The 243,299-nt window shown below is 37.8% G+C and overlaps 25 protein-coding genes, 8 long non-coding RNA genes and 1 other non-coding gene across 43 annotated transcripts; 8 read left to right on the top strand and 26 right to left on the bottom strand.

Moving 5' to 3' along the window:
- Nucleotides 1-9,222: 9,222 nt before the first annotated feature.
- Nucleotides 9,223-115,733, bottom strand: LOC143452881 (uncharacterized). Its single transcript, XR_013115113.1, has 2 exons — nucleotides 115,642-115,733; nucleotides 9,223-9,618 (listed from the first exon to the last, which is right to left on the bottom strand). It is a non-coding gene; the product is annotated as an uncharacterized LOC143452881 (long non-coding RNA).
- Nucleotides 10,325-12,954, top strand: LOC143452073 (alpha-tectorin-like). Its single transcript, XM_076952906.1, has 10 exons — nucleotides 10,325-10,632; nucleotides 10,709-10,772; nucleotides 10,919-11,081; nucleotides 11,188-11,348; nucleotides 11,410-11,581; nucleotides 11,696-11,769; nucleotides 11,839-12,022; nucleotides 12,127-12,234; nucleotides 12,299-12,401; nucleotides 12,461-12,954. Exons 1-10 carry the CDS (start codon nucleotides 10,476-10,478, stop codon nucleotides 12,607-12,609), a joined length of 1,335 nt encoding a protein of 444 aa, XP_076809021.1. The 5' UTR covers nucleotides 10,325-10,475; the 3' UTR covers nucleotides 12,610-12,954.
- On the bottom strand, nucleotides 22,799-24,390 carry LOC143452882 (uncharacterized). Its single transcript, XR_013115114.1, has 3 exons — nucleotides 24,365-24,390; nucleotides 23,493-23,657; nucleotides 22,799-23,303 (listed from the first exon to the last, which is right to left on the bottom strand). It is a non-coding gene; the product is annotated as an uncharacterized LOC143452882 (long non-coding RNA).
- On the bottom strand, nucleotides 25,708-27,358 carry LOC143452552 (uncharacterized). 2 transcript variants are annotated; one of them, XR_013115057.1, is made up of 3 exons: nucleotides 27,267-27,358; nucleotides 26,524-26,688; nucleotides 25,708-26,339 (listed from the first exon to the last, which is right to left on the bottom strand). It is a non-coding gene; the product is annotated as an uncharacterized LOC143452552 (long non-coding RNA). The 2 variants fall into 2 exon arrangements; XR_013115056.1 differs by lacking the exon at nucleotides 27,267-27,358 and adding an exon at nucleotides 27,103-27,256.
- Nucleotides 30,730-32,269, bottom strand: LOC143452624 (uncharacterized). The gene is made up of 4 exons (XR_013115072.1): nucleotides 32,221-32,269; nucleotides 31,778-31,825; nucleotides 31,470-31,634; nucleotides 30,730-31,276 (listed from the first exon to the last, which is right to left on the bottom strand). It is a non-coding gene; the product is annotated as an uncharacterized LOC143452624 (long non-coding RNA).
- LOC143452762 (uncharacterized) lies at nucleotides 37,068-38,759 on the bottom strand. The gene is made up of 3 exons (XM_076953850.1): nucleotides 38,504-38,759; nucleotides 37,498-37,710; nucleotides 37,068-37,374 (listed from the first exon to the last, which is right to left on the bottom strand). The coding sequence occupies exons 1-3, from the start codon at nucleotides 38,571-38,573 to the stop codon at nucleotides 37,337-37,339; spliced, it is 321 nt and encodes a 106-aa protein (XP_076809965.1). The 5' UTR covers nucleotides 38,574-38,759; the 3' UTR covers nucleotides 37,068-37,336.
- On the top strand, nucleotides 40,557-41,894 carry LOC143452666 (uncharacterized). The gene is made up of 4 exons (XM_076953718.1): nucleotides 40,557-40,708; nucleotides 41,039-41,092; nucleotides 41,312-41,428; nucleotides 41,638-41,894. Exons 1-4 carry the CDS (start codon nucleotides 40,594-40,596, stop codon nucleotides 41,673-41,675), a joined length of 324 nt encoding a protein of 107 aa, XP_076809833.1. The 5' UTR covers nucleotides 40,557-40,593; the 3' UTR covers nucleotides 41,676-41,894.
- Nucleotides 45,882-47,344, top strand: LOC143452132 (nurim-like). The gene has a single exon (XM_076952993.1). The coding sequence runs from the start codon at nucleotides 46,206-46,208 to the stop codon at nucleotides 46,950-46,952; it is 747 nt and encodes a 248-aa protein (XP_076809108.1). The 5' UTR covers nucleotides 45,882-46,205; the 3' UTR covers nucleotides 46,953-47,344.
- Nucleotides 47,504-53,288, top strand: LOC143452131 (COP9 signalosome complex subunit 1-like). 2 transcript variants are annotated; one of them, XM_076952992.1, is made up of 14 exons: nucleotides 47,504-48,258; nucleotides 48,460-48,558; nucleotides 48,999-49,099; nucleotides 49,180-49,260; nucleotides 49,625-49,789; nucleotides 50,104-50,239; nucleotides 50,346-50,467; nucleotides 50,853-50,949; nucleotides 51,023-51,117; nucleotides 51,340-51,526; nucleotides 51,928-52,065; nucleotides 52,138-52,272; nucleotides 52,762-52,817; nucleotides 53,057-53,288. In XM_076952992.1, exons 1-13 carry the CDS (start codon nucleotides 48,214-48,216, stop codon nucleotides 52,801-52,803), a joined length of 1,443 nt encoding a protein of 480 aa, XP_076809107.1. In that variant the 5' UTR covers nucleotides 47,504-48,213; the 3' UTR covers nucleotides 52,804-52,817; nucleotides 53,057-53,288. The 2 variants fall into 2 exon arrangements, with proteins under 2 accessions (XP_076809107.1, XP_076809106.1); XM_076952991.1 differs by lacking the exon at nucleotides 52,762-52,817 and having other exon boundaries at nucleotides 47,527-48,258.
- On the bottom strand, nucleotides 61,340-69,477 carry LOC143452592 (uncharacterized). 2 transcript variants are annotated; one of them, XM_076953623.1, is made up of 2 exons: nucleotides 69,309-69,477; nucleotides 61,340-62,383 (listed from the first exon to the last, which is right to left on the bottom strand). In XM_076953623.1, the coding sequence occupies exon 2, from the start codon at nucleotides 62,341-62,343 to the stop codon at nucleotides 61,825-61,827; it is 519 nt and encodes a 172-aa protein (XP_076809738.1). In that variant the 5' UTR covers nucleotides 62,344-62,383; nucleotides 69,309-69,477; the 3' UTR covers nucleotides 61,340-61,824. The 2 variants fall into 2 exon arrangements, with proteins under 2 accessions (XP_076809738.1, XP_076809737.1); XM_076953622.1 differs by having other exon boundaries at nucleotides 61,341-62,394.
- Nucleotides 72,448-72,519, bottom strand: Trnag-ucc (transfer RNA glycine (anticodon UCC)). The gene has a single exon. It is a non-coding gene; the product is annotated as a tRNA-Gly (tRNA).
- LOC143451937 (uncharacterized) lies at nucleotides 80,801-88,836 on the bottom strand. Of its 2 annotated transcripts, none has more exons than XM_076952722.1 (2): nucleotides 87,944-88,836; nucleotides 80,801-85,496 (listed from the first exon to the last, which is right to left on the bottom strand). In XM_076952722.1, exon 2 carries the CDS (start codon nucleotides 85,396-85,398, stop codon nucleotides 81,739-81,741), a length of 3,660 nt encoding a protein of 1,219 aa, XP_076808837.1. In that variant the 5' UTR covers nucleotides 85,399-85,496; nucleotides 87,944-88,836; the 3' UTR covers nucleotides 80,801-81,738. The 2 variants fall into 2 exon arrangements, with proteins under 2 accessions (XP_076808837.1, XP_076808838.1); XM_076952723.1 differs by lacking the exon at nucleotides 87,944-88,836 and adding an exon at nucleotides 85,580-86,789.
- Nucleotides 99,984-109,656, top strand: LOC143452599 (uncharacterized). Of its 2 annotated transcripts, none has more exons than XR_013115068.1 (3): nucleotides 99,984-100,298; nucleotides 103,264-103,401; nucleotides 109,404-109,656. It is a non-coding gene; the product is annotated as an uncharacterized LOC143452599 (long non-coding RNA). The 2 variants fall into 2 exon arrangements; XR_013115067.1 differs by having other exon boundaries at nucleotides 99,992-100,298; nucleotides 103,264-103,392.
- On the top strand, nucleotides 114,017-118,798 carry LOC143452880 (uncharacterized). The gene is made up of 13 exons (XM_076954020.1): nucleotides 114,017-114,297; nucleotides 114,449-114,596; nucleotides 115,823-116,007; nucleotides 116,304-116,451; nucleotides 116,528-116,591; nucleotides 116,739-116,901; nucleotides 117,008-117,168; nucleotides 117,230-117,401; nucleotides 117,515-117,588; nucleotides 117,658-117,841; nucleotides 117,945-118,052; nucleotides 118,115-118,217; nucleotides 118,277-118,798. The coding sequence occupies exons 1-13, from the start codon at nucleotides 114,067-114,069 to the stop codon at nucleotides 118,423-118,425; spliced, it is 1,890 nt and encodes a 629-aa protein (XP_076810135.1). The 5' UTR covers nucleotides 114,017-114,066; the 3' UTR covers nucleotides 118,426-118,798.
- Nucleotides 118,799-120,315: 1,517 nt separating this feature from the next.
- On the bottom strand, nucleotides 120,316-122,926 carry LOC143451975 (uncharacterized). Of its 2 annotated transcripts, none has more exons than XM_076952767.1 (5): nucleotides 121,375-122,926; nucleotides 121,206-121,301; nucleotides 121,038-121,139; nucleotides 120,773-120,919; nucleotides 120,316-120,705 (listed from the first exon to the last, which is right to left on the bottom strand). In XM_076952767.1, exons 1-5 carry the CDS (start codon nucleotides 121,939-121,941, stop codon nucleotides 120,502-120,504), a joined length of 1,116 nt encoding a protein of 371 aa, XP_076808882.1. In that variant the 5' UTR covers nucleotides 121,942-122,926; the 3' UTR covers nucleotides 120,316-120,501. The 2 variants fall into 2 exon arrangements, with proteins under 2 accessions (XP_076808882.1, XP_076808883.1); XM_076952768.1 differs by having other exon boundaries at nucleotides 120,316-120,702.
- A 144-nt stretch (nucleotides 122,927-123,070) lies between these two features.
- LOC143451974 (prolyl endopeptidase-like) lies at nucleotides 123,071-132,427 on the bottom strand. 2 transcript variants are annotated; one of them, XM_076952765.1, is made up of 18 exons: nucleotides 132,309-132,427; nucleotides 131,893-132,020; nucleotides 131,251-131,346; nucleotides 130,532-130,700; nucleotides 130,002-130,103; nucleotides 129,715-129,777; nucleotides 129,514-129,593; nucleotides 128,923-129,088; nucleotides 128,593-128,688; nucleotides 128,128-128,232; nucleotides 127,605-127,790; nucleotides 126,901-127,014; nucleotides 126,226-126,374; nucleotides 125,765-125,881; nucleotides 125,248-125,343; nucleotides 124,398-124,499; nucleotides 123,823-124,054; nucleotides 123,071-123,507 (listed from the first exon to the last, which is right to left on the bottom strand). In XM_076952765.1, exons 1-18 carry the CDS (start codon nucleotides 132,375-132,377, stop codon nucleotides 123,406-123,408), a joined length of 2,172 nt encoding a protein of 723 aa, XP_076808880.1. In that variant the 5' UTR covers nucleotides 132,378-132,427; the 3' UTR covers nucleotides 123,071-123,405. The 2 variants fall into 2 exon arrangements, with proteins under 2 accessions (XP_076808880.1, XP_076808881.1); XM_076952766.1 differs by lacking the exon at nucleotides 125,248-125,343.
- Nucleotides 132,428-134,395: 1,968 nt separating this feature from the next.
- LOC143451977 (uncharacterized) lies at nucleotides 134,396-136,652 on the top strand. Its single transcript, XM_076952772.1, has 10 exons — nucleotides 134,396-134,557; nucleotides 134,688-134,734; nucleotides 134,899-134,959; nucleotides 135,129-135,173; nucleotides 135,322-135,408; nucleotides 135,507-135,553; nucleotides 135,631-135,720; nucleotides 135,921-135,972; nucleotides 136,258-136,301; nucleotides 136,492-136,652. Exons 1-9 carry the CDS (start codon nucleotides 134,496-134,498, stop codon nucleotides 136,286-136,288), a joined length of 522 nt encoding a protein of 173 aa, XP_076808887.1. The 5' UTR covers nucleotides 134,396-134,495; the 3' UTR covers nucleotides 136,289-136,301; nucleotides 136,492-136,652.
- A 1,279-nt stretch (nucleotides 136,653-137,931) lies between these two features.
- On the top strand, nucleotides 137,932-141,106 carry LOC143452912 (uncharacterized). The gene is made up of 11 exons (XM_076954054.1): nucleotides 137,932-138,092; nucleotides 138,211-138,293; nucleotides 138,737-138,788; nucleotides 138,943-138,972; nucleotides 139,106-139,192; nucleotides 139,364-139,410; nucleotides 139,505-139,570; nucleotides 139,802-139,850; nucleotides 140,394-140,428; nucleotides 140,523-140,574; nucleotides 141,060-141,106. The coding sequence occupies exons 1-11, from the start codon at nucleotides 138,031-138,033 to the stop codon at nucleotides 141,091-141,093; spliced, it is 597 nt and encodes a 198-aa protein (XP_076810169.1). The 5' UTR covers nucleotides 137,932-138,030; the 3' UTR covers nucleotides 141,094-141,106.
- Nucleotides 141,107-141,935: 829 nt separating this feature from the next.
- LOC143452913 (uncharacterized) lies at nucleotides 141,936-143,512 on the bottom strand. Its single transcript, XM_076954055.1, has 4 exons — nucleotides 143,368-143,512; nucleotides 143,031-143,177; nucleotides 142,447-142,616; nucleotides 141,936-142,300 (listed from the first exon to the last, which is right to left on the bottom strand). Exons 1-4 carry the CDS (start codon nucleotides 143,381-143,383, stop codon nucleotides 142,175-142,177), a joined length of 459 nt encoding a protein of 152 aa, XP_076810170.1. The 5' UTR covers nucleotides 143,384-143,512; the 3' UTR covers nucleotides 141,936-142,174.
- A 6,323-nt stretch (nucleotides 143,513-149,835) lies between these two features.
- Nucleotides 149,836-172,078, bottom strand: LOC143451976 (uncharacterized). 3 transcript variants are annotated; one of them, XM_076952769.1, is made up of 3 exons: nucleotides 171,186-172,078; nucleotides 151,398-151,485; nucleotides 149,836-151,086 (listed from the first exon to the last, which is right to left on the bottom strand). In XM_076952769.1, exons 1-3 carry the CDS (start codon nucleotides 171,722-171,724, stop codon nucleotides 151,039-151,041), a joined length of 675 nt encoding a protein of 224 aa, XP_076808884.1. In that variant the 5' UTR covers nucleotides 171,725-172,078; the 3' UTR covers nucleotides 149,836-151,038. The 3 variants fall into 3 exon arrangements, with proteins under 3 accessions (XP_076808884.1, XP_076808886.1, XP_076808885.1); XM_076952771.1 differs by lacking the exon at nucleotides 171,186-172,078 and adding an exon at nucleotides 151,987-152,695; XM_076952770.1 differs by lacking the exons at nucleotides 149,836-151,086; nucleotides 151,398-151,485 and adding exons at nucleotides 170,068-170,304; nucleotides 170,617-170,692 and having other exon boundaries at nucleotides 171,186-171,997.
- LOC143451694 (disintegrin and metalloproteinase domain-containing protein 1b-like) lies at nucleotides 156,029-157,802 on the bottom strand. Its single transcript, XM_076952410.1, has 5 exons — nucleotides 157,724-157,802; nucleotides 157,452-157,563; nucleotides 157,073-157,259; nucleotides 156,463-156,528; nucleotides 156,029-156,142 (listed from the first exon to the last, which is right to left on the bottom strand). Exons 1-5 carry the CDS (start codon nucleotides 157,800-157,802, stop codon nucleotides 156,038-156,040), a joined length of 549 nt encoding a protein of 182 aa, XP_076808525.1. The 3' UTR covers nucleotides 156,029-156,037.
- Nucleotides 164,455-165,817, bottom strand: LOC143451979 (uncharacterized). The gene is made up of 4 exons (XR_013114932.1): nucleotides 165,547-165,817; nucleotides 165,208-165,270; nucleotides 164,833-164,943; nucleotides 164,455-164,512 (listed from the first exon to the last, which is right to left on the bottom strand). It is a non-coding gene; the product is annotated as an uncharacterized LOC143451979 (long non-coding RNA).
- Nucleotides 166,060-168,130, bottom strand: LOC143451693 (uncharacterized). The gene is made up of 5 exons (XM_076952409.1): nucleotides 167,851-168,130; nucleotides 167,742-167,809; nucleotides 167,244-167,652; nucleotides 166,882-166,996; nucleotides 166,060-166,219 (listed from the first exon to the last, which is right to left on the bottom strand). The coding sequence occupies exons 1-5, from the start codon at nucleotides 168,128-168,130 to the stop codon at nucleotides 166,075-166,077; spliced, it is 1,017 nt and encodes a 338-aa protein (XP_076808524.1). The 3' UTR covers nucleotides 166,060-166,074.
- Nucleotides 172,079-174,027: 1,949 nt separating the features above from the next.
- Nucleotides 174,028-174,684, bottom strand: LOC143451972 (disintegrin and metalloproteinase domain-containing protein 1b-like). The gene is made up of 2 exons (XM_076952763.1): nucleotides 174,562-174,684; nucleotides 174,028-174,164 (listed from the first exon to the last, which is right to left on the bottom strand). Exons 1-2 carry the CDS (start codon nucleotides 174,637-174,639, stop codon nucleotides 174,060-174,062), a joined length of 183 nt encoding a protein of 60 aa, XP_076808878.1. The 5' UTR covers nucleotides 174,640-174,684; the 3' UTR covers nucleotides 174,028-174,059.
- Nucleotides 174,685-175,046: 362 nt separating this feature from the next.
- Nucleotides 175,047-177,082, bottom strand: LOC143453089 (disintegrin and metalloproteinase domain-containing protein 12-like). The gene is made up of 7 exons (XM_076954237.1): nucleotides 176,951-177,082; nucleotides 176,616-176,810; nucleotides 176,187-176,352; nucleotides 175,805-175,919; nucleotides 175,549-175,660; nucleotides 175,170-175,356; nucleotides 175,047-175,124 (listed from the first exon to the last, which is right to left on the bottom strand). The coding sequence occupies exons 1-7, from the start codon at nucleotides 176,965-176,967 to the stop codon at nucleotides 175,047-175,049; spliced, it is 870 nt and encodes a 289-aa protein (XP_076810352.1). The 5' UTR covers nucleotides 176,968-177,082.
- A 6,655-nt stretch (nucleotides 177,083-183,737) lies between these two features.
- On the bottom strand, nucleotides 183,738-184,991 carry LOC143451973 (uncharacterized). The gene is made up of 3 exons (XR_013114931.1): nucleotides 184,903-184,991; nucleotides 184,621-184,798; nucleotides 183,738-184,394 (listed from the first exon to the last, which is right to left on the bottom strand). It is a non-coding gene; the product is annotated as an uncharacterized LOC143451973 (long non-coding RNA).
- A 3,739-nt stretch (nucleotides 184,992-188,730) lies between these two features.
- On the bottom strand, nucleotides 188,731-195,324 carry LOC143451971 (disintegrin and metalloproteinase domain-containing protein 19-like). Its single transcript, XM_076952762.1, has 15 exons — nucleotides 195,164-195,324; nucleotides 194,943-195,034; nucleotides 194,178-194,327; nucleotides 193,793-193,878; nucleotides 193,436-193,614; nucleotides 193,235-193,329; nucleotides 192,374-192,532; nucleotides 191,839-192,036; nucleotides 191,516-191,682; nucleotides 191,180-191,374; nucleotides 190,753-190,918; nucleotides 190,378-190,492; nucleotides 190,103-190,214; nucleotides 189,729-189,915; nucleotides 188,731-188,796 (listed from the first exon to the last, which is right to left on the bottom strand). The coding sequence occupies exons 1-14, from the start codon at nucleotides 195,264-195,266 to the stop codon at nucleotides 189,804-189,806; spliced, it is 1,929 nt and encodes a 642-aa protein (XP_076808877.1). The 5' UTR covers nucleotides 195,267-195,324; the 3' UTR covers nucleotides 188,731-188,796; nucleotides 189,729-189,803.
- A 2,468-nt stretch (nucleotides 195,325-197,792) lies between these two features.
- LOC143452024 (uncharacterized) lies at nucleotides 197,793-200,025 on the bottom strand. The gene is made up of 3 exons (XM_076952840.1): nucleotides 199,349-200,025; nucleotides 198,764-198,851; nucleotides 197,793-198,452 (listed from the first exon to the last, which is right to left on the bottom strand). The coding sequence occupies exons 1-3, from the start codon at nucleotides 199,867-199,869 to the stop codon at nucleotides 198,405-198,407; spliced, it is 657 nt and encodes a 218-aa protein (XP_076808955.1). The 5' UTR covers nucleotides 199,870-200,025; the 3' UTR covers nucleotides 197,793-198,404.
- A 2,788-nt stretch (nucleotides 200,026-202,813) lies between these two features.
- Nucleotides 202,814-208,779, bottom strand: LOC143453088 (disintegrin and metalloproteinase domain-containing protein 19-like). Its single transcript, XM_076954236.1, has 15 exons — nucleotides 208,646-208,779; nucleotides 208,425-208,516; nucleotides 207,629-207,778; nucleotides 207,246-207,331; nucleotides 206,810-206,988; nucleotides 206,609-206,703; nucleotides 206,030-206,188; nucleotides 205,488-205,685; nucleotides 205,165-205,331; nucleotides 204,831-205,025; nucleotides 204,402-204,567; nucleotides 204,002-204,116; nucleotides 203,737-203,848; nucleotides 203,357-203,543; nucleotides 202,814-202,918 (listed from the first exon to the last, which is right to left on the bottom strand). The coding sequence occupies exons 1-15, from the start codon at nucleotides 208,746-208,748 to the stop codon at nucleotides 202,814-202,816; spliced, it is 2,109 nt and encodes a 702-aa protein (XP_076810351.1). The 5' UTR covers nucleotides 208,749-208,779.
- On the bottom strand, nucleotides 202,864-224,031 carry LOC143451969 (disintegrin and metalloproteinase domain-containing protein 19-like). The gene is made up of 16 exons (XM_076952761.1): nucleotides 223,871-224,031; nucleotides 223,650-223,741; nucleotides 222,885-223,034; nucleotides 222,500-222,585; nucleotides 222,143-222,321; nucleotides 221,942-222,036; nucleotides 221,171-221,329; nucleotides 220,624-220,821; nucleotides 220,301-220,467; nucleotides 219,965-220,159; nucleotides 219,538-219,703; nucleotides 219,163-219,277; nucleotides 218,888-218,999; nucleotides 218,514-218,700; nucleotides 217,516-217,581; nucleotides 202,864-202,918 (listed from the first exon to the last, which is right to left on the bottom strand). The coding sequence occupies exons 1-14, from the start codon at nucleotides 223,971-223,973 to the stop codon at nucleotides 218,589-218,591; spliced, it is 1,929 nt and encodes a 642-aa protein (XP_076808876.1). The 5' UTR covers nucleotides 223,974-224,031; the 3' UTR covers nucleotides 202,864-202,918; nucleotides 217,516-217,581; nucleotides 218,514-218,588.
- LOC143453087 (zona pellucida sperm-binding protein 4-like) lies at nucleotides 212,346-217,642 on the bottom strand. Its single transcript, XM_076954235.1, has 11 exons — nucleotides 217,634-217,642; nucleotides 217,516-217,581; nucleotides 217,099-217,213; nucleotides 215,827-215,929; nucleotides 215,663-215,756; nucleotides 215,234-215,374; nucleotides 214,752-214,921; nucleotides 214,318-214,489; nucleotides 213,698-213,768; nucleotides 213,416-213,593; nucleotides 212,346-213,189 (listed from the first exon to the last, which is right to left on the bottom strand). Exons 1-11 carry the CDS (start codon nucleotides 217,640-217,642, stop codon nucleotides 213,076-213,078), a joined length of 1,233 nt encoding a protein of 410 aa, XP_076810350.1. The 3' UTR covers nucleotides 212,346-213,075.
- Nucleotides 224,032-226,499: 2,468 nt separating the features above from the next.
- LOC143453380 (uncharacterized) lies at nucleotides 226,500-229,339 on the bottom strand. The gene is made up of 3 exons (XM_076954708.1): nucleotides 228,060-229,339; nucleotides 227,471-227,558; nucleotides 226,500-227,159 (listed from the first exon to the last, which is right to left on the bottom strand). Exons 1-3 carry the CDS (start codon nucleotides 228,578-228,580, stop codon nucleotides 227,112-227,114), a joined length of 657 nt encoding a protein of 218 aa, XP_076810823.1. The 5' UTR covers nucleotides 228,581-229,339; the 3' UTR covers nucleotides 226,500-227,111.
- Nucleotides 229,340-232,095: 2,756 nt separating this feature from the next.
- LOC143453085 (disintegrin and metalloproteinase domain-containing protein 19-like) lies at nucleotides 232,096-238,283 on the bottom strand. The gene is made up of 15 exons (XM_076954234.1): nucleotides 238,172-238,283; nucleotides 237,373-237,522; nucleotides 236,989-237,074; nucleotides 236,632-236,810; nucleotides 236,431-236,525; nucleotides 235,857-236,015; nucleotides 235,203-235,448; nucleotides 234,928-235,094; nucleotides 234,591-234,785; nucleotides 234,162-234,327; nucleotides 233,787-233,901; nucleotides 233,526-233,637; nucleotides 233,146-233,332; nucleotides 232,536-232,601; nucleotides 232,096-232,215 (listed from the first exon to the last, which is right to left on the bottom strand). The coding sequence occupies exons 1-15, from the start codon at nucleotides 238,226-238,228 to the stop codon at nucleotides 232,111-232,113; spliced, it is 2,085 nt and encodes a 694-aa protein (XP_076810349.1). The 5' UTR covers nucleotides 238,229-238,283; the 3' UTR covers nucleotides 232,096-232,110.
- Nucleotides 238,284-241,066: 2,783 nt separating this feature from the next.
- LOC143451949 (uncharacterized) lies at nucleotides 241,067-242,866 on the bottom strand. The gene is made up of 3 exons (XR_013114930.1): nucleotides 242,646-242,866; nucleotides 242,038-242,125; nucleotides 241,067-241,726 (listed from the first exon to the last, which is right to left on the bottom strand). It is a non-coding gene; the product is annotated as an uncharacterized LOC143451949 (long non-coding RNA).
- Between the last annotated feature and the right edge of the window lie 433 nt (nucleotides 242,867-243,299).

The following is a 243,299-nucleotide window of genomic DNA, read 5'->3' as shown; positions in this document are numbered from 1 at the left end:
TTCTCTGAGCACGGATTGAACTTACATAGCAGCAGGCAAAAAGCTACAACAACAGACGCAAGGATATACAGCACAGGTATTCCGTAAGCCAAGTCCCCCATGTCTTTGTTCAAACTGTTCAACTCTGCGATGGGAACTGTAATGCAAAGTACTTGTGCGTCGATATAAATTTCATTTTAATAGAAAAGCGTCAATTTTAAACAAAAAAAACACTTCTTTGTTTGAGGTCGAAATCAGCCCAAAGCTCAAACAATACTGAATTTTAATGCCTTGCTTAGATTAGATAGTTTTCAGAAAATACTGACGTAATCTTGAATTGAACATTAAAATGAGTCGAAGGTGATTTGAACATCAATTCGAAAATTGTTTCCATCGATATTTTAAAAATGAATTCTAACTTAAGTTATGTTCAAGTTCAAACACGACCTGGTACTCGGCCACAAATCCTTGATCGATTTGAACTTTTTCATTTATCATTTTCTCATGATAACTAAAAAATATATTTACATGAATGTTTGCGTTTCTTAAAAGGTTTATATTTGGCACTTACCTATTTGCGTCAGACCAAACTATTGCACTGAAATCAAGAAAACACTCAAAGCTAAATCTTAAATTTCAGCTTTTAACAACAACTCTTAAAGAAACTTAGAAATGTCTACATGACCAGTTTACCAGCAATTTAAATTCAAAAACTATATTTTTTGAATTTTACTGTTTTGGTAACTTCTGACGCTGTTTTGCAGCGAACTAATTTTAAAGATTGAAACTAATCGTTCTATTCCTACGGTTTGTATCACAAATGACTGTTCAAATAATTTAACCATAAAACTGTAAACATTTAAAAAATGCCGATTAAAAACACCAACACACCTTCTTCCAGCCGACTAGCTGTACAATATTTGCTTTGGTTGCCGTGTGGTTGGTATTGAAGTAAATTAAGAAAGGGCAGAAGTAATCAACGCGCGATGAGTGTTCGCGTGGAATTTATGCTCCAAGAAATAAAAACAAAACGCAGATTATTTGTGAAAGATCTTGTACATTTAATTGAAGATGTGTGTTGGCTTTTGCGTTTACACGTGGAACGTTTTCTTGCGTATACACATTATATAACGACTGTATTGCAACTAATTTTTGGAGTTAAATTATTCTTTAAGTAAAGAATCTTAAATAAATTTAAAGAAAAATAAATCAACTTAAATAAAATTAGATTAATTTTCTTAAACCTTAACGTTCGTCGGTGAACATTCCAATGATGATATTTCAACATAGGCATGATACAGTCTGTAAGCCAGGTAAGGAAAATCAACGACCGCCATTTGCGAAAAAGTTCTTTCCGAAACCGTTTTACCCGAAACCGAAGTTTTACCCAAGTTTAATCCGAACTACAATACTTTTTGTAGAGATCTTTGCAAAATAAAATATCGGTAGGCCTATTAACCAAGAATAGAATCGTTGATCGAAGAAAGCAACAAAAAACAGATTTCTTAACATTTTGTGGAAAGTTGCGCATTTTTTTTCTTTTCAAAAAAATAATTCTTAACACGTTAATTATAGTTTGTGAGATTAAACGACAAATAAATATTAGACAAAAAATGCAATCAGAATAGGACCGTAAACACCTTTTTTCAAAGCAGTGAATGAAAAATCGTCAAACTTGATTTAAGTTTTTTATTGACAACACGCTGAAAAATAACAACGAATATTACACGACTGCAGATATATTTACATATTGTAATAAACAGCGGCGCAAAGCCATATCCAGATGCGCATACAAGTAGAAAATGGTCTATTTGTGGTTTTGTGTAAGACTAGTAATTACATACATGGCATTGACACCGGCTTCAACTTCACCAACCAGTCTGCTGCTTAAACACTTCATACATTGGGCAACCTGCAACTTTCCTGCAGGTTCATTTATTTCCACCAGCGCTTATAGATTTGTTCAACTAATTCTTCTTCATTAATTACAGAAGGTTAACAAGGTATAAACAGGCAGAAACAAATGTCGCAATATACGAAACTTTATATTATGTAAAGTTCTTATTGAAACGGGGATAGGATTGGAAAGTACGCTCTAGTGCTTCATCACATGGTTGTAAAACATCGAATATATTTGAAATGATTAGTCTATACTCTATAGGAACAATATGGTGCAGAAATTTAAACGCATCACAAATAAAGTATTCTCCAGCAACGCAATTAAAGTAAAGATAATTAATCGTCACTAGGTAAACCATTCTGCTATTGCCTCCTTGCGTAATCTTTCCTCTAGCTCCATGTCTACTGGTCTTGCTAAAAAATGACAATTTCTCAATGAAATGAATTTTAAAGAGAAGTTCCTGATTTGAGGGATTATATAAAATATAACCACTTTATTACATTTTAACCATCCTACGCCAACTTCTACAGAGACGTTTGCGAAAAAAATATTGATTAATCATTACACAGCAGCTGTAGAAGCTGGCACAGATTTATAAATATTTTGTAAAAGCCGGGACGTTGTTTTGTTTAAGTTAATACTTTTGTTACCGGCCTTTTTCTAGTGCTGGTTCGAAGGAACCTGCAGTTAACTATAAGATTGTATTTCATAAAAACGGTAAAAAGTGGGCACGTCTCCACAGCAGTACAGGCATCGGTAGAATGACACTCGTTCGATAACGGGCAAGGCGCAACCACAATTCAGTGCTTCTCGGCGAAGGCAGAAAATACAAAGGCACGTCAACACAAGCAGAAAACAACTTAACACTCCTCCCCCTCCAATAAATTTCGCTTCCACATTGCCTGAACATCAATTAACATCACTGGTTATAAGCTAAGCATTAGGTAAATACAACGACAAACCGCAATATAACCGCCATTACTTTTGTTACCCAGATGATGTTGTGAATTTTGAAGAAAATTTTCGATTACGCATGCCATAGTGGGCCACATAAAAAAGGTTTACAAAAACGATTCTTTAAACACAGCAAAATGGTGCGCTAATGACAGAAATTATGATTATCACATCAACCAAAAGAAACGGAAAAAAGGTATAGCATTTCTATGCAGATAATGTAAACAGGACTATACCAACACAATAGCACAAACACAATAAAAATCATCGGTGGGTTGCAAATCACGCTTCATGCTAATAACACTACAAAAAAACGTGAGATTGATAACTACTGTAAAACAAGCGGTATATAAACGGATCCGAAATAAAATACCATCATACTTGAAACTGTGGTATATAAAACGCAAATCATAGGAAAGTAGTCAACAACATAAAAATTAAGCATCACACAAATAAACAATTAATACGTTTCGACGTCTGGGTAACGAATAGAGAGACGTAGACTTCGGCGAAGTCGATCGTTATTTCGGGAGTTATACTAACGTTATTAAAATTGTTACTCTCGTGGCGATTTGCATTTAATCGGTTATTAAAAAACTAAGCTCCAGTCAAAGGCATGTCCAATTGCTGGGGGACATCTTCTGGGCAACTAGCTTGACTGTAGGAAGGCATCCCTGTATGACGGTCTCCTCTGCTTAGCTTTAGCCTGTTAAAATGTACTCTTAACGTCCGTTCATGATTGCGAATCAGATAATTTACGTGCAGAAAAGTTTCAACAACTTCGGAGTGGCCTGAATAAGGGAGGTGAAACTTTTGCTTTTTATCTTTTGATATGACAGTGTTTCGCAGCATGGCCTTGTCTCTTACTTCAAACTCTGCTTGTCTCGATACCGACTTGTCGTAACGTTCTTTCATGGATTGCCGACGTTGGTCGAGTCTCGTTTTCACGACTTCGTGGACAAGCCGCATACGGTCTTGTAAATCGAACATTGACGATGAAGATGGATAAATTGAAGGCTGTCCAGTCATCAAACCTACTGGTAACCTCAATTCTCGTCCTGTCAGAAGGAAATGTGGAGAAACACCTGTCTCTTCGTGTCGACTGGCGTTATGGGTCGCACAAATTGAGGAGAGAGATTTATCCCAGGATAGTGGATCGTGCTGGACATAATTCTTCTTGATGGAAAGGATGGTTCAACCGCTCCGTTCCCAGAAGGGTGGTATGCTGTGGTTCTTGATTTCATGCAGCCGAGAAGATCAATAAGCTCTTTAAACATTTGGCTCTCAAAGTTTCCTCCTCGGTCGCTGTGAATACGCTTCGGAACACCATGAATCGTCATCCAGTTATGATATAGAACAAATGCGGTTTTTGGGCTGTCTGTGATGCCATTGACTAAGCAGGCATGTAGTTAGTGTACATATCAGTGGATACCAATATGTAACGGTTTCCTGAATGTGTCACAGGAAGTCCTCCCAGGACGTCAATCTCTATTCTTTGCATCGGCACCAACTCATCGGAAAGTACCAACGGCGCTGTTTGTGTTCTAGAAGGAGCTTTACGTAAATCACAGAGTGTGCAACGCTCACAATACTCACGGACATCCGTTTTCCAGCGGGGCCAGTAAAATCGTCTTGGTCTTTTTCAGCTGTTCTATCAACACCCATGTGTCCTCCTCCATGTGATGCGTCATGTAAATTTTTCAGGAATCCCGGACGCATTTTTTTAAGAACCAGTAACTGAAGGCGTTTTCCTTCCAGGGTGTCTTCCAGACTGCGGTACAAGCACTGGTGTACTAAAAAAAACTCTCCAAACAAAGACCAGTAATGTCGAACCACTCTGCTCAATTTCTTAATTTTCTTAAAAGGGGTTCTTGCGCCGGCTCTAATCCAACCTAGTACTACGAAAAGATGTTCGTCGGAATTTTGAGCTTGTGAAATTTGATCAGGAGTCCAACCAAAACCCTCACGAAGATCAAAACTTAAAACACTTTCCGTCGAGGTCTTACAGGTTTCAAAGTTTTCTTCAACTTCAAACGGATACCTCTCAGGATTCACTTCGACGCTATTAGAATCACTTGTTTTGCTGCTCTGTGGCCTTCTACTAAGTGCGTCTGCATTGGAGTGCTTTGATCCAAAGCGATGTATTAATTTAAAATCAAAATCAGCCAATATTGCTGGAAATTTAGAAGGAAATTGTTTATTAAACCAGCATGTTACGTCATAATGAGAACTAGTCATCCGCAGAAGTTTCGGGATTTCATCGGGGAAGCTACTGCTGCTCCTACTCTCAACAAAGATTCAACTGCATCAGACTCCTCGTCACTTTGCCCGTCCATACTACGTCAGCCGCCGTGTAGGTTGTAATAAGTTGATGCTTTTTGATATCAGCTCACACAGAGCGTACACACAACACGTTCTCTACTCTCGAAGAATGACCTTTTTTCGTAATCCCAAAGACAAACTTAACTTAACACAAACTTAAAGGGAATTGTACTTAAATTAAATGATAGCATTAAATGATTAAAGTTAAGCATGGAAATCACATAAAATAACAAGAATTAAATCATAGTTTCATTAATGAACAATTTCGTGAATACAACAACAATTTGACTCAAACATTATCACATCACAATCTCTCTTGTCATTATTGCGTTAGTCGCGTTCGCCGTATTTTCCTACAGAAAGCTGAAGAAGCGGCGGGAAAGTTACGGACTTCTCGCTGACTCGGTAAAATTTTGAATTTCTAAAACTAGAACTTAAGATTGTGTTGCTATGGCAACAAACACCACTTCATAAAAGCTCCTTATACGTCATAATTGGCCTCTTTTCATTCTCGAAACACGAAACAGGCCGTCTTTAATCCAGTCCACGATGACGTCACCACACAAGTAGGCGGCTACCAATCAGGAGGGACTACGGAGGAATATGTGTGAAGATATTGTTGCGTCATAATGTACAACGATATACGCGTCTGTGTGTTTGTTGATAAAAATTTCAAATAAAATAAGGAATTGTAAAAAGTTCCCGGAGATATCGCGTCATATTGCCGCCGCATTTCTACCGGGCCAGCGATGATTGCGCGTTTTATGACGATTCACAATTTGTTTGACGACGACGTGTGGATGGTGATGAAAGAGATTTTGCTCGTGTTCAGCAAAACTTTATTCATTCTTTCATGCTCACAGTTACATGTCATAGTTGCTGGATTGTTATTATGGTTGTGACGTTCATATTTGAATTGAGGAACTCGGACATATAGCAGGGTGGTTACAGGGCGAGCGAAGAAATAAAAAGTGCGGACACAAAAAGACATCCGCAAATGTGTTAAAGCGGTCGTGGTGTGGATGCAGAAATACTCGCCAGTCCGTGAATGGAACACATCCGCAACATACTTGGTACAACATTGGTTGCTCAGCAACACAGCTGTCGCAAACATTCATAAAACAACATAGCTCGTGTGACGTAGGTTACAAATTTGCCAGAACTGTCAAGTTAACGTTGGAGCAGGCTCTGGTTTGTGAAGATATTCCTTCATATCATCACCATATCATGAAGGATACTTTGCGGATGTCTTCCAAGGCTCAAACAGTTGTTTATCTTGGACCTTGTCTGACGAGTAAACGCGCATTTCGGAAAAGATCGATTCGAGTCTCAAACTATGTTGCAACTTGCGCCGCTTAACGGCGGTTATTTAATTACGTGCTTTGATGGTCGGTCCAGAGAATTAACTGCGGTGAGATATTCATGTTTGTTGTGTTTCATCTGCCCATAAGGGACATAAGGTTGCCGATATAATTCTTACCACGCTGAGCTTCAGTCCCTGTTTATGACGTATGCTGACGTGGTTGCCATGACGTGGATGGGCCTCCTCTGCAATGGCTGTCAGTACTTGGCGGTATGCGATGTGGCTTGGCGGTGTGCGATGTAGCTTGGCGGTATGCGATGTTGCTTGGCGATATGTGATGTGCCTTGGCGGTGTTCGATGTGGCTTGGCGGTTTGCCATGTATGTTGGCCACCAGCTATTGTATATAGACGAACTACATGATCGCTTTTTACTGGAGTCGTGTTTTTATTTGTTTTGTCAATTATTGTTTTTAGTTGTTGTCACTCGCGTGTGTGATGCCGCCAGCTTCCGACCTTGATTGCATTTTTGTCTCGCTTCCTCCTTCATCTTCGAAAATATTGTGCTGGGTCAAACATTTCAAGTCGTGCAGGTGTTTGTTTGTGCTTATAAGCGCGCAGTTATAATGAAACCTGTCATGGTTTGAACATTTTCAAGCAAGTTTTCGCCAAAGTTTCTGGGTACAGTTTTTTAATATTATGTCAACGCTTATTCAGTGGCAATGTTTCGTTAAATCGCTGTAAGTGACGTCATAGACGCAGCTTAAAACACTGAGCATATTACGCATATTTTGCAGCGTCCTCTCCAGCGCTTTGCTTTAGCGCAACGTCATTTCCGTCTTTATCGAAATCCTCGATTAATTCGGAAATAATTCTCGGTATTGTTTATCACGTGACGATTCCTTACAAAGCTGATTGGTGGAAATATATGGCGTGATTTCAGGGTTACTAACGTTCGACAAAAATGATCCAACGTACGGGAGAATTTTCGCAATATACATGCACTTTGCGAGCTTACATACATGACCGTCACGCATGAATAATTTGCATTATGCTGACGTTATTCCTCATATACTTCCTGATTAACGACAGTTTACGATATTTTGCCCCACATTTTTGGTCAGTTCTTGCTTAACTATCGAATATTAGTCAAAAATAATTTGAGCTCAGCAACATAAAGAAATCGTTAACTCAGTGGCTATGTGGTGGGCCACGTGGACACTCATTCGATTAAACACCAATAAAGATAAACCAAAGCTCACTTTACTGTTGTGTAAAATGGAACCCGACGTATAAGTGACGAACCAAAGAAAATCCTTTTTTGTTCAGTTGGCAGCAATTCACACCTTGTTTGTCACGTCACAATTAATTTCGGGTGTTATGAAACGGTTTGACCTGGAATCGCGAATATCATCTTCGACCGTTCATGGCGATTCATTTAGGCACTTACAGAAAAAAACGATGCGAGTTATGTTCGTCATTGGCGGTAGTGCTGGTCATGTTGAGACCTCATTGTGCAAACCAGAAATTACCAAACCAACCAGTTAATTGCGAGCTTGTATGTCTCGTTTGTTGCTCTAGGGGTGAGTATGCCAGCAACATACTGCGTGTTGGTGCAAAGAACGCTACAAGTAGACAATATTGCAGATGTAACGCTGATTAATTTAATTGCATTGTTTCATCCCACCCAATTATTTCCTTGAACAGTCATTCTTTGTTTGTATCTTACACGACGCCTCATGCCACATCCGTTTAATTTACAGTCAATCGCATCTTTACGATTTCAGTTGCATCAGGCGAGGGAACCAGACGCGAGTAAAATGTTTGTCGGTTTCATAATTTTAGTTCTTGTTGGATTTCTTGGAGTTGAAGTGGATGCGCAATGTACAGGTAACTCTGGTGATCTTTTCCTAACATCAGATGAACTTTCTATTCCTTCATCGTGCTCTGTGTTCAACATCTCTGGTACAAGAAGCGTAACTGGAAGGACCTTCAGTTTTTTGCCAAAATATCCTTCAACATCAGTTTCTTCCGGATTCCAATGCTCGGTGAGTTAATTTGAAATATTGAGAGTCGATGATTTAAAATCTTGTCTAAATACATAAGATCAGTTTGTTAATCGCTCTATTGATATACAATGACAGTAAGGTAAGTTTTTTCCCAGTTTGGTTTATTTTGTCATAATATAACTTTGTTTAGTTTTATAACGGAACATCCACCTCTGACCAACTTTTGGGTACAATTGGAGATTCGTTGGCCGGTTTGGTCGAGTTGTTTCAAGATTCCACAAATGCGTTCATGCAATGTGTTGATACTGGAACAGGTCTTTACGTCGCCTTTTATACTGGTGGGTACTGGGGATATTATTTAAGCATAAACTTGTTTTGGAGGCTTGATCCAGTGACAATGAAATCAAAAGACTGAATTTTACGCCTAAACTTTTATGAGTATTTCAATTTGAAATTACGGACAACATTTGCTCCGCAAAGTTAATTGAAAACACTAAACAATACATTTTGCAACTCTGCTTAAAACCTTATGATGACGGTTTGACGTAAAGGTTTGTTCTTTGAACGACAACGATGGTCAGCAACGGGAAAAGTTTACGAAGATGAGCCGAGTTGTCATCGTGTTATCACATCATATCATATCATGAATATCATCGTAGCTTGTTTCAAGTCACTTTCATAAATTTTTATGATATTGATCGAGTTATTGTAATAACTTAACCGGCCTTAAAAATCAAAATGTAGTTGTCAGCAAAGAAACTGGTGAAAGGAATTGTATTAATATTATGTAGTGGTTTAGCAGTTATTGCTAAAAATAAGTGCCTAAAAACGTACATTTATCGCTTAATTATGACGAAGATGGCGGTTCTTATTACATCACGATAACAGAAACAACTAAAAAAGTAGTTGTCAGTAAATATATCAGTGAAAGGATTTTATTGACATGTTTTATTAATATAGTCAAGGAAAGCTTCAATTTACCACAAACTTAAGTTACTAACATTTACTGAGTTAAACCTTGTAGTGCCAACAATCATTTAATGTCTGCTGGTTGTTGCGTTGCCTGAATGTTCATTGGTTGGTTGAGATTGTGCTCTTGTTATTATGGTCTCGTTGTTATCTTCGCTCGTTGGCTGCTATTTTCTGCCTTGACCCTTATAATAAGAGTTTTGGCGTTTTTCATTGGTTTTGCGGTTGACCACAAGTTATAAGATTTAAATTTCACAAGAGAGTCGATACGGCCACAAATAGAAAGTCAATTTGTTGTAATCATTGTTAATTTGCTTAAAACAGCTCTTGAGGCTGCTCATTATCAATTAGTTTAGTTTTTACCTAAATTTAACTGCTTTGCAAGCGCCTTTGCTTTGTACTCGAGAAATATTGACTTGCTCTAAAATTTGGAAAAATGAAATTTCTGATTTGGTTTGTTCACTTAAATAATTGAGGAAAACAAATCCAAAAAATTAAATTGAGGATTATTAATTAATCAAAAGTGCATGATTTTATCTTTTAGTGCCATATTCGAACGTATTTTCGGAAGTTTTTGAGGACGTGCCACTGATAGAAGTGCAGTCACCATCCTTTCCTCAAGATTATCCAGTCGATTACGTCCAGAAGACGGTGATAAAGAGCAGCCAATCAACAACTTACACCGTGTCTTTTAATTCCAGGTTTGAAGTTTATGACGATCAACTTTCTGTAAGAATAATAAGAACAATTACTTCAACTTTGCTTGCATGCATGTGTATGTTACGTCACAATTGCGTTTGTTGTTTACAAGCAGATCTTTACCTAGCAATTTAGAAATAATTTTTGCCGTTTCGCAGTACACCTGAAGAAGCAAGCTTACGCTTTCGAAAGCTCGTGTAGAAAAATATAAATGAAGTTAACCTTCAGAGTGCCAAACTATATCCTGCTTTTTCATGATACTTTAAAATTTAGTTAACGCGATTCAAACAACATCTACTTCAACTTTGTTAGCTTAGTATATTGAACGTCGTTTTCCCAAACAATGACGCAGATAATGTCGGATGAAGGAACGGAATTGGCTTATATTGAAACAAGCGTCGTTCCGGCCCCGTTCAATATCACAGGAAAAGAAATTAAGATACAATTTGCTTCTGGCGATAGTGGTATAGCGACAGGATTTCAAATCACATTTGAAGCAAGTGAGCAAAGTTATTTTTAAAATTTAAGATTTACAATTCTTGCTTAACCGTCGTTTTTATGATATTTTGCCACAAGTTCCAACAACTCCACCAGCAGCGAACGAACTTTTTTGCGGAAGTCAAGGCCATGTCGATATCAGGTGGTTTTGACATTTAATGTTAAATTTTTAAGTAAATTATTTTCACCAAAATCATAACTGCATTCATAAATCTTGCTAAACTTTTGTTTGCTATTTTGACAAAAATTGACTTCTCTGCGTCATAACCATGCTGTTGGTGTTTGTAGTTTATCAAACCAAACTGTCATCGACTTGTGCGGAAATGATGATGGTTACGTCATCATCAGCGCAACTCCTGTTGACGATGTGAACTCAGTTGACCCCGAATGTAGGGCAGATGCGAGTGATCCAAATTTCAATCTTGACCTGTCCAAATGTTCTATATTGAAGGTGATTTATTCATCATCATTTATCCAATTCATTAAGAAAATTAAATCAAATTTTATAATGACTTCAGCCTTTTTATACTAAAATGTTTCTGTGACGTACAACTTAGGTCATAGGCGACGTCATCAAAGCGCATTTTCCTCTGCGATGTCTTTCTAAATTGAACGAATCTGCACCGATCCAGCGCTACGTTGATGGATGTCTCAACCTGACGTGCGAGTACAACAGGACAGAACTGCTTGAAGCTGGAGCGATTGTTCCCGAGATCAAGTGAGTGTTCGACGTCTGTTGCAACATGTTGACGCTCGTTGCATTGAACAACTTTCAACAGGAAAGTGGCGCTGGATTCTGTTGAACAAGAAGGAAGATTCGGAGTTGAAATGTACTTCACCAAAAATCAGTCTTATTCTGATAAACTGGATGCGGGGGCTGAGGTCAAGGTTCCGGATCTCGTCTACACAAAAGTGGAACTGAGTACACCTGACGAAGCTCTGCATGTTCAGGTTTGAAACGATGTGCCCTGGAATTACCTAATCTTGATCCTTACAAATATTTTCCCTGAGATTGCCATTATACGTCAGTGATGACGTCATTTTAAGATAACATTTTTAATTTAGTTAAAGGAATGTTGGGCGACACCAAGTGAAGACCCTGATGATGAAGGAACAAGATATGACATCATTAAAAACAGGTGACCAGGTTAAGATGTAATAATAACCATTGTTACACATTTCTTGATTTTTCTGTTTTATTTTAAAAGTTTCCCAGCTAATAACCCATTTGAATCTGATGACGCAATTGAAATTGACCGGAACTACATGGAAGAGTACGCTGCTTTCAATTTGAAAGCCTTCGTGTGGTCAAATAATGAAGAGGAAGCAATCTATGTTTATTGTCGCGTCACAATATGTCACGAGACTGTTGACGCTGGATGTCCAGCCGGGGTAAGCAGTGGTCGCTTGTGACAACGGATTCTTTTGTTTTACCTTTGTTTGAAAATTCTAATTGTGTTCGTTCATGAAGCTTTTAATTTTCATGTCACAATCAGCCAAGTGGTAACCAGACGAAGAAACGTGACGTGGCATCACCTAATTCGCTCCTTGTTGCATCCGGACCTATCTTCATCAGCAAGAGCAAGAAGAAGAGTTGTGAAGAGGTAACATCTCTCGTGACATACTTGAGGAAGATTTTCAATTTATCTTTGTTACTTTTCTTTATAGTCAAACGGTGGCTGCAGTGACGTGTGTGAGATGCGTAACGATGACGTCATGTGCATGTGTTATGAGAGAAGATCTCTCGCTGAAGATGGAGAAGCATGTCAAGGTAAAGTCAAAACAATTTTTCCATTCCTTATACTGTATTGACGTCATTTATTACGTCAGATGTTGAGAAGTACGAAGTCGTAGCCGGTGAAGGCGATTGGTCGTTCCTAGTTTGCGTCATCGCAGCATTCGTCATCGTGGTTGGATGCTTGCTTGTGTGGAGCAAGAAAGATGGAAAGAGCAAAGATGGCTTCCCAAGTCTTATTTGAAATCGATGAAATAAACGAAGACCACGTCATGTCTACTTTTGTGAAGACATTATAATTAATGTAATATACGGGTTAAATAAGATTTGGAAATCTCGTCTTTAAGTATCGAATCAGCGAAGCGTAACACTGCGTCATGATAACTTCCTGATTATTGTTTTAAATTTGTGACGTAGATGTCGTGCTTGCCTTTTTTTGCATGCGTTTAGTTTGCAGTATAAGTTTTCATTAGCGTTTATTATTATGCAGTTATCAATAAGGAAAATGTCTACTAAGATCAATGCTGTAAAATGGACGTCTTTATGCTGTTGCTGAGCAAATGTTTTGTCTAAATGTAATCGCTCAAAGAAGGATCAATATAATCAGTTTATACAGTTGTCATTCTTGTGAAAAAAACTGTTGAATTCAATTTAAAGAAGTTCAGTGTCAAGTTAGACAACTTTGTTGTCACCTTCACAAGACAATAAACCGTCAAGGTGAACAATTAAGTCCAAGGTTGAGAAAAGCAGACAACGACCTTATGAGACTCATATATCATCACCCGCAATAAACATTTCAACAAGCAAACATTGTAGTGAAGTGGTCAACCTGTCAAGTTCAACTACCATATACACCCATTTTTCATTACAAGTGAGGATAAGACTCCCGGTAGTCTTCCTGCGACAAAACTTCTCTGACATCGACACAACCCAGGAGACATCCGACGGGATAGGAGGTTGGAAAATCTGGCATGGAGTCAAGCTCATCAATCGACTCCCAGTGACGTCTGTGCTCCTCCTCAACTAATGAAATTTCATCTTTAGTCGGCTGTTTCGATGCGGCAGCGAACCACAATCTACCTCTGTGACCAGAATACCTGGAATTTGCATGAAGATGATAAATTGTGAGTAAGCTTCACTGCAGCATCGAATATGTGTCCCATGGTGCATGAGATGTAATGGCATGATAATCAACTTGCAGTGGAAGCTTGCACTGAAACTTGAGTAAATCATGGAAATATAAAATAAATGAAACAAGATTGAGCTCTGTGCTGGTATTTTGTTACGTTACGCCACTAATTAACTTGGAAACTATTGAAAGGACGAGCCGGGTAACTTTCAACAAAGAGAATTTGTAAACGTTTCTGGCTTGTATAATACGGACAACGACATCACATTATTGTTGTGATACAAGTATTAGCTTTGCTGGGTCTTCTCTGGCACCGCTGTTTCCAAGACTGCAATGTTTCAAACCAGGCCTCAGCATTTTCACTTGATTGATTTCTAGACAAAATTTTCAAAAATATTGAGATTTGGGCCAGCAAAAAGTTTCGTTCCCGTCAGCGTAGATTGTTTACTATGTCAGTGGGCACCATGCCGAAGCCAGCTAAAGCACTTCCTTGTATTGAAGCATCTTCTAAGAAGCTATATATTGAAGCTTCTTTGAACGATTACATTTAGACAAAACATTGGCTCAGCAACAGCATTAAGACGTCCATTTTACAGCATTGATCTTAGTAGACTTAATAATAAACGCTAATGAAAACTTATACTGCAAACTAAACGCATGCAAAAAAGGTAAGTAAAACACTTACGTCACAACTTAAAACAATAATCAGGAAGTTATCATGACGCAGTGTTACGCTTCGCTGATTCGATACTTAAAGCTGGAGCCGGAGCCGGAGCCGGAGCCCGGAGCCCCGGAGCTCTACTTAAATGGAGCTGAAGCAGGAGCTGGAGCCAGTTGTTTGAAAAATAGCTCCGGGTCCGATGTATTTCATAAAATGCTATGCTACTAGCCTACTATTATAGGCTGAATTCACATAATTTAAAAGCAACCTTTCACAAAATTAAGAATTGTTGCCTCTTTAGCGCCACCTTTTCTAACTAACTCAGGTTGCTGGAGATTTGACAGCAGAGCAGTCACATGTTCGTAGCTGCTACCAATGGTACTGCCTACTGACTGACTGATTTTATAGTTTTCACTCAGGTCTTTAGATTGAAAGTACCGTAGTTCCTTTAGCCAGTGATGCAGCAGGAAAATTGTGGATATTACCTTTGTTTAGTTTATCCAACTTTAGTTTATCCATTTAGTTTATGCTAATCCATCCTGTAATGAAAATTCCTTAGTTAATTCGCCCCGTTTTATCTTAATTACTTCGTGTATTTCGTTTCTGTTTCGGGCAGTTCTTACTCGTAGACACGACTACTTCACTGTTGGTATTGTGTCAAACGAACATCTTTCGAGCTGTGAGGTTGTGTTGCTTTTCTCTTATTATTGCTTTACTATTATTCTATTATTTCAGATGAATGATTTACGTTAAATAAAGCTAAGAATAACGGCATCATTTAGTACAATTTATTTAACGTAATTTGTAGGCTGACAATAACATGTCTAAAACAAGTGCGCTGAAACCTGCCAAGCTAGAAGTTGACATCAACTGCGAAACCGCCAGCAAATCATGGAAACATTGGAAAAGAACGTTTGATAACTTCCTAGCTGAACTTGCGCAAGAACAAATTTCTACAGCTCCTCCTATCAACAAACTTCAACTATTGACGAATTTTGTGTCCGCGGAGATATTTGAATTTATAGAAGATTGCAATACATACGACTCTGCTATCGAAATCTTGCAGGATTTACTTGTCAAGAAACCGAACGAAATCTTTGCTCGCCACTTATTGGCAACGAGGAAGCAGCAACCAAGCGAGTCCCCAACGCAGTTCATGCAAACGTTACAAATACTTAGCAAAAACTGCCAGTGCAAAGATGTCACTGCAGAACAATATCGCAAAGAACTCTGTAGAGATGCATTTATTAACGGTCTCTCATCTCCCTCGATCCGTCAAAGACTTCTAGAAAATACGACCCTTTCTCTCAAATCAGCAGTGGACCAAGCAAACGCTTTAGACATGGCGATCAAGAATGCCTCCGCATACAACCTGCACAGCACAACATGCTCATCGGCCTCCATAAACCCGCAAAGTCATCATATCAAAAATGAAACAGAGAATCAAGGTGAGCAGCTTAAAGAGACAACGACGTATATCGCAGCTTCTTTCAAGAAGAAAAAGTGCTATTTTTGCGGTTATGACTTTCATGAGAGGAAATCTTGTCCAGCGCGACATCTCACGTGCAACAAATGTGGAAAAATTGGACATTTCCTGAAGGTATGTAAAAGTAAATACCCTTCGAAAACCGTCGCCACAGTAGCAAAAGCTACACCGACCTTGTGTGCCATTTATCCGCACAACCTACTTGAAGCGGCGCTAATGATATCAATACGTGATCAAAACCTATGCGCTCTGGTTGACTCTGGAAGTTCCGATAACTACATCAATGCCGTCACCGCAAAATCACTGAATCTTCCAATAACCCCAACACGCCAAGAAGTATCTATGGCACAAAGCAGCTTAAGATGTACCATGTTAGGTTCCTGCGCAACCGACATCGTCGTTAACAACCGCAAATACGAAAACGTACAACTCGGTGTCATGGACAACTTATGCAGCGACGTGATCCTAGGCCAAGCATTTCAGAAACGGCATAATCGGCTTATAATCAAATACGGTGGTATTGAGGAAGACTTTACCTTATCCAAACCTATAGTCTGTGCCTTACCAGCGGCCACTATTGCAATGGAAACCTTATTTCCACAGTTACCAAAATCTTGCAAACCTATTGCAGTCAAATCACGGCGGTATAGCAAACCTGACGAACAATTCATTCGAGAAGAAATCAGAAAAATGCAAGATGATGATGTAATTGAACTCAGTCGGTCTCCGTGGCGAGCACAGATAGTAGTTGTTCGCACTGAAGGAAAAACCCGAATGTGTGTGGACTACTCGCAAACGATTAACCTTTACACTCACGTAGATGCATATCCATTTCCAAGAATAGATGACCTGATAAATAAACTTGCAAAGTATTCCGTCTTCTCAAAATTTGACTTGAAATCCGCATATCATCAGATTCCGATATTGGAAGCCGACCGTGTCTACACAGCGTTTGAAGCTAATGGCAAGTTATGGCAATACAAAAGAATCCCATATGGCGTCACAAACGGAGGGATCAACTTCCAGAGAGCAATCGACCGCATCATTGATGAAGAAAATCTGAACGACGTTTTTGCATACCAAGATGACGTCACGGTCTGTGGCAGGACACAACAAGAACACGACAACAATGTCCAAAAACTACTTACCGTATTCAAACGCCGAAACTTAACATTCAATCAAAGCAAGACTGTCAAATCGGTTTCTCAAATCAACGTTCTTGGCTACCAAGTTCAATACAGAACAATCAAACCAGATCCTGACCGACTACAGCCACTTCAAGAATATCCTCTCCCACGGAACAAAAAGGCTCTACAACGCCTTCTTGGCTTCTTGTCTTACTATTCGAAGTGGATTCCACGGTTTTCCGACAAAGTGAAACCACTAACGACGGTCCAGTCCTTTCCCCTCAGTGAAGAAGCTGAGCAAGCGTTTCACCAGCTTCTAACGGAACTGGCCACTACCTCATTACAATCCATTGATGAGACTACGCCATTTGTTGTTGAGTGTGACGCTTCAGATGTTGCGATATCAGCATCTCTAAATCAAGGTGGACGACCGGTCGCTTTCATGTCACGTATGTTGCACGGAAGTGAATTGAAGTATCCAGCTATAGAAAAAGAAGCGACTGCAATCATCGAAGCTACTCGGAAATGGAAGGATCTTTTACAACGCCAAAGCTTCGAACTAGTAACTGACCAGCGATCTGTAGCTTACATGCTTGACAATCGTCGTCGCACGAAAATCAAAAACAATAAAATCCAAACTTGGCGTTTGGAACTTGCCTCTCTCAATTACTCAATTCGCTACCGTCCTGGCAAAATGAACGCGGTCGCAGACTGTCTCTCAAGATCAACCAGCGCCTCTATCTATCAACCAAGTCAACTAGAAGACATCCATAATAACCTGGGCCATCCTGGAGTCACCAGAATGTTGCACTTTATTCGCATGAAGAACTTACCTTTTTCAACGGACGAAATACGGAAGGTATGTTCGAACTGTAAAATATGCGCTGAAAATAAACCACGATTTTACAGACCTCCCCAGACGGCGTTAATAAAAGCTACAAAACCAATGGAACGAATTAGCATCGACTTCAAAGGACCGATACCTTCATCGTCTAAAAATAAGTATATCTTAACCATAATCGACGAGTACTCACGATTTCCATTCGCCGTGCCATGTCCGAATATGAACTCGACAACAGTGATTCAGGGCCTGAATCAACTGTTTACCCTCACTGGATTACCCAGTTATATTCACTCTGACCGTGGACCCTCTCTTATATCACACGAACTTCGCACTCACCTTCGAAACTTGGGAATTGCAACAAGTTCATCAACCCCATATCACCCCACTGGAAATTCGCAAGTGGAGAGATACAACGGTATCATCTGGAAAACAGTTACGCTAATACTCAAGTCAAGGAAACTTCCATTATCCCAGTGGGAACTAGTGTTACCTGAAGCCTTGCATTCCATAAGGTCGTTGCTCTGCACGGCATCAAACGTGACACCTCACCAAAGATTTTTCTCCTTTGACCGACGCTCTACCTCGGGACCTTCAATACCATCGTGGCTGATCGCTCCCAATAAAGTGTACCTCCGACGTTTTGTACGCAACAGCAAATACGATCCCTTGGTAGACGAAGTTGAATTGATAGATACAAATCCAACGTATGCACGCGTCCGACGGCCAGACGGACAGGAATCTACAGTGTCTTTGAACGATCTCTCACCATGCCCTCAAGAAGCGCCAAGCAGAGACGAAATACCCGTCACAGAAAAATTTATAAGCAACCCTTCACCAGACATTGAAGTCCAAAACGATGCTCCTGTCATGGACGAACCAGAAATACAGAACATGCCGACAGAAAGAAATCTTCGCCGATCAAGCCGAACCAACAAAGGAGTACCTCCAGCTCGTTATGGCGAACAGTGAAATATTTCGTATGTAGACTAACTTGTATTACCTATCAGCACGTATACGATACGCGTTCGGCATATGTCATTTTGATTACGTACTTATTGCAAGCCCAAGCCAATGTATATACCAAGTCCATTATAATAACCACAGTTATTATTATATAGGCCGGGGTAAATGTAATGAAAATTCCTTAGTTAATTCGCCCCGTTTTATCTTAATTACTTCGTGTATTTCGTTTCTGTTTCGGGCAGTTCTTACTCGTAGACACGACTACTTCACTGTTGGTATTGTGTCAAACGAACATCTTTCGAGCTGTGAGGTTGTGTTGCTTTTCTCTTATTATTGCTTTACTATTATTCTATTATTTCAGATGAATGATTTACGTTAAATAAAGCTAAGAATAACGGCATCATTTAGTACACATCCTTTTAGGGCACTAAAAGATCTTAATTCTGTACTAACGATATGAGTAAAAAAAGCCAGAAATCTTCCGGGTTATATTTGTCAAATTGAAAAAAATGAAGAAATTTGTGCAGCCAAATTAGGATTAAAAATGTTCAATTTGAAACGTCACATACAACGGCATCACCCTGATATTTTCAAAACTGTTCTTGAAGAAGAGCAACCAAAGAACAAAGAAGATATTCAAGACAGCAGCACAAGTAAACAACAAATGCTTTCGCAATACTTCCACAGTGAAAAAATTAATGTGTCAATGACAAAAGAAAAATTCAAACGACATCTCATTCAATTGGTTGTGGATAATGGTGTAGCTCTTACACTCTTCTCTTCACCGGCATTTGTAGGTTTGCATGGAGAAATGGCTGAAAAACTTGGTGTTTCACTATCAAGTATAAGAAATATGATTGTATGTGAGGCTGAGAAACAGAAAAAAAAATTAAAAGAGGATTTAAGAGATAAATTTTTGTTTTTGAAACTGGATGCATGCACAAGACACAGAATAAACTATTTTGCAGTAAATGCTCAGTTTGTTGACTCTAAAAATGAAGTGAGCATCTTTACATTGGCAGTAATAGACACAGAGAACCAACACTCTAGCGATTTTATCAAAAGGATGCTTGAAGATGTTCTCAATGACTTTGACATATCCAAGCAACAAGTACTGGCAATAGTAACCGACAATGCTTCCAACATGACTCTGGCAGTTGAGAAATTGGCTGAAGACTGTGTTGTTGATGAAAATGAAGATGATGTTGAAGTAGAGGGCATCCCAACTTTAGATGAAATAAGTACGTTGGCTTTTGCATACCATTCAGAGTTTAAAAACATGTCGCATATGCGATGTGCTGCCCATACATTGCAGCTTGCAATCCGTGATGGGTTAAAAGTGAGACATGTTGCTTCACTGATCAGCAAAATTCGCCAGGTTGTGACAGCTGCAAGAACTCCGAAAATTGATGCAATTTTAAAGAGAAAAACCAATTTTTTAAAGAATGGAAAAAACTACTTTTCCAGTTTTCTCAAATTGGTGGCAATTTGGCTGATGCCATAAGAACATCCATGGAGCGTCGTGAGCAGGCGCTTTTCGCCAATGATGTGCTGCTGCAGCAGTATATGTTGACCCGATGTACAGGTTAATATTAAATGATGAGCAACATTCAAAAGGGAAAGCTACTTTACTCGAAATTGCTCTGTCTATGAAGGATCATGAAGAAAGAAGATTAGGTAAAAATCTGTCACAAGGTGGAAATCAAACCAAGGTGGGAAAATCAGCAAACTTTTCACCCACCTCAGAAGATGAGGACTTTGAAAAAATTCTAGATCGGCGGGCAAAACGTCGCAAAACTGCAGCAGAAGCTACAGATGGAAGTGCACTTCGTAGGTATAAAATGGACTTTACCAATGCATTATCAAATATGGAAAATATTGATAGGTCCTCAAAAGTGGCTGTCATGGATGCAATTTCCATGTACCCAGATATTCTGCAAAAAGTGGCGTACTCAGTTACAGCTTTGCCACCAACACAAGTGAGTGTGGAGAGACTTTTCTCCGCATTGCGCATCATTCGCTCTGATTTAAGATGCTCGATGAAAGAAGACTTGGGAGATGCAATATTATTTCTTCGCACGAATGGTTTTTGAACTTCTTTGTGCAGAAATAAATGTTTTGTGTTCATTGATTGTGTTGTTTTGTTTGTGATTATTTTGAAACGCTAGATAATCCTAATTGAGCGTTCATACTTAAAACTCAGTTTTTGACGTAATGGAGTTGGAGCCGGAGCAGTGGTATTAATGAGCTCCGGAGCTGGAGCTGGAGCTGGAGCAATTTAATATTTATGCCTGCTTCAAAGCCCTTGGCGAAGTAAACGTTGTCTTTTCACGGCCGCCTTCATTCATCGGTATTTGCCAGTAACCAGATTTAAGGTCCAGTGTGGTAAAATATTTGCACCCCGACAGTTGATCCAAACAGTCATCGATCCGTGGCAATGGAAAACTGTGCTTCTTAGTGCAATCATTGACAGACCTTTCGTTTATTTTCTTCTGACATTTTTTCGGGTGTTGGCATATCGGTGCAGCGTCTCTCGTGTCAATACTGTAAGAATATTGGTTTTGCCAAGGTCACGTTTAGAGAGTGAAAAAGCAGGTTGCCGTCTTCGAATCACTTCAATTACAACTTCCCGCTCAACATCTGGTTCTCTCAATAGCGGTAATGTTCCTCCTCCAGCCTTGAGTGTCATCATATCATAGTTAACGATGCAACCATGGTCTTGAAGAAAATTCAAACCCAGAATACAAGACTCCGACAAGTTCTCCGCAACAAAAACGTCACGAGTGGCCTCTATTCCGGCAACGGTGAAGTTTAGCTTCGCTTTTCCTGCAATCGCGATAACGGTTCCGCTTGGGCCAAGAAATCGAACATTTGAAGGGCAGACTTTTAAATCTATATTGTTCTGCAGAGACAGTCTGTATCTTGTAAGTGACCAATTCTCGTTTTAGTTGTGGTGATGGATTCAGGGGCGGACACCTGTGCCCGCACCGTTGGCGTTTCCTTGGCGGTTGCGTTGAGGACAATATCGACTGATGTGTCCTCTTTCTCCGCATGCAAAACACGTGCGTGATTCCCGGGGGAGAAATGGGTGATTGTGGTTAAGACGAGACCTCCGCGATATCTCCGATAGTGATTCACGCAAGGTGTCAACTTCTTGCCGCAGATCCTGGATCATTGGCTTCATTTCCTCGCAAGCTGATGGGACCTGCTCCATTGGCTGTATTTTGGAAACGTGTTGTTGCACATGCGCAGGTTCCATCATTAATAGCTTTTTGACAGCATCTAAAAACTTTGGACACTGTAACTCCATGTTGCACGTGACCAGCCTTTCTGCTTCATTTTTGTTACGCAGTCCAGTTATCAAAGCGTTATACAAGACGTCATTCTTCGTGCCCTCATCTTCCGGTTTCGGGTATGCATATGGTCCCAAATTGACAAGGGCGTTAACGTAACTTCGATTGGTTTCACCTAATGCTTGGGTTCTTTGTATAAGCTGTTGTTTGGCCTTGTTACATCGAAGTGAGAACAAGCAATTTCCTCTGCCTTGGACTTTAGTTCTTTGTAGTTCATGGTGCTTAACTGTGCACCGTTGCATTTCATTTCCAACTTAACTTCTTCCGGTAAAGTCAATATAAAAGCATGTTTTCGAGCAGCTGCTGTTGTGCCACACTGCCGCAGAAACTTTCAAGCCTGGGTAAAAACGAGCTAAAACTTTCTCCAAGTTCAAACTTCGGAGGAGAAGAAAAAAATCATCTCAGATGAATGATGATATTTCAACATAGGCATGATACAGTCTGTAGGCCAGATAAGGAAAAGCAACGACCACCATTTGTTGAAAATGTGGTTTCCGAAATCGGTTTACTCGAAACCAAAAATTTACCGAAGCTTTACCGAAGTTTACTTCAAACAACATTACTTTTTGTAGAGATCTTGGCAAAATAAAATATCGGTATTAATCAAAAATAAAATTCAAAAATAAAATTGATCGTAGAAAGCCAAAAAGAGCAAATTTATAAACATTTTGTGGAAAGTTGAGCGGTATTTTTTGTTTTCAAAATAGTGATTATTAACACATAAACAAAAAATTGCGCGAAATTAAATGGGAAATAATTAATAATAAAAAATGCAATCAGAATAGAAACGTAATTAACTCTTATTAAAGCAGTGAATGAAAAATCGTCAAACTTGATTGATTGAAATTTTTTATTGACAACACGCTGACAATAACAACGAATATTACACGAATGCAGATATATTTGCATATTGTAATGAAGAGCGGTGAAAGCCATATCCAGATGCGCATACAAGTAGAAAATGGTCTATTTGTGGTTTTGTGTAAGACTAGTAATTACATACATGGCATTGACACCGGCTTCAACTTCACCAACTAGGCTGCTGCTTAAACACTTCATGCATTGGGCAACCTGCAACTCTCGTGCAGATTAATTTATATCCACCAGCGATTATAGATTTATGTTCAACTAATTCTTCTTCATTATTTACAGAAGGTAGACAAGGTATAAACAGGCAGAAATAAATGTCGTAACATACGAAACTTCATATTATGAAAAGTTCTTATTGAAAGGGGGATTGGATTGAAAAGTTTTAAACGTATCATCAACCAAGTATAAAACAACGTGAATAAAGTAAATATAATTAATCGTCTCTAGTTAAGCCATTGTAGATATGCCTCAAATTGTAATCTTTCCCGTTGCTTTTTATCTGCTTCTAGAAAATTACATTTTCTCAATGAAATGAATTTTAAAGAGAAGTTCCCGATTTGAGGGATTCTGGTTACTTCGTAAAAGAACCTACATTTTAAATCACGAATATACTTTAATAAGACATTTTAACATGGAGCTAGTTGTACCACCTTATAATAAACTTTCTCAGCTTGTTATAGTAAACATTAAATACCTTCTCTGCGTCGAACATTTCTTTTCTGTGTACATTTCTCAAAGCATAGATTTAACAACACCAGGCAAATAGCTGCAACGACAAACGCAAAGACCGACAGCGCAATCATCGCATTATCCAAGTCTCCAATGTCTTTGTTCAAACTGTTCAACACTGCGTCGAGATCTGTAATACAAAAGTACTTGTGCGTCGATACAAATGTCTTCTTAAAAAAAAGGGGCAACTCTAAACAAAAAAACGACTTCTTTGTTTGCAAACAATACTGAATTTTAATGTCTTGCTTAGAACGTTTTTCTAAAATAGTGAGGTACTCCTGAAGTGAACCTAAAAATAAGTCTAAGGTGGTTTCAACATCAATTCGAAAATTGTTTCCATCGATTTTTTTTAAATTAATTCAAACTTAAGTTATGTTCAAGTTCAAACTCGACCTGGTACTCGGCCACAAATCCTTGATCGATTTGGACTTTACAATTTATCATTTCCTGATGATAACTAGAAAATCTATTTACATGAATGTTGGGGTTTCCTAAAAGATTTATATTTGTCATTAACATATTTGCGTCACACCAAATTATTGCACGGAAATCAGGAAAACCCTCAAAGCTAAACCCCAAATTTCAGCTTTTAACAACAACTCTTAAAGAAACTTAGAAATGTCTACATGACCAGTTTACAAGCAACTTAAATTCGAAACCTATATTTTTTGAATTTTACTGATTTGGTAACTTCTGACGCTGTTTTGCAGCGAACTAATTTCAAAGATTGAAACTAATCGTTTCATTTCTACGGTTTGTATCACAAATGGCTGTTCAAAATATTCAAAGATGAAACTGTAAACATTTAAAAAACGTTGATTAAATGCACCAACACACCTTCTTCCAGCCGACTAGCTGTGCAATATTTGCTGTGGTTGTCGTGTGGTTGGTATTGAAGTAAATTAAGAAAGGGCAGAAGTAATCAATGCGTGTTGAGTGTTCGCGTGGAATTTATGCTCGAAGAAATAAAAACAAAACGCAGATTATTTGTGAAAGATCTTGTACATTTAATTGAAGATGTGTGTTGTCTTTTGCGTTTACACGTGGAACGTTTGCGTGTGGATTTACAATATATAACGATTGTATTGCAACTAATTTTAGAGTTATCTCTTTCTGACGATCTGCAGTTTGAAGTATAAATTACAAATGCAGTATCGCATTATGAGGTAACTAAGGGCGCATTAAAAGCTCGTTGATTTTACAAGAAAGTATAAAACTAATATCAAAAAAGTTTTATTGAGAGATTTCTCCGATTAATTAAAGTTTGGAACAAAAGTGACCGTTTCCGCTCATCCAAAGTCTAAAATTTAATCGTTGAAAGCGGCATTCAGTCACACACTTGGAAAGCACAACATATGCGACAGAACTGGCTTTAATAAAAAACTAAGATAACAGAAACTCGATTCTGAAGGTGTCGTGTCCGTGGCGATCGTTCCAGCGAAATAACCACTTGATTACCATTTATCCATCCTACGCCAACTTCTACAGAGATGTTTGCGAAAGAAAAAATGATTCCTCATTATACAGCAGCTGTAATAGCTGGCATAGCGCAGATTTATAAATATTTTGTAAAAGCTGGGACGTTGTTTTGTTTAAGTTAATAATTTCAATCAACTCAGCGTCGGTCTTTTCGGAACGATCGGATGCATCGTTGTAACGAACCAAATGTTGTTAAACTTAAATTAATTTTAAGTAAAGAATCTTAAATAAATATAAATTAATCTTCTTACACCTTATCGTTCGTCGGTGAACATTCCCATGATGATATTTTAACCTAGGCATGATGCATCCTGATCGAAGGCCAGGTAAGGAAAATATTCGACCGCCATTTGTCGAAAATGAGGTTTCCGAAATCGGTTTACCCGAAACCAAAGTTTTACCCAAGTTTACTCCAAACTACATTACTTTTTGTAGAGATCTTTGCAAAATAAAAAATCGGTATTAACCAAGAAAAAAATCGATGATCGCAGAAAGCTACAAAGAGCAAATTTATAAACATTTTGTGAAAAGTTGGGCGGTATTTTTTGTTTTCGAAATAGTGGTTATTAACACATTAATTATTTTGGGTGAGATTAAACGAGAAATAAATTTTAAAGACAAAAAAATGCAAAAACAGATTAGAACCGTAAATAACTGTTTTTTTCAAAGGAGTGAATGAAAAATCGTCAAGCTTGATTGATTGAAGTTTTTTATTGACAACACGCTAAAAAAATACCAACGACTAATACACGACCGCAGAGATATTTACATATTGTAATGAAAAGCGGTGAAAGTCATATCCAGATGCGCATACAAGTAGAAAATGGTCTATTTGTGGTTTTGTGTAAGACTTGTAATTACATACATGGCATTGACACCGGCTTCAGCTTCACCCACCAGGCTGCTTAAACACTTCATGCATTGGACAACCTGCAACTTTCCTGCAGGTTTATTTATATCCACCAGCGATTATAGATTTATGTTCAACTAATTCTTCTTCATTAATTACAGAAGGTACACAAGGTATAAACAGGCAGATATAAATGTCGCAATATACGAAACTTTATATTATGTAAAGTTCTTATTGAAAGGGGGATTGTATTGGAAAGTACGCTCTAGTGCTTCATCACATGGTTGTAAAAAATCGAATATATTTGAAATGATTAGTCTATACTCTATAGGAACAATATGGTGCAGAAATTTAAACGCATCACAAATAAAGTAATCTCCAGCAACGCAATTAAAGTAAATATAATTAATCGTCACTAGGTAAACCATTCTGCTATTGCCTCCTTGCGTAATCTTTCCTCTAGCTCCACGTCTACTGGTCTTGCTAAAAAATGACAATTTCTCAATGAAATGAATTTCAAAAAGAAATTCCCGATTTGAGGGATTCTGATTACTTTGTAAAAAACCAACATTTTAAATCACAAATATACTTAAGATATTTTAACATGGAACTAGTTGTACCACCTTATAATAAACTTTCTCAGCTTGTTATAGTAAACATTAAATACCTTCTCTGGGTCGAACATTTCTTTTCTGTGTACATTTCTCAAAGCATAGATTTAAAAACACCAGGCAAATAGCTGCAACGATAAACGCAAAGACCGACAACGCAATCATCGCATTATCCAAGTCCCCCATGTCTTTGTTCAAACTGTTCAACACTGCGATGGGATCTGTAATACAAAAGTACTTGTGCGTCGATACAAATTTCATTTTAATAAAAAAGCGTCAATTTTAAACAAGAAAAACACTTCTTTGTTTGAGGTCGAAATCAGCCCAAAGCTCAAACAATACTGAATTTTGATGCTTTGCTTAGATTAGATAGTTTTCAAAAAATTCTGACGTAATCCTGAATTGAACATAAAAATGAGTCGAAGGTGCTTTGAACATCACTTCGAAATGGTTTCCATCGATATTTTTTTAATTAATTTAAACTTAAGTTATGTTCAAGTTCAAAATCGACCTGGTACTCGGCCACAAATCCTTGATCGATTTGAACTTTTTCATTTATCATTTTCTCATGATAACTAGAAAATATATTTACATGAATGTTTGCGTTTCTTAAAAGATTTATGTTTGTCACTTACATATTTGCCTCATACGAAATTACTGCACTGAAATAAGGAAAACCCTCAAAGCTAAATCCTAAATTTCAGCTTTTAACAACAACTTTTAAAGAAACTTAGAAATGTCTACATGACCAGTTTACAAGCAAATTAAATTCAAAAACTATATTTTTTTTGTAACACACCTTCTTCCAGCCAACTAGCTGTACAATATTTGCTTTGGTTGTCGTGTGGTTGGTATTGAAGTAAATTAAGAAAGAGCAGAAATAATCAACGCGCTCTGATTGTTCGCGTGGAATTTATGCTCCAAGAAATAAAAACAAAACGCAGATTATTTGTGAAAGATCTTGTACATTCAATTGAAGATGTGTGTTGGCTTTTGCGTTGATACGTTAAACGTTTACTTGCGTATACACATTATATAACGACTGTATTGCAACTAATTTTTGGAGTTATCTCTTTCTGTCGATCTGCAGTTTGAAGTATAAATTACAAATGCAGTGTCGCATTATGAGGTAACTAAGGGCGCATGAAAATCTCGTTGATTTTACAATAAAGTATAAAACTAATATCAAAATTTTTTATTGACAGATTTCTCCGATTAATTTAAGTTTGGAACAAAAGTGACCGTTTCCGCTCATCCAAAGTCTAAAATATAGTCGTTGAAAGCGGCATTCAGTCACACACTTGGAAAGCACAACATATGCGACAGAACTGGCTTTAATAAAAAACTAAGATAACAGAAACTCGATTCTGAAGGTGTCGTTTCTGTGGCGATGTTCCAGCGAAATAACCACTTGATTACCATTTATCCATCCTACGCCAACTTCTACAGAGATGTTTGCGAAAGAAAAGTTGATTCCTCATTACACAGCAGCTGTAGAATCTCGCAAAGCGCAGATTTATAAATATTTTGTAAAAGCTGGGACGTTGTTTTGTTTAAGTTAATAATTTCAATCAACTCAGCGTCGGTCTTTTCGGAACGATCGGGTGCGTCGTTGTAACGAACCCAAAGTTCTTGAAGAATATGTTCGTACATAGAATATATTAAAATAAATTTTGGCTCCTATACTGTCAGCCCAGTATCTTGATTCAGATCAAATCTAAGAAATACAAAAATATAAATGCCGTTGTAACTGCTTGAATGACGCATTGAGAATTAAAACGTATCGATTATTTCATATTGTATCGTATCGTGTTTTGTATCATACTTGTTCACTGCATTAAACTGAAAGTTTCTTGTAGGACTCAAGGACACTATACACACTGTTGTATTAGTAGTTTTATACACATGACTAATCCAATACCGACAATAAAAAGTTGTCATCAGGCTATAGAGGTCAGCTGCAAATAGATATAACAAGATTTATTTACGTTTTTGTGGAACAGCTTGGTAAGATTGGCGGTTAAAACTTACTCTTGGTGCATTTCCATGCACTGCACAACCTGAAATTGTGGAAATTATTTAAACATCAAAGTCAAAGACACGTCAAAGCTTACAAACGAAATAATTTTCTTTTATTAGTCAGAAAAGATACATCACAAACCAGACAAAAATGTGCAGAAACAAGCACATTGATAAATGTATAACTATAAAATATGTCAAATGTAAATGTATGAAGCTGAATAATAGGCTCCAGTTTAAAGTTGATGGCATGGTTACAATAAAAATGGGAATATTTACTAATTTATCCATGTAACAAAAGCATGGTGCACGAATATCTACGCAACATAAAGTATTCATTGACGCAACGCATTAAACTTTAAACGTTAAATTTAGGAGAAAAATATGGGAATAAATGGAAAAGAAAAATAAAGAAAGTTCCAATTACAGTTTGATCCAAAACAAACTACTGCATTTTTGTTCATACGTTTCATGTAATCCCTGTTTGTTTCACCGCAATCCGCAATCCTTTAATGTTTGCTCAATTTCTCTCTTAGGAACATCTGAACAAATATAAAAGTTTAGTGATATTTATGTTAAAGATGATATTAGGCCTTCTGTAAATATGCAACCTGCAATCTCAATTGTCAAGTACCTTGCACTTTCCTTGGCGGAGGTTTACAGCAGAATTTATATAGAACCACAATACAAACTGCAGCAAAAAGTCCTAACAAAGTAAAAAGAACTTTCAACGCTGGATCAATCGGGTCATCGACATGTTCGTTTACTGCATTGGGACCTGTAATAAGGTGCTCGGGTTAAAATACTTCGTGGATTTGCTTTTTTCACTCTACTTCAAATTTTAAATTTTGAACAAAAGATGGAAACGGACTCAGTGATTTAGGCCCAAATCAGATCCAAGCTCGAACAAAATGGCACTTAGTTTTTATGCTTTTCATTCGCTAGACCCTAAAAAGTAAAAAGTAAAAATTAGATATGTTGAATTACGTAATTAAAATTACGTTCCAACATAAGTTTTACACGTATAATTATTCAATTTTAGAATACAATTCATTATTTAATTTAACTTCTTAATTCAACTATAGCAAATTATAGAATAAAATTATTAGAATTAATGTAATTAAATTTTAATTTCACTTTTAGTTTTATAATATAAATGTTTCATACATAATGAATGTATGCTTACATGCTTTTATGTTATTGACCCGACCTTATGCTCAAATGCAAACTCGAAACAAAACACTCGACCATGTTTCAATGTCCGATTCGGACGTTACCATTCATCCTTTATTCGATGATATCTTACAAATGTTTTATTTGAGTGTGTGAATTTTTGGAAATTCTAATGTAAAACATCAGTTATTGCTCTCACCTGTGGTCGCTAAACTGTTTTCGCAGTTTGTCTCAGGTTTGCAAGATGCCCCAATATCTAAAACATAACAGCAAATATTCAATCACATAAATTAAACATAACCTCATAGTGGACAACATACCAATGCATATATCAAAGTATCTATGTATATGTGTGTCTACAGAGTATATCTATGTCGTGTCTAAATATTACCACATGTATTTCTTGCAAATACTAACCGCAATATATTACACAACAGCATATATCTAACCACTTAACACATGCTGCGTTCTTATGAAGCTTATTAATAGTTTAAGAGAAAATGTGATTTATCTGCCAAGTACATCGGTCAAACCACGATATGGATACGGGTGTCGCTAAGAAACAGATGTTTAGACAAATCAAAGTTGTCCACAACATCATCCAAGTATGACGTCATATTACCAGTAGTGAAAGTGTCAGTTGTGAAACGAAACACTGGAGCTGGAGAAGGATTTTGAGATGAAGGTAAATCGTCATCGATCTCGTATGTTGATCATTGATCTGGCAACATATTGACAATTAAAAAAGCTTTCAACGCCTGTGAGGAGCAACTTTGTCGGTGAACATTCCCATGATGATATTTCAACATAGGCATGATACAGTCTGTAGGCCAGGTAAAAAAAATTCCCGACCGCCATTCGTCGAAAATGAGGTTTCCGATATCGGTTGGCTGCCACTGCTAAATCACGGTTTGTTTTCCGGTAAGACTCTTGCTGGTTTACACCTGGTCGTTGATAACGAATGAAACTATTTGGCTGCCGTCAAATGAAGTAAATACAGCAAGTGATAGAGGGTTTAACATTTCATAATAAACTGTAACTAGCATTAAATGAAAAATCTCCAAACTTGATTGATTGATTGAAATTTTTTATTGACAACACGCTAAAAAATACCAACGACTAATACACGACTGCAGATATATTTACATATTGTAAAGAAAAGCGGCGCAAAGCTATATCCAGATGCGCATACAAGTAGAAAATGGTCTATTTGTGGTTTTGTGTAAGACTTGTAATTACATACATGGCATTGACACCGGCTTCAACTTCACCAACCAGGCTGCTGCTTAAACACTTCATGCATCGGACAACCTGCAACTTTCCTGCAGGTTCCTTTATATCCGCACCATCACTTATTGATTTATGTTCAACTAATTCTTCTTCATTAATTACAGAAGGTAGACAAGGTATAAACTTGCAGAAATAAATGTCGCAATATACGAAACTTTATATTATGTAAAGTTCCTATTGAAACGGGGATTGTATGGAAAAGTTTTAAACGTATCATCAACCAAGTATAAAACAACGTGAATAAAGTAAAGATAATTAATCGTCTCTAGTTAAGCCATTGTAGATATGCCTCAAATTGTAATCTTTCCCGTTGCTTTTTATCTGCTTCTAGAAAATTACATTTTCTCAATGAAATGAATTTTAAAGAGAAGTTCCCGATTTGAGGGATTCTGATTATTTAGTAAAAGTACCAACATTTTAAATCACGAATATACTTTAATAAGACATTTTAACATGGACCTAGGTGTACCACCTTATAATAATTAATCTTTCTCAGCTTGTTATAGTAAACTTTAAATACCTTTTCTGCGTCGAACATTTATTTGCTGCGAACATATCTCAAAGAATGGAATTAACAACACCAGGCAAAAACTTGCAACGACAAACGCAAAGACCAACAGCGCAATCATCGCATTATCCAAGTCCCCCATGTCTTTGTTCAAACTGTTCAACACTGCGATGAGGTCTGTAATGCAAAGTACTTGTGCGTCGATATAAATTTCATTTTAATAAAAAAGCGTCAAATTTAAACCGAAAAAAACGACTTCTTTGTTTGAGGTCGAAATAAGCGCAAAGCTCAAACAATACTGAAACTTGAACTGAAACTGCCTTGCTTGGATTTTTCTCGGAAAATTCTGACGTTCTCCTGAAGTGAACCTAAAAATGAGAATATGTTTACATGAATGTTTGCGTTGCTAAAAGATTTATATTTGGCACTAACATATTTGCTTGACACCAAACTAATGCACGGAAATCAGGAAACCCTCAAAGCTAAATCCTAAATTTCAGCTTTTAACAACAACTCTTAAAAGAAACTTAGAAATGGCTACATGACCAGTTTACAAGCAATTTAAACTCAAAAACTATATTTTTTGATTTTTAGTTTTTGGGAAACTTTTGACGCTGTTTTGCAGCGAACTAATTTTAAAGATTGAAACTAATCGTTTCATTTCTACGGTTTGTATTACAAAAGACTGTTCAAATAATTTAATCATGAAACTGTAAACCTTTAAAAAATGCTGATTAAAAGAAGTACCAACACACCAACACACCTTCTTCCAGCCGACTAGTTGTGCAATATTTGCTTTGGTTGTCGTGTGGTTGGTATTGAAGTAAATTAAGAAAGAGCAGATGTAATCAACAGGCGATGATTGTTCGCGTGGAATTTATGCTCGAAGAAATAAAAACAAAACGCAGATTATTTGTGAAAGAACTTGTACATTCAATTGAAGATGTGTGTTGGCTTTTGATTTTACACGTGGAACGTTTGCGTGTGGATACGCATTATACAATGCATTTCTGACATTTCATTCATTCATTCTGACATTCTGCATTTTGAAGTATAAATTAGAAATGCAGTGTCGCATTATGAGGTAACTAAGGGCTCATTAAACGCTCGTTGATTTTACAAAAAAGTATAAAACTAATATCAAAAAGTTTTATTGACAGATTTCTCCGATTAATTTAAGTTTGGAACAAAAATGGCCGTTTCCGCTCATCCAAAGTCCAAAAATTAGTCGTTGAAAGCGGCATCCAGTCACAAACTTGGAAAGCACAACGTATGCGACAAAACTGGCTTTAATAAAAAAATATGAAATAACCGAAACGCGATTCTGAAGTTGTCGTATCTGTGGCGATGTTCCAGCGAAAAAACCAACTTATTACCATTTATCCACTCCGGGCCAACTTCTACAGAGATGTTTGCGAAAGAATAAAATTGATTCCTCATTACATAGAAGCTGTAGAAGCTCGCAAAGATTTATAAATATTTTGTAAAAGCTGGGACGTTGTTTTGTTTAAGTTAATAATTTCAATCAACTCAGCGTCGGTCTTTTCGGAACGATCGGATGCTTCGTTTTAACGAACCAAATGTTGTTAAACTTAAATTAAATTTTAAATAAATAATCTCAAATAAATTCAAATTAGTCTTCTTAAACTTTAACGTTCGTCGGTGAACATTCCCATGATGATATTTCAACCTAGGCATGATGCAGTCAGTAGGCCAGGTAAGGAAAATCATCGACCGCCATTTGTCGAAAATGAGGTTTCCGAAACCGTTTTACTCGAAACCGAAGTTTTACCGAAGTTTAATCCGAACTAAAATACTTTTTGTAGAGATCTTTGCAAAATAAAATATCGGTATTAACCAAGAATAAAATCGTTGAGTGTAGAAAGCTACAAATACAAATTTATAAACATTTTGTGGAAAGTTGGGAGTTTTTTTAAAATAGTTGTTATTAACGCATTAATTATTGTTTATGTGAAATTAAACAAGAAAAAAATACTAACAGAACAAACAGAATGGAAACGTAAGTAACTCTTTTTTTCAAAGCATTGAACAAAAAATTGTCAAACTTGATTGATTTGAGTTTTTTATTGACAACACGCTGAAAAATACCAACGACTAATACACGACTGCAGATATGTTTAGTTATTGCTATAAAGAGCGGTGCAATGACATATTCAATCGGGTGGTTTGAGTTTGTAGAAATTTTGAGATTCATAAACGTTGTCGTCGTTCACAAAATCCCGACCTCATTAAAACTCGACAATTGTATTACGTCAAGTGGAATATCTAAACATAAAACAAAATATTTAGTTAAGTGGGCGATAGACTAAGTGCGTATATTTTTCAGTAACACGATATCCTTGAATTTGGTTCCTGCTCGTAGGTATGACTTTTCTTACCTCGATCTTCGTTTCTGGGACGATTTCGTTGGCGAGGAATAAAACATTGTTTAAAAACACAACAACCAAAGCCAACAAGAACGACTAAAACCAGCCAGAAAATCAAAACTATGATTGCAATTTTTGCTAAATATTTAAACAAATGTTAAATTAAATTAGGAAACGTTGTACAGCAATGACCGGTATTAAGTGCGCAGGATGCCAATTTACTCCAACTCATGTCCGATACTGTGAGTACGAGTTCGAAGCCAATATTTACTTATTATCCAGTATTTAGTTTTATGCTGAAAAAAACCTAAAAAACTTTGCTAATGAGGCTATGACGTGGAGAACAAACGAAATAAATTAAACTTTGAAGCTGTTTATCGTTTTGCGTCTGATCATTTTTTTATTAAATAACAGAATACAATTTGTTGCTGAATAGAAACAAAAATAATTGTTTACGTGTTTTTAGACTTTTTGAAATTCTCAATGATACTATGAAAACGTTTTTATACGGGAATTTGTTTGTTAAAGAATATTTTAAAAACAATATTTGTGATTACTTTTACGATTTGAAGCTTCGTCATAGTTTGTTGTAGGTTCGTAGGTTGTCCCAATATCTGAAAAATAATAACACATTTACGACCACATCAACCAGAACGCACGATTCTTCAGACTCAAGACCCAGTTAACACAATAGTCAGCAACAATTCTTTATGTGTATTTGATCAGGAACTCCATCTCATGGTGTTTGAAGTATGTCTTACAACAACAAATCAATGCTAAAAACTGTGAAGCAAAATACCAATTATAATTGGACAAATTGAAGGTTGCTTGGTGTTGTTTCAAGTATGACGTCATATTAATTGTAGCGAAAGCATCAGTTGTCACAGTAATGGTTGTTACAGGTGAAAGATTTTGAGCTGCATCTGTCATCGAGTTTTCTTCGGTTGTTTTCAGTGAAGCTTCGCCTGTCAACATTTCGACGCTTATTGTACTAAATGCTGTGTCTGTTATGACAAAGCACATTGTTGCAAAACACAAGACCACATGCAATAGTAATAACCGTATAAAAGCTGTACCATTTACTGTGATAGCTGTTCAGTCAAAGCGCTAACTTCAGCTTCTTTCATATTAAGCTTCAACAACGGTATCGGTGTTTCCCCGACTTAATTACTCTGAACTAACCGGATATATTTGAACACAAACTTAAGAACCATAAAACTTGTTTAAACGCAAAGAATCAGCCATGGAAAGTAGGTTACGCAGGAAAAGCACAAACTTGACTAATATTTGGTAGAAAGTTTTGTTTCGAAATCCATATCTTGGACTTTAACTGATATTCATTCACTTTTCTACAGCTTGCTTCTACGACCCATGTGAACGAATTATTTGCTTTCCTTGACCTGCATTATAAGTGGCAGTTAATACAATGACATAAAATTAAACGGTTCCTCGTGTTGTGCATCTACCACGTCATCAGTCTTGTCACATCTGGTTTGCTTGTCTGAATTTTTACAGTTTCAGGGTTCAACAAAGCGCAGAATTTATCAAAACACTTGGAACGTCCGCGCAGAAGTTGTGCTTGAAGGATGAGTTAACGATCTGACGCAACAAAGAAAAACCTGATTTGCAATTTTTTCAAAACATTGTAATCACAATTTGCGTGCACCTTAAGAGAATGCAGAATGCCTAATAGCTTCAGGTATTATGTATTGTTTTAATCGGTTTCAAGTGTATAATAATTCTTAGTGCTTCTACAGCAATTGTTTTTTTTAGTGAAGTAAACACAAGTTTATTAGATTTGTTTCAAAGTCGGAATCTTTTAAAATTGTTTTCTAAGAAAACGTCAATGAGAAAAGTATTGTATCAATCTTTGACGTCCAACAAAAACAAGTTTGATGAATATATTAACATAAGGAGCGTTTTGCTGCTGTCATTTTCAAATTTTTTATGTTTTATGAGAACATTTGTTTCCATTTTAACCCCATTTTAAGCCACGGACTCGATGGAAATTTTTATTATCTTTGTTTTTGACAACTTCTGCACGAGATGAAATAAACAAACATTAGAATAAAGAAGACAAAGTCACGATAATAATAAAAACTTAAAATTACTTTATTTCAAACATTTCACTTAAATTTTATACGCAAAATAATTTTTACTTCACATCTTGTATCTTCAGACTTGACTTACGTCCGTCATCTTGAACGTCTCTTGTGACAGTTGGATTTGGTCGATTAAACTCGGTTTTAGGTTAAACTGTACAATTCTTGTATTGTTTTGTAAAAAAATGAAATTATAACATATTTCTTAATTTTTGAAAATCCAGGCAGTAGACTTTTTGCTTCATTGAATAAAATGTATTCTGTGAAATTTTTTTCGATAAATATTCGAAATAAACAAAATGAAACCACAAATTGTTTTTCTTCCTATTATTATTTTTCGTTATAATTGTTAGTTTTTTATTTGTTTTTTTATTCTTTTTTATTTTATTATTTTTTAATTTGCTTGTTGTGTTTTTATTACGGTAAAATGGTAAATTATAAATATTTTAAGAATAGAACAAAAAATTTCCCAAGGAAAAAATACATTAAAAGTTATGATTAATATCTGATAATATCTGATTTATCCTTTAGTATTTTTATATTGACTTTCTTTTAAATAAATAATGTATTTTGTGAGAAAATGTTCGTTAAAAATATTTAAGGCTAACTAGGCCTATCTCTAAATGGAATATAAAAAGTCGTTTTTATTGCAGTTATTATTGTTTTGTTAACAATATAGGAAAAAAAAGATCTTATCTACCAACAAATAAGCTACTTCTACTTACCTACTTGCTACTGCTACCTACTTCTAATCAAACTATGTCCGTCTGCCTCAGACGTGAGATACCTGGTTGAGATACGTTTGATGACGTACATACACTGGCTACTCAGATGTCGGGATGCCACAATTTCATTGCTAGTTATGACAAATTGTTCACTCACATCCAAACGGAGAAGAGTTTAGTACCACAGCAAATCTGGAATAACCAGTTATAGTCAGGATAAGAGCAGCCTGTAATTTTATTTACACGCGAGTCAACAGATGAGCGTGAAACGCAAGATCTGAGATCCTGACGCAAGCAACGTCTAAGCAACGAATCAGTTGACACGAATTAAATCATTTACAAAATAGCCAGAAGCTTACTGCAGTCTGTTTGGAAGATATCAATTGTGACATCATGAATCGTTTATTAACATAAATACAACTTTGATTAATTTAATTAAGTGTGATGATAATAAGAATTAAACACAATATTTCAACAGTCACTTGTTGCTAAATTGTTAACAAACAGCAAAGTAACGAAAAAACAAATTCGTGTATTACAACGTTCCGTACAAATTTGCATATACTCGTAATTTTTAGAAAAAGGTTTGTTGTAGCCACTCAAGTTTGTTGAGAAACGGAAAAACGTTCTTCTGATTTATGCTTCGGTTCAATTTATCGCCGGCTCTAATTTAATTTGTCCATTTCCATGTCATCTAGATTTTCTTCAAAATAACAAACATTTCAATAAACTGCGTGCTGGTTGAAATATTCTCTAACATTACGCTTTTACATCGTATCAACTAACTTTTTTTGTTACTTCTGTTTTCAACGTAAAGACAATGTACCTTGTTCTTCGTCCTGCCGCCGATTCCGCTGATTCCGCCGATTCCGCCAATTTTGCCAACACCTCCGACACGGGCCACAAATCGCCTGATTCTCAAATCTCGTGTCATAGATACAAACCACAATCGTAATAACGACGGCGCCGATCATGCCAAGCGACACCATCAGGAATAATTCATAATGTTGTTCCCAGATGTATCCCGCTCCATCGCTCCCTGCAATTTAAAATGCGACCAACAATCGACTTCGCATTTCATTTTCTTAAGATAGAGATTGTCAATAATAAGACCCGAGATGGAAATGTTTGTAGTCCGGCTTCCATCACAACACATGCTTATAAAATATTGCTTTGATTTGATCCAGAAAAGGCCCAAGTGGAAAGATTAAAGTCGAAATATAAAGAAACAAATCATCTTTATCTCAATTGCTTCCCAACAGATATTTTGTTATTATTGGCAAAATAGTCAATTTGTTACTGGACTAAAACAAAAATAAATCTTTATTTGGTGAATTTTTAAAATATATTGTTTTCCCAGATATTTCCACGTTCAGACTTTGCAGCTTTACGACCTACTTTAATTCTATTTTGTAATAATACCTTTAAAAAGAATTTGTTTAAGTGCAAATATTTATTTATTTAACATCTTAATTCAAATATTAATCTATTGTTACCCATAGTTGATATCATCTTGCCACTTCGTTTTAAAGTTACACATACTCCCACGTATCTGACCATGCTACACATAATACTACGCAACCAATAAAGCTACTAGGCAAAAATAAACCGTTTGTTAAGAAAAAATAAATATTTCTCATCATAACTTCACACAAAATTCCGTTTATCTGAAAACAACGAAAATAAGAATTAAAGCGAAATGTTCCGTTATGTATTTGAGATATTATTTATTAGCAACTTATATTTCTAATTAAATATTTCTAACTTGTTTCCGAAAAAAATATTTTACAAAATCAAAGCTTTTGTTGTTTTTAATTATGACGTCACTATACCTGTGAAGATAGTATCAGTTGTAGAACTATACGATGACTTAATTTCGGAGGAAAAGTTGTCGAACGGCATAATGACAATTTCACTTTAATACTTTCACCGTCAGTGATGAATAACATTTAAAACTGAGAAATGAGAATTCCAAGTACAAGATTAGGCTGAATATTCTATCAAAAACCACAAACTCTTTGAAAAGCTTCGAAACTAAAACGTCATCCTTCCACCTGCCAAATTGGTCATATCTGCTTTACCTGTCCGATTTTTAGGTCCACAGTTGCCGGAATCACAAAATATCCGCAAACGTTATCAACGCGCTTTTAGCGCTTGTCCGGAACTTGTGCTTAAAGGGATAAAGTAAATTACACAACGTGAAATATTTTAAAGTTACTTGTCCAACGTAGCAATAATTACGTAATGTTATGTAATAATAATGTTATGAAGTAACTATGGGTGGCACAATTTATTCTTACCAATATACGACATAATGTTGAATAAGTGTGACGTAATTAATAGTGCTTCAAAATCAAATGCTTTCTTTCGATATAACGTAGCGGACCAGCCGGTATGGTTCCATAGCTATAGCTTACAAGGCAAATAACAACACTTACCTGTTTCGCCGACGCCGACAAAATCCAACTTGTCTGCCAAAAGTAATCATGGATGAGAAGTGGACCAGTGAGACCAGTTTGTGCACGGGACGTTCGATAAAAGTGGACTTGTTCGAAGTCATGTCCTCCACGTTCAGCTTCCTCGATATTAGGCCGCTATATCTGTCGTTTCGTCTCAATAAAGGCGATTCCGCTGTTCCTGGCGGTTGAATGTCCTTGATGGGCGGAGGCTCTGTATGTCAGGTTCAACTGTTTTGGGCTGAAAATGTTGGCGAGGTTTTCACGACCTCCAACATAATACACAAGTCAATTTGTTCTAATATGTTTGCGTTATTGATGTTGAAAGCGCAATTATTTTCTCCGAGGTGTTTCGCGGAAACCAACAACTTTTGTGCCGCCCCAAACACTTCTCAAAACTTTAAGCTCAATATTCTGCTTCGTTCCTTTAAGCGCAAATGGCGGCCGTGCCTTCAACGTGATTAGTTAAATGTTTCGTGCAATAAATTAGTTCCCTGTGACAAGCGTGAGTAACTAGACAGGAAAATTGGCCGTTGGAAGGTTTTTAGTTTGTCTGCTCAAAATGTTTTTCTGGTGAATAATAAAATAAAACCAAAGCAACAGCTTAAAAAAACAACCAGTAAATATGTTCCCATGGTTTATGGTTCTTTTTTCAACCAGTAGCAAGGACAGGCAGTTGCTGTAGCAAGACAATGTCAAAACTGGTTTGTGGCAGACATATTATAGATAGCAGTACAAAACATAATTTACATAAAAACCACGAGGACTAGAAACCTAAAGTTTATTCAAGCAAAATAGTTTACAGTGATAAGTAATAGATAGTGAATAACTTTTCACGAGAATTTATTTAACGAAGTGACTATTTCACCGTATGTAGTTCACGCAGCTCGTTGTTATAGTCCGGCGGTTAGGGCACGAGAAAGGGTTGGCGAAAACTTGATTTCAGCTATTTAGTGTTTTATTGGAGTTAGATTTAGGTTGTCTTTAGGGTCGACGTGTTGAGTAAATTACTTAAATAAACATAAAATTTCGTCATCAAGATCAACAAACGTCTGGTTTATTTGGTGTCACGGTGGTCACGGTGGTCACGGTGGTCACGGTGGTCACGGTGGTCACGGTGGTCACGGTGGTCACGGTGGTCACGGTGGTCACGGTGGTCACGGTGGTCACGGTGGTCACGGTGGTCACGGTGGTCACGGTGGTCACGGTGGTTCAATTGGTTTTATGTTCCTGGTTAACGTAATTATTGCTTTGCATGAAAATGAAAACAAACGTCTTTTTCAGTTTTGTAATTTTTATGTGAAAATAGTTGTAAGAATGTTTTTTCTTCTTGTGTTTATAAATCATTTTTAATGTTTTGCTCAAGTATGACTGCCAGCATATTATTTAGTAATGAAATATTATTGAAGGCTCGTATTATTTGAAGGCCGTCGCTAGAAGTAGCAAACTATTTTATACCTGTCAATATGTTGCCCGGTCAGTCGGCAACGGAAGATGCAGCAAACTACTCAGGATCAGGGTCATCTGAGACGTCTCTGTCTATATCAACATTTAGCTATACAACTTTAATTCGGATGGCAGGTATTATCACGTCATTATGCTACGAATAAGGCATTATAAAGAAAAGTTTTGGTGTTTAAGTTGTTTCACTTTACTTAAAATTACAGCTATAACAGTTAACGCGCGCACTGAAATACTTGAAGAAATATTTGTGTCTCCGAGTAAGTTTCTTTCTCCTCTAAGGAACTTTATACTTTGTCATCTGATTTTGTATTGAATTTATTAGAAATTTTAAAACCAAGTATGTTCTGTTACTTTTTGTTTCCTTGAATATTACATATTCAATTTACAATTTTGTTTATTAACGATTTGTTCGTTCTTAATATTAATATGTTCACTAATAATGTTAAGATGAAGAAACGTGTCATGGTGAACAATGCGAAGATGACTCTACAACAATCACAGGTGACTTTTAACCCTTCATCCTGTTGTTTAAATACGAATTCATGCTAATTTCAAATAAACCAATAGCGAACGGTCTATTAATAGCTTTTCAATAGCTCTATTCAAAAGCTTGAAAAGGTTTGAGGATTGACTGCTGGTGCTGTTAGAACCTATACTTAAAACTGATGACGAGTTCTTTACAAATTAGGAGAAAATATTGTCGGTTTTTTGCATATCCAGGATCATTGAAGGAGATTCTTGATTTCGTTTTATGTGGAATTTGCATATTAGTCTTGCTCTATTTAATACATCGTTTATGCAAATATCGGAGGAATAATCTACCGGTTGAGGAACAAGGTTTTTAACGTTTACTATGATAAAGTTTTTATGCATTCGCTAAAATTTAAACGGTTAATGGCATCAACACTTAGGGTATAGATCTGTGGTTCTCAAACATTTCAAACATCTGTACATCTGTACCTTGGATAATGGGAGCCACTGATCTAGGATAAGTCTTGCGCAAATTTCTTGCTAAAGCTGAACTACGATGTCTGTTGCTTTTACAGAAAATCGACAACAGAATATAGAACTTCCCGTCCTGTGAAATGCCTTCCTACAACATCAAAATAACAATTTTCTTAAAGTACCACAATTTAAATGACCTTCTCGTGACTTGATCCAGAAAATGTAGTTTACAATTGAATTTATTTTGCTCTATTATCCTTATATTCATGATATTTATTATTTATTACAAATTGGACAGATTTTAAAACTTTGCCTTATTTCAAAACTTCTTCAATAAAATTCAAGAGTAAAAACGCAACGTACTCGCTAATTATAGTGATAAGATGAGTAATTGCACTTACATGCATCTGACTTGTAAATACGAGCACCTGGGCACCTTATATTTAAATATTTGATAACGGGGGTTGATACACATCGAAAATGTCAGACCATCGCCAAATGCTGATAATACCATGAGGTGCTTCAAAGCGGATGTTTTGAAGGTATTTTAAGCGTCAAAGAAGTTGGGCTGCTGACAACTGTCTAACGCAGTGGTTCTTTTACTGGGGGGCGTGTAAGATTCATAAAGGGGGCGCGAGAGATGACAAATGTGCATTATCTTCTACATTCTTCATTACAGATGTGCATTATCTTCTACAAAGCCTCGAATTAAACGTTTGGTTTCCCAAAAACAACTACATCCGTCACATTAATGAAAGTTAATTGAAAATAAATTGTTGTTTTGTTTAATGCTTTTTTATTTCGCATTGAGGTGGGGCGAGGATCTTTTAGGTACCGTCAAGGGGGACGTGTGCCAAAAAGTTCCCTGGTCTAATGAATGATGAAAGTCGATCAGTAGGCTATGTCAAAATGTTCCACCATTTTTCATTTTAAAATGACAAGGTGACGACCTCTACTGTAAAAGAAGCTTCTACTTGTCTACGCCAGGTGCACAGCCCTGTAATGAAACAGCAATATAATTACGATTAAGAGTTAAGAGTCAGAGTTTTTTTCGGAAATTTCCAAATCATTGGCTTACGTTAATTTAAACTAAAAATAACGTTTACCTTGCTGGGTTTCAATCAAACAAATGTTAGCAAGTCAGATTTCCACCATTAGGGAAATATTTTACGCTCTTTATACGAACAAAAATCATTGTATTCATAACTTATACGCAATCGCCAAATTCACCGCAGGTCTGTCACGTATGATCAGGTGAAACATCTCACGCTTACTCAAACAACAGTTGCCAGTATACAGTCTCATGGCTTAGAAAGAAGGTGTGGTGACGCAATGTCAACAAACATGTTAGATAAATTTAATTAGTGGTTGACTAACTACCACCCAGGAGTGCAAAAAAGCGGAAACTGAAGTATTGTCACTTGAAAACTGATTGCTTCAGACCGGAGCAAAATATACAAATGTTGCCAAAGATAATAGTAATTGTGTTGAACCAACGGTTATTCTTACAGGTCAACTGTGCACTGACAATTTTTCTTTTCTTACAACGTGATATGTATGTGTGTACATATAGGGGCCCTATACATGATAGGCCTATATATGTAGGCTACAACTTAATGTAATATGGAGATCTGCATGTAGCTTATGAGAGATCGTGGAAATATAAAATAATAAACAACGCGTGGCGTTCAAAGGTTTGAAGTAGAAATGCCAGAAGCCATCAAATGGGCTCAGAGATGTAGATGGCATGCAGACCACGTGACCTACCTCTCAAGATTTGTAGTTAAAACGAGTTTTGTATGACGGGGACAGGAAGAACAACCTGAATAGATACGGTTTTGTTTATGTTTAATAAAATGACACGAGCTAATGGCAAGTGTTCGAACAACTGTTCATCTGTTAAATAAAAACAACAATTGTCACAACAACAAAAACAACATTCCAGTCAAATTGAAGAATTAATTTTTTTTCGAGAAAAGACAAATAGGCCTATGTCATAAGTTTGTTAACAAGGATTTATTTTCATTCATTTGTTCAGCTTAATATTACATATAGCTTATGACAATAAATGCTGGTTTAAAGATTAACTCACTTTATCGGTTTGTCACAGATTTTATCACTGACTTGAATTGAGTGATCGAGTCACATACTGTAAGTTGGAATGTGCAGCGAGGAAGATTATTCGACACGAACGAATCCCGAATCTATTTGCATTAGAACCAAACAATACAATTTCATCGAAAAGTTATCAAGTAGGGCGTAGGCTATTGCTTTTACCATGACGTAATCGATGAAAAAATCGCTTTGTATAAAAAAATTGTTTTTTAAAAATCAATCGAAAATGCAAAATCGTTAGGAAAATGACTTTCATTGTAAGTATTGCCGACTCTATTTTAGCTTCGTCGAGAAACTAGATCGGGGTTGTTCAAATGGCGGATCGCGATCCGGATCCGGATCTTTTCAACTTTTTGTGTGGATCCTCAAATGTAGCCTTGAAAAAAAAAATTTTTACAGTATTTTCATGTGGATACTAATTGTCAGTGTTGAAATTAATTTTTTGAATTTATAATAGCATAATTTTGCTCCCTCTCAGCATTGAAGCGTATCGTTTTCGTTTACTCATTTACGCACCACTAACTCGACTAACTATTCTCTTGTCTTCTCTTCGTGCGGTCAGCTGGTTTTCTGCACAGCGGGGGGCCGCGGCGAAACAAGAAAAACTTCTAGAAATGTATCACTTGTAGAAATACTTAATTTACACTAAATGTTCTTTCTTTAGTTTTACAATTATGATATATACAGGAAGCCAGATGTTTTTGCTATTAACATGTAAAAATCCGATCAGTTTACGACGTATAGTTTTCAAGTAATTAACGATTGAAAATGTGTGTGCAGGGTCGGCCACAACCTAGTTAAAATAGTAAAGTCGCGAGCCCGGTTAGGATAAGGTTAACACGTGGCTGTCAATACGCAGACATTGTTTGTTGGTCGATACGCAGATATTTGTTCAATTAGAAACACAAAGGCAAGAAAGCATTGAATATTGAACAGAAAAAAAAGTTTGAGGCTGCCATTCTGTAGCACACTTCACTTTTGACTTTTACATAGTTATTATTATGTTGTAGGGTACATTTACATAAATAAAGCACCATAAAAATTAAAGCATGTCCAATATATTTACTATTCGTATTTAGTGGATCATCATGTTGTCAGGTTTGGTTGTGGTGGATCATGGCAGAAATCATTTGAACACCCCTGAACTAGATCATCATTTTTTACCAAAGCCAGTAAACTTGTAAGTAGCCTAATATTGTATTCGTGTTCGCCCGAATTTTCCACAAAGTCGATAATCGGCGAATCTATTCGGGTTTTGGTTCTTATCAACCCATCCTTGCTGTTAAGTGTCTCGACTTGACTTGGTTATGACAGTTGTGACGTTACGGCAGCAAAAATGAGTATTTTCTAAAAAATTTCAGTTTTTCAAAGAATGTGTCAACCAGACAAACTTGGAAACCTATTTTGTGGGACGCGTTGTATTACGTCAGGAAATGTTTTAAAATTGAAGGTGTTGACTATACTTGGCTTGAGCAATAGTTGAAATTGCTCGGGTCACAAACTAAATTGACTCTCGAGTCCAAAGAAACAACTTGATTATAACCAGGGTTGCCATCGGTCTCAACTCAAAAATTAGGACGACTAGGAAACGAAAGACGAATACCACCTTAAACAGTGCACAACAGAAGAAAGCAACCAATGTTCCTAAAAATAAAAAAATAAAAAAAACCAAGACACTATAGGCATGTTCTTAATTTTTGTATCTCTTTGGTACAAAATGGTAGGCTATACTAAACGTGTCAAAATCCCCAAAATATGAACCTCTGCCCAAAAAAATAAGACGAAAATAAGGACGCAAGTGGAAATAAGAACATTTCTTAAAAAAAAGGACAAACATATTTTCTAAGACACGGACCTTTAAGATAAGGACAAATCTTAGAAATAAGGACGGTATGGCAACCCTGATTACAACAGCACATGTAGCTGGACTGCAGCGTCTTGGTTTGGAAAAAGCTTATTTCAACTCTCCATGCACCTGACACCTGTTGTTAATAATGTTGCACATGTTAATTCCCCATCTACACATTACAAAAGCTTACACTTTTATGAGTGACTAAACGATGATGTTTTGAAGCCAACCAATGCGTATTTTGCCGTATATTTTCATCTCCATCTTTCTTTGAAGTTATTTTGTTACACGTCACACTTTATAAACATCACATATTCTAAACGCCACAAATCGTAAAAGTCAAAGTGGCTCTACTTTTGTCGATCCGAGCGCGAACTTAGCGAATGCAAACCGGTATATTTTGCAGCCACCTATAGTCTGAGTCTAATATGGTTGCACATTTTGTTGTTTTAGGTCACTTAGATTTTGATCTGAATAAGTGACTAACTAACATGTGGTTGTGACTTGTGAAGATGTAGTCCAGGCTATTAAGCTATAGGCTGTTCGCCATTGGCTTACATTAACATGTAAGAAAGATTTAAAGCTGCCCAGCTGCTCGTATGGTGCTAGGCTATATCTAGCCTACTTTTTCATAACACGTACATCTCTTTGTTTGTCTTGCAACGCTTAGAAAATTTGTTATAATTTAACTCTGGATTTGTCAAAATGGCAAAAACCTTACTTAAAAGTATAGTTTTTACAGTCATCAGTGTTTTGTCTATCCTCTACACTTTTTCAACGATGTTCAAGTTTATTTTGTTTGTTTCGGGAAACAGCAGTGGTTTATTGGATGTGGCGCAAGTTCAACACAAAGTCTCCGCAAGCTTCATTGCTAAGGACCTTTCACTGATTTCCATTTTCATCGCGGTGCACTCAGTGATGGCCACCGTGTCCGCAAGAAGAGTCTTCACGTACCTTGGATTAAATCCCATTCATCGATCTGTCTATAACTCTATCTCCTGCTTTTCCTTGGAGTTATTGATGAAATACTGGGTTTTAATTTTGCCAGACATCCCCCTAATTTGGGACAAGTCAGACAGCAGCATACTTGTGTATGTTTGTCAAGTCTTCCAAGCATTGGCTTGGCTTTGTATCTTTGCAGTTTTGTATATTCTTGACTTTGCTGAATTTATTGGCGCTAAGCAGGTGCAATATTATGTCGAAGATCTTGGCTGCCCCTTGCTCTCTAAGACTGCCGAAGCGCAAAGTGTATTTAAAAACATGCGCCACCCGGTGGTCAGCAGTTTCTTGATAGTCTTGTGGTGCGTTCCTTCTATGACGATCGACAGATTCATATTGGCGTCAATCTTGACTCTGTATCCGTTGCACATGTCTAATATTTCTGACAAAGACTATGCCTACGTGCGTGACATGTACGCTCGCAAAAACTATTCAATGCATCGTACTCCTTAGTTAGAATTAGCTCTTCATTAGATGTGACCAGCAATTTGTTTATATTCTTTGATCATGTTGAACTTAATGTTCAATTAGCACTGCTTTTAATCAATGAAATTTAATGTTTAGTTGTTGTTTGCACTAAATTGATTTTATAATTTTGGTTCAATTTTATGTCTATTTTGTTTTGTAAAATTTAGTTTTATTGCAGCCTGTTTGGTCAAGTTGTCTTTATTGTTAGTCATGGAAAACATTTTCTCTTTTCAAGCCTCAGGTGCTTTTGTACTTTGTATATATTTGTACATATGCATGTAAAAATGTTATGTGTTATTACAAACTATATTTACATAAAAGTATGCAGATTTTCGATATCTAAATACTGTATTTATCTTGGTTGTTAAAATTTTTAGGTTTTATCAAATCATATAAAATTATGTGATTATTATATTATGTTTAATCAAATAACTACAATCACTTTTACAAGTAAAAGTTTAATACACAGTAGAAGCTGCTTATTGTAACCACCTATAAGTTTATACGCCCAATTGCTCCTGTTATCTCGTGTTGACTATATACATGTCACCATTGCATATTATTCACTACCAGTCTTAACAATACCAAAGGCTGCAATTTATTGAAAGTCTGGGAAAAATTGGGGAAAGTCGTAAGTGTTGGTGGTCAAGGTAACATTAGCCTTGAGTTATATGCATGTGTGTGTCTTGTCTGCAACACAAACTCTTGAAATTCAAAAACTAACAAATAAGAATAAAGCAAGATCTGTGGAGTGCGTTTTACATCAGACTTGATAATTTATACAATGAAGATTTATTACATATGTTTTAGCCTTGTTCATTTGCAAATGATGAAAATTTGTTTTTACTTTTTGTGTCAAACCGGGTTGACCCAGTTGGTCTAGTTATAGTGGCTTTGGTTTTTCTGTCTATTCCTCCGGTATGATACCTGCTTAGTTTTGTTATACTATGTACATGGTGCTTGCTAGTTTGGCAACTGTAACTGTAAACCTGCCTATTTACCTTTTCTGTTCAATTTGCTGCTTAATAATTTCACTTTTAAACTCAAGCCTGAATGATGCTTTTTCCTTTTCTTGCACTGTTTTTAAATATTTTTTATCATACAGAAATACTTTGGTTGCATGGCTTAAGCAAATAGATTTAGTACTTTGTCGTAACTATGTTTCATTGCACGCAGAATATTATAAGTTTTATCCAGTAAACACTTCCAACATCTGTATTTGTTGAGCCAAGTTCATCCTTCAACTATGCCACTGCCAAGTATCGGAGTATTTAATTCCCAGTCGTTGCCGGTTTGCTTTACAATTTTTTTCCTTGACCTTATTTAGTTTATGATAAAGCTGTGTATGTGCTAATGTTGATACTCTTTTAATTTGTATAATATGTATGTACTGTATTGCACATACTACTGCAGTTTGCTATGTATGGTATATTATTGCAGCATTTGTCACTACACTTACGTGTTTGTTACTTGCAGTGTTAAAATATTGCAGAGCATTGAACCAATGCAAATTGATGCTGAGCCTGAAGAAGAGAACTTGCTTGATCCTCACCAAGCTGACAACAACTTCATTGTTGAGCACCCGACCTTAGTGAGTGTGTTCGGTGTTTTGTGGCGCTCATCATATTAACCACTGGTTCACAACCTTTTTCATTTTGCGACAACTTTTTCCAATAAAATTTCTGCAGCACCGTAAATTGCTTGCAAACCGGTAGATATAAACCTACCATTAGGTTTAAGAGCACTGAGCACCAATCAGGTGAAATTGGATTATACTCCATGGCGCACTCGTGTGCCTCGAAACAGCAATCGAGAATCACTGGTATAAATCTTAGGTGATGCCTTTAAAGATGGATATTTAACACTCACCTACTAAACTTTTTCCAATTAAGCCTTTTTTTGGCGCTTCTAGTTCTATGTTTTATCCCCTTTGTTTGCAACGAGTAGCACAGGATGAGAACGTTTTCTTTAAATTTATTGCTTATTAATTATTGCATCACAATTATTAATTGCTTCTCCTTCCTGTTGTAGGACCTTGACACTTATGCATCGAGCTACACTGGTTTCATGAGGATCGAGCGACTGATGTATGTTGCTGCCCATGCACCGTCACTCAGGGTCGATGCTCTGAGGTAGGCCGACTGCCCTGAGGCTCGTGCAAGGCCGTGTGTCTTTGACTGTGAATAACTTTTAAACTCCTCGTCCTATGTAGGATGGCAACCACTTATGTGAAGAAGACGTTGAATGTTGCTTATTACCAGGAAGTCCACAACAAGTTAATTGAAGCAATTCGGTAAATTTAAATCTCGGTTACAGTGAGCCGTAGTTGCACATGTAACGATACAGTATGGTGTTGATCTATTCTTGCTTAAATGTCTTGCCACCACACTTGTTCCTTTTACATTTGTCCTTTATAAGTAGAAATAGAACCCGAGATGAACTGAACTTCCACATGAACCTGTGACTTGTTGCCGGCTTTGTCAAACTTCCTTGTTACACAACAACAAAGTTACTTGTTCATAAAATCTTTGTAACAATTGTTAAAGCGCATTGTGCAAGTTGATAACCAAGTATCAGGTTCTCCAAGTCCAATGCATTAAAACAAGTATGAGAACTTGATTTATTGAGCTATATAACTATGTATCTTGTACCATCAGGAGCTCGGACCCAAATCTTCCGGATGTGGCTGGAGCTGTCAATCAACTTCCTTCATTGGACAGCCACTGGATGGAGCACACGTCGAAACACGCTGGCACTCTCCTCGAGAAACTTGACATTGACTTGAAGAACTACAAAAGCAACTCTATCAAGGAGAGCATCAGGTGTGTTGTGCCTGACACAATGTTCATGTCTTGGGTTCTGAGGTAAAAGTGGATGCAATGCTTGATTCCAAGCGTCACTGCCTCGGGTTTGAGAAGTTACGGTTCCCACCAACCTAAGCTACTGACACCAATGAGATTGAGAATTGTCAATTTACATGGGTTGCTTTTCATCTTCTGTTAATCTGCAATTTCTATTTGTGATGTCATTAACAACGTTTGTTACATCCTACTTTCAGTGGCAGGCCATATATTGTTGGTTAACTTGAGATAACCATGCAACGTTTTAATTAAACAGCTTTTGTTGATTGTCCTAGGAGAGGATTTGATGATCTCGGGAGTCATTACTTGAACATGGGCGACCTCAACAATGCCCTCAAGTGTTACAGTCGTGCGAGAGATTATTGCATGTCGCCGAAACACCTGGTCAACATGTGCCTCAATGTTATCAAAGTGAGTTTGCTTGATGCAGATGCACAAAATGTTGTTGTGGTTGTGCCTCAGCCAAGGAATGCTTATGGGCATAGACACAACCTATAATGAAACCCCACTTTGGCAGGTGTGTGTATATCTCGGGAACTGGTCGCATGTTCTAACGTACGTCAACAAAGCAGAAGCGACCGGGGAGTTCGCAGAGAAGGAAAAGGAAGGCCACAATCAACATATCATCACCAAGTTAAAGTAAGATCAGTTGCTTGCTTCAATTTATGTTTGTGTTGTTGTGGTTTTGATGATTTCTTTTACCTTTGTTTGATCCTTTTATCTCTTGATAACCATCGGTGTCTGAAGGTTTATTTTTGTATTTTTCTTCAGTGGTTTACTTTGCATTTACGGAAGCTGCTTTTTGACAAACAAACAACTTTTATTGCTTATCTGGTTGTAAATAATTGCAAAATATACTCAGATAGCAGACGACTGAGCATTTGCCATTCCTCGTATAATCCGCAACTTAACCACATAGACGTGTCGGCTTGAAAATGCAGTGAAATCTAATAGAGTTGTTGAAAGTGATGCAGCGTCTTTGCTTTTCTCATGGAATGACGTAAAATCTTTGTATTCGCCGCAGGTGTGCCGCTGGACTTGCTCAGCTCGCCACCGGGAAGTACAAACCCGCCGCAAAGAACTTTCTTCAAGCGATGGTCGACCACTGCGATTTTCCAGAGGTCGGTAGATGGCGCTAGAGTTATAATGACTGGACTGAACTATTCTGACTTAACCTTGTGCGTTGCGTTGAAGCTTCTGTCCCCGAACAACGTCGCGGTTTACGGCGGTTTGTGCGCGCTTGCCACCTTCACGAGACAAGAGCTGCAGACACACGTCATAAATAGCAGGTTCGTGTCTTGTTGTATTAAGCAACGCATTAGTTCGATTAAATTCTAATAGAAAATTATTGTTTTCAATGTTTAGCGCTTCATGAATATCACATATGTATATAACTGATGTAATTCTGGCCAAAGTGTTTTGCCTTTCATTTAACTTTCTTATAACTAACACACGGTTGTTTTTGACTGCGTTGAATAACCTGGTAAACTATTCTGTATATCTTGTCCTAGTTCGTTTAAACTTCTACTTGAGCTGGAGCCAACGATACGCGAGATAGTGTTCGCTTTTTATAAATCCCAATATGGACGATGCTTGACATTGCTGGAAGAAACTCGACCCAACTTGCTTTTAGACATCTACTTATCTGCCCACGTCAAGAAGTTGTACGCCCAGATACGTTGCAAAGCCCTCATACAGGTAACTACCGGTCTATATACTTGGTACGCAGTGGTGCTATAGAGCGAGCTATGCTGGACGAATGTGAATATCGTGTCCTGAAATCCTATGCTGTGGCGTTCACTGCAAATGAAGATTTTTCTGAAACCCTTATTTCTGACCTCGTGAAAATTATGCTTCAAACTCTATCGTATTTCATTCGCGCTAGTTAATAGAGTAGATAAATACGCGTGGTCATCAAACACAGCCGAGAAATTTAAAGTTATTCCTCGGTCGCAGAACGAGTACTATAGTCAAACCAGTAGAAATTATCCTTTGAAGGCTTTTAGTAAATGAAAACATTTTATTAGTGATTTTGGTTTGGTTTTTGTACTCGTTCTTCATATGAGCCGTAACCCCGAGCACTTTGCTATATTCCGCAGTACTTCAGTCCTTACAAGCTGGCCGATATGGTGAAAATGGCCGATGCCTTCAACTGCTCTGTCGCATCATTAGAAGACGAACTGATGCCGCTTATTTTGGACGGACAGATCCAAGCTAGAATCGACTCGCAAAACAAGGTTCAATTATGACGTGATTATTGTTTATCGAGCAATGTATCAGTGACGTAATAATGATCCGTCGTTTTGTAGATCTTACACGCGCGGGAAATCGACCACAGAAGCACGACCTTCGCTAAGACGCTGGCGGCGGGGAGAGAATACATCCATCGAACGAAGGCGTTGATTCTGCGCAACGCTGTCATCGGCAACAACATTTGCGTTCAGGTGAGTGGAATCGTGGCTTGCTGTTACGCCGATTAGCTCGTCCTGGCCACATCCTACGTTGGGTCATTATAGATCTTACTGTGCTTGGCTGTAATGCGGACTCCATCTTACACATCGCTGTATTCCCACATAACTCCGCAGACATATTTTCAAGATAATTTATATTAAGGTTGATCTGTATTGAAACAGATGTAATTATTCTTGTTTTATGACGTTAACACTGGCCGCCTATATCCATGGCAACGGTTGCATTGATCCACCTATGACGTCATAAGTATGTTTATTGTTGTGTGCAAGTGTCGTCATTGTTACATCAGCATTAAATTAGCAAGATGGCGAGTGTAGTTCAAGACGAAGGAGAGTATAGTGAAGTTTTAGTTTGACCAGTTGGTATCATGTCAGCATCCATGGCATAAGCCATAGCTGGTATCCCAGTTGTAATGAAACGGTTCGCCAGCACCAGTACAAATAGCGCCAATTCTGTTACAGGCTCCTCCCAGGGCTGCAGCCACAGAGAGCGTCAGTAACTGAAGTCATTCTGACAGGTTAGTTGGGTGCCGAGTGTTCATGCAAGTCGCATTGCTCGTGGAATATCACTTTGCTGTCGTTTAAAGCTTTCTAATGTTTGTATTGGCGTGTTCTTTGATGTTCAGCAAAGCTTAATATTCATCTCCGCTTTTCTCATCCCATGCTTTGTAAATCTGCGATAAGAATTCCCTAAACTTTAGTAATTCGTACATGGGCTGCATGTTTTGTTTTCAACTTTCTTATTTTAATTTTTTAGCCCCCGTCGAAAAATGGTGAACATGGGCCCAATACCGGAAACAGATGACGCCGTTAATTGTGACGTCATATCTTCTTCTGTTTTATTCTCGACCGAAACTGGGAGAATAATTTCGTGCTTTTCTGTTTACGTTGTACGTTTGTGACCTTGTTTCAGTTTGCATTTACTCCGTTTAATTGTCTTTATACCGTCACGCCCTTGCAATAAACATGCTTGCTAACAAAGACAACAACTTGCTATTCGTCTTTTTTGATGAAGTAGTTTTTAATAATTTTTACACTTTAACTTTCAGTGGTTAGTACAGTTATGATTCCCGATTAATGTCAATTTTGTCGATTTCAAGTCATCGTTGCAACGGACGTGCAATGACGTTGTAGAACCTACATCAATCAAAACTATTTCAATCTTGGTAAAGTCTGTTAAAAGCCGAACGCGGCGATCCGAAGCCAAACTGGGACAAGCGAACAATTCTGAACACTTTATGGCGCCCAGGAGCAGCAGAATGGCGCAAATCGCATTTTCAGGGGAACCAGTGGTGTGCGTGGAAATTATGTCTCCACGCAATAGATAGCAGGGCGCAAAGTTGCCAAATTTACCGGTGGTTTGGTCACTTTAAATAATGAAATAAAAGAATTATTATAATTAAAATGGAAAATAAAATTAAAGAATTCGTTAACAAATTTATTAAGGATTCGTACTAAATGAATTTTAGATTATTTTGATGCTGGGTTCAGATGGCGACAAGGCTCCGTATATTCCATTTATTACGTAACTACGAGCAAACAAATATTTTGTCTTATTTTGGTGAAAACAATCAATCTTTTTTCTGTTTTTATGAAATTACGTAAAATATTCGCAACCCTTCAACTTTCAACGACAGATGATACAGCCACGAACTTGAATGATTTGCAACCGAATTTTTTATTCTTGCCAAGTAAAGGATCCACCTGAACGTTCTTTCACGAGTTCGAGTCGTTGCAAATAACAGCATCAGTCAATTCGTCAAAATCTGGTTCTTAGTTTAACTCGGTAGCCCAGTAAGTTGCAGAAAAAGCGCCACAGAGCATTCCTATGGAAGAGTATAATGATTTTGGCAAGATGTAGATTTTAAAATGTAGGCCATGATGTCACAATACCATGTCATAGATATGGATGGGGCGTTCAACTACGTCATGTTACACTCCAGATGCAATGCACAGGATGTCAAAGTTAACTGGTGACTGGCAAACCAACGTCAACACGGATCGAAATATTAAGTGGATGCGATGAATCTTTCCAGTCAGGTCCCGTTTCTGTGCGTGGAAGAACATTGCGGTCGCAAACAGTCGTAAGGAGAGCCAAGTGGCGTTCACAATCAGTCCATTAAAATTTCAAGACCATAGCTTTAAGCTTGATGAAGCGCCAGTCGTGGCACGTTTCAAAGATTTTCGACATTTCAGGTTGAAGTAATCACGTGATTAATCTGAAATCTAGCCGGTATATTATTTACGCTCAGTATAACTACCTTATACCACAGGCCTAAATGTGCGAAAACGCTTCTTCAGAGCAATCCATTCGACTTGTGAATGTTTGCTAGAATAAGTGCGCTACTTTTCCCGATAGAGACCATACATGTACAACTTGTAGCCTGGTTTCAGGCTGTTATTCTTAGATCACGTGAGCTAATCTTGGTATTTATCCTCGTATACGGAGGGACACGCTCCATGAAATGGGCAGGCCACGGAGACATGCAGCTTTCGATCACTTAAGTTCGAAAGAAAAACAGCAACGGGTAAGGGAGTTCTAAATCGCCGAAGAGTTTTTAAGGTTTTTGGGGATTTCCTGGAAAAGTAGTCACGTGATAACGCTGATATACTGAAGGAAGCGAAATGCTCTCAAACTTCAACCTTTAGCTTTCGTTCTATTTTATTTGAGCGAGTTGTCGTTCGCCAAAAAGCGAGATTTAAAAGAGACGGATACAATGGTGAATAAAAACAATACCTACAATAAGCAAGCACGTAATTTTAAAACAACAACAGGCTACATTTATGTACCTGATTATGTACCCGGCTACATTTATGAACTAAACATGATATTATAAAAATTGATCAGAAAAAAATACTACCGCTATACACAAACATTATATACACATAAATGCAGAAACTTTGATTTTTTACGGCAAACTTCAACATACACTTACAGCTGGTCACTGCAAATATTATCATTTCCAAAGCTAAAAAAAAACGTTTTGAAAAACAATCAAAAAATGTTAGCTTAAAATGCAGAGCACAGGCACATGGGGAAATGAACACAAGCTAGATTACAATCCCAACCGTACAGCACTATTTTAGTGATAACATTATAGTAAGGGCTGATAAAGGAACAGTGACACAGGCATGTCGTTGAGTGGCACTATGGTCCAGTCCAGCGAATGAAGAAGCTCGATTCATAATGCAGTGATGCAAATACAACACACGAGCAGAAAACTGCCTTTAATAATCACAAGTTTCAAGAAACTAAACAGCTACATAAAAAATGTGTTTTAAAGCAGAACTAAGTCCATTACTGAATAAACATCAAAGGGATCAAGGCACCCACCCACGCTGGATGGTGATTATCTTGATTCTTGCCTAACAATGGTCAAACAATTATATACTTCAGGTGAGTTATTGACGGCGACATGTGACGTTTCAAACCAGATGAAGTGTTGGCGCATTATCGTAGCGAACCATGAAGTAGAATAATGACATCTATTACATGGATTCTAACAACAATGTAATAATCCTTTAAGCAAATACTCAAGCACATGTATGTTTAAGTTTTGACACGATGTCATATTTGCCAGCAACATTATTTTGTATCAACCAAGCACTGTACTGCCATATGTAGTCCTGCAGTCCAGCTCGCCAAACTAATCGTTTTATAATGCAAAATCTCAAAACTTGTGTTTAAAATCCAACACACTTTATCTACATAACCAAAATCGCAAATGTTTACACTCATGTGATTGGGTTCATTGGCTTTCAAACATAATTTGAAGAAGTGCACAAGAAATAGGTCGACATACAACAAAAAATTAATAACAAAGGCGACATAAATAGCAAACAGATCAAAACAAAATTTGAAATTTTTGAGTGCACCCCAATAAACTAGCATGTGTTAATAATTAAACAGGATGTCACAGTTATAACCATTAGACAGACACCATCAATACGAACTGCATAACAATAAAGCAAGAAAGGCGCTTACTACCCAGTCATACAAACTGTGGTACTTGAAGAACAGATTAAATTAAAATCAAATTACTTGTGGTTCAACTACATAAATAAACCAAATTATTATTTGAATAGAATAAACAAAGGTCTAAAATTGCATATTCAGAAAAATAAAAGTTGTTCAACCATAATAACAGTAGCCTCAGCACTTGGCCGCTACTGGTTAATTTCATAAAATATCATAAAAAAAATGGAACAAATCTTTCAGAATAGAATACTTGAAGAAATATAGCTCAGTTAAATATATGTTTGCAGTTAAACGGACATTTCAATATACAAATCTAGAAACCTAACCCCAACAAATTTAGGTTATTCCCCAACTAATCTTGCACAAATCGGTGAACCACAAACTCTCTCACCATCTAAAGCTTCCAGTGCTTGTTCAGCCTTTTTTTTGTTAGAAAATGATATTTCGGCCGTACAACTAATTTTTTGCACTTTTCCTTTAAGATCAGAAGTCAGTTTCGTCAATTCTTTTCGTACCTCATTTACATTGCGTTTAATAGAGACTGATACAAGAGAGCGAGAAGACTTTTTTTGATATTTAGGCAAATCAGCCTGAAAATAAGCCCGAAAATCATCCCACGAGGACCATGACATAGGGAATTTTTGAAAATCTTTCAATTTTTCAGAAACTGCTTTTTTATGAAAAACAAAAACGTCGTGTTCAGTGTGTTTCTGTATAATGCTTAAGGGATGTTGAAAATAACCATCAGAGCTTATAACAACAAGATGTATGGCAGTCGATTTTCTATTTAAAGCATAGTCAACCATGTCATTTCCTAATATAATATCTGCACTATCTTTACCTACAGGAACATCTATTAAACGCACTCCTGCTTGATGCAATTCACTCCGGTTTTGTGAAGTTACAGTAGTTACACTGCATGCAACACAAATTTCCGTTTCTTCATACTTTTTCAAAAATTCCTCACGCAGCTTGGAAACAGCAACTTCAGCTGATACGCCACTTGGTACTTGGCAGTTTTCAATGTCCCAAAAAATTGCAATAAACCGCTTTTTGAATATACCTGCTAAACTTGAGTATGTATTTTCTGGATCATCTAATTTATCTAAAAGTTTTTCAAATGATTCGTGTTGTAAACACTTGTTTAACCACCTCTGCAATTCTGGTTGTTCGCTTTGTTGCATCGAACTAAGTGGTAAGATTTTGCACAGACCAAACTGACTTAATGTCTCTATTAAAACTTTCTTGTATTCTGAAATATTTGTGCAAGGTTTTGCAGTTAGATAAAGTATATAGAAAAAAAGTTCCTTCTTTAAGTCCAGTTTCTTACCACTATTAGATGTCGGTAAGTCTACAATATTGCTGCTACTGGCAGTATCAGTGTTTAGGTCATCAATTGCTTGTTCCTCATCAACTTTCAAGTCTTCATTAGACATTTTTATCCCAAGGACAAAGGCAATATCATTGCATAAGTCTGAAACTCTTTCCCATTGGATTGCATCCTGTTTTTCTTTGCTGTCATATAACCTCTTCACAGCAGCTGTATGCTTGGTAACAAATTCTCGGTAGTCTAAGTCTTTTGCTCGAGAATTTAGCATACTTTTCACATCTGCACGGCTTTCAGCAAATTGATTAAAATTTGCGCTTTGGACGGCAATCCAAACCAGAAGCTGAAAGACAAAGACAAGACAAACTGAGATGGGATTTGCACCAAATGTTTTGGAAGCAGTGGGTCTTGTTATTGGTTTTTTCACGGTGTCCATGTTTGCCGAGTCAACTTCGAAAATGGCCGACAAAGACAGACAAAAATCAGAAACATCTTCTATTTCATCGAGAACATCAGGAAGAGTTTCATGCTTCTTGCACAAGTTCAACCACTTTTCAAGTTGGACTCTACTTGAAGTCTTATCCAAAATTGCATGAGCATCAAAGGAAGGGTTGAAACAAGTTATAGTGCCAGCTAAGACCATTATAAAATCAGTTGTACATTGCACAGTTATGTCTTTTGCACAAGAAAAGAACAACTGCAAGAGCAGTCTGTCTTTCGACGAGAGTTCACCAAAACTGCTATTGCCATCTGGTCCCATAGGTTGCTGGGCACCACTTCGAAGGTCATCCAGGAGGAGGAGAGAGGGCGGTCCTCTAACTTCACCATCTATTTCGTCCTCGTTTTCCATTGAAAACTTTTGTATTCGGTGCAATTCAGTTGCGGTTAGGAAAATAACTAATTTGAAACCACAAGTCAGTTTATCTGCTAATGTACAATTTTTAATTTAGCTATTTTCCATGCAACTGGACAACAACCTGCGCACAGAAAAAATTAATCAAACACCAAGATTAAGACTATTTGGTTACTTAATGTTCTTTGTTACCATCCTTTACTGTAACAGTTAAATTATTACAAGTGCATGAGTCTATGACATGACATGTAAGCTATAGGCTACCGGGACTACTGGACAAGCAAACAATATAACTAATAATAACACTAAATAGCCAAAGTCTCACAAACAAAATATACCTTCTTGTTTAATTTATTAGGTAGCATATTGTCTGCCACAACTCCACCCATGAAATAGGGCTATGGGGCATTCATCAGGCTGGAAAGTATGGCACTTTTGGACAAGATCTCGGGTGTGCAAGACGGCCAAAAACAGGCTGACCGGGTGCAGGACAGCTAAAATCAGGGTACACTGGATGCATTTTCAACCTGCACTGAACACTAAACCCGTGGGTTCTATTTTATGGCGATATAATTTCAAGCAATCATTCAGGTGCACCAGGCACAAGGTTGAAAAATCTTGAGGGTGTAGTTGTCATGCTTTCCACTATGGGGCGCTCTGAGCATACATTACTGTGATTTACACGATCGTAAGCAATATGCATGCAGTGTTTTTGCAAATCACCTCTCGGAGTAATTCCGAAACGCTCTTTGCAAGTAGAATGTAGGCTAGTAAGTAATAAGCAATTTATTGTAATGTTTATTTTTTGTTATTGTTTGTGGAGAAACAAAAAATAAGATGCTAACCATTATAGCGTGATAAAATAACAATTCACCAGCAAACAATGAGTGGAAAAAAGCAGCAAAGGCTCAAAACGTGCTAAGAATTATGTGACCTAATGATAAACATGAATGGTTAGCATGGCCACTAAGCCCAACGTACAATGACACATTTTATATTTCGCTTGTGCACTACTTGTGTGAAGTATTACACAAGAAACTCATCTGTCATAAAGACCGCATATGCTGGCGGTAATTGTTTGAATATGAGCGAGGACGATTGATGGTTGATAACTTGTTTTACTTCTGTTTCGATGAATGAGTTCTCATTTCTCAAATTTGCGTGACTATGCTGTTAGTTGCTTGATTCTGTCTATACAAATTACTAAATTATAAAGTTCCCATTTTGTTTATTATAACACAAAGGTTTTCACCTTTGGGCAAATCTTGCTGAATGTTACATAGTGCTGTAGTAACCAGTGAAATCGATCACATGAAAAAGGGGAGATTGTAAACATTACAACGGTATTTATATGTGGCACACCAGTTCAAGCGAGGTAATTTATCTGACGTCATTAAGGAAAACTAAAGTCTGGTAAACAACTGAATTACAAGATCCCAAATTAAATTCCAAACATCTCCAAAACAACTCGTGAGTCGTGACGTAATCGTCACAGTACAATACAGTAGAGCTTAATTAATATGACTACCCGGTTTATATGTTTCACAATTTTATTATGACCACTTTTTCCATCTTATTCAGATTTTTCTATCAATTTTTCATGTCAGTTGTGCAACTTGACAGGGACAATCATGCCATTTTTATTACCAATTCACCGAATGACGTTGATTCTAATGTGAATGCTTAGCTATGTTAATACAATAAATGTGACATTTTTTTTCATTTTATGCCTAACTGTATTGGTCTTGGTGAAGTAATACTGTAGAAACTTCGGTTGTTGTGACCAGTCGAACATTATGACCAAAATAGTCTGGTCCTGGGGTGGTCATAATAAGCGGAGTCTAATAAGCAATGAGTACAGATTGGATGCAGAGACAGTGCAATAACCAGGCTGCAGATAAAAAGGACATGTACCATGACGCATACTTGGTGACATGGTAAAAAGAAATCTCATCCCAAGGTACGGAATCCTGTCTCTGTGGCCGAGGTAGGGCACAACAGCAGGACCCTCTGGTTCACTAAACTTATTGAATATAAAGTTACAACTGTAGTGGCCTGGGAGGCACTTTTAATACAAAAATATCATTCGTGGGAAAGTATTCGCCAGTTGTTTATTGAAATGTTGTTTGTTGATGAAACTGCAATTGTCGTTTAATATTTCGAAACTTTCTCTAAATAACTTTATGTGAAAGCGCCGTTTAGTACGTTGCCAGGTGATTTCATAACATCCGAGTTTTAACTGTAAATAATCCCCATTGCCCAACGCTTATTTTATCGTTCGCGCATTCTGAAATATTTGTGTATATTGTACTTCCGTTCACATCGCCCTGCTTTATAAACTCGAGCTGATACGCGAGTAGCCGGGCAGAAAAATATATCGAATCGTACGAACATATTACGTTAGTCGTGTTAATTGTAATCTGTTAGACTTGTTTTGTAGAGGTTGGGGTCGTTTTAGGATGTAGAGGTTGATGCCGACAGATGCAGATACAGATGCAGAGTTTATCGGTCTTAGCTTACGTTACGTTATTGACTTAGTTAACCTACTACATTAGTATCTGACTCTATTGTTGCGTGCGGTTAGAATTCTCTAACCTTTCTGATAGCCGAACGTTCGTGTTATATTATAACAAATACCGTTTGCCAGAAAAGGCTTTTATTGTAGGTGCTGTACACTTTCTCAATATTACAAATAACCGAGAACACAAGTCATGTGACTGTTTACACGATGTCTACTGATTCAATCACCACAACTACAGTAGTACGGTATTACATATGTCTATAACTTCGCGTCTGTGACTGAGGTTCTGAGGCTCAGGGAGTCTCACACAAAAGTTCAAGCTTATAAAACGTGCTGCGATGTGGCGGAAATATATGACAAAAAAGGCATGAACATTTCAAAGCGTGTGAACGTGAAAATCGATGTGTTTGCAATGCAAATTAAATTTGGTTAAGTTGGAAACAGTTACTTGGAAGCGACCTGGTAACGTACTAAATAAGGAGCTTTCACACGAAGTTATTCGTAGCAAGTTTTCAAATATACCAACGGTAGTTTGCAGTGTTCTGAAAAGGCAAGTTTTAAACTCCATTTACTAGCTGGAAAACTCTTTCATAAGAATGATGTGGCGGGACTGAAAGTTTAAAAACTCCAATTGTTCTGGAAAACACATTTCTACGAAAGACGTAAGGATTTTACAAAAGCGAGCCAAGCCGCCACATTCCTCCCCCGCTACGGAAGGAAAAAGATGACAATTAACATGTAACGTACTGAAGGTGGCAATGGCGAGCAAGCACAAACAAAAAACTGAAGTTATATACAAATGAATGAACTGTAACATATGCTTAAAATAACTGATGGTAATATAGCTACATGTTGGAGGGTATCTCCAAGATTAACCGGGCATGCAAAAATTGTTTGAACTGTTCGTATTCCCGGGTTTTGTCCGTAACCCCGTTGGATATATACTTCATCAAGGGGGCCATGTGGAAAGCAGGTGTGGCTGCTACCATGGTAAGGATTTTGCTCATAAACTCAAAATCAGGAACCAGCTGGAACAGTTCATCCAGCTGCTGGAACCAAAGTAGTAGATCCTCAGCCGAAGTGGTTGGCGGCGCAGGAACCGCAAGGGTCGGCATTGTAACGGTTGTTTTAAACGGCCGAAATAGTCTATGTACTGGTTGTAACACCGTAGCTTGTATATCTGCTAGATCAGCGCTCTGGGGCATGGGGGCAGGAGCGCCTTGCTCCCCAGGTCTGACGATCGGCACATACGGCGCGGGAGATGATTGTTGAACCGGTGAATCGGGTGAGTCGGGAATCATCTCAGTAACTGAAGTGATTTCGTCAATTTGAACGTCAGCGGAGGAATCAGATACCGTCGACATACTGAAGTGGTTTTGGCAGCAATGGTAGTGGCAGCAAAGTCTGTGGAGAAACTAAAGGGGTAGAGGGTAAATTTTTTGCAACTGCACCTCCCCCTATTGAGGTGGGTTGAAACAGCTAAACTCATGCACAGGAATAGTTAGCATGCAATAAGGCGGGAAAAGTGAAAACGATACTAGCACAAGAATAAGCTACTAAGCATGCAACGAAGCAAAACGGTTACAAAATCGAAAGCGGCGACAAGGGAAAACGGCAAAATTGTACATGCAAAGGACATTATCGGTATTGAAGCAAGGTGATACACATAGTGAAACTTAAAGTGTGTGGGTGCTCGCGAAATTATCACGAGAAGATGAAGCGGGCGGTGCGTCATCAGCAGATCCGGACGGAGACGGTTCATCACGAGAACGCCGAGGCAAGGGCAGCGGTTGTGGTAGTTGAGGTCTTGCAACCGGCGCCTGCTGTTGGTGGCGCCAAGCGCGGACACGGGATACAAGGGATCTGGCATACTGCAAATGGTGCGGAGACGATCGGATAAACCCGATGGTATGGAAGAGGGCCCACATCATGGCAAGGAGTTGCAGGATGAATATAAGGGCTGAGAGAAATGGATTCGTAATTTGCGACAGAGCAAGGAGTAACGTTTGTTTCGCGGCGTGTGCGAATGTGTCTGCGACGTAGGATCCGTTGATCATAGTTTCATCAGTAGTAGTAGTAAGGCTTGTCATGACATGTCGCATTTGTTCCTTGAGAAGGTTGGCTTCAGACATAGAGCTGAGCAGCGATTGTAGATCAGTAAACGAGTCAGAGTCAGGTAGCTCGTTGAGAATTTTCTCGTAGTCGGGTGCCTTGTAGTTGACGTGTATAGGCGACAAAGGTAAGTTGAGTTGATGCACCTGCACATGTTCGTGCGATAAAGTATAGTTGTGATACAGGACAGTGTGTCCCAGAACTCGGAAGACAAAACTTCTTGCTGGTCGATACGATTCCAGCAGGTGCACTCCCGGTAGGACAATGTTGTCTGAAATGAGTTGGCCGTATTGACTGTGGCCGTTTTGATCGCGATATTTGATGAGAGGACGTTGGCTGAATGCGTTTCGGTACGCAAGTGACGGTAAGACGGTACCGTTGATAGAGTGACATGCTGCTCTGGACATAAAATCTCCAAGGCTGGAACCCATGGTTTGATGTCCAAGAGTAGTAGTGAGTATCTCAGTAGGGAAGATCTTCCCAATTGCTTTGTAGAGTGTGCCAATTAGCTTCGTGAGTTGGCAATGTAGGAACTTGTTCTCTTCGTTGAAGGTAGTGAGAACTTCTGAAATAAGGTCGTCCTGTTGTGTGTCGAAGGTTGCAAAAAGTCGCTCGAATTGAGAGTATGGCGTTCGAAAAGGGGCACGCCTTAGCCGGTTAGGACGAAAAAGAGCGAGTCTGTCGAGCTCTGTACATTGTTGGTAGCGAAAGATAAAGTTGTTGTTGTCGCAGTGAATATGTTTGCCATAGCAGTTTTTCGCACGAGAGGAGCATTTCCTCCAGTGATGTACCGAGATCCCGAGATCAGGTAAGGAAACTCTATATAAGGACGTAGAGTTGTAATGGAGGAGCATCCTGTGAGTCCCGAGAGGCTTGGTTGGTGGGCAGTTGATATGCGAAGGTACTCGCCATATAAACATACGATTGCCCGTTAAGCAGTATCCACGCCCGATTGAGCACGATGCAAGAGATCCAAGAGACGACGTCATTGTGTCCGTGACGTAATCGTAGTAAATTGTAGTGTGAAACAAGAAGTCGTTTGTTACTGTTCCAGAAGCTGAAGTCGGCCAGACAAACTTATAATGGACTGCATTGCGTGTTGAGTACGCCGCAGGATTAGACAGGATCAGCGGTCCATGTGATGAAACGTTGGTTTTATTCCACGACGAACATTCTGGGTTGTACGTCAAAGGTGTTGGCCGATTTTTGATAACTCCCAAAAAAGAAGTAAGTAGTGCTCCAGGAAGTAATCTGTGAAGTGCAAACTGTTGCAGGAATCTTCTGGAGATGCAGATCTGGAGCAAACACGGTAGCAGAGCAGTTGTGTATGGAGAAGGGTGTCTGCGTTTGACAATGTATGTCGTCATCAAAGGTATATAACCCGAGAGAATGCGAACGCTGACATAACAGAAATTTCTGTGTATCCGGATGAAGATTCGTCTGAGCGGCGGATGTGAACAAAAAGAAACATGTAAGCAGCAGACAAACGAACATGTTGTGTTGTTTAGTCAGAGAACCGTTTCGGTGGAATGATTTTGCGACCAGTCCGAGAAGTCTTTACAACTTCAGGCGGTTTTATAGAAGCAGGAGCAGTGACAGTAGGTGGTGTCGTTTGCTGTTTCGCTGAAGTAGCGGAGACTGACTGAGGAGCAGGGTGTCGAGTCTGCAAAGAAAAATTTTGTTGATGCGAGGAGGATGATGGTGAGGGAGCATCAATATCAATTGTATAGCTAGGTTTGAGACGGTCGAGTGAGACGCGATCCGGTTTGCCATGACGGGATATTACAAAATATTTTTCGTATCTTTCCAATACTGGAAAAGGACCAACATAAGGGCGTTCTAACGCACGTTTGACATGATCGCATCTAACATAAACGCGGTCACAATGTTTCAAATCCGGATGCACGTAGGACTGCATGAATTTTGTATGAGCGGTCGTTGGAGTAAACTGAAGGTCGTTGATGAAGTCTCGGTAGGCACCGAGGTAGCTGGATGTAGGAACTGCAGAGGTAAGCTTGGAATCAGAAAAGAAACCACCTGGGAGCCGTAAGGTGTGTCCAAAAGCTAACTCAGCAGGTGTACATTTCAAATCCTGGAGATAGCGATTACGCAGGGCCAAGACAATAAAACCTAATTTGTGAAACCAACGTTCAGGTTCGTCTGAACACTTGATGGCGCGCTTGATCTCTGCATTTGCGCGTTCTGTAATTCCATTGGCAGTGGGGTGGTAAGCTGTAGTCAGATTGTGTTGAATACCAAGCGAGCGCATAATTTCCGCCCAAGCGGAACTTATGAAACATGGTCCACGATCACTTGTGAGGATGATTGGAACACCGACCAAGGAACACCAGAGATTAACAAAGTAAGCAGCAACGGTTTCCGTGGTGGCATCAGGGATTGGTATCGCTTGAACGAAACGCGTATATCGGTCGATACACGTAAGGATGTATTTGTAACCATGGGAGGTTGGTAGTGGTCCAATCAAGTCAGTTGCAACATCAGAAAATCGTCCGTAGGGAATTTTAAATTTCCCCGGTGCGGTTTTAGTGTGGCGGAAAATTTTTCCTTCCTGGCAGTTTGGGCATTGTTGAACCCAGGTAGCGATTTGTTTACACATCCCTATCCATATAAATCTTTCCTTGATGAGCTTAATTGTGGCTTTTTTTCCAGGATGCGATAAATTATGTAAGTGCAGGAATACTTGACGTTGGAAGGAGGAAGGAACTAGAACACGCTCTGTGTCAGTGGACACGTCACAAAGGATGGTAAGGTCCTTATTGGGCAGCTTGCAGTCCTGGAGTTTGAGTGATGTTGTTGCGGTGCGTAGTCTTTGAATAGCAGGATCATTGGCTTGAGCTTGTGCTATTTTCTCATACTCTAAAGGAGGCGGAACGTCCGAAAGAGTATTAATGTTGGGTGCCGAAGGTTGAGACCTTGACAAGAGGTCCGCCACAACATTGGCAGAGCCTTTGATGTGCTCAATGGTTGTTGTATATTCTGAAACAAACAACAATTGCCGGAACTGTCTTGGAGAGTAATGTTCGGAGAGCTTACTGAGACTTGAAACCAGAGGGAGATGGTCTGTACGCAAAGTGAATTGTCGGCCTGTCAAGAAGTAGCGGAAATGACGTATTGACTTGTAAGCGGCCAACAGCTCTCGGTCAAAGCAACTGTATTTACGTTGAGTAGCGTTCAGCTGTCTTGAAAAGAAGGCCAAAGGAACAAGTTGATTTCCTTGCAATTGCTCTAATGTCGCTCCAATACCGGTCAACGAAGCGTCAACTGTTAGATAAGTTGGAGCATGGAGTTTCGGAAACGCTAAAGTGCTAGCATTTGCAATAGCTTGTTTGCTGCTGGCGAAGGCGCATTCGGCTTCGACATTCCATGTTAAAGGGGCCGCGCGTTTGCTGCGACTGTTCGGAACTAGCTTGTAAAGCGGTTGTAAGGTTGTGGAACAATGCTTCAGAAAGCGAAAATAATAGCAATAAATTCCCAAGTAACGTTTCAGCTGTTTGCAGGTTTGTGGCTGTGGGTAATCAAGAATGGCCTGCACTTTTTCTTGAGTTGGTCGTATACCCTCAGAATTTATGTGATGGCCAAGGTAGTCAAGAGACTCGCGGTTGAATTCACTTTTGTCTAAATTGAGCGTTAAGCCAAATTCCTCAAGTCGTTGAAAAAGCAACTTAAGGTGTTCAAGATGTTCTGATAGGTTACTACTTCCAATGATGATATCATCGAGGTAAGCAAAGATTCCAAGGTGCTGAAGGGGACGTACTACTTCCCCTATTAGTCTGGAAAAGGTCCGTGGGGCGCCCGATAAACCGAATGGGAGTCTTGTGTATTCAAATTGTCCTAGGGGGCAAACAAACGCCGTTTTATGGACATCTTCTGGAGCCACTTTTATTTGATGAAAGGCGTTTTGGAGATCGCATTTAGAGAAGACAGTTTTACCATACAAAACCTCGGAAAAACTATGTAAGAACGGAAGAGGGTAACAGCTGTCGATTGTTTGTTTGTTGACTAATTTATAATCAACGACAAGACGATATTTATTGCCAGAAGAGCCTTTAGGAACGAGCAAGGCCGGACTTCCATAAGGAGAATCACTGTATCGGATAATTTCTCGCTCCAGCAAGCTGTCAATTTCTTTCTTCAAGATCTGCATTGTTTCTGGGCTATATCGACGTGGACGTGCACGTACAGGAGAACCTGTGGTATGGATGTGGTGAACGATGGAATGCTTCACTGGTTTAACAGCTGACATGGGTTTTTGCAAGTCTGGAAATTGATGTAAAAGGTCTGCAACAGGATCTATCTGGCTGAGAATGGATATGCGAACAGGATCACTTTCAACAGGCTCTAACGTATATTGCTGTTGGTTCGGTACATCTATGAGATGCTTGGCTTTAAGATCCAAAACAAAGTTGTATTCAGTGAGGAAATCCAGCCCCAATATGCAAAAAGGTGTGTCCGCAAGCACAAATTCAAAGGGATAAGAAAAACGAGGATGAAGGGAAACATTAAGTTGTGTAGTGCCATACGTAGTAATTGGCGTGCTGTTAGCAGCGAAAAGCGGTGTTTGCGGTTTGCGGTTTGATACGTCAGCTAAACTAGCGGACAAAAGAGAAGTTGCTGCCGCGCTATCTACATAAAAGTGAATACTATTGGCGTGATCATATACAGTTAACAAGGGGCAGCCTCTTTTTATTGTTGATGCGATCGACGGGACTGACGGGGTTAATGTTGCGTCGATCGCCACGCGTTTTTTGTTGGGCGGGATTGGTTCTCCCACATGCTACAACTTGGGTGACAGCGGCGCGCATCCCTACCGAAGCGGGCGTGGTAATAACATAAGCCATTAGAAGCATCAGACGCGCAAGGGTAATTGCTACGTTGGTAGTCTGGTTTCTGAAATGTGGGGGATGAATGTAAAAAATTATATTTGCGTTGGTTTGCAAAAGAAGAACCATTTTGTCGGCGATTATCTCGATTAAACCCGTTGTTGCTGTATGATTTGTGAAACTGTCCATTGTTTGTGCGTGGTGATCGTTGTTGCCATGCTGAGTTAAATGAATTGCGTTGGTTTGGCGTATTTTGATTTGTGAAATTCGTATTTCTTTGCCCGGAACTCTTAGATTCGTTGTTAGCGTTAGATCGTGTATAGCGCGGTGGTTTAGACAATTGAATTTGCTGTATTTGCGGTTGCATTGGGTAGTCAATGTCATCCGTATCAGTGATGGCAAGGGAAAGGTTGTGCGAAGAAGTTTTTGGTTGTTTAAGCAGCAAGATTTCGTGGGCTCTGCTTGCAAGGTTCTGGAGATCGTGATGTTCCACGCTGGCTAACGCAATTGCGACGTCTGGTGGTAACGCTTTAAGGAATTTAGCACGAATTAGTTTGACGACTGGCGGAGTAAGATTCTCTTGACCTACTGCGCTCATTAATTCGCGCATTAAATGTTTCGGGGACTGATCGTGCAGCGTCAGGTCCGCCAACAAAAAATCTAAATGGTCCTCACGTTTATCAAAGTTTCTCAAGATTTCATTGATCAATATGTCGTAGCAGTTCTGTGCTGACGCCGAAGGTAACCGAAGGAGCGCGAGGTCTTTCGCAGGAATTGCCTCTACCGCCAACAAGTAACGATTAGTTTGAGAAGTGATTTGATAAAGAGAAAATTTATGTTCAAGGTGAGAAATCCACGCTTCGGGATTAAATTTCCAAAAGGTAGGAAGTTTAACGTGTGAAAACAAATCGTTTCGTAAAGTATTGTTCTGTGGTTGCGCGTTTGTTGGTAATTGGTTACTAGTACCCAGACCAGACGGACCAGCAATGCCATTATCGGGAGTATTTGCAGATCCCTCCCCGTTTTCGTTCGACATAGTTGTATTATTAATTGACTCGTTGGAACGGTCGGTTGATCGTGTGCTCATGTGGTATTCTGTCTTAGCTTTGCCAGGCACCGAAGTAACTTTTCGTTGTGTCGGCACAGGTTGTGACATTTATCAAAACCGATAGAAAATGTTTTAGGCGGCGCACCGCAAAAATTGTTCACAATTGAACCAAAAAATACTTTACAACAAGAAACTTTTATTTCAAACTGCAGCACAATGCAGCACAATAAGAATAGCTTAAGCTAATTTAATAAGGTACAAGCCGATGAGCATGCATTTACAAGCTATGGTTGCAAGTAGTTGTATAAAAAGTGAAAAATCCACTTACCAGTGAAGAACGGTTGTGCGAATTGCGAGAGTGTGAGAATTGAAACGCGTCGTTTTTGACACAAGATCGTCAGTGATCACTAGAACGTCGGTGGTTTATTAGAACGTCGAAGCGTCGGGTTGTCAGTAGAACGTCGGGTTGTCACCAGAAATGTCGGTGGTCACTAGAACGTCGGGGTCATCAGAAATGTCGGTGGTCACTAGAACGTCGGGGTCATCAGAACTGTTAACCTTTCTGAGAACTCTAACCTTTCTGATAGCCGAACGTTCGTGTTATATTATAACAAATACCGTTTGCCAGAAAAGGCTTTTATTGTAGGTGCTGTACACTTTCTCAATATTACAAATAACCGAGAACACAAGTCATGTGACTGTTTACACGATGTCTACTGATTCAATCACCACAACTACAGTAGTACGGTATTACATATGTCTATAACTTCGCGTCTGTGACTGAGGTTCTGAGGCTCAGGGAGTCTCACACAAAAGTTCAAGCTTATAAAACGTGCTGCGATGTGGCGGAAATATATGACAAAAAAGGCATGAACATTTCAAAGCGTGTGAACGTGAAAATCGATGTGTTTGCAATGCAAATTAAATTTGGTTAAGTTGGAAACAGTTACTTGGAAGCGACCTGGTAACGTACTAAATAAGGAGCTTTCACACGAAGTTATTCGTAGCAAGTTTTCAAATATACCAACGGTAGTTTGCAGTGTTCTGAAAAGGCAAGTTTTAAACTCCATTTACTAGCTGGAAAACTCTTTCATAAGAATGATGTGGCGGGACTGAAAGTTTAAAAACTCCAATTGTTCTGGAAAACACATTTCTACGAAAGACGTAAGGATTTTACAAAAGCGAGCCAAGCCGCCACAGTTTTAGATGGTGAATGCTAAGTTGTGATTGTGTCATAATCGGAACCTGTACAGTTCCTACAATAAAGGACCGTTTCTGATAAACTGTATCTGTTAATCGTAAGAGCTTTCGGCTAGTAAAACGATTAGGTTAGAGAATTCTAACCGCACGCAACCACGGAGTCAGATCATTAATTCGGCAGGTAAATTAAGACCGAATAGTATAAGTTAAGACTGATAAACAGTGCAATCCTCTGCACAACATTGCATGGCACATGTCATTAATGAGATATTAGAAATTCGCACGACCAAGTTATCCTACATGTGTGGCATGTAAATACACCAGACACTCACAGGCTGCCAGGTGCTGGGTCATATACTTTAGCAAGCCTTAGGCCTAATCAACCTGTCTGCAAAAAACTTGCTATAAATCATGTAGAATTTGCCCACAACCTGACAATCAACAAAATAAATGGCAACCGTAGTAAATTCAGTTCAATGCAGATAGCCTAATTGTGCTCATTAACGCATCTGAAGTGCCGCACTAAATATAAATATTTAATAATCACGGTACTTATAAACGCTCGTAACCAACTCTGTAGACTGGGGGCCAAAGCTACTGAGTATAGTCTAAAAACAGCCTCGAAAGGGTTCACAAATGCCACAGATGTTGGCAAGCACGGATTTCAGCGTGATATTTCGATGCTTTAAGCCACACAATAGTGGTTTGTAAACGAAATTGATGCAATGCTAAAGTTTTTTTTCCATTTGGTAACTCATCCAATTTTTTAGTAACCTAATCGTTTATTTGAAGTATAATTTAATAGGAAATTTCTATGCGCCATTACCCAAAGACGCCGCTTAACACTGCAGTTTGTGGAGAAAAATGCGTGTGAACCTGTTAATATTGGCATGATTGATTGTTATAAAAATGGCACATAAAGTAAAATGACATTACGCTTGTCATCATATAAAGAGTGTGTTGATAATGTTGTTGATGATGATGATGTTGATGCTTACCATATTTATTCGAAGGTAAGCTTTCTTTGAATATGGCCTACGCGTCACATATGCAACGGAAGGATTATTGGGAGTGATTATTTCACCGAAAGTAGGTCACGCAACACATAGCTAAAGATAGGCGGTTACATTAGGGGAGTTGGCATGGAAAAACTTGTTTTAGGTATGTAGGGTTTAATTGGAATTAAATTTAGACTGAAAGGTTTTAGGCTGCTACGTTATAACTTTAACTTTAGGACTTTAGGTCAACACAAAACTGCGAAAATGATTTTTGAACGCACGATTTTTTTCCAGTGAAATAGTGGCAGCCAAAACTATTATAAAACGCCCTTGGATTAAAAAGCCATCCAAATTTATTTCTGAAATGAAATCCAACAAAATTAGTCTTCCCCCGAGACAAGATGATTATTCAAGCATTCCGTTATAAGGAATCACAGAACAAATTGTGAAAGAAAATTTAAAGATTTGTTTGCGTAAGATTTTAAGTTTAATAGAAAACATACAAAGTTTCTGTTAACTCTATTTATTCATAAAAGCATTGGGTTGACATTAATTATTTATTTATTTTATTTTTCACCATTGACTGTGAGGAGCCAAAAGAAACGAGGCTCGCCTTGTTAAAGCAAAAACAACACGAAAATCTGCTCATAGACAATCAACGAAAATGGCAAATCCCGGAAGCCTAAAACGTACAAAATGTTAATTGTACAGCGGTGCTATAATGATGGCAGGTTTCTATGGTCAGGGTGAGGGCACGGTATCAGAACCATCAGGTGCACGAAAAGTGTGACAATAAACATGACATTTTAAATTGGCAGAACTCAAAGTTCTTAAGAACACAGTTCTATATGCAAATAACAAAGGCTCAATAAATCGAAAACAGAATATTATGTTACCGTGGCAAAATAACAGACATTATAATGCTTTTCCTGCCATGTCCGAAGAACATCATGTTTAAGAGAAGAATTATATTCCTGCTCATTGATTAAAAATATTTGTAAAGCAGAGATTGAGGAGATGGTGGGAATAATAAACATAGTCACTTTGATAGGGCTGTAGTCTGTAGGCTACTCAGTAGTGTAGTGCTAGTGACTGCCACCCTTAAAAAACTCAGTCGAGATACCTACGAACCATTGTTTGATATTTGGAGAAGTTAATGATCATTTTCTCTTAATAGAAACAGGATTATTTCTGCAGCAAATTTTAGATCTATGAAATAGTAATAGCTAAGGTGGTTGGAAGACGTTTAAATATTAGGAAAAATAGAAGTGCGTCGACCGGGAGTCGAACCCGGAACTAGTGCTTGGAAGGCACCAATGCTAACCGTTACACCATCGACGCTACGTCGACTGCCGTCGATAAAATCGTATATTACTTGTATCCTTTAAAATAATTGCTCATGCAACTTCATGCTGTGCTGTAATGGGTTAAGAACATCCGAAGCGAAAATACGGTAAAGCAAACTGATGTGGATTTTATAACGACTGACACAGAAGAGTAACCGTAGACAGGCTAAGAGTTTAGACGCACCGCGGTGTGTAGATTGTCTGTGTTTATTGCAAGCTGGCCCTTGGCCCACCGCTTGAAATCCCAGTGGTGACGTATAAACATTCAAACGCGGTTGAATACATTTTCTTAGAATCATTAAACTATTAGTGGGAACAAAAACTATAGGCCTATCTTTTGGGCACAACTTGATAAGAACCTATTTGGATCATCTTCAACAATCTACTACTGCAGGTGAAAAGATGCATTGAATATAAACTATTTCTGTTCCAATGCTAACTGATGTTAATTAATTTTTAAATTTTTTGTTTGGAGTTTTTTAAGCAATTTAGTAATTTATACAGAACAGATTCTTAGCAAACTGACTAAAGTTGATTAAATATCGTGGAGCGGACAATTCATTTTTATTGTCGATTTTATTTTATTTACAGTAGGCTATATATTAAAGCGACTAGCTATAAATAACGTTATTCAGAAAGTGTTCTTTACTGAGTCGTCAATCAGATTTCATTATTGCGACAACAGCGATGCTAACTGGTGACTCATTCGCTTTTATGAGCTTGTTCGGTTATTTTACGCGGGATTACAACAATACTTCTTGAAAATAAATCCGTGCTTGGAAATGAAGCGTAACCGTGACTGATCTCATAACACCCTGTGAAGATTTCGTATTTAAGTTAACATGCAAATAAATTAAGTTGATTGAGACCGGATGCATTTAAACATATCGATGCAAAGAGGAATTTAGGGCAGAAAAGATCAAATTTTGATCGAATCTTGGTAAAACTCAGCACATTATTGAAAAAAAAATTGGCGAAATTTTGTTTTCGTAATCGTCACATTTATTCTGCTTCTTAATTCTTTCCATGTGATGTTGTATTTGCGCGGCACAAACTACTTTGATCTCAAAATACCAAGACAAGTCATCGAGATTATATTTTCATCTTGTAAAGAACTTCAGCAAAACGCATTCAACCTTGTTGCATCTGATTGAAAACTCAACTTCATATAAACATGATATTGCGCACAGTCAATGACAAATAGAACGCACAGCAACTTACCGGTGCGGCTTATTAAGCTCGTAGTTGTTGTGCAGGATTCCGAGGAATTATTTCTCAACGGCCAGCAAGCGCATGACGTCATCGAAAAACTCGATTAACAGCCGAGCATAATGTCGTGACCGAACACCATCTGAGAGCTAAAGTTGGACTTGTGGGCAGTTATTTTGACTTTAGTTAACCCGGGCCAGTTAACGGTAATGGTTGAAAATATGATTTCCGTGATTCCAACCCAATTTTATCCGCCTGCTTATAATGAGATGGTCGTATCCATGCATCGATGTTGCTCCATTAACTGTTTTCTATTCAAAAAATTACGAACTAAACAATTTAGAAGGAGAAGACTTCGAATGAATATATCCTCAGTGTCAATATAGTGGCGCTGTACCACGCTTTAAACCGTCACTTTGCATAGGCAGCTGTATACGTTGCTCACTCACTTTTCAATCACGCCTGAAGTCATCATAAAAACATCTTAAGCAGTATCAGCGACATATCGCGTAGTGCTGGTTGTTCGGTTTATTACGTGGCCGCCGTTGTAGCCTACAATTACTTAAACAAGTGTTTGGTGGCTTTATCGCGTAAAATGTATTTTAAGATTTATTTTTTGACAAAAACTAAAATGGCGGCATATGTCCCAACAAAATGGCGACACAAAGAAAACTATGACATCACAGAAGGTAAAACATTTACTATAAGCCACCCAACCAGATTTTTGATGATTCCACGTTCTCTGTTCTAATTGTTAATGTAGCTAGCTTTGTAAAACATTGACTATTGTGACGCAATAAAAATAAATTTTTATATCGTAATTGCAGATCTACAACAAACATACCCATAAATAGAGGCTTGCCTAGTTTGGCATCTAATGCCGATTATGACGTTTGTTGATGACTGTGCAGTGTGAAAGCGGACATTCATGTGCATGGATGTCATAAAAGCAACTATTACATTGCTAAGCCTTCTGAATTGGCCTCGATAGCTGGAGTATTGTAGATGACGTCACTTCGTTTTACTCTGCAACAGCGTTTGAACGTGACCTCGTACTTATGCAGTCTGCCACGTCACTGCCGCACTGCCCGAAGACATTTGACCTGAAAAATATAAATCTCTGTTTAAAAATAAATTCTGGAAGTCAAAGTCGAAATTTCTCGAAAACATTAAGACTAGTCGTCAGCGCCATTTTGTCACGTGGTTTGTCGCCTAAACGAGAAATGCGTTACACTGTTACGTCGTAAATAATTCTCCAAATAAAGTATAGAAAGTTTCAACAAAATTCAATTTTACATTTAAATATTTGGAGATGAAAGGTTGACGACGTCACCATTTCATCAACAACTTTCTCGGCTGACGTCATATCTTGATATATACTTGAGTTACTTTGAACACCAGAATAACGTAGAGTTTGCGATCAGACAGAAAAAATTTCAACACATATTCATCGTCATATTCCGCCCCTGCTTTGCTGACGTCATCGAAGTTGCAGGTCGACAAATTATGGAAAATTGGTCACCGACTGAGTTAGTTGCGCGCGACGCATCGACTTTTCGAAGTCAACATCGCCACCAGCGTCCTCAGGTTGAACCAAACTCAGTGGTCGGGGATATTTGTAAACTTGGTTGATAACTTTTACATATTTGTTAATAATTAGTTAATAATTAATCGCTGACTTGATAATATACACTTAACACTGCTCCCACACAAGTAGATCTCTGTATAAGCGCAAGGGTGACGTTTATAGTTGATGTAAGTTTGAGTATTTGCAAACTAGCATTTAAAAGATTCTTTTGCGCCATTTACTGCATCCACCATTTTAACCCATGATGACTTGACATGTTTTTGACGTAACAATGGTCTTTGTGACGTCACATTTCAATATCATAAGGACGTGCAATGGGCTTTAATTCGGAGACGGCAAGCTGTGTAGTTGAGATGAACTGGATTAAAATAAATTACAGGATGTGAGATTTAGAACAAGCAAGTCACAGCCGGTTCAGCGAGGACTTGACACAAAAATAAATTTCCATTTCCTACGCGAGTCGTATTTCACGTTTCGACTCAAAGACCTGTCTAACGCCGCTATTCTTTTATGACGTATCGTCTCAAGAATTTATTACGTAATAAATAAGGAAAGGACTGGTTATTTTTTATTACCATTCAAACATCAGTGTAAGGATTAACAACGATTCAAGTGATCCGTGGAAATAATTTCTTTCAAACGATGTGAAAACAACAGTCGTCGCAGTTTTTGCTGTTTAGCAAAATTCAGAAATTCTCCACCAAATTGTTCAGTGAAAGATTTTTCCATATTCCATCATCCACTAAAAGTATTTTGCAACAAAATTAACCTGAAAATATTAATATTTTACCATCTCTAATTAACTTGTAGCAAAGTGAATCACGTACTGTGACGTATAGCACATGGTGACGACATAATTGTAAAAACGCCAAAATATCTTTCAGTGTTTACGATCGAACCCAAAATTTGCGACTGAATACAGCGAACCGCTTTCAATGAGCGCTCCCGTGCTTGTAAAACGTCAGAACATTGTCGCCGATGTTGTAAATTCAGCCGCAATAGATTTCTGAACACAATATTCAATGGTCGCTGCTTGTCGGGGCTCGTGGGAGCGGTTGCTGTGTTTTTCGCAATTTACGTTCAAATTTATGACACCGCACAATGTCTTAATGCCGCAAAATTCTCCATGAAAATGTGTTCGCTTCAATCGCAGAATGTTCTTGATAAACACGATTTTATGCAGCAACACCATCACTTGTGACATCACAAAGCCTAAGCAACCTTGTTCATAAGATAAGCGGATGTGCGCGGCGCAATGGCGTTCAAGCAACGCGTTGTCGTGCGCAAGTGAATGAGCGGAATGATAAACGAGCTCATTCAAACGAGGAGGCCCTGTAGCGTTGGCGAGCTTTCTTTTCCTTATCATCTCGGAGCTGGTTTAATCGAATCTGCCACGAATCGAGCCAAAATCTTGTTGTCTGACGCTGCACAGGGCCGATGTACCGTGAAATTCTGCGAGGCGTGAAATTGCGCGGCATGCGTTGAACATTTAAGAAAAGAAAATGGTCGATTCGACTTTATCGGCGCAAGTAATCTTAATCTGTGTCAGAATGGCTCCAGCAAAGCTCGTAGCGAAGCAAACCGCTTTTTCTTAATTACTGAAAGCTGGATGCTCGCAGCTTTGAAGACACCCGAGCACCAATGGAAATGTCAAAACTCAAATTTAAATATCGGTCTCTGAAATAACCAGGAATAAAAGTGATGTGTAAAAATGCGGATTATGACATGTCGTTTATTCGCTCAACAATAAATCGACGATCACTTCGATAATAATAAACATTCAAACAAAGGCGCAAATTAAATCACCCAACGATCAGCGATAGCTGTCGTGCATGCGCTAAAAATGAATCGATATATTTCGATTTAACTCCGCGGCGTCATCGACCATTGTCAGAATGCGGCGACGTTTGACTGTTGGGAAGTAAAGAACAGATAATTAGAATTTTCTAATTTTCGCTTCAAACCAGGCCAGGTGCAATGCAACCTTATTCGAGCCAACGACAAAGGGCTGAGATTTAATTGGCTTCCGCGAGGTATATTTGGCGTAAATCACAAAAGCCATTTGTGACGTGATCACCGATCAGCAAACAAACCGACCAATGTTGGTCCTATAGAGAATACATTATGATATCGCAATGACGTAAAACGTGACAGAAAGGTTATACAAGAGAACTGATCTCACCGATTCGCAAATATTTAAAAGCTCATCAATTAAGTCTCGTAAATTCTTTGAACCTGAATGAGAGGCTTCGGAATTCGTTGATTAAATCCATTTTTAAAAATGTCTTCGTCAAACTTGTGTTGAAAACTTTAAACCACCGCCACGTCGCAAAATGTATAATCATCGGTCAAAACTGGTGGTTTTTTAGAAATCTTTGAATAAAAATTCGAATTCTTCAACGTTTCAAGCAGCTGCATTTCAATATAGACCTGTGTGACGTATCATCTCTAGACTTGACGAAACAAGATTATTGTTACGATTGCTTCGTGCACAAGAAGAATTAAAAATAAAAGTTACCACAACAGAATGCCACCTTCCATTCCGTTTTTATATTTTACTGTTCACTAGTTAACACGGTTACGCCACCATTAGGTTGTAGACAACATGGACTTGAACATGCTTTAAACTATTTATTCCGAAAATAAATTGAAAATTTATAAGTTATTATTAAACCATCTCCGTCGTTTATCCTGTTCGTCCTGTTCAAACCTTTTTCTTGTAGTGCTCGGTGGTGGACGTAAATAACCCGATGATGTTCACGAGGTCCGCCCATCGCAGCCACTTGCTCATGTGTCTTCTACTCATTCGAATGAATTGTTTATGTTTGAAACTTTGCAAATCTTCTTTTAACTTAAACATCCAACTTGATATGTTAACTCATGATTGGAAAATGTTAATTTGTTTTTGTCGAAATTGCGGGTTTAATAATGTTATATAATTTAATCTTTAAAATGTTTAAGGCTCGGTTTGTTGCAAATCACAGCAATTTCCTGATCTAATTTGTGATTATCTTGAAACATTTCTCCGTTATCTTCTGTAGATTCCAATCTTGGCAAGTTTTGCCAAATCTTTTAAAATTTGCGCTCAATATATCACGATTTTCTCATTAAAGGTCCCTTCGTTAAAACATGATTAAATATTTCTTTGTGTCCATGAATTTATAGTTACAGGCTTTCTAGAGCAAGCAGCTTAAGCATATTTTGCACAAAACAGGAGTTGGCATCATGCATAGAAATCACACTTGAAAGAAAGATTGGAATGAATGCTGGTCTGCCATGATTGGTTGTAATAAACTGATATTGTTACGCAACACATTTAATTATCACGGGCAACTCGCCCAGTTAATGCTCAAAATATCTTATCACGTGCAAAGTAATTAGTAAAATGTGGAAATAAATTTCATTTCTGCGAAGGTTCAATCTAAATCCACGATAAGTTTGGGAATTGAAGTCGCGTCACAGGTCGCGGAAAACGCAGAGTGCCGATAGTATTGACAACTTGCACACCTGCTTTAGCCTTAAACCAGTGAAAACTTCTCAGAATGGAATGAAACGGTTAAATTGGACAGCTTATTATTATAGCGATATAATTAATACGCTGCCGATGCAGAGGTTCGAAACACAGAAAGAATCCTGGTCTAGTCTAAGAAGGCCATTTTGACATTTCCTCATCCCCTGAACAACAAACAAGTTGACCTTTTGACCCCGTGACGTTCAAATAAACCGATTGTTATTGTAAATGGCGGTTGCCTTGTTTTTACAAGAAGCGAACGTTCCTACTACATCGTTGTTTTCAACTTTTCCATTATTACGTCTACCTCGATAACACAATTCTATGGGTGACGTCATAAAGAGCTTGGTGTTGACAAAAGAGCGGCTGAAAGAGAAAGAAAGAAACAAGGAAATTGGAGGAGTGAGAACCGTAGCTTGAAGCCTTCCATTAAAAGATAAGTTTAGCTGTTTGAGCCAGTTTGTCTCCAGCCTCGGCAGTTTCGACTTACTCTGGCGTAAACAAAGCGATAATAGCGGCGCTGTGGGTAGGATCGCGGCCTGCGAACGGCGAAAAGCTTCTCATTTTAATTATTTTTGTAGCTGCATCGCTTTTTCGCAGCATTTTTTGGTTAAATTTTTGAACATTTCTTTCATAAAAGTGTTCAGTTGTGCAGAGGTTTCCGTATTTTACTCTTCGTTTGTTTTCAACTCTCCATGAACTGTTTTCATGTAAAATAAATTCAAGTAAAAATTCCCGAAACATCAGATTTTGATTTAACTTTATTTTTATCTCGCCGCCATTGATAGTAATTCGATAATCGTTCACTATTTACGTCACGATGGAAAAACAATAAGGTAGAATCAGGTAAACCTGTTTATCGCATCACAGGCACAATACAATGAAACCGGCCAATATAATCGTCTCCGTGTAGTTATTGTTATCATTGCTCGATTTTGTTGTTTTTTTTTATCTGGAATAATGGTTAATTCTGATCATCAGGTTGTTTTGCGTAATCTGATAATTTTACGCCGTTTTTCGAAGCTTTCCTCATACTTTGCCGGGTTCTCACAAATTTTACTTTTACTGTTTTTCTAGCGAAGTTTCTTCATTTGTATAAATGTTAATGTCGGTGCTTATACGTCACGCTGTAGATCGTTGCAGTCATCGCGCGAGCCGCTCTCTCGCGCGGTTTAAACAATAACACTTGCAGTGTCGTGTGGCGCCGACTACCTAGAACGCCGCTTTTTGACTTTACTGTTGAACGTTCACCAATGTTGACAAGTTTGCAGCAAACGGCGTTTTTGTCTGGACATCTCAATGACGTAATAATCGCCTTTATTTCTCGTGAAGTAAATGTAGACAAGTTGCTTGTGACCTCATAACTTAACGAGAAAATGAAACGCTTCTGTCCTTGCAATGCTCCTTACACCTTCAAAATATTTAGTTGGAATTTTCAGAATGGAGGTGACGTCAGCAACAAAATCTTAATAACGACATAACTTCACATAACGCTAATTCGTTTGTTTTCCTCGTATTTTGTCTGTGAATTCCATAGCTTTGAAGGTTTCCGTTGAGATGTTTCAGCCTGACACCTGCCGTGCATGAAACCAGAGCATTTAGAAGTTAACGAAGCGAATTTTTGAAAACTAAAGAAAACTTTTTTTTCAATTTCTGAAAACTTTTGATAAATAACGATGTGAGAAATGTCATGTCTGGAATGGAAATAGAAATCATTTTAACCAAATTATCGCTAAAACTCACGTTTATCTCGAATTTCCTTTCAAAGTAGCTACAAATAGCTTCGTGTTTACTTAAATTTTCGCTAATTAATTATTGATCAACAAAGACTAGATAGATAACCTTTCTTTTTGACGTCACAAGGTCAGAGGTAAGACTTTGCCTAAAATACTTCGTTGAAATAAATTGGGGTTTCAAAAATAGCCGGCACAGAAACGCAGAAATGCTAAAAAAAATTGCCAATACCACTAATTTCATGATATTTATTGAAAAGAAAAAGTCAAACTTAATATGAAGACGAAAAAAGTTTAAAAAAGCAACAATAATACAACCGCGTCTTTTGTACAAATACAAGCGATTTATCGCGTTAAAACATTTAAAAAAATCACAAAAATCATAGGCGCGCCGCTATAATACATGAAGCATACAGAGAAAAAATGACTGTCTCGCTTTACTTTATCTCTACACAGCAGAGCGTCGAAGCCATACAACGCGCGTAGATAACAATGCTTGTATAATCGTCGATTGTGTCGGTAAGAAAGCATGAGAATGACAAAAACGCAAACAATGATGATATTGTGACGTCATAACACATACTGCCAAACGGTGGGTGATAAAAACGATGCGAGCGATATAAACAAAATAAATGCTTTTAGAAACAGATATCAAGCGGAGTTTGTGGCTTGTTCAAAGCATTTTTACTCGGAAATAAAACGCTGTTTCGCGACAAGACGGCGAATAAAAATTGTTATAAACCAAAACTACGTCATCAAAACAACTTTTAAAGATAGAAAAATGTGAAATAAAAATCAACCAAACCTAGTTCACGTTGCAACAAACACGACACAAAAACCATGAACCACGCAACATGCTTCTATTGCCAGATAATCAGCAAACACATGTTATGCGCGGATGGACTTATCTGCTATTAACTTGCGTTGCGGGTCATCGTCGGTTTCAATAACTTCGACCCTGATGTAAAACATTGCCCGAACAATCTCTTAGTCGTCATAATCGGCATATTGTGTCGTCATAAAGTACGATATCATGATTTGTTTAGAGTGGCGTAAAACGCGGCAAATATAGTTGAAGGTAAAAGACGAAGCTGAACAGGTTTCAGTTGTGTGAAAAAATTCGTGATATCGTCGCAGGAAATCAAAAAAGATACAAAACAACAAAAATGAACGCTATGACGTGGCGCCCAAGCAGAACATGTCCAGGGTGAGACTACGCCAACGATCCCTTTGTCGCTTCTGCTTCAACTCGGAGATATCTTCGCCTTTTCGCCACCTCAAGGGGAGCGAAGAACGCTGCCCCGACCCAGTGGCTCCGTACCCGGGGCAGAGTTCTCCCGCGGCATGCCCAGCTATTAACGAAGCAGGAGCGGGGAATAAGGATAACAATTTAAAAGTGGAACCTGATGCCGCTGAGGTGGCTCGGCTCGAGGTGGCAGCGCCACGGACGTTGTTAGCGCCTTGGCGTCCCTGACACCTTGATTCGGAGAAAAGTTTCTTCTGCTTCCGCTTGAGGAGTTCCGACTTGGTTCCTGTTTCCGCTGCTGACACTTGTCGGTGCCTTTTGTGTCGTCGTTTCCTCAAATTGGGGGAATTTAAAGCGGCGGTCTTGATGACGTCACCATCGTTTTCGTCATCAGCGAGGGAGGAAGTCCGCGAAGACGCGGCGGACGAGGACATGCGGGACGCGATGGAATCCGTGCTCCAGGCATCGGGATTCGCGTCTGGTTCAAAAGACTTCGCGAGCATCTCGCGATGTTCCAACCCCAGGGGTCTGCTAATCAAAGAGAACTCCGAAAGACCCCTGTCTTCGGAGGGGTTATTCTGGGACGGATTGATCTTCAAGGTCGAGTACTTGTGATGCTTAAACACACGCGAAGGTTTACGTCGCGATGATGACGTCATCGCTAACTTTCCCGTTTTGAGTTCGGACGCGATTTTTTTCTCCGAAACTTTTGAGTTCGATTCGTTGCGTGTTTTCGTCGCTTCGTCATGGACGCGTTCTTTCTTCTTTGCCATATTCTCTTCCTGTAGCTTGAGACGTTTCGCGGAAGTGGCGGCTCGAACTTCGCGATTTTTCGGCCAGGAGTCGGCAGATGGTCCCCGCTTCTTTCCTTTTTTCGTTCGAAGAAGATGATGCTCCGCTTCGAGAGCAGTGGGCCGCGCGGTTGGTCGCGGAAGACGATCTTTGTTGTAAGGCAAGTGATGACTTTTGGACTTCTGATTGGCTGTTTTCTTAGTTATTCCAGAATCTTCTGCTACGGCGGCATTCGGCTTCGATAAAGTCTCGAATGAAATTCCTTCACTCAGAGTCCCAAAAGGGAAGTTGGATTCCATCTTCCAAGATCCGCGCTTAATCGCTTTTTCTTTCGTCGTCGATTCTCGCAACATCTTCTCGCGATCGAAACGAAACGTGCTCTTATCCGCGTGCTGCGTCTGGTCAAACGAAACGGAGCACTGTGACGTCACAGTGGTACGAGGTGCGTCATCCTGTTTACCTGAGCTCTGGAAGGTGAAGGTCGCCTTCTTGATCTGGAATCCGTTTTGTTTTGAAGAAGGAGAAAGACTGGGAGCGGATTTCGGAGCGACTTTGACTTTTTCCCCGTCCCCGATCGGGAAGGGGCTGGCAGGTTTGACTGGATTTATCAGAACCGGGTCCTTCTTTGCAAAGGCGGGGCTAGGGGCACTCGGAGGGGTGAGGAATGTCGGCTTCTTTTCGGGGTCATCTGATTTTTTGCAAGGGAGAGAGAATTTGGGTTTGCTTAAAATAAACGCCTTCCTCTGGGGACTCCCCTCCTGCTTCCGTGACGTAATAATTGATGAAGTAACTGTTTCTTTTGTAACTGTGACGTCAACTTTCGAACTGTCGTCGCCGTCTGTGTCAGAATCAGTCGAATAATCGCTACTGCTGGATTCCGACACTATGACGTCATGGGCTACGTCTTCAGACGCCAGGGATTCGCAGGAGGACCCTAGTGATGACGTCACGCGATAAAGATTCGACTTCGATTTGGTCTTGTTCGAATTTACTCGGATAACTTTGGGGGTAGCCAGGCCGCCATTTGACGTCGACGACTTGGACTTGGACGTGGCCTTTGTTCTTTGATCTTTGACACGAGAAACCTGCTTGCCTGCGTCATCTTGTTTAGAACTTAAAGTTTTTGTTTGTTGTTTTTCATTGGAGTTGATTTTCTCTAGAACTTTTTCTTTCTGTTTCATTGTTTTCGTTGCTTTTACATCGTCGTCCTTATCAATGCGTCGTTTTTCCGTCTTTCTTCTCTTGCTTAGCCCCGCCTTACTGTTTTCATCAAAAACGTTTCTGTTTAATTTTTCTTTTGTTTTTGGCCGTGATCGATCTGGTTTTCTTGAAAATTCCCGATAATCTGAACTTTTGGTGCTAGAAGGCAAATCGTGACCTGAATCAGGTTCACCATGCCCGTCGCCATTTTGTGACGTGGGCCGCGTCAAGTTGCTGCTTTCTGCCGCATTAGAAGTGCTTGATTCAGGCAGGCAATCTTGTTTTATCTGGTCCAACGATGCGGCAAATTTTTGACATATGCGCTTCTTGAAATGACACCTGTGTTTTGCTGAACTCTGTACGTCGCCTCCGTTTGCCTTTGCTGTGGCGTCATCACGAATTACGTCATTAAATGTTCGTTCTTCGTCAACTAAATCGTTGGGAGAATGATTGGTTTCACGTACATCGGTAGGATTAAAGCCTGGGATATTAGCATGAGACGTGCTAGGTTGATCTGGGTTCACTGCGATCGATGCTGAAGAGTTGTCGGACCTGCTAGTGCCAGCATCAACCGTTGTGTCTGTGTCATTGTCTTTAGAACATGGAGCTCCGTAGAATCCTTCCCTGAGTCCCAAAAGAGCTTCGGCTGCGTCAGATTCTTGGAATTTATCCGCGGCTGGAGCTATAACAATTTTCGAAGACTGGCTGGCAGCCGATTGTTTCTCAGATGACGGAGCAGCTCTTGCTTTCTGTTCTTCTGTATCGAGGACACTTGCAACATCATCACTTTTGCTCACAACAGCAAATGATTCTGCAACTTGTTTCAGTTCCTTGTTCACGCTGTGTTCGATTTTGACTCCTAATCCAGTTTTCTCAGCTTTGCGCGTGACTCCGCTTGCGCTGGAACGTTGTATTACGTCGCCATTTTGTTTTCTAACCTTGGCGTTTCTTGCTGCATCGACCGGAATATGGACACTGCGATGCCGTGTACGGTCCTTTGGCTGACCATCTCGTGCGTGAGCTTGCATGGAGTTCGTGTAACCGTATTCCTTGTACGACACGTCGTTAACTGAATTACGTCTGTGAGTATTCCGCTTAAATTTAGCCTTGTAAAGCTCTCCCTGGCTGGATTCGAACCCGTGACGATGAGACATTGAGGTTCTGGATAAATCCAAAGCAGAGGAGGATGACTTCGGGACATCGTAGGTTAAAATCGGCGGGACGTGATTATCGTGGAATTTACAGTTCATTGGTTCGTTGAAGGCGCAGCAGTTAAGCCGGGTCTTGTACATGACTTGGTGACCTGGTGCTGGTGGCACCGGGTAGAAATGGGCTGGGTATTGGTTTGGTTCCGATGGACTTCGGACAAAATCCCTGCGCCCGAACCGCTCAACGGCGCCTTGCTCGCATACTTGCGGCGAACAGTTGCTGGTGCGTCGGTCTTGGTCGCTCAGTTCATTCTGATATCGTATATCCATGGACGGGGACATCGAGATGGGATGGTCCGGTCGGCGGGAATCTGGGAATGGTCCGCACGGGGGAACGATGCTCCACAGCACGTTGTCGTCACAAGCCGGCTCAAAGCGAATCGCCATATTTGTGTTGTCGCTGTGTACCCACAATTGCACTCTGGTGTTACCAGCGCTGGAAACTTTTAATCCGCTTAATCCAGTTTATTCCATCGCTCCTTGAACTGTGAATAAAATAGTTTAAAATTAAAACTTGCAAAATGAAATGAAACAGTGACAGCATCACATCAAAATGACGTCATCGTACCATACAAGGTGACGCAGCTTCGCAAACCAGTTGGAAAAGCTGCGCAATAATGGGCAATTGTTGACGTGACAATTGCGAACGTTATATCAGGCACTATAACATCAACAACTTAACTCTTGTCTACGGGCAGTTGACATTATTATGAAGCTTTTTAAGACCTTCCCACGATTTTTACTACAAAGCGTCCAACATTTGAAACATGACCTACAATTATAGTGACGTCATGCCCATATAAGCCGTCGAAAGTTTTTCAAACGTTGCTTTATCATCATAAACAAACGGAACTAGTTGGTAATTCTCACTCGCAGATCGCTGCAAGCCGTTTAGCCAACCTAACTACAACAACTTATCTCAGCCGAGTGTCGTTACACTTAACACATCTTGAATTAACGAAACTTGTTACACAATCAGGCTGAAGACAGCCAGTGATCGCAGTCCGTATGAAACCTCCGCCTATTAACATGCAGCGAACTCAGCAGCTATACAGCATACACGCACTTACTGGATCGAAACTAATAAGCGTCATACTCGAAACAAGAACACTAATCTATTGTGACGTAACACTAAAGTTGGAACGTTTCCTATGTAAGACGTCACGAGAAAGCAACTGGAGCAAGTTTTTACTCCAAAAATCATTCCTCGCACGATGTTGAACGATGGCGCTCAATGTACTCAATGCAATGGTCATGAGGTTGTAATTAAACGTGTGTGACCGTGTCCATCTTTATCCCCAGTAATCACCGTTTATTTTTACTGAACGTCGGATTACGCTCCCTGCGTAATACTTAGTTATCTGATAATTAATTAAAGTGAATTTTCAAACGGTGATGTCCAACAACTGATTAAGCAGCGTTCCCACCTGCAAACAGCCCCTCATGCGTTTCTATAAGGTTAAGTGGGTTTAGGCCAGTATTCAACCAAAGTCGCTATTAACTTTGCTTTGACACTTACAACGCTGCACAGAAATCATCACTAGCCATAGCCCAGGTTCAACCAAGTTCGCTAAGGCGGATGAAACCGCTTTAAACAGAATGACTGATGCTGGCAATAAATGTGCAATTGTGCGTATATCTGATCAGCCAGCAAGATAACTGACGTGGTTAGGCCGCCTATGACCTCACAAGTCGCGATTGCTTGAATTCAGTCGAATAGCTTTGGCGCTGTCTGCATTAAACTGGTGAAGCGCGCATACCAACGTCACAATAGGGTCGGGCTGCCAGAACCCGACTCGAAAGCTTCCGGTCCTAGCGCATTTTGCAGCGGGAATCGCGCTCAATTTACAACGTCACAACACATTAGTGACACCCCCTCCCCGCTGTGGTGGGCGCACACACATTTCCATCGCTTGAACCGCGTTATATCGTGAATTCTGAACAATATCTCACTCCCAGGCAACATAACTAACCACAAAATAATCGTTTACGTCACTATCGAACAAACAATATAAAAGCCGCAAATTAAATATGGCCATTGTGACGCAACACTCGATTGATGCTGCATGCAAAAATCCAATTAAAATAGAAAGGGTGAAAACTGATGCGTTTTATGATGAAGCAGGATCCATGTTTAGACATGAACGCGCCACCATAGCATGATCTTGAGTTTTTGTTTAAGTCTTTCCAGGTTCTAGATGTGTCCAGCTACGTCACGGAAAACGAAGAGTGCGATTATGACATCACAATTTAATGCGTTTATCAGAGCAAGTTGAACACCAAAAGAGTGTTGCGGAACTTCACATAACATTAGTATCGCGGATGGTCTGACTGACCGATTATGACATGTTAGTTGATGACTTCATATATTTAACGACAAACCGTCGGTGCAAGAAGCACAATCTAATGCAAACAGCTTCTTGGGTGTCTGATATGGACATTCATATTTTGCGGTAAATAGAGGCTTCAACACGGTCTAAGTTCCCATTTCTTTAGGGTCGAATTCATTTCCCCGTTGCGGCTCGCAACGTAGCACGAACAGCACGAAATCTTTTGTGACGTCATAAACAAACGCGACTACCAAGCGAGCGAATTTCTCTCTTTTTTAATGAAGCTGCCAAACAGGAAAAGGTTGTCAAGCAGGAAAGCAAAATGGCCGCCGTAATTTTACTGACCCTATTTTCTGGATAAGTTTCTAAATCTAAGAACCCATGAGGCGAGTTTTAACCTAAAACTCTGTCCGGTTATTTGACGAGCGACATTGAGGCGAAATCTTGAAATTAGTCATCGAGCGGAAAGACGATTATTTGCTTTTGCACGTAAAGAAAAACATGTTGTAAGAATTCCACCAAAGCTTCAATGTAAAAATCTTATCATACAAATAACATTTTCAAACACAGTTTGTGCTTATTAATGCTCAAAATTAACTTACCACTGGTTGAATTGGATGATTCAGTTCGAAATAATCCAAGTAAAGTAGAACAATGAATCAGTTTGCAGAAATAATCAAATTCGTTTTATCTCTGTAAGTTGCAGCGTTTAAGTTACCTTTTAACTTGAGTGACATTTTAATTCAACACATTGTAAGAATTTCGACATTCACAAGTCCATTCAGTGACAGGTGAATCCAAAACATCATATTCTACTTGAGCTTTGAAACTGATCTGTCAGAAACTGAACTAAAATTCTAGCCAACTTTCCTACAAAACGTGCCACTACTCTCAGGAAAATGTAACAAATCTAGTTTCGCGTTTTAGCGCCCGATAAGCGACTGTTTTGGCAATGAAACTCATAAACGTTCCAAGTTACTTTGCGTTCATTGATAGCCTAACCAAAGCTAACCGTAGAAAGATTTAACCAAAGTAAGTGAAGTTGCTCTGCGCCCGCTCGCTTTCAGCACTAAACAGATCGTATGTTACGAATCGCACCGCTGTCGCTGTTTCATCACGTGTGTGCTTCCCGTTCGAGCGCAATAAACTCTTTCCGCGCCGCACACGAAAGCGCAATCGCGTGCTTTTAAAGAGAATAAACCGGCGCTATTAGGAGCAATAAAGAAAGAGTGAATGTCGGGATTTCTAGAACGGATGAGCGTGGTGAGTGATAAACAAATCCCAGGAGCAGAAAGAAACGGCGATTTTAATCAGGCGAGACGAGCGGAGTAATGAGGCCACGTGACTGAAAGCTGGTCTGCTATTGGATAAAGCGTTGAGGCGCAAAATAACTCAATAAATCTTGTAACCACAAATTAGAATCGGCCGCTCCGAAACGAGAAACGCAGCGCGCTTGTTTGAAAACAATATGGCGGCGCTCGGTGGAGGTGATTTCAAGAGTTAGTGTTTTTAACTAAAGCAATAGATCCGGCCAATCAAAGCCTTTGAAAACCAGATAAAACCAGAATATGAAAAACGCCAATCCGCATCAGAATCTCGATTTTCAAATAAACCCGGTTTCTTGAGCGATTTTCGTTTGATATTTTGACAAAAAAACATCCAAATTTGACAAAACCTTTTGCCGGTCAATCCTTGTATCTCGGCGATGACGTCATGTAAACATGGGATCGGTGGATATAAACGCTACTATTATTATTATTACGTCAGAATGCTCAACTAACAACTGTTAACATGAGCTTGCATAACTGAGCAGTTTGGTTTCACGAACTTAATTGCTGTGTCGGCTCAACCACGCATGCGTTAGTAATTCTAGATTGCTTTCAAATTTAAGTCAATATATGGTTTGTGCAACGTAATATTTATTGATTATGACGACACAAAAAGGTTTGAAAGCGACTCTTTTCTGTCGTAATATAAGTCCCAAAACATAATGGTTGCGCGGCACGTAAGAAGGATTATAGGAAATCCACGTGGAACGAATGCGCTGTGAGAAGTCGTAAAAAACTCCTTTAGACTGCTGCTGGATTTACCAAAACTGGTTTACTTTATAAAATATACACAGTGATGTCACAATTGCTAAAAGGTCAATGCTTACGTTGAAAAGAATGTGATCCATGACGAGACAGACGATTAAAATGGCATCAACACTTACGGCTCAACTCATCAAATATTTCAATATAAGTTTAGATTTCCATTTTAGAAGCAGGTCAAATAATTCACAGCAATGTAGATGATTCTCTTTGTCTACGGCATTTGTATTTGTAACACGTCAACTTATCAACAAGCTCATCAGAACACCTACAGCGCTCTACCATACCAGACATATGACCAGTTAACGAACAATTCAACCAATATTGAGTTTGACATGAAAAGTAGTCCCTCATTTTAACTCCTTGCAATATGTTATTTTCTAAAACACAACCACGGCAAACAACAACACATTAACCAAACGTTTCACTTTGTTTACCGAAACGTAATGACGTCACAATACAAACACGTACAAGATACGTCATTTGGTCCGACACACAAAAGGCGCACGCGTCGAGTGCAGTTTGCGGTCTTTGAAGAACCCTTGAAGTTGATCAACAACGGCCTGAACTTCGGCAACAAAATATTTGCCATTTTGACGAAAATTGAAATCTGTTCGATCGAAAAGATTTCCTCTAAACTTCTGCTGCATGTGCCGTGCCTTGAACCTCAACAAGCTGAACCAAGTCCTCGCTAACTAGTCTATAAAGTTAGCAATATGTGTTTAGTGGGAAATAACTGTGGTTGGTTATATAAACGCCACCATAGAGTTCCAGTTCAAAACTGAACAAAGTTACCAGTAAAGTTGCCATCAACACAACAACATATCAACAACATTGAGTTGTTTGCAAATTCACAGCGTAGGAAACCATTTGCAGCAATAAGTGATTAAATAAACAAATTGAACATTAACAACAAAACATCTGCTTGTGGGAGGGTGACGTAATTTATTGGCAGACGACGCGATTTAGCGGAACATAACGCATTATGATAAGCATCTACGCTTGCTTATTACATCACAATCAATATTTGCAGTTGATCGAATGAATCGATACGTAACAATGATGAATTATGACGCAGCACTGCTATGAACTATTTTTGCTTCGGAAACACCCAGTTGCAATACAAGACAAAACAGCAATTGTGACGTCATAACAAAATAAAGATTATCTAAAATGCGCGCCGAATCAAAAACTGTTTGGATTTTGACGTCAAATGCAAGCTTAAATTCAATCAGCAAGTGTTTCACGTTAAATGCTAACTGTGACGTAATAATGAGTTGTTATGTACTAACGAACCAGTGTTTGCAGCCAACATTAAAGCTCAATATGACGTAATAAAGGAGTCAATGCAAACAAAGTTGAGAAAGGAATTTGATTGGTCTACACGTATACTCTCGACAGAGTAACATTCAAAGAATTTCGATCGACTCCTGAAATAAGTCAACATTTTTTTGCTCAAACTTTATCATAAGAATGTTGTGATGACAAATTAGGGCGTGAGAGTTGTTGGGATTATATTAGAATTGGTATTTTATCTGTCATACGTGGAACAAACGCAAGAACCAAATCATCGAAAAGTACTTTATCAGTCAAAAACTTTGCTCGATACTAACCACAGCCATAAATAGCGTTACGGCGAAGTTTGTAACAACCGCAGAAAAAGAGGAGAAATTGAGTTCATTTTCGCATCTTAAAACTCGCCTGTGTTGGGTGTTTCACGCGAGAATATAAATTTGATCTTGAAAACAGGTTTGAGTATGACAAAGTGACGAAATGCGTTGTCAAATCGAATGAAGGTGTGATCCAGATATAAAAGTTTCGTAAAAACGTCCGATTTTTACTGGTTGTTTAACTTAAGTCTGGGAGGCATTTGCCCTTCAAGTTACAGCTTTTCGCGTGTTGACAACTAACCTGGTTTTTCTCCAAATGATCCAACAATATTTATATTTTTATTTGGGCCAACTTTTAGATTTCGTCGCAGCGGAGACAAAGAATAATTTTTTAGAATTTACAACCTGCTTAAAATGGGAAATTTGCGGAAATTTAATCGCGCGCTTTCACTGGTTTGGTTCGTTGGAAAGGTCACATGACAAGGCGGAGAGCTACCCAAAACAGTATCAAACCCATTATGACTCATAGTTGGTATTATGACGTCACAAGCGCTATTGCGTGCAGTGTGTTTGCAAATTTGATAAGGGCGGAATCTGCAGCAAATATATTCACTTCAAAACGAGCTGATGAGAGTTTAATGAAAATATCGGCCTAATGAGTTCGACCATTGCACCATCACAAATATCAATATACATAATTACACTGTTTTTAAGAGCAATTGTAAAAGCATTATGACGTAATAAATTCTCCACGTTCAAAGTCCAATCAAACCAAGGTTGTCAAATCAACTTGTTGACGTCATAAACTGGGATGAAAAATGGCCAGTTTGTGAGTGAGGATTGTCGCTGAAATTTGTCAGGACATTATAAAAGACTGAAAGAAACTGACCGGGCAGTTTAGCGGAAAATCTCTCGTTTTCAGTTTATTTTCTATTCCCAGGAGAACACGGAAAAGTCTCCGCTCTCGACCAATCCCCGCCCAATATCGACCACGTTTGCGTTTATTTTATATTATTACGTAATAATGGCGCAGTAACTAATTTGAAAGAAAATGAACACATCGACGCCCTTGGGAATGATGACGTCACTAAAGATGTAGCTTTTTCTGAACGAAGTTGGATCGATGCCAAGTTTCTGTCGTGTTTTTTCCAGCAGCATTTTTCTCCCCGCTAAAAGTTAACCCGCAAACTTGGATTGAAAACCGAGGTTTGTAACCTCACAGAACGCATTATTACGCAAAACACGATCGGTGTTTAAGCCTCAACATCACGGCTCATTGGCCACATAATGTACCAAAGCAATGCGCCGGTTCAAGTGAAGAGATCACCAGCAGCAAAACAAAAGCTCATACTTTGCCGAACCCGCAAGTCAAAGAAAATAGCGTTCATAGAAATCACAAAACTTGTGGCATATTCAGGCGAAAGTTGACCATCGGCAAAATTCACGAATCTAATCGTAAATCTGTGATTTTTGCCGCGTCTTCGCTCAAACTGCCTCCTGCAACGCAATACGTCATTCTTGGACGTATAAGTGTCGTCATGTCCTGCGTTCGTATCGACACTTGGCGAAAATAAAAGTATTTTACAGAACGTGGAAAAAGTTCCGACCAGATTAAAGTTAAAGCATTTCTAGTCATCGCAGCCGCTGCTCATTTCTAAATCCTGTTTTTTTCGTGGCCAGGTGAAAGGGTTTAAGCCGCGCACTCAATCCTATGTTAAGTAGCAAGATGACCCTTGTGTGGGTTTAACCCCACTTCACGCTATATCTCCTTTTGTTAAATATTATGACGTAATAATAGCGATTTACCACTCCCGTTCCCAGCAAAGTGACATACAAGACTCGAATTGCGGCCTAGTAATGCCGGCAAGACAATTCCACAAACAACATCTTAACAGATGCACGGTGAGGTTTGAACACTGACTTATTCTACGACACAACACATCAATTTATTTCCGATTCCTTGTTTTGAAAAGCAAAGTTTGTGGACATTTCGAGTGCGAAGATCATTACTTTCGTTAGTTACAAGTAATTAATATAATGCGCTTTTCATCTTGTCAAGAAAACACACTTAAATACCAAAAAACAATTAAATAACAAAAAACACTGCAAACGATTCAATGCTTTTGTGAAAACGTTTCGAAAATACAAGGCAATGAATTACAAAGTTTGCTGCGTCATTCAAATCACTGACAATCATATTTTGCTTTGAAACATTCCAACCACGCGCAACATTTGTTACTCCAACAGCTAAAGCGGTCGCCGTTCGTCGTCAGTGACAAGCTTGTTGCAACCAGCGCTTTAAATCACTTCAACATCATAAAGTTTGTCCACTGAGAACATAATTAACGACGGTCGCTCTCGTTAGAAGGGTGTTGAGTATAATGCAAGTCTCAAGTGTGGAAAAAGACCCCGCCTTGTGTTTATGTCAACTGCTGACAAGCTGTTCAATTCCTGAGCGTTTGCGTGATATCATGCACAGGTCCTGCGATAGATAGTGGAGTATTTTTGTGCAAATTCCGACTTTTTCGAGTTTGATTTCAAGAATATTCACCAACAACGACCTATTCATTTATTTCTCAAATCTCAGCGACACATGTTGCGTCATAGATCGATTCTATGACCTCATAAGGAGAGATATAAAGTGCCAGTGGGGTAATACACAAAATACAAAATCTGCATCAACCAAAAAAAACTGGAAATTATAAAAGCACCAAATACTCTGGTTCATAAGAAACGATGGACTAGGCGTGATTTTTCAGCTTAAACCATAAATTTTTGAGACGGAAAACCCGTAATTAAGCCGAGGATGGTTCGCTGCGATGCTTGACCGTCATCCCCAGACTCTCGTTTCCGCCATGGTTTCTAGTCACGACCATATCTATTATTACGAAACAATGTGTCGATTAGAATGAAGCGCGGTTAAACTTGCGCTCGAACAAGACGACTTGGCACAAACACCAAGCACGGGGGCAAAGGTCATTTGATAGATGGTTGCTATGTCCGCTTGTGACATCATAATTTTCTATTTGCGTATTGGTTAATTCTATTGGCAAGCATATGAAGCAGTGATGCACTTTAAATGAAGTGAAAATTTAATAAAAAGCAGATTATCTTCGCTTCTTGAAAGTATTTCAACGATTATAATTGTTATTTTGAACGATATGAAACATAGTTACACAAGATAAAGTCCAAAGGAAACGCCAATTCATTAAATTGAACATGAATGTAAAATTTCATTAAGTCCGGTTTAAAAGCGAACTGGTTGTGAAGATGACGTCATGTTGCTCAGTATGCTTGTACCGCGAACTTCACACAACCGTTGATTTGGTCAGTCCACTTTCAACCAGTTTTGGCTACATCGCACACATTTCGTGCAACTTGTTGTATGCAACGGAGACATTGGCAAGTTGATTTCCGTTACACAACGTAAATAGTTGAATTTACTAAAAATTTGTAACAAATTAAAAGCGAAATGTCAAAGTTGACAAAAACGAAGCATTTGTGATCGCTATAAATTGTAATATCAGAAATTCCTGGAAGAGTCATCATGATCCAGATGTTAGTAAGACCTTCGTTTAGAAACAATTAATACATGATAAGTTCGTTTTACGACATCTTATCTGCTTTATTCATAGTGTTTGCAAATGACATCAGTTCAAAAGGCGGTTGAATGAAAATGGACGACCCGGTTTTGGAAGCAAATCGAAGTAATGGCGGACTCTTAAAATAAACCACATAAATTATTCAGGGTCTAAAGGGCGAGAAAGGAAAAGGGAAAGTCGATTGTTAAAGCGGAGGAAAACCAGCGAAAGAACGCGGTTATTAAAGCGAAGAGGTGAAACTTCCATAAAGTTCCACAAATAGTCTGGTTGCATGTTCGTGGAGAAAATTGACTTTTTGTCGCTCGGTGAAAATCTCAAACATTAAAAAGAAAATGTGAGTACGAACCCCATTAATCACAAAATCTAACAACCTAATCATCGCCGAGTACATAGGACGGAGAAATTCGGTAAAACCATGTTTTTATCTTGGTGAATATTTTTCCCTTGTTAGAGCGATATGATGACAAAGTGACAACATTAACCGCCATAGAATAAATTCTTTGATTAGACAAATATTTTCATCTTCATCACGCAAACTAAGTTTTCTTCATTGTCAGCTGTTTGATTAATACAATCTTGTTGTTCGTTTAACAAAAGTAACAGCTCACAAGATAACTACGTCATAATATAAAGCGACCCTTAAGCGTTAATAAGCGACCAGACGTGCGTTAAACTAACAACCCAGCAACCCTTTGTTTGTTCTATTTTACTTCGTCAAGCAATTAGCGAGATATTATTTCTTTATCACTACCTAAGATCAATCGTCGAGTTGAAACATTTTCAAAAAACAGAAGATTCATGAACAAAATGTGAAAACTCCGCCTTTGTCGACTCCTTAACATGAAGAAGGTTTATTCTGGATCAACTAAAAATGGACGAATCGCATCCCATCGACATCATATATCAATACAATGCACTTGGTCGTTGTTCGATGAATCGTTTGTGACAAGACGTAAAAACCTGCTGTGATTAATTATTAATTAAAGCAAGTATTGACCAAGTTAAAGCACAATCAGTGTAAAAAAGTAGCAACTAACCAACCATAACCACGAACGTATTGCGGCCAAATATACAGTAGAAGGCTCCAACTCTGCTTAACCTGTTACACAGCTAGCGCATGGCTATAAACAGCGTGAAGAATAACGCAAGAATTTCAAAATATGACTTTAGCCAACTTCTGTCCAAAGCGGATACGACCGCGCATAAAAATCCAAAGCATTCCCCCTACCAAGACACGTAAATCTCCTTACAGGTTGTTCATGGAAGAAAACATTGAATTACTTGTGACATAAGCATCGAGGTTACATACGTCACACACCTCACACACGGAACATTCAACGTTCGCTTCAACACACATTTCCTCTGTCGACGATTTAATGCAATTGTGTCACGGTTCATTGAGCACAGCCTGCCAATGTGAAGGTCATTTGTAGAAGCTATCGTAGCCTAATTATACATTGCACTCACCCATTGCTTTGCCTTGGTAAAGTTTGAGAAATTAATTATGACGTATATTCCGTTGCAAAGTTGGGTCATAAAAACAATCTGTTTCTAAAACTTCATTCAAACCCATAACATCAACACGTCACACGCGCAATCCTGTAGAGTGTAGACAACTTTTTAACTTAACACTTGGTCGCCATTTTAACGAGCGAACTCAATCCGAGCACCAGACGTGATAAAAAGGACTGACGAAGCGAAAAACGTGAAAGTAGCCAGGCTTGAAATGCTACTGCGATACAAGCGACCAACTAGTTGTTGGGTAGATCTATGGAAACTGGTGACTTAAATCATCTATGCTTGAAGAATTGAGGTCTGGTGGATTCTTTCCAACATCTCACCTTCCTTGTCATAAGAAACTAAAAACGCATAAATCCAACTGCTAACACAACTGCAGGTATGAGCTTGGTTGTAACACTAACGTCATAAACAGAATACGCGACTCACTTCGCTACATAGCGCTCTCAGCTGAAATGGCGAGAGAGGCGGCAACAGAAGGTGATTATGACGTTTTATGACGCCATTTTCGCTTATTTTTTTGCGTTTCTCTTCCTGTAGGCGGTTGTGAACGGCACTTAAAGCGGGCCCAAGAACTCGTAAGAGAAATTAGTTGCAGAAAATTTTCAAACTCTTTGACAATATCACAATACCACCGCACTCTTGTAAGTAAAGAGTCATATCATGCATCGCAATTTAAATTCCTGGGCTATTGTTCAAAGGAGACAATTGAAAGGATATTGCTGTTTGTGCGGTACAACCTGCTTTAGACAGATAATTTTAACAAGTTAATCACAGAATGTTGACCATTTCAAATCCTTGGTAGATTGTTTGCTTTGAAAATTAGCTTTTTAACTTAATTAATTCTCTTCAAGTTATCAGCAACACACAGTTAGATTACTTTGAGTCGAAATTAAACACGAGTGGAAATCACACAAAGATATTTCTGTTTGTAATAGACTTATCCTTAAAGTTAACGTTGTGAGGTTGAAACAATAAGTAAATATGAGAATTTTTACCAACTTGTTGTAAAACATGATTTTCAGCCCCAACTGCGCTAGTTTCTCGATTAAAACACTCGCTTTCTCAAGTTTTTTGTGAAAAGTCGCTTTTTACGTCATTTGTCGATTTTGCGCTGTAATGTTGTTGTTAAGCGTCTAAATGTTTTGTAATTTATCAATGCTGCAAAGATAATTTAGAACTTCAGAATGTTTATAACAGTTTAACAGGAACGCAGCAAGCTGAAAAAAATTATCCTCACGTGATCAATCTATCAGCAATAATTAATGAATCACACCTAAAATAATGTGAGCTTCAATATTAAACTATTCAATTACTGTTATCTAGTTTAAATGTACAATAATTACAAGATTATTTTGCCTTGAAGGCGTACACAGTATCATTCTTAACGACACCCATCTATTACGTAATTATAGGTTTAATTAAACAACAAGTTGCTATTTATTGAGCAACAAAGTCACGACCATCCCTTTATTATGACGTCATTGTATAATGTAATTACGCAACAAACGATGACACTTACTATGTAAAATTCTGCTCGATCCGCCAAAATCCAAACCGTCATCTTCACAATGTGGTTTATCTTGTTGCCTTCTACAGGTTCAGGTTTTATCGAACGCAAATATCCGCGGTGGATTCGCAGCAGCCATTAAATTCAGTAACCAGGTTTATGTCTCCAAGCAAGGAAGCTCTGATGATCGTGGGTTCTTCGTCTTCACTTGTAACATCTTGTTTATTTTTATTTTTATTGACTTGTGCGTTTTTCTTTGGTACTTTGCCTCGTAAAAGTTGGTTTGGTCACACGCGTGGAAAGTTGAAGTTTTTAACCCAAAGACGTGAGTGATAACTCACCGCTAGCATAAATATCATATCATGTTGCTAAAATGCACCAGTCGTGGATATTGTTTTTTTTTGTAAATAAGATAAAAACAAGATATTTCAGACGGCGTAAAATACTTGTGATTGCTTTTAAATATCAGAACAAATTTAAGCGAAAATTTCACACGAAAACACGATTTCAAAACCGCTTACGGCGCCACACAGCAATGTAATAAATACAACAAGACGTAGCCTTGGACTTAAACAATAATAATGGCGATTGTTGGTTGGCATCGATTTGTGGAATTTATTTATTTGCATTTTAGCCAGCGAAGTGGGGTTCCCTCGCAAGCAGCGAATCCCACGTCGCCATTTTCAATCACTTCTCATTCATAAACGCTATTGTTGAAAGTGTTCAGCTGTAATCGCGTTTAGAAGCGACGCCCTCGAAGAAATAGTCTTGAGTTAGTTTGCTGCAAAAACGTCGACGATTTCAGCGTTGTCTTCAATTTTATGGAGTAAAACTCGTCGATGAGAATTTGCGTCTTTTAAGCAAAACAAAGCCTCTGGTAACCAATAGTTATTAAAATACGTCACAATGCGCTTGCGTCATGTTTTTGGCCTGGCTGTTGTCATTAACAACGAACGGACGTGATTGTGAACGAGTTACCATGGCAACAACGAGTAACACTTGAATTTAATCTTATTTAACAGTTTGACGTCGAAATGTCTTATACGTAATAAATGACGGTTTAAGCAAAAATGTCGGTAAATGACAAAATAACTCATTAGGTCTTTTCGAATTTGGCCTAAGTTTGTTCGATTTAGTTTGTTGCTGGTTTTAAATAAATTATTTCTGCCTTGAGATTAAAGTGAATTTTAACTGCTGGTTTCTATGAATGCAGAACTCTTTGTCAAAGTTATATTAAAGTTAATGCAATTCTTCTTAAAGTGAATTTACTTTCCGCGTAGTTGAAGCTAACGGTAAAGTTAAAGAAATCGATTCAAAATTCTTATCTTGACAAAAAAAGACACTAATCATCTTTTCAAAGATAATAATTGTTTTTTTCATATTTTTTTCAACTCTTGGTGGATACACCATGACCACTCAACCAAGAGATCAATAATTTAATGGATCAAAGCGTAATAATCCCGCTAAATACTCAAAAAAGATATTTAACCCTGATCCGCCGCTTACTACACTCCACAGCAGGAAATTCTAATCTTAAACAAACATTGAGGCGAGATGAGAAAATCTTTCGACTTTGTTTGAGCACCGCTGTAAAAAAATGTTGATGTCTCAGCAAATAGGGAAAGTCACAAGTTAACTTTGAAATGTTCATCTCGTGAAAATGAGATTTGTTTCAATTCACCACTAATTGTTACGAAATTATGATACATTCTGATAAAACGAATTTCTGAATCGATCGGCCGAGACAGCAAATTCTGAGTAGAGGCGTCTTTGGCGGTTCTCTGCACATGGTCGTCATCAGTATCGACCCATTGTCAAATATGCCCAATGACCGCGGTAATGTTCTGTCAACGTGCAGACCATGATATCGCGTTTAGCTTAGTCGTCTGAAAATGTTTGCATTTGCAAAGTTTTTCGAGCAAATTCTCCTTAAATGATTTTTGACAACTGTAAATTAAATTATTGTTATCGGCAATACGTCATAAACAACATTGTGACGTTTGTAATATGAAAGAACTGTTGGCTTCAGCTTGTGTTGAGAATAAAGTAGAAGCGAACTCCTTCCAAACCTTTAGTTTGACTTGTCCGGTGTAGCAAGTCGCTTTGGCCAATGTACAACGCTCTTTTGAGAGTAATGTGACGTCAGAAAGAATGCGCTTAAAAGCAGTATACCACGTGACGTTTACGGGTCACATAGTGTAAACTCCGGATCTCTTGTGACCAAACAAACGCCTGTGGTATAATAAAGAAACAAGGATGGGAATTATAAAAAAGAGAAAAAGAGGAGAAGTAAAAGTGGGAGCGTATCGGGCGAAGCAACCAAGCGTGAAAAGATGGCGTTTGTAGAAGTAACAACGATCTCCAGTCTTTATAGAGTTTGTGGTCGCTTGTTTAGGCTGTAATTGACAGGCAGATAAGCCGTAACTACTTTATTAACGTTGGAGAGAAAATTAATGAAACTGCTGTCGAGATAGCGATGGGATTACAAGGACAGCTGAAAATTGCTGCAAGGAATTACAAGCCAATGAGTGAAAAGGCCTCCAATATAAGAACAGCATGCTTGTGTATGCCTTATCTAATCAAGGATTGTTTAACGTTAAACGAAGCAGCCGCCATCTAACAACTTGGTAAGTCTGCTTTAAAAACCTCTCCCAAGATATATCTCCATTTTTTACGACTTTTTGCCCGAGATTTTTATTATTAGTTGCTCGTGGGTCGAACGGACGGGTAGAAAGCTGGTCTTCATGTTTTTGGCATAAACACAGTTTAAGATCATTTGTTAGATTATGACGTAGCAGGTTTAATCGTTAGAAAGTCGCAGAGTTAGAGTCGCCGCCTCACTCTTAATTGAATTCATAACCTTTAATAGATTTAAGCTTTAACGGAAGTGTTTTAACATGTTTTATTAACGACCTTATTTCGTGACAATGTAGTATTATTGCAAGCGAATGCAGTTTATTGCGGATAATATCATCAGGGTAATTAATTTTGTCATAAATGCTGGAATGCGATGCGGTTGTTTAACAATAATTATTGTTTACTGTGCTCTGTTGTGCAAATGACTGAACAATGTGCTGGATAATCGTCCATTGATCATAGGACCTCGCATTTGGCTGTTGACTTGTTACAGAATAATCGGCGACGTATTTATCGCTTTTCGTTCGATGTGTTCGACAACTGTTGGCACAATCGCCTTCAGCGTCTTGCTCACCATCGCTTCCTTTCTCTTTTTATTTGTATTACACGTCATAAACCACCGATGTTACGGATGAATGCTCGCTTTGGTATACGTCAGAAGATTGCTGGTGGAAAGTCTCCATAGAACGCACATTCCAATCCATTCATTCATAAAATGGGTTTGATTCTGTCCTAATGATATTGTGTGTTGTGTTACTGTTACTGGGGTCTGCTGATCGTGCAATTGTGGTTTTAGATAGAATGTTGTTGGCCTTAAGTTGCACTTTATTTTTGGCTTAAAAATATAAATCTGCTGTAAAGGCAAAAAGTCCCTGATAAGGAAGGTTTTGTGTTTGTTGGAAAAAGTTTGAAAGTGTTTATTGAAGTAACTTAACCTACATGACGTCAATCATATAGATTGAGGGTTTGTGATCGGATTTTGATCGGTGTGTTTGACGTGTCGGTGTTTTCTTCGTGGCATCGTTAATATATTTCGATCAAAATGTTCTTAAAGTTGCTAACACGATTCCCACGAATCTGAAAACAGTAGTTGTAGGACACGGTTTTATGTTTTGACGCATCAATGGCTGAATGGAATAAAATTTCCTCTCATGTGTGTTTCTGGTTGCACAGTAACATTCGTATGGAGTCTTCCTATTTGCGTTCTAGCTTGGGCGCTTTCACGTCAATGTAATATGGGTGGAGCGTTGTTGTGTTTCATTGGAAGATATGAACTGCGTTATATGTGATGTTTTAGCTGCAAATTATGCTATATCAGGGAATTACTAAACATTTAAAAAGTCGAAAAACCTTGTTTTGTTTCTCTAAGCAACGTCACTGACATGCGTACAACAGCATGTGTACATTGTTACATAATAAGCAGGTTGGTTCTTTTGTAATTTTTAACCAATGCTTGCAATATGGTGACATACGTCACTTGGTGCAATTTGCTGAAATCGAGGCATCGAGGATAATGAATGCATTTGTTGGAACTATTCTCTTGATGCAAAATTTTTCTTACGTAAACGACGATTTTTGTAATTGTCACGTATTATGACGTCATAACACAGCCGTCTGCAGTCCAGTAAAGTTCCTGTCTTGTAAGAGTAGCATTAGCTGCGCCTTCAATAAAATCCTCGCCACCGACAACTGTCACGTGAGGAATTGTCGGTTCAAATACATTCCAAGGGTTTCTATGTTTGCCCAGTATCAGGGCGTGAGCTAGGCTGCTTACTTAGAAGTAACTTGATACATGCTCGCTAACGATGGTGGGTGGTCTTGTATTTATTGCTTTAGACCGGTCACCATGAGACTGGTGTTTTCAATTCAGTTTGCTAATTTCCTTGTTAGTGATTTTCTCTGCCTTGTACTTAACCACTATCGGTTCTAAGTTGTAGCGTGGATTATTTTCCGTGTGAAATATTGCGTCATATTTGCAGGTTGCTCGCAGTAAAGCTACAACAGTAAGTCTTAATGCGCAGTCGTGGTAATGTACCAACTACCAATGGCAGCATCAACTTGGTAATTTACGTAAAATTATTTTAACGAAATCATCTCAATCCAGCAGCAGCTTTTAACCATGCGCAGAACATTGCCGTGTGCTTATATAAAGTTAGACGTTAATGTTCGCTGTCAACCAGGTATGACGTTGTATCCAAATGTTTATTCCAAATGTATATGACAATGGGGATAAAATAACACAAAGCAAGAAAAAAGAATCGCGATCACCGTCATAAACGTTGGGGGTGGGGACGAAAATACCCTTACAAGTTAAGCTCGTACCATTGAAATACTGCAATAGTGCAAATATATATTTTAATTACATTTGAAAAACACTTCCATAAATTTATGACACGTACATACTTGATTTCCTTATTATTGTTGCTGACTTTCAGGTGAAAGCGTTTGTTTTTGTGTCGTCAGCAGCAGCGCAGCATTCTTGTTAAAGCAAAAAACTAAGGAAAAATTATTTCAAACCACCACAGATTTTTCTTATCTTTGCACCTGACTTAGAACTTTGTTAAAATTGTGAATCGTCATAAAGCGAAGTTTTGCTGTTAATGCAGTTGCTGTTTTAGATTTTATGTTTGTTTGTATACATTGTGTTCCTTGATTTTCGATGTAAGTTAACTTTTAATGATTCATGCGCATGATTCATGTCATTGTTTCATCCACATCTGACTACGTGAGGAAATATCGGTCAGTTGCACTTGTTGTTGATCGTGAGAACTTATTTTATGTCTTATATTGAACTTATTTACTTTTGGCTTTTGGCAAGAAATGTTTTTCTACAATTTCTGTTGTAGTTTTATCGAAACTAACTGTTGTTCTTTTCTTGGTGTTGATAATCACCGGTTAGATTTAATATTTCCAATATGAAGTACACTTTCTCAAATCATGATCTTTTTGTCACAGATGCCCAGCTTTCTTCATTGTGACGTGCCGTGCTTGTGACGTAACAACAAGAAGTTATGAAAACCGACAAAAAAGTGAAGACGCGAAACAAAATGGCGACCAAGTCAACTTCCAACACGATTTAAATTGGTGAGTCAGGTGAGAAGAAATTTATTAGAAGCAGTTTTGCCTCAAAATAGTGACAATCACATTGTTTTAATGTTGCTGTGTTATAAGATCGCTTCGATAATAACGAGCAACTTGTTTACGTTATTCCCGCATAAATTTTGCTGCACACGCATGCTGTGTGTTAGCGTGGTATGCCTGGTATGGTACATGGCGTATGTTATGCTCACATGTCGTCAAACAACAACGATAGTTAATTTGGAATCAATGTTATTCATAACAAGAAGCAACAATGTTATTTTAGTTTCAGCAACAAAATATTTTCTTATGTTCCTGCTTATTATGCGTTTTTCTATTTTCAAACAAACGCCGCTTTCCAGTAAATTAATTGGCAACAATGGAGGTCTATGACGTCAAAATTGCGTTTAATTTACAACTTAATCAAATTTCATCGCTCTTGCTTGTCGGGTTATTCGAGGTCACTGACCTCAAGCAAACTAAGCTGAGCATTAAATGCTAGGCGGGAGTTTGCTTATGAAAAGCACGTTAAGCCAGGATGCTAATTTTTGGCTTAAACGCATTCTTTGATTTGATTAACGTCGTAAGCTACAAGCAATTCGACTGGTCTGTTGATCTTCCTCATACCAAATCTTTGCATAAGAACACCCAGCTATTGATTTGTCTGTGTTTATTCAAGAGACAGATCTTTGATGCTTTTAAAACCAGAAACTTTTTTGCTGGTTTTCTTTTCGTATTCACTTTTCTCCAAACTGGATCTAACAATTTTCGATCGGTGCATTCGCCTTTTACAGCAGCTTTTCTCCATGAAATAGATTTGTTCGTTCAACAGCGGTTAGTTTAAACACGAGTAACTGACGCCAAATTTTAATCATGTAAAGGTTTTGCTCCAAAACCGTGTTCTTGCGCCATAATTCTTTTTCCATATATCATGCTTCATACACACTGTGCGTTATTTACGTTCTACGTTAAAGCTTATTGTATTATAAAGCGGTTGTTACTATTACTTTGAATGGAAACACATTTGTTATAATTGGTAGCGCTCGCAGCGTTCATAATCCTGAAAAGCGTTGCGCGTATTCGTCGGACGTAACAAACCATTATTGTTAGGACAACTGCCGCCGGAAGTGCTTTTGGGAAATAAAAAAAAAACTTTTGTTTTCTTCCGGTCAGAACAGGCTGATCCGCCTTTGGCTTCTGTGATGGCATTTTGCTTTTGGCGCCAACCCTTAGTTTTGAAATTGTTGAACCAATCGTCCTAATTCGGACGTGATTTGGACATTTTCACAGCGTTGACATCTTAATTATTGTTTCAAGTTCACCAAACTACACATGTTTTGTTCATTTTGTTGTTTTGTTTTTGAAAAATAATAAAGTGCTTGTGTCGCAATAAAGCGGTTGTACGTGGAAAATTCTTCATACTAAAACGTCATAATAGCAGCCGCGATGTTGCTATTGAATATTTGCCCTTCCTATACCTCTTTATTCCCCGCACTTCATGAAAACATACCAGCTTCAAGTAACTGTGACGTCATAAAAGGCCCTCCATGCTGTGAACTTGAGTTTAAGTTCATTTGGGGAGGATTTGGTGTATGCGGCCCTTTGTTGAAATTTCTTTCTTCTAAATTAAATCATATCGAAATGGATTTTCCATATATGGGCTGGGCTTGTAAGAATTCCCCTTTTTAGTGACTGCTATAACAAAATTTTGGTGTTTGGTTTGTAAACGTCACATTTGAGCGTATATTGAGGATATATATGCGGGGTTATTGAGACTGTTTCTAAGTCGCATTTTGCCTTTTGAAACACACAGGCATTTTGCATCATGTGTTTAAATACAATTCCAACGTCCTCCTAAATATGAATTTAATAAGATTCGAAAAATTGCTGGAAATCCACATTTCGCTTGTTTCACCGGAATTACCTGATCTAGCGCAGAATCAATCAAAACTTTAATCAATTGTGTTGCACTAAAGAACATCATTTTGTCTTGAAAGACAATCGCTTTGTCATTGACTTATCAAGTTATCACATACATTGTCGGCTTACCCAAATGGAGACGGTCGTTATTTGCTCAAGTTGACTTGTATCTTTTTCTTGAGTGAAGTGCTAGACATACTTTCAACACCAGCTCCTGAAGCTTGAAAATCCTGGTAAAACCGGTTTGAGCCGGATATTTCGGTAACTTGGGACCATTTCCGTCTTTCAAAATTCCGTTCTGGCCAATTAGTCTTTGTTGTTTTAAGGCAAAATGGCGCGCTTAAAGAGCAGCTGTTTACATCAACGCCAGAGTTTAATTTTGGCCGAAGATAAAGCGCTCAAACGCCGCAAAATTGTTTGATAATCTCGACTTCGTTGAATGATTCAGGAAAACGATTAGATGCCACAGTCTGCTGACTGTCTGTGGTGGTTCTGTTATTGGCTCTAACACGGAAGGACGATGCCCTCCATAGAACCAGTGTGTTGACAAGCGATAATAATCTCCTGTACGCCGGTGTATAACGATAAAGCTGTGTTGGAGAAGACTATTTGACACAACTTGTTGATAAGTGGATATTATTAATGGAATGTTCGTTTTCAGATATTAACTCTTCATAAAAGTTGTTGTAACTTGTGGAGGAGCATTTTAGTTCTATGATGACGTAATAGTACAGCTAGCCTTCCTCTTCTAGAATCTATTCTAGAAGGTCGTCCGCTTCTTGGGTGAGCGAGTATTTCAAACAAGCTGAATAATTTCCTTATCGTATCCTGGCTCTTGTTTCAACAGCGGTGGGGTTAATGGCGGTCATCATACTTCATTGATCTCTGCTTATATCTCTCTATGACGGCACAATGCAATTGTCAACGTAACAATCGCCGACCACCTTCGAGGTAGCCGGTTGGAGTTAATGAAGTGGTTAATGTCACCGCAAAGCTCATTATGCTAGATTTTTCACATTGGGGTTATTTTTGTTAGAAAATTAAGACGTCATTACTTCGTTTCTTGCTTCGTTAAATTTCTCACAAGGAATTGTTGAAAATGGAACAAATTGTTTGCACCCGATGTGGTCAATTATTGAAGTGACGCGAACTTTTACCAAAATACTCCTCACACAATTTGAATTTAACAACATTTTGTAACACTTCAGCTCCAAGACTGAGTCGTTGGCTTCTGTGTTATTGAGCTTTTCGTGTCTGTTCAAAAGAATTGTCATTTGGTAAAAATTAAATAATCTGCTTATGGTAATGCTAATTGGTCAAAAGTAGCAGTTTGTAAACGATCTTCGGTTGTTCGTCGGTGCTCGTGTAGCATTATTTAGTCACAGAACCAACAAAGCTTAAAATATCTTTTCCACTTTGAAAAGAATCGGCTCGAAAGTTTTATGCTTAGTCTGTAGTGGGGAGTTAAAAGAAGTAACACTGGGCCAGCTTCCTGATAATCTCAAACTTGTCGATCATAAAATTTCAAAGTTCAAACAGTAGTTATGAACCTTTTCTCATAACGGCGAGTACAGTATTACGGCTTATATGAGCTTATATTATATTATATAATATATTATATGAGCACGAGTGTTTCAAGCTGTTCAACTACAACCTGCTGCGTGACTTCGATTTTGATATTTCCCCAAAGAGTAGCCGATAGCAGCCGTTTGTATACATTATCACTTGCTTTGGCAAATCATTGGGCTTTGGCTTGAATTGTGGAATCGTTGAATTTGGCAAACCGTGCTGCGTTCGTTATCGCCATGACTGCTATAGAGTTGATTTCGCGGTGTTGGGTGGCGATGTCGTTAAAATGTATGCAATGGCCGCCATTGTGCATTGTGTTGGTATTTTTGCGCGTTTTTATATTTGCTAAATTTACATTTTCTTAAATATCAGTTTAAAAACGAGGTCGAGTTCCTGTTGAAATTTAACTATTATTCAGAAAGTGAGAACACAATGCCCCTTTCTTACGTCACAATAATCTCTGCCGCTTTCCTCTGCTCAACGTATTCCAACTTTGCCCTCATCAGAAGCTTAAATCTTTATTAAATTGTGGCGTGCAGTCCAATTTAGCCTAAGTCAGTGTGTTATGAAAGATTGGATTTTTGTTCTTGTACTAAATCGCCACCGATACAAGCGCCCCGTGTTATTTTAGATCCACTTGAGCGCTGTTTATTTGTAAATTTAAGTTCGTTGATAAAATTATCGACGCACTCGCGTAGATCTCTGTTTTAAAAGTGGATTAGGCTGCAGGGTTCTTGCTTTGTCTTCTCTGAACGGACTATCATAAACAGCACCTGGTTGCCTTTAAGGCCTAAGCTATCCTACATATTTCCACGAAATGTTGATTAACGTTTATTTCAAAAAACGGAAAACGGCGCGTGCATTGCAGTTGTGACGTCATAATCCGATAGAGTCGTTGCTCACGTTTGAAGTTGCGATCTTGGCGAACTGAAAGACTATTGGAGCTTGTTCCAAGTTCATCCAAAGTGGGCATCACTTCCAAAACGGCCAATAAACGTCGTGTCTCCTACGCAGTGTCTTGAGCGAGATGTTTCCTGACGAGTTTCAACAACAGAAGCTCGGTAAAATTTCTACAGTCGCTGAATCTCACGACGAGTTATTATCGGCGACTCCTAATATCTGAAGGTCGGTCAAAACAAGCGATGTTGGCGCCGAAACAGTTGCAGAATGTTTTAAACTACTCGCTGTGTTGAGCGATAATTTCCGTAATAAGTTCGTCGAAGCCAAAACACGTTTCGCTGTGATGTTTACAAGACCTGCTTGGGTCGACCTTAATGAGCTGTTAGTGGCCCATTTGGCCGAGCGCTGCATGAACGCTCCTAATACGTTAGTCATTTGACGGCTAAATACGATGTCGATGCGTCAGCGCATATGCACTTGCTCACTTCAAGCGGAACGAGAAGGTGTTGACTTGTGGAACCGGTGCATTTAAGCCGTTGCTATAGTTCACATATTGCGACCGACGCCGATATTGAGTCGAATTACCACCGACTTGATCAGGGAACTAGTAAGTGGATTTGCAGTTACCGACCTATATAGGCTATACAGCTATAGGCTATAACCTGTGGGCTGATATTTTCTTGCCTTTCTGTTGTTTTGCTTTTCATGTCCTGATACAAAGGTCCACAGGCGCTGATTTTTTTTTTTTTTTTACAAAAATTCGATTCAAAACTGGGTTTAATTAAACATTTTATCGTCAATCTTTAACAAATATTTCTTTATCGGCCATTTTGTTTATTGCCTGTTACGTCATAAGCGAAATAGCTCATGTGATCTGGCAGAATCGTGATCAACTGATCAGGTGCATCATAAATTAATTGTCACATAACATGTAAGCGTGTAAGTATTTGAACGCTTAAAGGCAACCAAGTGTACGTTATACTCGCTTTCAACTACGCTGTGATGATGTTTATCGTCGCACTGAGGAAAGTTTTTGCAATGATGACGATTTCTCATCGTTTCAACGCTCATTACCGCGTTAGCCATCGTGTAAGTTCCGATTATCACAACATTTTTATTTGTTTTTTGTTTAATAAACTAGGAAGCCGAACAATTGTCAGGCTAAAAACTTTACAGAAACCCTCAAGAAATTTATGTGAAACAGCAGATTTTCTCATAAACCAACGTCTCAACACATAACAGTGACCGAATTGTGTAAGCCTGCAACCAGGTAACATGTCATAGACAGTTGAAACTAAACTATCAGAGCTGGCTGTGATCTGCCGCATAAGCTGGTGACTGATTCATTTCTCTCACCTTCAAACTCGAGCTTGTACGAGCGCGTTTGTCAGGGAATATATTTATCAGATTTTCATATTTTTGCTGTATTCGCCGAACCCGATCATTTTGCAATAATATATGGAGATGTGGGAGTAGTGGGGTATCGAACCCGAGCGAACCCTGAACAGTAAAGTTGGGTAACTTTTATTCTACATTGATGTGAGTTCCACCGCCCCTAGCTCGTCAAACTTTCCTTTGCATGGTCTTTCTACTTCCGCTTTTATTAAACCTCTTATCTTGTCTTTTAGATATGGGAATCGATGACGTCATCGTATTTAACATATGTCGAAGACGACGTCAGTAACAATGTGACGTGGGTCATCCGAAGTTGAGTGAAATGCTACAACGACCTTATCGTCCGCCTGCTCACAACTTGTGGAGATCTATGCAGTGGATGCCAACTTGCGCGCGTGTCATAGTTGAAGAGATGTTGCCAACAGCGAGATACATTTGCTGGATACTGGCAGAGATATACGTGAATAAATATTTGACTATATCAGATTTAATTTCATCTGGCCTTTGATCGACTACAGTTTGCGCATCCTGTGACTGTACATAGACATCGCAATCAACCGCTACAATGATATAAAATATGAATCTTTAATCCTTGCATTGTTGTTGTTAGCCTCAGGCTTTCAACGACCTGGCACCACACCTGGTACCACACTTGTGGTGTGAGTTGCAGCTTTTAACTGCCCTTAACTGCCCTCTCTCACGATACTGCCCTCACTTCTTGGCCGAGTTATTGTTCTGGTTTCTTTGTACTGATTGGTCGGTGGTGATCGTTATTGTGTTGACATTGCGACATTTGTTGCAATCACTTTGTGATAAAACAATCAGAGTATGTCATCATAATTCAACAATCGTTTAACTATTTGAAGGTGACAATTTTAACTGTTTTCTCGATCGATGCTGAAATGAAAATTGCAAATATATTTTCAACTAACAAAACCGAAGGTGCTTGATCACAACGACCTGAAGGTAAAATCGCGCCTCATATTCGCTCAAAATCAAACTAACGATTATTGCTGCTGTTTTCGGTTGATTAACATTCATGCGGTAAATGCGGTGGTTCAGTACTAAACAATTTTTCCCATATTTACATTTTTAAATGTGTTTGTCAGCTTCCTAAAACGTGAAATTTATTTCGACTGTCCAGTACTGCTCGTTAGCGCCACCCTGCGGCGGTAATTTGACGTCAAAATTTCGAGTAAAATTGTCAGTTTGCAAATTACAGTACATTGTTTGTATGAATGCTACAAATTTCTTTACCGCTTGGTTTTACTCAAATTAAATTAGTTTTGAACTTTGCAATTGTTAAAAGTGACGCAAATGGGCTAAGACTAGGCCACGTGCAAAAATATATCCACCCACGTTTGCTGCTGTTTCAATGTTTCGGAAATGTTTCAAAGCGCTTAGGAGATAAGTTTAGAGACATCCAGAATGCAAAGACTGCGTTTGTGTATAAACATTGTAATACAAACTAGCGACTGGCCAACATTTGAAGAGAAGTAATCTATGGCCATCACATGTGCACCAACATGCCATGGCATGATCAGGTTGTATAAAAAGTGAGAAATATAATGAGAAAAATGAAATTAAAACAAGATCTCAAAGCTCCAAGATAAAATTTATTATAATAATTACGGGTGTTTTTATATATTCTTCTACAATCTAGATCATGGTTGTTGCACAACTTCCTGATCAAGTTACTTAATTGAAAAATGATCCACCAACAATGACCAGGGGAAGCTACTGCTGCTCCTCCTCTCAACAAAGATTCAACTGCATCAGACTCCTCGTCACTTTGCCCGCCCATGCTACGTCAGCCGCCGTGTACGTCATAATCGTCATGGCAACAAACACCACTTCATAAAAGCTCCTTATACGTCATAATTGGACTCTTTTTATTCTCGAACACGGAACAGGCTGTCTTTAATCAGTCCACGATGACGTCACCACACAAGTAGGCGGCTACCAATCAGGAGAGACTACGGAATAATGTGTGTGAAGATATTGTTGCGTCATAATGAAGAACGATATAAGCGTCTGTGCGATGTTGATAAAACTTTCAAATAAAATGAGAACTTGTACAAAGTTCCCGGAGTTATCGCGTCATATTGCCGCCGCTTTTCCACCGGGCCAGCGATGATTGCGCGTTTTATGACGATTCACAATTTGTTTGACGACGTGTGGATGGCGATGAAAGAGATTTTGCTCGTGTTCAGCGAAACATTATTCATTCTTTCATGCTCACAGTTACATGTCATAGTTGTTGGATTGTTATTATGGTTGTAACTTGTAACATTCATATTTGAATTGAGGAACTCGGAAACATAGCAGGGTGGTTACAGGGCGAGCGAAGAAATAAAAAGTGCGGACACAAAAAGACTCTCGCAAATGAGTCGAAGCGGTCGTGGTGTAGATGCAGAAACACTCGCCAGCCCATGAATGGAAAACATCTGCAACATACTTGGTACAACATTGGTTGCTCAGCAACACAGCTGCCACAAACATTCATAAAACAACATAGCTCGTGTGACGTATATAGGTTACACATTCGCCAGAACTGTCAAGTTGAAGTTGGAGTAGGCGTTGTTTGTGAAGATATTCCTTCATATCATGAAGGATACTTTGCGGATGTCTTCCAAGGCTCAAACAGTTGTTTATCTTGGACTTTGTCTGACGAGTAAACGCACATTTCGGAAAATATCGAATCGTGTCTCTAACTATGTTGCAACTTGCGCCGCTGAATGGCGATTGAATGGTTGAGACGTTCATATTTGAATTGAGGATCTCGGAAACATAGCAGGGTGGTTACAGGTCGAGCGAAGAAATAAAAAGTGCGGACACAAGAAGACTCCCGCAAATGAATCAAAACGGTCGTGGTGTGGATGTTGGTGGGATTGTTGTGGATTGGTTCGGATGCAGAAATACTCTCCAGCCCATGAATGGAAAACGTCAGCAACATACTTGGTACGACATTCGTTGCTCAGCAACACAACTGTCCTAACATTCCTAAAACGACATAGCTCGTGTGACGTAGGTTACACATTTGCCAGAACTGTCAAGTTGAAGTTGGAGCAAGCGTTGTTTGTGAAAATAATCCTTCATAGTATCACCATATCATGAAGGATACTTTGCGGATGTCTTCAAAGGCTCAAACAGTTGTTTATCTTGGACCTTGTCTGACGAGTAAACGCGCCTTTTGGATAAGATCGAATCGAGTCTCAAACTATGTTGCGCCTTGCGCCGCTTAACAGCGGCTGTTTATTTAAGTGCTTTGATGGTCGGTCCAGAGAGTTTACTGCGGTGAGATATTCATGTTTGTTGTGTTTCATCTGCTCATAAGGGACATAAGGTTACCAATATGATTCTTACCACGCTGAGCTTCAGTCCCTGTTCATGACGTATGCTGACGTGGCTGCCATGTCGTGGTTGGGTTTCCTCTGCAATGGCTGTCAGTGCTTGGCGGTATGCGATGTGGCTTGCCCACCAACTACTGTATATTAACGAACTACATGATCGCTTTCTACTGGAGTCGTGTTTTTATTTGTTGTGTCAATTATTGTTTTTAGTTGTTGTCACTCGCGCGTGTGATGCCGCCATCTTCCGACCTTGATTGCATTTTTGTCTCGCTTCCTCCTTCACCTTCGAAAATATTGTGCTGGGTCAAACATTTCAAGTCGTGCAGGTGTTTATTTGTGCTTATAAGCGCGCAGTTATAATGAAACCTGTCATGTTTTGAACATTTTTAACCAAGTTTTTGTGTGCACTGTTTAAATATAACCAATGCTTATTCAGTGGCAATGTTTCGACGAATCGTCTTAAATGAAGTCATAGACACTGGTTTAAGCACTGTATAGCGTTTAAATACAGTCCCGTCCCCAGCGCTTTGTTTCAATGCAATCATCATTTCCTTCTTCTACGAAATCCTGGATTAAATCGGAAATAAATCTCGGTATTGTTTATCACGTGACGATTCCTTACAAAGCTGATTGGATGAAATACGTGGCGTGATTTCAGGGTTACAAACGTTCGACAGAATGATGCAACATACGGGAGCATTTCGCAATAAACATCCACATTGCGAGCTTACATACAAGGCCGTCATGCATGAATACTTTGCAATATGATGACGTTATTCCTCATATAATTCCTAATTAACGACAGTTTGCAATTTTTTGGCTCACATTTTTGTCAGTTGTTTCTTAACTATCGAATATTATTCAAAAATAACTTGAGCTCAGCAACATAAAGAAATCGTTAACTCAGTGGCTATGTGGTCGGCTACGTTGGACACTCATTAGATTAAACACCAATAAAGATAAATCAAAGCTCACTTTACTGCTGTGTAAAATAGAACCCGATGTTTAAGTCTCGACCCAAACAAAACCTTTTTTGTTCAGTTGGCAGTAATTCACAGCATTGTTTGGCACGTGACAATTACTTTCGGGTTCTGTGAAACGGTTTGACCTGGAATCGCAAAAATCATCTTTGACTGTTTATGGCGATTCACTTTTGTCACTTACAGAAAGAAATGATGCGACTTATGTACGACATTGGCGGTAGGACTGGTCAGGTTGAGACCTCATTGTGGAAACCAGAAATTACCAAACCATCCAGTTAATTCTTATAAGCTTGCCTGTCTCGTTTGTAGTTCTAGGGGTGAGTATGCCGGCAACATACTGCGTGTTGGTGCAAAGAACGCTACAGGTAGGCAATATTGCAGATGTAACGTTGATTGCTTTAATTGCATTGTTTCATCACACACAATTATTTCCTTGAACAGTCATTCTTTGCTTTGTTTCTTATACGACGCATCATGCCACATCCGCCTAATTAATAGTTAATCGCTTAAGATCTTTATGATTTCAGTTGTATCAGGCGAGGGAACCAGACGCGAGTAAAATGTTTGTCGGTTTCATAATTTTTGTTCTTGTTGGAATGCTTGGAGTTGAAGTGGATGCGCAATGTGAACTTAGGTCTGAAGATCTTTCTTCCTCTTTCACTCGTGATGTTAATCTTCCTGCATCGTGCTCTGTGTTCAACATCTCTGTTACAAGAAGCGTAACTGGAAGCACCTTCAGTTTTGTGAGGACACGTTTACAAACGCCAGTTTCTGAAGGATTCGAATGCTCGGTGATTTAATTTGAAATATTAAGAGTCGATGATTTAAATTTTGTCCAAATACATAAGATCAGTTTGTTAATCGATCTATTGATATACAATGATAATAACGTAAGTTTTTTTCCCATTTTGATTTATTTTGTTATAATATAACTTTGTTTAGTTTTATAACGGAAGTTCCACCTCTGACCAACTTTTGGGTACAATTGGAAATTCGTTGGCCGGTTTGGTCGAGTTGTTTCAAGATTCCACAAATGCATTCGTACAATGTGATCGCAGCATAACTGGTGTTTCTGTCAACTTTTTTACTGGTGGGTGCTGGGAGTATTATTTAAGCATAAACATATTTTAGAGGCTCGATCCAGTGAAAATGAAATCAAAAGACCGAATTTTACGCCTAAACTTTTGTTAGTATTTCAATTTAAAATTGCCGACAACATTCGCTCCGCAAAGTTAATGGAAAAAACTAAACAATACGTTATGCAACTCTGCTTAAAACCATAAGATGGCGGTTCGATATAAAGGTTTGTTGTTTGAACGACAACGATGGTCAGCAACGGAAAAGTTTACGAAGATGAGCTGAGTTGTCATCTTGTTATCATATCATATCATATCATGTATATGATCATAGCTTGTTTCAAGTCACTTTCAAAAATTTTTATTAGTATAATCGAGTTATTGTAATAACTTAACCGGAGCTTTGAAAGTGAAAAATATTAAAATGTTAAAGCGAGACACATGCCCTGACACAAGTTGAAAATCAAAAAGTAGTTGTCAGCAAATATACTGTTGAAAGGAATTGTATTAATATTATGTAGTGGCTACGCAGTTATTGCTATAAATAAGTGCCATAAAACGTACATTTATCGCTCAATTATGACGAAGATGGCGGTTCTTATTACATCACAATAACAGAAACAATTAAAAAGTAGTTGTCAGTAAATCCATCAGTGAAAGGATTTTATTGATATGTTTTATTAATATAGTCTAGAAAGCTTCAATTTACCACAAACTTAAGTTACTAAGATTTACTGAGTTAAACCTTGTAGTGCCAACAATCATTTAATGTCTACTGGTTGTTGCGTTGCCTGAGTGTTCATTGGCTGGTTGAGATTGTGCTCTTGTAATATGGTCTCGTTGTTATCTTCGCTCATTGGCTGCTAGTTTCTGCCTTGACCCTTATAATAAGAGTTTTGGCGTTTTTCATTGGTTTTGCGGTTGACCACAAGTTATAAGATTTAAATTTCACAACAAAGTCTATACGGCCACAAATAGAAAGTTAATTTGTTGTAATCATTGTTAATTTGCTCCAAACAACTCTTGATGCTGCTCATTATCAATTAGTTTAGTTTTTACCTAAATTTAACTGCTTTGCGAGCGCCTTTGCTTTGTACTCGAGAAATGCTGAGTTGCTCTAAAATTTGGGAAAAGGAAATCTCTGATTTGGTTTGTTCACTTAAAAAATTGAGGAAAACAAATCCAGACAATTAAATTGAGGATTATTAATCAATGAAAAGTGCATGATTTTATCTTTTAGTGCCATCTTCGAACGTAACATCAGAACTTTTTGAGGACGTGCCACTGATAGAAGTGCAGTCACCAAACTTTCCTCAAGATTATCCGGTCGATTACGTCCGGAAGACGGTGATAAAGAGCAGCCAATCAACAACTTACACCGTGTCTTTTAATTCCACGTTTCGTATTTTTGAGGATCATCTTTCTGTAAGAATAATAAGAACAATTGCTTCAACTTCGCTTGCACGCTTATATATGTTACGTCACAATTGCGTTTGTTGTTTCCAAGCAGACCTTTAGCTAGCAATTTAGAAATATAGAAGCAAGCTTATGTTTGCGAAAGTTTGTGTAGAAAAATATAAATAAAATTAACCTTCAGAGTGCCAAACTATATCCTGCTTTTTAATGTTACTTCAAAATTTGTTTAACACGGTTCAGACAACATCTACTTCAACTTTGTTAGCTTAGTATATTGAACGTCGTTTTCTCAAACAATGACACAGATAATATCCGATGAAGGAACGGGATTTGCTTATTATGATACAAACGCGGTTCCGGCCCCGTTCAACATCACAGGAAAAGAAATTAAGATACAATTTGCCTCTGACGGTAGATTTACGGGGGCGGGATTTCAAATCACATTTGAAGCAAGTGAGCAAAGTTATTTTTAAAATGCAAGATTTACAATTCTTGCTTAACCGTCGTTTTTATGATATTTTGCCACAAGTTTCAACTCCACCAGCAGCAACCGAACTTTTTTGCGGCAGTCAGCAAGGACAGGTCAATATCAGGTAGTTTTGACGTTTAAAGTTAAATTTTTAATCAAATTATTTTCACTAAAAAACATAAATGAATTTGTAATTCTTGTTAAAATTGTGTTTTTTGTTATGAAAAAAATTGACTTCTCTGCGTCATAACCATGCTGTTGGTGTTTTTAGTTTATCAACGCAAACTGTCAACGACTTGTGCGGAAATGACGATGGTTACGTCATTATCAGCGCAACTCCTGTTGACGATGTGAACTCAGTTGACCCCGAATGTAGGGCAGATGCGAGTGATCCAAATTTCAATCTTGACCTGTCCAAATGTTCTATATTGGAGGTGATTTATTCATCATCATTTATCCAATTCATTAAGAAAATTACATCAAATCTTATAATGACCTCAGCCTTTTTCTACTAAAATTTTTCTATGACGTACAACTTAGGTCATAGACGACGTGATCAAAGCGAATTTTCCTCTGCGATGTCTTTCTAAATTGAACGAATCTGCACCGATCCAGCGCTACGTTGATGGATGCCTCAACCTGACGTGCGAGTACAACAGGACAGAACTGCTTGAAGCTGGAGCGATTGTTCCCGAGATCAAGTGAGTGTTAGACGTCTGTTGCAACATGTTGACGCTCGTTGCATTGAACAACTTTCAACAGGAAAGTGGCGCTGGATTCTGTTGAACAAGAAGGAAGATTCGGAGTTAAAATTTACTTCACCAAAAATCAGTCTTATTCTGATAAACTGGATGCGGGGGCTGAGGTCAAGGTTCCGGATCTCGTCTACACAAAAGTGGAACTGAGTACACCTGACGACGCTCTGCATGTTCAGGTTTGAAACGATGTGCCCTGGAATTACCTAATCTCGATCCTTACAAATACTTCCCTGAGATTGCCATTATACGTCAGTGATGACGTCATTTCATGATAATATTTTCAATTCAGTTAAAAGAATGTTGGGCGACACCAAGTGAAGACCCTGATGATGAAGGAACAAGATATGACATCATTAAGGACAGGTGACCAGGTTAAGATGTAATAATAACTATTGTTACATATTTCTTGATTTTTTTGTTTTATTTTAAAAGTTTGCCAGCTAATAACCCATTTGAATCTGATGACGCAATTGAAATTGACCGGAACTACATGGAAGAGTATGCTGCTTTCAATTTCAAGGCCTTTTTGTGGACAAAGAATTTAGAGGGTGCAATCTACGTTTATTGTCGCGTCACAATATGTCACGAGGATGTTGAATCTGGATGTCCAGCCGGGGTAACAATGGTCACTTGTGACGATGGATTCTTTTGTTTTACCTTTGTTTGAAAATTCTAATTGTGTTTGTTCATGAAGTTTTTAATTTTCATGTCACAATCAGCCAAGTGGTAACTCGACGAAGAAACGTGACGTGGCATCACCTGATTCGCTCCTTGTTGCATCCGGACCTATCTTCATCAGCAAGAGCAAGAAGAAGAGTTGTGAAGAGGTAACATCTCATGCGACATACTTGAAGATTTTCAACTTATTTTTGAAACGTTTTTTTTGTAGTCAAACGGTGGCTGCAGTGACGTGTGTGAGATGCGTAACGATGACGTCATGTGCATGTGTTATGAGAGAAGATCTCTCGCTGAAGATGGAGAAACATGTCAAGGTAAAGTCAAAACGATTTTTCCATTCTTTATACTGTATTGACGTCATTTATTACGTCAGATGTTGAGAAGTACGAAGTTGTAGCCGGTGAAGGCGATTGGTCGTTCCTAGTTTGCGTCATCGCAGCATTCGTCATCGTGGTTGGATGCTTGCTTGTGTGGAGCAAGAAAGATGGAAAGAGCAAAGATGGCTTCCCAAGTCTTATTTGAAATTGATGAAATAAACGAAGACCACGTCATGTCTACTTTTGTGATGATATTATAATTATTGTAATATACGGGTTAAATAAGATTTGGAAATCTCGTCTTTAAGTATCGAATCAGTGAAGCGTAACACTGCGTCATAATAACTTCCTGATTATTGTTTTAAAGTTGTGACGTAGATGTCGTGCTTGCCTTTTTTTGCATGCGTTTAGTTTGCAGTATAAGTTTTCATTAGCGTTTATTATTATCAGTTATCAATAAGTAAAATGTCTGCTAAGATCAATGCTGTAAAATGGACGTCTTTTTGCTGTTTCTGAGCCAATGTTTTGTCTAATTGTAATCGTTCAAAGAAGCTTCAATATAATCAGTTTATACAGTTGTCATTCTTGTTACAACTTTGAGAAAAAGTTCAGTGTCAAGTTAGACAAGTTTGTTGTCATCTTCATACGACAATAATTCGTTAAGTTGAACAAATAAGTATAAGATTGAGAAAAGCAGATAACGACCTCATGGGAGTCATATATCATCGAGCTGTGGGTCAAGCTGTCAAGTTCAACAACCATATGCACCAGGGCGGGCAACTTCTTCGGTCGGCGGGCCTGTTATGAGAAAATGAATTACTTGGCGAATAGATTGGAACGCAGCTTTGTCTTATTAATGTTCATGGTCGAAAATGTTTGCTCATAAATGTTTGTAGACCCGAACAGAACAAGTAGATTCATGGCCATCTTTCTCAGGATGGCAAACTTGGACTTATTCAGTGACGCAATACAGGGATTGCGGCAGAATGTGGCCTCAGGCCACATTATCATGTAAGACTGGAAACTGTCTACGGGCCGGTCAAAATCCCGCGGGCCGTATGTTGCCCGCACCTGATATACACCTATTCCATAACAAAGTCATGTTGATTTAAGTTGTATAGAAGCAAAGTAGAACGGACTCGATAAAATAAACGATAGAATGAAAATCTGCATAGACACGCGTTAATGCAAGATGCTTAGGCTATACGCTAATTTAGACTTTTAGAGGATCGTATAAAAATGTGAAGAATGCAGAGTTTTTAAATGGAAGTCCCCAGACTGGAACAACTGTATGGCAGGGGTGGGCAAACTACGGCCCGCGGGCCGCATGCGGCCCGCCGGCATTTGCAGAAACTTCTACTCATCACTTATTGTTTTAATTAAACAGGTTACATGACAAAATATTATTCCATTTACGAGTGTGTTTTTCTCTTCACTTTCAGTGCGTAAACACACACACGTCAGTCGCGCATGTATTGAAACATGCTTTCAGCAACTAGCCGTACACTTGAACTTGCTGCTCGGCACGTAACGCGAGGTTCAAAACCGAACAAAGGAAATACAGAATAAGAGTTCAGCGGGTCCTGGGGGCATTTGACCTCAAGCAACAAACACGTTTTCACCAAAACAGAAACTTTGGGAAAACAGGACCTCAATAACTTCTCTCTGGGGTCACCAGTTTTAAAGGTCGTCAACCCAAGCGTGCTCATCAAAGCTTCTGCTCATGCACGAAAGATCGACATTGGATCTGGCATCAACATTCGACAAAATGTTGTTGCGCAGAAACCAACCAAAGTCAAAACGAGCTCTTGATGCCGCATAAACCTGCTCAGTCACCTCGGGCTCCCCCCAGTGGCACAATGAGGGTTACGACCAGTCTATTCAGTCCTTACCCTCTGCTCGTAAATAACGTTCCGCTGCAAAAGTGTCCACATGACTGACGAGCGTTGATGCGGACGATTATTATAGACTCGGTAACCTACCATTAGGGCTGGGATCAAGTGAGAAATTACTTATTAGTTATTACTATTTGTGCTTCATTTTACTAACTTAGAAGTAGATTCAGCACAAGTTCTAACAAGAAGCAAGCACAGTGCAGGGTGCACAGTTTTATTGGCTCGACACAGTATAAAGTAGGAATTAGTACAAACTCCTAGAAATTCAATTCTATTGAAGAAATTATACAAAAAATCTATAAGAATATACAAGACAATGCTTTTATAAATAGATATCATATAAATATATGATGCGGTAGGAATAGATGGAGCGAGATGAAGAAAATTCAATTTTTCAGTTCGTAATACTTTCCGTTCTTGGGATCAAAGTAGCAGTTGAGACAGGGGTCGTACATCAGGTCCAGCATCTCTTCTTCATCAGTTTCAGCTCCATTTGAGCTTTTAATCGAAACCGAACTACTTCCATCAGACAACCCCATCGCGTCTGACTCGTTCCCGCCGGACTCCACATCCGAATAACTCTCCTTCTTCTGTCAACAGGCACAATTACTGCGTCGGTATGACGTAGAGAAATGATCTTTATGACGTCACAGGTACCTGCTGAGTCCTGGTGGAGGGAAGTATGATCGGCGGGCTGAGAAGGTTTGCCCAATCACGTGGGTTTGAATGGTCCAATAGCAAACCGTCGAGAGCTCGATTAGCTTCACTCGATGGATCATTTCGTTGCATCTCTGCTTCGTAGGCCTAAAATTTATTACATGTCTGTGATATGGGGTGTGCAAGGAAACTTCAGACTTTATCGGTGGCGATAGGTGCTCCAGCTTATCTCTAGACTATCATTGAAGTGATCCTGGTAATTCACTTTTTCCTCCATCCTCCTCTTTGGATCATCCACGACCTCATCTTCCTCCATCCTTAGCTTCATATCAGCGAGCACTTGCGCTTCTAAAGACTCGTTTCCAACCTAATCGAAAATTTTATCAAGTGAATGCAAACAAAACCTAACGTAGCAAGTGTTCCTAGCACTCACTTGAAAGCCATTCGATTCCGGAAATTTTATTACTAGGGGGATCTCCCTCACACTTCTACGACTAAGCAAGACACTGGTATGACTCCCATCGAAGTTCTACGAAAGATAATTGTCAACGCTTTAAAATTTTTCAAGTGCATGTGTCCAAGCTCCAGAATATTGAACAAACCTCAGATTGCGGAGGAGTAGTGTCGCTTTCTAGAAGATTCTTCTTTGAAATATTTGAAGTTCTGTCGTCACTTTGAGGCTCGTTGATTGAACTTAGGACGAGAGTATCAACCGATGCAGTCAACGTTGCATCTGAACTTCTCAACGATATAATACTTCTATTGACAGGTGGCTTGGTGAAGTTTTTGTTTGATCGGGCGGCATCCATGTAACGAGTACTGTCATAAGCCGGAGATGAAGATAATCTCGATATGTCCGGCGACAGAGAAGATTGCGGCTGCATCAGTTGCTTCACAGCCTTGTCAACCTCATTGAAACCCCTGGACACTTTGAGCAGAGGATTTGAACTTCTTCTTGGACTGGGAGTCTTCTTGATGATTCGCTGGAGGATTTTGTCCTCATCATCAGTGGATGAATCTTCTTCAATCTCCTCTTTCTTTGATCCGGATTCTGTGCGGATGCGAGGAAGTGTGTGAGGATGAGATGTAAATCGGAAGACACTTCCCCCATCAACAGGAGGACCTTCATCTACTTGATCTGGATAAAACTTCAACTCTTCATTGAGCATTGTGGTGACATCATCATTGTCATCACCCGATGAGTGGCCATGCCCAGTGAAGCGATGCGTGGAAATGTTTTTGAGACTCTTCACAACTCGTTTTGTTTCAAACTTGACTTGAATGTTGACTTTTGGCTCTGATCATAATTTTCTTTCATGTTTTCTTTTCTTTAAGTAAATGATTTCCGGTAAGAAATAGTTATTTTAGTTTAGCTCAGTTAAGAAAAAAGATCATTATTTCATACTAAAGTCGAAAAATGTGTAAGTATATGTATAGTATTCGGGTTCGCCCGAATCTCCCACGGATACACTATTTGGCGAATCCATTCGGATTTGGGTTCTTGTTGTTGTTGTATTCCTAATTATTACTGATAGCACATAATCCACTTTAACGTCATCGTGCGACATCTTGGATTGTCCAAGTCAGAAATTGTCCTTGTACAAACTCTCAAAATATCTTGACAGACTCATAAAACTGCACATTCCATACAGTTACGATGATGATTGCTTCCTGTGGCTCCTCCTCTTCGTTGAAGAGTAGCACCAGGTTCTTATTGGCTGCCCAAGAGAGCTTCCTCGAATATCCGCACCTCTTAACCAGTGTTCGATTATCCAGTCACCTGATAAAGCGGGTATGATGTCACAATGTAGTAACAACAAACGAACTATAAAGACTCTTGCAACTATGACCAAACAATGTGTTTGATATACAGTACAGTAGGCCTAATAGGCCTGGCCTATATAGCCTACTCTTATTTCAAGTTATTACACTTGTAGTTCATTGTTAAACACGAAATTCTACTAATAAATTCATCTTGGAAAGTTCCAGCAAGAATTCGACCCGAAATGTCAATCTCCGTCCAAGAGATATTAAACTTATTTAATTTATACGCACCGAGTAACACAGCAACAGAAGCAAATATGTCTTACAAGCAGCAAATTATTTTGCAGGAAACATCCAATGCGAGAAATCAAGATCGGTGTAGGAGTCACAGGAACCTGCAACTGGACTAAATACGAATTAAGTTCTATGAAACCACAATGAGGAAAAAATTGATCAAGCTTCATCAGACGAACATCAAACAAATGTGGGAGACTTCAAATTATGCTGCAACAAAATGGTGAAAAATTCTAGAAAAAGCGTTGGAACGATTTATTTAAATAGTGCAAGAATTAATATAGCAGCATGTAGTATATATTTTACTGCTAGCAAGTTATTTTTCGTGGGACGACCAACAGGTGATGACAAGGGAAACAGAAAACATGAAAAACGCGCATTTTGACCAAACAAAATTGCCAAATAGATATGGTCAAGTTGTATTGCAACCACGTGGATGTTGATGGGTTAACGTAAAACGAACAAGTGAAAAAATATGGAGTTAAGTCGACTTGTAATAATGCTAAGACGATGAAATGCGTTGGAAAAAGAATGGAATTAGTCTTAAAAATGTTTCTTGTCGATATGACCGCCAGTTATAACCGGTTTGTTGCAGATGAAACTGGGACTGAGCAATCCAGCCAATCAGCGTCAACGTTTCTTCCAATGAAGCCATATATGTCTGATGTCTCCTCTATCTGTTGACGTAATAATGAAATCATTATGACATCAGTTGGACAAATACTTTCTTAGTTTCTAAACTCTTCAAAGTGCAGGTTTAAAATCTTTTAGGCATTTTGGAAAAAGATTTCAGGTTTGACAAACATCCAACAAGAGGTGAATATATATAAATAGTAAGAAAACCGGGATATTTCAGAAAAATTGTCACAACGTTTACAAAACCCACTGTGACATCATAAACTCCGCAATCAAAATTGCAAACCGGCATGTAAGGGCAGTTATAAAAACTTTGATATTCACAAAACACATCTGGAAAAAAACAGCAAACTCACTATTTTTGAAGTTGGTTTTCCGCCGCCGTGACCAGACTTTGTGTCGACTCTTATCAGCAGAGGGTTTCTCTGATTAGGGGACGCCCCCATTTTATCCTGCACAGTGGCGATGTACTTTAAGGAGTGGTGGGGCACCACACGGTCGTCGTGGTCCCCGGTTAGGAGCAGCAATGATGGGTACTGGTTTTTTTGGGGGCCCTGGGAATTTCCTACATTATGTATGGGTGAATATCTACATAAAAAGGAAGCAATAATTACAATGTTAAGCCAAACGCCATTAAGTCTTTGATAAAATAAACAAGGTATTGTGAGCGGCATAAATGTAAAATAACAATCAGGTTACGCCTATGACATAACACACAAGAAAATCTAAACAAGCACCGTGGACGAATTTTAAGTTTCACAAAATTATTTATAAGGTCAATGGGTAAATATCTGAGAAAGGTAATTTATTAAAATGAGAAATTTGAAATATAAAGTTAAGCTGACAGCATGATACACCAAGATTAATAAACATCAAAACCGATTTGATTTTTAACTTCTAATCACGACCAAATATTCGACACACGACTCACTTAATAAGCCACTGGAATTGTTCCTCATTGTCTGAAGATCCGAAATCAGTCGTCCATGCGTGACCGATTGTGTATTTGTGAAACTTCAGCATGTCCATCACCCTGAAGACAAAACTACCGCGTTTACTACAAAGTAAACAGCGTATTCATAATTTTATGTTGAGATCGGCTCTTAGTGTTATTGCTGTGCTTGATAGCGACCCAACAACGATAAATGTTGCGCACCCATCGTGACGTAGCGCGTGTCGAGGCTGATTCACTGAGTGCGGAACGCAATCGTAAATGCGCTCTGTCAACATCAAGTGGTTAAATGCGCTATGCTGTACATTGCGGCTCGGTGTGCTTTGCAGCGTCATTATTGTTCGATTTCCATGCGTTGTGCTGATAATGACGTGATTATTAACCAACCATAAACTAAGCTGAAGTCATGTAACTATCATGGAATATTCTAGAACCAATTTAAAGAAAAAGGCTGATATAATTACGTAATAACACATTTAGTATCAATTAATAACTTTGGTGATATTCAGGCTTTTCGAAGCTTGCTTCATTCCTAATGCTGATATGTTACTTGGTTTGTGTCATTCAATGAAGTACAGTCGCGTCGTGTGTCATTCACAATGTATGATACGTTGAATATATTATGCTACTCAGATACAACTGTTGTGATGTGTTGTTATGACTAATACTCAAGACGTTAGTGCGGGGATCATTCCTCAAGTTTTGTTTAATCATAAATCGCAACCTTCTCATAACGTTTTAGCGACAGTTAGTTGACGTAACACCACTCCCGTAAGAGTAGTTACACCAAGACAAGCCAAGTTCAAGTTCAAGTTCAAGTTCAACTTACCCGACTTGTGCGACGGCGCAACCAAACAGGTCTGGTCTCTGGTTGATACAAGCAGCAACCAGCAAACCACCGTTCGAACCACCATTGATGGTCAGTCTAAGAATCACAAAATATTCGGTGTCAAGCGTAATACAAGCAAATTGCGTTTACACTTTCACAAAATCGCCAACGTACGGATACTCCATATGCAACGACATATATGACGTCATTGCATTGACTATTCCACATGCAACGACATATATGACGTCATTGCACTGATGCTCCATGTACAGAAATAAAATTATTTCCTAATCATCTGGGAGCAGAATCATGCGATTATCACATTTCCACAGGAAGAAAATTGACTGGGACAGGCTGTTGTTGATTAGACACAGCAGCACATTGCAACATAAATTCCATGCTATGTGTCACGTAATGTGGTCGCTATTAGCAGACTGAAGGTTGCGATAATAACCCACCATACAAGCTGATATGCGCATTGAAACAACCACCATTGAGAATTTGAATAAGAACTCACTTATTGGGGCTTGTGTAGCCCTCGTTTATCAAATGCTCAGCTGCGTGTTGAAAGTCGTCGAAACAATTCTGCTTCTTTGCAAGCATTCCACCTCTGTGCCATGTCTCACCATACTCCCTGTATGTTAAGAAAGTTGATGAATGTGACGTAACCACAGGGTTGCAACCACATTACTACTTTGAACACAAAGATAACAAAATAAAAATATATCGAATTTGACTAGAAATTTACTAAACACAAATAATAAGAGCTGGGACCATCTGCACGATAGAAAAGTTGATGAAGAGTGATGTCATTAAAACGATAGGAACACATTATTACTCTGAACACAAAAGTTACCTCTTATGCACAAATGTCAAAATCAACACAAACAACAAAAGCTGGGACTGAATTGTTAACTTTAATTTTACCACAAGTAAAATAACAGAGCAATTATGATGTCACAATGGCCATTATCTTACCCTCCGCCTCTTATATTGGCGATGGCAAGCACGCCGCCCATATGCTGCATGAATATGACACGGGATACGCTGAAGCTCGGAGTAATAGAAATATTAAAACCTCCGTAGCCGTAGAGCAGAGTTGGATGGTTTCCACTCAAGGGGATTCCCTGATGAAAATAATAAGTTGGAAACGTTTGCGTTTACACTGTTGTACTAACAAGTTTAAATTGAGAAGTTGGATCATTCATGGACTCGCACGAATGCGCTGCAGTTTTATGCAAAATTACTGCGTCGCTTTCAATAGCAAGCATTTGACACGACTCATGCAAAGCTGCAGCTATAGCACGTCCAAGCAGTGTTCACCGCAGCTGAGTGCTGGCTGCATGAGATGTCGGTGGGAATCGATTTCATTTGTCATTCAAGCAAAAGTATTTAGAGGGATCTCAGTTAAAAAGAAATTTCTCGTTGGTGAAACTTGATTTGACAATTTTGAGGCGTAACTGATTGTTAGTGTCAGGTTCAACTTTAGTTTGTTTCCAAAGGTTACAAAAAAAAGCCCCCATTACTCTCATATCGAATCACCGCTCATCATTGGTTTAAAATGATGCACAATGTTGAAATAAAATTGAACAAAAACTTTGCATGCCTCAAAGCGCTTGCAGTAACATGATAGCAAGACACAAATTTTTTCACCTTCTTATGAACAATAAACATTGGGATTTTGGTGTCGTCCTTGCTGCTGTAGAACACTTGTTTGGTTTCGAACAATGAAGCATCGAAACCTTTCACTTTAATTTCACGAAATACCTGCAAGAAGAAAAACCAGTAGAATATTAAAAAATATTCAAAATTTGTTAGCATGTTAGTTTAAAACATTCTATGAAATTAACTGAAAATCCTTCATCCTGATAAAAATCATGTAATTTGTATTTACTGGTAATTAATCAGTCAAACAATGAAATCAATATAAATAGTGAAAATTAGTATATTGGCAAATTATTTGTTGTAAACGCAGATTGAGCCCATTCCATACTATTAATAAAAGGGTCCTTGAACGACATTGAATCATCTAAAGTTTGAACAGAAAATCGGTGAAAACTATCAGCAAGGTAAGAACAGCACAACCTATGCAGCATATTTTGAACAAGGCAACAACAAACATGCGGACTCAAATAATGCACCATGATAAGGTGAATTTTAAAGATTTCTCAACATAACAAACACTTCATCTCCCATAAGTAGGCAAATATGTTTTGAGATGAGCTCAGTTTTAAGTTGCTAAGACTGCAAGTATTTTTATTAGGAATAATATGTACAAGCATGTGGCATGTAGGCTTGCTGTCGTTGACAACTTCCTTAGAATTCATCCAAAATTTTAAGTTAGAAGATATTCTAACCTCTGAATGCGGTTCACTTTTTTCAAAATCATAATGAAATATGATTCCCGGCGACAGAAATGAAGTAAATTGATAAAAAATTTCATTCTGCTCTTTTCGTCCGGAAAATCCGACGACAGATCCCACGTCGAGAGGAAATTTCTTCAACAAACTTCCGTCCTTGAGTTGCCGCAACTCCAAAGCACTCTGCGTCAATAAAAGAGGTTAAATTTTGGAAAAGCAGAGATTTCACCTCAAAATATTCCATCAAACGCACTCGGAGTACAGGGAATCAATAACATAACAATCAAAGGTATTGGTTAAGATCTTTGAAACTGGTGATCCAGTGAAACAAACACGAACACAGCTTTTATGAATAAATGATGATTAAGATTCAACTCATATGTAATGCTGGTGTCTTAACATCTATGACAAAGCAACTGAATGCTTTGGAAAATCAACTTTGCTGGTGGGAAAAAACACAAGAAACACAATACAAAGGCACATAGATGGTTGTTAGCTCAACATAAATATGAACAATTACCTTGACATCTCTGAGATATTCCACAACCAACTTATCCTGATTGACACATGTCGCCCATTCCAACACATCACTGTCATGTTCAGCTATCAGTGTCTTCCATTCATTCTGCACAGGGTGGCGGATGAAGATATGACTAAGTTCACTACTTGGTACATAATCAAGCTATAGCATATACTTATCCAATGGTAGGCTGTATAACTATAGACAAAGGTTTAGGTTGGGTGATTACTTTACTGCTAATCTAATTTATTTGTCCAAGTTGCTAAGAGTTAAGAAACAGACGCTTTTGTTGCAATTGTTGAAAAAAGAAATAAAGCAATTTGAGTTGAGAATGACCTGTAAATAATTTAAGCCTATTAGAATTACATATGGTGGCATCTTGATTAAAACATTTCCAAAATTATTTAAAATTGTGTGAGTTGACAAACAATAATAATTATTCACAGAATATCACATTCGTCATACCATGTCAGGTTTTGTGATGTCTATGTTGATTAGCTTGTACCTTGGAGCGTTAAGATTGGTCTTGAAAGTGAACAAACTCCCTTCGTTGGTTATGTACTAATAACAACATGATTATAGTTAATGGTTTAAGCTATTTGCCAATAACTAGTTAATAGAAATATTATTATAACAAGAGCAGTTAACATAATGTCCATAATAATATTGTTGTCACAAGAGCAGACAACATAATAAGAAATTGCATCACAATGCCACAGTGACAGCACAATATGATGATAATCTCTGGTATCAGCAGTGCTAGTGAGTACAAAATAACCACTGCATGTGATCCACCTCGTACTCTGCGTCAAAATTGTCCACCAGCTTCACCCACGCTGGTATACTGCTTATGCCGCCATCTAGTGTACGAAGATCGACATACCAGAGTCGATTGACGGGGTCACAGCCTTCAGATATGCTCAATAACACATAGTTTCCATCATCGGAAAGCTGAGCACCACTAAAATGAATAAGAGAAAGGATAGTGAGTAGTAAAGTGCACACGGATAAAAAAGACAAGAATCGTGCTTGCGTTGACAACTTCTCTAACCAAACTGAGCAGGATATAAAACATAAATTATGATTCCTGTGATGCCAGTGATAGAGCAAACATGTGCTCAGGCACGCAGAATAATTAAGGTGCCTCCAAGCAACATTTTATCCGTCGTCCATGCCACAAAAAATGGTACGACCAAACTTTATTAACATCTCTATATTGGCAGCAAATGACAAAATAATATTTGATGTCTCCAGATACTCAATGATAGAAGTTACCGAAGCAACAATGCATTTTAACACCAAATATAAGCCTGACATCAAATAGAAGATTATCTCCAGAAATGCTGTTCCAACATTAGTTGTATATAATACAATAAACTTGCAAACCTCATCCAACGTGGGTTGTCTTTAAACTCAGCAAATAAAACGTCGTCAGATTGTTTGGTTCCAAGCCGATGGTAAAATAACTAAAGAACGTAAATAAGTCGAGGGTAAATTGCAACAGTTTTGTAGCCTAACAAGGTGAAGCAAGTTTAAAAGTGCTGTTGATGCGTTGGCAATCGTCAATTAAGTCTGAAGCAATCTCACCTTTTGATTGATATTTGATGTCACTTCAGTGCCGTCTGTCTTTCCTTCTTGGTCGACATAGGCCTAAAATACACAACGTGTCACATAAAAGACAGCAATGAACCAGGCTTTGCTATAGTGTCGAATAGCATCGTGATAGCACGGTGTGCATCATGTACTTTGGGGACGACATGTTCGTAACTCAGCAAAAAGCAGATAAAAATGTTGCAATATGGCAAACTGCATTATAATTAAGGCAGTGTCAAAGCTAGGGCAAGTTGTATGCAGAAAAAATGCATCCAACCGACGTTGTAAAACATTCCCTTGTTGTCGTGGGTCCACGCCATGCTACTGAACTTCACTCGCTCCAGCACATCAGGAAGGTCTTTCTCGTTCTCAGCGTCTTTAAACTGGATGAAGAAGGTAAAACGAAGATATTACTTAGATGGAAAAGTATACAACGCTTAAATAGTAGCAAGCACTGAGTTAAATGATGTGAAAAAGTAAGGAATAAACAGTCAAAAAATATCTGAGTTAAACTTCTACAACATGATTGTTTTCATTTCTATGCTGGAGGATGCAAAATAATAATAATAATAAACGGCATGACAGAAACTAAAAGACGCTTCTATTTACTCTGAACATGCAAAGTGATTAAAGTTGCGAGTTAGTTGACTATCAAATGACTTTGTTATGAGATCTTAATCCTTTTAAACATATTATAATACTAAAAGAAGATAAGCAGACAGCAATATCACACAGCTGCATATCTTCATGTACGTCATACATACACAAAGAAACAAATTATTCAAGAATATGTTTTAGCCAGAGCTGTTACCTTTATAGTGATCCAGTCTGATCCACTATTACTGAGGCCGTAAGCAAAATATCTGCCGTCTTCGCTGAACCTCCGTCCACTCAAGGAAACTGTCCCGTCATCGGAGAGTTTGTTCGGGTCAAGAAAGACTCGTGGTTCACTGCTGAGGTTGGCTTGCTTGTACATGACACTGCGGTGAGATAAAGTCAACACATCAAAGCTTGTCTAGCAGCAGTCAGCCTATAGTTCAGCATTTGTTGGTATCAAGCCATTGTACAGTGGGATCTCGTCGTCTGAATGATTTCAACCACGAACCATTGTGTTGGGTAAGTGAGCTTTCCAGATTAGTAAAACGAGACGACATGCACTAATATTAAAATGAAAACTCTTAAACGTTAATAACATAAATGAAAGGGAACCTGTTCCTTGATAATTTGTACGAATTGTGAGAGATTGGAAAATAACAAAATCCCACTGTTTAGCTTAATTAGTGCTCGTTACTATCAACTGTTTGAATATATACATAAACACATGTCTTACTTTCACTAATTGCATAGACTATACATATTAAAAACCTACACGTATAATGCAGCTAAGTCATACACAGTGACATGACTCTATGACCCGTATTTTCTAGGCATGACTTGCTGCAGTTTTTTCAAGGCAGTTTGACAGAACAAAATGTTAATATTTTGTATATATGCATATTAATTGTCATGTAAAACTGTTTATTTTTCTACCTTTGATTTTGCAAGCCGCTGTTCATGAAGTAGTAGTAGTGAGAACCCCTTTTAAATGGACACGAATATTTTGGATAGTTGTAAAGTTCAGTCAATCTGAAATAGAATGAGCTTCAATAAAACAATGCAAAGTAGACACAAAGCAAAAGGTGAAAACCTGTGATTTAAAGAAAAACAGTTAGACGAATTTAAAAAACTCATAGATCTTATTTCTGAACTGTCATTTCAGCTTCTGCAACAAACGCAAAGTGCTCTGTAACACAATTACTAGAAACGACTAAACAAAATTTGATCAACGTGGTCATGGAAGAAATTTCCAAGAAAAGAAAAATTAACAGAAACGGAATTTAAATCTTGAAAATTAGCGTGAATGTAGATGTGGGAGTAGCCACGAGTCAGAATTTGTGAATTAAAGGATTTCTTTAGAAGTCCAAGTGTGCATGTTAAAGCTGAAAAAGTGATCTAACTATTCTACAAAAAGCACTGTTCCAACCACAGGGGCATTGTGACCAAAGTTTGTGAGCTGTTCTATTAGAGCTGCTATTAGAGCTGATGTGCTCAAGCTTATCCTGAGAATACAGTTTTGGATCCAAAGAATAACGAAACAATCTGTAACAATTGCATTTAAAAATGTTCAAATACCGGTCAAAAAACTTTTCTCTGTGAGGACATTCCTTTAAGTATGGGACTGAAATTTCATTTTGTGCTTCAACAAATGCTTTTGTTTCATCACAATCAGGGTCTTCCATCCAAGTGTAAAAATCTGGCATCTAGTGAAAAGAAAAACCTAAAACTAAATTAATTGCTAGATTTTACATTAGCCCACAAATTACAAAACTGAATTATATATACTGTATATTGACTGAGAGTGATAATAATAAGAAAAGACATATAGGTTAAACCATATAATCAAATAAAACATCTAGTTGCAAATACAGCCTTGACTAAATGGCATGTAACATATTTTTGGCAAAGAGGGCATTGCATACATATATATACCTTTACTAACGTTATTTTAAAAGTGTTAAGAAACAAAATTAATTCAGGCAAATACCTACCTTTGTGCCATGATAATCATCAACAACAGAGGCATCTTTACGAGCATTTGGGTACTTCAGAGCAGACATATCAGCTTTATATTTTTTACAAACCAAAGACTAGAATGGGACCAAAGTTTCTAACAATTATAAGAGATTGGTTTGAGAGATTTTGATTAGTCTCGTGCATGCCAGACAGCAGTTTCACCTTTTCAGACAAGGTCTTATTGTAGGTGCATAAAATATCTAAGAGTGCAATCACGTGCTGGCAGGTGCTTGTTTAATACTTAAGCAAGCCTCTGTTAGCCAAGCCTCCAAAACAAATTGCTATAAATCATGTAAAAATGGATAAAAACTTTGCCCAGAATTGATTAATTTCATACAAAATTAAGCTAAAAGCACATAATTAAGCTCATTAACACACCTGAAGTGCGCTACTGAATATAATTATAACTGCACTAGATTGTGAAGATTGAAATTAATAGTGAGTATAATGGCTGTTGTATCATCCTGCTGCGTGCGGCATTTCTCATCCAAAACCAGCAAACTTTCCAATCCGGACCAAGACTGCATGGAAAGAGTGGAAGTTTCAAAAATCATGACGACTAGCATAGCAGGGCACAAACGCGCTCGTTTTTAGAAGCAAAAACAATCGTAACGCACTCAAAACAACCGAGTTAAGAAAAAAGGCAAAACCCTGACGCAAATGTTAGCGTGATGGTGTACTGGTATGCACTGAAGTCTCAATTCTTTGTTTATTTATTACAAATCGGCGTGAAGATAGGAAATTTTGGTGTGCGTTTTGATGAACCTCGTGCATGCAGGTGCCATACTTTCCACAAAGATGAGCTAAACCCTAAGGCGTATGCTTAGTCGGGTCTCCTTTACTTTTGCACCCGAAATATTGAGATGGAGTATTGAGAAATTATTACGTCATAATTTATTTTTCTTTTACCTCACAACTCCTTCCCATTCAGGCCTTCAAGTTATAGAGTGCAAAAGTATAAAAGACCCGGCTTAGCCTTTAGCTTCAAAACGTGCAGAATCCAGAATGTTAACTACACTGATGCTATATAGGCTAATATAACGATGGACTTAGATAGAAGGTCAACCTAGTTAGAGCATGGCCACAGCCTCAGTTAGGGGGCATTCTGTGAACTGCAGGTCGAAGGAATTCAGTTTGGCTTTTTTGTACAAACCAGAAGGCGTCTTAGAACAAAATGAATTTGAAGTTGCCATGGTTTCAACACATTTGCACTAAGATGTCATCTGATGCGTGCCAATCCCAGCTCACACCGAAATTACACCGCTTGACTCTTGGTCACGCCCGGGATCTTCAGCTGACGTAACTGGAACGCACCGGTCCGGTTAGCAATCCAGAGTAGAGTTGTCGGGTTTATTGGCCACAATGCGAAGACGTCATAAATTGGTAATATTGAAGGGTTGTGTACTTCCATACTAGGCCTAGACCTAATTTTCAATTAACTTTAGCTGATGCTGTCACAGAATATACCGGTAACTCTTGTCGATGAAGGGACTGTACCAACAGAAAATCGAAACTAGTAAAGTTTCCAACATGAAAAAACACATAGATATCAACTATTTCACTGAAAAACTTCGAAAAGACGCAACCAGATCTATTAAAGATTCTTGATTTTATTGTCAGTATGTACCCAGGAAAAATGAGGCAAAACTAAATATTTAATTAGTTGCTAATAACTTGTTCAAAATGCTAATTTAATTTAATGAGGTTAGTTGTATATGCATCAATAAAACTGTAAGTGGTCGACTAATGCTTTCCAAGTTAACCAAATGATAAAAGTTTGAGGTGCGATTTTTTGAAATGGTACCGAAAGTAGTAATGGCGCGTCTTTTGAAATGAAAACTTTGAAAGTATTTTACTTAACATCATCCTGATGGCAGGACATTAATGCTAACAAATTTTAACAGGCACCAATCTATTATATCCTGTAGCATATGGCAATCTTGTTGGCGCGTGATTTAACGGTCTCGTTTTCTTTAAGGAAAAAGCAACTATCAAACAGGAAGGTATTAAATAAAGACAGGAGGCATTATTATTTTAGCTTGCGGAAGCATACATTTTAGAACATACGGTGGTGGTTAGCATAAATTTTAAACACTGCCAACGTGTGAGTTAGTTCGTACTTCATCTTGGATCAGGACGTTCTTGAAATAAAGCCAAGTACAATGGAAAAGTCTTTTCTGCTCTACCTTGCCATTGCAGCTGTGATTGCTACGTCATACGCTGAGTAAGTAGAATAAAATAAACAAGGCAAGTATAGCTATCTTCATGTAAAAAAGCCTAACTTCATTTAGAATTGTATTATGGTTTAAATTCATACTAATTCATACGTCATATATTTTTAATTGTGATTTCAGCCACGTAACAAGCGCTACGCACAAAGCCGAGACAGGAGCGACCAAAAGTAAGTAACAGCAAATAAACCACATTTGTTTGATATGGTTGGTGGCTTAGACATGGTCCTTTGAAAAAAGTTAACCGTCAAAAAAATTGTTTAAAGATTCATTTTATTGATAATGTTGAAGCCTATGTATGTCACACACTGCTTTGCTTGCTTTATACTATTAGAATCCAACCTTTTCCGTGGATTGGCGAAAGCCATTGCAGCATTCAAGAAGATCAAGACCAAGTAAGTTAGCCTGTAGGCTAGTTGCTTACCGGTATAAGTTGTCTATTTAAGTCAAAATCCTGACCAATCACAAGTACAATATGACTTGTGAGCGTTTACTAAGGACCATTCTATGAATAATGGCGTCTGTGTTATTATTAAAATTTCTATATCTTTTTAATGATATTAGTGTATCTACAATTGAAGAAGAAGCAATTCCCAGCAACATTACAACGTAAGTGAAATCGTTTAACGCAAATTACGTTTTTATCATTTATTTTAATGATGTTTTAAACAAAGATCATTCTAATTACTGTAACTATAACGCATTTTCAGAAGGTAATTATGTGTTAACTATCATGCAATTCCTTGCCTTTATACAGTGAATTGGAACCATTGGAACCAATTGCTGAAATTTCTTTTCTTGGTTTGATTGGAAATTTGCTTGAATCTTTTCAACGTTTTACACGGTAAGAATCGTCTTCCAATTTCGTTTATTACACATTGAATACATAATAGAGGTTTGTAGTTGTAACCATATGTAAATAAAACCTAATTTTGTTTCCAGTTGGTTAAGATGGCAACAATTCTTTGAACCTGAAATGGAAGAAGAGAGTGAGTATGAAGAAGTTATCGTGTCATGTTGAATCAAGGCAGCAGTGTAGCGTTTTAATTCTTGTTCTTCTGGTTAGGACATCCATTCGGTTTTGTCGGCAACTTTTACAATAACCTCTTCGGTCCTTCCACTCGGGGATTTCCCTGGTTGGAAAGTTCGTCTGAAGGTGAAATAAGTTTAAGTTAAACATGACATCATAAGTAAAACGCAATTAAATTATATAGGAGCTAACATAGGTCCTACATTATAGTACCACTTTATGATACGTTAACCAGTGGTTGTTGTCGGTTGTTATATTTCGTTGATATTAAATCCAATAGACAGTAAACGGTTTCACACAACTCAGTCCACGTTTCTACTTTGCAGGCGAACCGCGGAAAAAGTCGTTTAACAACTTCTTCGAAAACGTCGGCTTCGAGTGAGTATGGGAGAATTTTTCAGTAAATTTCTTTAAAGTAAAATCTGACCATTATTGTATTTTTGATTTTAATAATACTTGAAGTTGTTTAGTATAAATCAAATTCGAAGCTAAATTAGAAACTGTTTTGTTTACTTACATGTTATTTTCATTAATTAGCGCGAAGTGGGTTAATTATTGTCTGGTTAGTCAATCTACCACTAGATTATTTGTTGCTTTGAACAACATTCTTTGAAATCTACTCAAAACTTTGTATTTGTAAGCAAACGTCATTTTATGTTGCAGCGACACCAAATGGAACAGTGACGAGGAATAAGATGTTTATGGAGGTAAGTATATATTTGTGCAACTCCCCCCGTAAAACGACGTGCAGTAATTTTGGGGCAAAAGTTTTGCATTTTCAACCAAATTTTCAATTATTTTATTCGAAAAACGAAATCATCAATTGAAAGTCGTTATAAAGCCGATCTACAGGTTTATGCGTGCAAAGTTATTTACAGTACGTTGTTTTTTTTTCAGGTTACTGTCAAAGATGGAGACAAAGACCAAAGAGTTTATGTTTGTGTTTTATTGTGCCGGTAAAAACCGGATCCTAATCATTCGCGCGTTATAAACGTTTATGAGATGTTTTGTCAATTGTTGTGTTTTGTAGAAATACAATGCTAAGCAGACACACTTGATTTTCGGCGTCATGGCATTCAGTTCAATAGACAAGCCAATAATATTGTAGTGAAATGATTTTGAATTATTTTCGATAAAACAACGCAAATGTAAATATCAGCTTAAAGTAAACCACAAATGTATAGAAACAAAGTAATACTCTAGGCAAAAGCTTTCGCTTCTAATAATTCGTAAATTGATGAAATATTCCCGGCCTAAGCATCGTCTTCACTACTAAGTGGGCAGTCGTTGGACCGTCAGTAGCTTATTTCTAACATGTTCCAGCTCAGGCTTTTCTGTACAACTTGTAGCCTTCATAAATGGACAACCCGATACACAGATGCTTTTGTCAATTCACGTTTTGCCGATAAGTCTATTTTAGTCTATGTTGTTCCACAGATCACATTTTGTTATCCTTGCGACCCTTACACATCTGCCGAGTCCTCGCGCAGCTTGAACAGATGGACAAGCTAAAAACATGAAAACAGCAGCAATGTTAAACAAACATTTCATCTTTTCTTTTGTCAAAACCTTATTGGCTATTATCAAGATATGTAAATTTTAGTAATAATAATGGTTATTATTATGTCGTAAAAATGAAAAAATAAACAAGACACACTCAACCGATTTGCATATCCGGTAATCATTTCCCAGCAAGCTTGCGTCACTTGTTACAAACCACCATCAGGAAAGCTGGCTCTGCAGCGGGTGTGGCTTTACTTTATTTTATCAACAATCCACATTGTACTGTAGGTAAACTGACTTCAGTGTAATCTGCAATAAATACTTTGTGCAACTGATGACTTTCCAGCAGCTCACAGCAGGTTTGTTTTTATTTCAATAGAAATCTGTTGGCAAAATTTCGTTCATTCATTGTTGCTTTTATTGGAAGTTTGTATGTTGATAGAAATGGCTCAAAAGTAAATAAATGTTTAGCTAATGCAGATGATTACAACCTGTTCGTGGTGTTTATTTAAATTCGCGCAACCGTATTTGGCTCGATAGCCCATAACCGATCGACTCACATCTCCAATTTTAAGAAATGGAACAGTTTGTAACGTATTTTTAAAATGCAAGCAACTAAAAGTGTGGTTTGCAATTGCAAGATGTCAGGAAATTTACGCTAACAAATTTTAACAACCACCGGTCTATTATATCCTATAGCATATGGCAATCTTGTTCGCGCGTGATTTAACGGTCTCGTTTTCTTTAAGGAAAAATTAACTCGAAAGCAGGAAGACATTAAATAACGACAGGAGGCTTTTCCTTCTATTCTGCGGAAGCATACATTTTAGAACATACGGTCGTGGTTACACTAAAGTTTCAACAACTCAAAGCGAGTCAGTTGGCTTGTATTTTATCTACGACCAGGACATTCTTGAAATAAAGCCAAGTAAAATGGAGAAGTCTTTTCTGCTCTACTTCGCCATTGCGGCTGTGATTGCGACGTCATACGTGAGGTAAGCCTTGGCTGAATGAGTTAGACTCAGCGGTTTTGTCGCCGCAAAACACAATTTTATGCAGGGATGTGTTTTGGTTGAAGCATTTATTATTTTTTACTTGTAATCACGGTTTCAGCCATGCAGCAAACACTACTCACAACGCAACGAAAAAGGTTGAAGCCATCACGGTACACAGCGTCACGATTAAACCAACGATGAGTAAGTGATGTGGTTTGTGGTTTTGAAATGTTTTTGTGATGATGTAAAATCATTTTTCTTCTAAAATTCTATGTTTCCTGTTTAATGCGACACAACAGCAATAATGCTGGTAAACCTAATATTATGGATTAATGACGTATTAGTTGCTGAAGTAAATCGTTAGAAAAAAGCTGGACTCTTTTTCCTTCGAATTAAGTTATAGGTAAATTATGTCAAATTTAGTGTGAAAAAAGTTTGTTTTTATAACGGTTGAAGCTATTCTGCGTTTATTATTTACAGTAGAAAAACATTATTTCATTTAAAAGCAAAATGAATTTCAAACTAAACAACTAGATACGAGAAAATGTTCAACACAATATTTTCCGTTTTTGTCTCTCATTCATGTCGTTATCACTTATTGTGGAGTTTGTGGCACAAAATATTTTCTTGTTTTCATATTTCAGAGCCAACTGCTGCCCATGTTGTGGTGAAAAATATAACGGCGATCAACAAAACGTAAGTTATCCGGCTGGTTCTGGCAAGAGTAAACTTTAAATCTAGAAACCGAAATAATTAACTGCCTTTACAACTTGACTTGGAAAGCATAAAGTAGTCAATCATTGTTTTGACTCACTTGCATATTAATTTGACGTCTTTTCAATAATTACAGTGCATCTACGCCTACAGCAAATGAGACAATGTAAGTAAAATTGTTAACACAATCATTTTTGTAATTTAGTTCCATGAGAATTTTAAATACAACGTTTTGTAGCAGAAACAACGCATATTCAGAGAAATGACTAATTTACAACTATCATTTTTTACTTTTACAGTGAATTTGAAATATTGGAGCCAATTGCAGAAATATCCTTGCTTGGTTTGATTGGAAATTTACTTGAATCTTTTCAACGTTTTAAACGGTACCAATTGTTTTTAAACTTTGTTTATTACGTGATTAAAATTTCTATCGAAACTTTAAACTTATAAGCTTTATGTCGTAATAGTTATCCCCATGGTCTGTCATTCTCAGTTAGAGGTTTTAACTTTCAAGTAGTTTTTTTTCATTTAATAGAATCTAATTTTGTTTCCAGTTGGTTAAGATGGCAACAATTCTTTGAACCTGAAATGGAAGAAGAGAGTGAGTATGAAGAAGTTATCGTGTCATGTTGAATCAAGGCAGCAGTGTAGCGTTTTAATTCCTATTCTTACAATGTTCTTGTTCTTCTGGTTAGGAAATCCATTCGGTTTTTTCGGCAACTTTTACAACAACCTCTTCCATCCTTCCACTCTGCCCAGAGGTACAAAATTTTAAAATTAAAAATTGCTTCATCCATGAAAGAAAATTTTTACAATGATTATTGCAGTCATAATTATTATTACAATGTCATCATTACTTATAATACATTAAAGCATATTTATACTCTGACAGTCTCTGTTTGCAGTAGTTATATATATGGTGATTAGAGAACCAAATAGATCCTGCCACAATGGTAAACGTTCACAAACTAATCCCAATTATGCTTTATTAGGATATGGCAACGGCATCTTGGTAGGAGATCTCTTTGAAGAAGCCATGAAGTAAATTTGGATGTTTTTATAATTATTTTGATGTTTGTAACTATCCGGTATTAAATTAGAGAACTTGGAGCCAAACCTGGTTCTTCACACGCAGAACCTGATCTCAAAACGTACTTAATGACCGTACTTAGTGATTTATATGTAGATGATTTAAATTTTCTCAGATAATGATATCAATGTTGTACAAACAACCCGCCCAAATCTGTTCCTGGAATCAGCATATATTTTGCCTCAGAACGTAGCCACCACGTTGTTCATTTGAACCTATTTCGCCGATTTTTAAGAACGTTTTGAGATTAACTTCCATGTGGTTGCGGTGTATGCATTAAGTTTAGACTAAATATTCCGGGAACACCTGCTATATAATACGTACAGTATAATTATAAACAATTACAGTTAAAAATGTGGTTGTAGGTGAAATATCAATAATCTTTAAAAAGTAACTTCATGATTTTGATTTTGCTTTTTTTTAAATAATTTTTAAAACATTAAATAAATATTTTTGTATATTATAACTTTCTACTTGAAAATGCTGCATTTTAGGGAAGAAGAGGAAAAGAAACCTAATTTCTTTCAAAGTAAGACTAAATTTACTTCAAAAGTATTTTATTGTTAAAATAAGAAAAATACATAAATTTGAATTTTTGCCGAACCTTTTTTTTTTCGTTGCAGATCACCCATTGAGTGGAAAATTTAGCCATTTGTTTGGAAATTTTGGCTTCGAGTAAGTGAAGATTCTTTGAGTGACTGATATATCTTAACAAAAAATTGAACCATAATAAGGTTTTCGATTTTAATAAAAGTAGAATTTTATTGGCTTCCTAACTAGTTTAAAAACTGCAGTGTTTATTGAAACAAAGAGTTATTTTCATTAATCGGCGTGAAATTAGTTAACAATTGTCTGATTCCTTCTTGAGTTCTTATAAAGTAGTTACTTGTATTGAGGTTTTTTATTCAATTACTCATTTTTACCTGTTTTCATGATGATTAGTTACTGTTTTAATATTATTTATGTAAAAAACGTATCGAATCTAATCTAACGTGCAAAAATGTTAAATCTAATCTACGTACACCAACAATCTGACAAAGTAACCCAGGAACCCAACTTATTGCCAATTTTTATTTATCATTTATACATTATTATTACTTAAAACAACATTCTTTTTTATATACAAAATATGTTTTTATAAATGGTATTCTCTATTATAGCGACCGACAAAACGGTGAAAGTGAGGAAAAATAAGATGTTTATGGAGGTAGGTTTAATTTATTTGCAAAGAATGTCATAAAATTAAAGTCTGGTAACCTTATGACACTTACAATCCAATTTGATTCAATTATATATCCTGGATATACAATGGTGGAGTATAAAGTCAAAATTATTCTCAGTTGTTCAGTGCAAGTTTATTTTCATCGCTTTGTTGCAACTTACCTCCACAGAATGAAGAGAAATGCACTTTGCAAAGAAGAAAAGTTGGGTGTTTGTGAATTGTCTGATCAGATTTCCAACCTTGTGTGTGTTTTAAACCTTTATGAGATGTTTTGTGAATTGTTGTGTTACGGAGAAATAAAAACCTGAGCGGACAAATTTGTTTTATTAACCCCATCACATTCAGTTCAATTTGTAAGTCAAGATTTTGCAGAAAACTACTTTTAGACCTTTATAATAAATCAAAACGAACGTGCATAGAAATGAAGTAAAATGTCAGGCAAAAGCGTTTTCTTGTGTCCACGCCATTACAAAATTTATAAATATCCCAATTTAGATTATTGTGAAAAGAATCAAATGAAAAGCAAAAATATTATCAGATTTAAAGAAAAATCTTTATTTCGAGACACCTGAACTAAACAAAGGGTCAAATAAATCCTTTTGCTCCATAAAAGACATGATTTACTTCGTTTCATGGCTTTGCACTGAACCCTTCCTAAGTTATACGCAATTCACACGTTTTGTGATGAAAATGCGGTAGCTGGCTTTCCAATGCTTTCTGGCACGAAATCTGCCCGACTTAAACAACTGGCAAAACACGTATCATATCTCCAACCCAGCTACTGTATATGTGTGCATGTAAAACATGAGAGCTATTTCAATATTACAGCTATTTTATTACCGGCATAGTCCTGTACATTTACAGTCCTGTACTGTACCAAGGCAAGCGTCTGAAATGGGCTGCTTAAAGGCCCGAAACATTTTTACTCAGAATAAATTGATAGAATTTCAGAAGACAATGTAATGAAACAGAAGCTACTTTCGTATTTTCACGAAATTTCTTAATTTTTCGAGAAAGAGAGATTCACGTCGTTATAAGCAGCAAATGACGTTTCTAATAGAATTGATAGACTTCATTGGCCCAAGGACCTCCTTCGCCGTCAGCTCTGCAGTGATTAGATCTTCCGAATTTGTCGTAAGTCTCAAGGATGTCTGGCGATGTGGCGCACCATCCCCCGTTCTATCGAAAGCACGTAAGTGACGTAATAAAGCGCATTGTTGAATCAAAATATAGTTCATTTGGGTTAAAAATTAAGCGGCCAAAGTGAGAAGTAAGAGTGTTGAGCAAAACTATACAAAGGAAAATGAACGAAGAAAACAAGTCACCTGAATCGCGAATCCGGGACATCCCCTATCCCGAGCCACGCGTGCACATTTCTCAATGGGGTTGGATCTGTGCTGATAAGGTCCGTCCAGTAAGTAAGACGTGCCTTCTGCGGTCGGTATCGCCCGATGAGAAGTGTCTTTCCAGCACCCGATGCTGAAGTATCCTTGATCTGCAGCATTATAAAGTAGATAGTAATGCTATCGACAGACATTCTTATAACTTGTAGCAAGTAAATGTGTCTTTTCAGTTAAGTGGTTACAGTACACGGCATTTAGAAGCACGAACAGGTAGCTTACAAGTTGTGTTGTTAGCGTAGCAGCAGTAGGAATTGCAATGATGCAAGTTCGTAAAAAAACGTTTGAAAATGATTAAAAGTGATTTACCGATTCTTTTAATATTAAGAAGTTGTTGTTTCCTAGTTCATTGTAATGTTTGTTGTGTTGTTTACTTTTCGACATTTACTGAAGGATCGAAACGTATGGTGCTGGCCTCGTTGCATGAATTGGTGGAACAAGAAAGTCGTTTGCGCATGTTCCATGCAAAGCAAAGATCTACAAATTGAGTAAAATCTATGAACTATTACCTAATCTTCTTTCCAGCGCCTCCACTCTCTCTTCCAAACGCAGCAGACCCTCCTCGCAGCATTTAAAAGAGATGTCTGGCTGATATCCCTCACTTAGAGGCCAGGTCAGCATCATGACAAGTGCCACGTTAACCGCCAACTGTATAACTGCAATAAATTATGTTTAAAGTTTGAATTGACAAATACGGAATATTGTTGCGTTTAAGTCAAACACCAAGAAGATCTAACCACTGCAAATTTAAGTAACAAAGGCATCTTGAAAATAAGTTCGATTTCAAGTACAAAATTTAATAAGTAGGACATCCTATACCAAAACCTATAGTACATCTATCAAAACCTTTTATTGTCTTCATTTTCAGTTTTCCAAAGTTGTCTTGTCCGCCTTGCTTGTGCTTTGGTGGTCAGCAAAGTTTTATGAAGGTTGCAGCGAAATAGCACGACCTTAAGTAGAGACCAGGGCTCAGAAAAAACGTCATTATCTCGCACAGTCTTGTGAACTTCAATGAAGATGGAAAGCAATTTATTGTTAAGATATTTAACCTTATATTAAAGATTGATACAAATTACCTAAAATTAAATTTAATTACCTTGAATTACGTCATCAAATTACCGTATGTCGCCGCATCAAATACCACATTGTTGCATATAATAGCAGCACGATTTGCTTAAAATATCGATCTCTTATGTAATAGGACATAATTAGATATCTTAGGATATCGTTAAGAGGGGGCATTAGAGAGAAGCCTACATTGAAATTGTGAAATTGTGTAAAGTTTTACAAATGCTTCTTGCGCTATAACCTAAACTTTATATTTTCTTGTTAGATCTTAATTGTTCTGACTTCAATAAGTTGCCGCTTCTTCATTGAAGAGCGGGCCCTCAGGCTGCGACGACAGCAGGTGATTTGAAAATAAATGCTGCATTGTTTATGTTGGAAAGAAATGACTAAACCTTTTATTTGTTAATGTTTAAGCAACGTCAAGCCGCCAATTTGTTGAGATTTCATTTTTAAGTTAAAGCAACACCAGCAAAAATTGATATTAAAATAGGTCAACATACAAATGAGGTAATTGCCTTACACAAGAGTTTCATCTGAAGCTTGTTACTCTCCTAGCGATATGATATTATTTACTTCAATGCATGCGCTAACAGGCTTGCCGCTGACTGTTTAGCTTTGTAGATGATTTTATATAATGTTATCTGGTATATTATCATGCTATTGGCAACAATTTTTTATCACATTTTAAAAAACTTGTAAACATTATCGTATTACATATTTAAAGGTATCAACATCTTCTACAAATATGTTCATTAAATACGATGTGAAGCCAAATTAATGACGGTTGTTAGATAGAGATGAGTCGTAACCTGGAATGATTGAAGAATAAGAACGACCGTTTATCAAGGGAAGATTTCCCCTTTTTGCCTCTATGTTTTGTTGTGAACAAAATTGAGCAGAACTGGTGCTTCCCCTAAACAATAACCATCAGGAAACCATTTTCTTTGGCCAACGAATTAAACGTCAAGTCAAAAACCAAATATGAATACATTATCTTATTCTACATGTAAACATAAATGTAAAATACTTGAATACAAACTTGCTTAGTCGTATATTTATATGAATAGGTTTGTTTACGCTTGAACAAATATCAGATAAACATCACTACTTTGCCCTATCGAACGCCAATCTAGAATGTCGCTACTGTAAAAATAAAACCGATTCAGTCAACTTAATTACCAAGGGAAGGGCCGCGTTACACGCATCGACTCAGCTCCAAGCAAAGAAGCAGAAAAAACAAAGCAACAAAACCAGCGCACAATTTAAGCTTCAATTAGTTAGAAAACCCTCAGAGGATTTATTACCTCACATTTGAAACATTGTGACAAAAATTTAAGACTTTTGAACTCTCAACACAAAGATATGTAGAGCGCAAAGGCCTCAAGTTTATCCTTTAATTATTTAATAAATTAATTCCAACAGAGAATATTGTTATTGTTATGCACATTCAAAACCAGTGCAAACACACAATTAATGACAAAGATTATAAAATGATAACAAAATCAAACATTCTACTCAGTCTTGGTCTACTTTAAATTCCAATCACTCGTTCTCATCCTTATGCTTAAACCCTGCTTGAGGGACAAACTCATCCATCGGTGCACAATCGTAATCTTCGAAACGAGGCATCCTGAGGTCCATGTGTCTGGTGATGTTGGCCACGTGTGAGTCCAACTCTGCATGGGATTGTTCATCAAAGCAAGTTATGAATGCTTCTTGCACTTCTTCCACGGATGGACGTTGATGTTCGTTGAAATTACAGCACTTTTCCATCTCATTTTGAAGAACAGTCAGAAAGGCGGATTGATTCTGGATCTCACTGATAACGCTTGACACAGATTGCAAATCTATGCTATTGGTTTCATCCAGAAAATAATAAATGAGTTGTCGGGTGATGATTTCAACCATAATTGTGCCGAAGCTGTAGATGTCCATCGCTGTGCTGGGACGAAGTTTTTTGTTCTTTTTACGCTCTGGTGCTGAATATGCAAAAGAATAAGTGCAACGTTCTCCTTCCCTTTTACTTGTGATCATCGCCGTGCGAGTTGCAAACTCCGAGCAGCCGAAATCAGCGATCTTGCAACGAAGATGAGCTGTGAGCAAGATGTTGTCTGGTTTAACGTCGCCATGAGCAACGCGCTTTGACGGAAAATTACAATGAAGATATTTCAGTCCATTTGCAATATCAATGCAAAAACGGAGACGTAGGATGTGAGGAATGTACTGATGTTCGTTTTGAAGTGCTTTATCGTCTGCAATTATTACGTCAGCTAAACTTCCACCTGGCAAATACTCGATGACGATGCCAAGCGCTGTATCTCCAGGCCATCGAGTGTGGTATTTTATGGCAACAATGTTTTCATGTTTTGTTTTCAGCATCACACGTATTTCCTCTGTGTAGCTGTAAACATTGCAAAATAAATGCCACAACATTCAAAAATATGAAGGAATTATTGTTTAATTAATTTGCAAGCTTTTGTAAGTATTTTGTATATTTTGTAAGGAAGTAATAATGTAAAATTTTTTACCGCTTTTTAGTTTCTTCAATATTTTTTCCAGAACCAGTTATAGGAATGCATTTTACAGCCATCGGCTCTTCATGGTTTATAAAAGCCAGCCTGACGGTTCCAAACCCTCCTCTCCCAAGCAGACCTTTGCTTGACTTAACTCCTAAGACGTCCTTTATTGCAAAGTAATTTGCCTACAATTTTAACAGTAACCGTTACTATTTTACAACATACAAACTATAATTCATTATGTCATATGTTTACATCCACGTGACTGTTTTCAATACTTGCCTTTATACTTAATATTTTGTCATAGTAGGGTCGTCTTGCACTGGCTGTCAGTTCCATTTTTACTCGTTTCCATTCCTCGCTTTCTTCTTCTAATTCACGAAGTTTCGATGCTTCATCATTGTCCCTGGCTTGAAACATTTCAATCAGTTCATCAAATAGTTTATTCTTTAACGCCACGATGATGGCATCTCTGGTTTCAGCTTCTGACAAGGACCCAACATAAGGTTGACGGGCGAGTTCCAGCAACAGCATAAAGAAAACTCCACAGTGTTCTTGACTAACGCTCTTAGCCTTGTTGGGCTTATTCATACATTGCTCGTATAATCCAAGGGAAAATTCTTGCAACTGAGGTTTCATTTCATCCCATGTCGTTGGTTTCCCGTCTTCATTGAGCAACTTTCCTGAGCATTCGGTGGGGTCTTTAACTTTGTTAAAGGCAATTGTTAGCGCCTTTCCTGACTGTGGTAAAAAAGAAATTCTCCCAGAAAATTCCGAGGTATATGTCTTTAGCTTCTTTAATATATTTTTCCCAGGACCATGTCGCCACCCAACATCGACTTTTATAGACATTGTATTCCTAAAAACTCTTTTCTAAACAAACTTAGGTTTTCTTGGGGTCTATCAGCGACCCCCAGTAAGTTGTGAAGTCCAGCATTGATACCTGGGTTGCCGAAACTTGGTTGTTTAAGAAAAAAGAATAAGCTAATAATTAGGTTGACTTTTAAGAAAGTTCCGAAGCAAAATGTTTCGTAAAACGTTTAATTGAAATTTAAAACGTGTAGCGATAAAAGCTGTACCTGATTTACAAACAACTTGATGGAAGATCTGCAACTAACTTGGACTTATTTAAAAATCCATCTAAAACACCAGCACATCCAGCACACTAAATCTTGCATCGAAAGCAGAAAAATATTAAAACGAGCAGTTTTGGATAATTTGTTAAACCTAAGTTAATCTGAGCGTACACTGGAATGTTTGTGTCAGCACAACAGCGAGGACCAAGTGGTATCAAATTCATCAAAGTTTACAAAGTAAAGAATATCTTCATCGCCTCCACCCGAACAAAGGATTTGATTCTTTTGTTAAAACTTGTTGCGCCAGATTAAAAGTACTTACACAATCTGAGTATGAGGCAAGTATTCCCCATATAAAGGAGCTCAAGTCATCTGTTGCCAGCTCGTTTTAGTTATTGTTTTGAAAGGGCGCCACCAGTTTGCAACGTGATGGTTTTTATTATTTTAGAAGCTGCAAAAGCAATTCATTTAAATTAGCGTTTTATTTAACTTTACTTTATTCCCGAATTAGTTATTATGTGCCAAGGACCGACTAAACAAGCACAACAACAAGTGAAATGTTGCCATGAAACAAATAATTACAGCAAAATCACAGCATAAACCATCAAAAAAAGATTTAATCATAACGACCAGACATGCATGGGCATTATTTTATTTTTAATATCCGCTAGACAATTACAGCACGTTACAGTTTAAAATACACCGCCTGCTGTGTAATTTTACACAGTAATTTTGTATACACCAATACCTGGAGCTTTAATTTTAATTTTTATATTTTAAGCTGCAGAATTTCTGTCAACAGGCTTCTCGTAAAATATCATAAACCCTGCCTTAGTTGCAGGAATATTTGCTGAGTTAGTAAATATGTAAACATGATTTCAACAAAGGTGAAGCAGCGATATGCAGGGGTCTTACTACCGTTGAGTTGAGCACAAATATCAATCCTATGATTACTCATGAGATGTTCTGCTTCAGGTGCCAATGTCCTTTCGATGACTTTATTCTTTTCAAATCAGCAAACATGTTTATTTGTCGAAACCCGTTAAAGTTATGTAATTTGTGTACACATAGCCTAATAGTCACGTGATCCAAAACTCATTTTAACCATAACAGCTCATAAAAGCTTCGAATGCATAAATAAACAGCTCATGTCTTAATTATAAGAGGAAGTGTATTTGACATGAATAAGCAAATACTATTTCTAACTCATGCTTGTGTCTGCGTTAAACTTTAACAAAGGGACAAGCTGATACACAGAAAAAAGTTGAACCATACGTTTAGTTTTGCTTAAGACGCATGATTATCAAGGAATCAATTATAACATCAATTTAATGACAAATACTAATGAGAGAACCCGTCAAATGATTTAAAGTTTAAATGAACGAATCCCATAACGAACTTTTCAAAAGATGTAAAGTCTGTTAACGGTCACTGGTGATCGAGTAGTAGAATGGACTTTTTACAGGTTATTGTTCTTTCCTGGCCTTGCCGAATACTCAACCTACTATATGGTCGAAATCTGCAGTATAAGAGCAATTTCTATGCATGCTGTTGGTTGATGAAGTTGAATATTTTCAAAGGACTTAGTCATCGTCAGTTATTGTACAAGTGCAACATTAACTTGGCTTAACCTCCAGCCTCTGGTTGTAATCATAAAAGTTAAAAAATGATAAATTATATGAAGCAACATACAGCATAGTTCTGCAAGTACTTATAATTATAAGCGCTATAACGCCACAAAGCAGTCGTAACATTTTAAACGTGCAATTTTTTTCCTATCAAATTCCTAAGTAAGCGTCAGTCTGCAAATTCACAGCCAGATGAAATCATAGCAAGGATTCTTGTCCAACCGTCATATGGTGAAACTGCTTTTGTAACCATCGTTTGTTGGAAATGTGACAGGTTCTCATGCACATGATTTGCTTTAAGTTGAATTATCTTACAGAGAAAAATACGGTAATTGAAATAAATCCGAATTTTTTTAACTACAGAAAAACCTTTACAATGGAATGGTCATTAAAGTAATAAAAATAATGAAAAGAAGATGATACTAAAAACACCATAAAACACGGAAATCATCCGTTATTAATAGTTTTATCGTTAAATATTTGTTATTAAATGTTGTCTGTTCAGTTTAGTTAGGAAAGAAATATAGCGAGACTTGCCTTACAACGTTGTACCTTATATGACCCAGCCTATAACCGATAACTACTCCACCTAACCAAGAATTATTTTTCAAAATTATTTTACCAGACTATTCAGTGAATAATGTTCTTTCATATAAGATCAACTTGTTTTTTTGACTTAACCCTCATTTTAAGCCTCTCTAAGAAAGCTGCAGATTTATTTGCTTTTTGGAAAAATACTTCTTTGACTCCAGAAGGTAACTACAAAATGCTGGTTACCACAATGTTGTCAGGTTTTTACTTACTTCAGTGCAAGATTATTATCAAACTGTGTTCTTTTCAGTTAAGATCAATTACGATAACTATTACGTTCGTTTTAAATTTTGACGTCATGATTACGACCATGTACGTCATAGCAATTTTACGGTTTTTGGGAAAACTTGCTCAATCATGCGTGCTGCATCAGGCTGCTGCTTTTCTTACGCAACAGACGAAATAAACATTTCAGTTTGCGCGATTCTTAAAAGTTTTCACGTTTATTATTGTATTTCATGTGCAAGGAACCAAATATAATACTCCAGCGTATAATGGATGATAAATATGTGCACAAAATATTTCTCTATTAATTAATCAAAAACAAACTAAAAAGAATATTTAAGTGAAATACAAGTATCACTAATAAATGTAATAAAACACACATTATGTAAGATGTAATAGATAATAATACTGAATGATAATTAACACACGTACAACTAAATATTGATAACAGCAACTCTTGATACGTCATACTAAACTACTGTAGTGTATTCGATTCAAAGTTAATATTTAATTATTTTAGAAATATTAAAATTATTTTAATATTTAATTTTAGAAAAAAAAGGTCACCGCAGAACGAGAACACAAGAGAACAGTCAGTCGAGCTAGGATTGCGTGAATGAGTAAACGAAAACAATACGCTTCAATGCGGAGAGACACCAAATATTATGACGTAACAATTGACGTATTTGAGAATCCAGAATTTCAGAAATTTTGACATTTGACATTTTTTCAAAAATACAATTGCCATCCTGACACACTCTAAAATTTTAGTAAAAATGAACCTATAGCGAAAGTCAAGTAAGCATGTTTAGACATAGCTTGTATAATACACAGTTTGTCATCTCTCGCGCCCCCCTTATGAATGTCACACGCCCCCCAAGGGGGGCGCGCCCCCCAGTTTAAGAACCACTGCAATAGATGAATGATATGTACACAAAATATTTCTCTATTAAATAAATACAAGCAAACTAAAAAGAATATTTAAGTGAAATACAAGTATCACTTATAAATGTAATAAAACACACATCGTGCAAGATGTTGTAAATATTAATACTACGTGGTTATTAATACAAATGTAAAACTAAACATTGATAACAACAACTTATAACACTTTATACTCAAGTATATTGGATTTATACTTAATGTTTTGTTAACTTATTGGTCCCACATTTACAATCCAATAAATTGATGTTAAGTTATAAATAAGTTCAAAGTGCTGGTTGGAAATGGATAAAATATGAAAATAGCAAATGACGGTTGTAAGATAAACCAATAAGCAGAAACTCGTAAGGGAAGTCTTAATAGATGCGAAGATGCATAAAAGTTGTGAAATGCAGATGACGATTCTAGGATGGATCTAAAGGTAGAGATTCATGAGCGAAGCTTTTATATTGTTTTACTTCCTGGTCGGTTTTATGAAGAATTTGTTCTTGCCAGCAGGTTTCCAGGTCCCAAGATAATCTAAAATAAAACAAAATCATTCACATTTAAATCCAATCAGTAAAAACATGCATATTCATCGCAACAAAAATATTGTGAGCTTTAAACTTTGCGATCTATTTGCAGTTGTGGCCTTGTAGTTATCGAAAATTGCTTTTACCAAACACGCAGTTCCCATCTTTAGATTACCTCCAAACAAAATAGAAGCTAATGACAATGATAAAGGCGGTGCTCAGAGCAAATAAGATTTATCTGGGCTTATTGCTCGTTCAAAAGATATTTAAACGTTGTTGGGAGATCTAGGCTTTACAAAATAAACAAACATCACGAACTCTGTCGTTTAAAGCCATGTGTCCCATTGCGCTTGCTATGTCGTCTCCACTGTCGTTACCGTCACCGCTGTCATCGCCAGCATTTGATCTGCAAAGCAAAGCACTTCATAACATGCAATATATTATTATGATATATTGTAATGTACTGTGTACTATATAACCTATACTAGAATATGTTTAAACTTTAAAATAATTTTATTCAATAAACAATGAACCGTGTCCAACTTTCCAGAAAACTGAGCTTTAATTTCATGCTGCAAAGTCTAAAACCATTGAGAACAAAACTTTATGGGTTCTAAAACAGAAGTAAATTGTAACGTTTTTGCGATCTCCGCAATCAAATTTATGACATTTTATAGCCTGAAATTCTTGCAACGTGTTACACTTTTTTGCCATTTCACGTCGGTAACGTTCGGGTTCTGGTTCGGGTTCGGGTTAGGCTCAACTCGGCTCAGGCTCGCATTCTTACAAACGAAGTCAAAAGCGCAAATTTTTTTAAACTCGGGCTATTTTTAGATTTCCGCAACCCAATAATAAAGCACGCGGTCACTTTCAATTAAAACAGATCGAAATAATAAATAAACCTTACCTGCTCATCATTACGTCATAGTTGCTTCTTCTTGTCATTATGTTGCCGCAAAATATTCCTGTCAATGAGCTTCCCAACTCACAGTTTAACGCTTTGTCGATCGCTTTGTCCACTTCATCTCTTGTGAGAAAGTTTACATCGATCCCTCTCTCATTCTCAACCCTTCGAGCGATCTCAAACAAGAGCAGCGCACAACATTCGAACTCCATTTCCTTGAAGTCTTTCACATGTGGCGAATTAAGTTCGTTTTCCAAAAATGTTTTATATTTTTTATTAAACTTAGAACCTGACAAAGTGGGCTCCAACGTCTCCCACGTGTGAGCGTGGCCTCCAACAGAGAGTCTTCCATTTCCCTTTTGGGTTGGTGCAGGATATGCTTCAATTTTTATTTGGTATCGACCACCGATAAAAATGAAATGATTTCCTGCTTCCCATTCATCTCCGTCAACTTTAGCTTCAAAGAACTTGAGTAGGTCTTTGCCAGTAAAGTCAGATGCATCAATATTACGCACCTGGGCCATGTTACTTCACTAAACCTATTATTCACAACTAATTGAACTAACTGACTTGTCTATTGAGGTAACGGGTCAAACATAGTTTAGATTTCTCAGCGTCGTAAATAAAAACTTTACTCAAGTGGCCAAGAATAAACAGTTGGGTTAAGGTAACTTAAAAAGAGCATTTAACAATATTTTAAGGGGCCTCTGAAAATCATGCCATCAACGTCAAAATATGCCGGCAGCTCCGTGACGTTAGTTAGCTTTCAACCGTTACAAACAAACGCACGTAAAGCTCTGTGACGTTCGAAAACGTCTCGGTTGGCTGGCTTTTAACCGATTTTAGATGGCAGCGAATGAGTAAGCAGACTACGAACAAACGCACGTATTTGGCAATAAATTATCCTGGCAGCAGGTCGCACGTTTGGTCTTTTCACAATATGAGCAGCGAACAGCATTATGACTGTTAGTTGCGTCATAATGATAAATTGTTACGTAGCTTAATTAAACAACGTTTCTTTCGTGAGTCACCTGACTTGCTTACCGCAACATGTCGTCCATTGTTGCTTATGTCTTAATACATTCTATAAATATCATGGTAATATTCGCAAATATCAACTTTTGTTCAAAGTCTGATGCAGATTACGTTTCAACTTTCAACCGCTCAAGAACCTTCTAGGTTCACGTCGATGAATCACGTCTTGCGCTGCACGGAAATTACTATTGTGACGTAATACGCGACAGCGCCTTCATCTCCAGGTCGAAAATGCGGAAGCAATAACTCTGAGTCTGCTTTGTAGCTGAATAGTTAGAACTCTGAGTTGCGTGTTCGACAGCCGGTGTAATACTGTTGTAATAAACCATGAGACCTCTCGAAACAAAATTTAGTGACAATTTTACAAATTCAGCAACAAAACGCAGGTGACCATGACGACCATGACATATTCTCACATAACCATGTCTGGTTGCCAACTATTTTAACATAAAATGTTACTGCAGTAACTAGTTAAATCAAAGCGCGCAAGTAGCTTGTTATTTTGGTCGACTTCTTTCATAAGTAAGCACCTGCACACTAAGCAATACACAAGATTACCAATTCCAATCACTTAACATGACTGTTGAAAATTGTAGAAAGGCAACTAGCAATAAATAAACTAAAGCAATATATTCCGTGCTGTCACCTGCATACGTGGAAACCATTAACACTGTAGAAAGATTGGAACGCGGAAACAATACGCTTCTTAATTTACCACCCACCACTAAGTGACGAAGCAATGTGAGCAAGGAATTATTCATAACACAGTCATAACTTCCTATCCAATACAGAGATTATCTTTATTGTCTAACCACAGAATACTTTGGTATAGAAAATAGCATTTGCTGGTGATTTAAGACGAGTAAAGTTTATTGAATCGGTTTCTCCGTGAACTGAAAATATCAAGGTAAATAAAATTTACAAAATGCTGTATAGTTTCGAAAAGTGTTAGCGTGCAATCGTACAACTAAAAAACACGGCGGTTGACCTAGTACGATACTACAACAATCAATCAAGTATGACGTCACAAAATGCCGCTTCCGTTGGAGGGATTCAACCAGCTTTTCTCTCACCTACATGTCCTTCATATAGAAATCATATAAACTACGTGGTTTATTTTCTGGAAATAATATGACGTCACTTTCGATTAGCTTGACAGTTCTATAAAAAAGTTATCTTCCGATGAGCCGAAAATGTCCATAAATGATGACGACACTTTCCAATGCGCTTTTTTCCATTTGCATGACGTCATGGCGACGACGTTTATTGCTGTTGCAGGATTGAGGATAAAGATCAGAGAAATATCTAGATTGACGAAACCAGTCGCTGCCAAAGTGCGCTGCCAAAGAACGTTGAGTGACTTCGTCTTCAAACGCTCGTGTGAAGAAGTTGGGACAAAACTCAAAGATGGAGAAGAGAAACCTTCATATGCGTTGTTGAGACGAAATATCGCGTACACTCGCGTGTTCACTGTGACGTCATTGTCGTTCGCTATGATCGGAATAGCAAAATTGACGTCTCGAAAAGCAGAAGGTCAACTGAAAATGTCGCGGTATCTGTTGCACTGATGATGATCAAACTGCAAAGTGTAATGTTATTTAACAATGATCATTATGACGTAACATACTTTGAATTCTTGATACACCAGTGAGACAAAAAATATGAATATCATCTAACAAGGCAAGATGAAGAAGATAATAAACAATAAATTCCTCCCCAGCACAAAACAAACAGTAAAAGTGAGAAGTTAACATTTAGTTAAATCTGAATAACTAAACTGCACGAACCCATTGTCAGTAACCGTTAACCGGTCGTTAGCAACTAAACGTCAACATACTTAATCTAACATACATTTATAAACAATAAACAATAAATGACGACACACAGTGGGTTGAGGTTGGGTGTTTGGGCGGAGACAAGTAAAAAAATTTTACGCATTATTCTAGAGTCGGTGGATAGCAAATATTTTCGTAATTTTCATAAAATATAACGCGACTGTATGATTATACATTGATTTAAAATATAAAATAGTTGATCAAATGCCTTGGAAAACTCTAAAATTACAATTCTGGACGAGCTTAAAGCACTAAAACACCAGGAAATCACGCGAGCAAATTAAAAGTTACATCAACAAGAGGGTTGTAAAGTACGTCAGGTCCATAAAGAACCAAATTTTGCGAGATATTGTATCAATAAGCCACAAAGTTTCAATTTCGGTAATCAGCACTTTTAAAATGATTACTTCAAGGTTTTGAGAAATATGTTTTTAAAAACTTCATTTCAATTAAACCTTAAATTATTTAATCTAAAATTGGCCAATTTTAACGCTTTTTGTTCTTGTTGTAATCTACAAACGTCTAATAAAGTCGCAAGGAGTGAAATCACTTATGTTTTCACCTGAAGTAGCCTGTAACTAGACCAGGGGTTCTTAACCTTTTTCTTTTCATTACCCACTTCCGCTACTTAATAAACTTATATTCCCCACATACTTTTAAAACTGACTGAAAAATCAAAATGAATCCTAGTGACCTGTGTGACATATCCCAAAGCACAATGCTATTTAACAAAAAGAACAATTTCAATGAGAAGAATAACATTAAAGAACGTTTACGTAGTTTCAAACAACGTCAATGCGATTTTTGTTCTTGCTTTTCAGCGACGATCGAGTCAATGTCAGGCTCTATTTTTGAGATTGCACAACGCAAATCTGATTCCAGATTTAACATTGTGTTTCGTTACCCACTTGAAATCCTCAAATTCCCCACTAGTGGGTAATTACCCACACGTTAAGAACCCCTGAACTAGACCCTATAATTACGCAAAGATTGCACTTGCAACAGGAACCGCTTACAAAATGTACCGGGAACCGGCAAAGTACCGAGCTACTTCTTTGAAACAGTAGCGAATACCGCGACGGTCGGTACATTTTTTGCCAAGTACCTCTACCGGTACTTTTAACGTACCGGCTTTCCACCTCTGCACATAGGTGACCATTTAATAGGCATCTCACTTATATCATTCAGGAGAGTGGCCCGCTATCAACGCTTCCCCCACCACCAGGAGCGGAGCAGTCTGGAGGAGCAAAGCCATCAGAGCAGTGACAGTTTCCGTTGTCGTTGCAGATCTATGAAAGATTAGTGTTAAAAGGTTAACGTACGACTTAATGTTTCAAGTCTGTGCAGCAACCACATTGCCCATAACCTTAAACCTGTAAATGATCAACTAACGACTGAATTATTATTAATTTATCGTTACTGTACAAATAAAATTTTCAATTTTCAATAATATATTGTAAATTATTGTGTTAACTATAATTCTTGTGTTACTGTGCCACCACGGAATACGACACCAATGATAGGAATTTACTAGCAGGTGATGTTTATTTTCAGCAAAGTGACGTCACTTGTGGTAATACAAGTACAAAGTTAATCAGCTGCAACTTACCCCATTTCCTCTGCAGTTGTTTGGGCAAGTTGACGTGAAATCAACACAAGCAGCATTCCTGCACACCTGGCAAAACATAAATACAACCAAGTAATATTCTGCTTCCAATTTTATGTACCGGTGCCTTTAATCTATTTTTGTCATGGAGCCCTACAGTACAAGTGATTGCTCGGTACAGTTGTAGCATGTTTATCTTTTTTAAATAAGCGACATGGGGTAACATGATGTGAAGTGAAACAACAGAATCTGTCAAATGGCACATCTGGAAAGTTAGGCAAGTTTTCAAACATTAAACTGGTCACAAACTACAAATTCATTACATCATCCACAAAGTATGTGGCCAATGAGCAGTATTGCGTCATAAAGTTGTCTGCTTTGTAAGCGACCATGCAAGTTATCACATGTTGTTTTGGATTGGTGTTCAACAACTTCGATTTGAAAGCACTCCAACTCATGATTATCAGCGTTGTGATATGACACATTTTTGTCAGTATGATATGATTCTCGAAATGTAGCAAGTTACATCCGATATCGAACATGTCATAAAACATCCGATTGTGTGAAGCTGTAAAAAGATTGACATCTAAAATAGTCACAAGCAGAAAGTTACCTTTGAATTATCAGCACAACCCATCCATTCGCTGATGTAGGTTGTGTCGAGAAATCCTATATCTGGGCCACGCACTTGGACCACACAAATTTCGTTTGTTGCAGGAGTTAGGTAAAACAAATCACGATCAATAGGACTTCGTATGAACGAAGGGTTGACGCAGTAGAATTTACCACATTCAATATTGCTGCAGCAAAAAGAAACGTACAATTGACATAAAGAAAAACTTAATATACTGATTTCCAACCAAGTTCTTAACTGTTAGCATACATGTGATATATTTGCATGCACACAATAAGTTAATGGAACCATTTGATCCTTACAACACTTTGTAATCATCCAACAACAAGAAACAGGTGAGAATGTCATAAAATCCCACCTCAATGTGCAAGCAATATACGGTGAGATTGTTGAAGTAAAATTGACCCCACAGTTGCCAGAAGCAATTCCCAGTGTGTTGAAAACATCGCAGTAATGAGCGTAGCTTGAATCTTGAACAAGATTTTGTTGTTAGTATTATTCAATTCTCAGTATATTGAGAACAACTGAACAGCTTGAAGACATCATTGAAGCTTTAACTCGATATTGCAGTTAGAAATGTTTTAAATGAAAAACAAATGATTGAAATTTTTTCATCAACCTGGACCATACGATAACTGGCACATTCGATCACGGCTAATACAGATCCCGCCACTGCACCGATTATTCCCGTTATTGCAAAGTCCACCATCTTCTACCAAGCGGTTCGGTGGGCACTGAAAAAATGTAAAAGTTGTTGGTCACTTTCATATTTCTTGCTACTTCCTTTCTCAATTTAAGCAAAGACCTAAATTATTAAATTTCAAAGCTTAAATAGTTTGTTTAAGAATTTACATCCAATAATTTCTAACTTAGAAAATGAAATTTAAGCAAAACGATTTCTATTTAACATATGTTTTAAAAACTACAAAATTAGAGTTATTAAAGTAAAGTAGATTCCGGACAATTTTAATTTTGTGGCAGCTTTTCAACTCACAGATTTGTTCTGTCCATCGCAGTATTCCGGCAGATCGCAATCACCACGAGATTCCCTGCATTGAGTACCGGGCGGGGCAACCTTGCACTAATGCGAGAGACAGCACGCCTCCGAATCGCACTCCGCGAAATCCCAAAGCAAACAAGTTGCCTAGTTGCAACATCGACTAAGTGTTTCCACAAGAAAACAAAAAATTTAATGTTTTAAACTCTTTGTTTTGCTAAAATGTTGGTCTTGTATTAATTAATTATCATCAAACATATTCATCGACTCGAAAAAATACAACGAGAAGCAACTAATTTCAATCTTTGCATTTGTATGATTTTATTAAAAGCTTTGTAACTTAACCTCTATATAAAACTGAATTGTAAGAAAAAAATAACAGTTCAGTCCATAAACGAGAAACTAGAAAAAACATTAAAGACGTACCTTGTACATTCCAGCACCGTACCGCAGTCACATTCCTCTCCCACTTCCACAATCTTATTCCCACACGACGAGCGAGGGATCAATGACGCAATCTCCGGCTTATCGAGGAGGCAACGCCCGGTCGATAGTTCAAGTTCAACTTTAAGTTGCTTGATGCTGCAATTGGACCACTCTGTAGGAAACGGACGATCGCTCCTGAATACAAAATAGATTTCTAATAAAATCTCCAATGATTTTAGTGAATAAAAAACAAAGCAACTTAGTCTCGATGTCACAGCGCTGATTCAGTTTCTATTTCAAAGCTTGCGCTTAACTGAACGTTAAGACTCACCGAAGCCTTGCAGACATGATGCAGTCCCTGTCCCCTTCTTCACATAAACATGGACCAGGTTGAGGTTGATTGGGGTCATTATCATCGTGACGTAGGCCGAGACTGTGGCCAACTTCGTGGGTTAAAACTTGAGGGGTGAAAGCAAGACTGTTGTTCAATGTATAAATCTGCAAGTTCAAAAAATGTGAAACTTTTGAAGTATAAATTTCAAAAATAAAAGTTTATTAAAGTATATTTTCCACAACGACATCGCCAACTAATTAACAGTAACAAACGAAGTTCGTGATATGAGAGCAAGGCTCACGGGATAAGATGAAACTCACTGAGGAATAGGTAATGGACTCTGGTTGACACATTGCAGCAATGTGGGCTATCCCGAGAACGTTCGTTGAGTTTAATTCCCGCAAAAGACCCAACCCTCCCTGACGAAGGTAAATGGTGTGGTCGGATTGTACCCAAGGCGACGTGGGAGGGTCAACGGCGACACGAATCGATCTGTAGCGAGTCATGTCCACAAACGTCTGCAAAAGATTTATTTATCTTTTAAGTCTTGATTCTTTTAAAACTATTATGGAAAATGATATTACTGAACTGTAACAAACTACAGTGACACAAATGCAGTGTAGTGAGGTGCACAGCAACATTTGACATAACGACAAAGTCAAATTACAGTTAATTAAATAAACTTTAATTGTTAAATTACTGTTATTTTAAAAAACATTCAAAAAACTTTCCAGTGCCCATGAAACAAACGATCTTGCTCTCCGGCCCTCTGAAACAAATCCAGGGACGGACGGACGGACGGACAGACGGACATCCGGTTCCTAGGAACAACTTTGCTAAAAGCAAGTTTATGGAATATGATAGCACAGACCTGTAAAAGATCTTCTTCGTTGACAAAGATTTGATCTCCCGATTTCCAGTTCTCAACGTTGCTGACAACCGTACGAATGCCCAATGGTTGAAATAAGGTGTCCATGTAGTTCGCAAAATAAAAGACCGCGTTCAAAACGGATGCATCTGGAAGGAAATTCTGTAACATACGAAAAAATAACAAACAATTTTAGAGTTTGCTTTCGGTCAATTTACAGTTTCAGTGAAAAATATTCAATACAACTGTTCATGTTAAAAACGTTTCAAGTTAAAACGGAAACAATTGCTTGTATAAAAAAACTTCATCATACGCTGATGGCGCAAACTTTGCTGATTTGGGTCGGTAAGTACCATCACTACCATCACTAAGGTTACCATCACTACCATCACTAAGGTTACCATCACTACCATCACTAAGGTTACCATCACTACCATCACTAAGGTTACCATCACTACCATCACTAAGGTTACCATCACTACCATCACTAAGGTTACCATCACTACCATCACTAAGGTTACCATCACTACCATCACTAAGGTTACCATCACTACCATCACTAAGGTTACCATCACTACCATCACTAAGGTTACCATCACTACCATCACTAACTCCGCATAAACAGCAAAACCCTCATCACTTTGTGAGCTGATGAACTGAGTTTTGCCACAGGGTAGGGATCGAAAAATTGTAACAAGTTCATAATCATAACACGGGTTTCAAACACCACCGAATCATGTGTTCACAAACATTGCAAACCCAAACACTGCGTTCGCTGATAAAATGTTTGTAATAAGACTTCGACAAAAATGCGTGAAAACTTACAAAGTTTTGGGCAAACACAAATTGCAGATGAATGTATCGGGTTTGTGATGAAGTATCTCGCCTTTTTCTTCCAACACTCTCCATTCCATCAAAATCTGATTAACAAAAACTTAATTCTGCTACAAAACATTAATCACAAGAGACATCGTATATGTGATTATAGTATGTACGTTTGAATCAAATCACGGAAACATTTCACACCTGTGTTGATCCCAAAATTTAACTTTTCATTTCCAATGATGTTGGTCAACGAGTCGGTTCCACAGACACCTTCTGGCATCTTCAAATCTGAAAGCTTGAAGTGGACGTGTCCAAGAGTTCCATCGTCGTAAAGAATCGGCCGGATTAAAGCAATATCACTATCCAGAAAAATGTCAGCTCTGCATGTGTACATAGACATCTTGAAACCATCATTAATTTCACAAATTAAAATTTTAACCCAATAGAAAAACTGGTATTAGCGGTTTTCAAGAAACCTCTCTGTGAAATCCTTTATATGAGTAAAATTGATGAGCAGTTTAATGCGACAAGCAATACACTCAAATGATGATGAATTCCATACCTAAAAGGTTCAGTACGAACGATGGCTTTGCTGACATCATTGTTTTCATGAATGGCATAACCGGTATATTGGCAAAAATTCAAGTCCTACATTTAAAAGATATTATTATTACCTGTCATTGTCATATCACCATTTAAACAAAATTAAAAATCATACGATAGATTTTTTTATAAGTAGATTAAATTTAAATTTATTATTATTAAAAAATTGGTGATTTCTAAAATACCTCTGGCTTTGGAAATACAACATCCCCAGAAATTGGATCTGTCACGCAAAAATGCTTATCCACCACATCAACATTTAGCTGAAGATCTCTGAACAAATATTTTTCCGAAGCGCGAAATGTAACTTGGTGTTTGTGTAGGCCTGGCTGGGTCTAACAAATTGGATAAAAAATATAAAAGACCTTTTACAAACTGTGCTACTACAAGCAATGAAACAGAGTAGAAGAAAATGCCGAGGTATCGGTCTTTGCTATTTTACAATGATGCAGTCACTACGTCGCTCTAGTCCTGAACCAGAGTGGAAAAGTTGCAAGTATAAATAATGGTTGCTGTTTAATCTTGTTCCACTGGAAGTTTTTCACCAAAAACAAACCAAACCAAAACAGCAAACTTCCAATCTGGGTCCAAACTGCAGAGCATTATAGAAGCGCAAACTAAATTTATTGGCTGAAATGGTATCGTACATCAGGAAACAACATGCACGTTTTAGTCTTCTGTTATGCCGATATTTATGATTTTCGGCGGGAAAAAAGCGTTCTTCCAGAGAAAGAAAAAACTACTTTCACCTCTTCCTTATGTAGTACAAAAGACTGCACCATTCTTACCTGCGTTTTGGTACTTTTACATGATATATCATATTGTAGCGTTTATAACAATCGTTTATATCGTTTATGCACGATATCGTACCCAGTTAGCAGCATTACGAGCTAAGCCCTTTAGTCTACCGAATAACGGAAATAAATCCAATCGCTCAGCTACTATACCATCATGGTAGTAGCCCTGCTAGCAATGTTCCCTCTAAGCTGCGCGCGTGCGCAAATGCGCACTGCTGACACGGTCTCCGCGCACAGAAAATCTGTGCTGCGCACACGAAAAAAATCCAACCTGAATTGAAAATAAAATAAACGCATAATAATGGCCACAGTGCGCACGTGGCACGTCTGATGTTGCTCACAGTGGTCCAAGGGACCACAACATTAGAGGGAACATTGCCTGCTAGTAATAGAAATGTTCACGAAAACTTTAACAAACATAAAATTACCTGAGTTTTCAAATTGCTTGACCATTTGTCGTTTATCTTTTGTTCGATTTCAACCAGCTCAAAATTTGGCAAAGAATCCAAATTCCGTTCGTCTAGAAATTAAAGATGACATAAAGCTTATCCCTTTCGATTATTGCTTGATTGTAGCTGCTCGAAGAAGCAAGGTCTCGGTTCTTATCGTAACTTGTGTATGTCTAATCTCTATTTTCACACTTACTTAAAATTTCTTCAAACTCCTGATCTCCAACAACCGGTACTGACAATCGTAGAAAAATACAAGCGATGAGACTGAAACAAACGAGCTGAATTGATTCAGTCATTCTTTGGTTGCAGATATTTATACAAACGTTATTCTACGCAAGATGCTGTGTATAGAAAGGTTCTGTTGTAAGAACACTCATAAGTAAAAATTAGATAAAAAATGTTTCCAAATAGAAACAAAGCAAACCACGATTTTCGATTTTCTAAAAACAAAAGTAGCTTCGCAGTCCTACGCATATGTAACCTATGTCGTATGCTGCATGTCGTGTTCATCTAAGGCTGTCACTATTTCACCGGAAAAAACTATTCCTTCGAAGCTGTTTTATTCACCTAACCTAGATGTCATAGCACAGTAAATTGAACCGAACCCTAATCTACATTCTAATCTAAATCTACCTCCAATTAAATACGAAAGTACTAAGTTCCATAAAATGAAATCGTCACTTTATTTCAAATAAACGGGTCATTGTGTCAACTGCCCAAGAATTTACAGCGATATAATCTGACAGCTCGAGTTTCGAAGGCAACTGAATTACTGAGTCGTGAGTTAGTTTTTATATCAAACCTGATTTAACGTGAACATTACTGTATACCTACATACCATACACCATGATATTTATAGTAAAAACAAAATTTAAACAGATTTCTTGTCGCAATTATGCTGTTTCGCAAAATAACGTTGACTCGTTCTAGAATGCCGATCTCAAAATGACAGAACAATACATTAGAAGAATACAAGAAGCTATGACGTAATCTCTGCATATTTCCTCCGATCGTCTTCACATTTCCGCCATGACTAAGATATGTTTTGCGGCAGAATATTGCCTGGCATTTCATAATTACTTCTTATCTAGAAGCGAAACATCACGGCTGGCAGGCTAGATTCAAATCACTGCATAGTCAGTTTCCTTTTTCGTTCGTTTTAAAATCCGCCAGACGGTAGCAGAGACATCCACTGATGGAATGCATCAGCTGGAGCGAGACTTTAAGCGCGTTGGGAAGAACAAGTGAAGGCACGTTCGTGGGAGGAGCGAAGTCCCACAAACGAAAACAAAGCCTGCAAAAGGGGGCTATTTGGGCTCCCGCTCACTTACTTAGTACATTTAAGTTTAAAGTGCAACTGAATGTAGGACAAAGAAACAAAAACAAGTGTTTTCAAAAGGTGACGAATAGACCAGACGGTAATTGCGCGATAATGCGGCATAATGTAGATTACAAGTTGGAGTTTAGACTTGTCTGCTTCAGTATTTTCTATAATTTGACGCTTTATGCGATGTCTGCTTAATGCTCTGACCAACCTGGTTGCCAAGCTTCAATACTGCTCAATTATGATGTAATAATAAGCACGTGATAAAAAAAGGTTGAAAAATGTCATGTGAAGAACACTCTTAATTAAATATAAGTTATATATATTGTGTCTATTAAATAAGCTAAATCAATTTACTGACGCATTAAATCTTAAAATTTTACGCTTGATAGCAGCAGACCCAAATTAGAAGCTAGTAAAGCATCCCTGGAAAAGATTGGTTTATTTTGCAATAATGCTTCATAAATTTTAAAGATATTTACAAACAGCATTGTTACATTAAACGTTTGACAAAAACAAACTAGTTCTACGCTTAGTGACATAACAGTTGACGAAAGTCGAATTGACATTATCAGCCACGAAAGTTTGTTTTAAACCAACGAGTAGATTTTCCATGAAAAACACAAGAACACAAGAGAAGTCAAATGGATAAAAAACTACGTCGTTTAAACCTAACCCGATAAATAATCTCCAAGCACGGAAAGGAGTAGGAACTTTGATAAAATTAAAATATACAGACATTCAACAACTTGTTAATATTTACTTCATGGGCGGCGAGCCAGTTCGCGGTTTCCTGGAAAAAAGCAAACATTTACTCAATTTTTCCTGTTTTAGGGTGCTAGAACCTACATTGAAGGTTTATAAAGTAATAAATCTCTTTCGTCGAGAGCCATCGATCCGTGCTAAAGCGCGCGCGCAAGTACAAGTAATGAGCCGTTTATCGGACATGTTCTAACCATCCATTAAGCCCGGGGTCACCATTAAATATGTCTTTACTTTCAAAATTTGTAAAAAACACGGTAATTTGTCTGTTTCGCATAAAGTGTTGGTGACGTCATAAAACTACTATTTACGTCATTCTTGCCTTTGGGGTTAGAGGAGAACCCATCTTACCCATTTGCGTCTTGGGTTGCTGGAGACCCATACGATGCTGACGTCACTCGGGGAAATTTGGGCATCATGAGACTGTTGTCTGACGTCAGACGTGGCATCGCTGAACGTGTCCTACGTTAAAAAGTGCGAACGTTATATTCGAGGAGTGTATACAGTAGCGTAACCTACACACGGGTACAGAGATTGGTTATATTACTGCAAAGGCATCCTGGTGGTCACAAAAGATGAGCTTATGGATAGTATGATGCCATATATGGTTTATATTTGGCATCGCGATCCCATAAATGTCTTTGCACGACTTAAACTTATATAAAGTTTAAAGATTGAACGCAAGTATATAATCTCTGAGAGTCTGCAACGTAAAAACTACGTCACCTTCGTTTGACGTAATGACGTCGAAATAATTCCGGGCGTGAAGGGGTCATTGGAGTGACGCAACTAAAAAAAATGTTGAACATTTTTTGCGGCGAATCCAAGGATTGACGTCATTAATGTAGATTGTATATAAAAGCCAGTAGCTATAAAGTTATTGTAAATTAAAAATAAGAAATGTTTGACAAACAAAAGAACGCTTCATTCCTTATCCTGTCAATAATTTAATCGTAACTTTAACCAAAGCATTAAGTCCTGTATAATCGAGCATAAACCGGTCAAATAATATCATACTGTTCAAATTATACATATGCACGGCTTGTGCACAAAGCATTATCGTACTGGTCCATTTTCCAAGATGTCTCTGGATCAACCAGTCCACAAGCAGTCGGTCTCGTGTTGTAACCACGACGCACATTGACGGGCATGTGTATGACGTATCTCAACGTGTCTGTGTTGTAATAAGGAGCGAGACTGTTCCAAGTGAACGGTTTGTACGGTGTGCTGGAAGAGAGAAGTTGAATAGCGGGCTATACAGTTAGTATGAAAGTAAAGACACAAATTCTATACAAGTGAGATTATCTGACCCTCTGCGACCTTGCAAATAACTAACTTTTTGATTAACTTAAAGGATCTCGTTTACTTCTGCATTCCCATGTCAAGATCGAGGAGTTATCACGTCATATTTTCTTTTCTATTACCTCATAATTCCTTCCCATTCAAGCTTTGAGTAGGAGTGCAAAAGTGTAAGAGATCCAACTTAAACAGCTTAGCAGATTCACAAAAGCGAATCACAGTTACGGTCTTACGGAGCATAATAGACTTAGATAACTACAAATTCAAACTTATACTTTCAAACACGATACGATCTTACATCTTGGGTCTTTTCACGAGGTTGGCTTTGGCGGTTTGAGCCAACTTCCTTTCAATTCTCTCGCACTCCTTATGTAGGAAGACCAGGTTCGAACTCTGCGCGTGGAAACCACGTGGACGCGGTGGAGCGGAACGTGTTTTTCTGAAACCAAAAAACTGGATGTTTCAAAAAATGAAATAAGTCAAAAATTTCAAGGAAAATATTACAGTGTTTCAGTTCTATGAGCTTTTAAGTCGCGAGAATAACATCGACTTAATTCATTCTCTTACTAAAGTTGGCCCATAGCGAGTTTACTGTGGTTTGAAAAGGCCAGAAAGCGGGCCAGTCTGGGCCGGATTAACCAGCCTCGGAGCCTGTGCCCAATTTTTAGAGAAGTCCTCAAAAACGTTGATTGTAGAAAGTTAGTCATTTTAAATATTTTTAAAGCGAGTCGTTAAAAAATCAAACTGTAGTTCAACAATTGTATGTAGGCTTTTCAGAATGTTGTGGAAGTTTTAAAAAAATGTCCCAAATTTTGTAAATACCCCAATAAATAAGAGAATTAATACCGTAAAATAAATAAAGTTTCTCGGCTGATTTAAACAGAAAAGTTTTTTGAGTGAGGCTCTTCGAAGCGCCGGGCCTGTGGCAAGTGTCTGCCCCTGCCAAGACAACCCCAGAGTTCAGTTGGTTATGCAAATACACATATCAGCTTTCTAGAATACATCAATAAATCTAGGCATATGAAATCATATCATATATATCATCATCATATCTATGGTATAAAATCATAATCAAATCTTCCGACACACTAAATCATATACCTGTATCGAACAACGTGAAGTTCGCTTGAGACCGGTTCCAAATTCTGTGATTTGCGAACTTCGCTGAATCGAGCGCTTTTCGGGTGAGCCGCCGTCGGTCTAGAAGGCGCTTCATCTTATGAAATGAAAGATTTTAAGCAAGCACCTTTCAAAAAGTTTACGCCGTTTTGTTCAACGCTTCCTACACCAGGTCACCGGCACTTCATGACGTATCAATGAGCAGGTGCAGCGGTAACAATCGTGGGTTCGACAAATGTTTTAAGAAACTGATTGTTGATAAATTCCTCACAGGGTTGTAGTTGGTTTGAACAAAAATCTACAATTACGTATTTCAGCGAAACTTTGGACATTTTTCAACTCACCAGTTATTTGGACTTTCTTCATCAGCTTCGCTTCCTCCTTTGAAGAAGAATTCTTCTCCGCTTCCTCTGAACCCACCGGCGGCATCTCGTTTAGCGGAACAGGAGACGGCGCTTGGTCGGATTCGGATGCGCTTTCCGCCTGATAACTTTTCCCTGCTTCTTCGACTGTCTCCGCTTGCGTGGGCGGAGAACTTTCCGCTTTCACTGGAGGGATTGTTTTCGTCTCCGCAATCTGAACAGGTGGGGGGGTGTCCGCTCTTTCTTCGTCGTCCGAATCGCTGCTGGAATCGCTCGATGACGATGTTCGCGTCGATTTCACCGAAGCTGCGTCAGATGCGATCTGATCTCTTTCAAGCAAGTCGTTTTCTAGTGTGACGTCACTGTCCACAAGTTTATCTTCAGATTGTGTCTGCATAAAATACGTCATTTCAAAAAATCACTTTGGTTATGACATCACAAAGAGAAACGTTGCAACTTTATATTACATAGAAATCTTACCACTTCAGCAGCAGAAATCTCCTTATTTTCTTCAGCTGGACTCGATTCAATGGAGCCTTGTGACGAAACTGGCAACAATAACAACGATAAACATTTAGCAAAATATCACCTCCCTTAAAATACTGAGCATTGAAAGCTGTGTCTGATAAAATATCGTTAAACTTCGACCATGTTGATGCGACGTTGTCAATACAAAGCAGCCCATTTCCTGGCTGGCTGATTTGGCCTGACTGCTTGTAAGTTGGATTTGCTGTAATTGTGATTGGAAAAGGAATACCGGTAAAAGTGAAAATTTTATCCTTCACCCATTCATCTCCGTCCACTTCATCTTCAAAGGACTTGAGTAGGTCTCTGCCAGTGAATTCAGATGCATCGATTTCGTGAGCCATGATACTTCACTAAACTTTATTCACAACTAATTGAACTAACTGACTTGTCTATTGAGGTAACGGGTCAAAGATAGTTTAGATTTATCAGCATTGTAAATAAAAACTTTACTCAAGTAGCCAAGAATAAGCTGTTGGGTTGAAATAACTTTAAAAATAATATTTAACAACATTTCAAGGAGCCTCTGAAGAGCCGGCAGCTCTTTGATGTCTCGGTTGACTTCTCTATAGTTTATCCTGGCAGCAGGACGCACGTCCAATTCACGTTTTTATGAAATGAGCAGCGTACAACGTCATGGATGTTGTGTACGTCATAATGAGCATAATTGTTAAGTTAACATTTAAGTTAAGAGTAAAGATGGAAAATTCAGAATACCGAGTCCGGAGGAAACGAATCTAAAATGACGATTTAAATCGAAAAATAAGATTCGGTTTTAAGAGCGTGAGAGCGCGACGGAACAAGTGAGAAAAAAGTGAACTTGCGACGCAAAAGCGATAAAAAATGCGCACAAGCTTTCTTGCACGCAATTTATCGAAGGAAAGAAGAATGACTATTATTCGCACGCACCATATCCATTACTTGATTGTGTTTTTGTGCAAAATAATAAATTCTTCTTGTTTTGTTGTTTGCTAATTTGCTAAAAAATTCAGAATAGAATTTGTTATTCTGGATTCGGTTTAATTCTAGAAAAGTAAATTAATCTAAATTTTCCATCCCTAGTTAAGACCTCCCCCAGTTTAAACCGTTTTACTTGACTTTGCTAAACTTTAAATTGTTTGGATCTTTCCAACCAAATAAAGTTGTTGCTCACCTTCGTGTATAACTACTCATAACACAACTGCTGGTTTCACTGAACTTTATGAGTTAGGACTTTAATGGCATCTTAATTTATACTTCCTCATTCACCGTTGATACATTTGATTTAAAGTAAAGATGTTTGTTGTCTATCTAGTAGACATGTTGAGACGCGTAGTTTTAAGCAAATATACTTAGTTTACAGTTGCTATATCTACTTGTGTGTGCATTTCGTTTATAATTTACCGTTTCACCATCATTGTTCGTTACAGGTGTTTTACTGCACGTTGTTATTGATACAAACGGAGCGAGGCGAAAGTTAATTATTCGCTACATAATTAATAATTGACTACACAGCTTCCATTGCACCGAAAACAAGAAACTTGGTCTGCGTTAAAATGTTGATGGTTTAGGTCAGGCAAGTCAAAACACGAAGCGTCACTTTGGTTCCAAAAATGTCCCACTCGATATTTACTTGACTTGAAATCAAATATTTATTGGACGACAAAATGTTTTACGTCATGAATGCACAACACAAGCATAGATAAATAATTAATAGGCGTATAAGGCATAGATCATACATAAACCCAAGATAACCTCGTAACGCACTGATGTACATATATTTGTCGCCGGCAAACGTTTGTTTCATCCCGATCCAACAATCAGCATTAAGTACTTTCCTTTCTCATTTTATCGTCATGGTTACCAACACGTGCGTCACAAACATATTGCAATTTTGCGGCATTTACGGAAAAATTTTTGAAAAAACATGCTCACAAAATATAATGCAGCAGCATACAATAGATGAATGATATGTACACAAAATATTTCTCTATTAAATAAATACAAGCAAACTCAAAAGAATATTTAAGTGAAATACAAGTATCACTTATAAATGTAATAAAACACACATCGCGCAATATGTTGTAAATATAAATACTGCGTGTTTATTAATACAAATGTAAAACGTTTGTGATGCAAAACAACAAACAAAACAAATGCTAAACATTGATAACAACGACTTATTATGCTATATACTCAAGTATATTGGATTTAGACTTAATGTTTAGTTAACTTATTGGTCACACATTTACAATCCAATAAATTGATGTTAAGTTATAAATAAGTTCAAAGTGCTGGTTGGAAATGGATAAAATATGTGAATAGCAAATGACGGTTGTAAGATAAACCAATAAGCAGAAACACGTAAGGGAAGTTTTAGAAGATGCGAAGATGCATAAAAGTTGTTATATGCAGATGACGATTCTAGGATGGAGCTAAAGATGGCGATTCATGACCAAAGCCTTTATATTTTTTTACTTCCTGGTATGTTTTATAAAAAATTTGTTCTTGCCAGCAGGTTTCCAGGTCCCAAGATAACCTAAAATAAAACAAAATCATTCAGATTTAAATCCAATCAGTAAAAACATGGATATTCATCGCAACAAGAAATATTGTGAGCTTTAAACTTTGCCATCTATTTGCATTTGTGGCCTTGTAGTTATCGCAAATTGCTTTCACCAAACACGCAGTTTCCATCTTTAGATTACCTCCAAATAATATAGAAGCTAATGACAGTGATAAAGGCGGTGCTCAGAGCAAATAAGATATATCTGGGCTTACTGCTCGTTCAAAAGATATTTAAACGTTGTTGGGATATTAAGGCTTTACAAAATAAATAAATATCACGAACTTTGTCGTTTAAAGTCATGTTTCCCATTGCGCTTGCTATGTCGTTACCGTCATCGCTGTCATCGCCAACATTTGGTCTGCAAAGCAAAGCACTTCATTACATGCAACATATCTTTATGATATATTGTTATGTACTGTATATAGCCTATACTAGAATATGTTTAAACTTTAAAACAATTTTACTCCATAAACAATGAAGCGTGTTCAACTCTCCCGAAAACTGGGCTTTAATTTCATGCTGCAAAGTCTCAAACCATTGAGAACAAAACTTTATGTGCTCTCAATCAAAAGTAAATTGTATAGTTTTAAAGCGATTTAACTCCACAATCAAATTTAGGTCATTTTCTAGCCTGAAATGCTTGCAACGTGCTGGACTTTTTGCCGTTTCACGTCGGTAACGTTCGGGTTCGGGTTCGGGTTCAGGTTTGGGTTCGGCTCGGGCTCGCATTCTTACAAACGAAGTCAAAAGCGTAAATTCTTATATTGAAATTTTATTGGATTTCCGCAACCCAATAATAAAGCACGCGGTCACTTTCAATCAAAACAGCTCGAAATAATAAAAAACCTTACTTGCTCATGATTACGTCATATCTGCTTCTTCTCCTCTTTGTGCCGAGACAGAATATTCCTGTCAATGAGCTTCCCAACTCACAGTTTAACGCTTTGTCGATCGCTTTGTCCACTTCATCTCTTGAGAGAAATTTGACATCGATCCCTCTCTCATTCTCGACCCTTCGAGCGATCTCAAACAAGAGAATCACACAACATGCTAACTCCTGTCTCTCGAAGTCGTTCACAAGTGGCGAATTAAGTTCGTTTTCCAAAAACAATTCATATATTTCATTGAAACTAGAATCTGACAAAATGGGCTTCAAAGTCTCCCAGCTGTGAGCATGGCCTCCAACAGAGAGTCTTCCATTTCCCTTTTGGTTTGGGGTAGGATTTGCTACAATTTTAATTTGATATCGACCACCGGTAAAAGTGAAAACTTTACCCTCTTCACCCACTTTTTTCTTCACCCATTTACTTCCGTCCACTTCATCTTCAAAGGACTTGAGTAGGTCTCTGCCAGTGAATTCAGATGCATCGATTTCACGCACCTGAGCCATGTTACTTCGCTAAACTTTATTCACAACTAATTGAACTAACTGACTTGTCTATTGAGGTAACAGTTCAAAGATAGTTTAGATTTCTCAGCATCGTAAATAAAAACTTTACTCAAGTAGCCAAGAATAAACAGTTGGGTTAAGGTAACTTAAAAAGAGCATTTAACAATATTTTAAGGGGCCTCTGAAAATCATGCCATCAACGTCAAAATATGTCGGCAGCTTCGTGACGTTAGTTAGCTTTCAACGTTTACAAACAAACGGACGTAAAGCTCTGTGACGTTCGAAAACGTCTCGGTTGGCTGGCTTTTAACCGATTTTAGATGGCAGCGAATGAGTAAGCAGACTACGAACAAACGCACGTATTTGGCAATAAATTATCCTGGCAGCAGGTCGCACGTTTGGTCTTTTCAAAAAATGAGCAGCGAACAGCATTATGACTGTTAGTTGCGTCATAATGATAAATTGTTACGTAGCTTAATTAAACAACGTTTCTTTCGTGAGTCACCTGACTTGCTTACCGCAACATGTCGTCCTTTGTTGCTTATGTCTTAATACATTCTATAAATATCATGGTATTATTCGCAAATATCAACTTTTGTTTAAAGTCTGATGCAGATTACGTTTCAACTTTCAACCGCTCAAGAACCTTCTAGTTTCACGTCGATGAATCACGTCTTGCGCTGCACGGAAATTACTATCGTGACGTAATACGCGACAGCGCCTTCATCTCCAGGTCGAAAATGCGGAAGCAATAACTCTGAGTCTGCTTTGTAGCTGAATAGTTAGAACTCTGAGTTGCGTGTTCGACAGCCGGTGTAATACTGCTGTAATAAACCATGAGACCTCTCGAAACAAAATTTAGTGATAATTTTACAAATTCAGCAACAAAACGATGGTGACCATGACGACCAATATTCTCACATAACCATGTCTGGTTGCCAACTATTTTAACATAAAATATTACTGCAGTAACTAGTTAAATCAAAGCGCGCAAGTAGCTTGTTATTTTGGTCGACTTCTTTTATAAGTAAGCACCTGCACACTAAGCAATACACAAGATAACCAATTCCAATCACTTAACATGACTGTTGACAATTGTAGAAAGCCAACCAGCAAAAAATAAACTAAAGCAATATATTCCTTGCTGTCACCTGCATACGTGGAAACCATTAACACTGTAGAAAGATTGGAACGCGGAAACAATACGCTTCTTAATTTACCACCCACCACTAAGTGACGAAGCAATGTGAGCAAGGAATTATTCATAACACAGTCATAACTTCCTATCCAAAACATAGATTATCTTTATTGTCTACCCACAGAATACTTTCGTATAGAAAATAGCATTTGCTGGTGATTTCGACAAATAAAGTTTATTGATTCGGTTTCTCCGTGAACTGAAAATATCAAGGTAAATAAAATTTACAAAAATGCTGTTAAGTTTCTAAAAGTGTTGACGTGCAACCGTACAACTAAAAACACGGCGTTTGATCAGGTAAAACACTACATCAATCAATCAAATATGACGTCACAAATTGCCGCTTACATCGGAGGAAATCAACCAGCTTTTCTCTCACGAACATGCCCTTCAAATAGAAATCATAAAAACTAAGTGGTTTATTTTCTGGATATAATATGACGTCACTTTCAATTAGCTTGACAGCTCTATAAGAAAGTTATCTTCCAATGAGCCGAAGAGGTCCATAAGTGATGACGTCACTTTTCAAAGCGCCTTTATGCATTTGCATGACGTCACGGCGACGACGTTTTTTGCTGTTGCAGGATTGAGGCTAAAGAGTAGAGAAATATTTAGATTGACGTCGCTGCCAAAGAACGTTGAGTGACTTTGTCTTCAAACGCTCACGTGAAGAAGTTGGAACAAAACTCGAAGATGGAGAAGAAAACCTTCATATGCGTTGTAGAGACGAAATATCTCGTTCACTCGCGTGTTCACTGTGACGTCATTGTCGTTCACTGTGATGGGAATCGCAAAATTGACGTCTCGAAAAAGCAGAAGGTCAACCGAAAATGTCGCGGTATCTGTTGCAGAGATCATGACCAAAATGCAAAATGTAATCTTATTTAACAATGATCATTATGACGTAACATACATCTAATTCTTGATACCTCAGTGAGACAAAAATTGGAAATATCATCTGACAGTGCAAGATAAAGAAGACAATAAACAATAAATGACATTTGTATGAAATGTACCGTTACTTCTATACTTCTATACTTCTATACTTCTATACTTCTATACTTCTATACTTCTAACGTAACCAATGCCCACCTCTGCACATAGGTGAAAATTTAATAGACATCTCACTTATATCATTCAGGAGGGTGGCCCGCTATCAACGCTTCCCCCACCACCAGGAGCGGAGCAGTCTGGAGGAGTAAAGCCATCAGAGCAGTGACAGTTTCCGTTGTCGTTGCAGATCTATGAAAGATTAGTGTTGAACGGTTAACGTACGACTTAAAGTTTCAAGTCTGTGCTGCAGCCACATTGCCCATAACCTTAAACCTGTAAATGATCGATTAATTTATCGTTACTGTATAAATAAAATTATTATTGTTGTGTGCACAATAATAATAATAAATAATAATTGCTAAATTATTGTGTTAACTATAATTATACGCTAAATTATTGTGTTAACTATAATTCTCGTGTTACTGTGCCACCACGGAATACGACACCAATTTACACCAATAGGAATTATAGGAACATAGGACACCAATGATAGGAATTTACTTGCAAAATGCAGGTGATGTTTATTTTCATCAAAGTGACGTCACTTGTGGTAATATAAGTACAAAGTTAATCAGCTGCAACTTACCCCATTTCCACTGCAGTTGTTTGGGCAAGTTGACGTGAAATCAACACAAGCAGCATTCTTGCACACCTGGCAAAACATAAATACAACCAAGTAATTTTCTGCTTCCAATTTTATGTACCGGTGCCATTAATCTATTTTTGTCATGGGGCCCTACAGTACAAGTGATTGCTCAGTACATTTGTAGCATGTTTATCTTTTTTAAATAAGCGACAGGGGGTAACATGATGAAGTGAAACAACAGAATCTGTCAAATGGCACATCTGGAAAGTCAGGCAAGTTTTCAAACATTAAACTGATCACAAACTACAAATTCATTACATCATCCACAAAGTATGTGGCCAATGAGCAGTATTGCGTCGTAAAGTTATCTGCTTTGTAAGCGACCAAGCAAGTTGTCACATGTTGTTTTGGATTGGCGTTCAACAACTTCGATTTGAAAGCACTCCAACTCATGATTATCAGCGTTGTGGTATGACACATTTTTGTCAGTATGATAAGATTCTCGAAATGTAGCAAATTACATCCGATATCGAACATGTAATAAAACATCCGATTGAGTGAAGCTGTAAAAAGATTGACATCTAAAATAGTCACAAGCAGCAAGTTACCTTTGAATTATCAGCGCAACCCATCCATTGGCTGACATAGGTTGTGTCGATAAATCCTATATCTGGGCCACGTACTTGGACCACACAAGTTTCGTTTGTTGAAGGAGTTAGGTAAAACAAATCACGATCAATAGGACTTCGTTTGAACGAAGGGTTGACGCAGTAGAATTTGCCACATTCAATGTTGCTGCAGCAAAAAGAAACGTACAATTGACATAAAGAAAAACTTAATAAACTGATTTCCAACCAAGTTCTTAACTGTTAGCATACATGTGATATATTTTCAGGCACACAATAAGTTAATGGAACCATTTGATCCTTACAACACTTTGTTATCATCCAACAACAAGAAACAGGTGAGAATGTTATAAAATCTCACCTCAATGTACAAGCAACATATGGTGAGGTTGTTGAAGTGAAATTGATACCACAATTGCCAGAAGCAATTCCCAGTGTGTTCAAAACATCGCAGGAATGAGCGTAGCTTGAACCTTGAACAAGATTTTGTTGTTAGTTCAATTCTCAGTATATTGAGAACAACTGAACAGCTTGAAGGTATCATTGAAGCTTTAACTCGATGTTACAGTTAGAAATGTTTTAAATGAAAAACAAATCATTGAAATGTTTTCGCAAACCTGGACCATACGATAACTGGCACATTCGATCACGGCTAATACAGATCCCGCCACTGCAGCGATTAGTCCCGTTATTGCAAAGTCCACCGTCTTCTACCAAGCGGTTCGGTGGGCACTGAATAATTGTAAAGGTAGTTAGTCATTTTCATATTTTTTGCTCTTTCTTTTCTCAATTTAAGCAATGACTTAAATTATTAAATTTCAAAGCTTAAATAGTTCGTTTAAGAAATTGTATTTAGTGTTTGCACAGAATTAGAAAACCAAATTAAAGCAAAACGATTTCTATTTAATTTAAATAGTATTTAAAAAACTAAAAAACTAAAATTATTGAACTAAAATAGATTCCAGAAGATTTTATTTTTGTTGCAGCTTTTCAACTCACAGATTTGTTCTGTCCATCGCAGTATTCTGGAAGATCGCAATCACCACGAGATTCCCTGCATTGAGTACCGGGTGGGGCGACCTTGCACTTATGCGAGAGACAGCAAGCCTCCGAATCACACTGCGCGAAATCCCAAAGCAAACATGTTGCCGGGTTGCAACATCGACTAAGTGTTTCCACAAGAAAATAAAAATTTTTAATGTTTTAAATTCTTTGTTTTGCTAAATTGTTGGTCTTGTATTAATTATCATGAAACATCTTCATCGACTGGAAAAAATACAACGAGAAGCAACTAAGTTCAATCTTTGTATTTTTATGATTTCATTAAAAGCTTTGTTACTTAACCTAGATATAAAACTCAATTGTAAGAGAAACAATTAATAGTTCAGACCATAAAAGAGCAGCTGTAAAAAACATTAAAAGACGTACCTTGTACATTCCAGCACCGTACCACAGTCACATTCCTCTCCCACCTCCACAATCTTATCCCCACACGACGAGCGAGGGATCAACGACGCGATCTCCGGCTTATCGAGGAGGCATTGCCCGGTCGATAGTTCAAGTTCAATTTCAAGTTGCTTGATGCTGCAATTGGACCACTCTGTGGGAAATGGACGATCGCTCCTGAAGACGAAATAAAATTGAAATAAAGACTCCACTCATTTTAGTGAATACAAATCAAAGCAGATTAATCTCGATGTGCAAAGCATTTGCCGATTCAGTTTCGATTTCAAGGCTTGATTTAACTGAACTTTAAGACTCACTGAAGCCTTGCAGACATAATGCAGTCTCTGTCCCCTCCTTCACATAAACATGGACCAGGTTGAGGTTGATTGGGGTCATTATCATCGTGACGTAAGCCGAGACTGTGACCAACCTAATGCGTTAAAACTTGAGGGGTGAAAGCGAGACTGTTGTTCAATGTATAAATCTGCAAGTTCAAAAAATGTGAAACTTTTGAAGTATAAATTTCAAAAATAAAAGTTTGATAAAGTATATTTTCCACAACGACGTCGTCAACTAATTAAACGTAAAAAACGAAGTTCATGATATGAGAGCAAAGCTCACGGGATAAGATGAGACTCACTGAGGAATAGGTGATAGACTCTGGTTGACACATTGCAGCAATGTGGGCAATCCCAACAATATTGGTGACGTTTTCTTCCCGAAAACGACCCAACCCTCCCTGACGAAGGTAAATGGTGTGGTCGGATTTTATCCAAGGCGACGTGGGAGGGTCAACGGCGACACGAATCGATCTGTAGCGAGTCATGTCCACAAACGTCTGCAAAAGATTTATTTCTCTTTTAAGTCTTGATTCCCTTAAAACTATTATGGAAAATGAGATTACTGAGCTGTAGCAAACTACAGTGACAAAAAGTACAGTGTAGTGAAGCAGACAACGAAATTTGACATAAAGACTAGATCGAATTACAGTTAACTAGACAAAAATTGTTAAATTTCTTCTATTTTAAAAAACATTCAAAATATTTTCCAGTGCCCATGAAACAAACGATCTCGCTATCCGGCACCCTGAGACAAATCCAGGGACGGACGGACAATGAACAACTATGAACAAGACAGACAGACAACAGGACAGACAACAGGACAGACAACAGGACAGACAACAGGACAGACAACAATGAACAACTACATCCCGTTCCTATGAACAACTTTGCTAAAAGCAAGTTGGTGGAATATGATAGCACAGACCTGATATAGATCCTCTTCGTTGACAAAGACTTGATCTCCCGACCTCCAGTTCTCAACGTTGCTGACAACCGCACGAATGCCCAATGGTTGAAATAAGGTGTCCATGTAGTTCGCAAAATAAAAGACCGTGTTCAAAACAGTTGCATCTGGAAGGAAATTCTGTAACATACGAAAAAATAACAAACAATTTTAGAGTTTAAAAAATAATGAATACAACTGTTCATGTTAAAAATGTTTTAAGTTAAAAGGGAAAAAATTGCTTCTATAAAAATATCATCATACGCTGATGGCACAAACTTTGCTGATTTGGGTCGGTAAGTACCTTACCATCATTAAACTCCGCATAAAAATCAAAACCCTCATCACATTTGTCAGCTGAGGAACTGAGTTTTGAGACCGGGTAGGGATTGACAAATTGTAACAAGTTCATAAACATAACACGGGTTTCAAACAAGACCGAAAGTGTCCATAAAATTGCAAACCCAAACACTGCGTTCGCTGATAAAATGATTGTAATAAGACTTTGACAAAAATGTGTGAAAACTTACAAAGTTTTGGGTAAACACAAATTGCAGATGAATGTATCGGGTTTGTGGTGAAACATCTCGCCTTTTTCTTCCAACACTTTTCGTTCCATCAAAATCTGATAAACAAAAACGTTATTCTGCTACTTAAAATCGATCACAATGGACATCGTATGTGTGATTAGAGTATGTACGTTTGCATCAAATCACGGAAAAATCTCACACCTGTGTTGATCCCAAAATTTAACTTTTCATTTCCGGTGATGTTGGTCAACAAGTCGGTTCCACAGCCACCTTCTGGAATCTTCAAAGCTGAAAGTTTGAAGAGGACGTGTGCAAGAGTTCCATTGTCGTAAAGAACCGGTCGGATAACGGCAATATCACCATCCATGAACATGTCAGCTCTGTGTACATAGAAAACATGAAACCATCATTAATTTCACAAATTAAAATTTTAACCCGATAGAAAAAAAGTGGTACGGACAGTTTTCAAGAAACTTCTCTGTGGATTTTTTTATATGAATCAATTTGATGAGCAGTTTAATGCGACAAGCAATACACACAAATGATGGCAAATTAGATACCTAAAAGGTTCAGTACGAACGACCGCTTTGCTGACATCATTGTTTCCATGAATGGCATAACCGGTATATTGGCGGAAATTCAAATCCTACATTTAAAACATATTATCATTACCTTTCATTGTCACATCACAATTAAACAAAATTAACTTCAGTTGATAAAACAATTTAAAAAAGTGTCGGTAAACGTCTGTGTTGAAATTAATTAACAATCGGCAGTTCATCTTCCGCAGGCTCTATTCTGGCTAAACTAGCTCAATTTTCTTGGATTTTAAGACAATAATGCTAATATCATTCTAAAATAGTTTAAACGTACACTAAAAATGTTTTAAAATAGGTTATATCTAAATTCATTATTATTAAAAAATTGGTGATTTCTAAAATACCTCTGGCTTCGGAAACAAAACTTGCCCTGAATTTGGATCTGTCACGCAAAAATGCTTATCCACCACATCAACATTTAGCTGAAGATCTTTGAACAAATACTTTTCCGAAGCGTGAAATGTGACTTGGTGTTTGTGTAGGCCTGGCTGGGTCTAACAAATTGGATAAAGAAATATAAAAGATCTTTTACAAACTGTGCTTTTACAAGCAATGACACAGAGTAGGAGAAAATGCTGAGGTATCAGTCTTTACTACTTTACAATGATGCAGTCACTACCTCGCTCTAGTCCTGAACCAGACTGGAAAAGTTTGCCCAGTGCACAGGAAAATAAAATTAATTGCGAGTATAAATAATGGCTGCTGTTTAATGTTGTTCCACTGGAAGTTTTTCACCGAAAACAAACCAAACCAAAACAGCAAACTTTCTAATCTGGGTCCAAACTGCAGAGTATGGTAGGAAGGCGAACTAAATTTTATTGGTTATTTTCCTTTTTTTTAAGTTTTTTTTTTTTTTCATTTTGATGTTCTGCAGGTATTTACTGCAAATAGGTAAGGCCTATAAACATCGACATTTAAACAATTCTCGTGATCATGTTAAAGTATGGCATAATATGATAATTCTTAATTACAGTGCAACTGTAGCACTGCACGGTATCGAACCCAGTTAGCAGCATTACGAGCCAATCCCTTTAGTCTACCGAATGACGGAAATAAATCCAATCGCTCAGCTACTACCATCATGGTAATAGCCCTGCTAGTAATAGAAATGTTCACGAAAACTTTAACAAACATAAAATTACCTGAGTTTTCAAATCGCTTGACCATTTGTCGTTTATCTTTTGTTTAATTTCAACCAGCTCAAAATTTGGCAAAGAACCCAAATTCCGTTCGTCTAGAAATTACAGATGACAAATCCTTTTAGATTAATTATTACTTGATTGTAGCTGCTCGAAGACGCAGAGTCTCGGAGCTTTTCGTAACTTGTCTATATCTAGTCTCTATTTTCACACTTACTGAAAATTTCTTCGGTATTAAACTCCTGATCTCCAACAACCGGTACTGACAATCGTAGAAAAATACAAGTGATGAAACCAAAACAAACGAGCTGAAATGATTCAGTCATTCTCTGGCTGCAGATCTTTATACAAACGTTATTCTACGCAAAATGCTGTGTATAGAAAGGTTCTGTGATAATAATACAGTGGTGAGAAGACTCATCAGTCAAAATTAAGCATAAAATCTTTCCAAATAGAAACAAAGCAAATCACGATTTTCGATTTTCTAAAAACAAAGATAGCTTCGCAGACCTACTCATATGTAACCTATGTCGTATGCTGCATGTCGTGTCCATCTAAGGCTGTCACTATTTCACCGGAAAAAAAAACTGTTCATTCGATGCTGATTTTTGTAGTTTGACGAAGACGTTCTGACGTAATAACCTGAACTTAGCCCAAATCGACAACCATAGACGCCTAAGATGGGCGGGTAAAGTGGCATTTTATACCCTGGGATTGTATTTTTTCTAATAATAAATAACCAATGACTTTTAATCACGAACTTTTTTCTTTGCATCTCGCCCCTTTTGTTGCATTTGTGTCGAAACAATGGACAAATGTTTGAGGTTACGTGGTATATCAATGTTTGTAACTTGTAACGGATAATTTCATTCCCCGCTGACCGCTACTTGTTTACAAACTCGCACTTACGGTGCGTCACGTGATTAACCTCACACTAGCCCAGCTTGAGAAGCGAGAAGCTTTTGTCTCACAAGTCGGTCGTTGTCGCTGTTGGTGCCGTTGACCGTCGCATTGTTTGCACTGGAGATAATGCCTTTGTTTATTTCACAATGCCGGTTTCAGTACAAAGCAACAGGATGCGCGACCGCGAGTCGTCGATGGCGATTCTTGCACCTAAGAAAAAATCTTGCCTGGATAGTTTCAGTGAAGAGCTCGAAATTAAACCCTAGGTTTCGTGTTTATCTTTTCTTGCACTTGTCTTGTCGTCTTTCAAGCAGTGTTATTAAAAGTAAGCCAATGGATTTCTTGCATTTAGTGCGTGACCATAACGGTAACAATGAAAGTGTAATCGTTATTGTTACGCAACACTAACAGTGATAATTTGAAAACTAACCAACTACAGTATTGCCTTATACTTTACAAACCAATAAACATATTAATTTATGTTATAAATATAAACGTAAACTGGAAACGTGGCTCTTGAAAATTTACGGTAAGGTCAGATCAGGTCGACGACTGTCGAACTGCCCAATAAAGAAGTACCCTCTACCCTCAAATTAAAGCAAAAATAAAGACATTTCTTAGAAAAAAAGACAAAAATATTTTCTAAGACACAGACCTTTGAAATAAGGACAAATGTTACAAATAAGGAGGGCAACCCTGCCTATAAGCTATTAAGTCACTTTACCACTTTAAACTTTACGGTAACTCCCCATCACGTGAACATATATATATTTGGTATACCAAACGCTAACAAATAAGAAGTTAGCTTATCTGCGTTTGCTTTTTCTATTTGGCAAATTTTCCCATTGTTTATCATGTACTGTTTTGGCTTGTATTTTGCACAAGACGCCAGGTCAAAATAAAATATACCTAGATGGCAAATACCCTGCCTAGGATCTTTCTGCGGTTTCGCAAAATATCGTTGTCTCTTTCTAGTATAGAGCAACGAAAGGCACAAGGAACAATATTACACCTTCTGACACTCCTCAATTGCTGACAACATTTTACACCTTTCTGCGAGGGCTCCAAAGATAATCTAGCGGCTGATACTGCATAAAATCACCTTCGTTCGAGATTCTGCAAGAGTATTGAGTAATTGTGTATTGTGATTGAGTATCGTGTTTGATAAACGTTCGAGCTCTTTTGGATAAAAATGGCAAATATTTCGCGCATGTTACATTTTCAGTTGGTGTGTTGGTATGCAAGCGTCTTTAACCTTAGACAGTTGGATTAAAACATTCCCCTATAGAGGGTCACTTCCCAATAGAAAGACAATTTGAAGCGGGCAAAACGCCGATTGTGACGATGTCGCAAGCCAAAGCGTCCTATTAAAAAATGTAAGAAATTTTCCGGTCCAATGCGCATGTGATGTCGATGTGGACTGGTTTGTTATGGTTTTGGCGATAGCTGGTTGCAGGTCAAGGTTAAGTTGTAAATTTGGTGTGGGTTGGATGGAATTTTGGTATTTTGCATTATCTGTTCTAAAAATTTAAGCTCAAATTTGCTGTAAAGTTTGGGTGGTTGTTATAGAAATTTTAGTACAAGGATTCTGTCCAAACTCAGACTGTTGGCAATCATAGCCTACATCTCTTTGCAAGCCAAAAATCAGGAGAGGTTCATGATGTGGTTTTGCGATAGCAGCTTCTTGATTTAATGTACTTTGTGTTGAAAAGCCTATCGCTTTGAATTGGGCCATGACCCCTTAAAGACAAAAATCACACTAACTTTTTGGGTAAATAAACGTGGTGCCTTCCGATATCTAGCGGACAGTGTGGCGAAGGCTACATAACACTTCCCTTCCTTCGAAAAAGTGAAACGGGGCGAGCAATTTATCATATTTGATAATTAATAAAACTACACAACTGTTGGGGCAAATTTCACAGTAAACTTAAACGGGTCGCAGGGTTTGGCCAGAGCATTCCAGAGACTGCAAAATGCAGTAAATGGGGCAGAGTTGTTGAAAACACGGGATGCAGGAAGCAATATTGAGAAAGTCATCAACGTTATGGGCATCCTGAAACCAAAGTAGGCTATACCATATAACACAATATAAAGAAAAAATGTAAAGAATAAGATTTAAACAAATTTCTAAATTTATATTATAGGATACTATGCTGACATGGTAAAAGTTAATAACAAATGCGAACCATCAAAACTACAGCGTACATACAACTATATTGCAGTAATGCTTTTCAGAAGGTTCTTTCCGTGTAAGTTGGACATCGACACCTGTGTGGTAAACTGCCGTGAAGCAATGCTTCAAAAAATTGGGCCTTGCCGGAAAATTTGCCAAACAGAAAAAACAACGTCACGTCCATTCGGTGCGTTTCAATCTTATCGGGGTCACCAAAATATAAAGTGCAACGAAAGACATTACGCTATATATATGTTATGTTCCTGATCCACCACTGAGGCTAACTTGATATTATTTTATTGGCAAATTACATGGCCGGAGCACAGGCATAACTTGACGAGAAGAAACGTCTCAAACGAGAGTCTGTGTGCCTCCTGGTCTAAAGGACGACTGACTCGAAGTGCGAACAGGGAATAAAGATAAATTCACAATAATTCTTTGGGCAAGGAAACGTGGTGTCCTGCAGTTACCTAGCGAAAGAGGGGAACGCAACAATCTGTGAAGAATAAAATACTAAGCACTATTGGAACACGCAATACACAAGATTTTCAAATCATTTAACATGACTGTTGACAATCTCAGAAGGCAACTATCAAGAACTAAACTAAAAAACACGGCGGTTGACCTAACGAGACACAACAAAAATCAACCAATTATGACGTTGTGCTAATAGCAAACGTTTCGTTGAGAATCAATAATAAATAATTATTCATCACATTGAAAGTTTGACTTTCATACTGTGGTGCTTCACTGACTATCAAGGGTTAATGAACGCGCTATCTATGGAGTCATATTATCGAACAACCGATCAAGGAATAATTAACAACCTACAACCGCAACAACAAGCCCAGTTAGCACAACGTCACAAAATGCCACTTCCCGCGCTTACATCGGAGGGATTCGATCAGCTTTTCTCTCACGTACATGTTCTTCACATAGAAATCATGAAAATTACGCGGATTATTTTCTGGGTATAATATGACGTCACTTTCAATTAGCTTGACAGTTCTATAATAAATTCATCCTTCAATGAGCCGAAGAGGTCCATAAGTGATGACGTCACTTTCCAATGCGCCTTTATCCATTTCCATGACGTCACGGCGACGACGTTTTTTGCTGTTGCAAGACTGAGGCTAAAGAGCAGAGAAATATTTAGATTGACGAAAACTATCGCTGCCAAAGAACGTTGAATGACTTCGTCTTTAAACGCTCGTGTGAGGAAGTTGGGACAAAACTCAAAGACGGAGAAGTTAAGAAAACTTAAGCAACTACAACTACATTTGCTTGCGTTAACATACAACAATTCCTATGTTTGTACAAGAAATTGAAAACCAACTATCCGGCCAAGACAATACTCACATCAGGGCAATCGCAAGTTCTACAGACGCTTGATTGGCAGAAGAGGTATAAGTGCTGATTCGCCAAAGCTACGTTGCTCCAGTACAATGTCAAAAATGAGAAACGAACGCTCTGTGACTCACAATTAGTGATTATGACGGTGGCATTCTCTTCACCAAGTGGGTCTTCAGCGGGACAACTGCGCACAGTGAGTAAATAATTTTGCGCATTTTTAAAACGAAATCATTTCTACAGTAAAAGGCAAGTTTAATGGATATTGTTACAAGATCTATGGCATACTACCTGTCTATTATGACATCATAATAAGGCGAAGAAGAAGGTTCATTGTTCTGAGTGATCCAGCAGCGTTCCACCTAAAGCAAAAATATTCCTGATCAGATTAAGTTTCTTAACATGAAGCAGACCACGCCTACCAACAATGAGTTATGCTAAAAGCTTAGAGATGAAGTTCTCAAAAATAACCAGTACTGCTGAACATTTAGCATGAAGTAAGCCATGCTAATTGCTGAACAGTTAGCATGAAGTAAGCCATGCTAATTGCTCAACAGTTAGAATGAAGTAAGCCATGCTAATTACTGGACAGTTAGCATGAAGTAAGCCATGCTAATTGCTGAACAGTTAGCATGAAATAAGCCATGCTAATTGCTGAACAGTTAGCATGAAGTAAGCCATGCTAATTGCTCAACAGTTAGAATGAAGTAAGCCATGCTAATTGCTCAACAGTTAGCATGAAGTAAACCATGCTTATTGCTGAACAGTTAGCAAGAAGTAAGCCGTGGAAATTGCTAAACAGTTAGCATAGCTTAACTTGGAACTGCAACTTTCTTCAGACCACATTGCTAGCTTATAGTCGCCGTCAATCAGCAAATCTATTTCTAGAATTACCTTCAAGAGAAAACCTTCATATGCCCTGTTGAGTCGAAGTGTCGCGTACACGTGCGTGTTCACTGTGACGTCATTATCGTTCGCTGTGATCGGAATCGCAAAATTGACGTCTCGAAAAAGCAGAAGGTCAACCGAAAATGTCGCGGTATCTGTTGCACTGATGATGATCAAACTGCAAAATGTAATGTTATTTAACAATGATCATTATGACGTAACATACATACATCGAATTCTTGATACACCAGTGAGACAAAAAGTGTGAATATCACCTAACAAGGCAAGATGAAGAAGATATTAAACAATAACTTCCACCCCAGCACAAAACAAACAGTAAAAGTGTTAAGTTAACATTTAGTTAAAGCTGAATAACTAAACTGTACGAACCCATTGTCAGTAATCGTTAATTAGTCGTTAGCAACCAAACGTCAACATACTTAGCCTCGGGATTGAACGGTACAGCTGTATCGCTGAGGTTTTTATGGTAAGTGCATGTGAAATCGAACACAAACCCACGTCGCGTCCTCACTATGACGTTGTTCGAGGCGGGGAGGATTTCTCTCAACGTTTGAAGCCGGTATGTGTATGAGATGGTGGTGTCTGTCTCCTGGTGGTTATAAGATATCGATGAAAAATAAACAACGTAAAGTTATTTGATGTCACTGTGGATGACAACAATCTTGGATTGAGGCTTGTTTATTTTGGAAATCAAAGACAGTTTTAATTACAATTGATAAATCGAGTTCGGTTGTTTTGTAATAAATGAGTCGTTGTTGCCACAAAGCACATCAAAAACAAAGAAGAAAATATCCAGCTTGTTTCTCATTCGTCGCTTCACAATGACGCAATAATATTACATCGTCTAACTATAATGACGTAATAATTAAAACGTTGATGCGTCACAATAAGCTGCGGGTACCTCAACTCTGCTCCCGCACATCGCCGAGTCGGGGTCAGATAAATTTTCCAGGTCAAAGGTCAAAGTCGCGCTGCCCGTAGGGGATTCCCCGTCGACGAATGGTTCCGGTTTGACGACGCACAGCGGGTTCAGGTTGGGTGTCTGGGCAGAGACGAGTAGAAAATCTTTTACGAATTATTCCAGGGTCGTTGGATGGCAAATATTTTCATAATTTTCATAAAATATTACGCGAATGTATGATTATACATTGATTTCATATCAAAAATCAATCTAAATATCATACTATTGTATATATATTGTATATATCGATATTCATACTAAATATCTAAAATACTTAGTTAAATGCCTTGAAAAACTCTAAAATTACAATTATGGACGAGCTTAAAGCACTAAAATACTAGGAAATAACGCGAGCAAAATCTAAGTTACATCAACAAGAGGGTTGTAAAGTGCATCAGGTCCATGAAGAACCAAATCTTGCGAGATGTCGTACCCAGACGCCACAAATGGGCACAGCTCAAATCTAAAACAAGAATGACAAAAATAAACCTGCCCTAAAGAGCTCTGCTGATGTCACAAAAAAGAATTCTGACCTCACACAGACAGCAGGTGGTCCGCATGAATATTGCAGGTTGATGTCTTCCACCAGAACGTCAAATGAAGTCCATTGATTGATGGGGTTCACGGCAGGACAATCTAAATTGAGAAAAGTGAAAATATCGTAACAAGTATTTAACTAACCACTAAGCAACCTGTGTGTCAGACATTTGTAAAATAGCACGTTCGTAGATTGTGATTGATAGATCCAAGCAAGCAAGCAAGTCAAAACTTAATAAGCTAATATATAAAACAGGGCATGTCATGCATTTATAAAGGATGACAATTCATAGACTGTCAATCATAGATTTAGGAAGCTAAGGAGTCAAAACAAGGTAAAATATTTACATGAGCAAATGTTTGAAGTACGCAGGTTTGTATGTTGTTATATGTAGTTTAGCACTAAATTGTTTTGTCATAATTCCACAAAAATTACAGAGCCAAGTGCCTCGTTCGCCCCAATATGGCTACAGTCTAGTAAAATTAATTGTGTCTAACGAAGCTTCATTTAAGTTTCAGTATTTCAACATTTCCAATACAAATTTCAATCATTTTAAAGTATCTGAGCTTGAGTAACTTTTATTAAAAATCTGTCGTTTCAAATTTTTACCAGTTGTGCAAATCCAGAATATCGAATAAATTTAGGTTAAAAGTCACATAGACATCTCACTGCGAAAATGCAGTGTTAAAAATTCGCAATTTAAATTTCGTAAACCACGTGCAAGGGCAATATTTCACTGACTGGCAGAGATGGGCAGCAATATACCATCGACTCACTGTACCGCGATACTTTTCAGTAGCATCGATACCGTCGGTACTTAGCACCAAATCCATGTCCTGAATTATTTTATTCAAGGAATATAACTCGGTTCGGGTACTTGACACTTTCAAAATGATTATTCCAAGGTTTTGAAAAATATGTTTTTAAACTTTCATTTCAATTGAACCTTAATCTTAATTTTGGGGATTTTTGTTCTTGTTGTAATCTACTAATGTCTAATCAAGTCGCACAGAGTGGAGTGAAATCCTTTTGGACCTGAAGTGACCTGTAATTGGATCATGTAATTAGGCAAAGATTGCATTTGCAACAGGATTCGCTGTGCAAAATATACCGAGTACCGGCAAAGTACAGAGTTACTTTTTTAATACAGTACCGAATACCGGAACAGTAGGTACATTTTTGCCAAGTACTGGTACCGCTACCGACGGTACTTTTACCGTAACCACTGCCCACCTCTGCACATAGGTGAAAATTTAATAGACATCTCACTTATATCATTCAGGGGGGGTGGCCCGCTATCAACGCTTCCCCCGCCACCAGGAGCGAAGCAGTCTGGAGGAGCAAAGCCATCGAAGCAGTGACAGTTTCCGTTGTCGTTGCAGATCTATGAAAGATTAGTGTTGAACGGTTAACGTACGACTTAAAGTTTCAAGTCTGTGCAGCAGCCAAATTGCTAATAACTTTAAACCTGTAGATGATCGATTAACGACTGAATTATTATCAATTTATCGTTACTGTATAAATAAAATTTTATAATTTTAATAAGATATTCTAAATTATTGTGTTAACTATAATTCTTGTGTTACTGTGCCACCACGGAATACGACACCAATGATAGGAATTTACTTGCAAAATGCAGGTGATGTTTATTTTCAGCAAAGTGACGTCACTTGTGGTAATACAAGTACAAAGTTAATCAGCTGCAACTTACCCCATTTCCACTGCAGTTGTTTGGGCAAGTTGACGTGAAATCAACACAAGCAGCATTCCTGCACACCTGGCAAAACATAAATACAACCAAGTAATAATCTGCGTCCAATTTTATGTACAGCTGCCATTAATCTATTGTCTTCATGGAATCCTACAGTACAAGTGATTGCTCGGTACACTTGTAATATGTTTATCTTCAACGAGCGACATGGGGTAACATGATGAAGTAAAACAACAGAATCTGTCAAATGGCGATTTAAAAATGGTTGACATATGATGTCACTAAACAACTTTCTTATTCTAAAGTCTAAACAATATGGAATTTTGCACGAACATTTCAAAGTATAAGACACAGTAAAATTTAGGGATGGGTAATAAAAGTAAAAAAACTTTTCATCCAGGCACAAATCTTATTCTAGCACATCTGGAAAGTCAGGCAAGTTTTCAACTGATCACAAACTACAAATTCATTACATCATCCACAAAGTATGTGGCCAATGAGCAGTATTTCGTCATAAAGTTGGCTGCTTTATAAGCGATCATGCAAGTTATCGAATGTTGTTTTGGGGTGGTGTTCAACAACTTTCAATAAAGCAAATGCAATAGAGACAATTTAAGAACAAAGTCTACTAAGATAAAAGTAAAAGAAAACAAAGGCAAGAATCAGAAGTAATGCCAGGTTCAAAATCTGATACAAGCCGATCATTCAAAACATGCAACAACCGGTCAGCTTTCGGGTGTAAATCTGGCTGGACCATCCCATTAAAATTTCAACGAAGTTACTAAACTAGCCTCGCTCCCCGCTGCGTAACTAATTCTGTTTGAATGCATTCCAACTCATGATTATCAGCGTTGTGATATACATTACATTTTTGTTAATATGATAAGATTCTCGAATAGTAGCAAGTTACAGCCAATATTGATGACATAATCAACATCCGATATTGTATGAAGCTGTAAAAAGATTGACATCTAAAATAGTCACTAGCAGAAAGTTACCTTTGAATTACCAGCACAACCCATCCATTCGCTGACGTAGGTTGTGTCGATAAATCCTATATCTGGGTCACGCACTTAGACCACACAAGTCTCGTTTGTGACAAGAGTTAGGAAACGAAAATCACGATCGATGGGACCTCGCACAAATGAAGGGATGACGCAGTAGAATTTGCCACATTCAATATTGCTGCAGCAAAAAGAAACGTACGATTGGCATAAATAAAAACTTAATATACTGATTTCCAACCAAGTTCTCTGAGCATACATGTGATATATTTGAATGCACACTATAAATTAATGGAACCATTTGATCTTTACAACACTTTGTCATCATCCAACAACAAGAAACAGATGAGAATGTCATAAAATCTCACCTCAATGTACAAGCAATATACGGTGAGGTTGTTGAAGTGAAATTGACCCCACAGTTGCCAGGACCAATTCCCAGTGTATTCAAAACATCGCAGTAATGTGCGTAGCTTGAATCTGAGTTAAACAAGATTTTGTTGTCAGTATTAATCAATTCTCAGTATATTGAGAACAACTGAACAGCATGAAGGTATCATTGAAACTTTAACTCAAATAAACTTTAACCACAATAGTTAAAATATTATCAAATGGAAAATGAACAATTGAAGTTTTCATCAACCTGGACCATACGATATCTGGCACATTCGATCACGGCTAATACAGCTCCCACCACTGCACCGATTAGTCCCGTTATTACAAAGTCCACCATCTTCTACCAAGCGGTTCGGTGGGCACTGAATAATGTAAAGTTGTTGGTCATTTTCACATTTTTTGCTGTTTCTTTTCTCAATTTAAGCAATGACTTAAATTATTAAATTTCAAAGCTTAAATAGTTTCTTTAAGAATTTGTATTTAGTGTTTGAATTAGAAAACCAAATTAAAGCAAAACGATTTCTATTTAATTTAAATAGCACTTAAAAAACTAAAAAACTAAAATTATTGAACTAAAATAGATTCCAGACAATTTTATTTTTGTTGCAGCTTTTCAACTCACAGACTTGTTCTGTCCATCGCAGTATTCTGGCAGATCGCAATCACCACAAGATTCCCTGCATTGAGTACCGGGAGGGGCGACCTTGCACTTATGCGAGAGACAGCACGCCTCCGAATCGCACTCCGCGAAATCCCAAAGCAAACAAGTTGCCGGGTTGCAACATCGACTAAGTGTTTCCACAAGAAAATAGAAAATTTAATGTTTTAAATTCTCTGTTATGCTAAAATGTTGGTCTTATATTAATTCTCATCAAACATCTTCATCGACTGGAAAAAACACAACGAGAAATAACTAATTTCAATCTTTGCATTTTTATGATTTTATTGAAGGTTTTGTAACTTAACCTCTATATAAAACTGAATTGTAAGAGAAAACAATAACAGTTCAGTCCATAGACGAGCAACTGTAAAAAACATTAAAGACGTACCTTGTACATTCCACCACCGTACCACAGTCACATTCCTCTCCCAGCTCCACAATCTTATTCCCACACGACGAGCGAGGGATCAACGACGCGATCTCCGGCTTATCGAGGAGGCAATGCCCGGTCGATAGTTCAAGTTCAATTTCAAGTTGCTTGATGCTGCAATTGGACCACTCTGTAGGGAACGGACGATCGCTCCTGAATACAAAATAGATTTCTAATAAAATCTCCAATGATTTTAGTGAATACAAATTAAAGCAACTTAATCTCGATGTCCAAAGCATTTGCCGATTCAGTTGCGATTTCTAGGCTTGCGCTTAACTGAACGTTATGACTCACTGAAGCCTTGCAGACATAATGCAGTCTCTGTCCCCTTCTTCACATAAACATGGACCAGGTTGAGGTTGATTGGGGTCATTATCATCATGACGTAAGCCGAGACTGTGGCCAACCTCGTGGGTTAAAACTTGAGGGGTGAAAGCGAGACTGTTGTTCAATGTATAAATCTGCAAGTTCAAAAAATGTGAAACTTTTGAAGTATAAATTTCAAAAATAAAAGTTTATTAAAGTATATTTTCCACAATGACATCGCCAACTAACTAACAGTAACAAACGAAGTTCGTGATATGAGAGCAAAGCTCACGGTATAAGATGAAACTCACTGAGGAATAGGTGATAGATTCTGGTTGACACATTGCAGCAATGTGGGCTATCCCGAGAACGTTCGTTGAGTTTAATTCCCGCAAAAGACCCAACCCTCCCTGACGGAGGTAAATGGTGTGGTCGGATTGAACCCAAGGCGACGTGGGAGGGTCAACGGCGACACGAATCGATCTGTAGCGAGTCATGTCCACAAACGTCTGCAAAAGATTTATTTATCTTTTAAGTCTTGATTCTTTTAAAACTATTATGGAAAATGATATTACTGAACTGTAACAAACTACAATGACAATAATGCAGTGTAGTGAGACAGACAGAGACATTTGACATAACGACAAAGTCAAATTACAGTTAATTAAATAAACTTTAATTGTTAAATTACTGTTATTTTAAAAAACATTCAAAAAACTTTCCAGTGCCCATGAAACAAACGATCTTGCTATCCGGCCCTCTGAAACAAATCCAGGGACGGACGGACATCCGGTTCCTAGGAACAACTTTGCTAAAAGCAAGTTTATGGAATATGATAGCACAGACCTGTAAAAGATCTTCTTCGTTGACAAAGACTTGATCTCCCGACCTCCAGTTCTCAACGTTACCGACAACCGTACGAATGCCCAATGGTTGAAATAAGGTGTCCATGTAGTTCGTAAAATAAAAGACCGCGTTCAAAACGGCTGCATCTGGAAGGAAATTCTGTAACATACGAAAAAATAACAAACAATTTTAGAGTTTGCTTTCGGTCAGTTTACAGTTTCAACAAAAAATATTCAATACAACTGTTCATGTTAAAAAGGTTTCAAGTTAAAAGGGAAAAAATTGCTTATTTAAAATATATCATCATACGTTGATGGCACAAACTTTGCTGATTTGGGTCGGTAAGTACCATCACTACCATCACTAAGGTTACCATCACTAAGGTTACCATCACTAAGGTTACCATCACTAAGGTTACCATCACTAAGGTTACCATCACTAAGGTTACCATCACTAAGGTTACCATCACTAAGGTTACCATCACTAAGGTTACCATCACTAAGGTTACCATCACTAAGGTTACCATCACTAAGGTTACCATCACTAAGGTTACCATCACTAAGGTTACCATCACTAAGGTTACCATCACTAAGGTTACCATCACTAAGGTTACCATCACTAAGGTTACCATCACTACCATCACTAACTCCGCATAAAAATCAAAACCCTCATCACATTTGTCAGGTGAGGAACTGAGTTTTGACACAGGGTAGGGATCGAAAAATTGTAACAAGTTTATAATCATAATACGGGTTTCAAACACGACCGAATCATGTGTCCGCAAACATTGCAAACCCAAACACTGCGTTCGCTGATAAAATGTTTGTAATAAGACTTTGACAAAAATGTGTGAAAACTTACAAAGTTTTGGGTAAACACAAATTGCAGATGAATGTATCGGGTCTGTGATGAAATGTCTTGTTTTTTTCTTCCAACACTCTCCATTCTATCAAAATCTGAATAACAAAAACCTAATTCTGCTACAAAACATCAATCACAAGAGACAGTGTATATGTGACTATGGCACATACGTTCGAATCAAATCATGAAAAAATTTCACACCTGTGTTGATCCCAAAATTTAACTTTTCATTTCCGGTGATGTTGGTCAACAAGTCGGTTCCACAGACACCTTCTGGAATCTTCAAAGCTGATAGTTTGAAGAGGATGTGTCCAAGAGTTCCATTGTCGTAAAGAACCGGCCGGATTACGGCAATATCACCATCCATGAATATGTCAGCTCTGTGTACATAGACATCATGAAACCGTCATTAATTTCACAAATTAAAATTTTAACCCAATAGAAAAACTGGTATTAGCGGTTTTCAAGAAATCTCTCTGTGGAATTCTTTATATGAGTAAATTTGATGAGCAGTTTAATGCGACAAGCAATACACTCAAATGATGACAAATTAGATACCTAAAAGGTTCAGTACGAACGATTGCTTTGCTGACATCATTGTTTCCATGAATGGCATAACCGGTATATTGGCGGAAATTCAAATCCTACATTTAAAAGATATTATTATTACCTGTCATTGTCACATCACAATTAAACAAAATTAACTTCAGTTGATAAAACAATTTAAAAAAAGTGTCGGTAACCGTCTGTGTTGAAATTAATTAACAATCGGCAGTTCATCTTCCACAGGTTCTATTCTGGCTAAACTAGCTCAATTTTCTTGGATTTTAAGAAAATAATGCTAAACATCATTCTAAAATAGTTGAAACGTACATTAAAAATGTTTTAAAATAGGTTATATCTAAATTTATTATTATTAAAAAATTAGTGATTTCTAAAATACCTCTGGCTTTGGAAACAAAACTTGCCCGGAATTTGGATCTGTCACACAAAAATGCTTATCCACCACATCAACATTTAGCTGAAGATCTTTGAACAAATATTTTTCCGAAGCGTGAAATGTGACTTGGTGTTTGTGTAGGCCTGGCTGGGTCTAACAAGTTGGATAAAAAACATAAAAGACCTTTTACAAACTGTGCTACTACAAGCAATGACACAGAGTAGGAGAACGTTCTGAGGTATCGGTCTTTGTTATTTTACAATGATGCAGTCACTACCTCGCTCTAGTCCTGAACCAGACTGGAAAAGTTTGCCAAGTGCACAGGAAAATAAAATTAATTGCGAGTATAAATAATGGCTGTTGTTTAATGTTGTTTCACTGGGACTTTTCAGCAAAAACAAACCAAACCAAAAGAGCAAACTTTCCAATCTGGGTCCAAACTGCAGAGTATGGTACGAAGGCAAACTAAATTTTATTGGTTATTTTGATGTTCTGCAGGTATTTACTGCAAATAGTTAAAGCCTATAAACATTGACATTTAAACAATTCTCGTGATCATGTTAAAGTATGGTATAATATAATAATTCCCAATTGCAGTGCAACGGTCGCACTGCACGATATCGAACCCAGTTAGCATCATTACGAGCTAAGCCCTTTAGTCTACCGAATACCGTAAATAAATTTAATCGCTCAGCTACGATACCATCATGGTAATAGCCCTGCTAGTATTAGAAATGTTCACGAGAACATAAACAAACATAAACTTACCTGAGTTTTCAAATTGCTTGACCATTTGTCGTTTATCTTTTGTTCGATTTCAACCAACTCAAAATTTGGCAAAGAACCCAAATTCCGTTCGTCTAGAAATTAAAGATGACATAAAACTTATCCCTTTAAATTAATTATTACTTCATTGTAGCTGCTCGAAGAAGCAGAGTCTCGGAGCTTGTCGTAACTTGTCTATGTCTAATCTCTATTTTCACACTTACTGAAAATTTCTTCAAACTCCTGATCTCCGACAACCGGTACTGACAATCGTAGAAAAATACAAGCGATGAGACTAAAACAGACGAGCTGAATTGATTCAGTCATTCTTTGGTTGCAGATCTTTATACAAACGTTATTCTACGCAAGATGCAGTGTATAGAAAGGTTCTGTGATAATAATACAGTGGTGAGAACACTCATCAGTCAAAATTAAGCATAAAATCTTTCCAAATAGAAACAAAGCAAACCACGATTTTCGATTTTCTAAAAACAAAATAGCTTCGCAGACCTACGCATATGTTGCTCGTCGTATGCTGCATGTCGTGTTCATCTAAGGCTGTCACTATTTCACCGGAAAAAAAACTGTTCATTCGATGCTGATTTTTGTAATTTGACGAAGACGTTCTGACATAATAACCTGAACTTAGCCCAAATCGACAACCATGGACGCCTAAGATGGGTGGCTGAAGTGGCATTTTCTACCCTGGGATTTTATTTTTTCTAATAATAAATAACCAATGGCTTTTAATCGCGACCTTTTTTTCTTTGCATCTCGCCCTTTTTGTTGCATTTGTGTCGGAACAATGGACAAAGATTTGACGTTACGTGGTATATGAGTCGTTGTTGTGGATAATTTTATTCCCCGCTGACCGCTACTGGTTTACAAACTCGCACTTACGGTGCGTCACGTGATTAACCTCACACTAGCCACCCACGTGATTAACCTCACCAACTTGAGAAGCGAAAAGCTTTTGTCTCACAAGTCGGTCGTTGTCGCTGTTAGTGCCGTTGACCGTCGCATTGTTTGCACTGGAGATAATGCCTTTGTTTATGTCACAATGCCGGTTTCAGTACAAAGCAACAGGATGCGCGACTGTGAGTCGTCGACGGCGAATCTTGCACCTAAGAAAAATCTTGCCCGGGTAGTTTCAGTGAAGAGCTCGAAATTAAACCCTAGGTTTCGCGTTTATCTTTTCATGCACTTGTCTTGTCGTCTTTCAAGCAGTGTTGTTAAAAGTCACGCAATGATTTTCTTGCATTTATTGCGTGACAATAACGGTAACAATGAAACTGTAATCGTTATTGTTACGTAACAGTAACAATGATAATTTGAAAACTAACCAACTACAGTATTGCCTTATACTTTACAAACCAATAAAGACATAAATTTATGTTATAAATATAAACGTAAACTGGAAACGTGGCTCTTGAAAATTTACGGTGAGGTCAGATCAGGTCAAGTGTTAGAAACTTTGATTACATTCCGTTACCTCTTACCGCCGTTTCGACATTAATTCTAAATTTGAGATAAAACCGTACGTATCCCACATTTCAAAAATAACTGGTACCTCCGTTTCTTAAATTAGGGGAATGCCCAATTCATGTAAAGACCGTGAAAGAAACTGTGAAATTTAAATTAGGTGTCATGTCTACATTCTATTCTAACTCACATCGAAATGTTAAAGAGTTAAAATCAACTTTTGGCATGGCCTTCTCTCCTAACCTAACCGCCTACGTTCAATTTTGTGCTGCGTGACCTTCATAAGGTGAATTTGTCACTTTCTTTAAGTAAATGGGTCATTGTGTCTGTTCATTCATCGCTTGGGTTTCTGGGCACATAGCCAGGGTTGCCATCGGTCTGGACTTAAGAATGAGGACGACTAGGAAACGAAAGAAGAATACTACCTTAAGTGCACAACAAGAGAAGACGAGACGCTATTTGCGTGTTCTTAATTTTGGTATCTCTTTCGCTTAAAACTGTATACTCAGGCTTGTCCATGGGAAATGTCCTGAAATGGATGGGATGGGATGGGACAGCACGAATTGCAATTCCCATGGCATTGAAAATTTGCTAAATGATCACAGTGACTCGGAATATGAGTACCAATGATAATAAATTGTCATAGATAGACAACTTTTCTGAACTTTAAAGTTAACAAAGTCAATAAATTTTGTTGTTCTGTATCTCTCTTTGTACATGTAGTCAATTCTAATAGACATTAGACTTAAATTTCCATAAATTTAATAACATTTATTGAATTGTATTTTGATGGGATGGCATGGGATGGGATGGGATGGGACAGGCATGAATTGCTATGGGATGGGATGGGATGGGACTGAAAAAAATGTCCCATGGACAAGCCTGTGTATACTAAAGGGGTCAAACTGCCCAAAAAAGAAATAACCTCTACCCTCAAATTAAAGCAAAAATAAGGAAATTTCTCATAAAAATATTTTCTAAGACACAGACCTTTAAAATAAGGACAAATGTTACAAATAAGGACGCGTTTGAACAACACGGAGTGCTACAACCGAACTAAGGCGGCTTAAATAAGTTAGTCACCGAATGAGCTACAATTTAGCAAATGTCTTCACTAGTATAAGGCATAGATCATACATAAACCCAAAATAATCTTGTAACGCACTGAAGTAGATATTTTTGTCGCCGGCAAACAGCATTAAGTACGTTCTTTTTCCATTTTGACGTCATCATTACCCGCACGTACGTCACAAACATATTGCAATTTTGCGGCTTTTATGAAACACTTTTGGAAAAAATAAGCTCAACCATACATGCGTGCTGCATCAGGCTGCTGCTTTTCTCACGCAACACACAAAATAAACCTTTCAGTTCGCGCGATTCTTAAACGTTTTTACGTTTATTCGTGATTATCATGTACAAGGTGCACAATATAATGCTGCAGCATACAATAGATGAATGATATGTACACAAAATCTTTCTCTATTAAATAAATACAAGCAAACTAAAAAGAATATTTAAGTGAAATACAAGTATCACTTATAAATGTAATAAAACACACATCGTGCAAGATGTTGTAAATATAAATACTACGTGGTTATTAATACAAATGTAAAACGTTTGTAATGTAAAACAACAAACAAAACAAATGCTAAACATTGATAATAGCGACTTATTATGCTATATACTCAAGTATATTGGATTTAGACTTAATGTTTAGTTAACTTATTGGTCACACATTTACAATCCAATAAATTGATGTTAAGTTATAAATAAGTTCAAAGTGCTGGTTGGAAATGGATAAAATATGTGAATATCAAATGACGGTTGTAAGATAAACCAATAAGCAGAAACTCGTATGGGAAGTCTTAATAGATGCGAAGATACATAAAAGTTATGATATGCAGATGACGATTCTAGGATGGAGCTAAAGATGGCGATTCATGAGTAAAGGTTTTGAGTTGTTTCACTTCCTGGTCGGTTTTATGAAGAATTTGTTCTTGCCAGCAGGTTTCCAGGTCCCAAGATAACCTAAAATAAAACAAAATCATTCCCATTTAAATCCAATCAGTAAAAACATGCATATTCATCGCAACAAACATATTGTGAGTTTTAAACTTTGCGATCTATTTGCAGTTGTGGCCTTGTAGTTATTGCAAATTGCTTTTACCAAACACGCAGTTTCCATCTTTAGAATACCTCCAAACAAAATAGAAGCTAATGACAGTGATAAAGGCCGTGCTCATAGCAAAAAAGATATATCTAGGCCTACTGCTCGTTCAAAAGATGTTTAAACGTTGTTGAGAGATTTAGGCTTTACAAAATAAATAAACATCACGAACTCTGTCGTTTAAAGCTAAGTTTCCCATTGCGCTTGCTATGTCGTCTCCACTGTCGTTACGGTCATCGCTGTCATCGCCAGCATTTGATCTGCAAAGCAAAGCACTTCATAACATGCAATATATTATTATGATATATTGTAATGTACTGTGTACTATATAACCTATACTAGAATATGTTTAAACTTTAAAATAATTTTACTCAATAAACAATGAAGCTTGTTCAACTTTCCCGAAAACTGGGCTTTAATTTCATGCTGCAAAGTCTCAAACCATTAGAAAAAAACTTTATGTGTTTTCAATCAAAAGTAAATTGTAATGTTTTAAAGCGATTTAACTCCGCAATCAAATTTATGTCGTTTTCTAGCCTGAAATGTTTGCAACGTGCTGGACTTTTTTGCCATTTCTCGTCGGTAACGTTCGGTTTCGGATTCGGGTTCGGCTCAGCTCGGCTCGGGCTCGCATTCTTACAAACGAAGTCAAAAGCGTAAATTCTTATATTGAAATATTATTGGATTTCCGCAACCCAATAATAAAACACGCGGTCACTTTCAATCAAAACAGATCGAAATAATAAATAAACCTTACCTGCTCATGATTTCGTCATATCTGCTTCTTCTCCTCTGTTTGCCGAGACAGAATATTCCTGTCAATGAGCTTCCCAACCCACAGTTTAACGCTTTGTCGATCGCTTCGTCCACTTCATCTCTTGAGAGAAATGTTTCATCGATCCCTCTCTCATTCTCAACCCTTCGAGCGATCTCAAACAAGAGCACAGCACAACAAGCTAACTCACTTTTCTCGAAGTCTTTCACAATTGGCGAATTAAGTTTGTTTTCCAAAAACAATTCATATTTTTCGTTGAAACTAGAATCTGACAAAATGGGCTTCAACGTCTCCCAGCTGTGAGCTTGGCCTCCAACAAAGAGTCTTCCATTTCCCTTTTGGTTTGGGGTAGGTTTTGCTTCAATTTTTATTTGGTAACGACCACCGCTAAAAATGAAATGAGGTCTTGCTTCCCATTCATCTCCGTCAACTTTAGCTTTAAAGGACTTGAGTAGGTCTTTGCCAGTGAATTTAGATGCATCAATTTTACGCTTCTGAACCATGATACTTCACTAAACTTTATTCACAACTAATTGAACTAACTGACTTGTCTATTGAGGTAACGGTTCAAAGATAGTTTAGATTTCTAAGCGTCGTAAATACAAACTTTACTCAAGTGGCCAAGAATAAACAGTTGGGTTAAGGTAACTTAAAAAGAGCATTCAACAATATTTTAAGGGGCCTCTGAAAATCATGCTATCAACGTCAAAATATGCCGGCAGCTCCGTGACGTTAGTTAGCTTTCAACCGTTACAAACAAACGCACGTAAAGCTGTGTGACGTTTGAAAACGTCTCGGTTGGCTGACATTTAACGGATTTTAGATGGCAGCGAATGAGTAAGCAGACTACGAACAAACGCACGTATTTGGCGATAAATTATCCTGGCAACAGGTCGCACGTTTGGTCTTTTTACAAAATGAGCAGCGAACAGTATTATGGCTGTTAGTTGCGTCATAATGATAAATTGTTACGTAGCTTAATTAAACAACGTTTCTTTCGTGAGTCACCTGACTTGCTTACCGCAACATGTCGTCCATTGTTGCTTATGTCTTAATACATTCTATAAATATCATGGTATTATTCGCAAATATCAACTTTTTGTTCAAAGTCTGATGCAGATCACGTTTCAACTTTCAACCGCTCAAGAACCTTCTAGGTTCACGTCGATGAATCACGTCTTGCGCTGCACGGAAATTACTATTGTGACGTAATACGCGACAGCGCCTTCATCTCCAGGTCGAAAATGCGGAAGCAATAACTCTGAGTCTGCTTTGTAGTTGAATAGTTAGAACTCTGAGTTGCGTGTTCGACAGCCGGTGTAATACTGTTGTAATAAACCATGAGACCTCTCGAAACAAAATTTAGTGACAATTTTACAAATTCAGCAACAAAACGATGGTGACCATGACGAGCAATATTCTCACATAACCATGTCTGGTTGCCAACTATTTTAACATAAAATGTTACTGCAGTAACTAGTTAAATCAAAGCGCGCAAGTAGCTTGTTATTTTGGTCGACTTCTTTTGAAGTAAGCACCTGCACACTAAGCAATACACAAGATTACCAATTCCAATCACTTGGCATGACTGTTGACAATTGTAGAAAGCCAACTAGCAATAAATAAACTAAAGCAATATTTTCCGTGCTGTCACCTGCATACGTGGGCACAATTAACACTGGGAAAGATTGGAAAGCGGAAGCAATACGCTTCTTAATTTACCACCCACCACTAAGTGACGAAGCAATGTGAATATTCATAACACAGTCATAACTTCCTATCCAATACAGAGATTATCTTTATTGTCTAACCACAGAACACTTTGGAATAGAAAATAGCATTTGCTGGTGATTTAAGACGAGTAAAGTTTATTGAATCGGTTTCTCTGTGAACTGAATATATCAAGGTAAATAAAATTTACAAAATGCTGTCTAGTTTCGAAAAGTGTTAACGTGCAATCGTACAAGTTAAAACATGGCGGTTGATCTAGTAAAACACTACAACAATCAATCAAGTATGATGTCACAAAATGCCGCTTCCATCGGAGGGATTCGACCAGTTTTTCTCTCACGTACATGTCCTTCACATAGAAATCATATGAACTACGTGGATTATTTTCTGGATATAATATGACGTCACTTTAGATTAGCTTGACAGTTCTATAAGAAAGTTATCTTCCGATGAGCCGAAGAGGTCCATAAGTGATGACGTCACTTTCCAGTGCGCCTTTATCCATTTCCATGACGTCACGGCGACGACGTTTTTTGCTGTTGCAGGACTGAGGCTAAAGAGCAGAGAAATATTTAGATTGACGAAACCAGTCGCTGCCAAAGAACGTTGAATAACTTCGTCTTCAAACGCTCGTGTGAGGAAGTTGGGACAAAACTCAAAGACGGAGAAGAAGAGAAAACCTTCATATGCGTTGTTCAGACGAAATATCGCGTACACAAGCGTGTTCACTGTGACGTCATTGTCGTTCGCTGTGATCGAAATCGCAAAATTGACGTCTCGAAAAAGCAGAAAGTCAACCGAAAATGTCGCGGTATCTGTTGCACTGATGATGATCAAACTGCAAAATGTAATGTTATTTAACAATGATCATTATGACGTAACATACATCGAATTCTTGATACACCAGTGAGACAAAAAATGTGAATATCACCTAACAAGGCAAGATGAAGAAAATAATAAACAATAAATTCGTCCCCGGCACAAAACAAACAGTAAAAGTGTTAAGATAACATTTATAAACAATAAACAATAAATGACGACACACAGCGGGTTGAGGTTGGGTGTCTGTGCAGAGACGAGTAGAAAAACGTTTATGCATTATTCTAGAGTCGCTGAATAGCAAATATTTTCATAATTTTCATAAAATATAATGCGACTATATGATTATACATTGATATAAAATTAAAATAATTGACTAAATGCCTTGAAAAAATCTAAAATTATAATTATGGACGAGCTTAAAGCACTAAAATACTATCAGTCAATCAGTACATTCATAGGCTAACAATGCAGTATTAAAAATTTGCAATTTCGGTACTCGGTAATTTTAAAATGTTTACTTCGAGGCTTTGAGAAATATGTCTTCAAAATCTTCATTTTAACTAAACCTTAATGCCAATTTTAGCGCTTTTTGTTCTTGTTTTAATCTACAAACGTCTAATAAAGGCGCAAGGAGTGAAATCACTTATCACCTGAAGTAACCTTTAATTGGACCCAATAATTAGACAAAGATTGCACTTACAGCAGGATCCGCTGCACAAAACGTACCGAGTACCGGCAAAGTACCAAGCTACTTCTTTGAAACAATAGCGTATACCGCGAACGTCATTACACTTTTTGCCAAGTACCGGTACCGCTACCGACGGTACTTTTAACGTACCGACTGCCCACCTCTGCACATAGGTGACAATTTAATAGACTTCTCACTTATATCATTCAGGGGGGTGGCCCGCTATCAACACTTCCTCCACCACCAGGAGAGAAGCAATCTGGAGGAGCAAAGCCATCGAAGCAGTGACAGTTTCCGTTGTCGTTGCAGATCTATGAAAGATTAGTGTTGAACGGTTAACGTACGACTTAAAGTTTCAAGTCTGTGCAGCAGCCACATTGCTAATAACCTTAAGCCTGTAAATGATCGATTAACGACTGAATTATTATCATTTTATCGCTACTGTATAAATAAAATTTTATATTTTCAATAAGATATTCTTAACTATTGTGTTAACTATAACTCTTGTGTTACTGTGCAACCACGGAATATGACACCAATGATAGGAATTTACTTGCAGGTGATGTTTGTTTTCAGCAAAGTGACGTCACTTGTGGTAATACAAGTACAAAGTTAATCAGCTGCAACTTACCCCATTTCCACTGCAGTTGTTACTAAGTTACAGCCAAAATCGAACATGGAATAATACATCCGATTGTATGAAGCTGTAAAAATATTGACATCTAAAATAGTCACAAGTAGAAAATTACCTTTGAATTATCAGCACAACCCATCCATTGGCTGACGTAGGTTGTGTCGATAAATCCTATATCTGGGTTACGCACTTGGACCACACAGGTTTCGTTTGTTGCAGGAGTTAGGTAAAACAAATCACGATCGATGGGACCTCGCACAAATGAAGGGATGACGCAGTAGAATTTACCACATTCAATGTTGCTACAGCAAAAAGAAACGTACAATTGACATAAATAAAAACTTAATAAACTGATTTCCAACCAAGCTCTTAAACTCTGAGCATACATGTGATATATTTGCATGCACACTTGAAATTAATGGAACCATTTGATCCTTGCAACACTTTGTCATCATCCAACAACAAGAAACAGGTGAGAATGTTATAAAACCTCACTTCAATGTACAAGCAATATACGGTGAGGTTGTTGAAGTAAAATTGAGACCACAATTGCCAGGACCAATTCCCAGTGTGTTGAAAACATCACAGGAATGAGCGTAGCTTGAATCTGCGTTAAACAAGATTTTGTTGTTAGTATTAATCAATTCTCAGTATAGTGAAAACAACTGAACAGCGTAATTACATCATTGAGCCTTAAACTCAATATTGCAGTTGGAAATGTTTTAAATAAAATACAAATGATAGAAAGTTTTTCATCAACCTGGACCATACGATAACTGGCACATTCGATCACGGCTAATGCAGATTCCGCCACTGCAGCGATTAGTCCCGTTATTGCAAAGTCCACCATCTTCTACCAAGCGGTTCGCTGGGCACTGAATAATTGTAAAGGTAGTTGGTCATTTTCACATTTTTTGCTGTTTCTTTTCTCAATTTAAGCAATGACTTAAATTATTAAAATTCAAAGCCTAAATAGTTTGTTTAAGAATTTAAATCTAATAATTATTTCTAACTTAGAAAATGAAATTTAAGCAAAAAGATTTCTATTTCTATACAAGATTTATATTTAAAGTATGTTTTAAAAAAAACTATAAAATTAAAATTATTAAACAAAAATAGATTCCAGGAAATTTTATTTTTGTGGCAGCTTTTCAACTCACAGATTTGTTCTGTCCATTGCAGTATTCTGGCAGATCGCAATCACCACAAGATTCCCTGCATTGAGTACCGGGTGGGGCGACCTTGCACTGATGCGAGAGACAGCACGCCTCCGAATCGCACTCCGCAAAGTCCCAAAGCAAACAAGCTGCCGGGTTGCAACATCGACTAAGTGTTTCCACAAGAAAACAAAAAATTTAATGTTTTAAACTCTTTGTTTTGCTAAAATGTTGGTCTTGTATTAATTAATTATCATCAAACATATTCATCGACTCGAAAAAATACAACGAGAAGCAACTAATTTCAATCTTTGCATTTGTATGATTTTATTAAAAGCTTTGTAACTTAACCTCTATATAAAACTGAATTGTAAGAAAAAAATAACAGTTCAGTCCATAGACGAGAAACTAGAAAAAACATTAAAGACGTACCTTGTACATTCCAGCACCGTACCGCAGTCACATTCCTCTCCCACCTCCACAATCTTATTCCCACACGACGAGCGAGGGATCAACGACGCGATCTCCGGCTTATCGAGGAGGCAATGCCCGGTCGATAGTTCAAGTTCAATTTTAAGTTGCTTGATGCTGCAATTGGACCACTCTGTAGGAAACGGACGATCGCTCCTGAAGAAGAAATAGATTTCCAATAAACTCTCCACTCATTTTAGTGAATAAAAAATAATGCAAATTAATCTCGATGCTCAGCATTTGCCGATTCAGTTTCGATTTCAAAGCTTGCGCTTAACTGAACGTTAAGACTCACCGAAGCCTTGCAAACATAATGCAGTCTCTGTCCCCTTCTTCACATAAACATGGACCAGGTTGAGGTTGGTTTGGGTCATTGTCATCGTGACGTAGGCCGAGACTGTGGCCAACTTCGTGGGTTAAAACTTGAGGGGTGAAACCGAGACTGTTGTTCAACGCATAAATCTGCAAGTTCAAAAAATGTGAAACTTTTGAAGTATAAATTTCAAAAATAAAAGTTTAATAAAGTATATTTTCCACAACGACGTCGCCAACTAATTAACAGTAGCAAACGAAGTTCGTGATATGAGAGCAAAGCTCACGGGATAAGATGAAACTCACTGAGGAATAGGTGATAGATTCTGGTTGACACATTGCAGCAATGTGGGCAATCCCAACAATGTTGGTGACGTTTTCTTCCCGAAAAAGACCCAACCCTCCCTGACGGAGGTAAATGGCGTGGTCGGATTTTACCCAAGGCGACGTGGGAGGGTCAACGGCGACACGAATCGATCTGTAGCGAGTCATGTCCACAAACGTCTGCAAAAGATTTATTTATCTTTTAAGTCTTGATTCCCTCAAAACTATTATGGAAAATGATTTTACTGAACTGTAGCAAACTACAGTGACAAAAGTGCAGTGTAGTGAGGCAGACAGAGACATTTGACATAACGACAAGTTAAATTACAGTTAATTAGAGAAAATTTACTTGTTAAATTACTGTTATTTTAAAAAACGTTCAAAACATATTCCAGTGCCCATGAAATAAACGATCTTGCTATCCGGCCCTCTGAGACAAATCCAGGGACGGACAGACGGACGAACATCCCGTTACTATGAACAACTTTGCTTAAAGCAAGTTTGTGGAATATGATAGCACAGACCTGATATAGATCCTCTTCGTTTACAAAGATTTGATCTCCCGACCTCCAGTTCTCAACGTTACTGACAACCGTACGAATACCCAATGGTTGAAATAAGGTGTCCATGTAATTCGCAAAATAAAAGACCGCGTTCAAAACACTTGCATCTGGAAGGAAATTCTGTAACATACGAAAAAATAACAAATAATTTTAGAGTTTGCTTTCGGTCAATTTACAGTTTCAGTGAAAAATATTCAATACAACTGTTCATGTTAAAAACGTTTCAAGTTAGAAAGGAAAAAATTGCTTATGTAAAATATATCATCATACGTTGATGGCACAAACTTTGCCGATTTGGGTCGGTAAGTACCATCACTACCATCACCAACTCCGCATAAAAATCAAAACCCTCATCACATTTGTGAGCTGATGAACTGAGTTTTGACACAGGGTAGGGATCGAAAAATTGTAACAAGTTCATAATCATAACACGGGTTTCAAACACGACCGAAAGTGTCCACAAACATTGCAAACCCAAACACTGCGTTCGCTGATAAAATGTTTGTAATAAGACTTCGACAAAAATGTGTGAAAACTTACAAAGTTTTGGGCAAACACAAATTGCAGATGAATGTATCGGGTTTGTGATGAAATATCTCGTTTATTTCTTCGAACACTCTCCATTCCATCAAAATCTGATAAACAAAAACGTTATTCTGCTACGTAAAATCTATCACAATAGACATCATATGTGTGATTATAGTATGTACGTTTGAATCAAATCACGGAAAAATCTCACACCTGTGTTGATCCCAAAATTTAACTTTTCATTTCCGGTGATGTTGGTCAACAAGTCGGTTCCACAGACACCTTCTGGAATCTTCAAAGCTGATAGTTTGAAGAGGACGTGTCCAAGAGTTCCATTGTCGTAAAGAACCGGCCGGATTACGGCAATATCACCATCCATGAATATGTCAGCTCTGTGTACATAGACATCATGAAACCATCATTAATTTCACAAAGGAAAATTTTAATCCGATAGAAAAAAAGTGGTACGGACAGTTTTAAAGAAACTTCTCTTTGGAATTCTTTATATGAGTAAATTTGATGAGCAGTTTAATGCGACAATATACTCAAGTAAAGTACTCAATATATACTCAATATATATACTATATATATACAGTATACTCAATATACTGCGACAAGCAATACACTCAAATGATGGCAAATTAGATACCTAAAAGGTTCAGTACGAACGATTGCTTTGCTGACATCATTGTTTCCATGAATGGCATAACCGGTATATTGGCGGAAATTCAAATCCTACATTTAAAAGATATTATTATTACCTGTCATTGTCACATCACAATTAAACAAAATTAACTTCAGTTGATAAAACAATTTAAAAAAAGTATCGGTAACCGTCTGTGTTGAAATTAATTAACAATCGGCAGTTCATCTTCCACAGGCTCTATTCTGGCTAAGCTAGCTCAATTTTCTTGGATTTTAAGACAACAATGCTAACATCATTCTAAAATAGTTGAAACGTACATTAAAAATGTTTTAAAATAGGTTATATCTAATTTATTATTATTAAAAATTCAGTGATTTCTAAAATACCTCTGGCTTTGGAAACAAAACTTGCCCGGAATTTGGATCTGTCACACAAAAATGCTTATCCACCACATCAACATTTAGCTGAAGATCTCTGAACACATATTTTTCCGAAGCGTGAAATGTGACTTGGTGTTTGTGTAGGCCTGGCTGGTTCTAACAAATTGGATAAAAAACATAAAAGATCTTTTACAAACTGTGCTACTACAAGCAATGACACAGAGTAGGAGAAAATGCTGAGGTATCGGTCTTTACTACTTTACAATGATGTAGTCACTAAGTCGCTTTAGTCCTGAACCAGAGTGGAAAAGTTTGCCAAGTGCACAGGACAATAAACTTTTTTGCGAGTATAAATAATGGCTGTGATTTGATCTTGTTCCACTGGAAGTTTTTCACCGAAACCAAACCAAAACAGCAAACTTTCCAATCTGGGTCCAAACTGCAGAGTATGGTAGGAAGGCGAACTAAATTTTATTGGTTATTTTCCTTTTTTTGTAAGTTTTTTTTTCATTTTGATGTTCTGCAGGTATTTACTGCAAATAGATAAGGCCTATAAACATTGACATTTAAACAATTCTCGTGATCATGTTAAACTGTTAAAGTATGGTATAATATAATAATTCCCAATTACAGTGCAACGGTCGCACTGCACGGTATCGAACCAAGTTAGCATCATTACGAGCCAAGCCCTTTAGTCTACCGAATAATGTAAATAAATCTAATCAATCAACATCTACCATCATGGTAGTAGCCCTGCTAGTAATAGAAACGTTCACGGGAACCTTAACAAACATAAAATTACCTGAGTTTTCAAATTGCTTGACCATTTGTCGTTTATCTTTTGTTCGATTTCAACCAGCTCAAAATTTGGCAAAGAACCCAAATTCCGTTCGTCTAGATATTAAAGATGACATAAAACTTATCCCTTTCGATTAATTATTACTTCATTGTAGCTGCTCGAAGAAGCAGAGTCTCGGAGCTTGTCGTAACTTGTCTATATCTAGTCTCTATTTTCACACTTACTGAAAATTTCTTCAAACTCCTGATCTCCGACAACCGGTACTGACAATCGTAGAAAAATACAAGCGATGACACTAAAACAGACGAGCTGAATTGATTCCGTCATTCTTTGGCTGCAGATCTTTATACAAACGTTATTCTACGCAAGATGCTGTGTATAGAAAGGTTCTGTGACAATAATACATTGGTGAGAACACTCATCAGTCAAAATTAAGCATAAAATCTTTCCAAATAGAAACAAAGCCAACCACGATGTTCGATTTTCTAAAAACAAAATAGCTTCGCAGACCTACGCATATGTAGCTCGTCGTATGCTGCATGTCGTGTCCATCTAAGGCTGTCACTATTTCACCGGAAAAAAAAACTGTTCATTCGATGCTGATTTTTGTAGTTTGACGAAGACGTTCTGACGTAATAATCTGAACTTAGCCCAAATTGACAACCATGGACGCCTAAGATGGGCGGCTGAAGTGGCATTTTCTACCCTGGGATTATATTTTTTCTAATAATAAATAACCAATGGCTTTTAATCGCGACCTTTTTTTCTTTGCATCTCGCCCCTTTTGTTGCATTTGTGTCGGAACAATGGACAAAGATTTGACGTTACGCGGTATATGAGTCGTTGTTGCGGATAACTTCATTCCCCGAATCCCCGCTGACCGCTACTGGTTAACAATCTCGCACTTACGGTGCGTCACGTGATTAACCTCACACTAGCCCAGCTTGAGAAGCGATAATCTTTTGTCTCACAAGTCGGTCGTTGTCGCTGTTAGTGCCGTTGACCGTCGCATTGTTTGCACTGGAGATAATGCCTTTGTTTATGTCACAATGCCGGTTTCAGTACAAAGCAACAGGATGCGCGACCGCGAGTCGTCGACGGCGAATCTTGCGCCTAAGAAAAATCTTGCCCGGGTAGTTTCAGTGGAGAGCTCGAAATTAAACCCTAGGTTTCGTGTTTATCTTTTCTTGCACTGGCCTTGTCGTCTTTCAAGCAGTGTTGTTAAAAGTAAGCCAATGGATTTCTTGCATTTACTGCGTGACAATAACGGTAACAATGAAAGTGTAATCGTTATTGTTACGCAACAGTAACAATGATAATTTGAAAACTAACCAACTACAGTATTGCCTTATACTTTACAAACCAATAAAGACATAAATTTATGTTATAAATATAAACGTAAACTCGAAACGTGGCTCTTGAAAATTTACGGTATGGTCAGATCAGGTCACGTGTTAGAAACTTTGATTACATTCCGTTACCTCTTACCGCCGTTTCGACATTAATTCTAAATCTGAGATAAAACCGTATGTACCCCACATTTAAAAAATAACTGGTACCTCTGTTTCTTAAATTAGGGGAATTCAAGTTGATGACCTCCTCGTGGTGAATCCTGGAAACTGACGTCTGTCAGGCTAATATCAACAACCTGAGAAAAGCCCTCATACGAAAGAAGAATTAGGGGAATGCCCAATTCATGTAAAGACCGTGAAAGGAACTGAGAAATTTCGGTTAGGTGTCATGTCGACATTCTATTCTAACTCACAACGAAATGTTAAAGAGTTAAAATCAACTTTTGGCATGGCCTTTTCTCCTAACCTAACCGCCTACGTTCAATTTTGTGCTGAGTGACCTTCATAAACAGTCACAGTCACTTTCTTTAAGTGAATGGGTCGTTGTGTCTGTTTATTCATCTCTCGGGTTTGTGGGCACATAGCCAGGGTTGCCATCGGTCTGGACTTAAAAAAAACGACGGCTAGGAAACTAAAGAAGAATACTACCTTAAGTGCACAACAGGAGAAGACAATACACTATTTGCGTGTTCTTAATTTTGGTATCTCTTTTGTCTAAAACGGTATAATAAAGGTGTCGAAATGCCCAAAAAATAATACCCTCTACCCTAAAAATAAAGCAAAAATAAAGACGCTTCTTAGAAAAAAAGACAAAAATATTTTCTAAGACACAGACCTTTAAAATAAGGACAAATGTTACAAATAAGGACGGCAACCCTGCGTATGAGCTATCAAGTCACTTTACCACTTTAAACTTTACGGCAACTCCCCATCACGTGAACATATATATGTTTGGTTAACCAATAAGAAGTTAGCTTATCTGCGTTTGCTTTTCCCATTGTTTATCATGTACTGTTTTGGCTTGTATTTGGCACAAGACGCCAGGTCAAACAAAAATATACCTAGATAGCAAATACCCTGCCTAGGATCTTTATGCGTTTCGCAAAATATCGTTATCTCTTTCTAGTATAGAGCAACAAAAGGCACAAGGAACAATTTTACACCTGCTGACACTCCTCAATTGCTGACAACATTTTACACCTTTCTGCGAGCGCTCCAAAGATAATCTGGCGGCTGATACTGCATAAAATCATCTTTCTTGAAGATTCTGCTTGAGTATTGTGTAATTGTGTTTGATAAACGTTCGAGCTCTTTTGGATAAAAATGGCAAATCTTTCGCGCATGTTACACTTTCAGTTGGTATGTTCTAATGCAAACGTCTTCAACTTTAGACAGTTGGATTAAAACATTCTCCTATAGAGGGTCACTTCCCAATAGAAGGACAACTTGAAGCGGGCAAAACGCCGATTGTGACGATGTCGCAAGCCAAAGCGTCCTATTAAAAAATGTAAGAAATTTTCCGGTCCAGTGCGCATGTGATGTCGATGTGGACTGGTTTGTTATGGTTTTGGCGATAGCTGGTTGCAGGTCAAGGCCAAGTTGTAAATTTGGTGTGGGTTGGATGGAATTTTGGTATTTTGCATTATCTGTTCTAAAAATGTAAGCTCAAATTTGCTGTAAAGTTTTGGTGGTCGTTGTAGAAATTTTGGTACAAGGATTCTGTCCAAACTCAGACTGTTGGCAATCATAGCCTACATCTCGTTGCAAGCCAAAAATCAGGAGAGGTTCATGATGTGGTTTTGCCATAGCAGCTTCTTGATTTAATGCACTTTGTATTGAAAAGCCTATCTTTTTAAATTGGGTCATGACCCAATAAAGACAAAAATCACACTAACTTTTTGGGTAAATAAACGTGGTGTCCTTCCGCTATCTAGCGGACAGTGTGGCGAAGGCTACATAACTTCCCTTCCTTCGAAAAAGTGAAACGGGCGAGCATTTTATCATATTTGATAATTAATTAATAAAACTACACAACTGCTGGGGCAAATTTCACAATAAACTTAAACGGGTCGCAGGGTTTGGCAAGAGCATTCCAGAGACTGCAAAATGCAGTAAATGGGGCAGAGTTGTTGAAAACACGGGATGCAGGAAGCAATAATGAGAAAGTTATCAACATTATGGGCATCTGGAAACCAAAGTAGGATATACCATATGACACAATATAGAGAAAAACTGTAAAGAATAAGATTTAAACAAATTTCTAAATTTATATTATAGGATACTATGCTGACATGGTAAAAGTTAATAACAAATGCGAACCATCAAAACTACAGCGTACATACAACTATAATGCAGTAATGCTTTTCAGAAGGTTCTTTCCGTGTAAGCTGGGCATCGACGCCTGTGTGGTAAACTGCCGTGAAGCAATGCTTCAAAAACTTGGGCCATGCCGGAAAATTTGCCAAACAGACAAAACAACGTCACGTCCATTCAATCTTATCGGGGTCACCAAAATATAAAGTGCAACGAAAGACATTACGCTATATATATGTTCCTGATCGACCACTGAAGCTAACTTGATATTATTTTATTGGTAAATAACATGGCCGGAGCACAGACATAACTTGACGTGGAGAAACGTCTCAAACGAAAGTCTCTTGGTTTAAAGGACGACTGAGTCGAAATGCGAACAGGAAATAAAGAGAAAATCACAATAATTCTTTGGGCAATTAAACGTGGTGTCCTGCCGCTACCTAGCGGAAGAAGTGAACGCTATAAACTGTGAATAATAAAACACTAAGCGCTATTGGAACACGCAATACACAAGATTTTCAAATCATTTAACATGACTGTTGACAATCTCAGAAGGCAACTATCAAGAACTAAACTAAAAAACACGGCGGTTGACCCAACGAGACACAACAAAAATCCACCAATTATGACGTTGTGATAATAGCAAACGTGTCGTTGAGAATCAATAATAAATAATTATTCATCACATTGAAAGTTTGACTTTCATACTGTGATGCTTCACTGACTATCAAGGGTTAATGAACGCGCTTTCTATGGAGTCATATTAGCGAACAATCGATCAAGGAATAATTAACAACCTACAACCGCAAGAACACGCTCAGTTAGCACAACGTCACAAAATGCCACTTCCCGCGCTTACATCGGAGAGATTCGATCAGCTTTTCTCTCACGTACATGTTCTTCACATAGAAATCATATAAACTACGTGGTTTATTTTCTGGGTATAATATGACGTCACTTTAGATTAGCTTGACAGTTCTATAATAAATTCATCCTTCAATGAGCCGAAGAGGTCCATAAGTGATGACATCACTTTCCAATGCGCTTTTTTCCATTTGCATGACGTCACGGCGACGACGTTTTTTGCTGTTGCAGGACTGAGGCTAAAGAGCAGAGAAATCTTTAGATTGACGAAAACAATCGCTGCCAAAGAACGTTGAGTGACTTCGTCTTTAAACGCTCGTGTGAGGAAGTTGGGACCAAACTCAAAGACGAAGAAGTTAAGAAAACTTAAGCAACTACAACTACATTTGCTTGCGTTAACATACAACAATTCTTATGTTTGTACAACAAATTGAAAACCAACTATCCGGCCAAGACAATACTCACATCAGGGCAATCGCAAGTTCTACAGACGCTTGATTGGCAGAAGAGATATAAGTGCTGATTCGCCAAAGCTACGTTGCTCCAGTACAATGTTAAAAATGAGAAACGAACGCTCTGTGACTCACAATTAGTGATTATGACGGTGGCATTCTCCTCACCAAGTGGGTCTTCAGCGGGACAACTGCACACAGTGAGTAAATAATTTTGCGCATTTTTAAAACGAAATCATTTCTACAGGAAAAGGCAAGTTTAATGGAGATTGTTACAAGATCTATGGCGTACTACCTGTCTATTATGACATCATAATAAGGCGAAGAAGAAGGTTCATTGTTCTGAGTGATCCAGCAGCGTTCCACCTAAAGCAGAAATATTCCTGATCAGATTAAGTTTCTTAACATGAAGCAGACCACGCCAACCAACAATGAGTTATGCTAAAAGCTTAAGTTGAAGATGAAGTTGAAGATGAAGTTCTCAAAAATAACCAGTACTGCTCAACAGTTAGCATGAAATAAGCTATGCTAATTGCTGAATAGTTATCATGAAGTAAGCCATGCTAATTACTGGACAGTTAGCATGAAGTAAGCCATGCTAATTGCTGAACAGTTAGCCTGAAGTAAGCCATGCTAATTGCTGAAAAGTTAGAATGAAGTAAGCCATGCTAATTGCTCAACAGTTAGCATGAAATAAGCTATGCTAATTGCTGAAAAGTTAGAATGAAGTAAGCCATGCTAATTGCTGAACAGTTAGCATGAAGTAAGCCATGCTTATTGCTGAACAGTTAGCAAGAAGTAAGCCGTGGAAATTGCTAAACAGTTAGCATAGCTTAGCTTGGAACTGCAACTTTCTTCAGACCACATTGCTAGCTTATAGTCGCCGTCAATCAGCAAATCTATTTCTAGAATTACCTTCAAGAGAAAACCTTCATATGCCCTGTTGAGTCGAAGTGTCGCGTACACGTGCGTGTTCACTGTGACGTCATGGTCGTTCGCTGTGATCGGAATCGCAAAATTGACGTCTCGAAAAAGCAGAAGGTCAACCGAAAATGTCGCGGTATCTGTTGCACTGATGATGATCAAACTGCAAAATGTAATGTTATTTAACAATGATCATTATGACGTAACATACATACATCGAATTCTTGATACACCAGTGAGACAAAAAATGTGAATATCACCTAACAAGGCAAGATGAAGAAGATATTAAACAATAAATTCGTCCCCAGCACAAAACAAACAGTAAAAGTGTTAAGTTAACATTTAGTTAAAGCTGAATAACTAAACTGTACGAACCCATTGTCAGTAATCGTTAATTAGTCGTTAGCAACCAAACGCCAACATACTTAGCCTCGGGATTGAACGGTACAGCTGTATCGCTGAGGTTTTTATGGTAAGTGCATGTGAAATCGAACACAAACCCACGTCGCGTCCTCACTATGACGTTGTTCGAGGCGGGGAGGATTTCTCTCAACGTTTGAAGCCGGTATGTGTATGAGATGGTGGTGTCTGTCTCCTGGTGGTTATAAGATATCGATGAAAAATAAACAACGTAAAGTTATTTGATGTCACTGTGGATGACAACAATCTTGGATTGAGGCTTGTTTATTTTGGAAATCAAAGACAGTTTTAATTACAATTGATAAATCGAGTTCGGTTGTTTTGTAATAAATGAGTCGTTGTTGCCACAAAGCACATCAAAAACAAAGAAGAAAATATCCAGCTTGTTTCTCATTCGTCGCTTCACAATGACGCAATAATATTACATCGTCTAACTATAATGACGTAATAATTAAAACGTTGATGCGTCACAATAAGCTGCGGGTACCTCAACTCTGCTCCCGCACATCGCCGAGTCGGGGTCAGATAAATTTTCCAGGTCAAAGGTCAAAGTCGCGCTGCCCGTAGGGGATTCCCCGTCGACGAATGGTTCCGGTTTGACGACGCACAGCGGGTTCAGGTTGGGTGTCTGGGCAGAGACGAGTAGAAAATCTTTTACGAATTATTCCAGGGTCGTTGGATGGCAAATATTTTCATAATTTTCATAAAATATTACGCGAATGTATGATTATACATCGATTTCATATCAAAAATCATTCTAAATATCATACTATTTTATATATATTATATATATCGATATTCATACTAAATATCTAAAATACTTAGTTAAATGCCTTGAAAAACTCTAAAATTACAATTATGGACGAGCTTAAAGCACTAAAATACTAGGAAATAACGCGAGCAAAATCTAAGTTACATCAACAAGAGGGTTGTAAGGTGCATCAGGTCCATAAAGAACCAAATCTTGCGAGATGTCGTATCCAGACGCCACAAATGGGCACAGCTCAAATCTAAAACAAGAATGACAAAAATAAACCTGCCCTAAAGAGCTCTGCTGATGTCACAAAACAGAATTCTGACCTCACACAGACAGCAGGTGGTCCGCATGAATATTGCAGGTTGATGTCTTCCACCAGAACGTCAAATGAAGTCCATTGATTGATGGGGTTCACGGCAGGACAATCTAAATTGAGAAAAGTGAAAATATCGTAACAAGCATTGAACTAACCACTAAGCAACCTGTGTGTCAGACATTTGTAAAATAGCACGTTCGTAGATTGTGATTGATAGATCCAAGCAAGCAAGCAAGTCAAAACTTAATATGCTAATATATAAAACAGGGCATGTCATGCATTTATAAAGGATGACAATTCATAGACTGTCAATCATAGATTTAGGAAGCTAAGGAGTCAAAACAAGGTAAAATATTTACATGAGCAAATGTTTGAAGTACGCAGGTTTGTATGTTGTTATATGTAGTTTAGCACTAAATTGTTTTGTCATAATTCCACAAAAATTACAGAGCCAAGTGCCTCGTTCGCCCCAATATGGCTACAGTCTAGTAAAATTAATTGTGTCTAACGAAGCTTCATTTAAGTTTCAGTATTTCAACATTTCCAATACAAATTTCAATCATTTTAAAGTATCTGAGCTTGAGTAACTTTTATTAAAAATCTGTCGTTTCAAATTTTTACCAGTTGTGCAAATGAAGAATATCGAATAAATTTAGGTTAAAAGTCACATAGACATCTCACTGCGAAAATGCAGTGTTAAAAATTCGCAATTTAAATTTCGTAAACCACGTGCAAGGGCAATATTTCACTGACTGGCAGAGATGGGCAGCAATATACCATCGACTCACTGTACCACGGTACTTTTCAGTAGCATCGATACCGTCGGTACTAAGCACCGAATCCCTGTCCTGAATTATTTTATTCAAGGAATATAACTCGGTTCGGGTTGACACTTTCAAAATGATTATTCCAAGGTTTTGAAAAATATGTTTTTAAACTTTCATTTCAATTGAACCTTAATCTCAATTTTGGCTCTTTTTGTTCTTGTTGTAATCTACTAATGTCTAATCAAGTCGCACAGAGTGGAGTGACATACTTTTGGACCTGAAGTGGCCTTTAATTGGACCCAATAATTAGGCAAAGATTGCATTTGCAACAGGATCTGCTGTACAAAATGTACCGGGTACCGGCAAACTACAGGGTTACGTTTTTAATACAGTACCGAATACCGGAACAGTCGGTAAATTTTTTGCCAAGTACTGGTACCGCTACCGACGGTACTTTTAACGTAACGACTGCCCAATTCTGCACATAGGTGACAATTTAATAGACATCTCACTTATATCATTCAGGGGGGGTGGCCCGCTATCAACGCTTCCCCCACCACCAGGAGCGGAGCAGTCTGGAGGAGCAAAGCCATCGGAGCAGTGACAGTTTCCGTTGTCGTTGCAGATCTATGAAAGATTAGTGTTGAACGGTTAACGTATGACTTAAAGTTTCAAGTCTGTGCAGCAACCACATTGCCCATAACCTTAAGCCTGTAAATGATCGATTAACGACTGAATTATTATCAATTTATCGCAACTGTATAAATAAAATTTTATATTTTCAATAATATATTCTAAATTATTGTGTTACTGTGCAATCACGGAATACGACACCAATGATAGGAATTTACTAGCAGGTGATGTTTATTTTCAGCAAAGTGACGTCACTTGTGGTAATACAAGTACAAAGTTAATCAGCTGCAACTTACCCCATTTCCACTGCAGTTGTTTGGGCAAGTTGACGTGAAATCAACACAAGCAGCATTCCTGCACACCTGGCAAAATATAAATACAACCAAATAATTTTCTGCTTCCAATTTTATGTACCGGTGTCATTAATCTCTTGTCTTCATGGGGCACTACAGTACAAGTGATTGCTCAGTACACTTGTAGCATGTTTATCTTCAACGAGCGACATGGGGTAACATGATGAAGTAAAACAACAGAATCTGTCAAATGGCGATTTAAAAATGGTTGACATATGATGTCACTAAACAACTTTCTTATTCTAAAGTCTAAACAATATGGAATTTTGCACGAACATTTCAAAGTATAAGACACAGTAAAATTTAGGGATGGGTAATAAAAGTAAAAAAACTTTTCATCCAGGCACAAATCTTATTCTAGCACATCTGGAAAGTCAGGCAAGTTTTCAACTGATCACAAACTACCAACTCATTACATCATCCACAAAGTATGTGGTCAATGATCAGTATTTCGTCATAAAGTTGGCTGCTTTGTAAGCGATCATGCAAGTTATCGAATGTTGTTTTGGGGTGGTGTTCAACAACTTTCAATAAAGCAAATGCAATAGAGACAATTTAAGAACAAAGTCTACTAAGATAAAAGTAAAAGAAAACAAAGGCAAGAATCAGAAGTAATGCCAGGTTCAAAATCTGATACAAGCCGATCATTCAAAACATGCAACAACCGGTCAGCTTTCGGGTCTAAATCTGGCTGGACCATCCCATTAAAATTTCAACGAAGTTACTAAACTAGCCTCGCTCCCCGCTGCGTAACTAATTCTGTTTGAATGCATTCCAACTCATGATTATCAGCGTTGTGATATACATTACATTTTTGTTAATATGATAAGATTCTCGAATAGTAGCAAGTTACAGCCAATATTGATGACATAATCAACATCCGATATTGTATGAAGCTGTAAAAAGATTGACATCTAAAATAGTCACTAGCAGAAAGTTACCTTTGAATTACCAGCACAACCCATCCATTCGCTGACGTAGGTTGTGTCGATAAATCCTATATCTGGGTCACGCACTTAGACCACACAAGTCTCGTTTGTGACAAGAGTTAGGAAACGAAAATCACGATCGATGGGACCTCGCACAAATGAAGGGATGACGCAGTAGAATTTGCCACATTCAATATTGCTGCAGCAAAAAGAAACGTACGATTGGCATAAATAAAAACTTAATATACTGATTTCCAACCAAGTTCTCTGAGCATACATGTGATATATTTGAATGCACACTATAAATTAATGGAACCATTTGATCTTTACAACACTTTGTCATCATCCAACAACAAGAAACAGATGAGAATGTCATAAAATCTCACCTCAATGTACAAGCAATATACGGTGAGGTTGTTGAAGTGAAATTGACCCCACAGTTGCCAGGACCAATTCCCAGTGTATTCAAAACATCGCAGTAATGTGCGTAGCTTGAATCTGAGTTAAACAAGATTTTGTTGTCAGTATTAATCAATTCTCAGTATATTGAGAACAACTGAACAGCATGAAGGTATCATTGAAACTTTAACTCAAATAAACTTTAACCACAATAGTTAAAATATTATCAAATGGAAAATGAACAATTGAAGTTTTCATCAACCTGGACCATACGATATCTGGCACATTCGATCACGGCTAATACAGCTCCCACCACTGCACCGATTAGTCCCGTTATTACAAAGTCCACCATCTTCTACCAAGCGGTTCGGTGGGCACTGAATAATGTAAAGTTGTTGGTCATTTTCACATTTTTTGCTGTTTCTTTTCTCAATTTAAGCAATGACTTAAATTATTAAATTTCAAAGCTTAAATAGTTTCTTTAAGAATTTGTATTTAGTGTTTGAATTAGAAAACCAAATTAAAGCAAAACGATTTCTATTTAATTTAAATAGCACTTAAAAAACTAAAAAACTAAAATTATTGAACTAAAATAGATTCCAGACAATTTTATTTTTGTTGCAGCTTTTCAACTCACAGACTTGTTCTGTCCATCGCAGTATTCTGGCAGATCGCAATCACCACAAGATTCCCTGCATTGAGTACCGGGAGGGGCGACCTTGCACTTATGCGAGAGACAGCACGCCTCCGAATCGCACTCCGCGAAATCCCAAAGCAAACAAGTTGCCGGGTTGCAACATCGACTAAGTGTTTCCACAAGAAAATAGAAAATTTAATGTTTTAAATTCTCTGTTATGCTAAAATGTTGGTCTTATATTAATTCTCATCAAACATCTTCATCGACTGGAAAAAACACAACGAGAAATAACTAATTTCAATCTTTGCATTTTTATGATTTTATTGAAGGTTTTGTAACTTAACCTCTATATAAAACTGAATTGTAAGAGAAAACAATAACAGTTCAGTCCATAGACGAGCAACTGTAAAAAACATTAAAGACGTACCTTGTACATTCCACCACCGTACCACAGTCACATTCCTCTCCCAGCTCCACAATCTTATTCCCACACGACGAGCGAGGGATCAACGACGCGATCTCCGGCTTATCGAGGAGGCAATGCCCGGTCGATAGTTCAAGTTCAATTTCAAGTTGCTTGATGCTGCAATTGGACCACTCTGTAGGGAACGGACGATCGCTCCTGAATACAAAATAGATTTCTAATAAAATCTCCAATGATTTTAGTGAATACAAATTAAAGCAACTTAATCTCGATGTCCAAAGCATTTGCCGATTCAGTTGCGATTTCTAGGCTTGCGCTTAACTGAACGTTATGACTCACTGAAGCCTTGCAGACATAATGCAGTCTCTGTCCCCTTCTTCACATAAACATGGACCAGGTTGAGGTTGATTGGGGTCATTATCATCATGACGTAAGCCGAGACTGTGGCCAACCTCGTGGGTTAAAACTTGAGGGGTGAAAGCGAGGCTGTTGTTCAATGTATAAATCTGCAAGTTCAAAAAATGTGAAACTTTTGAAGTATAAATTTCAAAAATAAAAGTTTATTAAAGTATATTTTCCACAATGACATCGCCAACTAACTAACAGTAACAAACGAAGTTCGTGATATGAGAGCAAAGCTCACGGTATAAGATGAAACTCACTGAGGAATAGGTGATAGATTCTGGTTGACACATTGCAGCAATGTGGGCTATCCCGAGAACGTTCGTTGAGTTTAATTCCCGCAAAAGACCCAACCCTCCCTGACGGAGGTAAATGGTGTGGTCGGATTGAACCCAAGGCGACGTGGGAGGGTCAACGGCGACACGAATCGATCTGTAGCGAGTCATGTCCACAAACGTCTGCAAAAGATTTATTTATCTTTTAAGTCTTGATTCTTTTAAAACTATTATGGAAAATGATATTACTGAACTGTAACAAACTACAATGACAATAATGCAGTGTAGTGAGGTGCACAGCAACATTTGACATAACGACAAAGTCAAATTACAGTTAATTAAATAAACTTTAATTGTTAAATTACTGTTATTTTAAAAAACATTCAAAAAACTTTCCAGTGCCCATGAAACAAACGATCTTGCTCTCCGGCCCTCTGAAACAAATCCAGGGACGGACGGACGGACAGACGGACATCCGGTTCCTAGGAACAACTTTGCTAAAAGCAAGTTTATGGAATATGATAGCACAGACCTGTAAAAGATCTTCTTCGTTGACAAAGACTTGATCTCCCGACTCCCAGTTCTCAACGTTACCGACAACCGTACGAATGCCCAATGGTTGAAATAAGGTGTCCATGTAGTTCGTAAAATAAAAGACCGCGTTCAAAACGGCTGCATCTGGAAGGAAATTCTGTAACATACGAAAAAATAACAAACAATTTTAGAGTTTTCTTTCGGTCAGTTTACAGTTTCAACAAAAAATATTCAATACAACTGTTCATGTTAAAAAGGTTTCAAGTTAAAAGGGAAAAAATTGCTTATTTAAAATATATCATCATACGTTGATGGCACAAACTTTGCTGATTTGGGTCGGTAAGTACCATCACTACCATCACTAAGGTTACCATCACTAAGGTTACCATCACTAAGGTTACCATCACTAAGGTTACCATCACTAAGGTTACCATCACTAAGGTTACCATCACTAAGGTTACCATCACTAAGGTTACCATCACTAAGGTTACCATCACTAAGGTTACCATCACTAAGGTTACCATCACTAAGGTTACCATCACTACCATCACTAACTCCGCATAAAAATCAAAACCCTCATCACATTTGTCAGGTGAGGAACTGAGTTTTGACACAGGGTAGGGATCGAAAAATTGTAACAAGTTTATAATCATAATACGGGTTTCAAACACGACCGAATCATGTGTCCGCAAACATTGCAAACCCAAACACTGCGTTCGCTGATAAAATGTTTGTAATAAGACTTTGACAAAAATGTGTGAAAACTTACAAAGTTTTGGGTAAACACAAATTGCAGATGAATGTATCGGGTCTGTGATGAAATGTCTTGTTTTTTTCTTCCAACACTCTCCATTCTATCAAAATCTGAATAACAAAAACGTTATTCTGCTACAAAACATCAATCACAAGAGACAGTGTATATGTGACTATGGCACATACGTTCGAATCAAATCATGAAAAAATTTCACACCTGTGTTGATCCCAAAATTTAACTTTTCATTTCCGGTGATGTTGGTCAACAAGTCGGTTCCACAGACACCTTCTGGAATCTTCAAAGCTGATAGTTTGAAGAGGATGTGTCCAAGAGTTCCATTGTCGTAAAGAACCGGCCGGATTACGGCAATATCACCATCCATGAATATGTCAGCTCTGTGTACATAGACATCATGAAACCGTCATTAATTTCACAAATTAAAATTTTAACCCAATAGAAAAACTGGTATTAGCGGTTTTCAAGAAATCTCTCTGTGGAATTCTTTATATGAGTAAATTTGATGAGCAGTTTAATGCGACAAGCAATACACTCAAATGATGACAAATTAGATACCTAAAAGGTTCAGTACGAACGATTGCTTTGCTGACATCATTGTTTCCATGAATGGCATAACCGGTATATTGGCGGAAATTCAAATCCTACATTTAAAAGATATTATTATTACCTGTCATTGTCACATCACAATTAAACAAAATTAACTTCAGTTGATAAAACAATTTAAAAAAAGTGTCGGTAACCGTCTGTGTTGAAATTAATTAACAATCGGCAGTTCATCTTCCACAGGTTCTATTCTGGCTAAACTAGCTCAATTTTCTTGGATTTTAAGAAAATAATGCTAAACATCATTCTAAAATAGTTGAAACGTACATTAAAAATGTTTTAAAATAGGTTATATCTAAATTTATTATTATTAAAAAATTAGTGATTTCTAAAATACCTCTGGCTTTGGAAACAAAACTTGCCCGGAATTTGGATCTGTCACACAAAAATGCTTATCCACCACATCAACATTTAGCTGAAGATCTTTGAACAAATATTTTTCCGAAGCGTGAAATGTGACTTGGTGTTTGTGTAGGCCTGGCTGGGTCTAACAAGTTGGATAAAAAACATAAAAGACCTTTTACAAACTGTGCTACTACAAGCAATGACACAGAGTAGGAGAACGTTCTGAGGTATCGGTCTTTGTTATTTTACAATGATGCAGTCACTACCTCGCTCTAGTCCTGAACCAGACTGGAAAAGTTTGCCAAGTGCACAGGAAAATAAAATTAATTGCGAGTATAAATAATGGCTGTTGTTTAATGTTGTTTCACTGGGACTTTTCAGCAAAAACAAACCAAACCAAAAGAGCAAACTTTCCAATCTGGGTCCAAACTGCAGAGTATGGTAGGAAGGCAAACTAAATTTTATTGGTTATTTTGATGTTCTGCAGGTATTTACTGCAAATAGTTAAAGCCTATAAACATTGACATTTAAACAATTCTCGTGATCATGTTAAAGTATGGTATAATATAATAATTCCCAATTACAGTGCAACGGTAGCGATGCACGGTATCGAACCCAGTTAGCATCATTACGAGCTAAGCCCTTTAGTCTACCGAATACCGTAAATAAATTTAATCGCTCAGCTACGATACCATCATGGTAATAGCCCTGCTAGTATTAGAAATGTTCACGAGAACATAAACAAACATAAACTTACCTGAGTTTTCAAATTGCTTGACCATTTGTCGTTTATCTTTTGTTCGATTTCAACCAACTCAAAATTTGGCAAAGAACCCAAATTCCGTTCGTCTAGAAATTAAAGATGACATAAAACTTATCCCTTTAAATTAATTATTACTTCATTGTAGCTGCTCGAAGAAGCAGAGTCTCGGAGCTTGTCGTAACTTGTCTATGTCTAATCTCTATTTTCACACTTACTGAAAATTTCTTCAAACTCCTGATCTCCGACAACCGGTACTGACAATCGTAGAAAAATACAAGCGATGAGACTAAAACAGACGAGCTGAATTGATTCAGTCATTCTTTGGTTGCAGATCTTTATACAAACGTTATTCTACGCAAGATGCAGTGTATAGAAAGGTTCTGTGATAATAATACAGTGGTGAGAACACTCATCAGTCAAAATTAAGCATAAAATCTTTCCAAATAGAAACAAAGCAAACCACGATTTTCGATTTTCTAAAAACAAAATAGCTTCGTAGACCTACGCATATGTTGCTCGTCGTATGCTGCATGTCGTGTTCATCTAAGGCTGTCACTATTTCACCGGAAAAAAAACTGTTCATTCGATGCTGATTTTTGTAATTTGACGAAGACGTTCTGACATAATAACCTGAACTTAGCCCAAATCGACAACCATGGACGCCTAAGATGGGTGGCTGAAGTGGCATTTTCTACCCTGGGATTTTATTTTTTCTAATAATAAATAACCAATGGCTTTTAATCGCGACCTTTTTTTCTTTGCATCTCGCCCTTTTTGTTGCATTTGTGTCGGAACAATGGACAAAGATTTGACGTTACGTGGTATATGAGTCGTTGTTGTGGATAATTTTATTCCCCGCTGACCGCTACTGGTTTACAAACTCGCACTTACGGTGCGTCACGTGATTAACCTCACACTAGCCACCCACGTGATTAACCTCACCAACTTGAGAAGCGAAAAGCTTTTGTCTCACAAGTCGGTCGTTGTCGCTGTTAGTGCCGTTGACCGTCGCATTGTTTGCACTGGAGATAATGCCTTTGTTTATGTCACAATGCCGGTTTCAGTACAAAGCAACAGGATGCGCGACTGTGAGTCGTCGACGGCGAATCTTGCACCTAAGAAAAATCTTGCCCGGGTAGTTTCAGTGAAGAGCTCGAAATTAAACCCTAGGTTTCGCGTTTATCTTTTCATGCACTTGTCTTGTCGTCTTTCAAGCAGTGTTGTTAAAAGTCACGCAATGATTTTCTTGCATTTATTGCGTGACAATAACGGTAACAATGAAACTGTAATCGTTATTGTTACATAACAGTAACAATGATAATTTGAAAACTAACCAACTACAGTATTGCCTTATACTTTACAAACCAATAAAGACATAAATTTATGTTATAAATATAAACGTAAACTGGAAACGTGGCTCTTGAAAATTTACGGTGAGGTCAGATCAGGTCAAGTGTTAGAAACTTTGATTACATTCCGTTACCTCTTACCGCCGTTTCGACATTAATTCTAAATTTGAGATAAAACCGTACGTATCCCACATTTCAAAAATAACTGGTACCTCCGTTTCTTAAATTAGGGGAATGCCCAATTCATGTAAAGACCGTGAAAGAAACTGTGAAATTTAAATTAGGTGTCATGTCTACATTCTATTCTAACTCACATCGAAATGTTAAAGAGTTAAAATCAACTTTTGGCATGGCCTTCTCTCCTAACCTAACCGCCTACGTTCAATTTTGTGCTGCGTGACCTTCATAAGGTGAATTTGTCACTTTCTTTAAGTAAATGGGTCATTGTGTCTGTTCATTCATCGCTTGGGTTTCTGGGCACATAGCCAGGGTTGCCATCGGTCTGGACTTAAGAATGAGGACGACTAGGAAACGAAAGAAGAATACTACCTTAAGTGCACAACAAGAGAAGACGAGACGCTATTTGCGTGTTCTTAATTTTGGTATCTCTTTCGCTTAAAACTGTATACTCAGGCTTGTCCATGGGAAATGTCCTGAAATGGATGGGATGGGATGGGACAGCACGAATTGCAATTCCCATGGCATTGAAAATTTGCTAAATGATCACAGTGACTCGGAATATGAGTACCAATGATAATAAATTGTCATAGATAGACAACTTTTCTGAACTTTAAAGTTAACAAAGTCAATAAATTTTGTTGTTCTGTATCTCTCTTTGTACATGTAGTCAATTCTAATAGACATTAGACTTAAATTTCCATAAATTTAATAACATTTATTGAATTGTATTTTGATGGGATGGCATGGGATGGGATGGGATGGGACAGGCATGAATTGCTATGGGATGGGATGGGATGGGACTGAAAAAAATGTCCCATGGACAAGCCTGTGTATACTAAAGGGGTCAAACTGCCCAAAAAAGAAATAACCTCTACCCTCAAATTAAAGCAAAAATAAGGAAATTTCTCATAAAAATATTTTCTAAGACACAGACCTTTAAAATAAGGACAAATGTTACAAATAAGGACGCGTTTGAACAACACGGAGTGCTACAACCGAACTAAGGCGGCTTAAATAAGTTAGTCACCGAATGAGCTACAATTTAGCAAATGTCTTCACTAGTATAAGGCATAGATCATACATAAACCCAAAATAATCTTGTAACGCACTGAAGTAGATATTTTTGTCGCCGGCAAACAGCATTAAGTACGTTCTTTTTCCATTTTGACGTCATCATTACCCGCACGTACGTCACAAACATATTGCAATTTTGCGGCTTTTATGAAACACTTTTGGAAAAAATAAGCTCAACCATACATGCGTGCTGCATCAGGCTGCTGCTTTTCTCACGCAACACACAAAATAAACCTTTCAGTTCGCGCGATTCTTAAACGTTTTTACGTTTATTCGTGATTATCATGTACAAGGTGCACAATATAATGCTGCAGCATACAATAGATGAATGATATGTACACAAAATCTTTCTCTATTAAATAAATACAAGCAAACTAAAAAGAATATTTAAGTGAAATACAAGTATCACTTATAAATGTAATAAAACACACATCGTGCAAGATGTTGTAAATATAAATACTACGTGGTTATTAATACAAATGTAAAACGTTTGTAATGTAAAACAACAAACAAAACAAATGCTAAACATTGATAATAGCGACTTATTATGCTATATACTCAAGTATATTGGATTTAGACTTAATGTTTAGTTAACTTATTGGTCACACATTTACAATCCAATAAATTGATGTTAAGTTATAAATAAGTTCAAAGTGCTGGTTGGAAATGGATAAAATATGTGAATATCAAATGACGGTTGTAAGATAAACCAATAAGCAGAAACTCGTATGGGAAGTCTTAATAGATGCAAAGATACATAAAAGTTATGATATGCAGATGACGATTCTAGGATGGAGCTAAAGATGGCGATTCATGAGTAAAGGTTTTGAGTTGTTTCACTTCCTGGTCGGTTTTATGAAGAATTTGTTCTTGCCAGCAGGTTTCCAGGTCCCAAGATAACCTAAAATAAAACAAAATCATTCACATTTAAATCCAATCAGTAAAAACATGGATATTCATCGCAACAAACATATTGTGAGTTTTAAACTTTGCGATCTATTTGCAGTTGTGGCCTTGTAGTTATTGCAAATTGCTTTTACCAAACACGCAGTTTCCATCTTTAGAATACCTCCAAACAAAATAGAAGCTACTGACAGTGATAAAGGCGGTGCTCATAGCAAAAAAGATATATCTAGGCCTACTGCTCGTTCAAAAGATGTTTAAACGTTGTTGAGAGATTTAGGCTTTAAAAAATAAACAAACATCACGAACTCTGTCGTTTAAAGCCAAGTTGCCCATTGCACTTGCTATGTCGTCTCCACTGTCGTTACCGTCACCGCTGTCATCGCCAGCATTTGATCTGCAAAGCAAAGCACTTCATAACATGCAATATATTATTATGATATATTGTAATGTACTGTGTACTATATAACCTATACTAGAATATGTTTAAACTTTAAAATAATTTTATTCAATAAACAATGAACCGTGTCCAACTTTCCAGAAAACTGAGCTTTAATTTCATGCTGCAAAGTCTAAAACCATTGAGAACAAAACTTTATGGGTTCTAAAACAGAAGTAAATTGTAACGTTTTTGCGATCTCCGCAATCAAATTTATGACATTTTATAGCCTGAAATTCTTGCAACGTGTTACACTTTTTTGCCATTTCACGTCGGTAACGTTCGGGTTCTGGTTCGGGTTCGGGTTAGGCTCAACTCGGCTCAGGCTCGCATTCTTACAAACGAAGTCAAAAGCGCAAATTTTTTTAAACTCGGGCTATTTTTAGATTTCCGCAACCCAATAATAAAGCACGCGGTCACTTTCAATTAAAACAGATCGAAATAATAAATAAACCTTACCTGCTCATCATTACGTCATAGTTGCTTCTTCTTGTCATTATGTTGCCGCAAAATATTCCTGTCAATGAGCTTCCCAACTCACAGTTTAACGCTTTGTCGATCGCTTTGTCCACTTCATCTCTTGTGAGAAAGTTTACATCGATCCCTCTCTCATTCTCAACCCTTCGAGCGATCTCAAACAAGAGCAGCGCACAACATTCGAACTCCATTTCCTTGAAGTCTTTCACATGTGGCGAATTAAGTTCGTTTTCCAAAAATGTTTTATATTTTTTATTAAACTTAGAACCTGACAAAGTGGGCTCCAACGTCTCCCACGTGTGAGCGTGGCCTCCAACAGAGAGTCTTCCATTTCCCTTTTGGGTTGGTGCAGGATATGCTTCAATTTTTATTTGGTATCGACCACCGATAAAAATGAAATGATTTCCTGCTTCCCATTCATCTCCGTCAACTTTAGCTTCAAAGAACTTGAGTAGGTCTTTGCCAGTAAAGTCAGATGCATCAATATTACGCACCTGGGCCATGTTACTTCACTAAACCTATTATTCACAACTAATTGAACTAACTGACTTGTCTATTGAGGTAACGGGTCAAACATAGTTTAGATTTCTCAGCGTCGTAAATAAAAACTTTACTCAAGTGGCCAAGAATAAACAGTTGGGTTAAGGTAACTTAAAAAGAGCATTTAACAATATTTTAAGGGGCCTCTGAAAATCATGCCATCAACGTCAAAATATGCCGGCAGCTCCGTGACGTTAGTTAGCTTTCAACCGTTACAAACAAACGCACGTAAAGCTCTGTGACGTTCGAAAACGTCTCGGTTGGCTGGCTTTTAACCGATTTTAGATGGCAGCGAATGAGTAAGCAGACTACGAACAAACGCACGTATTTGGCAATAAATTATCCTGGCAGCAGGTCGCACGTTTGGTCTTTTCACAATATGAGCAGCGAACAGCATTATGACTGTTAGTTGCGTCATAATGATAAATTGTTACGTAGCTTAATTAAACAACGTTTCTTTCGTGAGTCACCTGACTTGCTTACCGCAACATGTCGTCCATTGTTGCTTATGTCTTAATACATTCTATAAATATCATGGTAATATTCGCAAATATCAACTTTTGTTCAAAGTCTGATGCAGATTACGTTTCAACTTTCAACCGCTCAAGAACCTTCTAGGTTCACGTCGATGAATCACGTCTTGCGCTGCACGGAAATTACTATTGTGACGTAATACGCGACAGCGCCTTCATCTCCAGGTCGAAAATGCGGAAGCAATAACTCTGAGTCTGCTTTGTAGCTGAATAGTTAGAACTCTGAGTTGCGTGTTCGACAGCCGGTGTAATACTGTTGTAATAAACCATGAGACCTCTCGAAACAAAATTTAGTGACAATTTTACAAATTCAGCAACAAAACGCAGGTGACCATGACGACCATGACATATTCTCACATAACCATGTCTGGTTGCCAACTATTTTAACATAAAATGTTACTGCAGTAACTAGTTAAATCAAAGCGCGCAAGTAGCTTGTTATTTTGGTCGACTTCTTTCATAAGTAAGCACCTGCACACTAAGCAATACACAAGATTACCAATTCCAATCACTTAACATGACTGTTGAAAATTGTAGAAAGGCAACTAGCAATAAATAAACTAAAGCAATATATTCCGTGCTGTCACCTGCATACGTGGAAACCATTAACACTGTAGAAAGATTGGAACGCGGAAACAATACGCTTCTTAATTTACCACCCACCACTAAGTGACGAAGCAATGTGAGCAAGGAATTATTCATAACACAGTCATAACTTCCTATCCAATACAGAGATTATCTTTATTGTCTAACCACAGAATACTTTGGTATAGAAAATAGCATTTGCTGGTGATTTAAGACGAGTAAAGTTTATTGAATCGGTTTCTCCGTGAACTGAAAATATCAAGGTAAATAAAATTTACAAAATGCTGTATAGTTTCGAAAAGTGTTAGCGTGCAATCGTACAACTAAAAAACACGGCGGTTGACCTAGTACGATACTACAACAATCAATCAAGTATGACGTCACAAAATGCCGCTTCCGTTGGAGGGATTCAACCAGCTTTTCTCTCACCTACATGTCCTTCATATAGAAATCATATAAACTACGTGGTTTATTTTCTGGAAATAATATGACGTCACTTTCGATTAGCTTGACAGTTCTATAAAAAAGTTATCTTCCGATGAGCCGAAAATGTCCATAAATGATGACGACACTTTCCAATGCGCTTTTTTCCATTTGCATGACGTCATGGCGACGACGTTTATTGCTGTTGCAGGATTGAGGATAAAGATCAGAGAAATATCTAGATTGACGAAACCAGTCGCTGCCAAAGTGCGCTGCCAAAGAACGTTGAGTGACTTCGTCTTCAAACGCTCGTGTGAAGAAGTTGGGACAAAACTCAAAGATGGAGAAGAGAAACCTTCATATGCGTTGTTGAGACGAAATATCGCGTACACTCGCGTGTTCACTGTGACGTCATTGTCGTTCGCTATGATCGGAATAGCAAAATTGACGTCTCGAAAAGCAGAAGGTCAACTGAAAATGTCGCGGTATCTGTTGCACTGATGATGATCAAACTGCAAAGTGTAATGTTATTTAACAATGATCATTATGACGTAACATACTTTGAATTCTTGATACACCAGTGAGACAAAAAATATGAATATCATCTAACAAGGCAAGATGAAGAAGATAATAAACAATAAATTCCTCCCCAGCACAAAACAAACAGTAAAAGTGAGAAGTTAACATTTAGTTAAATCTGAATAACTAAACTGCACGAACCCATTGTCAGTAACCGTTAACCGGTCGTTAGCAACTAAACGTCAACATACTTAATCTAACATACATTTATAAACAATAAACAATAAATGACGACACACAGTGGGTTGAGGTTGGGTGTTTGGGCGGAGACAAGTAAAAAAATTTTACGCATTATTCTAGAGTCGGTGGATAGCAAATATTTTCGTAATTTTCATAAAATATAACGCGATTGTATCATTATACATTGATTTAAAATATAAAATAGTTGATCAAATGCCTTGGAAAACTCTAAAATTACAATTCTGGACGAGCTTAAAGCACTAAAACACCAGGAAATCACGCGAGCAAATTAAAAGTTACATCAACAAGAGGGTTGTAAAGTACGTCAGGTCCATAAAGAACCAAATTTTGCGAGATATCGTATCAATAAGCCACAAAGTTTCAATTTCGGTAATCAGCACTTTTAAAATGATTACTTCAAGGTTTTGAGAAATATGTTTTTAAAAACTTCATTTCAATTAAACCTTAAATTATTTAATCTAAAATTGGCCAATTTTAACGCTTTTTGTTCTTGTTGTAATCTACAAACGTCTAATAAAGTCGCAAGGAGTGAAATCACTTATGTTTTCACCTGAAGTAGCCTGTAACTAGACCAGGGGTTCTTAACCTTTTTCTTTTCATTACCCACTTCCGCTACTTAATAAACCTATATTCCCCACATACTTTTAAAACTGACTGAAAAATCAAAATGAATCCTAGTGACCTGTGTGACATATCCCAAAGCACAATGCTATTTAACAAAAAGAACAATTTCAATGAGAAGAATAACATTAAAGAACGTTTACGTAGTTTCAAACAACGTCAATGCGATTTTTGTTCTTGCTTTTCATCGACGATCGAGTCAATGTCAGGCTCTATTTTTGAGATTGCACAACGCAAATCTGATTCCAGATTTAACATTGTGTTTCGTTACCCACTTGAAATCCTCAAATTCCCCACTAGTGGGTAATTACCCACACGTTAAGAACCCCTGAACTAGACCCTATAATTACGCAAAGATTGCACTTGCAACAGGAACCGCTTACAAAATGTACCGGGAACCGGCAAAGTACCGAGCTACTTCTTTGAAACAGTAGCGAATACCGCGACGGTCGGTACATTTTTTGCCAAGTACCTCTACCGATACTTTTAACGTACCGACTTTCCACCTCTGCACATAGGTGACCATTTAATAGGCATCTCACTTATATCATTCAGGAAAGTGGCCCGCTATCAACGCTTCCCCCACCACCAGGAGCGGAGCAGTCTGGAGGAGCAAAGCCATCAGAGCAGTGACAGTTTCCGTTGTCGTTGCAGATCTATGAAAGATTAGTGTTAAAAGGTTAACGTACGACTTAATGTTTCAAGTCTGTGCAGCAACCACATTGCCCATAACCTTAAACCTGTAAATGATCAACTAACGACTGAATTATTATTAATTTATCGTTACTGTACAAATAAAATTTTCAATTTTCAATAATATATTGTAAATTATTGTGTTAACTATAATTCTTGTGTTACTGTGCCACCACGGAATACGACACCAATGATAGGAATTTACTAGCAGGTGATGTTTATTTTCAGCAAAGTGACGTCACTTGTGGTAATACAAGTACAAAGTTAATCAGCTGCAACTTACCCCATTTCCTCTGCAGTTGTTTGGGCAAGTTGACGTGAAATCAACACAAGCAGCATTCCTGCACACCTGGCAAAATATAAATACAACCAAGTAATATTCTGCTTCCAATTTTATGTACCGGTGCCTTTAATCTATTTTTGTCATGGAGCCCTACAGTACAAGTGATTGCTCGGTACAGTTGTAGCATGTTTATCTTTTTTAAATAAGCGACATGGGGTAACATGATGTGAAGTGAAACAACAGAATCTGTCAAATGGCACATCTGGAAAGTCAGGCAAGTTTTCAAACATTAAACTGGTCACAAACTACAAATTCATTACATCATCCACAAAGTATGTGGCCAATGAGCAGTATTGCGTCATAAAGTTGTCTGCTTTGTAAGCGACCATGCAAGTTATCACATGTTGTTTTGGATTGGTGTTCAACAACTTCGATTTGAAAGCACTCCAACTCATGATTATCAGCGTTGTGATATGACACATTTTTGTCAGTATGATATGATTCTCGAAATGTAGCAAGTTACATCCGATATCGAACATGTCATAAAACATCCGATTGTGTGAAGCTGTAAAAAGATTGACATCTAAAATAGTCACAAGCAGAAAGTTACCTTTGAATTATCAGCACAACCCATCCATTCGCTGATGTAAGTTGTGTCGAGAAATCCTATATCTGGGCCACGCACTTGGACCACACAAATTTCGTTTGTTGCAGGAGTTAGGTAAAACAAATCACGATCAATGGGACTTCGTATGAACGAAGGGTTGACGCAGTAGAATTTACCACATTCAATATTGCTGCAGCAAAAAGAAACGTACAATTGACATAAATAAAAACTTAATATACTGATTTCCAACCAAGTCCTAAAACTCTGAGCATACATGTGATATATTTGCATGCACACAATAAATTAATGGAACCATTTGATCCTTACAACACTTTGTCATCATCCAACAACAAAAAACAGACCAGAATGTTATAAAATCTCACCTCAATGTACAAGCAATATATGGTGAGGTTGTTGAAGTAAAATTGACCCCACAGTTGCCAGAAGCAATTCCCAGTGTGTTGAAAACATCGCAGTAATGAGCGTAGCTTGAATCTTGAACAAGATTTTGTTGTTAGTATTATTCAATTCTCAGTATATTGAGAACAACTGAACAGCTTGAAGACATCATTGAAGCTTTAACTCGATATTGCAGTTAGAAATGTTTTAAATAAAAAACAAATGATTGAAATTTTTTCATCAACCTGGACCATACGATAACTGGCACATTCGATCACGGCTAATACAGATCCCGCCACTGCACCGATTATTCCCGTTATTGCAAAGTCCACCATCTTCTACCAAGCGGTTCGGTGGGCACTGAAAAAATGTAAAAGTTGTTGGTCACTTTCATATTTCTTGCTACTTCCTTTCTCAATTTAAGCAAAGACCTAAATTATTAAATTTCAAAGCTTAAATAGTTTGTTTAAGAATTTACATCCAATAATTTCTAACTTAGAAAATGAAATTTAAGCAAAACGATTTCTATTTAACATATGTTTTAAAAACTACAAAATTAGAGTTATTAAAGTAAAGTAGATTCCAGGCAATTTTAATTTTGTGGCAGCTTTTCAACTCACAGATTTGTTCTGTCCATCGCAGTATTCCGGCAGATCGCAATCACCACGAGATTCCCTGCATTGAGTACCGGGTGGAGCAATCTTGCACTTATGCGAGAGACAGCACGCCTCCGAATCGCACTCCGCGAAATCCCAAAGCAAACAAGTTGCCGGGTTGCAACATCGACTAAGTGTTTCCACAAGAAAACAAAAAATTTAATGTTTTAAACTCTTTGTTTTGCTAAAATGTTGGTCTTGTATTAATTAATTATCATCAAACATATTCATCGACTCGAAAAAATACAACGAGAAGCAACTAATTTCAATCTTTGCATTTGTATGATTTTATTAAAAGCTTTGTAACTTAACCTCTATATAAAACTGAATTGTAAGAAAAAAATAACAGTTCAGTCCATAAACGAGAAACTAGAAAAAACATTAAAGACGTACCTTGTACATTCCAGCACCGTACCGCAGTCACATTCCTCTCCCACCTCCACAATCTTATTCCCACACGACGAGCGAGGGATCAACGACGCGATCTCCGGCTTATCGAGGAGGCACTGCCCGGTGGATAGTTCAAGTTCAACTTTAAGTTGCTTGATGCTGCAATTGGACCACTCTGTAGGAAACGGACGATCGCTCCTGAAGATGAAATAGAATTCCAATAAACTCTCCACTCATTTTAGTGAATAAAAAAATAATGCAAATTATTCTCGATGCTCACAGCGTTTGCCGATTCAGTTTCTATTTCAAAGCTTGCGCTTAACTAAACGTTAAGACTCACCGAAGCCTTGCAGACATGATGCAGTCTCTGTCACTTTCTTCACATAAACATGGACCAGGTTGAGGTTGATTGGGGTCATTATCATCGTGACGTAGGCCGAGACTGTGGCCAACCTCATGGGTTAAAACTTGAGGGGTGAAAGCGAGGCTTTTGTTCAATGTATAAATCTGCAAGTTCAAAAAATGTGAAACTTTTGAAGTATGAATTTCAAAAATAAAAGTTTGATAAAGTATATTTTCCACAATGACGTCGCCAACTAATTAAACGTAACAAACGAAGTTCATGATATGAGAGCAAAGCTCACGGGATAAGATGAGATTCACTGAGGAATAGGTGATAGACTCTGGTTGACACATTGCAGCAATGTGGGCAATCCCAAGAACGTTGGTGACGTTTTCTTCCCGAAAACGACCCAACCCCCCCTGACGGAGGTAAATGGTGTGGTCGGATTGTACCCAAGGCGACGTGGGAGGGTCAACAGCGACACGAATCGATCTGTAGCGTGTCATGTCCACAAACGTCTGCAAAAGATTTATTTCTCTTTTAAGTCTTGATTCCCTTAAAACTATTATGGAAAATGAGATTACTGAACTGTAGCAAACTACAGTGACAAAAATGCAGTGTAGTGAAGCAGACAGAGACATTTGACATAAAGACTAAATCAAATTACAGTTAAGTAGAGAAAAATTAATTGTTAAATTACTTCTATTTTAAAAAACATTCAAAATATTTTCCAGTGCCCATGAAATAAACGATCTCGCTATCCGGCACCCTGAGACAAATCCAAGGACAGACGGACAATGAACAACTATGAACAAGACAGAACAACAAGACAGACAGACAACAGGACAGACAACAATGAACAACTATATCCCGTTCCTATGAACAACTTTGCTAAAAGCAAGTTGGTGGAATATGATAGCACAGACCTGATATAGATCCTCTTCGTTGACAAAGACTTGATCTCTCGACCTCCAGTTCTCAACGTTGCTGACAACCGTACGAATGCCCAATGGTTGAAATAAGGTGTCCATGTAGTTTGCAAAATAAAAGACCGTGTTCAAAACAGTTGCATCTGGAAGGAAATTCTGTAACATACGAAAAAATACCAAACAATTTTAGAGTTTGCTTTCGGTTAGTTTGCAGTTTCAGTAAAAAATAATGAATACAACTGTTCATGTTAAAAATGATTTAAGTTAAAAGGGAAAAAATTGCTTCTATAAAAATATCATCATACGCTGATGGTACAAACTTTGCTGATTTGGGTCGGTAAGTACCTTACCATCACCAACTCCGCATAAAAATCAAAACCCTCATCACATTTGTCAGCTGAGGAACTGAATTTTGAGACCGGGTAGGGATCGAAAAATTGTAACAAGTTTATAATCATAATACGGGTTTCAAACACGATCGAATGTGCCCACTTAAATTGCAAACCCAAACACTGCGTTCGCTAATACATTGATTGTAATAAGACTTTGACAAAAATGTGTGAAAACTTACAAAGTTTTGGGTAAACACAAATTGCAAATGAATGTATCGGATTTGTGTTGAAACATCTCGTTTATTTCTTCCAACACTCTCCGTTCCATCAAAATCTGATAAACAAAAACGTTATTCTGCTACGTAAAATCTATCACAAGAGACATCATATGTGTGATTACAGTATGTACGTTTGAATGAAATAATGGAAACATTTCACACCTGTGTTGATCCCAAAATTCAACTTTTCATTTCCAATGATGTTGGTTAACAAGTCGGTTCCACAGACACCTTCTGGAATCTTCAAAGCTGAAAGTTTGAAGAGGACGTGTGCAAGAGTTCCATTGTCGTAAAGAACCGGCCGGATCACGGCAATATCACCATCCATGAATATGTCAGCTCTGTGTACATAGACATCATGAAACCATTATTAATTCCACAAATTAAAATTTTAACCCAATAGAAAAAATAGTATTAGCGGTTTTCAAGAAACCTCTCTGTGAAATTCTTTATATGAGTAAACTTGATGAGCAGTTTAATGCGACAAGCAATACACTCAAATGATGATGAATTCCATACCTAAAAGGTTCAGTACGAACGATTGCTTTGCCGACATCATTGTTTCCATGAATGGCATAACCGGTATATTGGCGGAAATTTAAATCCTACATTTAAAACATATCATTATTACCTGTCATTGTCACATCACAATTAAACAAAATTAACTTCAGTTGATAAAACAATTTAAAAAAAGTGTCGGTAAACGTCTGTGTTGAAATTAATTAACAATCGGCAGTTCATCTTCCGCAGGCTCTATTCTGGCTAAACTAGCTCAGTTTTCTTGGATTTTAAGACAATAATGATAATATCATTCTAAAATAGTTTAAACGTACACTAAAAATGTTTTAAAATAGGTTATATCTAAATTCATTATTATTAAAAGATTGGTGATTTCTAAAATACCTCTGGCTTCGGAAACAAAACTTGCCCTGAATTTGGATCTGTCACGCAAAAATGCTTATCCACCACATCAACATTTAGCTGAAGATCTTTGAACAAATACTTTTCCGAAGCGTGAAATGTGACTTGGTGTTTGTGTAGGCCTGGCTGGGTCTAACAAGTTGGATAAAGAAATATAAAAGATCTTTTACAAACTGTGCTTTTACAAGCAATGACACAGAGTAGGAGAAAATGCTGAATTATCAGTCTTTACTACTTTACAATGTAGCAGTCACAAAGTCGCTCTAGTCCTGAACCAGACTGGAAAAGTTTGCCCAGTGCACAGGAAAATAAAATTAATTGCGAGTATAAATAATGGCTGCTGTTTAATGTTGTTCCACTGGAAGTTTTTCACCGAAAACAAACCAAACCAAAACAGCAAACTTTCTAATCTGGGTCCAAACTGCAGAGTATGGTAGGAAGGCGAACTAAATTTTATTGGTTATTTTCCTTTTTTTTAAGTTTTTTTTTTTTTTTCATTTTGATGTTCTGCAGGTATTTACTGCAAATAGGTAAGGCCTATAAACATCGACATTTAAACAATTCTCGTGATCATGTTAAAGTATGGCATAATATGATAATTCTTAATTACAGTGCAACTGTAGCACTGCACGGTATCAAACCCAGTTAGCATCATTACGAGGTAAACCCTTTACTTTACCGAATAATGTAAATAAATCCAATCGCTCGGCTACTACCATCATAGTAACAGCCCTGCTAGTAATAGAAATGTTCACGGGAACCGTAACAAACATAAAATTACCTGAGTTTTCAAATCGCTTGACCATTTGTCGTTTGTCTTTTGTTCGATTTCAACCATCTCAAAATTTGGCAAAGAACCCAAATTCCGTTCGTCTAGAAATTAAAGATGACATAAAACTTATCCTAAATATAAAACATAAAAAGAAGACATAAAACTTTCGATTAATTATTGCTTGATTGTAGCTGCTCGAAGACGCAGAGTCTCGGAGCTCGTCGTAACTTGTCTATATCTAGTCTCTATTTTCACACTTACTGAAAATGTCTTCGGTATTAAACTCCTGATCTCCGACAACCGGTACTGAGAATCGTAGAAAAATACAAGCGATAAAACTAAAACAAACGAGCTGAAATGATTCAGTCATTCTCTGGCTGCAGATCTTTATACAAACGTTATTCTACGCAAGATGCTGTGTATAGAAAGGTTCTGTGATAATAATACAGTGGTGAGAACATTCAGCAGTCAAAATTAAGCATAAAATCTTTCCCAATAGAAACAAAGCAAACCACGATTTTCGATTTTCTAAAAACAAAATAGCTTCGCAGACCTACGCATATGTAGCCCGTCGTATGCTGCATGTCATGTCCATCTAAGGCTGTCACTATTTCACCGGAAAAAAAACTGTTCATTCGATGCTGATTTTTGTAGTTTGACGAAGATGTTCTGACGTAATAATCTGAACTTAGCCCAAATCGACAACCATAGACGCCTAAGATGGCGGGTAAACTGGCATTTTCTACCCTGGGATTGTATTTTTTCTAATAATAAATAACCAATGACTTTTAATCACGAACTTTTTTCTGTGCATCTCGCCCCTTTTGTTGCATTTGTGTCGAAACAACGGACAAATGTTTGAGGTTACGTGGTATATCAGTGTTTGTAATTTGTAACGGATAATTTTATTCCCCGCTGACCGCTACTGGTTAACAATCTCGCACTTACGGTGCGTCACGTGACCTCACACTAGCCCAGCTTGGGAACTGAGAAGTTTTTGTCTCACAAGTCAGTCGTTGTCGCTGTTGTTGACCGTCGCATTGTTTGCACTGGAGATAATGCCTTTGTTTATTTCACAATACCGGTTTCAGTACAAAGCAACAGGATGCGCGACCGCGAGTCGTCGATGGCGAATCTTGCACCTAAGAAAAATCTTGCCTGGGTAGTTTCAGTGAAGAGCTCGAAATTAAACCCTAGGTTTCGTGTTTATCTTTTCATGCACTTGTCTTGTCGTCTTTCAAGCAGTGTTATTAAAAGTAAGTCAATGGATTTCTTGCATTTAGTGCGTGACAATAACGGTAACAATGAAACTGTAATCGTTATAGTTACGCAACAGTAACAATGATAATTTGAAAACTAACCAACTACAGTATTGCCTTATACTTTACAAACCAATAAACATATTAATTTATGTTATAAATATAAACGTAAACTGGAAACGTGGCTCTTGAAAATTTACGGTGAGGTCAGATCAGGTCAAGTGTTAGAAACTTTGATTACATTCCGTTACCTCTTACCGCCGTTTCGACATTAATTCTAAATTTGAGATAAAACCGTACGTATCCCACATTTCAAAAATAACTGGTACCTCCGTTTCTTAAATTAGGGGAATGCCCAATTCATGTAAAGACCGTGAAAGAAACTGTGAAATTTAAATTAGGTGTCATGTCTACATTCTATTCTAACTCACATCGAAATGTTAAAGAGTTAAAATCAACTTTTGGCATGGCCTTCTCTCCTAACCTAACCGCCTACGTTCAATTTTGTGCTGCGTGACCTTCATAAGGTGAATTTGTCACTTTCTTTAAGTAAATGGGTCATTGTGTCTGTTCATTCATCGCTTGGGTTTCTGGGCACATAGCCAGGGTTGCCATCGGTCTGGACTTAAGAATGAGGACGACTAGGAAACGAAACAAGAATAATACCTTAATTGCACAACAAGAGAAGACGAGACGCTATTTGCGTGTTCTTAATTTTGGTATCTCTTTCGCTTAAAACTGTATACTCAGGCTTGTCCATGGGAATGGGATTCCCACGGGAATCCCATGGGAAATGTCCTGAAATGGATTGGATGGGATGGGATGGGACAGCACGAATTGCAATTCCCATGGCATTGAAAATTTGCTAAATGATCACAGTGACTCGGAATATGAGTACCAATGATAATAAATTGTCATAGATAGACAACTTTTCTGAACTTTAAAGTTAACAAAGTCAATAAATTTTGTTGTTTTGTATCTCTCTTTGTACATGTAGTCAATTCTAATAGACATTAGACTTAAATTTCCATAAATTTAATAACATTTATTGAATTGTATTTTGATGGGATGGCATGGGATGGGATGGGATGGGACAGGCATGAATTGCTATGGGATGGGATGGGATGGGACTGAAAAAAATGTCCCATGGACAAGCCTGTGTATACTAAAGGGGTCAAACTGCCCAAAAAAGAAATAACCTCTACCCTCAAATTAAAGCAAAAATAAGGAAATTTCTCATAAAAATATTTTCTAAGACACAGACCTTTAAAATAAGGACAAATGTTACAAATAAGGACGCGTTTGAACAACACGGAGTGCTACAACCGAACTAAGGCGGCTTAAATAAGTTAGTCACCGAATGAGCTACAATTTAGCAAATGTCTTCACTAGTATAAAGCATAGATCATACATAAACCCAAAATAATCTTGTAACGCACTGAAGTAGATATTTTTGTCGCCGGCAAACAGCATTAAGTACGTTCTTTTTCCATTTTGACGTCATCATTACCCGCACGTACGTCACAAACATATTGCAATTTTGCGGCTTTTACGAAACACTTTTGGAAAAAATAAGCTCAACCATACATGCGTGCTGCATCAGGCTGCTGCTTTTCTCACGCAACACACAAAATAAACCTTTCAGTTCGCGCGATTCTTAAACGTTTTTACGTTTATTCGTGATTATCATGTACAAGGTGCACAATATAATGCTGCAGCATACAATAGATGAATGATATGTACACAAAATCTTTCTCTATTAAATAAATACAAGCAAACTAAAAAGAATATTTAAGTGAAATACAAGTATCACTTATAAATGTAATAAAACACACATCGTGCAAGATGTTGTAAATATAAATACTACGTGGTTATTAATACAAATGTAAAACGTTTGTAATGTAAAACAACAAACAAAACAAATGCTAAACATTGATAATAGCGACTTATTATGCTATATACTCAAGTATATTGGATTTAGACTTAATGTTTAGTTAACTTATTGGTCACACATTTACAATCCAATAAATTGATGTTAAGTTATAAATAAGTTCAAAGTGCTGGTTGGAAATGGATAAAATATGTGAATATCAAATGACGGTTGTAAGATAAACCAATAAGCAGAAACTCGTATGGGAAGTCTTAATAGATGCGAAGATACATAAAAGTTATGATATGCAGATGACGATTCTAGGATGGAGCTAAAGATGGCGATTCATGAGTAAAGGTTTTGAGTTGTTTCACTTCCTGGTCGGTTTTATGAAGAATTTGTTCTTGCCAGCAGGTTTCCAGGTCCCAAGATAACCTAAAATAAAACAAAATCATTCCCATTTAAATCCAATCAGTAAAAACATGGATATTCATCCCAACAAACATATTGTGAGTTTTAAACTTTGCGATCTATTTGCAGTTGTGGCCTTGTAGTTATCGCAAATTGCTTTTACCAAACACGCAGTTTCCATCTTTAGAATACCTCCAAACAAAATAGAAGCTAATGACAGTGATAAAGGCGGTGCTCAGAGCAAATAAGATTTATCTGGGCTTACTGCTCGTTCAAAAGATATTTAAACGTTGTTGGGAGATTTAGGTTTTACAAAATAAACAAACATCACGAACTCTGTCGTTTAAAGCCAAGTTGCCCATTGCACTTGCTATGTCGTCTCCACGGTGATGACCGTCATCGTTGTCATCGCCAGCATTTGGTCTGCAAAGCATAGCACTTCATAACATGTAGCATATCTTTATGATATATTGTCATATGCTATATACTACATAATCTATACTAAAATATGTTTAAACTTTAAACAATTTTACTCAATAAACAATGAAGCGTGTTCAACTTTCCAGGAAACTGGGCTTTAATTTCATGCTGCAAAGTCTAAAGTCATTTAGAACAAAACTTTATGTGTTCTCAATCAAAAGTGAATTGTAACATTTTAAAGCGGTTTTACTCCGCAATCAAATTTATGTCATTTTAAAGCTTGAAACGCTTGCAACGTGCTGGACCTTTTTGACATTTCACATCGGTAACTTTCGGGTTCGGGTTCGGGTTCGGATTCGGGTTCGGGTTTGGATTCGGGTTCTGCTCGGGCTCGCATATTTACAAACGAAGTAAAAAGCGCAAGTTCTTATAAACCAGAGCTCTTATTGGATTTCCGCAACCCAATAATAAAGCACGCGGTCACTTTCAATCAAAACAGCTCGAAATAGTAAATAAACCTTACATGCTCATGATTTCGTCATAGTTGCTTCTTCTTGTCATTATGCTGCCGCAAAATATTCCTGTCAATGAGCTTCCCAACTCACAGTTTAACGCTTTGTCGATCGCTTCGTCCACTTCATCTCTTGTGAGAAATGTTTCATCGATCCCTCTCTCATTCTCAACCCTTCGAGCGATCTCAAACAAGAGCAGAGCACAACATTCGAACGACTTCGAGCGATCTCAAACAAGAGCAGAGCACAACATTCGAACGACTTCGAGCGATCTCAAACAAGAGCAGCACACAACAAGCTAACTCCATTCTCTCGAAGTCGTTCACAAGTGGCGAATTAAGTTTGTTTTCCAAAAACGTTTCATATTTATCTTTGAAAGCTGTGTCTGATAAAATATCGTTAAACTTCGACCATGTTGATGCAACGTTGTCAATAGAAAGCAGCCCATTTCCTGGCTGATTGTCAGTTGGATTAATTGTGATTGTGATTAATTGTGATTGTGATTGTGATTAATTGTGATTGTGATTGTGATTGTGATTAATAATTGTGATTAATTGCAGACGGATTTCAGCTGACGGATTTCCTCAGATTCAGAATTGCTGACGGATTTCCTGGCTGATTGTCAGTTGGATTTGCTGTAATTGTGATTGAAAAAGGAATACCGG

Source organism: Clavelina lepadiformis, chromosome 4 (assembly GCF_947623445.1).
Source record: "Clavelina lepadiformis chromosome 4, kaClaLepa1.1, whole genome shotgun sequence".
Classification (NCBI taxonomy): Eukaryota; Metazoa; Chordata; class Ascidiacea; order Aplousobranchia; family Clavelinidae; genus Clavelina; species Clavelina lepadiformis.
Note: the sequence above shows the minus strand (reverse complement) of the source record. Positions and strands in the feature narration are given on the sequence as shown.

Bases quoted from the DNA above. Each gene is read 5' to 3' on its own strand.
- LOC143453088 (XM_076954236.1), bottom strand. From the start codon at position 208,748: ATGACGGAATCAATTCAGCTCGTCTGTTTTAGTGTCATCGCTTGTATT. The intron at 205,686-206,029 runs GTCTGTGCTATC...AATCTTTTGCAG, and splicing joins ACGAAGAGGATCTATATCAG to ACGTTTGTGGACATGACTCG. The intron at 204,568-204,830 runs GTACGTCTTTAA...GGAAACACTTAG, and splicing joins ACGGTGCTGGAATGTACAAG to TCGATGTTGCAACCCGGCAG.
- LOC143451971 (XM_076952762.1), bottom strand. From the start codon at position 195,266: ATGACTGAATCAATTCAGCTCGTCTGTTTTAGTCTCATCGCTTGTATT. The intron at 193,330-193,435 runs GTGTGAAATTTT...TTTGTTATTCAG, and splicing joins AAATTTTGGGATCAACACAG to ATTTTGATAGAATGGAGAGT. The intron at 190,215-190,377 runs GTTGATGAAAAC...TGTTTAACTCAG, and splicing joins CCAGATATCGTATGGTCCAG to ATTCAAGCTACGCACATTAC.
- LOC143451977 (XM_076952772.1), top strand. From the start codon at position 134,496: ATGGAAAAGTCTTTTCTGCTCTACCTTGCCATTGCAGCTGTGATTGCT. The intron at 135,174-135,321 runs GTAAGTGAAATC...GCCTTTATACAG, and splicing joins ATTCCCAGCAACATTACAAC to TGAATTGGAACCATTGGAAC. The intron at 135,554-135,630 runs GTGAGTATGAAG...TCTTCTGGTTAG, and splicing joins ACCTGAAATGGAAGAAGAGA to GACATCCATTCGGTTTTGTC.
- LOC143452912 (XM_076954054.1), top strand. From the start codon at position 138,031: ATGGAGAAGTCTTTTCTGCTCTACTTCGCCATTGCGGCTGTGATTGCG. The intron at 138,789-138,942 runs GTAAGTTATCCG...CAATAATTACAG, and splicing joins ATAACGGCGATCAACAAAAC to TGCATCTACGCCTACAGCAA. The intron at 139,411-139,504 runs GTGAGTATGAAG...TCTTCTGGTTAG, and splicing joins ACCTGAAATGGAAGAAGAGA to GAAATCCATTCGGTTTTTTC.
- LOC143452762 (XM_076953850.1), bottom strand. From the start codon at position 38,573: ATGCCGTTCGACAACTTTTCCTCCGAAATTAAGTCATCGTATAGTTCT. The intron at 37,711-38,503 runs GTATAGTGACGT...TTTAAATTGCAG, and splicing joins AACTGATACTATCTTCACAG to GGAGCGATGGAGCGGGATAC. The intron at 37,375-37,497 runs GTACATTGTCTT...GTTATTTTGAAG, and splicing joins GCGGCAGGACGAAGAACAAG to AAAATCTAGATGACATGGAA.
- LOC143453087 (XM_076954235.1), bottom strand. The intron at 213,594-213,697 runs GTAGTACGCCAT...CACTGTGTGCAG, and splicing joins TATGATGTCATAATAGACAG to TTGTCCCGCTGAAGACCCAC. The intron at 213,190-213,415 runs GTGAGTATTGTC...TCTGCTCTTTAG, and splicing joins GAACTTGCGATTGCCCTGAT to CCTCAGTCCTGCAACAGCAA.
- LOC143452073 (XM_076952906.1), top strand. From the start codon at position 10,476: ATGACGCAGATAATGTCGGATGAAGGAACGGAATTGGCTTATATTGAA. The intron at 11,582-11,695 runs GTTTGAAACGAT...TTTTTAATTTAG, and splicing joins ACGAAGCTCTGCATGTTCAG to TTAAAGGAATGTTGGGCGAC. The intron at 12,023-12,126 runs GTAAGCAGTGGT...TGTCACAATCAG, and splicing joins ACGCTGGATGTCCAGCCGGG to CCAAGTGGTAACCAGACGAA.
- LOC143451969 (XM_076952761.1), bottom strand. From the start codon at position 223,973: ATGACTGAATCAATTCAGCTCGTCTGTTTTAGTCTCATCGCTTGTATT. The intron at 222,586-222,884 runs GTATTTTAGAAA...TTTTAAATGTAG, and splicing joins TTTTGTTTCCAAAGCCAGAG to GATTTGAATTTCCGCCAATA. The intron at 219,278-219,537 runs GTGAGTTGAAAA...TACATTATTCAG, and splicing joins GCGATGGACAGAACAAGTCT to TGCCCACCGAACCGCTTGGT.
- LOC143452132 (XM_076952993.1), top strand. From the start codon at position 46,206: ATGGCAAAAACCTTACTTAAAAGTATAGTTTTTACAGTCATCAGTGTT.
- LOC143452880 (XM_076954020.1), top strand. From the start codon at position 114,067: ATGTTTGTCGGTTTCATAATTTTTGTTCTTGTTGGAATGCTTGGAGTT. The intron at 114,298-114,448 runs GTGATTTAATTT...AACTTTGTTTAG, and splicing joins CTGAAGGATTCGAATGCTCG to TTTTATAACGGAAGTTCCAC. The intron at 118,218-118,276 runs GTAAAGTCAAAA...TTATTACGTCAG, and splicing joins AGATGGAGAAACATGTCAAG to ATGTTGAGAAGTACGAAGTT.
- LOC143451975 (XM_076952767.1), bottom strand. From the start codon at position 121,941: ATGCTCAATGAAGAGTTGAAGTTTTATCCAGATCAAGTAGATGAAGGT. The intron at 121,302-121,374 runs GTTTGTTCAATA...TATCTTTCGTAG, and splicing joins CTACTCCTCCGCAATCTGAG to AACTTCGATGGGAGTCATAC. The intron at 120,706-120,772 runs GTACCTGTGACG...GCCTGTTGACAG, and splicing joins CCTCCACCAGGACTCAGCAG to AAGAAGGAGAGTTATTCGGA.
- LOC143453089 (XM_076954237.1), bottom strand. The intron at 175,661-175,804 runs GTTTGCGAAAAC...ATCTTGTTCAAG, and splicing joins CCAGTTATCGTATGGTCCAG to GTTCAAGCTACGCTCATTCC. The intron at 175,357-175,548 runs GTGAGATTTTAT...TTTTTGCTGCAG, and splicing joins TATGTTGCTTGTACATTGAG to CAACATTGAATGTGGCAAAT.
- LOC143453380 (XM_076954708.1), bottom strand. From the start codon at position 228,580: ATGGCCCAGGTGCGTAATATTGATGCATCTGACTTTACTGGCAAAGAC. The intron at 227,559-228,059 runs GTAAGGTTTATT...TTTGCTTTGCAG, and splicing joins TATGACGTAATGATGAGCAG to ATCAAATGCTGGCGATGACA. The intron at 227,160-227,470 runs GTTCGTGATGTT...GTTTTATTTTAG, and splicing joins ACTTGGCTTTAAACGACAGA to GTTATCTTGGGACCTGGAAA.
- LOC143451693 (XM_076952409.1), bottom strand. From the start codon at position 168,130: ATGGCTCACGAAATCGATGCATCTGAATTCACTGGCAGAGACCTACTC. The intron at 167,810-167,850 runs GTGATATTTTGC...TATTGTTGCCAG, and splicing joins TGCTCAGTATTTTAAGGGAG to TTTCGTCACAAGGCTCCATT. The intron at 166,997-167,243 runs GTGAGTTGAAAA...TCATTTCATAAG, and splicing joins GAAGAAAGTCCAAATAACTG to ATGAAGCGCCTTCTAGACCG.
- LOC143451694 (XM_076952410.1), bottom strand. From the start codon at position 157,802: ATGGTGGACTTTGCAATAACGGGAATAATCGGTGCAGTGGCGGGATCT. The intron at 157,564-157,723 runs GTATGGTCCAGG...ATCTTGTTCAAG, and splicing joins GATCGAATGTGCCAGTTATC to ATTCAAGCTACGCTCATTAC. The intron at 156,529-157,072 runs GTAACTTTCTGC...ATGTTTTGCCAG, and splicing joins GTTGTGCTGATAATTCAAAG to GTGTGCAGGAATGCTGCTTG.
- LOC143452913 (XM_076954055.1), bottom strand. The intron at 142,617-143,030 runs GTAATAGTTCAT...ATAATGCTGCAG, and splicing joins GGCGCTGGAAAGAAGATTAG to ATCAAGGATACTTCAGCATC. The intron at 142,301-142,446 runs GTGACTTGTTTT...TGCTTTCGATAG, and splicing joins GTCCCGGATTCGCGATTCAG to AACGGGGGATGGTGCGCCAC.
- LOC143452666 (XM_076953718.1), top strand. From the start codon at position 40,594: ATGTTGCCCGGTCAGTCGGCAACGGAAGATGCAGCAAACTACTCAGGA. The intron at 41,093-41,311 runs GTGACTTTTAAC...TTGCATATCCAG, and splicing joins TGACTCTACAACAATCACAG to GATCATTGAAGGAGATTCTT. The intron at 41,429-41,637 runs GTTTTTAACGTT...TTGCTTTTACAG, and splicing joins TCTACCGGTTGAGGAACAAG to AAAATCGACAACAGAATATA.
- LOC143451972 (XM_076952763.1), bottom strand. From the start codon at position 174,639: ATGTTTTGCCAGGTGTGCAAGAATGCTGCTTGTGTTGATTTCACGTCA. The intron at 174,165-174,561 runs GTAAGTTGCAGC...AATCTTTCATAG, and splicing joins ACAACTGCAGTGGAAATGGG to ATCTGCAACGACAACGGAAA.
- LOC143452131 (XM_076952991.1), top strand. From the start codon at position 48,214: ATGCCACTGCCAAGTATCGGAGTATTTAATTCCCAGTCGTTGCCG. The intron at 48,559-48,998 runs GTGAGTGTGTTC...TTCCTGTTGTAG, and splicing joins TTGTTGAGCACCCGACCTTA to GACCTTGACACTTATGCATC. The intron at 49,790-50,103 runs GTGTGTTGTGCC...TGATTGTCCTAG, and splicing joins TCTATCAAGGAGAGCATCAG to GAGAGGATTTGATGATCTCG.
- LOC143453085 (XM_076954234.1), bottom strand. From the start codon at position 238,228: ATGGTTGAAATCGAACAAAAGACAAACGACAAATGGTCAAGCGATTTG. The intron at 233,333-233,525 runs GTGAGATTTTAT...TTTTTGCTGCAG, and splicing joins TATATTGCTTGTACATTGAG to CAATATTGAATGTGGTAAAT. The intron at 232,216-232,535 runs GTAAGTTGCAGC...AATCTTTCATAG, and splicing joins ACAACTGCAGAGGAAATGGG to ATCTGCAACGACAACGGAAA.
- LOC143451976 (XM_076952769.1), bottom strand. From the start codon at position 171,724: ATGGCTCAGGTGCGTGAAATCGATGCATCTGAATTCACTGGCAGAGAC. The intron at 151,486-171,185 runs GTAAGGTTTTTT...TTTGCTTTGCAG, and splicing joins TATGACGTAATCATGAGCAA to ATCAAATGCTGGCGATGACA. The intron at 151,087-151,397 runs GTTCGTGATGTT...GTTTTATTTTAG, and splicing joins ACATGGCTTTAAACGACAGA to ATTATCTTGGGACCTGGAAA.
- LOC143451974 (XM_076952765.1), bottom strand. From the start codon at position 132,377: ATGTCTGCTCTGAAGTACCCAAATGCTCGTAAAGATGCCTCTGTTGTT. The intron at 129,594-129,714 runs GTGAGATTGCTT...TACGTTCTTTAG, and splicing joins CATCAAATATCAATCAAAAG to TTATTTTACCATCGGCTTGG. The intron at 128,689-128,922 runs GTGGATCACATG...TGTTGTTATTAG, and splicing joins ATTTTGACGCAGAGTACGAG to TACATAACCAACGAAGGGAG.
- LOC143452592 (XM_076953623.1), bottom strand. From the start codon at position 62,343: ATGTCGACGGTATCTGATTCCTCCGCTGACGTTCAAATTGACGAAATC.
- LOC143451937 (XM_076952722.1), bottom strand. From the start codon at position 85,398: ATGGCGATTCGCTTTGAGCCGGCTTGTGACGACAACGTGCTGTGGAGC.
- LOC143452024 (XM_076952840.1), bottom strand. From the start codon at position 199,869: ATGGTTCAGAAGCGTAAAATTGATGCATCTAAATTCACTGGCAAAGAC. The intron at 198,852-199,348 runs GTAAGGTTTATT...TTTGCTTTGCAG, and splicing joins TATGACGAAATCATGAGCAG to ATCAAATGCTGGCGATGACA. The intron at 198,453-198,763 runs GTTCGTGATGTT...GTTTTATTTTAG, and splicing joins ACTTAGCTTTAAACGACAGA to GTTATCTTGGGACCTGGAAA.